We start from the raw sequence: 288,358 nt of genomic DNA on the forward strand, positions 1-288,358 counted from the left end.
TTCTAATAGTAATATGGATATAAATTGAGCTGCTTTTCAGGTCACATTTTAACCATAATTTCATAGTCCTATTTTTTGCAGTGCTCCGTCTTTCATTACAATACTAGAAGTTGCAGATCATTTACACTTTCAGCTATTTGGGTAATGTTACCACGCATTTTCCTTCCACTCTGCTTTCCTCGTTATGTATTCCACATATTTCTATAGGTTCCATCAATCAAAAATTCCATCAATTTCTGTAGTTTTTTTTTTAACTTGGTAAAGATCAGAGTGATGATCTCACTTCCTTTTCCAGTAAAAAGATTTTTATAAACAGAGAATATCTTGGAAGACCTTTCTTGTTTTCTGTCTATTTCTCCCTCAGTGTCTTTACAAATGTTATTATACTGCTTCTTGTTTTTTTTTAACAGCTCTCTAACATTCTTTGTTAGGTTCTTTCCTGAGATCTTTGTCTTTCTTGCCTTCTCTTTTCAGCAATCAGCACACAACATTCGCCGAGATGAGGACAGCCATCAACTTCTAATATCTTTCTATATTGCTGCCATTCAATATAAATGCCAGCTTGCTTTAGCTGGGCAGCTGGGCTGAACATGAAGGTTGGCATGATAAGCATATACCCTTGAGTACACTCCTGGCATTCTTCATTCATCCCTCCCAGAAACACATAGATAACAGTACTTGGGGAGCATTCAGAGAGACTGTATATAAAAACAGTATCTGTATTTTAACAGTTAGACAAGTAACTGTTATAGCAGTAGTATAGTATAACAGTCTAGTATACATTTATTAGCTTGAATTAACAGGTTATAAATTCAAGAACGTTCAAGGTTTTCATTTCGTTCTTTATTTTGTCCAGGACTACTAAGATCAATCAATTAGAATATTGCTGAAAGGGACCTTGGAGGTCCTCTAGTCCAACCCCCTGCTCAAGCAGGAAACCCTATGCCCATGATGGTGAACTTATGGCATGCGTGCCAGAGGTGCCATGCAGAGCCCTCTCTGTGGGCATGTGCACCATTGCCAGCTGCGCTTCTGGTTTCCACCATGCACATGTGCGCCGTCCAGCTGATCTTCATGGGTGCCGGAATGCCGAAAAATGGTCTGAAAATGGCTCAAAAAATGTCCTGAAAACAGCCCGAAAAACAGCCAAAACTAGCCAAAAAACAGCCAGCTGGTCTTTGGGTTTCTGGTACTTTGGAGCATGCAAATGCGTTCCTGTTTGGGCACTCGGTGCTGAAAGGTTCACCATCGCTGCCTTATACCATTTCAGACAAGTCTGGGAATCATACTTAAGATGCTCCAACCTATACCAAAGCCCGCTTCAGATAAAACTGTCACCTTTTGTATTTTCAAAGGGAAAGCAGGCATCGCTTCTTTGTCCCAGCAGGCCTTCCTTACAGCCTCAGATCTTTTGCTGTCAGCTCAATTAGACTTAATTAGTGTAACTAGAAAAGCAGGAGGTCTTCAGGCTGAGTCAGTGTTCTGCCACTGTTCTTTATTTGCCCCAGCTTTTATTCATAAAGATCGGCAGATTTTTAGACTGCAGTTGGGCATTAAATCTGATGCTGAAAGAGTATTTATAAATTCCCTGTACCTATATAACGTAATCCACAAGTTTTGTAGCAAGTGTAGTTTTCAAAGAATTATGATTTAAGCAAATCGAAAAGTCAGTGAAATAGTTCTGCATGACAAGAGTAGAATATGATGCTTCTAAAACTAGTGTTATGATTACCATGTGGTACAAAAATCATGCATTGGTTGGTTCATAAAAAGGTAAAGGTTGCCCTCATACATCTGTGCTAGTCGTTCCCGACTCTAGGGGGCGGTGCTCATCTCCATTTCAAAGCCAAAGAGCCAGTGCTGTCCAAAGATGTCTCCGTGGTCATGTGGCCAGCATGACTAAATGCCGAAGGCGAACGGAACACTGTTTCCTTCCCACCAAAGTGGCCCCTATTTCTTCTACTTGCATTTTTACATGCTTTTGAACTGCTAGGTTGGCAGAAGCTGGGACAAGTAACAGAAACTCTTTCTATTACGTAGCACTAGGGATTTGAACCGCTGAACTGCCAATCTTTCTGATCAACAAGCTCAGCGTTTTAGCCACTGAGCCACCGTGTCCCTGGTTGGTTCATATATTGTTGTAAATAATAAAGCAGGAATGGTTGTAGTTGCGAAACACACTAATTTTATAGCTGATGTGAGATATGAATCTTTGATTGGCCCACAGCTTAAATGCCACAGTTATTGCTAATTTGTTATAGTTATATTCCACTCTGTTGCCTACCTGCTAAGTGAAGTAGATTGGGCTAAGAGATATTGACAAATTCTCTCTGTGAGTTTTATAAATATGCATCGGGGTGGGTTTCTACCAGCGTTGGTACTGGTTAACTTCACATTGCACACATGCACAGTTCACTGTAAATTGTTCTGCACAAGCATGAAGAACATGAAAAACTACTAAAAAACAGGCCAACAATGGCAGCAGAGACCAGGGAACCAGTTCGGGGGCGTGGCCAGCTTGGGTCAATGCCAGTTCTGCAATCCAGGCCAAATCACCACTACTGGTTCGCCTGAACCGGTGCGAGCTGGTAGAAACCCACTTCTGATATGCATGGACGTGAACCATCCCAGTTTTATTTTAGCACTAACCAGTACACTACAGTATGGTGGAATTTTACAGTCTTGCTTTTTTCCTTCACTTTCATGTTATGTCATCCTCTACCTTCCATCTATAAAAGTACTTTTTTCTTTGTTCCCTGGAATTATTTCCACAGGGTCATCTTGATAGGCAAAACATAACCTGCATGACACAATCATTTTATTTATTTATTTATTTATTTATTAAATTTGTATGCCACTGATCTCATTCTGAAAAACAACTCTAGGCAGCATATATCTTAGTTCTGTGACACAGCTGATGTTCTTAACATTTCCTTTTTTGTTGTTTGTGATAGCACACTGGACAACAAACTCTCAGTTTGATTCTTTGCTTACAATGGACCCTAAACTGCTGACAATGGGAATAGAAAATATTTGCTAAAACAAGTCAGCAGTTATAATTTAGGAAGCAGAATTGCTGAATAGAAATACGTAGACATTTCTCTTCACTGCCCAAGGTCACCCAAACCAGCTGCAACTCTAGGAGGGGAGCCTAAAGAACAGTGCTTGAAATAAACTTCTAAGGAAAATAGAGATAGAACAAATATCTTTGTTTAGAAGAGAAGAAAACAACAGAGTTGGAAGGGACCTTGGAGGTATTCTAGCCCAACCCCTTGCTCAAGCAGGAGCCCTATATCATTTCAGTCTCTTCTTGAATTAAGGTTGTCAATTCCAGTAATATTTAGTTTTTTCTTCCATCTGTCTTAAATATTGGACTGGATAATTAGATTAATGTAGTATTTGTATATTAGTATGTTAGCTTTTAAACTCTTCTTGATCTAAAAGCAAGATTTCACCAATGCATTCTTCCTTACCCTTTCTATAAAATTTATATCCAGCACTGACAGCATTCCATTGATTGTCTCCATTCTACCAGGTTTCTATTATATCCTTCTATTATATCAATTTTTCATCAATTCCATTTATTAATTGTATTTCTAAGTCTACCCACTTGACAAGTGACTCTGGACAACTTAAGCATTCTCTCTCTCACACACACACAAAACATTTAGCAGATTTATGTATCTTCCTGACTCAGTACCTATAGAAAGAGTCAAGTTTTTAAGTCTGCCTAAAAGGCAATAGTGCTGGTGGTGCTGTATGTACTAACACATTTGTCTGCGACTCAGTACACTAATTCTTCCAATTGCTAGCATTGTTTGAAAAACTACTATGCTCCACATCATTCTCCAAATGTTGCTGGCATTAATTTTTTTTTTTTGTTTCCCACTATCTTGTCCAGTAAGTGATCCACTTCAAAAAATACAGTATATCTTCTCATAGACAATTCAAAAATACAGACCATAACACCAAGGACAAGGACTATGTTTATTGCAGTAATCATTGGGTGCCTGGTTTACAAGAAACAATGAACAAGGGAAAGCAAAGAATTTTTATAGACGTTGGGGATTACAAGATAGGAAAACCTAGGCAGGTCCTTGTTAGTGTACCTTGAGTATTTCTATTGTTGGCAAAGCAGCCCTTTCAGGAGAGAGCTGGGGAAGCCTTGTTAAAAGAGATGGAATGTTGAGGTCCTCAGCTGATGGAAGACAGAACCTGGGGTTTTTTCTCGATTACAGTTCCTTTGTAAGAGCTGCCCTTGGGCTGTACCCTAACAAAACTGCTTTGAAATGATCTTCGGACTCAGTTGCTTATTGGGAAGGTAAACCGAGGCAAAAGCTAGAGACAGATTTGGCTATCAGAGGGCATGGGGATTTTGTCTGGGGCAGACTGTGTCAGTTTAGGTGAAGAGAGGAACTGAAATTAACCTGACTACGTTTAAAAGACAGGCAGAAAAAGGATGCAGTCTCTATTTTAATTGCTACATGTATTTCCTCCACAACATATCTTACACCCGCGATGGCAAACTTATGGCACCTGTGCCAGAGGTAACATGCAGAGCCCTCTCTGTGGGCACGCGTGCTGTCACCGGCTGCTCTTCTGATTTCTGGTGTGCACATGCTAAGAGCAGCTGGCCTGCGCATATGCACGTGCCGGCCTGTTTCTGGATTTCCAGCGCTCTGGCATACGCAAAGACCAGCTGGCTGGCGCGTGCACACACACACCCATTTCGGTTTGGTTACTCGGTGCTGAAAAGGTTCTCCATCACTGTCTTACACTATCCTCTGAAATATATGCACTCTTTGATTTGCAAAGGTGTTCTGCCATGTATAAAGCCTAATAGGATTTCAGTCAAAATGAAAACTCTCTTTCACAAACAGATTCAGATTTCCGCAAAACATTTTCCAAAGTCTAATAAATCTAAACTCTTCCATCAATTCCCTAATGCCTCTCTAACTGACCTACATTTGGAACAGGAATACAGTAGCCAGTTCTATATTGGCACTCTGTGCAATCAATAGGAAAACACCATCTTCTCTGTTGGTTCCCCCCCCCCTTTTTTTTTTTTTGCTTTAGAAACTGTTTGATCTAAAAGATCGTTTCTATGTAATGCTTCTATAGAGTTTGATGTCCTGACTCCCTCACAGTTGCTAAACATACCTTGACACTTAGTCTTTTCTGGGTAGGATGTCAGTGATAGTCAGAAGTCTCTCCTGATCTTCACTGTAGTCAGAGGTTCCAGATTACTTCTCTTTTCAAAGAATGTTGGCTGGGATCAAGCTGTTGACTAAGAAATGCCACATTATCCACAGCTAATCTCACCTGATCAATCAGTCAGCTGCTGCCATAAGCCTCTCCCTCTCAGGCCATGAGCTCACAAAGTAAGCAAAGACATCCTTCACTCAGCCACATGAAAACCACATAGCCTCACCCAGTTAGCCAACAAGATTTCTAAAATGCAGTGTGTCAGTCCTACAAACATTCCAGCTCCCTTCCAAAACTTCCCTGTTCCAATTTGCTCACTCTTAATCTTAAAAGTTTAAGGCACTAATTTTGCACAATAGTCCACATTAAAACATTTGGACCCTCTCAGGGTATTCTGGAAACTGCATATGGCCAATTAATTTCCCATTCCTAGTTAAGATGTTATGTGAGCTGAATGAATTATGGTTAATTCTGTAAAGCATGCAAAATAACACAATTATATACTGTATTTCCAATCTTCCACCATTCAGCATTACTGAAAGACTCCAGGTTTCTGTGGTGAAGCATCTCACCTGACATAGAGGAGGGTTCAAGCCCAGTTAGCCTGGAGTCACTGTGCAACTGCAAAAGGTTTAGGAATGACCCCCCAGTGCGTTCCCTGAGCCGTATCTATTTGTGGCGAGGGAAGGTTGCCAGTTTTGGAAGATTCCTGTATTATTGGCAGGAACACAATAATAAAGTAGCTTGAACTCTGCATGTGTGGGTGTGGTTGTTCATGCCTGTCAATTTCATAGATTAAACAAGTCTATCTGTCTGGAACCCAAAAATACATCTTCTCCAAAGCAGCACCTGCTCTCCTGGAATTAGACTAAAATATGAACAGTTTCTATCCTATTGGTATTTTGAAGCACCCTAAGATCCTGGCTCTTTGCTCAAGTCTTTGGCAAAGATGACAGATACCCCCTTTCTTCCTTTTTGCTCCACTCCAAGTGTTGTTGTTGTTTTTTGCGTTGTTTTTTGCATTGTCTTTTATTTTGTGTTGGTTTTAGTTTGTTTGTTGTTGTTTTGCATTTTGTTTAATCTCTAATGTTTTTATTACTGTAAACAAATCAGAGTCACTAGAAGTCTAACAACATATACATTTAATGATAAAGACACTATATCCTCCCCACCATCCATAATTTTATCCATTATCAATGATGTGCCTACTTATTTTTTCCCTAACCTAAGAAAAAGTACTGCAGACCTCTGAATAATTCTTGCCGTTGCTGATTTGATAACCCATAATTCCTCACCTTTATTTTCTTTCTCCCTTTCTGTCACCCATTGGGAAGGCAATAATAGTTGATGTATTACTCACTTATTTGTTCTCTATAAACAAATGTGATTCAATACTGCTTCTATTTTTCAAATTAACCTATTCACTGGCCTGGCCCATATGTAGGAAAAGCATTTTGTCTGTGAAGCTCACGCCTTTTATTTCCAGCAAGGCTGCTACATCACGTTCCATTCCTCTCTCTTCCCAGACTGGTCTCACAATACACTTGGCATTTCCTTTCCATCTCCAAAAGAGATTTTCAGTGCGAGCTACAGAATAATTACAATAATGAAAAAAAAAAATACTATTTTATAACGCCAACAGAATCCTAAGGTTTGAGAGGGAATCACCAAGTGTAAACAGAAAAGAGAAACCCCTGGGGTGTCAATTGCTTGTTCCCCATCTCTAATCATTTTATGCCCTAGGAAAGGGAGGCAGGAGAGAATCTGGGATCCGGGAGAGAGCGAGTAGCAATGAAAGCGGGAAAGAAAGAAAAAAGAAAAAACAGCCGAACGAACAAGCCACATAACCGCCAAATAATTTCTGAAACCAGGCGCAAAAACAGACAACTTATTTGCGCGCCGACTACAATGGAAGGACCCTGCCTGCCTCTCTCAGCCATTCAGCGTCAAGCGCCGGCCGGGAAAAAAAGCCCTCAGCCTTCTTGTTTTTTCTATCCCACCTTTTCTGGTTCTTTTGTTTGCTCATCCTTCTCCCTCTCAGCGAGGGAGTCGCTGCAATGCCGCTTTACGAGGGTCTCGGCAGCGGCGGGGAAAAAACCGCCGTGGTGATCGATCTGGGCGCGGCCTTCACCAAGTAAGATAGTTCCCTTCCCCCCCTTTCTTTCCGCCAAATCGCTTTAAACCTGCTTTTTGTGACTGTGCACCTGTTTTCCCTCTCTCGCCCTCGTGTTTTATCTATCAGTTGGTTTTATACGGTATTGCTACGCACTCTTTGTGCTCCCACTGCGCGTTGCAATTGTATTCCACCGCCACCATAGTCTCACTTTTTCCCAAGAGGTTGAATGAAAGGATAGGTTTACTCCTTACTGATCTGGATCTACTCATGACTGATCTAGATTTACTTATGACTGATCTAGATTTACTCTACTGATCTAGATTTACTCTATTCTGGATTTACTCGTTACTGATCTAGATTTACTCATTACTGATCTGGGTCCTTAATCGTGCTTGAATAAATAAGAGCTGATTGCATTCCCAGAATCGTTGACTCCTTTCTATCCATAATAGCTGTTTTGCATATGTTAGCCCAAAATCTGATGAACCGCATTATTATGCTGCAATGCAAGAATTTACCAATAGCTTGAGAGTTCATGGCTAAGACTAGCTGGGGTTGCCTTTGTACAATTTGTTTACAGTTAATTGAACCACAATATATTGAATTAATTTAATTGTTGAATTTCCAAAACCACAGCTGACAATCATAACGCAGTAGTTGGGTGCTTTTAATTACATTATCCTAGCTAGCCACCATATTTAATCTGGGGACAAACCCAGTCCCAGAGTTCTAGTGATGAAACTTGTACTTATTAATTGACCAGGGACTGATTGACCATCTTCCCTGATTTTGCTTAGAAATATTCCAGATTGAGACACATTGCTTATGCAGTGTGGTGCACAATGTAGTATGGTGCTCTCTGAACTTGGTTGTTTTCTTTCAGGTGTTTTATTACTAATCTAGGTAACATCATCAATGCACTTATATATTAGTACACTATAAAATGCACACTATTATAAAAGAGAAGGGAGGGAGAAAAGAGAAATGAGTTCCTGTTATCTGAGTAAGTCGTATATAAAGAATCTGGGTTTAAAATTCTATTTGTCATGTGCCATGTAAAGCAGATTTATTGTGACTAAATTGTATAAGCTATAGTTTGTGGGAAAATGTAATACTGCAGATTCATACAATTTGAAGCTATAGCATGGCTTGAAATGACTGAAGTTATACATCACATTAACTAATGTGAGTGTTGGGTTTTGATTTAATATGAAATGTAAACCCAGCCACTTATCATGTTAACAAACATGGAGCCCTAGCTTTATAGTGATTACCATAGTAATCATTGTTTCTGATTATCACTTGTTAAGAACTTGAAATTACAGCTAATAGTTCTTTTAAAATTACAGCTAGTCATTGCTGGCTGCAAAAGATAGGTTCTTAGGTTTAGCCTTAGAAGAGCCATCAATCAAGAGCGAGATTGAGAATGACATCACACATAATCCATTAATCTATTAGAGTACCTTAATTAATTGTATTAAATTGTGTTGAATTAGCCCCATCAATTCTTTAACTATTTTTTTCTATTTTTAAAGTCAGACATTTTTAAAATCTCTAGCTGAGATATTTTTTTCTAAACCATGCCTATGAAGATACTTTAAATTTAAAATATCATTCTCTTCCCTTATGTGTGGTAGAATATATGCTATATTGCAAAATGACAGTGGGAAATGTTCCAATGCACTTGGATATATAGACATTCTTTTGTTATTTTTAATATTACTTTGGATTTAGAAAATTTTAGTTTTAGTTTCCTTCTGGCATGAAGTATTTAAATTGGTTCTTACTGGATTACCACATTGGTGCTACCATTCTGTTGTTTTGAATCTCTATGTATTGTAGTATTTTTAATTTTCTAGATGTGGCTTTGCAGGAGAAACGGGACCCAGATGTGTCTTACCTAGTGAAATAAAGAAACCTGGTGTTTCAAAGGTAATGTTTTCAGAAAATATAATTATGTGAGCATTAGAACAAATGGTGGAAATTGCCAATGGCAAATCAGTAAATATTCTAATTTAACTATGCTAGCAAATCTGGAGAATGTGGCTAACAGATTAGAAGAACCCAAGAATACACTAAGGCAGATGCTTGTCTACTCCAAGGATAAAATACCCAGACACAAACTGAGCAACATGGTATATGCAGTACAATGCAATGAGCCGTGTACAGATCTGTACGTTTGGGAAACAAAACAACCACTTCATAAATGCATGGCACAACATAGGAGAACAAACCTATCAGGACTAGGTTTAGCAGTCCATCTGCATTTGAAAGACAAAGGCCACTATTTTGAAAACAGCAAAGTTTGGGCAGAGAAGACCACTGGTTTGAAAGCAGGGTCAAAGAGGCCATCTATGTCAAAATTAAACAGCCCTCCCTCAACAGAGGGGGAGGGATACAACATCTATCTCCAATCTACAACACAGTCCTTTCAACAGTTCCAAGAAGGCTCCATGCCCGTTTGCACTATTCATGTGACCCTGGTGACAGAAAAAACCTCCAGGTGATCTTAATGACTCACTAAAAGAATACAAATGACCAGCTGTCTGCAAGGAATTTAAATCCTTTCATTCCCATCTGATCAGAGCTTAAGAAGCTTCTTGGATGAGAAGCGAAATGTCTTCAAAGAAAAACCAGAAAGTCCAGTTGCCTCTTGAAAAAAACATATTTGGGATAATCGTGACCTGGATGATTGAGAATCTCCATAGACAAGCAGACTAGAAGAGTTCTGTCTACCTACCAATACAACTGTAAGAAGACTTAAGTAACACAGTATGCAGATTATCATACACTATAATTAATTTCTATTGCTAGCAAAATAATGCTTAGGATCATCCAATGCAGATTAGAACCCAACATGGAAAGGGATTTCCCAGATTTTCAGCATGGCTTTAGAAAAGGCTGAGGAATAAGAGACATAATTACACCCTAAGTAAATGATGGGGGGAAATGGCAACAAGTGAACATACCAAAAAAATTTGAAAGCACCCAAAAAATAGTGTGAGTGTAATATTTATTGATACAATAAATCATTGAAGCCTAAGCCTTGAGAGGATGATAAAGGTTTCAGGAGCTTATAGGTTACAAATATTTAAATGTTGATTTATGAGCAATAAAATTCAGAAAAAAATATATTTAATTGTGCAGCAAAAGTATGTTAGTGGGGACCTCTGTATTTTTAATGACGTTGTAAAAAATGTGATCACTTGATACTGTTAGGCACAAACAACCAGATCCACATGTATGGAGTTTAAGCTAAGTACTTTATTGTATTCTGCCTGTAATACAGGAATATTCCCAGACTGCTTACCTTGGGAACAGATAGATACGTTTTCGTGGAGTTTTGGGAGTGTCAGTTCCCCCACTCCTTGGGCATTTCCCAACAGAGACTTATTCAAAGAGAAACTCATAAAATGCATAAATCTATCATTAATTAAATGGATTTTGAGTGCATACAATAATTAACAAATGCTAAATAAATTTTAAAATACTTAAAACTGCTACATTTTTTAAATTCACAGCCTATCAGAATTGTTCAATATAACATTAATACAGAAGAATTGTATTCATACCTGAAGGAATTCATTCACATGCTTTATTTCAGGTAGGAGATACTGCAATAAATATTTCTGTGATGGGTTGTTGGGATGGGCAGTCCCAAATTTTGCAAAGAGGTTGCTTAGGTATTTGATTAATTAAGATATCATGATGGTTGTGTTATGCATTGCAAAGCTTCCATTTTCTATCCTAGGATTTGATACTATTGTATAGCTGCTATCCAAAATCTATAGTATTTGCTCTTAGAATTGTAACAGATTCTTTGATATCTAATAAACCTATGCTTTCTCACCTTCTTAAAGCCCAACCAATATAAATATTTATAATAATCATCTTGGCTTGCAATACTCTGATGTAACAATGTGAAATCCAGGCATCATTGCTAGGGTCAAGCTGTCATCTATTTTAGTTGCATATTAGCTAGCTTGATTGTGAGTCCAGTTCTTGTAACTTACTTAACAAATTGGCTAAGCCTGATTAGTGACTCCAACTGCTCACTTCACTGGTATGGTTTATAGGTCCAAGTCATAATATTTTTTTCAAGACCTTTTTTTTTTAATTACCATTTCTCAGTTGATCAATCTGGCTTAAGGAATGCCTTTCTATTTAAAATGTTTATAAAAATAAAAAGAGACAAGATGTGGTTTGTAATATAATTAAAAATGTGAATGTTATTTCACAATATAAATTCATATTTACATAAGCATAAAGCACAGATCTTCCTAGGATTTTGTAACTGCTTTCTAGCTAAGGTAAAGGTTTTTTAAGGAGCTTACGCCAAATCATTCTTTCCCCTTCAAATCTATATTTCTCGTCAACACTTAAGAAAAATGAATATAGGCAAACATAACTGAAATTAAGCATCAACCTCAAAATACTTGCTTCTCTGAAGCTCAGGCATGTGTTAATCTCCACCTTACAGAATACCTTATAGAATATTTGTCTAAAGCCAAACAAAATGGGAAGACAGTGAATTTCTGACCTATGAGTCAATATTCCAATACCTGACATTTCTCAAAGTTAAACCTCATTGTACTTGGATAAATTTATTCCATTGTAATTTATTTTATTCATTCAGTGATTTATAGACAGCTCATATCACAAGGCATTGAGGCAATTTACAATAATTATTAATTAAAAGCAATAGACAATAATTCATCCTAAACTAAGCAATTCTACCTAGGATTGCAATCTGCTTGAAAACTGCATAGATAATAAATGTGTACACAAAGGTATAGCAGAACAAGTAATTTTATTCAGCTTTCTGGTCACATTCATTCATTTTTTAGGCATTTGCTGGTAAACCCCCGAGACCGTCGAGTTGTGATCGTGGAATCTGTATTGTGCCCTTCTCATTTCAGAGAGACACTCACAAAAGTTCTATTCAAGTATTTTGAGGTACAGTAATACATTCCAATTTGCGTGCTGTAGCTGACAGTTTTAACAGTTGTCAGATTTTCTTTATTCACCTGTGATTAAAGCAGCCATGCCCCAATTTTCAATAACTTCCCAATCACTAATGGGTCATTAAATTCTGGATCTGGATCTGTTAAAGGTAGTCCTCAACATATGATCAGATGATGGTTACGACTAGTCCTTGGAGTTCCAGACGCCCCAGATTGCCCCCCTGATCACATGATCCCAAGCTAGGTGCTTGGCAACTGGCTTGCACAAATGACCCATTGCAGAACTGAGTCATCACATTTGTTGCCTTCCCTGCCTGCTTCCCAGGACACTCAGTGGGGAACCTGACAGGGAAGGTCGCAAGTTGCTGGAGTAAGTCTTTCCCACCATGCACCACCTCCCAGCCCCTCTGTGCTTGCGCCAACCACTCATGCACCCTCACCAATCCTCGCCTTGTGCAACCCTGCCCAGTTCTCACTGTGCCTCCCTCATGCACCTCCCCCAAGTCTTGCTGCGCCACCCTTGCCGTGTACCCTCCTTGTGCTGCGCTGCACTTCCCTCACACTTTCCTGTGCATTCTCCCTGGCCTTTACCACACCTCCGTCAAGCACTGTTCCTGAGCCTCGCTATGGCACCCTTTCATACTCCTACGCACCCTCTCCTAGTCTTTCCATACTACTTTGTGCATCACCTCAGGCTTTTCCCTACCCATCAGGCACCAGTTACTTGCCTGATAGCAGATTGCAAACCATCTGGGACTTGCACCCTCCAGAAACCTTGCCACGCCTGCTGGGATCTCTACTAACTTGTGTGTGGGAAGCCAATAGGAAGTTGCCTCATCCAACAACAATGGGATTTATTTAATGGGAACAGGATTGCAGGGTTTGCGGTTCCTAATCAATGCAGCCACTGTTTAAGACCACATTGCTTAATAATTGAAGTTCTGGTTCCAATTGCTGTTCTAGGTTGAGGACTATATATGGCAAAGTTCCCCAATCTTTCTGGGTTGGCGGCTTGGAGTGGATGGAGGGGAGAAAGGGGATGGTTTTGTGGGAGGGGCAGGCATGTCTGCACACATGAACCCTCATTACTTGCGCAAGTGGGGCCACAAGCTACTCATGTGGCCCGTGGCGAATAGGCATGGCCCACAGATTTGGAACCCCCAATCTATGGCATACTTTCCTTCAGTGGAAACATTCAGTTACAAAATACATAGCCTTGTATCTATGATGCGTTAATTTAGACTTTGTCCTGTCCCAGGACAGACAGACACACACACACCAGAAGTTAAGCTGCAAAAGGCTTATATCTGGTTTGTACAGTTACAAGCAAGAGCAGGCTAGATATATAGGTAGCCCCATGAAGTTTTGAGTAGTCCCAAATCCCTTGGAAGCTTGGCCTGGAAGGAGTTTCAAGTAATCAAAATCCAAAGTAACAGGCGGAAGCATTGTTGGAACACAGTGTTCTGACCGAGGCTTCCCAAGAGCAAGAAATAAACTCCTTGTCCTGACAAAAACCACTTTAATTAATTTACTGTGAATTCTGCTCATTCACAGCCAGTAAAAGTCTTTCAAAGGAGGATTTACAGTCCCAAATCTTATCTGGCTTGGAGAGCTGACAGGCCAATATTTGCAGAAATTGGCAAGGAGTCTCAGAGAACCACGAACTAATTAGCGAACTTATTGTCTCCTGCAAACTCCACTCCCCTTTCGCTCCTCATTTATTTGCTCTGGGAGGGGCCATTGTTCTTACTTCTAAGTCAACCCCCCTGTTCTTTAGCTGTTCCTTTTGTCTGGCAACTCTATGAATGTGCACACTGGGAACAGGCTCCAGCTGTTTGTCTGCCTCAGTGATGTCTGACTCTGAAGGCAGCCAATAACTGGCATACGGCTCTTTCCCCCTCTCTACCTCTGACACAGAGCCCGCATCAGAGCCTTCCCCAGACTCCAGGCCTGGCCCATGTTCCTCCCCAACCTCCTCACTGTCCGAATCTACTGCCAGGTCCACTGGCGGGCCACAACACACAGTGCAAAGGTCTCAGCATGGTGGATGGTCCAAATTGGACCCTTGAACTTGGTCCAAAAGCTGGTCCAAGTTCAAAGAACAGACTTTCTATAGACAGGAGTTCAGGATTTATTGAATGTGGGATTTCCTGCATACATATGACAGTGGCAGTGTGTCCAAATGATCACAGACACCCTGTAGAATATTAAAAATTGTGCTTCTGTGTTCCTTCTAGGTTCCTTCAGTGTTGTTTGCACCAAGTCATCTGATGTCTCTTCTAACCCTTGGAATTAATTCTGCAATGGTTTTGGATTGTGGTTATACGGAAAGCCTGGTGTTACCTGTATCTTTTCAACAATCTCTTTTAATCTTATCAGTCAGGATGCAAGTACCTTCAGCACAACAAAATGGACTCCCCAGAAACTAAGTTGACATCTGGGCCAAAGATTTTCCATGTCAAATATCCTACTTTATTTAAGCCAATTAAGCCAATTCACACTTTAAACCGGGACTGTAAAACTGGCGGCCTGCGGGCCACGCCCATCCCGGTTCCACAAAGCCAAAAAACATCGCAATACGTCACGATACAGCCCAGGATGCAATCGGGTTTGACACCCCTGCTTTAAACTGAAATTATTTCCAGGGCATTCTGCAGTATAAAAGGAAAATAAAATGTAGAGGTAGTCCTCAATTTACAACCACAATTGACACCTCCCCCCCAAAAAAGAAAATTCCATTGCTAAGCAAGGCAATTGTTAAGTGAGTTGTGTCCCATTTTACAACATTGTTTTGTCTTTATTGCTAAGCCAACATTACAGTTGAGGCAGTCACACAGTCATCAAGCAAACCTGGCTTCCCGGGACACAGCAACCATTATAAATACATACATCATATATACAAACCCATAAGTTTGATCACGTAATTGTAGGGATGCTGCAACTATCACAAGAGTGAGGATTGGTCGTGTCATTTTTCTCAGCACCCCTGCAACTTTAAACTGTCATCAAATGAACGGTTGTCAGTCAAATGGTAATAAAATAACAGTAAAGGCCACAAAATACAGATAGTCCTCAACTTACAACAGTTTGTTTAGTGACTGTTCAAAGTTACCACAGCACTGAAAAAAGTGGCCTATGACCGTTTTATCAAACACACAACCATTGCAGCCTCCCCGTGATTATGTGATCAAAACTCAAGATACTTGGCAATTGACTCATATTTGTGACAGTTGCTTTGTTCTGTGGTTTACTACCTTTTGACAAAGTCGATGGGGAAGCCAGGTTCACTTAACAATTGCGTTACTAATTTAACAGCTGCAGTGATTCACTTTACAGCTCTGGCAAGGGTCATAAAATGGGGTAAAACTCACTTAGCAACTGTCTTGCTTAACAACAGTAATGTTGGGCTCAATTGTGGTTGTAAGTTGAAGATTACTTGTAAATGAAGCAGAAGTACGGGGGGGGGGGGGCGGAAATTGAATTTACCGGTTCTCCAAACTACTCAAAATTTCTGCTACCGGTTCTCCATAACTGATCAGAACCTGCTGAATATCACCTCTGCTGTCTTGAAGAATGTTCCACAAGCTGCCTGTTTTGAGATGTTCAGAGCAGAGAAAGCCAAAGAAGCTTTTATTGCCACTTTCAGAGATCCCATCATTCTTCCATCATCATCTGTTCAAGCAGATGATGATGGAAGCTTTTTTAAGCTTCCACAAATTGGTTGCTTGATGTATCTTCAAGGCATGCCTCAGGTTTTATTCATGAAGCATGAGATAAAAATCAGCTTTATTTCAGTTCAGTGAAAATTGCGAAGGCTTGGGGGATTTGATGCATTTGAAGCTAATGCTACCTACCGTATTTTTGAGAGTATAACATGCACTTTTTTCCCTCAAAAAAGAGGGTGAAAATCTGGGTGTATCTTATACACTGAATACAGTATTTTTGGCCTCCCAAAACCCCGCCTCCTTTGCAAAAATGGCCATGCATAGCCTTTATGGGCCATTTTTTGCTCGTTTTGGGCCCCCACCCCAGCCCCCAGGAGCACTCTACAAGCCTCCTAAAGGCTATGCATGCCCTTTTTTTGACAAAAAAACAGGCCGTTTTTGGGAGGTCTGCAGAGTGCAAAAACTTTTTTTTAATTTGCCTCTTCAAAATCTTGGTGCGCCTTGTACTCCATTGCATCTTATACTGTATTCGGTATTTATAATAACGGTATTTATAAATAAAATACTTGCACGCAAAATTCATTCAGGTAAGTATTAAAGTAATTCTTGTTGCAGAAAAAAACACATCTTCATTTAAAATTATGAAATCAACCGTTGCCAGCTGGCCCAGGGTTGCTACTATAAGATGGTTGGCCACATAAATTAATTGTAAAAAGACCGAAAGAAAAATGAAATTTCTCTTGGTAATATTGCTATCTGCAATTGCGCATTTGTGTCTGGTACTTGCATCTCACCTTTTGAATAGACCGCCTGAGAGACCGCCTGCTGCCAATTACCTCCCACAGACCCATTAGATCTCACAGGGTTGGCCTCCTCCGGGTGCCTTCTACCAGCCAATGCCACCTGGCTATTACCCGGGGAGGGCCTTCTCTGTGGCAGCTCCGGCCCTCTGAAATGAACTCCCTGCAGGGATTCGGACCCTCACCTCCCTCCAGGCCTTCTGAAAAGCCGTCAAAACCTGGCTTTGCCGGCAGGCCTGGGGGTGATGAGTTCCCTCCCCTCTCGACATGTATGGTTGTGCAACTGTTGTCTACTTTTATTATTTGTATTTTGTCTTTTATGTTCCCCCCTTTTTTCCCCCTTGAATTGTTCGCCGCCCTGAGTCCTCCCGGAGAAGGGCGGCATACAAATAATAAAATACAATACAATACAATAAGAAAAACTGTCAAATGAAACATCCTTAACTGTTTGAAGATTTATGAAGGGATTCCTGTCCTCAGTTGCTGGGGTGCTCTTCCTTTGGGAGGAAAAGCCATTCACAAGTAAGCTGATAGCAAATATCAAGGCATTTATTAAGGAAAGATCAAATACTTTGGAAGCGTTTCTCAACCTCAACAAATTTAAGATCTGCGGATTTCAATTCCCAAAATTCTGGGACTTCAGAATTAAGAACCTATCTTAAAACTGCTGAAGTTGAGAAACACTGGTTTAGAGTAATATGATTTTGCTAGGTGGGTGCCAGGATAGACTGCGCTTTTGTCAGTCCTACAAGTGTTTGGAAGAGAAGCAGACAGCATCGAATCAGTGCTGGTTACATGGGTAGAGGGAAGGGAATTATGATTCCACGATCTTGGGTGGATAATTAGTAGCCTACTTTTATTTTACATCAATACAAGTTAGATATTATATAAGGAAAATATTTTGTCCATAATACTAGAATCTAGGCCTTATGATTTTTCATACAGCAGATAATTGAGATTAACTTTTAGAAGATGTAATAAATATAGACGGCATGCAGAAGATGACCAAGCTAATACAAGGAGGAGGCCATTAGTGACTACTGATTACCATAGTTCTTTATTATTTTTCAGTATAAATGGGCAGGCGTAGCATTTTTACTACGACTGCCAGTGTTAAGAGGGCTGAAAATGTTGCATCCCAATTGACACTTCTCCAAAATGTTTCCTATAATATTTGTTAACCATTACATATTTGATGAAGCCACAAGGCTGAAAATCATCTGTTGTACAAATGCATAATGTGGGATGGATGAATGCCAGAGAATCAATGCCAGAGGTTTCCTAAATATCTCCTATTCTCCTTAATATTCTCTAGAGAACTAGAGTACCAGTTGCTGGAGCAAAGTACAGTAGATACAGGAGCCACCAAAGGACAAAGCCTTACCTCAGTGATGGGTAAGATCTCTGCTGGGAGTGGGAGACGTTTTTTCATCTTAGTGGTTCTGGGGGAGGATGGATGGATGGACGGACGGACAAATCTTGTCTTAAGAAGCAGTAATTTCAATGCTGAATCCCCTTATTTCTAATAATGTGTTAATTCAGGAAAGTATTGTTACGTTTGATCTCAGTGTATTCCACTCTAAACCCTTAAATATCTTGGTTGCAATTCTTAACCTTATCACTGAACTATTAGACTTAATGTGTTTATGTGTTTAATTTGTATTGAAATAGAATTTTCTAGCTAACATGCAGTTAAATTGTCAGAATGGTCTGTATTTGAATTTTGTATCCTCGGTAGGTGTTAATTCCAGATGTGTTGCATTTTTGCTATTTTAGGTTCTGTTCCGGAAGACATTGTAGAAGACATAAAGGGTAAAATACGTTTCTTTGTACAAACTTTAGTTTAGTTTTTGTCCAGAAATCTTTAAATGCATGGAAGTAGACTTTCACAAAATAGTGGGATAACTTTAAGTCCACTTCTTCCATAAATATGTCTAAATAGCAGCAGCTAATGTTGGAGCCTCAGACATTTTGAGGTGTAATTTCCCTTACCATCTTGCAAACCAGCTGCTTCATGTTACATTCTCGTTCACGGTGCATGATGAACAATCTGCCAACTATACCCATTTCTCCAAAGTTTTGCTCCAAATCTTGCTAGCATGATATGCATCTCACTAGCAGTTTTATTATCAGTTTTTCTGAAGGGGAATAATTCAAAAAGATAGATCATATCAGTACAAAAGTGTTTCTTTTGGTGAAATCTCACAAGAGGCTTACAAATATTGAAGGAGGATAATCTGAAGGCTATTTTTATATCTCTCTGAAGTTCGCACTTGTTTTGTGAGTGACCTCCAGCGGGGACTGAAAATTCAGGCAGCAAAGTTTGATATGGATGATGGTGCTGAGGTATGTTGGAAATAAACAAACCTTTCAATTCAGTGAGGCAAATTTAGTTATTTAAATTTAATATTTCACTTACTGAGTATATCCTTTGTAGCGTCCAACTCCACCACCAGATGTAGACTATCCACTGGATGGAGAGAAGATTTTGCATATCAATGGATCAATAAGGTTAGCAATGCAGTCACTTTTTTGCATTAACTTTTGCAATCACAATTACATTTTTTTAGTCCCTCTCAACAGGATTTTGTTTGCTAGGCAAGAGCAGAATGTATAGATGTCCAATCTACTCTTATTCAAAATGTGTTAAAGTGTTGCACAAGGGGGAAAGTTTGATAAAAGAATTAAATATCTAGCTCTATACTATTGTCAAGATGTATTTCATCAAGCCGTACTAACCTTTGAATGGGATTTGGGAACCACACTGCAAACGAGTGGGACCACATCAAAAAGTTTAAAAAGTAGTGCTAGTATACAAATTAAGTAAATGTTATTTACCCAAAGAGTGTTGCTGTTTGGGATGGAATGCAAGTAGAGAGATCAAGAGCCTTGAGTGGGAAGGAAGATTCACAAATAAGGCAACAGGGAGACGAGGGACAGCACTGAGTCAGAGGGAGCAGGGAAGTGAGAAAAGATGGGTCAGGTAGATTTACCAAATCTGGTAGCGGAATGGGAAGAGGGGGACTTGATGTAGGCTGTGCCTGGATGCATGGCGGGCTGCATATAGCCTGACCCAGGATAGTGTACTTTTCTCTAAAATCAGTGTAATCCTTTTCAAATCAGTTGGGAAGCTAGACAGAATGGGTAATATCCTCTGGCTTCCTGAACAGATGCATGCTTTACTCTCTGCATATTAATATTGTAAGTCATCTAGTGTCACCTCGGGGGGGGGGGGAGGGTATGGGTGGTGAACAGGTTTAATAAATAAATATAATAAATAAATTACTCAAGGCTTCTCTTTTTCTCACAGAGATTCTGTTGTCGAAGTACTCTTTGTGCAGGACAATGAAGAGAAATCCGTGGCTACTTTAATATTGGACTCTCTTATGGAGGTAGAACAATTTGGATAAGTCTCTCCCTCTCTCCCTCCCTCTCTCCCTCCCTCTCTCTATGCAAGCAGTTGGCAGTTGGGCTGTTGGTCTGAGCTTGGCAATCTGGTTGCAAATGTTTCATCACTATTCAAAGAGACATCGTCAGTGCATACAGAGACACTAATGATGCCCTCTCCAATGGTAACGAAACGTTTGCAGCCAAATTGCCAAGCTCAGAGCTCAAACCAACAGCCCGGCTTTTATGCCACTTTATGCTACTGAATCATCGGGTGTACTTAGTTTTTCACACATGGCTTTTCTATTGTGGCTTTCTTTTTGTAAAATACATGGTGTAATATCTCATGTGTTGTTGTTCATCTGAGGTTGTGTTTACCTACTTTTAAGCTGCTAAGGACCAGATTATTTTTACTATCTCCTGATATGTCTTGATATGTAAACCCACAGAACTCAAAGAGGGTATACTTTATTTTTCCATCTTACTATATGTACAAAGCTGAACCAATGGGAATGCTTTCTCCTTCTGCCCCACAATAGCCCTGCCTAGCAGCCAGATCAATATATTAGTCATCACAGTACCCCCTGGCATTTCAAGGCTAGAATCACCTTCCTCTCCCCTTTTTGTCTTTCATGCTAACTCACACCTGCACAACAGCAGCTATACACCAGTCTGATTTAATACAGAAAGCCTCAGAAGCCTTGGTAGACAAAGGCCATCCCACAAGATATTAGGCAGTTAAAGTAGGAATCCAAGTATAGATTTTTTTTTCCCCACATCATCTACCTTCCCGGTTTGCTGTATATTTGATCATGCTTAATTTTCCTGAGAGTTAGAACAATTGGTCAGTGAAACGACTTGCCTCCAGAAGTTGTGAATGAGGTTTGAGGTTTTTAAGAAGCGATTGGACAACCATTTGTCTGAAATGGTATAGGGTTTCCTGCTTAAGAAGGGGGTTGGACTAGAAGACCTCCAAGCTCCCTTCCAACTCTGTTATTCTGTTACACTGTTATTTTGTTAATTAGTAGCCTAATTGAAATGTTTTCTCTTTTTCTTCTCCTCTGTCAGTGCCCAATAGATACTAGGAAGCAACTGGCTGAGAACTTGATAGTAATTGGGGGTACAGCTATGTTACCAGGATTCCTGCACAGATTAATGGCTGAAATACGGTACCTGGTGGAGAAGCCAAAGTACAAGGAGATCCTGGCCTCAAAGACCTTCCGAGTGCACGTCCCACCAGCCAAGCCAAACTGTGTGGCATGGTTAGGAGGTTAGTCTGAAAAAGCTGGGAACTGGAGTGGAAATTATGTGGGCCTGCACACAGCATACAATATTTGCAATGCCACTCCTAGGAGGGACTGGAAAGCTTGGCTACAGGGGCTCTGATGCACAATAGATGTTGTAAAATTTAGTATCTTTTCCTCAGTCTTTCCCCAAACGGATTGAGGGGATATAGAACTAGGGCCAGCAACCATTCTATGACTGGGGGAAGGAGCGGATTCTTGAGACTATCAAGTTATTTAGTCTTGATATATAACTCTGTTTAATTTCTGATTGGTATTCAGCTTCTCAGAATCTGTTGTAGGAATTGATTGTTACTGTATATTTTGGAGTATAAGACGCACCAAGGTTTTGAAGAGGCTTTTTTTAAAAAAAAAAGTTTATGCACTCTGCAGACATCCCCAAAACGGCCCATTTTTCACGAAAACGGGCCCGTTTTTTTAAAAGGGCATGAATAGCCTTTAGGAGGCTTGTAGAGTGCTGGGGAGTGAGGGGGGGCAAAAATGAGCAAAAAACAACCCATTTTTTCACTAATGTCTGCCCTCCCCAGCGCCCAGGAGCACTCTGCAAGGCTCCTAAAGGCAATGCATGGCCATTTTGGTGAAGGGGGCAGGGTTTTTGGAGGCAGAAAATGCTATATTCAGTGTATAAGATGCACCCAGATTTTCAGCCTCTTTTTTGAGGGGAAAAGGTGTGCCTTATACTCTGAAAAGTACGGTGTATTATTATCTCAATTATTATATAGATGTAAAATTCTCAGTCAAGATTGATGAGAGAAAAACAGTAAGATCTTACTTGGGCTAATAGAAACACACAAAATAAAACCTCGATTGCACTTTTCCTTCTTGACACCATTTTATTTGCTTCTCCATGTTTTAAACTCTTGTGTCTTATTCTGTTTTACAGGAGCCATTTTTGGAGCCCTTCAGGACATTCTTGGCAGTCGTTCAGTATCAAAGGAATATTACAACCAGACAGGACGTATCCCTGATTGGTGCTGCCTCAATAACCCTCCTTTGGAAATGATGTTTGATGTAGGAAAAACGCCTCCACCGTTGATGAAAAGGGCTTTTTCCACAGAGAAATAACAATTTTGTTCACACTGTGGCGCTGCCTTTTTTCCTCATCTACCTGAGGTTGGACTGTTATGGAGCTCAGTGTAATACGTTGGATAAATCTGCAAGTTAAATTCTGGGGCACTGGCCACAATTTTGGCTGATTATGTTCCTTTCTGTCAGTTACATTGGCTTACGATGATGCTCCAGTGATGTTTGTTTATATACACAAGTAATGTCAACATAAGTGCTCATGCCTTTACTGTTATTTAAAGTATATACTGTAGATACTTTTTTTCAAGCTCACTTGCTTGACATCTGATGCTGCACATACAGGTTGTTCCACCAACTGTAATGCTGTGTTTAATTTGAAATCTGTTGCCTGTTAAAATATGTTTAAAATATCCATAACAGTTTGAGGGGTTTCTTGGAAATTTAGTGAACAGTCCTGGCCCTTGCTTTTATTAAGGTAAGGAATGGCCTTCTTGATGATTATCAACAACAAGAATAAATTACCGTATTTTTCGGAGTATAAGATGCACCTTCCTCGCCCCCCCCAAAAAAAGACGGTGAAAATCAGGGTGCGTCTTATACACTAAATACAGCATTTTTGACCTCCCGAAACCCCACCCCCTTTACAAAAATGGACGTGTAGAGGGTTTGGGAAGCCTGCAAAGTGCTCTTTGGGCTGGGGAGGGCAAAAACGAGTGAAAAAGCGTCAGGTTTCGCTTGTTTTTGTCCCCATCCCCAGGAGCACTCTACAAGTCTCCTAAAGACTATGTATGACTTTTTTTTTTTTTGGCAAAAAATGGGCCTGTTTTCATAAAAAATGGGCTATTTTTTGCTCACCCACCCCCCCGCCTCCAGGAGCACCTTGCAGGCCTCTCAAATTCTGTATGCTCCATTTTTCACAAAAAATGAGGCGTGCAGGGGGTTTGGGAGGTCTGCAGAGTGCAAAAACTTTTTTTTAATTTACCTCTTCAAAATCGTGGTGCGTCTTATACTCTGGTGTGTCTTATACTCCAAAAAATATGGTAGAACATGTAATTCACAATCTTAGGAGAACCACTAGCATCCCTCGGTATTGACTGGGGCTTCTGGAAATAAATGTTCACTGACTTCTGGATTGGCTTCTTCCCTGTTCCTGAAAAAAGAGTGAGGAAGCTATCCCTTATGAAAAGTCAATCATGATCTTTTAGTTACAATGGAGCCAGAGTGCTTAGTTGATTCTCAAATTAAAAACATTCATTTAACCAATCAATACTAATTGTCTACTCTGTTGCTTTTATTTTAATTTCAACTGCTTTGATTTATTTTACTTAAAACATTCTTTCCCCCTCTTCAATCTAGCAATTTTTACACCATCTTGCAAACATAAACATTTAGGAAAATTCCTCATTTTCAGAAATCTCCACCTCCTTTTTTATCTTACTTGGAACTAGAACCATCGGTGGCTTTGGTTATGTTGCTTTTCCTGTGAAAGAGCAAGTCACCTAACACATTTTATTATGATATTCTCATGTAGAAATGATACGGCCTGTCAAATATATATATATATACATTAAAAGAATCCCAAATCAACGTGTCTGCAAAATATGGTTATATCTCTGCTTTCACTGTAGAGTTCTAGGCCTACAGAATCATTTTTATTAGTTTACTCTGGTTCTTCTATCTTTTTTGGGAGGGGGTGGGATCAAGCTGAATAAATTTTGTTTCAAGCAACATTTTCTAGAATTTATTATGATTTTCTTAATCAACTTTAGATGTACGAGATGCTAACACTTGTTTTGGGCGGGAAACGTGAAAGATGGCGTATAATACTATAATTTTTTCTTGAGATGGAAATACTGAAGTATAGGTAGGCCTCGACTTACGACTGAAATTGAGCCCATCATTTCTGTTGATAAGTGAGACATTTCTTATGTGAAATTGCCTCATTTTATGACCTTTCTTCCCCTATGTGTTAAGTGAATCATTGCAGTTAAGTTATTTTTCGGAATATAAGACGCACCAAGATTTTGAAGAGGTAAATTTTAAAAAAAGTTTTTGCACTCTGCAGATCTCCCAAAAACGGGCCCATTTTTTGTCAAAAAAAAGGGCATGCGTAGTCTTTAGGCTTGTAGAGTGCTCCTGGAGGCTGGGGGGAGGGGGGGCGACAATGAGCAAAAAATGACAATGTTTTGCTCATTTTTGCCCTCCCCAGCCCCCAGGAGCACTCTGGAAGCCTCCTAAAGGCTATGCACGGCCATTTTTGTACAGGGGGCGGGGTTTGGGGGGCCCCCCCCAAAATACTGTATTCAGTGTATAAGACGCACCCAGATTTTCACCCTCCTTTTTGAGGGAAAAATGTGTGTCTTATACTCCGAAAAATACGGTAGTTAAGTGAATCTGGTTTCCCCATTGTCTTTGCTTGTCAGGTCACAAGGGTATCATATGACCCCAGGACACCGCAACTGTCATAAATATGAGTCAGTTGCTAAACATCTGGTTTTTGATTATGTGACCATGGTGATGCTACAATGGCTGTAAATGTGAAAAACGGTCATAAGTCATTTTTTCCAGTGCCGTTGTAACTTCAAATGGTCACTAAATGAACTGTTGTAGGTTGAGAGGACTACCTGTATTCAATTAAACAAAATACTCATATTGAATCACCTTCACAAATAAAGACATTTTTAGAGAATTCTAAAATTTAACTCACTAAGAGTTCAATCTTTAAAACAGTTGTGCAAAGGGGCTGTGTAATTCAGGCGTACTCTTCTGGAAAAGCTCTTGAGAAAAGTGGGGAACAAGAGCATCTTATAGGATGGCAATTCTGAGCCGTTCTGATTTTAAGAGGGATTGGAGTTTAAAGGATAGAGAAATGGCTGTTGACTTGGGTAAGTGTCCTCAAGATACTGGCGCTCCTCAGCATTAGGAAATCTATAAAGTCCACTACTGGCACTCATTACAGATTCACTTTACCAAATGTTAAGTTTTCCCTATTGATACACAGCAGCCAAACACTGTTTTCTGTAATTGGAGTGGACAACCTTTGGAGCTGCCATGTGTGGAACTACCATAAGTTGGAAACCAAAGATTCGTATAGATACTTATTTGTGGTAACCTGCAGACATAAGGCACAGCCAGCCATGCACATTGACTGCAGCTCCCTCTCCCAGTCATCCCAATGCAGATGGAGGTGCAACACTATTCCTGCCTTGATTTATCAACATTTATTGCCCTTTCTCTAGAAGGTCATGTTTTGGCAAGACCCAGTAACCACAGAATTTCAAAAGCCATTCAGTGTCACAGAGTGACTGGCGGCAGAGTAGTCCAATAGTGTTAGGCCAAGATTTGTTAAATAAACGACAATTGGTTGGGGTTCATAAGGCTAAACTGCATAATCCCGGCAAAAGGTACATTTGGTTTAAGGCTCCTAAACTTTTTTGCAATCACGCCTCCTTTTAGCGTCATCTTAATGTACAGAACTTCTCTAAATATCCAAATACGCATGTATGTATGTATGTATCATATAGCACAGTGTTTCTCAAACTTGGCAACTTTAAGACTTGTGGACTTCAACTCCCAGAGATTACAGATACAATTTTTTGTTTCTTTTGTCACAGCCAGGAAATCAGCAAAGTCATCATTATAGACTCTATTTTGGCACTCTGTCACTATATGTTGGATTGTTCTTCCGCCCCACACACAATTTGGTGATGATACTTTGCCCCACTTATACAAGGCATCTGCACATCTGCCATGGCCAGTACGAATCCGATTCAGTACTGTAGATATCCAAACACCAAATGAACACCAATTAACAATGAAAATATAGTGAAACTTTGGGAAAGGTAGATTTGTTATAACAATGTAGCTATAAAGGTTCTTCACACCTCTCTCTAGAGTCTGTCTGGACCTCCCCAAGGGTATGTTCCTGGAAACTGGTTTAAGGTTTTCCTGACATTCTACATGATCCAAATCACACTTTGAGCATGGATCAGTACTCGGGGCTTGTGTTTTCACAGGTATTGACCCACAAATTGCCAACTAAAATGCCAACACCTTCAATGTGTTATGTAGTGAGCCAAGGTAACACAGTGGTTAGAGTGCAGTACTGCAGGCTGCTTCAGTTGACTGCTAGCTCCAATTCAAATCTCACCGGCTCAATGTTGACTCAGCCTTCCATCCTTCCCAAAGTGGATAAAATGAGAACCTAGATTATTGGGGGCAATATGTAAACCGCTTAGAAATGGCTGTAAAGCACTATGAAGCGGTATATAAGTCTAACTGCTATTGCTATTAGCAGAAGCAATATTGTATCATACATACCCAAAATCTTGATTCAGTTAATTATAGTCAATCTGTTGGACAAATATATTTTTCTGGGAAAATCCTACAGAATTAATGTCTTCGCTCACTCACAGCAGGACCTGAGCCCCTACGGCTGCAAGCAGGCCTAAATAACTCCTTTCTTGTAGCCCACCAACTACTCTTGACCAGAATTGCCAGAAACTGGAGTTAAGATTTTTGAGGTAGAAAAAAGACAAAAAGTGCTATCTATCCTAGAGTATCATCTTAATTATCAATAAATCAAAGAAACAGCCACTAAACTCTTACTATCTATTGTATAACTTAAGACATTTACAACATTACATGCAACTCTTGGCCAGTAAAACTTTGCTTACTTGCTTAAGGGTTCCACAAGACTTACTGAAGTAGCACACAGGTGATTCTAATGCCCCAATTTTAATGAAAGAACACTCTTCTCAGATAAAGATGTCCATGCTTCATTCAGCTGCTTGGAGTTATTCCGGCTTAAAGGCTTTTTAAGGTAGAAAGATAATGGCTGCAGTTGACTTGCTTTTAGAATAGCAATTTTTAACTCCTCTCTACTCTAAAAAGGTGCTAAACTCGGTGACTGAACAAGAAACAGAGCAGGATTAAATTTCTTGTTAATTTACCCAGTTCTATTAGAAGCCATCCATGGATGGGGAATTCTCATTGGAAAGCTACCTAGATGAGTGTTTAAGCCAGGTAAAGTCAAGGTTGTTAGTTTAGGTTAGTATAAGAGTGACTCTGGTGTATCTTTTTGTGCTTGTGAATGGAGAAACTGGTTGATTACAGTTTAATGTATTTTATTGTCGTAATCTTAAAATGTATATTATTAGGTTAGTATGTTTTATGAAGCCATAAAAATCAATTATAAGTGTGCTGTATAAACTTAAACCTTTCTCTAATGTAGTCATTATTTGGAGAGAATTGCATATTTTTCTATAGCTAGGAAATTCCAGAGTTATACATTAACTGTACATATATATAGCTCCTTGCAGTTTATCTTGCCAATAATACCAAAATGGTATATAACACCAATAAAAATGGTATATAAAAGAGTTCAGTTTGCCTAAAAGAAATCATTAACTTTGATTGGTAATACTTGTTTGTTTCTTGTTCCCTGAAGGTCCAAATATCCTGTTTGAATAAATATAGCATCTTATCTATGTGACATTCTCAGCCTATTATACAGGTAATCCTCGACTTAGTTCATTTAGTGACCCTTCAAAGTTACAGCGGCACTGAATAATGTGGCTTATGTCCATTTTTCAAAGTTACATTCCCAGCATCCCCTTGATCATGTGATCAAAATTCAAATGCTTGGAAACGGGTTCATATTTATGACTTTTGCTGGGTCCCAGGGTCATGGGATCACTTTTTGAGACCTTCTGACAAACAAAGTCAATGGGAAAACCAGATTAACTTAAAAACCAGGTTATTAACTATCAACCGCAGTGATTCACTTAACTGTAGCAAGAAAAGTCATTAAATGGGGCACAACTCACTTAACAATAGACATTATGGACTCAATTGTGGTTGTAAGCCGAGGACTACCTGTATTAGCAAGCAGCCTGTAAAAAGGACAATGTGCCTGTTTTATCTTATTTATTCTACTAGATTCAGCTAGTGTGTGTGTGTGTGTGTTTGTGTGTGTGTTCTAATGATAAGCTTGATAAGATAATTCTGGATAAGTGTTATCAAATGGCAAACTCTGCATTGAGGGGGTGATGGATTATTTATTAAATTAACATCAAGACAGAAGATTTAAATTGGGGGCTTTGCTGAGTCATTATCACTTCCCACTGTTTCACTTGGCACCATAGTTTCTGGGACAGTTCATGAGTTATAAACCAAAAAAAGTGGTGACCTCAAACCACTAAGGGAACTTCCTAGTTGACCCCTTTCATGAATAATAGATTTTGAGGAAATTATGTTCCTCAAAAGTAAACAAGCTCTATTTAATTAGAGCCAGTTGTCAAAAATGTCCACAGTACACTAGGCCATAAATTGTTTTGTCCAGGACTAGGCCATAAATTGCTTTGCCCTGTTTAAAAGCTCAGAATTGATTTAGAGCACATAATTTGTTAAACCATAGATCATGGTTTTCATATCACTGTAGATGGGACATTGTGTTGGTCTATGGTGGTGAGAAATGAGAAGGAGTTTGGTAGTGACTTTTCTAACATTTTTAATTAAAAGATATGTGATTTTGTGAGCTGCTGTCCGCTTAATCAGATGTAGAGAATGGCTACTTCTATCTTTATTTCAACAGATGCATAACCAGTCCTTAAAGGTAAAGGTTCCCCTCACACATATGTGCTAGTTGTTCCCGACTCTAGGGGGAAGTGCTTATCTCCGTTTCAAAGCCGAAGAGCCAGAACTGTCCGAAGACGTCTCCGTAGTCATGTGGCCAGCATGACTAAATGCTGAAAGCGCATGGAACGCTGTTACCTTCTTGCGAAAGGTGGTTCCTTTTTTTCTACTTGCATTTTTACATGCTTTCAAACTGCTAGGTTGGCAGAAGATGGGACAAGTAACCAGAGCTTACTCTGTTATGTGGCGCTGGGGATTCGAACCGCCAAACTGACAACCTTTCTGATTGACAAATTCAGCATCTTCGCCACTGAACCACCACATCCCTAACCAGTCCCTACAACTCATGAAATAAGCAGCAACTCACAAAATCTTATGCCTTTTAAGTATTAGAAAAAGTACTACCAGTATTCTGATTTTTTTTAATCGCAACCTAAGGTTGTCAATCATACCTAATAAGAATAAATAAGAAATTTCCCAACATTGATAAATAACTTAGTTTGCTCAGCCCATTTGCCTAGATGTAAAAATTTAGGAGATTAATGGAATTTGCCTCCTAATAAATAGAATTATAATATTGTAGAGAGATTATTCAAGGGAGATAAACAGTATCTCCTAAAATTCAGGATCTAGGAGCATCCTGGTTCATTTTAAAAACAATGCCTTTTCCATCCTGAGTAAAGACATAAAGCTGTTTATTAGTCCTATAATTAAAATATGAAAATAAGTTGCTGTTGCACGTATTGATAAAATTTCTCCACATATCCAAAACCCGAGGTTGTTCACTCAGCTTTGGCTTGTGGTTTGCAAGCCTGACTCTTGAGTTTTGCTACTGCGCATGTTTGTTTTTTAAAAAACCTTTCAATTACTCTTGTTTTTGACGATCAAAGCCAAGTGATTGTCCAGGCCATCAATGTAAGTCTCATAAGGAAATTATGGTGTTTTTAAGGAAGTGGTACTCTGTAGGATTTTGCATATTCATGAAGCCAAAGTGCCTGAAATGTTTTCTGCTCCTCTATTTTTGAAGGATGATCTTCCATCAAATAGCCCTCAAATGTATTCTCCCATGAGTCCCTTTGAATCAGATTTGCCTATTTCTGTCATTCCAAGCACATTGTTTACTCCTCAGCCTGACCAAGGCAAAGACTTCTCTTCAGTAGATCTTAGCTTCCTGCCAGATGATTTTGGACTAGATGACAAACATGAGAGCAGCAACAACAACATGCTGGAAGACTATCAAGGCCCGCAGCTGGGAATACAAGACAGTGGAATCTTCTCAGAGGACAATGGGAGGTCGCAACAGAGGGATGAAAATGCAATTCAGCCATCGTCTGATTTTTCTGGGACATGTTCCTCCATGGCCCCCATAACCCCCATGACTCCTGTGACCCCTACTCCAGAAGCTTCTGGCATTGTCCCACAGTTACAGTAAGTTTTACTCAAAAGCTAGTTGATTTGGCACATTGGCATTTGCCACATTTTAGTCAAGCATGTAAATGAAAACCCAATTAGTGGGAGTAGGTTAATGGCTCGGTGGAATATTCAGTCCTAGAATATCAAATAATTGAGTAAGCTATGATTAAGTCAAGCATATGGCATGAAGAAAAAGGCAAAGATGCATTTGTTAAGTTTCCCAGGCAACCGTACCAAAGTGACTTGCCATTAACTTTTTACAGGATGACTATGCTTCCCAGTGTAGCTTACAACTCTGATATTCCCTGGTAATATGTCCAATTATAAATATAGCCTCTATATTTAAGTGCAATGCATTTTCTATCATATTATTGGAAATATATATATATATATATATATATATATATATATATATATATATATATATATATATATATGTGTGTGTGTGTGTGTGTGTGTGTGTGTGTGTGTGTGTGTGTGTGTGTATGTGTATATGTGTATATGTGTATATATATGTATATATGTAGGTCTCTAGTTGTTCGGGTTTTTTCCCGCGTAGAATTGGAGATGTCTTGGCGACGTTTCGACGAAGTCTCATTCGTCATCTTCAGGCGGCTTCAGACTACTTCAGGTTTGGTGTTTCCAGGAGTAGTTGTATATGTATATATATGTATATATATGTATATGTGTGTGTGTGTGTGTGTGTGTATATATATATATATATATGTATATGTATATATATATGTATATGTATATATATTTCATTATATATAGCATGATGGCAGTCGCAGCAGCGGAGGTGCCCTGGCTCTGCAGGGAGAGCTGGGCCAGGGCATTGTGAGGCTGGGAGGCACGTGAGCGAGAGAGGAACAGCCGCTCGCGCAATCCCCCTCTCCAGCCATGCAGAGTACCATTCACTGGCATTTGGAAGGCGCTAAGCCGTGGCAGCTGGGCGGCGGCGAACAGGCACTCACGCGGCTTGACGATACCCCTACGTCAGTGAATGGCACTGTGTCTGGCTGGAAAGGGGGTTTGCCTGGCTGCTCGTGAGCATGGTCGCTTCATGGCTGCTGTGTTGCACTGCTGTGACAGTGCAACACAGCCGTTCACCCATGAGGCTGTGCCCGGCTCTTTGGGAGCCTGCTCACAAGAGAGCAGCCACCCAGCAACCCCAAAACAATAAACCCTCCCCTCATAATAAGGCCCCAGCCATACTTAGTGGGTAAAAAGAAAATAAGAACCTGTCTTATTTTCAGGGAAACACGGTAGTAGAATATGGCCTGCTATTTATTAGCTCAGTGGCAGCATCTGTGCGAACTTTGTGCTGTAAACTAGATTGGGAAATGGGGAAAAAATAATTCTGGAACAGGACACAGTCTCAAAAAGCCAGGTTTGACTAAAAGGAAGGAAATAGTAGCATCAGAATCCGTAAGACCTCTTCAAAAGTAGCAAGTTGTTGGGTGTATCCCTGCCATAGTTGTGCCACTACCATGAGGGCTCAGTTGGGCATTTTACTGGCCGGGTGAGGATATTTTGGTGGCCTGCCAGCTTCAGTTAAGCATTTGATGGATCGTTTTACTATGTTCTGAAGGTTAAATAAATTGTAAAATGTTTTAACAATCAAAGAAGCAAACGTTGAGCCATTTCATAGCAAACAGAAAGCATAGCCTCTCCCTCTTACTAAGATAGTAAAATGGGCCAGAAGCAGAGGTCGTATTCAGCCAGTTCTGACAGGCTCTGGAGAACCAGTAGTGGAAATATTGAGTAGTATGGAGAATGGGCAAATAGGCTGGCTCTGCCCCTGCTGCCTCCCAGCTGATCTTCTTTTGTTGCCATAAACAGGAGACCAGAGCTGGAAAGCAGGTTAGTGGGGTGGGGCGGGAATGGGGATTTTGCAGTATCCTTCCCCTGCCATGCCCACCAAGCCACATCCACCAAGCCACGCCACGCCCTCAGAACTGGCAGTAAAAAAATTTGAATCCCACCACTGGCCAGAAGCTATGACAAATAAATTTGCAAAGAAGAAGAGATGAACTTCAGTAGAGAGAACAAAAGGAGTTGATGCTATTGAGTTCTTGGTGCTATTTGAGCTTGATTTTTTTGCTTGCAGGGTTTCATTACCCAACTAAGTAATGTTGATTGCTAAAGGTGATGTGTTCTAGTCTTTTTGTTTCTTAAGGGACAACATTTTCTCCATCAGCCAGCACTCAGATAAACAGGCATTAATTTAGATAGGCAAAAAACAAGATAGCCCACCAAAACTAGCAAGGCAAGCTATAATATATAAAGAGGCAGCAAACCCTACACTGACTCACACTTGGGTAGGAGTGGGCTGGGGATTACCAAATTGGAAAACTTCTAAAAAGCATTATTAGTGGGACACATCCACAAAGCAAATATCACAATCTTCATCTATTTACAGAAGCAACTGAGCAAAACAGAGCACTTGGAATTGAGAAAAAATTGTTCTCATTTCTTGCTTTGAAAAAGAAAAAAACCATTTTGAAAAATGAGAACAAGTTTCAGATTTCTGTAATGGACATATTGGGTAAAAGGTTATTTTTTTTCTATTTGATTACTCTCACAGGCTGAGGGCATCAAATTATCTATTGCTGCTAAACTCTCTGAATCTGATGGAAACCAAAAGACAATGGGATTTTTTTATCAGTTATGGAAATTTATTAAGTAGTTTTGTATGCAAAAATTGCCAACAACCATAAAACCATACAATATTTGTGAGACATTTATAATAATACAGCATCAACTTTTGATTAAAAAAAGTTTTCCAGAATTGAAAGGCCAGTTCTTATAAGACAAGGTGACAGACCTACACAAAACAAAAGTGTCTTTTATAGTAAACTATCTTTTGAGTTTTTCAAACTACCCATGTTTCTAGGGTCTAGTTTTTTAATCCAAACAATACTGGTCTGTTCCACCACTGTCTATTTCTTACCCTCCTCTTCAAGTGGACATCAAGTGTCTATCAAATATTTTGACCTCTTGGTTTTTTTCACAGCATTGTTTACCTGCACATCATCCATAGTTTTAGTTGTTTTGAAATACCCTTGGTAATTGCAGGGTGGAGAGAAGGGAAATTTTGCTCACCAACTGGCCCAAATAATGACCTAATGAAGGTGTCCACACTCCTTCCCTTCTGATAAAGATGACTCAGTCAGTATCATGAAACAAGCAGCTCCCTGTCAAGCCTTCCAGAATCCTGAATAATTAGAAAGTAAGAGGCAAAAAAGATGAAGGGGAAGATTAAAATGGGAACTACTCAATAAAATTAGTCATAATTCTTTTCATTTTTCCTTATTTATCCTTTGATTCTTTTTCCTTGTAATTAAACATTATAATTAAAAAAAATTTAAAGAGAGCAATCAGAAGGCAAAAAGACACAAATCAGTAGTCTAATTTTGGGTTATAGTTATCAACAATTCTGTTGAGGACCAGACCCTGTTAATCATATCTTCAGCAGAGTTCTTGAAAAGATTATGCAGTATTTGGATTTTTTTTACCTTGATAACATCTTTGCAAAACTACTAAGAAAAGCCTAACATGGCAAAATATATGATATAGATACTAGAACATCCTCAAGTCTAGCCCCATTGCTATCTACCAGTCTTTGTCTTGGCAGAAAAACATATTAGCAAGAAATTTGCTTCCCCTGTTGCTGGTTCCATTTTTGTTATTAGAACAAAGGGTTTTTCCAGGACAGAAATGTTTGTGCCTCACTTAGACACAAGTAGGAAAATGCTGTAAAAATTAGCCCTAAATTATCAGAGAGTTGATAATCTCTAGATCAGGGGTTCCCCAACCCCAGTTTCATGGACTGGTACTAGTCTGTGGCATTCCGGAAACCTGTCTGCGCAAAAAGCCCATCCACCGAATGCAGGCAGCACATGAAACCATGCCCCCTGTGGTCCACGGAAACACCTCTCTCCGTGGAACAAGTCTCTGATGCCCAAAAGGTTGGGTGCTCTAGATAACACAGTATAAATACCACTGTACCTAACTAATGCAATGTACTACTTTTGTTTTTTAATGAAACAATAAAATAATATTTTTAGAAAAAGAATTCCAGCTCCTGTAGTGACCCCTGGAAGAAAAAGAAAAATGAAAAAGAAGCTGTTTTTACTTATGCTACTGCACTCCTTTTATGTAAAGTTCCTAAAGGCTTTTTTTGTTCCTGTTGTTCTGCTAGGAATATAGTAGCCACTGTAAATTTGGCTTGCAAATTGGACCTAAAGAATATAGCCCTTCAGGCCAGAAATGCAGAATATAATCCGAAGGTAAGCACTAGTTTTCTCTCTCTCATTTAAGGTTTTTTATTTCCACCTCTGAGGCTGCTTCTCTTCATAATCTATGAAGATGTTCCAAGTAATTGGTTGGCCCAAAAACACTCTCTTTAAGTTTGCCTTTTCGAAGGTGGCTTTATAATAGTATCCTGCCCAGTGAATGTCTACTTAGAATTGCCATGCTTTGCTTGCTCATTTCTTATCTATATGCACTCTGCTATTCTTCTGTTATAGAAGGCTGCCTATGGAATGCAGGACATACACCTGACAATCCCATAACGTCATCTCTTGTCTAGGATACCTCACTGAGCTCAAAAGATACACTTGCCCAAAGCAGTATTTTTGAGAGCATGGAAAGTCAACTCTAATTCCAGTTATATTTTATAACCAAAGAGCAACTGTTATGCTTGTCCAGGAGACTTGACCAGCTCGACGTCACTCGTATCGGGGTGCCTGTGCTTGCCTGAGCGCTCTGCCAATGGAAATGGGCTCCCAGGGGTCTATTTTCAGCTGCGACAGCCTCCTGCAACCCTCTGCCAGCGAAAACAAAGCTCGTGAGGGGTGCCTGCAGCCCTTGTGAGCTCTGTTTTGGGCTGCAATGGCCTCCTGCAACCCTTTGCCCTTCTGAGCTCCGTTTTCAATGGGTGAAGAACCGCAGGCTGATCCTTTGTTGTTTCCAGGGCAGCCTCATGGGTCAGATCTAAACCAGATCCAGCCCACGGGCTTCGGGTTTGACACCCCTGCGCTAGTCTATGTTATCCCACTCCCTCTGCTATCTGACATATTCTTCCCGGCTTCTACTGAAAAATTAATTTCTGCCCTGCATGTCTATGGAGATTCTCAATCATTCAGATCACGGTTGTTCCAAAGTGTTTTTTCCAAAAGGTAACTGGACTTTCTTATTTTTTTTTCTTTGAAAATGTTTCGCTTCTCACCCAAGAAGCTTCTTCAGTTCTGGGAACTGAGAACTCAGAGAACTGAAGAAGCTTCTTGAATGAGAAGTGAAACATTTTCAAAGAAAAAACAAGAAAGTTCAGTTGTCTTTTGGAAAAACCACTATGGAACATCCTGTCCTGTGTGTTCCAAGCCAGCCGTATGTAGCTCATACAATTTCTACATTGTTAATCAATGACTGAGCAGTGGGTCTCAAAATAGCAAATAGCAAGATATACATAGATATTAATACAATGACTAATACAGTTTTAAAAGGATTTTAAATTTGGATTTTTCTGAATTTTAGAGATTTGCTGCTGTAATTATGAGAATTAGAGAACCAAGAACAACTGCCCTTATATTTAGTTCTGGTAAAATGGTGTGCACAGGAGCCAAAAGGTAGGACTACTAAGCTTTACAAGATGCCTTATCTAAGGATAGGATTGTTGTGATATAAGGCTAATGTGATTGGTTCAGACCATTATCTAGTTCAGGCTGGGCATCAGACAATACTGTAATCATCCTAAGAAGCAGTCAATGTTTTTGAAATGTTTTTTAAGGCAGTATATACATGTACATTTATTGCATTGGGAATTGTTTCAGTAATTTAGTGCCACAAGACCAACTAATGTATTGTCAAATATAAGTCCCTTGAAAATCCCTTTAAAAAAAATAGAAATGTTTTGCAATATTCCACCATATTGTGGGATACTGCCAAAGTTAATTAATCTTCCCAAAGCTGATACTTTACCAGGTGTATTGATCTACAGTTCCCATAGACCACCAGCTAGCATGGACAGTGACATGGTTGGCTGAATATGAAAGGATCTATTCTGGTGGTACACATTTAGCAACTGCAATTGGTTTCAAGAAAATAGCTTGGAGTCATTGTGCAATGGGAAGCGGCATAAGCTTGATATCTCCCAAAGTCCACAAGGCCTTATCTGGTCATTCTCAGCAGAAGACAAGCAGTCTGGTGAGATTTTAGTAACATAGGCGATAAACAATAAAGTCACTGACTGAGGCTATTTGAGTAGTTCTGATTGCTGGTGCCTGATAGCACTCCATTTTTTTTGTTCAGTAACAGAAAACTCTAATAATAGATATTACTAGCAATTGTGGTAGGGAGAAACCTTCAGAAGCCAAAATAATAGGTTGGGAGAATACAGGTGACTAAGAGAATTTAAATTACTCACTCTTGTCTTAAAGCTTTGCTGGCTGACTTTGGTTTTTAACGCTTGTTGTAAATTTGCAGTGAAGATCAGTCACGACTGGCAGCCAGAAAATATGCTCGCGTGGTACAGAAGCTCGGTTTTCCTGCAAAATTCCTGGATTTCAAAATACAGAACATGGTGGGCAGCTGTGATGTGAGATTTCCCATCCGCTTAGAAGGATTAGTTCTAACTCATCAACAGTTCAGCAGGTATGTCTCCCCCACAGGTGGTATTCAGCCACTTTTGACAGTTTCTGGAAAACCGATAGCGGAAATTTTGAGTGTGGGGAAGGAATGGGGATTTTGCAGTATCCTTCCTTTGCCATACCCACACAGCCATGCCCACAGAACCAATAGTAAAAAAAAATTGAATCCCACCACTGGTCTCCCCCATGTGTGTGCAAGAGGAAAAGGCACCCGGAAGACTTTCGCTTCCATCATAACTGACCATTCACTGGCAGGTTGAGATGGTGGGAACTGTAGCCCAACAGTGCTTAGGACTTAAAGTTGGGGAAGACCGATGAATATCAAAATAGTATTTCTACTGATTGTTCCAGATAGGTTGGCTAAATAATCTTGGGAAGCTGTTGAACTCTGAAACATGTGCCCTTTCCCTTCAGATCTAAATACTGGCATTTGAGGTTTTTGCTGTTTTGTGGTGCTCATGGCAACAACTAGCTGTCTTCTAAGAGAAAGCAGTTATATTTATCCATGCAAAACTGTTGCCCAATTGCCCCATTAATGATCAGTTTGGAAACTCATGATTCAATTTTATTTTCAGGATCTGAAAGATCTCTCAGGTTCGTGCTGTTTGCTAATTCTTAAAAAATAAGAACTTGGTGCCAAACCCCATCCCCTGGGTTTTTTACCAATCTAAGTGCAAATGCTTTTTTTTTTTTACTTTTATTATGCTGACTGACTGATGTGTTTTTCTGAAATATTAAATCATCTTGTTATATTTTGTTTTTCTCTGCATCCCATTTAGGTTTGTTGCAAGAGAACCTTGTAAAACCAGATAGGTTTTCACCAAGTAGTGATCCTTACTTGGGACACTTGTTTTGATTTATATCCCACTTTTCTATTCCGTTTGTTCTCAGGATAACACATTGGTGTTCTTATTTTGGCAGGAGGCATATGTGGTAATTGGGGTGTGGGCTATGAACATTCTAGAAAAGGTCAGCCATTCCTAATTTGTAACCTCAAAACAGCTACTTCCAGAAGGCAACTAAGGGTGGATATTCCTGACCATCCCTCTACCTTTTCAAGACATTTTATCAACCTTTACCTTTCTCTTTTTATGGGAAGGTGAACATATTGTAATGTATGTTTTTAATATTGTAGTTTTAATATTCATAGGTGAACATATTGTAATATATGTTTTTAACTTTTTAATGGGACTGTGAACATAACAATGTAAGTGCAGCTCCTGTTTGTGGCTCATTAAAGTAATTGCATCTGTTTCCAGGACTGCAGATACCACCTTAGAAAAAAGACATGGCTGCTTTAATCAGTTACAGGAGCTGCATGTGCACTTCTTAAAGTTTTGAAACACCTTTTCCAATACAATCTGAAGCATTACACAACCCTACCAATAGTAACAATGTATTATTCTTATTATATTATTAGGGTTGTATAATACTTCAGATAGTGTAATGCTTCAGATTGTAGTGGGGAAAGGTGTTTCAAAACATTAAGAAGTACACATGCAGCCTCTGTAACTGATTAAAACAGCCATGTCTTTTTTCTAAGGTGGTATCTTCAGTCCTGGGAACAGATGCAATTGCTTTAATAATTTACAAACAAGAGCTGTTATTTACATTATTCATACATTACATCTCACCTTCCATTTTATTTTCTTAGATTAGAAGTTTGCATGGGGCTCAGATATATTACTTGAAATATAAATTATATCTGAGGTTGATACTGTGCACAGTTACGAGTTTTCAAAGCATATTAAAAACTGATAGGGCAGAAAATATGGATGGCACTAAGAAACGAGAGCCGGCAGAACTAAAGTAAGCCATGTACAAAACATGAACCCAAGGCTATCCCAATATGTAAGGAATTTTCCATATAGAAAGTCTGTATTTAGGGGGAAATACAGCGGTATCTTGGTGCTCAACATTTTTGAAACTGGTATTCAACGCATTTTCACACAAATTTTTTTGTCCTGGTGGTCATCATTTGTTTGGTACTCAACGCACAAATTAGAACTTGTCAGTCTCAGCTGCTTTATGACTCACTACATTATTCTTTATGGGAACATTTTCTCTGGTACTCATTGGTGTTGATACTCCTCATGCCTCCCAATTAATGATGAGTACTGAGGTACTACTTAGCACCTTTGGTGTTCGAACAAAGTCAAGGTATTCTTCCATATTTTAAAAATGTATTCACAATAATTTATATGCCACATACTAGAATGACACTCGGCCATTTTCTAGAATGTAAACGAAGTGACTGTAAGCTGACTTTTCTTAATCATGTGTTTTTGATTGGAGATATCCAGTTAATTGAATTAAAAATGCAACTCTCCTATTGTAATTATGCAAACTGATACTTGATTGTAACTATAAAAATTGAGGTACAAAACATTTTACGTGTAATTTTTGCTTGTTAGAGAGCAAACTAAGGTATTAGAATGTCATTGATAAAGGGCAGAATAAAGGTTAACAAAAAGGAGCTAGTAGCAGGGAAGAACAGACTGTATTTTTTAGGCACTGGAAATTCCAAAGCTACTTTTAAAAAATCCCTGAAAGATATCTTGTTGATTCATAAATAGTAAATTTTGTCTATTTTAATTTTTTTATGGTGTAGTTATGAACCAGAGCTGTTTCCTGGGCTTATCTACAGAATGGTCAAACCAAGAATTGTACTGCTTATTTTTGTGTCTGGAAAAGTTGTTTTAACTGGTAAGTAATTAAGTTGTTTAAAAGCAGTTTATTTCTGCATCATTGACACATACACAAACATTGCAGGGCATATCTTTCTTACATTACTGTTATTATCAAAATTTATGTGCTGCCAAACTTGCGATCCAACTCTGTTGGAGCTGGACAAAGCTATTATTTTAGACTGCTGTTCCTCAACTTGGACAACTTTAAGCTATGTGCACTTTCACTTTGTTGGGTACTGTAGTTGAACTGGCTAGGCCAATCCAATGGGAGAAAGCAATCCTACAGAGAACAATGCACCAAGTCATGCAGGATTTTATAAGTTAATTACAGCACTTTAAATAATGCCATTAAGATTGGTTGGCAACAAGTACAGGCTGTTGGTGCAATGTGCTCCCATTGAGGAGCCATGGTGGTACAGTGGTTAGAATGCAGTATTGCAGGCTAACTGTATAATGCCAGGAGTTTGATCCAGACTGGCTCAAAGTTAACTCAGTCTTCCATCCTTCCAAGGACCCAGACTGTTGGGGGCAACAGGCTGACTCTGTAAACCGCTCAGAGTGTGTTATAAAGTACTATGAGGTGGTATGCAAGTCTAATTGCTCTTGCTATTGGCAAACATGCACACAAAAAGCTGGACTCTGAATCAACTGCAGCTCACAAGTGACTTTCAAAGGTAGGCCATGTTGAGCACATTGCAGTAGTCTAAGGAGGTGGTGATGGAAGCACAACTCAGTGAAAAAGGATCCTCCTACTCCACTATGTTGGCAACTGGTTCCCCAATCAAAGCTGAAAAAGTCCATCCTGGCCACAGCCTCCTTCAGCTCTTCTAGTAGGAACTGTGAGTCCAGAATCCCAAGTCACACTATCTCCTTTAGGGGTAGTGGCATTTCATGAAGAGACATCTCTGGAGCAATAAATCCTGATGAACAATAGTAACTCCATCTTACTAAGCTTCAGTCTGTTCTCTCCCATGCAGACCTTACCAATCTAACATAGAATAACAATGTAAAGTTGGCCATTACCACTATCTTGATATAAACTTCCAAACTTTGGATTTGCTTCCAATGGCTTCCTATGAATGTTAAATATATAGAGAACTGATCCTTGGGACACACATACCCCATACACAGAGGAATAGCACTGGGCTGATCTCTCCTATTACCCCCAATTGGGGCTGTCCACCAAGAAACATTGCAACACAGTGCCTCTAATCCCCAGCCATAGAGGGGGGGGGGGGCTTGAAAGGATACCATAGTTGGTTTCAAAGGCCAGTGAGAATTCTAAAAAACTATGATAATTGTATTTCCTACTTTATAACAAATTCACAATGAAACATTGTGACATTATAGAGGTGAACATAAAGTTCCTCGCATAGGAAAAAGAACACAATGGTAGATAGCAAGGTTAATTAGAGCATATGTAAAATTGTGGTTGATCACAAGCTGAATGAGTCAGTGGTACTGTATGATGTGTCTGCTGACTTTAAAATGTGTAATTCTGTTGCATCAGTAAAAATATTTCTAAATCAAGGGATGTAATATGTCTACTCCATTCACCATTAATCGATATACTGTACACTGAGTGCCTCAACAGTACTGAACATTGCACCAAGACAGGTGCACAGAATAATGGGGGTGATTCTTGCCTTACAAGGGGAGATTGAGGAAATGCCATGTTTACTTTGAAAGAAGGCATCTGGAGAGACAGTTTCCATCATCTGAACATGTCAAAGAACAATTCAAAGTTTTAAGCATCTGAGGATCTACTTATCTCCAATAAAGTCTGCCTTCCAGTAAGATTGAGTTGAGTGGGTGCACTCCAGGTCCTTTCAGTTCAAAAATAATGTCATCTATTGGGATGTACAGTAGGTAATGGGATTTCTAAATTGTGCCTGCTCTCTGTAATTGCATCTCTCTGAAGATGGTGTACAGTTCTTGTCCCAACATTTTGAAAGTTGCTTAAAATTTGGCTTTGTTCCCAGGCCTAGCAGGGTAGGATGGCTACTGAACCCCTCTCATAGGGTTTTTTATTAAAGGTATTTTTGAGAACATTTTATTTGTCTATGTGGAATATCAGGATTTTTCATTATTTTCTTTGTCTTTTAATTTATCATGCTCCCCCCCCCCCAATGATCTGGAACCAGGCAGCCTCTAAATTTAATAAAATAAAGCAAAATGATGATAAACAAGTCATCGTCATCATCATCTTCCTGTAGTCCCAGAATGCAGGATACAGAACAATAATCTTACATTCAGGAAAGCACCTTCCTATTATTAGGAACACCTTTAATTTTTTAATTAAAGGCATTTGCATGTAACTGATCATACATATCTATATATTTTTATACAGAAGTCCAAATGAATTTCATTATTCCCCAAGTTAGTGGCACAGAACTGCAGGCTAAGAACATGTTTTTGTAGTAAGATGAAATTAAATGTAGTTAAAACTAATTCTATTATTTTTAGGTGCCAAAGACCGTTCTGAAATATATGAAGCATTTGAAAATATATATCCAATTTTAAAAGGTTTCAAGAAAGTCACTTAGGTTATTTTTTGAAAAATTATAAAAGTTTGTATATATTCTACATGTTCTAATATTTCAAACCTATATATAGTAATTGAATGACATAGTTTCTTTCCTTAGTTTTGTCTCATTTAATGTTTATCAGATATTTGTAAATATAGTCCAGAAAACATTTGAATATTACTATTCAAATACATAAAATTAATAAGAAAACAAAGTTATGTAAGTTTTAGATTTCAGTAGCATACTGAATTTATTTAAATTGAATTCAGTGTTGCGTGACTTCCATGTAATTAACTTGCATAAAATAAATGAAAATATATAATGATTTATTTAATGCTAAATAAATATGTAATTACCTAAGCAATTGATTGTTAAGCTGCCTAAAGTGGTTTATTTGGTTTTGTTGGAAGAAATTTCCTTCTGGGTTCGGCTCCAAGTGGGGAAAAAGACACTGGAGACATGGAGGCTGCTTGGAAAGATGGTTTTAATGGTGGACAGGACCACATGGCTTGAGTCCTGAACAGAAAAGATGATCACATGCTTCAATGTTGGTGGAGAAGAGAAGGAACAAGGGAGGAAGAGAAGTTGAGTCCCTGGTTTTATGCCCTCTCTGGCCTTTGATCTTGTATTCTGATTGGTTGTCAGACTCCCATGGAGCCATGTAGGGGCAACTGTCTAGGCTGCGTTTTGAATCCAGGTTTGGTTGAGTTCTCAGATGCCATGTGGCAAGTTGGGTAAAGGGCCAATGTTATCATGCCTTAATCCCATCACTCTGGAGCTGAAGGGAAGAACTCTTTATTATGTAAAGTAGACTAGCTCAGGCTTTAATGGCTCATTGACAAAGGGGGATGGGCAGGAAGCTGCAGGCAGCTATTCTGTCTTTTAAAACATGTTTCTTCCTTTTCACATCCAGAGAAATATTCTGCCTTTTCAATATTTCCTAGGATATTTCATTTTCTCTGAGGGCTGGGTGATAACTTCCTACAGTTTGATTTCAACAAATCCTAATGAAATCCTAATCACTTGTTGTTAGTTGCAAAGTCATGTCCGACCCCATGGACAACATTCCTCCAGGCCTTCCTGCCCTCTACCGTCCTCTGGAATCCATTTAAACTCAAGCCGACTTCTTCGGTGACTCCATCCAGCCTCATTCTGTCATCCCTTTCTTCTTTTGCCCTCAATCTTGCACAGTATTAGGCTCTTCTCCAGTGAGCCCTTCCTTCTCATTAGGTGGCCAAAGTATTTGAATTGCATCTTCAGGATCTGGCCTTCTAAAGAGCAGTCAGGGTTGATCTCCTCTACGACTGACCCATTTAATTGCCTTGCAGTCCAAGGGACTCGCAGGAGTCTCCTCCAGCACCACAGTTCAAGGGCCTCAATTCTTTGGTGCTCAGTCTTTCTTATGAATAATCATTTACCATGTGTACATCAGGTCATTTAATTATAGTTAATACTGGCCATGTCATCTTGGTTGAAATTTCGTTGAGTTCTGCTCATTTTTGATTTAATGAATTTGAGCTAATAGATCTGATGGTGGGGAAAAACCCGGATAACCATACAACTGATCAGACAGCTAGATAGTGATAACCTTTTGCCACCTTCTAAGAGCTGCCCGGAATGTTTTTGCAAAGCAGATATTCTAGCCGTATTGTAGAAAGTGGACCTTGGAGGCAAGGAATACCGGTAGCAAAGCAAGGGGCACCATAAGCCCTATATATAAAAACTAAATGATTCCCTCACGCCTGTATACAAAAGTTTTTTTTAAATCTGCATGTTGCTTGGACCATTTTTTTAAAAAAAAGTTCATTCGTGATTTGAGAAATAATTTTGAGGATGTCCACCGTGCATTTAATTCGACACCCACCACACGAGCTCGCAGAACACCATGAAACTAAAATTAACTTGATCGGTCGGTGGTTTTATACGTTAATTGAACGCATTCCCTCCCCCCCCCCTTTTTTTTTTTAAAAAAAATCCCGCTTTCCGCCCAATGCCTCGCGGGGCGCTCATTCTTCCACTCGGGACAACTTGAAGGGTCCAACTGAGGAAAACCGCCCTTCCCACTCCGCCTCCCTCTCTTTCACCCACCCCACCCCCGCCCACCCGACGCGCGAGCGCAGTCTCTGTGGTTTTCCTTAGCTCCGCCCCCAGCCTTCAGCACGTGCTGCTCTTCCCCCGCCTCCTTTTTCCCCCCATCATGCCTCTGTTTGAAAACAAAGTCCCACGTGACCGCCGGCCTGCCGCTAGCCCGTCAGCAATATGGCGTCTTCCAGGGGCGACGGTTGGGCCGGCCCGAGCTGGCGGCGACCCGGCATTGTGGCTGCCGCCGCCGCCGCCGAAAGGGCTTACCCTTCGGAAACGGAAGCCGGGGCCGAGGGCCTCTATGTGGCCGTGGAGCGCTGCCCCCTTTGCAACAGCACCCGCCGCCGCCTGACCTGCGCCAAGTGCGTCCGCAGCGGCGACTTCGTTTTCTTCGATGGCCGCGATTCTGAGCGGTGGGTGCCCGACAAGACGGGGCTGGGCTGGGCTGGGCCGGGCCCTGGATTGTTGGCCTTATTTGTTCTCCGGTGTCTCCCGCGGGCGGGGTTAAACGTCTGTAAGGCAAAGGTTCCAGAATCCGGTACTAGGCATTTTAAAGGGATTGGATAAAGGTTGCTGGCGCTTTTCTGGCCGATAGGTGCTGGCTAGATAGAGAATCTATGATGGCTGGATGTTCAGCTCCAATCTTCAGTAGCCAACACAATCAGTGGTCAAATATGATGGAAACAGGTGTCCTGCTTCTTCATCTCTGAGGGGAACTTAATGCTCTTAAAGATGATTGCCTGGGTTGCCAGTTTAGTCACTCCAAAATTAAAATATAAAATAAAATTCCACTGAACTCTGCTGAACAGGTTACCTGGCCTGGTAATGAAACGTTGGGAAATCAACCCACAAGCTCGGAGAACAAACCTTCACCCTCATTAAAATATGTTTACATTTGGGTTCAAGGCATAAGTATTTTGCTCTTTTTTATTGTATTTTATTTATTTTGAGGAGAGGGGATACTTACACCAATATGTGAGAGTCCCTATATAACTCCAGGCGCGTACATTCACACAATATGCTAGATCAGGGATGTCAAACTTGCGGCTTGCAAGCCGCATGTGTCAATTACTAGCCATAGCCACAGCCACTGCCAGTTTAGCAAAGGGCAAAAAAGTCATGATATGTTACAGGATGACGTGACACTGCATGTTTGACACCCCTGTTCTAGATTGAATGGGTACTTGGTCTCAGTAAATATATTACAGGTAAGTTGTATAAAGAGATTGAGGTTAATTGAATAAACTATGGTCAGTGGGTTCAGTAAAAACTGCTGAGATCTTCAGTGTTTTGACAGTCTGCTCTTCGCAGTCAGGTTATGTGCTTCCTTGCCTTTCTTAAATTGTGGAATTAGCTGCCATGGTATATCCAGGGAGTGAAGCAGGCCACCATTAGAGAATGGAAATCTTAGACCTTTTTGTGGCCCCTGAACCTCATCTTGGGAGCCAGATAACGGATCTACAGATTACATCGAGTTGCGATTGATGTTGTTAAAGGCCAGATCTGCCTGCACTAGATGTATTATCTTCCATGATTTTAATAAGGATGAGGGGGAAAGCTTGCCATGTGTTGCTGAGAACTCAATAGGTATGGGGTGGGTGGTATTTCTCTCGGAGATCTACCCATCTCACTTTCAGATTTTGCATCAGCCTTGATCCCAAGGCAGAGGAGAGAGTGAAGATTATCATCTGGAGATTTTCCAGGTCATCAGAGACACTGTTCCATAGATATCTGGATGTAAAACACTATTTGTGAGGTTGCTTTGAGGACAAGGTAGGGGTCCTATTGTAGTTCCAACTTCCTTGCTGCACAGTTCAATCTCATGATGTGATTGATGTTGGATTTCCATTGATATTTTGTTATGGAGGACTTTAACATACCATGGTGGGAGGAGAAGCAACTTGTGAATTCTTAGACACTGTTACAATCATAAGCTTGTGCCAGATGATCATAGACCCAGCCTAGATAAGCAAATAGCCATTAGAGCTGTTTTGTATCTACAGCTGACATTTGATACGAGGAAGGGAAACATTTCCATCATTCCCTTGTCATGCTTCACTCATGACACCAGAATAGATTCTGTTGATTTCCAAACAACACATGGGGAGTTTCGCAAGCCTTGGAGGGCAATTGAGTCAAGGGTTGACCTCTAGAATAAGAGGGCAGAGGAAACCACATAACAGGATTGTTCCTGAGTGACCTCTTTGTAGTAACTGATCCATGAGGAAGTTCCATGTGTATTGAAGGGTTCCAGGATATAATGCAACACAAAACATACTTAAAACAACTGTGACATCAGACAAAGAATATCACTAAATATAGGTAAGAGTTTCCACCTGAGGTTATACCATGATGATAAAAGGGGTTAAGCAAGTTTGTTTTTCTGTTGTTATATTCTTGGATAACTGCCCAATAACATTTAAGGTGACTTGGTCACTGTTAGGGAAATCCATCTTGGAAGCTGGTCTGCTGGAGTGTTGCTAAGCATCTGCAGAATAAAATCTCTCGTATTCACTTGGACACTGGTTAGGCAATTACTGCAGAGATAATAGAAACTTTGTCTTGAATTTTCTGGGATTGATTTGAGCCTGAGTTCCTGTGGAAGTGGACAGTATCCTCTGTGTTGTTAGCATTACTTTATATAAATGAGACCTCTACCCTACATTATTGGTGAAAGCATCTGGAGAGGTGGTAAGTGCATCCTTTAGTGAAGATGTACGGTACTATCTCCTGTCTTGAAAGTGGTGATGGTGTGTCCATTATTCAAGAAACCATTGCTCAATTTACAGAAAACAGAATACCAGAGTTGGAAGGGACCTTGGAGTCTTCTAGTGCAACCCCCTGCCCTATAGAATAGAGCCCCCTGTTACTATTCTGTACCCCACCCTATACCATTCTGCATAAATCTTCTTGTTCATAGCATGGTTGAATTGCATCAGTCCAAGGCACCATTGTAGCATTCACATTTCCAGAATTTTTAAAACCAAGTTGTTAAACATGCTAATGCTGTTTTACACATTTATATCAGTGACTTGAGCCATATACTGTTGCTTTATAGCTTAGTACAGTAGGTCAATCAAATTGTGGCAGGCTTTTTATAACAGGGTATTTTTGTCACACAAAAGCTGACAAAACTATGTGCCTGCTAAATGTCTAATTTTACATTGAGAAGCCCATAAGAGGATTTTCTGATCCAGACTGGTCTATTGGTGAATTTCATTCTCAAATACTGCTTTTTCTATTATTCTTTCTTACCTCAGAACAATCATGGAAAAGCATCCTCAAAAGAGCCTACTGCTAAGTATGGGTCACTCATTTAATGACTGTTTTATGTAGCAACCATTCTCAGTTATGCTGGTAATGAACAAGTAACTTTGTGACAATCCTGGCATGTAAAACTTTTATAGTTTGTAAAGCAAAGCAAAGCTAAAATAAGATCATAAGCAGTTGCAATTCTACTTGGTGATTGCTTGCTTAATGACCAAGTTGCCAGGCTCAGTTGTGGTAACTAAATGAGGACTAAGTACTTCTACCTCTATATAGCAATACACTGCAGATTTATCTACAAGTAAGTTTCCTTCAGTTCAATAAGTTCAGGAGTGTTCCCATAGTTTCCCCACCCCAAGTTCCTTAAGTGTGGAAAGACTGCTTTCAAGCATTTCAAAAACTTTTTTTTTAATTGCGTACCACCCAGAGTTGTTTAGGAGTTGGGTGATCCTTAAAATAAATACATAAACAGACTTTTCTGAGAGATGAATTGGCATATGCTTTCTCTTATTGATTGAGAATTTTTAATGGAAGTCAAATATTTTTGCCCTCTTATATACCAGCTAGATCGATAGGATGCATGTTGGATTTTAATTACTTATTACAAATACTGTCGCTTTATCTTTTTGTCTATAAAAATCCCAGCATCAGTCAATCACAATAATGAAATGCAAATATTAAATGACAAGAGAAACAGCCAGCGTCAAAAACAAATCAGCAAAAAGTCATTACACATTTTTCTTCACCTTGATTTTTGAAAGAGTATTGCCTTCACTGCTGAAAAATATTGTCAGCTGTGGGACAATATTGCTTAACTGAGAGAGAATTCCACAGAGATAGCATGGTTATAGAAAGGTTGGTGTTTTTATATTTTGTATCTTTATTTACTATAACTGGAACTTACAGGACCTGCTGGAAATTAGACATGATGAATAATATCTTCTTATATGTGTTTATGTAGAAATCTCCCTTCCCTGCTGAATGATTAGGTTGCATTATGTTATTACCTGTGGTTAATTTATCTGCATTTCATTCAACTTATCCAATTTCCTAGGGTCACAGGGATTATAAACCAATCACATGGACTGTTTTTGTGGAACAAACTGTGCTAGGATGTAATTGCCTAATGCAGGGGTGTCAAACTCGATTTTAGTTAGGACTGCCTCAGGGTTGTGTTTGATTCTGTTCTAGTAAACCTGTATAATGGTTTTAAATATTTTGTATAGTTTCTATGATTGTCAAGTTGGACATTTGTTATCAGAGGTCTAGCAGAAGGTGTAATACTTGTTCCCTTACATTTTTAAATTGTATCAGTCTATGTGTATTTCAGTTATGGAAAAGAATTGCATTGTCTTAACTATACAAAGAAAATCATTACCATATTTTTCAGAGTATAAGACACACCAGAGTATAAGACGCACCAAGGTTTTGAAGAGGCAAATTTTTTAAAAAGTAGGTAGGTAGATAGAGGGAGAGAGAGAGAAATACAGTAGGTAGGTAGGGAGAGAGAGAGAGTTGGTAGGTAGGTAGATGTTTCCAGGTGTATTTATCCATGTGCTGGAGAAGGAAATCGCTGACAACCTGCAGCACCTAAGACTTGTTTCTGCTGGCACAGCAGTTGATCAATGTAATTCTCATCAATCACTCTAACTAAAGAGCTTTTCAAAAGGAAAAAAGAAAAAGTTTTTGCTCTCTGCAAACCTCTGCAAAACTGGTTTTTTTTCCAAATAAAAGGTATGCATAGCCTTAGGGGGGGCTTGCAGAGTGCTCGTGGGGGGGAGCAAAAGGCCCTTTTTTCATCAAAAAAATTGCATGCATAGCCTTATGGAGGCTTATAGATTGCTGCTGGATGGTCCAATTGGACCTAAACAGTCCCGAAGAGACGGTGAACAGGAAGAATACGTCTTGTTGACCTCAGGGACATCGCAAAGTCCCTGATCGCTGCAAGAGAAGTTCTTCAAGCCAGCGACAAAAAATCCAGCCAAGGCTGATGATGTCGGGGCAGCTCCAAAACGGAAGGATACGGAAAGAGAAAGTGTTTCCAGCTGGTGAAGAACTTTTACTGTTTTAAAAAGAGACTGCCTATAAAAAACTTAACATTAATTTAAATTGGAGAACAGAAGAATCAAGCAGCGGAATTAAATTTGGAATGGTTTTGGACAGTGGTTATCTTACTTTTTAAATGTTATCTTCATGGATGGAATTTATGTAAGCCTTTTAAAACAAATGGATTAAGTTTTCTTCTATTTTTTTCTTTTATTATTCTCTGTAACCTATGGACTAAAATTTTCCTCTTTCATTACTGTGGGTGTTCTAACCCATTTAAAAATTGGACTCTTTTTTCTAACTTGAAATACAAAAAAGATACAAAAAGAAATAAGGAAATTTGCAACAATAACACTGCTACTCAGAGGCAACGCCTTTGTAATATAGAGGTTATTCATATTTTATTTATTGAGAAACACATTTAAATGTTATTCTTTTCTAGGTTTTCTGAAAAAAAAGAGAGATTAAAGCACCTTAGAAAGAAACAGCATGAATTCCAGTCTCAGTAAGTCCTAATTCATTCTATTTTACTTTATTTATTTAAGTTGATGTTAATATACAATCAACGTAATTCACCTTAATCAATATAGAAGTATATTTCTGGTTGCCAGTTAATGTTCTATTTCTTTTTCCACTCCTTCACTTTTTTATAGGTTGTTAACCGCTATAGAGGGGAAGCAGATAGCAGATCAACTGGTGAGTGTTTGCAGAATTCTTTCACTTCATATTTCATTTCAACTAGTTTTCCATAGTGCTGTTATTCATGGTGGTCTGTCTTATACGATATGTAGGCAATGGTGCCCATATTGATGTAAATAACCGAATTTCAGACCAAATGACCAAATGCTTACTGTATCTCTAAAGGTTGGGTGCTTAAGATAGGTTATAGTCAAATAAATCTCTTTGGCAATATCAGAATACTGTTCTGACTTTACCAAATGCTGATGCTACTCCAGACATTCAAAAGGTGTTCATAGCTCAAATTTGCCCTCCTTCAAGCCTGCACTCGAAACAAGGTGGTTTCAAGTGCTAAACACCTCTAGGAGGGTTATAGTATTGCTGGAATATTTCCAGTAAGATTGGAGCAATTTATTTCAAACTCAAATCATTTTGTACACCATTATTAAATAGTGTGATAGTTGGATATTTTTAAAAGGATATCAGTTGCTCTTAAGTTTGATATAAGATTTGTGCCTATTGAAAGTGGCACTTGACTCCCTTCATATAGATCTTTTTGTCTCTATTTGATATAGAACTTTTTGTAAGGATTTGACTGTCATTGTTATTCAAGGCGACGGCTCAGTGGTTAAGATGTTGGGCTTGTCAGCTGGAAAACTGGCAGCCCAGGTTCAACACCTGAGCACCATGCACAGGGTGAGCTCCTGTCCTCACCCCAGCTCTAGCCAACCTAGCAATTTGAAAGCATACACATGCAAGTAGATAAATAGGTACACTTTGGTGGGAAAGTAGCCGAGAGCCAAGGTAGCGCAGTGGTTAAATGCAGCACTGCAGGCTACTTCAGCTGACTGCAGTTCTGCAGTTCGGCTGTTCAAATCCACCGGCTCAAGGTTGACTCAGTCTTCCATCCTTCCGAGGTGGGTAAAATGAGGACCCGGATTGTTGGGGCAATATGCTGACTCTGTAAACTGCTTAGAGAGGGCTGAAAGCCCTATGAAACGGTATATAAGTCTAACTACTATTGCTATTGCTAAAGTAAGCACTCTGTGACATCGTGCTGGCCACATGACACAGAAATGTCTTTAGATCTTGAATGGCCTTGAAATGGAGTTGAGCACCGTCCCGTATAGTTGGCAGCGACTAGCAAAATAATATCTGCAGGGATTCCTTTACCTTTTTTTTTACCTTGTTGTTTGAGGATCACTGCAGCTTGGCCTAGGTAAACTTTCTACTTCTGAGAAAGTGCCTAAAGAACTAGCAAATAATCAAAATCTATAATTTGCATTAGACAGTTTGTTTGAAGTATCAGTGATTCTGTTGTGTAACCCTCTTCTGAAATGAAGGTAAAACTAAAATACAGGCAAAACAAAAGCATAGATGGTTAATTGTAATGCCAAATTTAAAGGTTATACAATACAATATAGTACAATAGCAGAGTTGGAAGGGACCTTGGAGGTCTTCTAGTCCAACCCCCTGCCTACGCAGGAAACCCTATACCATTTCAGACAAATGGCTATCCAACATCTTCTTAAAGACTTCCAGTGTTGGGGCATTCATAACTTCTGGAGGCAAGCTGTCCCACTGATCAGGAAATTTCTCCTCAGTTCTAAGTTGCTTCTCTCCTTGATTAGTTAGTGGCCTCAGCAGCTTCTGGATTTCTGATTAAACTGAATGGATTTTGGAATTGGAGTTAGCCATCTGTTTATTTTGACCAAAATGATTTTTTTAAAGAACGCAAAAAATGTTTATAGAGGTCCTAATAGATGTTCTTTTATAGATGTATTTGCAGTGCAAAAAGCCTAATAGATGTTCTTTTGCTTTCAGAGATGGAAAATAATGTCTTGCAAGATGAGAATTGAGCAGCTGAAGCAAACAATATGCAAAGAAAATGAAGAAATAGCAAAAAGTAAATGATGGTTGTAGAAGTCTTTGCAGATTCCTGTTATGACATTCCTTTTCTGTGTCCATATCTTCTCCGATAATAGTACAAAGTTAATTTAACCAGTTTCATTAGCTTATCAAAACTATTTTGATAAAAGGAGTAATAACGTAAAAGGTTATTGTCTTCATATTTGAAATTTGCACTCCTGTGCTGTTTATTTATTTTATTTATTTATTTAGAACATTTATATGGCCACCATTCACTCTCAGTGACTCTGGGCAGCTTACAAACAATAAAAAAACTCAATATAAAAGATTAAAAAACAGTGACTGCCCTCCCCCAATATTTAAACATTGGGTGTATGTTTAAATATATGTAAAGTTGATTAGCCAGATAGGCCTACCTGGTATTCAGGGTGCCATCAAATGAGCTTCCAGAAGGTTCTTTGGGTAACATGCAGCATTTTAAAGTGCAATCTTAAAACTACAGAATTCCATGGAAAATGCATTCTAAGCCTAGCATTTCCCTGCTTGTGTTGAAGAATACTATTAGGTGGTGGGATATATAATATCTCTTATTCTTTTAATTGTAATTTGTTCATTTATTAAATTTGTTCCTTGCTTTTCTATTGATTTAAGTCTTGAGAGCAGCACACATTTAAAACAAAAATACCAGATTAAACCGTAGCATTAAAATCAATAAAATTAAGAATCAGTTAATGAATAGAAATGCCTCCTTACTGTGTTTTTAAAATACTGATGCTTTACGGCTCAATGCATCTCCCTAGAGAGGACATTCCATAGCTTGTGAGAAACCCAGCACCCTCTCCTACTGTGTTTCCTTGAAAATAAGACAGGGTCTTATTTGCTTTCGTCTTGGGCGCTCAAAAGCCCAATTGGGCTTATTATCTGGGGAGGTCTTATTTTCAGGAAAATAGGGTAGGTACTATGTAGATTAACCTTTGAAAGTGAGACACCTTCAAAACTTCCTCTACTATGATTTGTGGAATGTGGCAGTAGTCCCTCAAACAATTAAACTCTGTGATGCTTAAGGCTTTAAATGTCAGGATCTTGAGATGTAGATAACCATTATCTGCCCAACCTACTCAAGAAGGGTTATAGCTGTTGTTATGGCGGAAATTGTGTAAAGATGATCCTTACCATATAGTCATTTCTTGGGAATGCAGTGACTGCTAAGGATCAAAAGCACCTCTGGATTTCCATTTCAACAAGAATCCAAAACAGGCTGAACATCAATCTCCCTCCGGTTCTCTCCAGATCAGCAGCTAAAATGTTGGGATAATTCCAGCAGAGGAGTGTTTCAATAACCTAGATTTATGAATGCTGTCTACCTTGAAATCTTAATAATTTCCTATTACTTCTGCCAATTTTTTTTTCTATTAGGGGGAGGAATGTGTGTAGCCATGCAGACCAAATTCTGGGCTGCAGCTGCCTTTGTTTTTCTTTTCCAGGAGGCTCTATTGGGCCTAGAAGTTTTACTCAAGATCAAGATAATGCTGGAAGCTTCTGTTTAGCCTTACAGCATGTCAATCTCTGTTTTTCTTTTAAAAGGTTTTCTAATGTGATAAGTTAGGTGGGACAAGGTAACATTGGCATCCTAAAATGCTACCCAGTTTTCCCGAAAATAAGACCTTCCTGGTTAATAAGCCCAATCGGGCTTTTGAGTGCATGTGCTAAAATAAGCCCTCCCCTGAAAATAAGCCCTTCTTGAAACTATTGCAACACAACAGCAGCCATGAGATGCCCATGCTCGCCGCCTCCTTCAGCTCAACAATAATAAGACCTTCCAAAAATAAGGCCAAGTGCTAATTTTGGGGGTCAAAAGAAAATAAGACCCTGTCTTATTTTCGGGGAAATATGGTATGCTGTGGATTTCAGACTTAATCTTGCTTGGAGATCCCAGACACCGCTTGGAGATCCCAGTCATTACATATTTCTACACATGATAACAATGTATAATTTTGCGTATCCAAGTAATATAATTTATTCATGCATTATCTATTGAGTAATCAGCTGCGCCATTTTGAGGGTCTTCCAAAGAGTTACTTTTGCCTTTGTTGCTCTAGATTCCGAGTGGCTTCTTAGAATTAAAGATGAGAACCAGAAACTTTACCGAAGGGCTCAGCGCCATCAGGACAAAAAGGAGAAAATCCAGAGGCACAATCGCCGGCTTGGAGAGCTAGTAGAGAAGAAGAACTGTGACTTAAGAAGCCATCATGAGCATCTGGCAGACCTCCGGCGGTCACATGTCCTGGAATTAACTTCTGTTATATTCCCTATTGAGGAAGTGAAAATCGGTATGAGGTGAGGAGGAGGAGGAGGAGCATGGCTGATGTGGTTCACCATATATTCAAGAAGGACATAAGGGAGTTTCAGAAGTATTAGTTTGGAAAGGCCAACACTGGCCTGTCATATAGGTAGATAGCACTCTATTTATCCCTTTTTCAATAGAAAGCAATTCCTCTAAACACCTTCCTTAAATGGGTTGCTTGGGCTAGAGCTCCTCAACCTGTTGTTGAAAGTTCTTGGATAGTTATGGTTCTGTGATGACGAATCTATAGCACGTGTGCCACAGGTGGCATGCGGAGCAATTTCTGAGGGCACGCAAGGTGTTCCCGTGTCAGCTCCAGTGCATCTTTGGCCTTGATTTTCAGCCGTTTTCACCCTCCGCCTCCCCTGAAGACTCCAGAGAGCGAAAACCCACCCAATGCTCAAACCGGAAGTTTGGGAACGGACTTCTGGTTTGCGTGTTGGGCTGTTTTTCACCCTCTGGAAGCTTCAGAGAAGCCTCCTGAAACTTCCGGAGGGAGAAAAACGGCCCAACAAGCAACCTGGAAGTCCGTTCCCGAACTTCCAGTTTACATGTTGGAACATTTTTCGCCCTCCCCAGGCTTCAGGAGGCTTTCCTGAAGCCTGCGGAGGGAAAAAACAGTCGAACGCGCCTCCCAGAAGTCCAGAGGCTTCAGTGAGGCCTGTGTGCATGCATGTGCTGTGTGCATGCATTGGGGGGAGGGCATTGTATTATTGGTGTGGGTGTGCGCACAACACCCCCACCCCCCATGCTCCCTCTCGCTTTTGGCACACCTTGACAAAAAGGTTAGCCATCACTGTTATAGTCTCTTCTCTAACTAAGCTTTGCTGCCTGGTCTTCTCCAGGAGTAGCAAATACTTTAAAACACTAGGCTCTCTTTTCAGACCTTGTCCCGGTTCTTCTAGATTCTTCTCTTGCAGTCTCTGGCATTTTTACTTTTATTTCTGCAAAGCTGAACCCGTTGTTTAATGTCATCTAGTTTGGTAATGAAGTTAATACAATACAATAGCAGAGTTGGAAGGGACCTTGGAGGTCTTCCAGTCCAACCCTCTGCCTAGGCAGGAAACCCTATACCGTTTCAGAGTTAGTCTCCTAAGTCCAGAGAAGACAAGGATTCCACAACCCATAATCTTTTCTCACAATCTTTGATGATTTTGCTAACTTACTTTTATTCTTATTTGATGTGTCCTCTATACTTTTTCCTTTTCTATTAAAATGGGAATCATAATTATTGTTCTCCATCCTGGACTTGCAATTTCTCAAAATGCATTATTTGTGGAGCTGTCTATAACTTCTTACCAGATCAGGCTCAAAAGTAGAGCATGCTTTGCTCCTGAATACAATAGCTGAGAGTAAGGACTCTTAGCATTCAGTGAGTATAAGAAAATACAGTATAGCAATTTATTCACATTTGGCTCTTCACACTCTCAAAGAGAAGGCCTTAAAATACATACACTTTCCCCTGAACCTTCCATTTGTCATTAGATTATAGTGTCCATTATGAGAAATAAGCTGTCTTGATAGAAGAGTTTATGTGCTTCGGGCTTTCTTTCCCTAATTTGGAATCTTCGATTCAGCAGAAGTAGTTTAGACAGTCCTTTTCCTTTGCAAGAATCATCTGCTTTGCTTCCCATCTGACATTCCTGCTGGAGGAAACTGATTACCTCAATTCTTCATCAAGGACATGAATTATTTAATGCCGAAGACTGTTTAAAGAGTTTGGGGTGTGAAAGGGGGTGGGGTTATGGGCATGAATAGAGAAGGTTAACAGCTGTTTCTTCCATCTTTGGCTTGCTCTGCATCATCACCAGCTTGCTGCTTTCTCCTTAGTTATTCTGTTTCCTCCCTTCTCAGAAGCCCTCTTCATCTCTAAGGTCACCAGGCACTGCGTCTGAAAGTATTCATTCCATAATAATGAGGCTTACTCCCAAGAAAATTGGTGTTTTTCCTTCCCACATAGATGGCAGAAAGCTGCAAACATAGTTCATTTCTCTAACTTTTTTAAACAATCACACCTCCTCCTATAATGCACACTCTGAAACCTCTTTTGGGAATAAAATCTGAACAACTGTGTAATCCTTTTAGTAACCATTCCTTGCCTTTCCTCTAGGGACTCCACAGATGTATCTTCAGAGAGCGACAATGCCATGACCTCCAGCACAGTAAGCAAGCTTGCAGAAGCCAGGAGGACCACCTACCTTTCTGGGCGATGGGTGTGTGATGATCATAATGGAGACACCAGCATTGGCATCACAGGGCCTTGGATAACCCTCCCCAACAATGGGGATTATTCCGCTTACTACAATTGGGTAGAAGAGAAGAAAACCACACAAGGACCAGGTAATGGTCATTTAGGTGTTATTTAAACTTTTTTTAAAATATCAGGGAGCCGGGTTCTTCATCATTTTTTTAAAGTAATATTGAAATGCAAATTTGGTGATCTTGCCCTGATATTTGGCTTATTGAAATGTAAGAAAAGCACAGGAATACCATAAACTACTTTTTGACCGAGCCATGATTTTCAAGGGGAGCCTAAGAATTGCAGAATATGATATTGGCTAGCGAGTTTCCCCAAAGCATATTTTTAGGTCTCATAATTGAGAAGATGATAGCTCATTAACTGGTATTACACCTCAGAAATCTCAGAAGCAAACAAATTTTCTGATCTCAATGCTTTGGCAGCCCTGGGTGCAAAAAAACAAAACAAAAATCCCTCTTAGAGATCTCACACAAGAACTTTAGTGACACTTGGTGATCTTGTGAGACTTTACAAATGTTATTTTTAAAAAGTGCTTTTTATTTAAATTTGAGATTCCACAAACAGCATTCATAGTTGTTGTGGGTACTCCACGAATAGCATATTATGAATTCTTAGAGACTGCCTTTTCTGGCTTGGCCATCAAAACTGATTTTTTCCCCTTCTGTTCTAGACATGGAGCATAACAATCCTGCTTATACCATCAGTGCTGCTTTGTGCTATGCAACTCAGCTGACTAACATTTTGTCACTTATACTTGATGTAAACCTTCCCAAAAAGCTATATAACAGGTAAGGATTCTAGAAGGAGCTAGAACACATGCCAAAATGGTTATTGAGAACATTATGTTGAATGACAGGCTCTAGGAATTGTAACCATTATAATAGAGCACTTTATACACACCAAATTTTGAGTTCTTAGATTTCACAGAAATACTATGGTAACAATTGTAGGTTGACAGACAGCTAAGTATGTGACTGGATTCAGAGATGGTGATAAAACTGCAGACAGCAAACCCTTTTGTGACTTCATTTTTTTAAAAATACTGACCACCCAGAGCTGCAACATTCTTGGCATTTATATCATTAGAGTAGGTGGGCATTAAATTTCATTTCACACACACAAATCCTAAATGGGAAGTTTCCCAAGCCTCTGCAAAAGTTAAACTACAGAGATGAATCCTTAATATAGACATAGGGGTTGTTCTGTGAAATGGTGTTATTGGTATTAATTATGCTCAATTTTGCCAAGCAGTATGATTGGATGTTAAAGAGGAAGGGAGGAATTATGTACCCAATTCTGTAATAGTGGCTCCTTTCTGAAATGGAAAATAGAACTGGATGAGCCTTGCTCTTTTTTTGTTAGCTATTCCACCAAATCTATTTTACCAAATCAGAGTGATCCAAAACATGTTTATTTGCCTTGAGTCCTTGTTTAAGATCTTATCCCTTAATATTTGCGCCTTACTATATTTTGCAGTGAGTTCTGCGGAGAAAATCTTAGCAGGAGGAAATTCACCTGGGCAGTGAAAAAGCTAAATGCCAATATCCTTTACCTTTGCTTTTCTCAGGTAGTTTTCATTTGGTTTCTTTTTCCTTCTTGGAAGGCTTTACATTGTTTCCTCCTCATCTTTCAAGTCCTGCCTGATGAGTATTCTGCTTTCCTTCATATGCTTTTCCAGCATGTCAACTTAGATCTTCTGCACCCTCTACATACACTCAGAAACCTGATGTACTTGGTCAGCCCTGAGACAGAACATTTGGGAAGGTAAGAAATGGTTCAATACTAAATGCCCCACTTTCTGCCCTGTCATCACTAGCTTTCTAGAAGAGTCTCGTAGCAGCCCTTCTCTGTGTCATATATCACTGTAAACAATAGTGAAGTTTGAGACGCTATTGTATATTCAATACATAACACAAATAACATCCAATCTGACCCATCACCAACTCTCCCAAGTCGGAGAGAAAAGAGAATTTGGTCCAGAAATATGTGATGGGCCTTTTCAATTACAGATATATTTTGTTCAGGAATTATGAATTTCTTGGTAAAATAGTAGGAGTAACTTTCTGACTTCGGTTAACAGCTTGCCTATTTTTCAGTTTTTCTCATTGTGACAAGGGATTGAAGCTTGCCTCAGTTCTGCATGAATTGCCATACCCCATAGAAAAACAACACTTCTTATAACTTGATGATTTATGGGATCTCCAAAGTGTTTATTCCCTTATTCTGTGATCTTTTTAAAAATTCTTGCTCCATCATGCAAGCTTGCTCTGATGAGATTGTGAGTCAGTTGCTCAGCCCCAGGTGTCACATCCTCAGCTTTGACTCTTTTACTTCAGCTCGTACACCTTTAAACATGAATGTGTGCTTATTTTTTTCCATTTTTGCTACCAAGTGTGTGATCAAAGCATTTCTCCCCCTCCCCTCTCCCCCTTCCCTTCCCCAAATAGGTCTGGACCATTTGAGATCAGTGCTGATTTGGAAGATTCCATGGAGTTTGTGGACCCCAGCGGTGCTGGTGAAACAGATGAGAGTGGAGATGAGCACATAAGTGATGAAGAAACTGACCTTGGAACAGACTGGGAGAACCTGCCCAGCCCACGGTTCTGTGATATCCCCTCCCAGCCGTTAGAGATGCTGCAGAGCCAGAGCACGCAGGCTTCTCAACCAATAGCCAGCAGCAGTGCTGGTGGCATGATCTCCTCAGCAGCAGCCTCAGTTACCTCTTGGTTTAAGGCATACACTGGACACCGCTAATAGTTGGGCCTCTATGACCCACTGTCACTGTAGAAGACTTTGAGTCTGTTCAGTAGTGCCTGGAACGGGTGGGGGGGTGATGGTCTGACATTCATTTGCAGAAGCTCCAGCAGCTCTTCATTTGCTCAAGGTGTAAGTTCCTCCCATTTTCTGACACGTGCAATGGAATTCAGCAGTTCTGAGTCAGTCTTTGTGTGTGTGTGCGTGCGTGCGTGCGTGCTGAAGAGGAAAGAATTACCTGCACATTTTGTTTCTAATCTGCATTTTTTAAAGAAGCTAAGAAAGGCAATCATTTGAAGCATGGAAAGAGGAAGAGAATCATGGAAGAAAGCAATCTGAGACTCATGCAAATGCTTAAACTCATCCTGGTCAATCGGTTCGAGCAATGCCCTTGGACTTCTTGGTTTTATGGAGTATGCATCATTTACAAACTTATCACACAAATGTACGTTTCAGGAACCTTCTGGCAAATGATGCTTTTTTAATGAGTTTCTAAACTCTGTTGCCATAATTTTAATACAGAAAACCATCCTTTTTAAAAAAACAAACTACTGGCGATAATTATATCTTTTGTATGTGTTGCATTCATCCATTAGAAGATCTTTCTGAATGTCTGTCACAGTGAGCCACCCAGAGTTCCCAGGCTCCTTGTTCTAGCACCAGACACCAAAGAAAGGCTGGCCCATAATAATTTGCAAATAGAGAGCCACTCTGCTGTGGTCAGAAAGTTTGTGTCCATACATTCTTTCATAGGATGGAAGCACACTTCTCTTGCAGTTTGGTTTTGTGTACTACTTGTTCTCTGTCTTTTGGAAAGCTGGCACTCCTGAGATGAGAATATGAGGACTTCTCCTTTTTGTGTCCTGTTAGTGGATGCAGCATGTTGTACATAGAATTTAAATCTGTTGTGATTTTGTTTTGAATTTTGGAGAGATTTTAGAAGTAAAAAAGCTTTCCATTTTCGTTGTATTATTCTTGTCCATCTTTCTTTAACATGGGTTTATATATTAGATCTATTTCAGATCTGCTTCCTGGGCCGTCGGTCAGTTTGCATGTCTGTTTGTTTTTGTCCGCACATTGTTGGCTGTCCATGCCGAGATCAGAACTTGGGGGTTAGGCAGTTTTACATTACTCTTCCCATTAAAACGGACGAGGGGCAGTCTTGCAAGTCAGGCTAATTTGAGGATTCATCACGTCTTTCATACCAACATATCTTTACTTGATCATAAAAATTATTGACTCTCATTGAGCGCATCTTCCAAACCATTATGTGTGGAACTGCAGTGAAAAAAAATGTAACCAATAGGTCTGGTTAGGAGTTGCTTATATTGTAATGGAGTAAGAAAATGGCATGTGGTCATTTGCTCCTTCATAAAGCAGTTTCTGCCTTCATATTGCCTAGTGATCCAAAATAAATTGGCTAGGCAACTATAGCTTCTGTTACATCATTTATATGCTGCCCCATTTGTTTTTAGTTAATAGTCCTAGCAAAGTGAGTTTAATGTTTTTATGCCTTGGAAGCCAGTTCAGCCTTTCAGCAGAGCAGGTACACTGATGGTGTGGCAAATTCTCCCTTGAAGAATAGACATACAATGCTTGTCCAACATGAATGCTTTGGAGATTCTGTGTTGGGGGCACTTTTTTCTTGTATTATAAAGATTTGCAATTATGCAAGAACTTCTGAATTGGCAAGTAAGTTTTATTCAGTGTTTCTGCAATGGTCTAGTTAAGCCTGGAATGCATATAAGGAAGTGCATAGGGTTTTAAATAACACTGCTATGCAGATCCCCCCCTTCCTCTCCCTGCCAGATAGGGATTTATCTGGATGATAGGGAAACTACTCCTTCATATTTCTGTTGGTAAACCAAAGATTGCTTTAGTTAGGTGTTTTGATTTAAAACCAGATGGTGTGATTCTTCCATTCATAAGACTTAGTATAGAAAGATAGCAATACAATGATTACTGGCTTCTGTAGAAGCCATGTTGATTTACAAAGTGGCAGGAATTGGATGGAATTGTGAGTGACTTTAGGCTTTGTCTCAAAGATCTTTGGTGACATGGGATTGTCCTTTTACCTATTTCTGTTAATGAAACAAGTGAAAATTTGTAAGAAGAAAGGCACTTTATTAGTTGCAGGTGATATGGGCTGCTTAACATTGTGACTGCAAGGTGGGGGAGATGGCAAGCGAGCTCTCAACATTGTAAATACCTTTACTTTTCCTCTTCTGTTGTGTGTTTCTTTATTTCTCCTGCTTATTTTTGAATGCAAACACTTGGAAATCATTTCTAGTGAACTTGGGGGAAATAAGTTAAAAAGCCAGTAAGCCATGAATCCTTTTTGCTTGTCAATTTCAACTTCTTAAAATGATGCCTCTCTCCTTCAACACTAGAACTTGGCTTTGGAGGCCACCAAAAGGCATCCAAATAGTAATAAGGTAGTGTGCTGCTCCCTTTCAAGGAAAAAAAATGTATTTTTTAAAAAAAAACATTTTTACACTTCTTAGAGCTGTCTGGAGAAGCTACAAATACGTTTCTAAAATTACCATGCAATAGAGAAACATTCTGCTTCATTGACACGGCTACCATTGATGGGTATCCTGGGTTTACATCACTAATTGTGCATTTTTTGCAAGATGTTATGGTATCAACAAAGGTAGAGCTGTATGTTTAGGCCCAAGAGTTTCAACATGCTTAATGGGTTACTAGAAATACAGTAAGCTGTTTGCTGCTTGGAAATTGGCTCTCCAAACAAGGATTGCTAATGGAATATCCCTAAATCCATAGCCTTTTTTTTTTTTAGCTCATGACCTTGTGGTGCCATTTTCAAAACTAGTAGTTCTAACTTAATGCAAATGTGTTTTTAAAATTGTACTACTGCAATAAATCTTTGGGTTTTTTTAAAGATTGCTTGGCTTGATTTATACTGTTCTGATATTATGGTTATCATTTGAACTATTACTTACTGTCCAAGTTCATGGGTTTCAGTTGCAGAACACTGTGAAAGAGAAAATACACATTTCATGCTAAAAATATCTAGTATTTACATTATCAAGGACTTACCTAAAGAAGAGATTAATCATGAATCCTTGCCCTGGTTATAACCTGACTGAGTCCTTTTTTTCCTAATTTGTGATGCATTTTAGCCATCCAGATGTAGCTAATTTTACAACTAAGATGAAAATTGAAAGGAAGCCTATAAATGACATGTTATCTGTAAATATTGGAACTAATAATTGACAGAAGCCCGTTATATTTGAATGTTGGGATCAAATTTAGGTTTGAATCAAACTTTTTTTTAGCAATTTCCTAGCAGTTCAAACGCTACTACAACCTTGTTGTAGTGATGATAAGAACCTGGCTTCTGTCAAGAGCTGTATTATATAGCTAGTATGTTCTGAATACATAGAAGGGAAATTACACATTTAGCTGTAACATCACCAGAGGTTGGGGGATGAATTCACAGGATGGGAAGAGGCTGGTAAGGGTGCCTTGGCATGCTTACTGAATAGCGGTGACAAGGGAAGGTGTGCAGCTGGTGAAGTAGCTAAAGCTCCAAATGACAGCTCTACTAGCCACTTGCAGACAGCAGAAGAGGCTCACTGGCTTGTCTTTCTTTCATGGAGAATTGGCTTTCTTATAGTGTTGCTGTGCTCTCTTAAAAAAAAAAACTCCATTGAGAAATCTCCAAATAATTCAGATAGGGTGGGAAAACAAATACTTGGTGATCTATATCTTTGGATGCTTTACAGCAAGTAAGTGCTTCTGATTCAGAAGTCATCTTTGGAGTGAACTCAGTTTCTGATGATCACATTGATGTATGTTCTTACCAATAAAAGATTTATCACTGCCATTTTTAAGGATGTTTTTCAACTTCCTCGTTACAGCCCCAAGATTTCCTAATGGTTGCCTACGTAAATATTAAATGGGCCTAACCCTACTTAGTGTCAAGTCAAGCAAGTTGTGCAGGTGCTGTATCATTCACTCAGAAGTTTCTGCCAAAACAGTTTGAAATCAAATGCAGTGTTGTCTGGCACTGAAAACAAATTCCAGAATGAACAAATACTGTGACCCATTAGTTTTGCACCTGGCTCAAGTACCTTGTGTCTTTTGAACATAATGGGAACGGATAAAGACAGTCTATTCCTGCATGTTTGGCAGTGCCTAAGTGGAAGTACTGTCTCATGTTTCACAGTGTATACAATATCCCATTGTGTGTAGATTGCTTTGAAAAATCCCATTTCAATTAAATCTGAAAAGTTGTTTAGGTTTGATCCAACCACAGGGGTGGGTCTTGTTAAATTATTTTATTAATAGCCCTTAATAGTTATGCAATGCTTTGATTTTTCAATTATCTCTGACTAAATCCTATAAGTTTCTACATATGAGCCGTATTGTGCTGGAAGCAGCACTCCAGCCATCTTCAGAGTGTATCAGAATAAGAGTTGGAAGGGACCTTAAAGGTCTTCTAGTCCAACCCCTTGTTCAAGCAAGAGACTATGCTATATTGGAGAAATGGCTGTCCAATCTTTTTGAAAACCCCTAATGATGGAGCACCCCAACTTCTGAAGGTAGGCTGTTCCATTGATTTATTCTATATTAATGCAACCTAGGACTACATTAGCTTTTTTGGCAGCTGCATCAAATTGCTGGCTCACATTTCAGTGGTTGTATACTAGGACTCCAAGATCTCTCTCACAATTACTATTATTGAGCCAGGTGCCACATATACTGTACCTGTGCATTTGGTTTTTCTTGCCTAAATGTAGAGCCTTTTTTAACCATTGAATTTCATTTTGATAGGGCTCAGGGTTCAAGTCTGTGAACATCCTCCTATATCTTAACCCTATCTTCTGGAATGTTTGCGATTCTTATCTATCAATCTTATCTAGAATAGGCTAGTCTTCATGACAAATTGAAAAGCAAGTAGGTTTTTCTTCAAATAACTTTACTAGCTAAATATTACAAATGAGCCAATGGTCTTAGGCTGCATTAATAGAGCGACAGAATCAAGATCACATGAAATGTTAATACCACTTTATAATAAGACCACACTTGGAATACCACATCCAGTTTTGATCGCCACAACGTTGAGACTCTAGAAAGAGCAATGCAGGAATTGTGTATGTCTAATGAAAAGGACTAAGGGTGACATGATAGTAGTGTTGCAATATCTAAGGGGCTGTCACAAAGAGGGAATCAACCTATTCTCCAAAGCACCTGAAGGCAGGACAAGAAGCAATGGATTGAAACTAATCAAGGAGAGAAGCAGAACTACCAGACAATGAAAATAATAAATCAATGGAACGGCTTACCTTCCAAACAGGTAGCGAAGATAAGAGAATTTCATGCCTGATAGGTATGGTAATATACATGGGAAATACCCATGAGAGTAGTTACCTCAAGAACTATCCAATTTAGGACAAAAAAATGCTGAAGAAACTGCTTGTAGCTGGTCACCCATCTATCAAAAGCCTTCTTGGGATTATTCTTTATTTTATGCAGATCTGGTAAAAGCAACTGACCAAGAAAAACGAAGATATTTACAGAGAGGAAAATAACACAGAATCATAAGATGGCCACCATATTGCTGGTAAAGTTGCTTTCAGTCTGAAGAATTCTGGTTGAGCTCCATTATATCAAATTCATATGGCTGTCATCTCACAAGAGGTGACTGGGTGGCACATAACAATGATGCTGTTTGGTGGCTACTTGTCCACTAGTCCATTGTCAAGAAATATTTTTCCCAATATGAATGCTGTTCCATTTTTTTACAGAATGCTGTTCTATTTTTTTAGAATGCTGTTCTAATTATTTTTATAGGAAGTCTCCATCTACATCCCCCAAAACTGACAAAGACAGTGTAACCTTTATGAATGATAAAAGTTTGTAAAATGTTAATCCTTCAACACTTGAAATACATTTTCATCTGAAACAGAGATCTGCAAGGGCACCAATGTCAAAATGAGGTTTCGTTATTAAATGCGAGGTGTGTTGCCCTGGTACAATATATTTCCCAGCTGTTGCAATCTCTGATTCGGCTCTTGGCTGCCAGATTGAACCCAACCCTTTAAAATAAAGTCTAGAGGCCTTCTCTACAAAGCATGATACCAACCAATGTTTTCTTGACGAAATCTAAGAGCAGGGGTGTCCAACCTTGCTAAGACTTATGGACTGCAACTCGTGGCTGGGGAATTCTGGGAGTGGAAGTCCACAAATCTTAAACGTTGACAAATCCCCTGCCTTGCAGGGGACAATGGCAAAATTAGAAGTTCCTGTTACCATTTCAGATGAGAAATTATTGCCAAGATCCCTTAATTAAGAACATAGGAATTTCACCTCTATTTTCCTCTCTTAATTGAAAATCTTCTCCCCTTGCTTCCCAATATTTAAGCCAGCTGAGCTGTTGTCTCTCCTTAAGGGATTTCCACAGTTGGTTTATTTTCATAGCTGAAATTCTCAAATCATTTTGAACTCCATTTTTCTGTGTGGCTTTCTTTATATGAAGCACAGCACTGACAAATAAAACATACCTTCCTATTTCTGAGTACATTTTTCTTAATAATACAAAAGATTTGCCTCAAACCTATTAACTGTAAAACCATTTCAATCTTTCGTTATATAGTTGTTGTTTTTTTAATTTTAGTGTGCAGTATCTTGAAAGTAATTTGCAGAGCATGTAACAATTCATGAAATTAACCAATCTTTCCGAAAAACATTATCGGGTTTCTCATCTTGTGTTTTTTTTTTACTTCTTAAAGGTGCCAAGTTCAAAAAACACTGCTCTAAAATGTTTGTAGTATCTCCATTTTAGGCTAACTGGATAATTACCCAATTCAATTAAGCAATTAAACCACTGCTCAGGACATAGGACTACATAGTGAGCGATTCAGAATCCAGAGAGAAAGGAGGAAATTCTTCAAGCTAAGGATAAATCCATTCCTTGCTATCCTTTATTTGCTTTCATTCTTAGGATTTTTTAAAATTAGCTATTTTGTTCATGAATTTTCCATAAGATTAACAATTTATTAAGGAAGAACTAACCAAGGAGATTCCAATGACAATTACAAGATCTTGATTATAAAGGGAATCAAGCACATAAATCTTGCTTTTCAGTAGTCAAAATATGATTCATGGGGAAAGTTGCTTCCTGATACAAACAGCTGCTTTTAGTGTAAAATTGAGTCCTCTGCCATTGTTACTGATTAAATCACGGACTCTCCTATTAACCAGTCATATCTGGCAAAAGAGTCTAGGTTTATTTTGAAGCTGGCACCATACAAATTATGTAATATGCAGGTAAACTCACATAAGAATAGATAATGATATGTTATTTGATTAAGGTAATGTTTATGCAAGCTGGCAATGTCAAGAAAACTGAATGTTTGAAAAACGATACTGTAGATTTAATTTGTGACTGCTGATAAAATTTTCTGGGATTTGCAAAATTCGTCAGAAATGGTTAACATCTGTAATATTCATTTTCATATTTTTGATATTATAACCTGCTGCATCTAAAAAAGAAAAAATAATAATGTGCCACAAAATACACATTTATTTCCCAAATAATTTCTTTTAAGTACTAGGTTTTTAAGTACTGGGAAGAAAAAAATGATAAAGGACAGGTTTAGAATGCACATTTTATTAAGTAAAAAAAAAAACCCAAGGTAAAGTGGATGCAATAGACCAAAGCTCTCCAGTTCTGTGACAACAAAAGTCTTCTTTTTCCTGCTACCACCCTCAAATATAACCTACTGCATATGTGTTCTAGTCTAGTTTTAAGGTTGTCCAGTTAAACCATCCTTTTCAGAGATTGATTCTTTTTTACATATTTAGAGTTTCTTTTCAGAAACAATGTTAATATATATTTATATATACTTATATATATAAATGTATATTTTATACACGATATACAGATTTGAAAATGAGACACTTTTAAAACACAAGACAGTAGCCGCAAACACTTGAGGTGCTGCATTGCAGCACTTTGATGTTGGTCAACTGGCTGTCAGACACCCAAGATGAAGCTATTCTAGAGCACCTATGTACACGGGTGGGCTAAACACAATCTTTTCTCTAAAAGGTAAAAAGGCCTTTGTGATTGAAAGTATGTGCAGTTTTGTAGCCCTGTGGAAGAGGGGAAAAAAAACCACCCACAAAATATACACAGTGTAAACATCACAAGGCATGGAATTCTCCTCCTACCCATGATTGAGGCTCCCAAACGATGTGCAGAATGTGCTAACAGTCCTCATCTATTTCCCTGGATTTCTTGTGAATCGCACGATTAAGGTTATGGCAGGCGGGGACCCAATGATTGTCATGAAGGCCTAACTTGCATCCGGGGACATTCTTTTGGGACCTGTGACAACACATCCAGTACCCGGGCCCATAAGGTAAAGCTTGGCAATAGGGCTTGGGGTGCCACCGACATAACGAGACGTCACCCTTGGTGTACTTCTTTTTGCACTGTTTGCAAGGGTCTTCTCTGTAGCGTGGATCACGAACCCAACGTGAATCTGCTGGCCTGACATTGTAGTACTCAATGATAAATTTGAAATATCCACAAGTGCATTTGAGGGCCACCAGACTCTTGGTGGGCAATAAGCCAAATATCTTCACCATGATGTGGTGGGGCAGGAAGACCAGATATTGCTGCGGCTCCAAAAGTTGCTGGATCTTAAACCTGGTTTCCAAAAAGTCATGAGACCTTTGCCTCTTTAGATGAGATGAGTCAAGGATCTGCAGTGCATTATCTGAGGAAACATCAGGGCAGTCACCTGAAACATGGCTTCTCATACAAACTTGGTCAGCAGAGGAAGCTTCCTTTCCTTGGGTCCCTGCTGGACATTCCTCCGTGGGGGTCTCCACTGACTGCAGGCACTCTTGGGAGATTTCACATTTGGATAAAAGCAAGAAAAGTCTTCCTGGAAGAGAATCTTCACCAAAGCTCAAATCAGAAGATTGGGGTTTTTTGCAATTCTGATCTATCTTGCTGACAGATATGCTAATATTCAGGGATTCACTCACTCTGACACTTGCATTCAAATTAGGAACATCTAGTGATTCTTTTGGTGCGTGTTCGGTTGATGAAGATGTTTTATATAAGAAATGTGATGTCTGAACAGCTTCTGAATACTTAGAGGGATGTGACTCAGTGATGTTTTGAGAATCATACCAGTTGACGGATATGGTTCCTTGCCCATGCTTAAGATCATGGTTGCCTTCAAGAGAATCATCAAAGGAAGACTGGCCAGAAGAGGGACCTTCCCATAAACTATCTTCCACTGAACCATTGTGCTTCGATCCCCACCCCACCTTCTCACCATTACATTCTTCTTGGTGGAGGACCAGAGATGATACCTTGTCAGACTCGTTCTCTGGTAGTATTCCACTTGCCAGGAGCACTCGCCCTACATTCCGCCGGAAGCTACTATTTCTAGACAAGCTCCCTGCTTCACGTTCGCTTTGGCGCCTCAGGCACTCTGATTCAAGCTTTGCAACCATCTCCAAGACACGCACTGGCTCAGCCTGCTGCTCTACACTGTGACTGCCACAGGGTGGCTTTTCAGACGGAACCTCGCAAGCCCTGAAGTCAGAAAAGAATCCAGGAGCAGAAGGGGAAGGTTTAGGTTGCCCAGCAAATCTGGGCACAGCAGAGGCACTGGGACAGTTTCTGGTGCAACTGGCCAGCAAAACACTTGCTCTTTGCTCCAGGAAAGCAACCATCTCGACAACTGATAACGGTCGACCAGGGAACCCTCCCTCCCCACCATCATTCACATTATGTACAGAGCAGTGCTCAATGCCACAGGCAAAGGGCTCGGGCTGGTAGCACCTCGCATTGGCCTCTCTCATCCTTTCCAAGTGGACCTTGGCCTTTTTGATATCTAGTGACTTTTTCCGGCGTTTGGTTGCTCGCCCATCTATGTCCCAGGTGCTTTTGTTCTTCATGGAAAATACTCGGGTGTCACTACATAGCTGGGCGGCAAAAAAGGCTATTTTCTCTTTTGTGTTCCCAGGCTTTACAACCGCCCAGATATCCAGCAATCCTTCTTCCTCTTCCCCCTGATGGATAGAGGCAGGCGGGGTAGCTCTCTTCTCTTTGACCCTGGGTGCTTCCACATGGCTTTGGTTGCTGTTCCTACTATAGAGTGTATTGGTTGAGAGGTTCCCCAGTGGTTTCCAAAGAGGTGGGTTGGGTGAAAGGTTTGGCTTCGGATTCCTAGGTTTTTCATCTTTTGCCAATCTCTGTTCACTCATGGGTGGGCTTCGTGGAGAGTCCAGGCTTATTTCAAAAGATCTCTCTTTCTTCTGTAACTTGAGATAGGGCTTTAAGTGCATTCCAGATATTCTGGAGAAGAAAGGGGAAAGGGAGTGAGAAAGAAAAGAGAGACTTTAAAAAATTGCTGATTTAAGGGTAAAAATGAATTTAAGGATTAAAACTGCTCTATGAAATTTGGAATCGTTACATTGTGGGTTGGACTACAAGCGCAAATCACTGTTTCAGGGATAGATAAACCCTATGGAAAAGGTCCTTATGTACCCCAAATTCTTTCTCTTTTTTTCCCCCTACTCTTAGGACATCTGCATGATAGAAAGCTGCAAGCATGAATATTGGTAGCATAATTACCTCAAATTACAAACATAATAGTTCAGTTAAAACTTCAGTAGGTTTAAGATATCTTATTATACTTGTTTAAAAGAAATAGACAATGAGAAGAAGCAGCAATTTTGTTTTTCGAAGGGCTGGAGGTTTGGTTTTATTTAGAGTAATCAATATTCAGTATGTCTATTTAATATCTTTTTTTTTTTTTAAAGGAAATAACGATGCTGCCTCGGGGGGTGCATCTATGGGAGCCACAGAGGCTACGAACAGATAGCCATGCAGATTAACTGAGATCCAGAGCAAGCAAGCTGCTTACCAGGAACCATGTTACTTTGCAATCATGTATGTAAGTAGTATTCATCCCACCCTCCAGGATGCGGAGATCCCAGGCTGAAGAGGAAAGTCGGATGCTAGCACTGCTTATACAGTACCAGGACTCCAGAGGGAAGGTCCCAAGGAATGAAAGCAGCTTTCCTGAAGTCTCAACTTATTTTGTGGCAAAATCTACAATCGACAACTGATGGTGCTGATTCAAGTGGGTCGGCAATTCTGGGAGTTGGTCCATACAGCTTAAAGTTGCTAACCTCACCTTCTCCCAGAATTTTTCTGTAGTTTACATCAGTGTTCCTTCCTTAACAACTTTAAGATGAGTGAACCAACTCCCAGAATTCCCCAGCCAGCACATTTTAGAGAGATGTTGATTTATATGACAGTTCATTTGCTGCTGAATCCCTTTTTGGATATCCAATATTTAAACAATTCAAATAATTTGATGTATTCCTATGTCTCATTCAAAAACAGCCTATTCTTTCTTTTTCTTATCGCTGAAATAAGCAGTGTATTCTAAATCATACCCCACCCTTTTGCTAGGGACACAATCTATAAATCTAAGCATTCCCGGGGACATCCCTATGCCAGTTCTTTCAGTCAGTGAGTGCAGCAAATAGGAAAGTGATTCCCAAAGCAGAAGCCGGAAGGCTCTGGAGCATTTTGCTTGGCCACAGAAAGCACAAGGCGTTCATACCGTTTGACTGGGTAGAAGGTGGAGGATGTAGAATTCAGCAGTTCCCGGTGGAGGCCAGCTCGGCAGGAACTTTTCATCATCACTCTTCCCACTCCCTCCCCCCCCTCCACCAGTCACAGGTTGTCACAGCCAATCCATCTCAGTCCACTGCCAGGTCTCTTGCATCAGTTTGTTTCACCCCTTGCAATGGCCAACTGGATCTTTGACACCTAAAAACCGCAGGAAAGAAATGAAATTATGTGATCAGGCTTCAATTAGTAAAGCGTGTACAATCCACCAGTACATCAGCCAATATTCAGGGTTAAAAAACCCTCAAGGGAGGCACAGATTTAGTTGCAAAGAAGGTCATACAAATGCTAAGCAATCAGAGGGTTTCTGTGTGTGTTACAGTTTGTAAACCAAAGTGTGAATCCAGCAAACTATGGGAGTGTATATCATAACCAAGGCGATGTGTGAGTATAATCACCTATTATTCATCTGCATTAGGATTGTCCTTATGCAGCTTTCAGAAAGCAATTTTTCTCTCTAGAGATGACAGGCAACAAACTCGGTACCTTCTGCATCCAAGGGACATACCTATATCACTGATACACGGGTCAAATTTCCCTTCCCCTACTTCTTGTGCCAGGTAATCCAAAGTTACCTTAAGTTTCTTAAGTAATATGCACATGCACAAATGCAGCCATATGCTATAAAAACCTATACTGTGATTAATATGCATAAAAACCAAATAAAAAATTGATCTCACAATATAATGCCTCTTTAAAATAACTATACTTTCATAGTTATTGCGGTAGAAGTAAAAAAGGGGAAAGCATCAAAATTGCAAATATTCTGGACTTCCGGCTGACTTCGCAGTGAAATCAGATGTGAGGAGTGGGTCTGTGCTCCCACGCTGAGTTCTCCTCATTGGAGGGCTCCAAAAGGAACTAAAGCCACCCTATAGGGGTGGTGAAGAAAAAAGGGGCGTCCTGCAAGTTACGGAGAGCCACAAGATTCCTGCTTGACCCAGGGCTTTCTGACCCACAATGAGGAGGAGAGGCAGCCATCACGGCTGCCCTGAAGCTGGGACAATGGTAACAAAGAAAGTGCAGGGACGGTGTAGATGGACAGTGACTGGAGCTGGGTGAGAAGATTTCTTTTTTATTTAGACCCCAACTTTAAAAGGAAAAAAGAAAGAAAATCCAGGAAAAGAGACTCTTAGAACTGTTTGTTAAAACGGTGAACAATTATACAGAGAACATTTTTAGACCTGAAAGAGAGGAACTAAAGGGAGAAGAGCTAAAGACTTTTTAAAAACATAGAAAATTAAACCTTTGAACTGGGTCGGCATTGTGGAAAGGCATTTAAAAATGCTGCAACTATCTACTTGAATAATTGACTTTGCTTCTACAAATTGAATTAAAATTGGATTAAATAACTTTACATTTGAAACAAACCTGAAACCTAAGCTGAAGGTGCCACCTACTGATGAATGGAAATATACCATATCCCTAGAGCCTGGGAAAGTTTCTGATAAGAGAAATAAACAATATTCATCTGGAGGACTGTGGTGATACCTACTGTTCTATAATTATCTACTTTATGATTACTGGAGACTCAACTGTGGGAATAAAGCAACTTAGAACTGAGGAGAAATTTCCTGACAGTTAGAACAATTAATCAGTGGAACAGCTTGCCTCCAGAAGTTGTGAATGTCCCAACACTGCAAGTCTTTAAGAAGATGTTGGATAGCCATTTGTCTGAAATGGCATAAGGTTTCCTGCCTAGGCTAGACTAGAAGACCTCCAAGGTCCCTTCCAATTCTGCTATTGTATTGTATTGTATTGTATTGTATTGTATTGTATTGTATTGTATTGTATTGTATTGTATTGTATTATTGTATTGTAATAAGAAAGACTCTTAAGCAAAGTTAAGTGATTTTTGGAAAGCTTCCTGGACTATCTAAATGGAACTGATTATATAACCCTGGAATATAAAGAACTACAAGCATTGTACTTTCTGAGGAGCAACATTAGACTTGAATATATTATTTTTAGACTATTGAGTAAGAGCAGGATTTACTAAAATAAGCCACAATGCTCCATCAGAGGGAAATAAGTGAAATTTCAAAAGAAATGGCATCGATGTTCCAAAGCATTAAGGACACTATAACAATGAATTACATATAGGCAAAGAACCTATTGCAGGGCATAAATGAGAAAATAGAAAACACTGCAACTGATAATGAATGAAGACCAAATATTCCAGGAAAGAGAGGAGGCAACAGAAAAAATGGAGGAAAAGACAGAACAGACACATTAGCAAATAAAGCAAGAAGATGAGAAGGAGAAGATAATAAAAGATAAAAATCACTGATGAAATAAACCAAGGGGGAAGTACTTTTAAGAGATTTAAAAATAGAATCGGATAAGTAGGAAGATAGTTTTGAAAGGGAGATAGAGGCCTGGGTAGATACTTTCGAGGCCTGGCAGCATAAGAGGATAGAGATGGGAGAAATGTTTAGATGGAACAGTGAAGATACAGGTGTAGATAGAGGCAAGGATCCAAGGGAGGAGTATGGAGGCAAGCTAAAAAATGAATAAGACTTGAAGTATTAAAACGAGTAAGAGATGATGGAGAGAAAGGAAATATTTTTTCTTTTTCTTTTTTTTAATATAGTGCTGGCCTGATTAAAAACTAGAATAGAGGTAGAAATAAGAATACACACACTCAAATAAAGTAATAGCTAGATAAAAAGATTAGAGGTTGAAAGATGGTATTATTAAGTATGTTTAAATAATATGGTTTTGCACTAGAATGGCACATTGAAACATTAAATAATAAATGTCTATATCTTAATATAAACAAGTGTATTAACACTAGGATTAGTAATGGTGGCCTGACTAGAAGCCAGAATAGAGGCAGATATAAGAAATAGGGGGAATATTAGCGCATATATTTTTCATACAATAGAATAAAAGCAATAATTAGAGGAAAGATTAGAGGTTGAAAGAGGGCAGTACTATGTAAATTCAAATAATATTGTGATTGGCATTAAAATGGAATATTGAAATATTGAATAACTACTTTAAAACAAATATGTATATTAATACTAGGATTTTCATGTTTGATTAATGTAACAAATACCATTAATATTATTATTGACATTTGTCCCAAAACGAATGATACCCAGACGCCATACTGTTCATGTATTGATGTTGATGTATATTCTAAAAATAAAAATCCAAAAAACTTTTGTAAAAAATTGCAAATATTCTCAGAATGCAATGCTGGCTTTTAACATTTTACCCAGAATATTAGATTTTGGAGAGAAACAAACAAACAGAAAATCTTCAAGGTAGCTTATTAGAGACATTTCAGTACCAGACTACAAAGCATCATTATGAGGAATGGAGATTTCTGGTTGCTTACATGGGGTAGCTCATTCTACTAGCCTTGATTGGGATATATTTTCCTTGATTGCGTTTTGGGTGGGGTATTGTAAACACAGACTTAAGCTAACTTGTATTGATGCCTCTGCACTTACACCTGGAAAGAAGCCTAGAAATTTATCTGAAGCAAACACAGAACTTGTGGCCAGAACACAGGGTGGAAACCAAACCCGGTGTTTGTTAAAAATACAGACTAATATCAACCTTAGCAATCCAGCTCTTTACGAATACAGAGACATCAAAATAATTGTATTATAGATCCCCATAAAACAGCATTAGTCTGTCACTTTATATGCTTTGCAGAAATGTCAATTCTGTCCCTCTATCTCAGGAATCCAGACCAGAAGGACACTGGAACTCCTCAAGAAACAGGTGTCATCTCTAGGACAGAAGATCAAAAGATATCATGAAGCTGCAAGACAACAACAGCAAAGGGTGAGGTCTTAGTTATATATTTCCATTCCTGGTCAATAGATGCTGTGGACTCTCGGTGCCTGCATGGCACTGGACCAGGATATTTGAGGGACTACTGTACTTTATTTCCATCATTTCTATCCATTTCACTAGGTTGCACAGGAGGGGCATGCTGTAGGTCCCATCTATTAGGGATTGTCATCCCTAAAAGATCCAGGACCCAGGAAGGAGGCCTTTTCTCTAGCTGAGCCTGCTCTCTGAAATACCATACCACCATAGTCCAGTTGGCCCTGACTCTCTCCACCCTTCAGAAAACCTTGCAGACCTGGATATTTTCCCAGGCACGGGGGCCAGAGGAATACAGGTAGTCCTTGACTAATGCAATTTGAGCCCAAAATTTCCATTGTTAAATGAGACAGTTGTTAAGTGAATTTTGCTGCATTTCACCATCTTTATTAGTACAGTTGTTAAGTCAATTGTTGCAATTGTTAAGTAAGTCATACAGTTAAGTAAAGCTGGCCTCCCCATTAATTTGTTGTCAGACAATCATAAAAGGGAACCACATGACCTCAGGACACTGCAACCGTTATTAATATAGCACAGTTGCCAAGCGTCTGAATTTTGATCATGTGACCCAAAGGATGCTTGCAAAGGCTGTAAGTGTGAAAAATAGTCATGTCACTTTTTTCAATGCTGTTGTAACTTTGGTCACTAGACGAATGGTTATAGGTTTAGGACTACCTGTCATTCATGCTACTGTGAGTGATGTGCCACTCTGTGTTAGTTGGTTGGTTGTTGTTTTCTTTTGGCTTAGTGTGTGCCTTAGTGTGATGTGCATATCAGATTAGGGAGTTAAGATTATTCTTTAGCCACTAGGGAAAAATTGGTAGTCAAATGTCAGCATTTGACAATAGATCAATCTGCTAAACCTCAGTGGCAGAGTGGCTGAACTTTTCAGCTAAACAACAACAGGAAAATAAGGGTGGGAATGGCTTTCCAACCAAAATTCATTAGCCACTGTGATCTGGTCCAATGTTTATTATACCTGCTGCAATCACAAGACTCTCAAAATGGTCTATGCAACCAGCTTTCCTGACTTAGTCTTGGTACCCAATTCAGTACGTTGGGAAAATAACCCGTATCTTTTTGAACTGATGTAATAACCAACTTTTTGGAAGTCAAATTTTACGCTAGCTGAAAATGGGTTGCTAAGATTTCAGCCAAGAATACTCTCCCCATCCAAGCTAGAAATGATCGGAAATGAATTTTCAGCACACAAATCACTACATCTCTAACTGGCAATCATCTCCAGTTATAAACCAACTTTGAATAATTGACATAACAAAAAAATGTATATGAAATCCCTACAAATTGACCAAAGCCCAAAAATGTTCACTTTTTGCTTATCTGCATGTCCATAATCATTTATGATCAGGTGATTCTTGGCTAAATGTGCCAAAGTTCCTATCCATTTTCTTATGTGTCCATTCAACCTCATCTCAAAGTCCTCCTAACTAAAGGCAAATCCCGCTGATTTGAACAGAAGTTACTTCCAAGCACAGATGCTGAGGCTTGCAGGACTTTTTGCTGCATTTATCAAAATTCTCTGTTGTTTTGTTAACATGGGATAACAAAAAATTAGACTTAGTAATCAAGCAGTAAGCTGTTCCATTTCAAATAGCTCATCTGGCTGCCAGGGGGAGGGGGGTGTCTTAGAAGATCACAGTGAAACAGTATGTAAATATGCAAATGCCATTCAACTCTGCCAAAACCTCAAGTTTCTTCCAATTAAATCCACCCTGAGAACTTCAACTAGTAGACAAAATGTTTGCATTAAAAATAATAATAATAAAATGAGTGATATCATTAATTCCACTGCTGAATATAGATGATTTATAGCCCTGACAAAAGCTGTTGATACTGCTATGAGCCTGGAAGGCAAATCTTTATTGGAAATCCTGAACCAGTCTTCCCCCAATGTACGGGTCTCCTGACGTGCTGAATTGTAATTCTATCTGGCTGGAGACGACAGAGGAGTGTAACTTAATGCATGTTGAAAAACAGACATGATCTATTGCCCCTGAAAGGAAAAACAAAGGTAACATGGATGGGACGTGAGCTATTAAAGACAAAGATGGGGAGGCCTCCTGCTGGCAAACCACTCCTATTCCCGTGTGTAAAACTGTCCAAAATCCTGAAAAATGGATGGAAATTGCTTGTTAACATACAGCTATTTTTACCCCTGAACTCTGGCAACACAATCTGAGAGCTGGTGGTGTGCAAATGGGGTGCTGGGCTGAATCAAAGGCTTCGCACAAAAAACGGATTTTTGAAAGAAGAGAAAGAGGCTGAGAATCCAGCAGGTGTTCCAAGAAGAAACTCCTGATAGAGGACAGCAATGTCACAATGGAGGATGATGATGATGATGATTCTCTTGCTTTGCAATGTACACCAAGCTTCTGCGCTAGAGACAAATTCCTTGTGTGCCTAATCACACTTGGCCAATAAATTATTCAATTCAGCATCTAAAAAGGTTGCTCATTGAGTTAGAGACTCTGTCCTTCCAATAGCAGCAGCATCCTCACCAGTACAGTCCCTGGGCTTCACCATTATACCCGAAGCTAACTGATAGTGGAGCAGTACCCAATATGTACCACAAGAAGCATGTTGTGCAGAGACATAGAAAGCCTGAGCCCAAAAGGAAACTGGACTTTGTTTTCCCTTGAAGATGGTTCAGAATATTAACAACAATAGAATAACAGAGTTGGGAGGGACCTTGTAAGTCATCTAATCCAACCTCCTCGCCAAGCAGAAGACCCTACACCATTTCTGACAGATGGCAGTCCAGTCTCTTCTTAAAAGCTTTCAATGAGGAAGCCCCCACAACTTCTGAAGGCAACTTCTGTTCCATTGGTTGATTGTTCTGTCAGAAAATATATCCTTATTTCTAGGTTGAATCTCTCTTTGTTCAGTTTCCATCCAGCCGAGGTGGCGCAGTGGTTAAATGCAGCACTGCAGGCTACTTCAGCTGACTGCAGTTCTGTAGTTCGGCTGTTCAAATCTCACCGGCTCAGGATTGACTCAGCCTTCCATCCTTCCGAGGTGGGTAAAATGAGGACCCGGATTGTTGTTGGGGGCAATATGCTGACTCTGTAAACCACTTAGAGAGGGCTGAAAGCCCTATGAAGCGGTATATAAGTCTAACTGCTATTGCTATTGCTATTATTCCTTGTCTGGCCTTCAAGTGCTTTGGAAAATAGTTTGACCCCCTCCTCTCTGTGGCAGCCCCTCATATATTGAAACACTGCTATCATGTCTCCCCTGGTCCTTCTCTTCACTAGACTAGCCATGCCCAGTTCCTGTAACCATTCTTCATAAGTTTTAGTTTCCAGTCCCCTAATTATCTCTGTTACTCTTCTCTGCACTCTTTCTAGAGTCTCCACATCTTTTTATAGTGCAGTGACCAAAACTGGATGCAGTATTCTAGATGTGTTACTAAGGCTTTATAGAGGTGTATTAGTACTTCATGTGATCTTGATTTCTTCAGTTCTGAGAACTGAAGAAACTTCTTGGATGAGAAGCGAAACATCTTCAAGGAAAAACAAAGAAAGTCCAGTTGCCTTTTAAAAAAGCACTTTGGGACAACCATGATGTCTGAGAATCTCCACAGACAGACATCGAAAGCATCCACTCTGTGCACTTCATAATAGATTCCTCAAAAGAAGCTGACTATATCCTACAGGTCAGCAAATTCATCCAGGCAGTGATAGCAGCAAAAGGTATTGGAGTATTTCAAATGAGACCCAGAGTCCAGTTGTAGCTGCCCACATAACAGTGGCATATCTGCATAAATTCAGACAGGCATCCCATTGAGGGTGGAAGGTTACAAGGTGGCTATTTGTTTTTGTTTTCTGTAAAAAGTTTTTTATTTTCCCTTTCAAATTCATTCTTAAATATACGTTGTTATAATTGCTATTTAACATTTGTCAATTCATATCATTTTCTGCCTGTATATTTTACATTTTCATATTTTCTAATTTCCCCTCTCCCTAATTTAATCATGTGTCATCTGAGATATTTATTTCATGTTTTGTTCCTTTTTCTTTCTATTTATATCTTTTTTTAAGCCACTCATAAAATCACCCCCATGTAGTACACTGATTATTCTTTGTCCTTTATTCTCAATGTCAACTTGTTCATTTCTGCAGAGTCTAATATCTTCTGTATTTCCTCCCCTTCCGATGGGATTTTGTCTGCTTTCCAATTTTGTGCAATTACAATTCTAGCTTCTGTTATTATTTGTACAATCAAATATGAATCTTCTTTACTCTATTTCTCTGGTAGAATACCCAATAAGAATACCTCTGTCTTAAACTCTACCGACTGATGTATCATTTTCTCTAACCGTGTTCGTATTTTAACTCAATAGCTTTTTGTATCCCTACATATCTACCAGATATGATAATATGTTCCTGGCAATTGATGACATTTTCAACATTTAGCTGACTTATCCTTAGACATTTTTACTAATCTTTCAGGTGTCATGTGCCATCTATAAAACATTTTATATACATTCTCTTTGTATGCTGTCACCATTGTCAATTTATAGTTCCTTTCACATACTTGTTGCCATTTTTCTAGTTCTACCGTGTTTCCCCCCAAATAAGACAGGGTCTTATTTTCTTTTGCCCCACGAAATATGGCCTTGGGCTTATTATAGGGGGAGGGCTTATTCTTTTTTGGGTTGCTGGGCAGCTGCTCCCTTGCGAGCGGGCTCCCGAAGAGCCGAGCACAGCCACAGGGGCGAAGCAGCCGGCCCACACTCAGAGCGCACTCCTAGAGCGGCCGCTGCTGGAAGACTCGGCAGCCGAGTTTTGGAGTTTGGAAGCCAGAGAAGAAGTTATGCTCAGAGTGCGGCGGTGCCCTGGCCCTGCAGGGAGAGCTGGGCCAGGGCATGGTGAGGCTGGGAAGCATGCTTGCTGGGGGGCGGAACAGGCACTCGCACAACCCGCCTCTCCAGCCGGGCAGAGCTCCATGCACTGACCTAGGGGGTATCCCGAATGTGCCAAGCTGCGGGAGCTGGGAGGTGGCCAGAGCGCCATGTGGCTTGGCGCCTTAGGGATACCCCCTAGATCAGTGAATGACGCTCTGCCTGGCTGGAGAGGGGGTTTGCCGGGCGGCTGCTCCTGAGCGTGGTCACCTCATGGCTGCTTCGCCCCTGAGGCTGTGCCCCTCTTTGGGAGCCCGCTCTTAACGGAGCAGCCACCCAGCAACTCCCCCCTCCAGCCAGGCAGAACGCCACTCCCCAACCTAGCGGTATCTCAAAGGCGCCAAGCAATATGAGCGCCTTCCCCCCCGACTCCTGCGGCTTGGCACCTTCGGGATACTGCTAGGTTGGTGAGCGGTGCTCTGCCTGGCCGGAGGGGGGGGGTTGTCTAGGGGGCTTATTTTTGGGGGTGGGCTTATATTTTTGCCTACGCGAAAAATGTGGCAAGGCATTAGTTTCAGGACAGGTTGTATTTTCAGGGAAACATGGTATTGTATATCCAAAGTTTTTTGCCCATTTTATCATTGTTTCTTTAACCTCTTCTTTTTCTAAATTTATTCTAAGTAAATAACTATACAATTTTTAAATCATTTTTTCATCTGTTCCCATGAGTATCCTATTTAATTCTGAATTTTCTATATTAAAACCATACTCTTTAACATCTTTCTCATATCTTGTTTGTATTTGCATTTGTTTAAACCATCCTATATCAATCCCTTGTTCTTCTAATTCTTTCTTCTGTTTTAGTTCTCCCTGTGCTGTTAGTATCTCTTTGTACCTAATAACCTTTTTCGTACTATTAGTATTCAGATGTGTCAAAGCTTCCACCACTGAAAGCCATATTGGTACTTCCATATAGTGCTTTTCTTTTACTTTTTCCCATACTGCGTATAAACCATTTCTTACATAGTGTCTCTGAAAATAACCATGTATTCTATTTTTCCCATAAGGTGGCTATGTGTTTTTAAAAGACCTATTTTGAGTACTTTCAACTGTGTATCTATGGGTGACCTCAATTCTTTCTTCTGTTGTTTCACTGTGGTGCTTACTGTCACAATCACTAAGGCTTACACACATTTTCCAGTATCTCCTCCCTAAAAATGTTCAAATGCAAGTAGATAAGTGATTTTCAAAGAGTAAAAAAAAAAAAAACTTGGCGAAATGTTAAGCACCTGAACACAACTGTCTAAAACTGGACACACAGAGAGATAGAAGAAAAACATTTCAGAGAGAGAAGAGTACAAAGAAGAAGATAGCAGTTATTAAAACAAAGCAAAATTGGTCTGATCTGCATAAGCAGGGTGCTAAGTTCCTATCATGAAAAGCTGCATATTTTATCCCATCTGTTTCACAGAGATAGCACATACGAGTCTTCCTGCTTAATTTCCTCTCTGAAGGAGAGAGGTGTTTTCCACACAACATACAGTAACACAAAGTCTAGTGCCAGAGGTATTCTACAAACACCATTTTTCCAGCTGATAGGGCCAGTCTGTATTTCTGTACCTAAGACACATTTTCACTAATGAGGTCATATGACTTTATGAAGGCTTCTGAATCCTTCTACATTTAGAATGCCAGAGAAAATGTTTATCCTATGATGTTATTTGTCTTTTCCGGGATGTTTCAAAAAGGCTTAATTATAAATAGGTTTGACACTTTTGAGGACAAAGGGGAGGAAAATGAAAATAGAGCATCCTAACATTGAAAATATTTTTACTCCAAATGCTAATGGAGTGATCAAAGGATCACAAAATGGAGATGTGTGGAAGGTGGGGGCATATCAAACACAGATGACTATAGTACATCTATGCTGCACCAATTTGTGAGTCAGACTTGCTAGTTCTCCCTGCGAAAAACAAAAATCAGGGGGGGGGGAAGCTGCATCAATCTAATTAATAAGCACATCAAAGCAGGCTTCCACAAGTTTGAACAATAAAAGCAGCCAATGACTGCTGAAGGGAGCAGTCGTACTTCTTATTAGATGTTGGTATTTCTGCAATGCTATACAGTAACAGCCTGAAGAAGTCAGTTTGACATCAGCAAGTTCAAAAATCACAATGCCAGGTATTGGAAGCCGTGCAAGAACCCGCTGAAGCAAATGCTCAGCAGTTCTTTAGGGTAGCAGGACTACATTTGATCCATCCATGCAACAGTAACAACCTGGGTGTAGAATGAATTTTAAAAGCTTTTTAAAGGGGGAGAGGGGGCTTTCTGTACGATTAGCACTGCTTTTAGGAAAATCCAAGCACGCTAAGAAAACTACGCAAGCTAAAATTGGTCACTCTACAAATAATAAATAAACCAAACAACATGATTTTTAAAAAGTAGTGATATAAAAGCTATAAGCAAAATCCATCATGATTCTGAAGAAACGATCCATAAAATTAAATTGGCACAAAAAAATTAAACGTGAGTCTAAATAAACTCTTCTGTAGAATCCTGCAATTATGAAAGATGAGCTGAGTTGGGGGGGGGGGGAGGGGGACACTCTGAGCAGCTGGATGATCAGAACCTGAATTGTCATGTATAAAAATGGAGAATTTCTGTTGAGAGTAGACATGAGCGCCATCATTGCATCAAAATGCAAGATGGATGAGAAGGATACAGTTTGGTTGAACATACAGCAAAGTGTCCAATCTTCATGCAACCTTTTTTTTAAATGCGTCTGTCCCCAGGGGCAAAGTACTGTTGCCACTGAAAGAAACGAACGCTACACGTTAAAAAAAAACATCTGTTCTGCCCAATGTTGTTAACTCCTGCTGAACTATTCTGTGGAAAAAGTAACTTCGTATATAAGAAATGGTTCATTTGAAAAGCCATCTCATATCCTTTGTCTAACCTCAGAAGAATGACCCATTTTTAGTCCCAAAGATATAGTGCATTTTTGGTTGATGCAGGTGATTAAGCTGCATCGGGGAGTAACAGCGGATTGATGTGGTAAATCAAAGATGCCCAACTAGGAAACTCAGAAGTCTATCTGTGGTGGTAATCAAAGCTGCTTAACCTGAAAGTCCACTCAAACAGACCTCAAATTCTTTGTGATTCAATTTTAACTAAGTTCAAAGCTTATAAAATGCTAGGAAACTATGATAGTAAAACTACAATTTGCACAACTCCCAAAAAGATCACAGGCTTTGACTGAAACAGAAACAGCAAACTGACACCAAAGTTTTTAATTTTCTTTAAAGAAGGAAACAACTCTACAGCTTAAAGAATCTAAAAACCATTTAGCCTTTTTTTCTCTGCTTCTTTTCTGGTGTTATCCCTGATACTGGCAGTACAGTACAGACTTTTGCTGCCCAAGAAAGAGTAGAAAAAGCCAGATCCAACCACTCCATGCAGTCCAGTTCTATTAATGACCAACCAGATTAGCCTTGGGCCTTCCAGTTGTAGGACTATTAACTCCCAATTTACAATTTTTATTGCCAAATTAAAGCAGCATTGACAATTTGGGGAACTGGAGGGTACCGGGTTGGTGAAGCCTGGGCCAGAATGTTTCTAAAAAGATAAGGTCTGGCTACAAAACCCCATAGAGATATTAATGTGGAAAGATCTATACTCAGATCTCCTGGATGGCTCTATTTCCACATATAACTCTGAACTGAATTGGGACCACAGGTTGGCAGAGGGAGAATTCATCTTCACACACATATAGTGGAAGTTTGCACAAAAGACTCAAGCCAATTACTAAGTTAACTCATTGCATCATATAATGAATCATCAACCATGGCCTATAAAGAAAGTCTTGGGAGGGGATCTAAAATAAATAAGAATCCCCACCCTGGGCTGTTTTTAGATGCCTTTGTTCTTGGGGGCCTTAAGTTTCTCTCTCAATAATTTTTGTTATTATTAGTGATTAGTGTTGTTATTTTATTATATTGTATCTAATCTTATGCTGTAAAAAGAGAATTATCAAATGTTGTGGCACATAAATCCCAGTAACTAAGCAAGTTAGTGAACGAATGGACAAATGTGTTTATTACACAAGCTGTTAAATAAGAGGATGGGAAAATTCAGCCTTCGCCAAAGTCTTATCTCCAGGACTGGAACTCCTATATTGAACTACATCTCCCACCATGCTTTATTACTGCCAATGGAGGCTACATGTACGAAGTCAAACACTTTCACTGCCTCGTTAAGATTCTGCAAGATGTCAAGCAAATGATCCTCTGTCTTTCCTCCAAGAGGTGGAGAGAAAACAAAGCCTAAGAAACTTGTGTTTTTTTCCATTTTGGCATTCACAGTGCTGATACTGGAGATTTGACTAACTTCCAGCTGGGGACCGCAGTTTTTATTATTGCTACTCAAAACAGATCCTCCCAGTTCATACTGTCAGGAATCTGGAAAGTCACTGGACTCACATCACACCCTGAAGAACTCAGAGAAATTCAACAGATAAAGCAATGCACCAGACTACCATCAATTATACAATATACAAGGTTTCTTCTTGAAAGCAACACAGAGCCCTCACATACACACATGAATTCCTCTTTACAAATTTATGGACGTAGTATGGCAATGGACAGGATGCCTCTAAAGTTTGTAAAGTTGTGTTGTGGGCAGGAGCAACCTGCAGCCTGGGAGCCACATGTGGCCCACAGCTCTTTTTCTTTTGGTGACCCCAATGACTGAATACGTTGCCAATTAAAATGTGGCATTATTTTTTTCTTGAAGGTGAAAAAAAAAAATACATGAAGGCTAAACATTTCTCTAAAATTCTTTAAACTAGCCCAACATTTTGATTGTTAAGTGAAAGATTTGTTAAGTGAGTTTTGACCCATTTTATGACTCTTCTTGCCACGGTTGTTAAGGGAATCATTGAGGTTGTTAAGTTAGTAACACGGTTGTTAAGTGAATCTGGCTTCCCCACTGACTTTGCTTGTTGGAAGGTCACAGGTGGTGATCAGGTGATCCAAGGACATTGCAATCCTCATAAATATGAATCTGTTCCCAAGCAGCTGAATTTTGATCACGTGACCATGGGGATGCAACAATGGTCATAAGTGTGAAAAATATTCATGTCACTTTTTTCAATCCTGTTGTAACTTCGAATGGTTACTAAATGAACTGTTGTAAGTGGAGGACTACCTGTAAAGAAAACCAGAGATAGGCAACCCTGTAATTACCATTCAGATTTTCTAAAATAGAATTCCCATAGTTACTGGCCATGAGGCATGCTGCTCAAAGCTGACAGTATTTTAAACCCAAAGCATCAGGTTGTCTTTCTCTATATTAAACACACATAACCATTAAATGCTTTGTAATATCTAAGAACCTATAATATTTGGAACAACTAACTTAAGTCTGATTTTTTTTAAAAAAAAACAGCATTAACTATGTACCTATAAGTATGGTTATTTAAAAAGTGGATATTCTGCTCTAGAATCTGATCTAATCACTATTTTGTATAGCTCCACTGCAGTCAATTGGATATAAGAGAATTATAATTACTCATTTCAATGGAGCTGTTCCACATGTAACTAAATCTGGATGTATTTTTGTACTTTCAGTGAAAGTTCCTAAAATTTAGAAACTGTTACTGTATACAAGATATTTCATGGGAATACATAATCAAATGCAGGACATGTGTGTGTGTGTGTGTGTGTGTGTGTGTGTGTGTGTGTGTGTATGTATACACATACATACATACATACATACATACGTGTGTGTGTGTATGTATGTATGTATATATATATATATATATATATATATATATATATATATATATATATATACACACACACACACACATACACACACACACACACACACACACACACACACACACACATATATATACATACATTTAAAGTCACAACCCCTGGTATGCCCCAATTATGGGAGGAAGCTAACTGCTTCCATTCTCTGTCCATCGGCTCGTCACAAGAGACCATCCAGACAGAAAGCCCAATATTTTACTGTTGTCTTTGTTACATTTGTGTAGTATTTGTGCTGTCCTTTATTTATTTATCGGCACAAATACTACATACATACATACATACATACAGACAGACAGACAGACAGACAGACAGACAGACAGACAGACAGACAGAAAATGGAGAGACTTCTGGTTAGCAAAATATCTATAATACATTTTTCAAGTGCTTCATAACATTTTTTTTGCCCATATCTGTTATTAACCCAAACTTAAGACAGAATGAGGTGAGCACAGCAGACAACTAGATGTATAGGACCTCAGCTAAACTTTTATTCATGGTCAGGAAGCTCTTCTATATAGGTAGTCCTTCCTAGGTCACATGAATCTGTCTCGGAAGCAGGCACCATTTTTGGAGCAGCCACAATGAATTATAGCCATTTTGAAAATGGCATCCATTCCAAAGTGATGTGACCAGCAAAGTTGCCAAGGAACAAAGCCGCCTGTTCTGACTTAGGCTTCCTGAGAGCATGAAGCAAAGTCCTTGTCCCAACAAAAACCCCTTTTATTAATTTACTGTGAATTCCGCTCATTCACATCCAGCAAAGTCTTTCAAAGGAGGATTTACAATCATAGTCCTTATCTGGCTTGGAGAACTGACAAACCAATATCTGCAAAACTTGGAAGGAGTCTCGGAGAGTCATGAGCCAATTAAATGAACTAATTATCTCCTGCAAACTCCACTTCCCTTTTGCTCCTTTTATTTCCTCTGGGAGGGGCCACTCATCGTCCACCTGTGGCCTTACTCCCAAGTCGACCCCTGTTCTTTAGCTGTTCCCTTCATCTGGCAACTCTGCGCATGTGCACACTGGGAACAGGCTCCAGCTGTTCATCTGCCTCACTGATGTCTGACTCTGAAGGCAGCTGATAACTGGCATATGTCTCTGGCCCCCTTGCTGCCTCCGACACAGAGCCCTCATCAGAGCCTTCCCCAGACTCCAGGACTGTCCCATGTTCCTACCCGACCTTTTCCCTGTCTGAATCTGCTGCCAGTTCCGCTGGCCGCTGGTGGACCACAACACAGCCTTCCCTCTTTCCCCAGTGCAAGTTCCGGAACTCCACAGATCTCCACAGACATGATAGCAGTGTCCAAATGTCTCAGGGGTTGCCACAAAGAAGAGAGAGTCAAACTATTCTCCAAAGCACCAGAGGGCAGGACAAGAAGCAATGGGTGGAAACTAATCAAGGAGAGAAGCAACCTAGAACTAAGGAGAAATTTCCTGACAGAACAATTAATCAGTGGAACAGCTTGTCTCCAGAAGTTGTGAATGCCCCAACACTGGAAGTCTTTAAGAAGATGTTGGATAGCCATTTGTCTGAAACGGTATAGGGTTTCTTACCTAGGCAGGGGGTTGGACTAGAAGACCTCCAAGGTCCCTTCCAACTCTTCTATTGTATTTTAAAGGTAAGTGTGCAAATGATGATGGGTGGGTGGGTGGGTAGGAGGTGTGGGACCTGGTGGGGTGGGAAACAGGCCCAATACCTGCGGGGACCTGAGTGTGTGTGAAAGGAGGTCCAAGACTTGGGGGGACCACAAGGGGTGGGAAGCTGACCATGGACAGCTTCAAGGCGTGGGGGAGACCTTGGAAGGCCTGGCACAGCACACGCCCCCCCCCCCCAAGGAACCCTGTACTCTACTTAACTGCATCATGAACAGCAAAGGTGGGAGTCATTAAGTGAGGCAACTTTGTGACCGTAATAGGCAGGCTGTTTTGAGGACTGACATACATTAAATTGAAAAAAAAATACCAGTGTTTTGTCTTTTGGCCATTTTTAAAAGTAGAATTTATTATTTCTGCCGCTGAAAATAGGACTGGAATGGTTAAGCATTTTCTTAATTTTGGCAATTGCTTGTGTTTCTTAAACTAAAAAAGTCAAGATTGTGCTGCTGGGGAGTGGGGAGAGGGGGACTTGGGATTGCCAGTGAATATCCTATTATAAAAGATCTAATGACAATATACCTGGATCAAGATTATTCCTCTCTTTTCTTTGATAATTTTCTCCCATAATCTCTTGCTCTTTTTTCCTCAAATCATTCAATACTTTGAAGCATTATAAACCTAGAGGCCCTTCTTCAGAAAACCCATCTATGCATTTAGCTTGGATTGTAGAAAGTTGCCAAAACACAACACATTAGCCTACAGAATTACTAATTCATTGACTGATCAGTGAAACTGCCAAATACTCCCAACCAGGGCTCAATGCTACCTTTTCTTTAGTTTTCTAGAATGGGGACCCAACCTTGTCAACTTTAAGACTGTGGACTTCAACTCCAAGAATGCCCCCAGCCAGCATGCGCTCGCTGGGGGAATTCTGGAAGTTGAAGTCCACAAGTCTTAAAGTTGACAAGGTTGGACACCACCTGTATCTAGAATAAAAAAAACCTTATCCAACTAAGAACCAGGCTTGTTTGTTCAAACAAAAGAACACATAACAGCAATTTCTATGGGCACCGCAAGAGCACAACACTTCCTTATATCAGTTTTGATAAAACTGCCAGGTATGCAAGCGACACTTAGAGAAAGCATGGAGATACATGGCATCAAGGGACGAGGTGGCTCAGTGGCTAAGATGCTGAGCTTGTCGATCAGAAAGGTCAGCAGTTTGGCGGTTCGAATCCCTAGCGCCACATAACAGAGTGAACTCCCGTTACTTGTCCCAGCTTCTGCGAAACCTAACAGTTTGAAAGCATGTAAAAATGCAAGTAGAAAAATAGAGACCATCTTTGGTGGGAAGGTAACAGTGTACTTTGTGCCTTTGATGTTTAGTCATTCTGGCCACATCACCACAAAGACATCTTTGGAGAGCACTGGCTCTTCGGCTTAGAAACGGAGATGAACATTGCCCCCTAGAGTTGGGAACGACTAGCACATATGTGTAAGGGGAACCTTTAACTTTACATGGCAGCAAAATTCTCAGAGATGTTCTGGGCTGAACTCCAATAATAATAATTTTAAAAAAAGATTCTACCACCGCTAAGCTATTTTAATCTTATAATGTGTTTGTTTGCAACAAGAAGCCATCAGTGCAAACAACAATGAAACAATAAGATTTGAGTACTCTTTAAAAGCATGCAAATAAAAGCACGGGAAACACCCATGAACTCTCCCGGACGCAAAAGCAAAGAAATGAAGGACGGAGCAAAATAGCAAAATCCTCACAGGGAAGGAAACACGTGTTTCAAATACTGGAGCAGTGAGACTAAAGCCCTAATGTTTCTCGGTTAAAAATAAATCCCTCAAATGGGATTGCTTATGGGAAATTGTATTTCAGAATTTGTTTGTTTTTTGGGGGGGGAGGGAGGGAGGGGAGGGAGGGAGGAGGAAATAGTACCTCACTATTATTTCAACGGCCCTGGGGCTGCACACCCTTTTTATGTGTAGCCACTTCTGCAAGCCAGCAATGGGCAGCGTGATTATAGGTTCCCCGCTTCATGGCATGCCAAAGCATATATGCCGTGAGATTTCAAACAATCAGCACAGCCTTCATGGGAGCAAAAGGTTGAAGCCAAATTAAATGGGTGGAGACGCTGTTCCACAACCTTGGAATCTGCTCATAGGATATAGGAAAATATGACCAGTTCCCTTTTTTCCAATGAATAAAAGGGGAGGGGGGGAGGGAAAGGAGGAGGGGAGCTGGGAAGAGCTCAGTAAACACGAAATGATTCAAAGGGGATAACAAATGAGGCCACGACACTGGAAAACAATAGCAAAGCAAGTGGGAAATATGTACCGTGCTAAAACAGCCTTCTTCCATCTCTTGGCTTGGGATGATGGGAGCGTTGACCCAACTACCTGGAGAGCACCAAGCTGGGGAGAGCTAAAGGAAAGGCTTGACCGCCCCCCTGCCTTTCCTTTACCCTGCTATGCCAGAATAAAACACTTATCCAAACAAGAAATACCTGCAGCAGGTCATTCCCTCTTCAAGGTCGGTCAGCAGGCAAGCAAAAGAAGCAGCTGATTCATGCCTCCACACTTCTCTTTTGTTTATGCAAGAAGGCTGACACCGGTGAGGTGAATTGCCCCATTCCACTCCCATCCCATCCCTGGAGTTTCAGTCGTGTCAAAAGTCCACCTGCTCTTCACCTGAAACAAAACCCAGGCATCATCCAGGCACTGAAATCACGTCCTTCTGGCTGTGACATCAGTCCGTTACCATGGGAATGAGGACGACGTTCAGAACCCAGCGTTACAGAACTGCTGCAGGATCAATCAGCAGAGCCTGCTTTTCCACGGCACAAAACCGGCCCAGAGAAGACCGTCTATTAGGCAAAAATATGTCCTTGAAGAAAAGCCACATTCAGATAGTGGGGGTGGGGGAGAGACAGCAATTTAAATGTACAAATGAGGACCTAAGCAAAACACTTAATATACTGGGCACACAGAAGTTCCCAGGCTCAACCAGCAGCATTGACTAACCAGCACTGCACTCTCTCCCCTGACATCTTAACAGAACCGTTGTGGGTGGGAATAATAGGCTTGAGATTGCTAGTCAAGGTATCTGAGTCAGTTCACAACAGATGCTTCAAGTGCTTGTTCAGCTGGATTGAGAAGCACCATCATTCCCAAGGTGGGGAGTTAAATAAAGGCTATAAACTATAATTAGAAAAAAGAAAATTAAGCTGTAGAAAGCCTTGATGCACCAAGCTCTGGAAATGTTACTCAGCTCCTCCTTGACAAGTAACACAAATATTAACAGCCCTGAAGGTTATAAACTTGGTGGTGGTTCGTTGTTTTTTTCTCCAAATGAAAAGCTAATATTTTCAGTATAAGTATGATCTTTATTGTCATTGTACTTAAATACAACGAAATTGGTTTTCAGGATGCCATATTGAACAGAATGACCGTTGGCTTACCTGAACGGCCGTTCTCTGGGCGCTGCGGGAGAGTCCACAATCCCTGTTTTTCATCAAACGAAATACACTGGAGGAGGAACATTTGTGAATTGCTGCTGTCAAATAGCACTCATCATCTGGGGATTAATACCAGTGGGGGAAGAGAAGTTAGGGTAGGGAGGCTGAGCACTGCGGTTTAAGAAATTGTGGTTTTAAATAACTATTTTTAAGATTTGCTTTGCATTGCCCAGAGATTCAATTTAACTCAGGCTTTGTGTATACATTTGCAAAACATCAAATACATTTAGGTGCCATGAGCTTGCTTGTGATAAAATGTTGACAGGGAAGATTTTTCTGGATGAGAATAGAAAATAAAGGAAGGAAGGACAGCGGAATAACATTATATATCCTTCATAAATCCATTCTAGAATGAATCCCAGTTTAAAATGTAGCTGGTCTTTTGAATTTGTTGCCCGGACTTGAAGGCAAATATTCATAAATGCACCATTCTTTCCACTAAAGGATTTCATTCATAGCCTGAAGATTCAGATTAATTTCAAATTAATATCTTGTTAAACCATGGGGTGGAAACAGGGATAGGAGGAAAAATAGATACAAATAAAAACAAATAATTTTCTAAATCTACTCAATTGGGTACTCAAGGTAATTAAAAATAAAATATCAAAATAAAATAAAAGGACGTTGGTCTTACCTGAACGTCTATTTTCTGATGGGAGGAGGGAATGGTCACACGTGGGTTTTATCACAGCCTGATTGGTCCAAGGCTGAGAGGAAATCTATAAATACCGGTGCCTGTCCATTGCTAGCCCAGATTCTCGAACATGAACGGTACAACTGAAAAACAAGAAACAACACAACAAACCCCGGGAAACACCCCCCGGGCCCTCCCCTTGGCCCCAACAGACAGAACTCAGGGCGGGTTGTGACCATTCCCTCCTCCCATCAGAAAATAGACGTTCAGGTAAGACCAACGTCCTTTTTCCAGAATGGGAGGAGGGAATGGTCACACGTGGGACATACCCAAGCTAAAGTCCCAGGGAGGGAGAACAGGAACTCTAGGAACCAAGGGGAGCCTCAGCTGCCACCCCCTGTAGGACCCTACGACCGAAAGACGCGTCCGCTGACGCGAAAGCATCCAGACGATAATGCCGGATGAACGAGGTTGGAGAGGCCCAGGTAGCCGCCCGGCAGATGTCTTCAAACGGGGCCCTCGTGGCCCACGCTGCCGAGGTTGCCGCGCTCCTTGTAGAGTGCGCCGTGACGCCTGACGGAACCGGCCGCCCTGAGGCCACGTAGGCCTCCGAGATGGCCTGACGCAGCCAACGGCTGATGGTAGCCGAGGACACCCTCGAACCCAGAGCTCCAGGTAGGAAGGAGACAAACAAGGCCTCCGACTTGCGGAAATCCTTGGTCCGCCGGAGGTAGATCCGCAAGGCACGGCGGACATCCAGACGATGCCAAAGACGCTCCCTGTCAGTGGACGGACTCGGGCAGAAGTCAGGCAGGACGATCTCCTGAGCCCTGTGAAAGGGGGTATTTACCTTGGGGACGAACGCCGGGTCAAGGCGAAGGACCACTCTGTCCTGGTGAAAATGACAGAGGTCGTCCTTACAAGACAGGGCGCCCAGCTCGGATATACGCCGGGCGGAAGTGATGGCCACCAGGAAGACCACCTTCAGTGATAAGAAGCGCAAGTGCACCGAGCGGAGAGGTTCAAACGGGGCTCCTGTTAATGCCTTGAGGACAAGCGGAAGATCCCACGTGGGGAATCTATGAACGGGGGGAGGCCTGAGATTTGCCGCCCCCTTGAGGAACAGCTTGACCAGAGGAGACTGGGAAAGAGAAGAAGATCCCGCCCCCCCCAAGACCGAGGACAGAGCCGCCACTTGGCGACGCAAGGTGTTTTGCGAGAGCCCGTCCTCCAGGCCCTTCTGAAGGAAATCCAAGACGTTGGGGATGGTGGCTCTGACGGGAGAGATGCCCTTGGGGGAGCACCAGCGGATGAACGCTGCCCAGGTGGAGTTATAAATGCGGGTCGTTGAGGGACGACGGGCCGCCTCGATGGTGCGAATGACCCCGGAAGACAGATGAGCCCCCCTTAGAAGCCGCCGTTCAAGAGCCAAACGATCAGCTGAAGCCACTGAGGCTCTGGGTGAATCAGGGCCCCCTGCCGTAAGACCACCTCCCCCTGCGGAATCCTCCACGGGGAAGTCACTGACAGCTGAACCAGGTCCGCAAACCAGGGTCTCCTGGGCCAAAACGGGGCCACCAGAATGACCAGGGCCCTTTCCGTCACCACCTTCCTGACGGTCCCCGGGATGAGTGGAATGGGGGGAAAGGCATAGAGGAGGCCCGGGGGCCACCGGCTCCTGAGGGCATCCGTGCCCTCTGCCGAGCTGGATTGGAAACGGGTGAAGAAACGCGGGAGTTGTGTGTTCTCGGGAGACGCAAACAGGTCCACCCGGGGGGACCCGAACCGACAACAGATCTCCCGGAACAGCGACGGGTGGAGTTGCCACTCGCCGTTGTCCAGAGTTGCTCGACTGAGCCAGTCCGCCTGGACGTTGGAGAGTCCCGAGATGTGCTCCGCCACCAGGGACTGTAAGTGTTTCTCCGCCCACGACCCCAATCGCAGAGCCTCCAGCCAGAGGGCTCTCGAGTGGGTCCCGCCCTGACAATTGATGTGCGCCTTGGTGGCCACATTGTCCGTCAGGAGGAGAACGTGGCTCCCTTCCACCGAGGAGCGAAAGTGACTCAGAGCCAGACGCGCGGCCTTCAGTTCCAGCCAATTGATGTTGTGACGGAGGTCCGAGGCCGTCCATCTGCCCTGAGCCAACCGAGAGCCCACCAGGGCCCCCCACCCGAACAGACTCGCGTCCGTGGTGACGGTCAACCTGTTCGGCTCCCAGAACAGACACCCCCGCTGGATGGCCGGGGAGAGCCACCACACCAGGGATGCACAGACTCCCGTCGAGATGCGGAGAGTCCGAAGGGAATTGCTCATTCGTCCCCTCTGATAGGGGATAAGCTCCCATTGAAGGGGCCGAAGATGGAGTCTGGCCCACGGGACAATCCCTATGCAAGAGACCATCTTGCCCAATAACTGCGACAGAGAGAGGATGGAAACGGAGCGCTTTGTGCGAACCAGCCGACGAAGGCTGACCTGCCTCTCCTGAGACAGACGCACCTCCCCCAACTTGGAATCTATGACTGTCCCCAGATGCAGAATGCGAGTGGAGGGAGTGAGATGGCTCTTTTCGAAGTTTACCGAGAACCCCAGGGCCTGGAGGCTTCGAATGGTAATCTGAAGATCTGAAACGGCCTGAGACAGGGAGCCCGCCTGAAGCAAGACATCGTCTAAATAACATTGGAGGCGGACCGGGACCGATCTCAGATGGGCCGCCAGAGCCGCCAGGACCTTTGTGAAGGTCCTCGGGGCCGAGGCCAGGCCGAAGGGAAGAGCCCTGTACTGGTAATGGTAGGGCCCGTGGGAGAACCTCAAGAACCGGCGATGAGCGGGCAGGATGGGGATATGAAGATAGGCCTCCGTGAGATCCACGGAGGCCAGGAAATCGCCTTTCCTGATGCCCTGAAGGATGGACTTGAGCGATGACATTTTGAACCGCCTGTAGACCAGAAACCTGTTCAGGCGCTTGAGGTCTAGAATTGCTCTCCAACCCCCCGTGCTCTTCGGGACCACGAAGAGATTTGAGTAATGGCCCCGGCCCCGTTCCCCTGCGGGAACCGCCTCCACCGCATGGATTTCGAGGAGGTGGGCGATCGCCTGACTCATCAGGCGGCGGCGCTCTCGACTCCGGGATGGAGGGAACGACCGAAAGAGATTTGGAGGAGTGGAGAGAAATTCTAACCTGAGCCCGTAACGAACCGTGGCTCGAACCCAGGCGTCCGACGTGATGTCGTCCCACCGGTCCGCATAAAGAGCGAGGCGGCCGCCGATGGGATGACTCGGGTTCGAGTCACTTCCCCCTGCGGAAGGGACGGCCGCCTCCCCCCCGAAAGGGCCGCCGAGCCTGGCCCTGGAAACGGCTCCTGTCCTGGAAGGGCTGCCCCAAGAAATGCCTGTCAGAAGAGAAAGAAGAGAAGCGCTGGTTATAGCCGAAGTTAGGGGCCCTATACCGTTGCCTACGGAAGGGACGTGACTTGTTCTCGGCCTTCTTAGCCGTGGAGGGTAGGACCTTCTTCTTGTCCTTATCCTCCACGAGGATGCGAGTAAGAGCCTCCCCGAAGAGATCGGGCCCCTTGAAGGGGGCAGCCGCCAAATCCCATTTCGCTTTGTTGTCCATTTGCCAATGGCGCAACCACAGGAGCCTACGGGAGGTGACCGAGGTGGCCAGGGCGCTAGAAGCAAACCTGACCGTGTCCAAGGTCGCGTCAGCTGAAAACTGACACGCCGCCAGAATCTTGACCAGATCCTGATGGATCCGGTCCTCCTGTATGGGAATGCGTGCCTGCAGCTTCTTGAGCCACATGACCGTGGCACGATTAAAGTAGGAAGCCGAGGCCGCCGCCTTAATGGCCCACGCTGTGGCATTGAAGTTCTTCCGCAACGTAAGCTCTGCGCGCTTATCCTCCGGCTTCATCTTATCTGCCGCATCGCCCGACACCACCGGGGAGGAGGACACCAATGCGGCCACAGGGGTGTCAACCGTCGGGAGCTGAATGGCCTGAGCAAAGGTTTGCTCCATGTTATAATGCCGACGGTCGGTACTACCTGGAGAAGAGAAAGTGGAAGGTTTAGCCCACTGGTCGGTCAGAACCTCTAGGAACAAGGGAGGGGCAGGGATCTCTTCCTTGTTGGTGGCCGTGGCAGAGAACATGACCATGTCGGGATCCCTTGGGGGGGGCACAGAGGGATCCCCAGTTCCAACCTTGGTGGTGTGCCTCGCCTTATCCAAGAGAACTTTAAACAAGGCGGGCATAAATAGGACCTTAGAAGAAGGCTCCTCCGAAACAGTGGTATTCTCATCATCTGAGAATCCCATCTCCTGGGGTAACTCCCCCCCACCCAGGAAGGAAGCCTCACTGATCATGGAAGGGGAGGAAGCCCGAAACTGAGCCCTGTTCAGCCCCCCATGCCTAGAGTAAAGGGAGCCTTTGTCCCGCTGGGCAATGCCCCGAGTGATGGCTGCCGAAATAAGCCTCTTAATCCCTTCAGGGAGATTATCCAGATCCTCCACATCCCCATAAGTAGAAGCAGGGCCCTGAGGAGCCAACCTTTGGGGGGAACAGGGGCCTCTGGACGTGCCCTCCAGAGGATCATCTATGGGGGATGGAGAATGCCCCCTCCTGGAGAAGGCCTGTGACCTACCAGGGGAGCTGCATGAAGAAGCCGGGCTAAAACCTCTAAGTAGAGACCTTTCTGAAATGGGCCTAACAGGGGACCTGGATCTGTCCCTAGATAAAGGCTTGGAGGACTGGGCCTGCCTTTCTGCCCTGGCAAAGGTCCTTTCCAGCGCCCTATGGCGAGCTGCCTCATCCCTAGAGACAGAACTGGAGGGGCGCCTTGAAGAAAGGGATCTCTGAGGGGGAGCCCCCCTCCCCACCTCCCGATCCAAGGCCTCCTCACTCCCAGTAGGGCCTGCCCCTTGCCCCTGGGGAATCTCCGCTCCCTCGTCCATGCCCCACTCACGTGTCTGACGAAAGGAGCAGGAATCGGCCTCCAAAGTCCCACCTGAGACCAGGGCCTGAAGCCTGTGGGGAGACCTAGGCTCAAGGCCTCTCACTAGGCCGCACTAGGCCCGTCAATAAGGCAAGGCCTCACGCACGTGGCAGCCTCCAAAATGGCCACCGGAACTCCGTGCGCGGGAGAAAAGGGCTGGAAATAATCACCAGCAGCCCAGCCAGGCTTCTAGCCGGCTTCACTGTAAATTGAGCAGGGAGAGCCGCTCTCCCCCCCTGCTCTGTCTCCCCGGCAACACAAACAAAGGAAGCCTGCAGCGAGGGGCCCCCTCCGGAGCGATCTGCACGCTGGAGCCTCGAGGCTTAAAGTTTCACTTTCACTTTCCTGCTGCAAAACACAGCCTCTTCAAGTAGTTTGAACGAAGCAGTTTGAATGCTGCAAAAAAACAGCCCCTTCAAGTAGTTTGAACGAAGCAGTTTGAATGGAACCGCACCCCCGCACCCGGGGACGGGCAAAGGTTCCTGGCCTGCGGGGGGGAGACTGGTGCCCCACTGGGCTCTCCCCCAGCCGCCCGAGGCAGAGATCTGTCCCTTGGGGCCGCAGCAGATCAATTTAGAATTTGAATTTAAAGTGCCCAATTAGCCAAATAGGAATCAGATTGAATAGAACTCACCCAAAAGGAGAAAACAAACAGAACCTATCCAACTACTCTACAGCTTGGACCAGGCTGAGAGAGAATCTGGGCTAGCAATGGACAGGCACCGGTATTTATAGATTTCCTCTCAGCCTTGGACCAATCAGGCTGTGATAAAACCCACGTGTGACCATTCCCTCCTCCCATTCTGGAAAAAGGCAAAACATACAAAACAAATACCGACATAACCATTTAAAATTTGACAAAAGAGATTCATCTTAATTGCTCTTCTGGAGTGAGAGAAAATATGAATCCAATGTCCAAATCACTTACCATTTCTAGAACTGTTTGGTTTGGGTTAAGACACCAAGCTAGAAACCAGGAGACTATGAGTTCAAGTTCTGCCTTAGCCATGAAAGCCAGCTGAGTGACTTTAGGCCAGTCATTTTCTCAGTTCAATCCACCTCATAGGGTTATTGTGGGAAAAATAGAAGGAAGAAGGTGTGTTGGATATGTTTGCTGCCTTGAGTTATTTGTAAAAATAATAAAGGCAGGAAATAAGTAAATAAATGAGGCCTTGCTCTGACACAAAGATGACAATAAATGAAACTTTATGGTTATGAAATATACAACCTCTAGACCATAGGTCAATCTGCCACATGAGCTCTAGGGCACTTAATTTTACCACACTTCCTAAATATTTATTTTCCTTTGCTTTCAGTTGGCTCACCCAATCCAATATGTCTGATGGTCAGAAAGTGTTCCCCAATCCACTATTTGTCTGAGGTGTTGGACCTACCAGATTAATCACTAAAATGTCTGCCTGCCACCTCAGTGTATTGCAAGTGAAAAGCAGGCATATTACAGGAAGTTGCCTGCAGAGCAATCAAAAGTTTTGGGGGCATTTTAAAGAGCAACATATTTATTATTACACAATATTTTGTGAATCATAAGTTCACCAGATACAGATTCAGATTCAATGTGGCAATGAGTATCAAAATCCAAGTGCCGGTATATCACAGGAAATTATTTATGGAGCCCTGAAACAAAATGATTCAGATTCCATATAACATGTTGGTCTTTGACCCTGGAGAGGGAAATCCTGAATACTACTGAATTGTAGGCAGACTGACATCTGTAATTTTGAGAAACTTCTTGAATCTGGAAAATAGCTTGTGGACTTTGTCTTTATGAATGAAAATGTTTGATAAGACAGAATCCATGATTAAGACTGAAACCCAGGAGACCAGATCTTCTGGTCAAAGTTCAGCATTACCACGCTACAAGAATGACGTATGTGAAATGAAAGCATTTTCACTGAAAGCCAACCAAATGGTCTCACCAAAGCAAAGCCTTCTGGAAAATATTGGAAAAAGTTCACGCTGAGGTACTTCATCTGCAGAAGACAACAGATCTGGAGCTTGATGTGTTCTGATCTAATTCAGAGGGTATTTGCGATGCTTGGGACACCTCTTTAAGCATATTCACAGTTTTGAAGATTTTTTATCAATAGGGTTGTACTTTCCCTGGAAGTACAACAAGAAAGACAAATCTCCAAGTACAGTGGAACCTCCAGTCACGACCATAATCAGTTCCAGGACTTCGGTAGCAACCCAATTTGGTCGTGACCAGAAGCAAGACTGACTGCGCATGCACGTAAAAAAAAAAAAAGTGGCAGGGAAGGTAAAATAGCCGCGGCTGTGTTTGATCGCCACCCGAGGATGTATTCACAACCAGAGTGAAACATTTAGCAGATTTTTTGATTGGCACCCGATTTGGTCGTGGTCAGAAGCGTTCATGACCCAAGGTTCTACTGTAGCTGGTTCACCTTCATGTTTTTGTCCCAAGCAAGCAGCCTGGCATTACAAGGATATTCTAATCATAAGGCAGATTGAATGGAAATACATTTTCTTTGATGCAGCGAAAAATCTTTTCGATTTTTATCACCCCTTTATTAATTTATAAGTAACTCAAGATGACATACATATAATAGCCCTTCCTCCTCCTATTTGCCCTGCAACAACCTTGTGAGGTGGACTGAGAGACAGTGACTAGCTCGATATCACTCAATAGACTTCCATGCCTAAGGCAGGACTAGAACTCAATCTCCTGGTTTCTGGGTCAGCATCTTAATCACTATACCAAACTGGCTCTCTGACCAATACTTGTGAGGAGGGGGGGGGATGCAGACCATTTACAGCTGCTATCCACTATCAAAATAGCAGCTGCAATTCAATTTTCAGTAGAGGTTGGCTGATGGTTTTCCATAATACAGAATTAGTCATCCTTTAAATACCACTGTAAGAAATAGTGAACATAGTCTATGTTTTCTCTACAGGGAGTCCCCAGGTTAAGGACATCCAACTTATGGACAATCTGTAGTACAAAAAGGCTGCCCATTACTAAGAATGGCAAATGGCGTTCTTCCTCGTGCTGACAAAGCGCTGAAGCCACGCAATCTTTTCAGGAACTGCTGAAGCCACATGTTTTTAATATACAGCCTGTTTTCAGCAATTCTTGGAAGCATTGTGCTGCTTCAGTGCTTCGTCGGCTCAAGGACAATGCTAAACTCCCATTTTTGGTAATAGGCTGTCCATTTGCAAGTATGAATTCTGACTTACATACAAATTTGAGTTAAAAGATTGAGTTAGGAATGGAATTCGTTCTTAACCTGGGAACTAGCTCTGTTTCTATTATGCACAGCACATGACATCACTGCGGAAAGGACCAAAACCCATTCCTGCCAACCCCAATGCCTTTGTCGAATACTTAGAGCAGTGATAGCTAACCTTTTTATCTTCGCGTGCTGAAACCAATGCCCACACCCAATGGAATGTGTGCGACACCCCCCCCTCTGCACCATACCGCCCTGCGAATGTGCACGCAACCACCACCACCCGTGCTCCCAGCCCCCACCCAGTTATTTTGAAAAAAAAAGTTTTCTACCCATTTGTTTATCCCTAATCAATCAATCCTTTGGATAGATACACTGGAGGGACTCTTAAATGTCTGAAAGGAAAGCCTGGACCTGTTTGACATAAACAAGAAAATGTTTCAGAACAATTTATGCAGCTTGGAAAACTGAGCAAAATAAAAAGACCCTAAGTGAATCTGAGGCAGCCATGTAGCAAAGAAATAGAGACTGGCTTTATTCCCTTACAATCAACCTCCATTTCCAGCACACAACCATGTGGCTTTTTAGTGAGGGGAATGAATGAAAAAGCATCACTTCTGATGCAGAAGAATCATCATTTCTCTGGATGGGATTGCTGTGGCACCTTAGCTTCAGGTTTGCCTCCTTCACCAATAAAGAGAAAAGCTCAAATAATTCATAGCCAACAGGGAACTCTTTGGAGGCAGACACTTGCGTTGTTATAACAGGTGGAAAATCTATGGCCTTACAGATACTTTTAAACAACAGCTCTTAGCAGCCCCAATCAGTATGGATAACTGTGAGGGATGGTAGCATTTGTAGTGTAACAGTATCTGGATAGCTACAGATCCACCACCCCTTTTTAATACATTCCTTATTTTATCTTTCTTGAGTAAGGAAATACATGATACACGACTTCAGGACAGACGTGCCCAACTACTTTCTCTTTTGTTCACACTCAGAATAACTTTGCCAATTTACTTTCTCAGCTGCCTACACATAATCTGTGGGGCGCATCAGTGGTCCAAAAATAAACTACAACAACGTGGTAACACACTAAGACACAAAAATATTAAAACTTCCTTCTGGTTTACAGATGCTCTCCTTGGTATGCCAGATGAGATTCTAAATTCATGAAAGCCAGTAATCAAACAATTAATATCAACTTGTACGGACAATCAATGCCACTGCTTACTAATAGCTGCCAGGTGTGTTCAAGACTTACAGCATCAACACCTCTTAATTCCAACAAGTTACACAGCAACTTTCTTGCACAAAATATGGAACAGTTCAAACAGCTCCTTCTGATCACCTGGCAACATCATCTCAGGACAAGCAATGGTAGAGAAAGGGAGCCTTTGTTTAAGCAGTAAATGAATCTCTTTGAGGTCAGTTTCTCCTAAGTTCCAATAATGCCATAATTATAGAGAAACTAAGCATTGAGAAGCACCTTTGCACTAAGAGCATCTGGAGGAGCAGAGATTCACTCATTCATTCACAGTTAGCAGACTGATTAGAAGGTGAGAAAGTCAGTGCAAGAAAATCCTGCAGACGTGTGATGAATACCTGCTGTGTATGTGGACACCTGTGGTCTCTCGGGAGACATTAGTTGTTTCATTTATTTCTCACAGCAGTATCCCTGTTCTGAGCTCTAGCAAAATGCTTAGAATACCTCTGAGCCACCACTTCCCAATATTTGCTGGTTTTCTTTCGTTATTATTATTTTTTAAGCAAATGCAAATGTAACCACAAAGAAGTTTTCATTTTAATACCAAAAATTGATAACAGTGGGGAAAATGCAATGCTTACTCAGTTCTCTTCATGCACCATCCTAATTCAAGATATTAATACATTTCTGAGATGGCTCTCATCAAGAAAACCATATCAACACACATACACATGGAAAAGAACTGCTGTAATTTGGTAGCTGATTTTGACAGCTAGAGATGTATTTAGACTATATATCTTAAAACTTGCTGCAGCTTTGCTAGAAGTGTAGTGTTGCCTGCCAAATATATATGGCCTTCCTAGCAGTTCCTACTTCTCTTGCAATTATAAGATGTGCTCCCTCAGTTTATATTCTTAACAGCATCCTCTCACACATAAAAGTGATTCCAGTGTAACTTTTGCTCTAAAAGTCTTACAGATAATAAGCATTTGCTTAACCATGCCGCGATTTCTCTCCTTTCTAAACTATACTTGCCTTGTAGCCCTGTACAATGCTTTAAAGCTTGGACACAACACAAAAACAATCTCTGAAACCTCACACACAAACCCTGCATTCCTACTTACACATTATACTTAAAACAAAAGTGCAATCAGTAAACTAGCAGCAAATGGTGGGGTTTACTGCCCTAAAACAAACCATGGCTTATTCATTAGATCGTTTTACATCATAAGAAATGGATCATGTTATGATGTAGCATATTTCCGGTTTTGGAGGAATCACTGCACAGGCTAGGACAGATTCTATTCTCCAACCCCAAGGAGACAATAAGAAATTAATTTGAACTGCTCACAGACACATTTGGGGGGGGGGGGGGCAAATTTAAGGACTACCTTCAGAAAGCAGCCCCTCTGCGCAGTTTCAGACATCACAGCACTCGCAGTGTTTTATATAATCCTTTGAAGGGCATTTCTGAAAGGCAAATAGGGAAGGGATGAAGTTATAGGCAATTAGCAGACATCTTAATAAAAAAAACATAGCATTCAAGTTACAGGGAATGAGAACAAATGCAGTAAGGGAGGTGGCAGAAGGAACGTTGTGACTAAATTCTCTGGAGGACACAGAGACTGACAATGTAAATCAAGGTGGCTTCTCCAACCTGGTGCCTTTTGGACATATCAAGCAATCTGGCCTTTCATTTACAACATATCTGCAAAGTACCACATTGATCATAGCTAAGATTAAAGACACATTGATAAAGAGAGATATGCTTAATGTCTGACATCTCCTGCACAGCCTCAATTCAAAACTACCAATGAGAGGAATCCCTGAGCACAGCAATCCAACTGCCTATCAAAATATCTAGCATTTGGACAAAATATAAACAAAAGAGGTAAATGTTAAAAAAAATGTTACTGCAATACAGGGATTTTTCTTGTACAAAGTAAGACGATTTATCCATGAAACTCAAGTGCTACTACGGTAGCACTAACAGATAACATCCCTTCATGGTTGATTGGGAGCCACCCAGAATTGGTTAGCAGATAGGAAGCTCTATAAATGTTAACAGAGTTGGAAGGGACCTTGGAGATCTTCTAGTCCAACCCCCTGCTCAAGCAGAAGACCCTGTATCATTTCAGATAAATGATTGTCCAATCTCTTCTTAAAAGTCTCTAGAGATGGAGCACCCACAGCTTCTGGAGGCAAGTCATTCCACTGATTGATTGTTCTAGTTGTCAGGAAATTTCTCCTTAATTCTAGGTTGTTTCTTTCCTTGATTATTTTCATTGCTTCTTGTTCTGCCTTCAGATGCTTTGGAGAATAGATTACTCCTTTTTTCTTTGTAGCAACCCATTGGAACATTGCTATCAAGTCACCCCAATCCTTCTTTTCACTAAACTAGACACACCCAATTCCTGCAACATTCATGTTTTAGTCTCTAGTCCCTTAATCATCTTTGTTGCTCTTTGCACTCTTTCTAGAGTTTCCACATCTTTCTTATATCATAGCAACCAAAACTGGATGCAACATTCCAAGTATGGCCTTACCAAAGGCATTATAAAGTGGTATTAATACTTCACATGATTTTTAAAAATTAGTGTTTTAAATAAATAAAAAGAAAATAATGGCGTTGGATAACAGGTACCTTAATTCCCAGTCAGAAGGGGCGTTGGTCCTACCTGAGACGCCCATTCTCATAGGTAGGGAGGAGCAGCCAGGATTGGATATTGCTGTTGCCTTCTGCCTAGAGACTGAGCCAGTCATCTTTTTTTGGTGATGCCCCTCTACTGGGGCCTTCCCCCAGTTTTCAGTGAAGGTGTGGAGATGACGAGGCCTGTGACCTGCGAAATGGCAGTTGGTCTTACCTGAGACCTGAAATAAGGCACAAAGGAGAACTCCTTCCACCACAGCTAGACTAACTAACCTAGGGCGGGAACTGGACCAACTGCCATTTTCCAGAGCAAGGAACAAGAGGCTCCAGTAGAGGAACCTACCAAAGATAAGTCCCATGGGGGTGGGAAAACTACTGATCTGCAATGACCTGCTGTAGCACCCTACACCCTAACGCTGCATCAGCCGATGCGAACGCATCCAACCTATAATGCCGAATAAACGGCGATGGTGAGGCCCATGTTGCCGCTCTGCAAATGTCGCCTATCGGAGCCTGCAAGGCCCAAGCTGCCGAAGTGGCAGCGCTCCTTGTCAAATATGCCGTAATACCCGCCAGCACAGGCAACCTCTAGGCCTCATATGCCAAGCGGATTCACTGACTAATGGACGTAACCCTCTTACCCAGCGATGAAGGTTGGAAGGATAGAAATAGTGCCTCCGACCTCTGGAAGGAGGCCGTCCACTTCAAATATATATGCAGGGCCCGACGAACATCCAACCGGTGCCACTGCTGTTCCGGTTCCCTAACCGGATCCGGACAGAAGTCTGGGAACGATGGAACATAGAATTCACCTTTGGCAAAAAAACTGGATCTAACCTCAACACAACCCTGTTGCTGTGGAACACACACAAATTCGCCCTGGAGGAAAGTGCTCCCAATTCTGACACTCGTCTAGCAGACGTGATAGCCACTAAAAACATCACCTTAAGAGTTAGGAGCTTCAGGCTAACTGTCCTCAATGGCTCAAAGGCTTCAGCCATGAGGGCCCGCAACACAGTAGGGAGGCTCCATGTGGGAAACCTATGAACCACTGGAGGGCGTAAGTTGGAGACCACCCCCCCCCAAATAAACCTCTTAGCAATGGGTAATTGGGTGAGGGAAACAGAACCTTCCCCTGGAAGAACAGTAGCCAGGGCAGCCAGATGCCTACACACGGTGCCCAGGGAAAGCCCCCTATCCAATCCATCTTGGACAAAGTCCAGTACCTGTGGAACAGAGGCCCTTGTGGGCACCACCTGGGCAGCCTGGCACCAGGTCATGAAGGAAACCCATGTGGAGTCATAGATCCTTGTGGTGGATTATCTGCGTGAGGCCTCTATGGTCCTAATCACGCGTGCCGAGAAGTGAACCCCTCAGGTGTTCCCACTCAATCTTCACACGCTAGTTGCAGCCAGTGTGGCTCCGGGTGAACTAACCTCCCTTGGTGTAACTGTATCTCCCTCTCCGTAATCCACCAAGGAGGCCAGACCGACAGGGTCATGAGATCTGCAAACCAGGCCCTCCGCGGCCAATACGGTGTCACCAGGATCAGCTCTGTCTGTTCCCTGACTAGCTTCTGAATGACCCTGGGAATGGGGGGGGGGAGGAAAAGCGTACAACAGCCCGTCTGGCCACCTCGGTTCCCCGAGTTGGGAACTGAGAAAAGAACCGGGGAAGCTGTGCGTTACCCGGAGTGGCGAAGAGGTCCACCACCAGTTGCCTGAACCTCTGGCAGATGCTCTGAAACAGCTCCGGGGAGAGCCTTCGTTGCCCACCATCTCTCGACTCAACCAGTCGGCCTGATGGTTGTCAAACCCCGTAATGTGCTCTGCCAAGATCGACCGCAGGTGTCTTTCCATCCAGTTGCCCAGTGATATCGCCTCGGCGTGCAGTGCCTTGGAATGTGTGCCACCTTGCCGATTGATGTGGGCCTTGGCAGCCACATTGTCGGTGAGAACAAGTATGTGATGATCCTCGACAGAGACCCAAAGGTGTTGGAGTGCCAGATGGATTGCCCAGAGCTCCAACCAGTTGATATTGTGTTGGAGCTCCAGCCATGACCACCGACCCTGTGCCAACTGAGACCCTAGGGTCGCCCCCACATCCGTGGTTAGGACGAGGCGCTCCTGGTCCCTGAAGTCGCATTCCTGGAGCAAGACTGGGGACAGCCACCACTTGAGAGAGATCAGTACCTGAGGGGTGGCCTCGACCTTGGCTGTCAAGCTGCTGGTGTTGGCCCTCTGGAACGGCAGGAGTCACCACTGCAAAGTAGTGGCACTACCTCAATGCAGGATATGAGCTTCCCCAACAAGCTGGAGAGGCTATGGGAACATAATGGTCCCTGCGGACCTGCTTAACCATTTTAACCAAACTGGACCTGCAGTCCGGGGAGAGAAAAACCTTCCCTGAGCAGGAATCTATAACCGCCCCCAGATGGAGGATCCTAGTGGACGGGGAGAGAGAACTCTTATCAAAGTTAACAGAAAAACCTAACCATTGTAGGGTGACTATGACCTGCTTAAGGTCCACCCTCGTCTGACTCGGGAATGTTCCCTGAGTGTCATCCAGGTAGCAATGTAGTCCAATAGGAAATGCCCTTAGGTATGCCGCCACTACTGCCAGCACCTTGGTGAAAACCCTGGGTGCGGACGACAATCCAAATGGCAGGGCCCTATATTGGTAATGGCGCTCCAGGTAGGAGAACTGGAGGAAGAGTCTATGATCCGAGAATATGGGGTTATGGAGGTAAGCCTCTGTAAGATCTATAGACGCCATGCAATCCCCCTCCCGAACCTCTGCCAAAATGGACTTAAGGGAGGCCATCTTGAATTTGCGATAAACCAAGTATTGGTTCAACAGCTTCAAGTCGAGGATAGCTCTCCAGCCCCCCGAAGACTTGGGCACAAAGAACAGGTTCGAATAGAACTCCCGCCCCACCTGGTCTGACGGGACCGGTTCCACTGCAGCGATGTCAAGCAGATATTTAATAGCCTGGCGCATCAACCTGCGTTTCTGTATGAGTTGAGCCAGGGGAAAAGAACGAAAGAAATTTGGGGGAAGGGACATGAACTCTAAACGAAGACCATGAGTGACTGTGCTGATCACCCAGGCATCCGAGGAGATCTCCACCCAGGGCTCAGAGAAGAGAGCCTGGAGATCACCAATAGGTGGGGTCGTGCCCGAACTATTTGCCCTGGCGGTAAGGGCGACCACCTCCCCCTCAAAAGGGGACTCTGATGTTGGAAGCGAGACCTGTCCCTATTGTAAGGGCGGAAACTGCAGCGAAAAGCTAACAGGACGACTATCCATACTCAGTTAGCCATCACTTAAAGAAAAATTCAATCCAAAAATTAAAAAAAAATACCTGTGGAAGAAATCTAGGTCACAGAGAAAGAATTTATATGTCTCGACAGCCAGTCGACTGAGCCGAAAACATGGAAAAGGTCCCAGTAGAAAAAAAAGATGACTGGCTCAGTCTCCAGGCAGAAGACAACAGCAATACCCAATCCTGGCTGCTCCTCTCTATCACTATGGAGCATTACAGGGATAGGTTCCACAATTTTTGGAGGACATTAAATTTGTGAAGACTATAGCGCTTAACAATAGCGCTTAGGATTATATACCACTTCATAGTGATTTTACAGCCCTCTCTAAGCGGTTTACAGAGTCATCCTATTATCCCCAACAATCTAGGTCCTCATTTCACCCATCTCCCAAGGATGGAAGGCTGAGTCAACCTTGAGCCTTGTGAGATTTGTACTGCCAAATTGCAGGCAGCCAGCAGGCAGCATAAGTAGCCTGCAGTACTACACTCTAACCACTGTTCCACCTCAGCTCAGGTGGTGCAGTATAATGAACTCTTAATAAAACTTTAATAGGAATAATAATTAAACAGGCATTTTGGGATCAAGTCCAGCTTTTGAAGTTTTATTTATTTGCTTCCTTTCATTCAGGGCCTCAAAGCAGGATACATGGAACTTCCTCCTTCCATGTGAAGTAAAGTTAGGCTGAAAGAGGGTAATTGGCCCAAAGGAAAAAAATCATGCCAAAGTTCACCCGTCAGGTTTCTGGACATTAACTTGTTCAGCCTCCTTCAGTAAATATGGAGCCTTCCAAGTATAACGTACATCTCATAATTCTCCCATCAACATACTCTTTATAAAGAGGTAGCCTTGTATAGCAGTTAAAGTGCTGGAGTACAGACATGGAAATCAAGAAATCAATACTGAGAGCACAAGAACTTATTAAGTAACTTTGGGTCAACCTTTATCTCTTAATCCAACCTACTTCAAAGGGCAACTGGGCATCATGTTGGAGGGGAAGCAATGTTCAAGTTATTGTAGATAAATATCCACTGTCTTGCACTCAATCAGGAGAATGCTGAACCTAACAAAAACATATAATATTAAGTTAGTTTACTCCTACCTCGCCTTTAAATTGCCCTGGAATTCTATGTGCACTTGGCACCCTAAAGGATTACAACAGGCAGGGCCTGGCATTCAAAGTCAGAAATTAGATCTGGACAAATTTTTGTTTATTTTTATTACAGCAGTCCCAGCCCATCCTTTTTGCAGTCAGGCCAGTTAACAATGGAGTACTGTGCTTATTCCAGATCTGAAGGCAAAACTGGAATCCTAAATTCTGTCTGGACATGTTGAATATCAACTGGGCAATGTTCCTAAAACACAATACGAAGACTGGGAGCGGGGGACGACGACAGGGAACCTGTTTTAGTATTTCAGAAACTGTAGACAACAAAAAACATGGAATGTTTTCGCATCGTTATTGTGAAATTGTGTGTGGGATCTTGTTTATATGCCCTTTAAGGCAAAAGGGCAGGAAGACCCGGAAGTGCACAACCCCTTTGTGAGTTAGACATGCAGTCGAAGCAAAAGGGAGCTTGAAAGGTAGGCAAGAAGGGCCAATAAAAGTATTTCCTTTGCCCAATCTCATGGCCTGTTCCAGAAGACCTGCACTTTCTGGAGTTAGCATTCACAAAAATTATCTCCTAGTATGTAGAGAAGTACCGGGGGTCCTCATTTAGCAACTACCTCAGACGGTGACTGTTCAAGTTACAATAGTGACAACAAAGTAACTTTGCAAACCAATCCTTGCATTTATGATCTGTGTAGTCCGCAAAGCAAAAAAAGCTGAAGTAAGATCAAAAGCACAACTGCGATTTCATTTAGTGACTACCGTACTTTGCTTAGCGAACAAGTTGCTGGTAATAAATAGAATATTGGGATTAGATAAAAAGTCAAAGATGGGGGGGGGGTCATAAAGAAAGCTAGAGAATCCTGGACCCATCGTGGCTAAGGGGGGGGCCTTTGAACAGGTTCAGTTGGCGTGCCAATTGTGTCCTTTCCTGGCCTAGGAGATTTTGCTCACCATCACTCACCCTTTAGTCACCTTCCAGTTGAATTACTGCAATGCAAGATAGGCCAGCATGCACTTGAAAACAACCCGGGAGTTATGACTGGATCCAGCATGCAGTGTCATGTGCAGTTTTGGGCACCTCACACTTTGTCCATGTCACCCCACTGTTCTATCACCTTTAAAGATTTAAATGGCATAGGGCAGTGATGGCTAACCTCTTTCTCCTCGCGTGACGAAATCGTGGGCACGCACGCATGCAACAGCACGCATGTGCATACCCACACTCATAATGCAATGCGCTCCGCCCCCCCGCCCATGCACACATGAACCCCCAGTGTGACCCCCGCCCCCTGCGCTCCCTCCACACATGTGCTCTACCCCCTCCTCGTGCCCTGTTTGGGGCCTAGCAGGCCTCCCTGAAGCCTCCTGGGACCAAAAACAGGATGCGGGGGGGGGGAGACACACACCTGCTCCGCCCGCACATGCATTCATGTCTCCCGCATGCATAGTAGAGATCCGAAAATCAGCTGGCCGGCTGGAGGCACGCATGCATGCATAGTAGAGCTAAGCTTATGCGATGGCTCACGTGCCCACAGAGGGCTCCCCGTGCCACAGGTTCACCATCACCGGCATAGAGTACCTACCTGTCTGCCCTGCCAGTTTATAGACAGGGTAGGCATGCTCCAAATCCCTTTCCTTAGCTATTACTATCTGGTATGACCTCAATGAGTTGCCTTTTCTATGGCTGCAATCCAATTCTAACCATTGCACATCTCTTGTTATTGTTGTTGTTAGTTGAGAAGTCGTGTCCAACCCATTGTGACCCCATGGACACTTCCTCTACCATTCTCTGGAATCCATTTAAGCTCACGCCTACTGCTTCAGTGACTCCATCCAGCCCCCTCATTCTCTGTCATCCCTTTCTTCTTTTGCCCTCAATCTTTCCCAGCATTAGGCTCTTCTCTAGTGAGTTCTTCCTTCTCATTAGGTGGCCAAAGTATTTGAATTTCATCTTCGGGATCTGGCCTTCTAAAGAGCAGTCAGGGTTGATCTCCTCTAGGACTGACTGGTTTGATTGCCTTGCAATCCAAGGAACTCGCAGGAGTCTTCTCCAGCACCATAGTTCAAAGGCCTCAATTATTTGGCACTCAGCCTTTTTATGGTCCAACTTTCACAGCCATACATTGTAACTGGGAAAACCACAGCCGTGACTATACGCATTTTGTTGGCAGGGTGAGGTCTCTGCTTTTCAGTATGCTGTCTAGATTTGCCATAGCTTTCCTCCCCAGGAGCAAGCGTCTTTTAATTTCTTGGTTGCAGAGAGCTCTGACAAAATGTGATCCACTAGGGAAGGAAATGGAAACCCACCACTCCAGTATCTTTCCCATGAAAACCCCTTGCACATTTTACAATTATGTATTTCTTTATTTAATAATTTATTTATTATTCTTTTTTATTAATTGTGTTTTGTGTGTGAGAGAGACAGAGACACCAGCAGAGTCAAATTAGGCATTTTCTGAATTGACATGCTGAGCCCAAATGGTTTGCCATGGCTGTACTAGAGCCATATTTTTCTTGCTCATGACTAGAAGTACCACAGTACAAAGGAAGAAAATGATGGAGCTGTTGAAACCACAAGGATGACTAAAATTTGCTGTGCCCAGGATACAAGGCTCATCACTATTTCATTGTAAAAAGGAGGGGGAAAATTCAAAAAAACTTTTATCTCCATGATCAAAGGGCTTGCAAAGTAAAATTCTTATGGCACAGAATGCTCAAAGCTTTGACATACAGAACACAAAAGCAGCACTTTGAATGTGTCATCACAATCACTGCAACTAATTGAGAGCGATCATGCTAAGCACAGCCATGGACACACAAAAAAGGCACAGCGAAAAAAGCATGTTCTCAACAGCTGTTCCACATTTTTGCCACTCCATTTTTCTCACCACCTGCTTATCTTATAGATCGATGTTCCCTCTAGCTGGATGCTCTCCAGCTGGCTGGGAATACTGGAATGTGTAGCCTGAATGCAAATGGAGGTCAGCAAAATGTAGAAGACTGTCCTAGAAACAAGACAAGCTCACACCTGTTTTTCTGACTTCTAGATGCCAAAGATAAGGTGAAACTGATGAGGGAAGGAAGATTAGAGAACTACGTGCGGGGGGGGGGGGGGTTTGATGAGATTTGATATTAGTTAGATATTTTTAATTTGATCTGACAACAATCTGCTTCTTGCTTTGGAACTTTCAGTGAAAGAACAGGAAACGCAGTTCTGCTTTAGAAAAGAAGGGAACTGTTTGCAGCATCTAAGCCTTTGGCATCATTTAAAACCCAAAGCTGCCTGTGGGCTTACTTCCCACTCCTTTCTGCCACCAGAACATACTTTCTATTTCCACTTGTACAGTATTAATCCAGTTGATTTGATGTCATACTTTTACTATGTACTTGTTTTTCTCTACTCCTTACTTTATGCTAGAAATAAATATCTTAAGTCGAAATGGACGAATATGCCTGCTCTTTCTATATCCAGAATGTCAAACTGGATTTCCTTGAGGGCCAGATCAGCATTGTAGTTCTCCTCCATGGGCTGGCTGGGAGGGGGGAAGAGGAGACAGCTTTGCTATTTTCAGGCTGGCTCCCCAGGCCAGATTTAAGCATCCAGCGGGCCGCTTCCGGCCCAGGGACCTTGAGCAGCCCCTGTTCTATAGTGTGTCCATTTTTTTTCAAATTCATTCTATTTTGTTTCCATCTCATTAGCCAACATTCTCCTAAACAGTCTACACATGAGAACTTACATACGCACCCTACTTCATATCTATTTCTTCTAACATATATTGTACATGTTAGTAAACTAAGTTCTTTAGTGCAAGTAATTTGTATGCATTCTTTGTCTGAAATTTTTTATTAAGAAATCTGGAAAGGGAGAAAATTGCCAGTTCTCCGAACTACTCAAAATTTCTGCTATCGGTTTTCCAGAACCTCTCAGAACCTACTGAATTTTACCTCTGGTTCAGATGTACTTTATAGCATTTATACAATCATGAACCAAATAAGTATCTTCCCTATCTCCTCTGTACTAAAAAGACAAATATATTTTTCTCATGTTTCTGTTTTTAAAGTCCTTTCTACATTGCATGCCCAGATCCTCCTTAGAGCTAATGATTAATTTTGCAGAGACCATAAATTCATATTTCAAGCCCAAATTCACAAGGTGTCGGCTTGTGAAATAACGCCCCCAGCTGAAGTTTTGGAAGGAAGTCCAAAAGGAACTTGCAAGATGAATGTAATGTTTGCTAACTAGAACCAGCATGCTGGTTTGCTATTTTTCACTGTATAATCACAGCTGGCTCTATTCAGAGACTGAAAAATATGATGGTAAAAAATGAAACACACACCAAAAATGTCCAGGTTTTGAAAGCAATGCACACACAGCAGATAAGGCCTTGTTAATTATCAGCTTTCTGGAGTTAGTCATCTTTAAACCACAGTTAAAACAGCTGTGATATACTGAGCTCATTTAACCTGTCTTTGAAGTATGTTATCTTTTTTATGGAATTGGTCATTTTCTACAAAGACAAACCCTGAGTATATAGTTGTATAAACCCTACCTAAAATTATTGCAAACACTTCAGTATATACATGTCAGTGAAGCCAAATAAAACAATTTAAAATTTACCAAAATCTTGTTTGGTCAGGAATTGCATATCTTTATGAGCAATTAAACATTCAGATCTTACCATGCCTGTCACACAGTTTTGCCAGATCTCCTGTAAATCATTTATTACCAAAAACTTTATAAGCAGAAATGTTTAAAATCTTCTCCCAAGCCATTTCTCGGAGGATCTGAGGACCCCCTCTGTCCTAAAAAAACATTGATGATAGAGGATAACCAGAAGATAGAGGTTACTGAAGATGCAAATACCTTCAGTAACAGCTAGCAAATATCTGTGCTGGTGACAAGGGTATAGACTTTTTCTCATGAGTGTTCCAGCCTAATTATGAATTTCTTCTTGAATATTTGGCTAATATGGGATCTAAGATGACATGTTGCTTGGTTCTAGTTGATTTGGTTGAATGTTCCCAGAAGATGAGGCTGGACAATAAGTACTTTACATCGTTTTTCACCTTTCAGAGGTCAGATTGTAGCTTGGGCATGTTGCTGGATACAATAGAAATCCTGGATGGCCCGATGGTTGTCCTACTCGGCATCAGTTGGTATACTGTCTCCATCTCTCCTTGGAGTTGATGGATGTAACTGTCATGGTCCATGCTTTAACCATTCCTACTTAGATCACTGCATGTGTATACATTTACTAAATAAATAAAAATGCTGTAGTCACTCATTGAAGAATGTTTGGAAAATACAATTAGTTCATCTACCACAAAACTAGATATTTTGATACACTTTTTACCAACTCCCTTTCCTGTATCTCCCAACAATTGCTTTGGTTTCCAATTTGCTTCCAAGCCCAATTCAAGGTGCTATTTTCAACCTATAACATCCTATCAAATGACTGGATTCTTTTCCATAGTTACCTAATAGTTTACTATCTCTCTCAAAAGTCCTATATAGTGCTCCATTAAAAAGACAGGTTAGGGAAGTTGCTTTTGCTAGTAATCTGGTCTCTGAATTTGTTTTAATTTCTTTCTCATGTACCTCCTTGAGGGCTTAGTTTGCACCACAAGGGAAATTAGAAATACTTTAACACAAGTAAGTTCATATTGTTGCTTAATTTATTTTTTTCCAAAATTGGGAACCAGTGGAAAAATTAGCTTTGAAACGAGTAGAGCAGAGGACATAATCTTCAAGAAAGCAATAAAGTAAGGAAAATGGGGAGAATCATGAATTAAAGAATAGAAAACAAGGATACAGAAAAATTAAACTTAGACTGAATGAATGCTATCTCTCTTCCTTGTCCATCTTAAACTTTCTCTATGGGACAAGAACATGCTGCATTTAAGAATAATCTCTGTATTTTGAACATAGCCAATATGATAGGGCAGGTATGAAACAAATTAAAATCAAATAGCAGAAAGAAAAACAATTACCATATTTTTTAGAATATAAGATGCACCTTTTTCCCTCAAAAAAGAGGCTGAAAATCTGGGTGCATCTTACATACTGAACGCAGAATTTTTTGCCTCTTGAAACCCCACCCCTTCACCAAAATGGCTGTGCATAGCTTGTAGGAAGCTTTCAGAGAGCTCCTGGGGGCTGAGGAGGGCATAAATGAGCAAAAAAATGGCCCATTTTTTGCTCAGTTCCCCCCCCCCAGCTCCCAGGAGCACTCTATAAGCTTCCTAATGCCCTATTTTTGACAGAAATGGGCCATTTTGTGCTTGTTTTTGGGTGGCCCACTCCCCAGGAACGCTCTACAAGCCTCCTAAGGGCTATTCATGCCCTTTTTTGAAAGAAAAACAAGCCTGTTTTTGCGAAAAACAATCTGTTTTGGGGAGGAGAATGCAAAAACTTTTTTTTTAATTTGCCTTATACTCCGGTGCGTCTTATACTCCGAAAAATATGGTAAAATGTTCTACCCATCGAATAGCAAGAGATGGCAAAAGTCAGTACTGAAGAATGCAAGGATCATAATGTAGCCTCCAAAACCACATATAAACCTTAGGCAGCTCATCACATGTTAATGTTCCCAGGATGCAGCCATTCATGTTGCCCCACCCCAAAGCTCAGTTGGCGATTTTAGGTCTGATTAGCTTTCTCTCCAATAACATTAACATTTTTATTTGCAAACATTTTCCTCTCTGGGACACCATCTGATCATTCTCCTACATACAGTCTGAAAGTCTTATTTAAACTGGATTGCCATGATAATAACTGCTTGTTCAAGAAGGATCACAGTTAAACAGGAAGCAGGTAAAGAGCTAAATGTTTAACAGGCCCTTGATAGACTGTCAAGTCATTTTAACAATTCATTACAATATGCTGTCCAGGAAGAAAAATTCTTTGTTAATTTGCTGAAGGAAAGTTCATGGAGAAAAAGAAAAAATCACCCCATTCTTAATGACCTGCAATCCCACCCAGAATGAAAAAGACCAGGAATTTAGCATACGTTCTTTCTCAGGCTCACTTTACTGTACAAACAATGATTAAATGGCCAATCCTGCACAAGAGATAAGTCCACCTCAGAAAAATGCAATGGAATGTAATAATATCCATGTTGTATCTAGATACTTTGTCTGTTTCCTCCCTCCATCCCATTCAATTTCTCTTAAAGGAATGGCCAGTGTAATAGATTGCACACTGCAAAACAAATCACCCATAACCAGGAAGTTAATTAGTGTGGAATCCCTCCAAATCATTTATAATCTCTCCACTATAATTTAAGCATCCCTCAGTTCCCCCTCAGATATTATTTAGTTGCTCACTTAACACAGTGAAAAGAAACGGCAAATAAAATAGGAAAGTTACCGCCCACATAAAATCAGCAAGCATTTCCCCATGACATTAAAGAAAAGGACACCAACCTTAGTACCATACTTCCTGAAGAAAATGGATTATAGATGGCTAATGTGTAAGCAGCACGGGAGGCCTGTTTATTTAAACCCTTAGGAGAAACAACAAACCTAGCAAGGTTAATAGTCCAACTTTAGTGTAAATTGTGTGCAGGTTATTGCAGTACTGGAGGGTGTGGTGGAAGGATAAGTCAAGAAAAAAAAATAACTTAGCTTTGAAGTGCTCTTAAGAATGAGAATGCAATTAAATACTGCTCTGTGCCAGGTACAAGCTGTCAGATTATCCTATGGCATCTATTATAAAATTGGACTCCTCACTTAGCTCTGAACATGGCCACCTGCCTGCCAGTATACATTACAGTTTCTCATATAGGTTTTGTAAAAGGAAATGCAGGGGAGGAAGCTTCCCTTCCATCTCAGATTTCCAGATGCTAGTTTTTGTATTATTTATGCCATGCTAATAAATATGTCAACTAAAAAGAACAACTTGGGAGTTTAGGAAAGCCCTTGTTGATATTTTAAGCATTTCTCCATCTGAAAACTATTCTGATATTAGAAAACGTTTGGCTCAAAAGTGTTACATGGATCAGAGATATGTCAATGGCAAGGTCTATAAAACAAAGAGCAACAGATGTAGAATTGTCTAGGTCCTCGATTTCACCCCACAAGACAATTACGTGTCAAAAAAGATCCTAGAATCTGGACATTTTTTTGTAATTATACGATGTATTGTTTTTTCCTCTGGTCATCTTCAATGGTCAAAGGCTGCAAGAGGTATGGCAGTGATTTCATTAATTTCATAAAAAGTAGGGGGAGATGGGTTCTGAAATTCCAGGGTTTTTTCCCATTGTGAGATGTTTGAGGATGTCAGTTTAAGTTAGGTATATAATATTTATTGCAGCTAATTGTCTTTAGTTTTCCACAGATAACCACTGGACAATTGTGCCTATTTTATTCTGTGTTTGCCATCAATGGAATTTAAAAACCCGCAAAACAGGAGGTAGGAGCTCTACATGGAACAAGAGTTGTCCACCCTTTCCCTACACAGATATCTGTCCTGTGGTTCTGCGTAATATTCTATCTTAAGCTTCAGCAATCATAATCCAAAACTTATTACTTGGGATTTGTATACAGTCCTATCTTGCAGACCAATCCAAGAATTCAATTCTAGGTTAGCAGGTGAGGGCCATCTGACATTTAAAAGAGAAGCTATTCAAAAGTTTAGGTCAGCGATAAAGAAGGAACATCTTCAGGATTCCACTTAATGCCATAGTTTCATAGAATGGAGCTGGATCATGCCCATCCCACTGGATCTGATGGGATAGGCAGAAACAACTAGAGACAGAAGTCCTAGAAATAATCCGGCCCTGTGCTGTGCAAGGTTTTATAGGTGACAAGTAGTACTTTAAACCCAGAATCTAGTGGGAGCCAATGCAGCTTGTAAATGCAGTTTGCAATGGTGTTATGGTGCATCTTAAAACTGCTTGCACCACTGTATTCTAGACCAACTGCATCTTCTGAATACTCAAGGGCAGCCCCATGTAGAATACATTACTGTGTAATAGTCCAGCCAGGAAGTGACTAAGCAGGAGTGACCATGAGCAGAACTTCCCAATCCAGAACTGGGTATAATTAGCATATAAGGTAGATTTCTACATAGCCTCCTGGCCACAGCTGCCACCTGCTCCTTGAAAAAAACAGTAATATTACCAGGTTTGTTTGGGAGAATACAATTATCCCAGTCAGAAAATTAGGAGGAGGCCTAAAACTCAAAACCATTCAGTTTTGCAAGGATTAAGTTACTCATCCAGATTTCCAAAGCCCCCAGGCACTGGAAAAGAACTCTGAAGATACTGGAATTGCTGAGGGCACTGGTGTATAACTGAGTATCATTACCATTCTGGTGATACCTAACCCAAAGTTTCCCTACCTTTCTGGCTTTGTGGAATGGCGTGGGGCATGGGGTTGGTTCCTCATGTGTGGTGGCAAGCGCATGCGCAGTTCCATTTGCACAGTTCTACAAGCAGCAGTCCCGCATGCACCCCACTCATGCAAATGGAACACACATGCTTGCCCTAGTGGGGATGCACGTGCGCACATTCGCCGGCGACCTCCACAGACTCGTTCCAAATGGCTCAAGGTCCAGTAGTAGGCCACATTCCAGTGGTTGGGGACCCCCTGATCTAACCCATTCTCAATGAATAACCTAACACAATTATTAATTTGTAAGATATGAACACTGTCATAATTATGCCATTCAAGCTGTACTTCGCAATACTTTCATTGAGAACAAAAGCTTTATCTGAATATAAGTTCAGAAAATTTCTGCACGTAGATCAGGTCAACATAACATGGTTTACTCCACTAACCCGAACTGAAAATTTCAGCAATGTAATTTCGGCAATGGCTATCTCCCTGCCTATTGTGAATTTACTGAGGTTTATTGACCCTGGAAGTTGCCTGACACAGCCAATTTTGTGATTGTGATCATCACAAATGGTATGAACTAAGAGTGTTGTGATACAAGACAACAGGATGAACTTATTGTATTATCAATTCATGTATTTGGCTTCATTAGTTAAGATCTTGTTTTATCACATACCATTATGTTCTGAACTGTTCTCCATTTCTATCCCTACCCATGCATTAAGACCTAGATGGAAATGGTTTGGTTTCTGGTGTGAAATAAATGAAATCTTTTCTACAACAAATGAATTTTCCAAGGTGCTTTAAAATCCTTGTGAAAGTTCACTACCAAACAAAACAATGAAATTTCTAATTCAAATCTGAATTAGTTACCTTTTCGGTGTATAATATACACAAACTCTGAGAAATTTTAAATCCGATCAACTGTAATAAATAATAGCTATCAGGAACACCATGTGCTAAATGGCAAGCCAAGCTAAAATAGTTCAGGATTGATGGGACAATTGCTAGGACAGAGAGAAACTATACAAACGTCAGCAAGAGTGATTGAATATATTGAAGAACACAGAACAGAAGAAGGAACAAATTCCCTCCTCAGAGAAAAATTACAATAATAATGAAAGCAGTTTGAGTTTGACAATCTCTGCAATGAGAATCCGGTATATTCTAGTCCATTTATAAAAAGGCAGCAATCTATTCTACTCTAAGCTGTTTCAGAGAGGCATAACACTTGGGGCATGAAGGAGGTCTTTAAATAAATTATCAATTAGGCAAGAAAAATAAAATACTGTAAAAGGGCATGCGTGTGTGTGTGTGTGTGTGTGTGTGTGTGTGTGTTTAGTGTGCTGCCCATCTCGCCAAGGGGCAACTCCTGATGACTTACAACCAAATAAAATAACAAGATAAAACATTAAAATGATACAATAATAAAAATATGTTAACATTGACTAAAAATCATCAAAGATGGGAAGGGAGCATGATGTACACAGGGTGGAGGCGGAGTGTTATCTCAGCATTTCCAGGATGGCATGCCCACATTGGGGCCCCAGGTTTCCAAGCTCTTTCAAAAGGCCAAAAGGGTGGGTACGAAGCTCAAATTGACGGGGGGGGAGACATGATGTTCCACAGAGCAGAAGCCTTGGCCAAAAAAAAAAAAAGAGTCTGATCTAGTCTGATTCAAATTTAGTTGGAGATAACCACCACCACCCCGAACTTGAGATTAAACAGTTACAGAAAATGAAATGGAGCATCACTAGATCACATTGCTGCTACAACCTGCATTTACCAACCCAAAATGCTACTCAAAGGCAAGACATGAAAGTAATTCTTCAATAGAAGCATAAGTCTTCCTTCCTTAGGTAGCAACAGAAGCTTCTCCAACATCTAGCCTTTTATGTATGTTGGACTGCTATTTTCATCATGCTTCCTGCTAATATGGCCTATAGCTTAATTGGGGGGGGGGGGGCAATAGCAGTTGTGATCCATCACATTTGGAAATATTTGCTTGGGAAAACTGGTGACTGCTAAATCAATATGGATATGCAGATAGACTTCATTCACATTCATCCACAGCTCTTGGATGATTATCACTGCTTCTTTTCACATCTCCCGTACCAGTTCATGCTGGTATGATAAACAAAAAATAAGAGCATCACTTTGACATGATGAGAATATCCTACCTTTAGTCTTCAAACGGAGTTGAAACTAGATACATTACTGACTGCCTACTTCAAACCGCTCAGGGAAAAGTAGAATCTAACAAGAATTAATGGCATTGCTAATCCAAGGGCAAGTTGAAGCTGAAGTCTACAAGAACATCTGGCAACAGAATAGCTACCCTGATTGAAACTTCGAAGTTGGAGAAGAACTATTGTTCCACTGACACCCAGAAAAAAAAAAACTTTAATCCCTTAATGTTCAAAGAGAGCTGTTTCAGAATTTGTCATTCTTAACTCACAAGTAGGCCTTCACTCATGAAGGAATACCGCTTTTGCTGCTTTAGATGGAAGTCACTGTGTTTGGCAACTGATAGAACTTACGGTTTGGTGCAGTATTCTCTAAAACTAGGCCAGGATTCAGTTTATATCTTGGGATTGAGGAAGGAGTGGCTCTTTGTATCCCAGAGGCTTAATGGTGTGGCCCTTGAATGACTACAATCCCTCCTGGTCAAGGTTACAAACTGTATTTACAGCAAAGACTATATCTTCACTTTCAGATGCTTTCAGGAAGCCAAATCCTGAATGTTATCTGTGTTTCTAAGAACAGGGGAGTATTCTTCCTGTGCGTGAACACTGCTTCAAAAGTTTGAGAGGAAAAATTCAGAAAGTTCAAGGGATGATGTAAGTAATCTTTTATGACCAGACTCCAGGGAATCCTGCCTGCTTTCACTATTATCTATCTCCAAAGCTACTATTAGAGGAATTATAAGAGTGAAGAGTATCTGATTAAAGTCCTTTAATCATTCCTTGAGAATTGCAAAAACATTTAGCAAGGCTGTTAGCCAAACCTGTGAACCACTTCATTAAGGCAGCAACAACCAGAAATAGCCCTGCCACCAACATCATGCAATTTTTGGAAGCCTTGAAGCAGGAATCCTTGATTCTGCAGTATATTTTACTTCTGATTGGAGTTTTATTGCTTTAGAAGGTTGTACTGGTATGTGTTGCTTTTTGTATACTGCAAGTAAATAAACCTTGTGCATGCCCTTTTATTGCAATACATACTGTATATACTTCAGTCTGCAATTTGTTTGGAGATAGAAGACACAACTAGAGTTTTTAAAATCTTTAAAATGTCATGAAGCAAACTGAAAAAACTGCTCCATCCTATTGGGTATCAAACAGAGGTGGGTTGCTCCCGGTTTGACCCGGATCGGGTGAACCGGTTGTAGCGGTGGCGGGAGGCTCCAGCCACCTGCCCAGACACTTCTGTGCATGCGGGCCCGAACAGGTAGTAAAAAAATTGGCAACTCACCAGTGGTATCAAATGCTTCATAAAGCACACAAATGGGAGAAATTTGCATGAAAACAACCCTTCAATGAGGAGCAAATATTCTTTTTGCAAGAATGCCTACAATAGTATGCCTTGCTCACCAGTGTCAAATACAAACCCCCAATAAGCTATACAACTTGATGGAAAATAACACAACAAAGCGGCCAAAAATGATACAGCTAATGTTTTAGGATGCTCATCTCAGACTAAGCAAATACCAGCACATCATAGATAACTTCAGGGAACTCGAACAAACCTATTCCAGAACACACAAAAATTCTGACCATCATAAAGACTACCTCTAACATGAACTGAAAAAAGGAAAATAAAAACCAAATCAAACTGCCTAAGCTAAACCCCAGAAGCAAAGAGGTTCTTGAACCCAAATGGATAGTTAACATGTCCAACCATCCACTATCCAGATAGTGCTTCAACTGTAGCATAGACAGTAGTAATCAATTAGAATTCTTTGCATCCTTAGAGACATCATTCATAAGCACAGGACTTGTCATAGCAATAGCAATACTACTTAGACTTTTATGCCGCTTCAGTGCTTTAAGCTCTCTCTAAGCAGTTTACAGAGAAAATCATACCACAGACCCTAAGAATACAGAATCAACTCAAAGAAGAGAACAGAACAGCCCTCGAAAACCTAAACCAGGACAAAACCATCACACCATCCTCCCAGGAGACAAAGGCCAAACTATAATTACCATGGACAGTATATAATACATGTAAAAAGTCAAAGAACTGCTGGAGGGAAAACTGTTTACCCGAAAACACTAACCCAATACAAAACTTAAAATAACCCGATCAAGAGACCTTTCCATGACCTAACCAAGAACCGTCAAATTTCAAAAGAAGAACAGCAGCAGATGAAAAGCAGTGGACTCATCTTCCCATGCTTCCATTGATGCCCGAAAATACACAAAGTCTTCATTCAATTGTATCAGTATTAGGGATCCCAGTACACAACATAGCCAAAGAATTTAAACAAGCAAGCCAAAAAAAAACAAAAAAACACAAAAAACCCTTAAGACATCTCTCACAGGGAACTCCCCACTACAGTGCCCCCAGAAAATCAACAACTTAAAAACACATGAAATTATGGTTTCATTTGATGTCACAGCATGATGTCCATAGATCCAGAAATAGTGAAAGAATCCATGGCAGCAGTAGTCCATAACAGACCTCACCTAGTCAAATATAGGAAGATGAAAAGGCTCAGAATCATGGACCTCAACAACCTCTGCCTCACTACCAACTTTCAGTTTGATGGACAAATATATCAATAAATCAGAAGAATACCCATGGGATCTCTACTCTCAGGACTCAAAGCATAGGTTGTAATGCAATGCCTAAAAACTATAGCACTCTCACACATACAACCAAATGTATGATTTGTAGATGATACCTTTGTCATAATAAAAAAAAATAGAGAAGACATGTGGAAACAATCAACATCTTTAAAGGAATAAAATTCACAAGGAGAGAAGAAAACAACCCACCAACCTTTCTGGATATCCTCATCAGCAGAGGGAAAGACTGCAAATTAGAACCACAAGTCTATCAAAACAAAACCCACATTAACTAAGTACTCCATTACCAAAGTATCTATCCTCCCATAAGAGGATCTGCAGAAGAACATTTCAGACAAGTACAAACACACTGCAGCAACCCAGAACACCGGTAAAAGGAAACAGAACAGCTTATACAGCATCTTTCCAAAAAAAACAGATACTCACTCAACTTTATCAAAAAGCAATTGATTACTCACCCCATTATAACACAACCAACACAATCTATGACATAATAACACTGCCATACATCAAAAGCATATCAGAAACAACCAACAAACTATTACAACCACAGGGAATAATCTTACAACACATGGACAGACTCAACCATAATTTCAAAACACGCTAGGGAATTCCTGGAAGCTTGACATTCAGACAATTCAGTCATCAACAGATACATAAACAACATCTAGATACCATTCAAAAGAAATAATCAAATAACTAAAGGAGAAACAAAAAGACCAAAACATATCCCCCACACGCAACCAACACACAGATAAGTAGAGATTAATACCAAGATTGACACTAGACCAACAACCAAGCTATAAACAACTCCCCAATCAAGGAAATATGAACTCATGAAAACAATCAAGCAATAAACAACCTAATTAAGGAACCACCAAGAACATTCCCACCAACACTGACAGGGCAAGTATAGAAACAGAGAGCAAATCCCACTCCCTTCTAGCACTGATTGTTACCTAGTTGTGTAATAAAAAGTCTGCAAGAAAACAACTATGGTATGCTTAGAAACACCAAGAACCCCAATGGTCAATTCAGAACTATAAATATTCTCTTCAATTGATACTGTTCCATTTATTCTCTGGATACATACTTTTAGATTTCTTTTAAATATTATTTTTTATACATGAGATAACAACATACATTTAGTGACTGTTAGACATTACAATGGCACTCAAAAAAGGGACATCACCATTTTCACACTTACACCCATTGCAGCATCCCCATGGTCACACCTGGCATGTATATATGTTGGTTGTAGTGTCCCGGGGACATGTGATCACCTTTTGCGACCTTCTGACAAGCAAAGTCAATGGAGAAGCCAAATACACCTAACAGCTGTGTTAGTAACTTAACTGCAGTGATTCACTTAACAACCGTGGCAAGCAAGGTTGTAAAATGGGGGCAAAACTCACTTAGTTATTCTCTGCCTTAGCAAGGGAAATTTTAGGCTCAATTGCAGATGTGTCTGTATTTCTTCATGGCCAGGAACAGCATCCAGAGAAGGATGGCTGGTTCTCTTCTGGTGGCAAGTTTCTGGTGGCATTTATGATCCCAATTAGATTCAACAAAGAGGGAAATGTCATTTTTTAATACAGCTTGATAACTTGCAGTTCTTATTCTGATTTCATCACTCTGGAAGTCATCAGTTCAGCCCTCCAGCAAAAACTATCTGGCAGCTTGCTGTTTTAAGAAGAGCGGAGAGAATGGTTGAAAGGCGGAAATGTGAGCATCAGAGAGAGAGAGAGGGAGGGAGGGAGGGAGAGGGAGGGAGAGAGAGGGAGGGAGAGAGGGGGAGAGAGAGAGAGAGGGAGGGAGGGAGAGAGAGAGAAGATTCACCCTGAGCCCTCTTCTACCAATTGGCAACTGGCTTTTAGCAAATTTTCTCTAAGGGACATCAAAACAGTCAACTGTCCCACTCTTTGACCTTACAGGCAAGAAGCATATACACGCAATTCAGCAATAAACTGTTGACTGTGTTTCCAGAACATACAAGTTTATCATTATGGCAGTTTAAATGATCATCCAGCAGGTTCCCTTCAGGAGGAAAAGCAGTGAGTAGAAAAATTTGGATATTTGCACATGAATGACACAGAAACAAGACACTGCCAGTCTAAGCTGAATTCAACATCCTTAATGTCCTTTCTGGCGTACACCCAGGTTTCCATCCAAGCGCTATCAAGCAGCACATAGCCTGGTAACTTCCTGGCACGGATCCAGTAAACCCTCATATTCTCAGCACTTTCCCCCACAAGTTAGTTAAACCTTTACTGTAAATAGAGGACAGCAATAAAAAAGAAAAACCAACAAAACAAAATGAGCCCCCTTACATTAGCTAAATGAGGAGACACACATACCCACACAAAAAGGGAGAGGGGACAAATAAAAACTTAAATCAAAGCACCTAGCAGCCTTTGTCTGGGCTTGGAAGCTAAACAAGCCTGGCCCTTGTTAATGCTTGGATGGGAATCCACCTGGGAACACCAAAGCTACAGACTCCACTGGGAACCAGAAAGACCATCCCAGGAAGAGGCACAGGCACCCTAAAATCTTGCCAAGAAAACTGAAGGGACTAGTCCAGGCAGTAACCAGGACCAAGCACTGACTTAAAAGAAAAAGAAAGGGTTACAATGATAGCTTTCAAACAAGAAATGTAGAAAAGACTGAAATTGCTTATGAGCTTATTAAGAATTTATAAGATCAGAGAAAGTAGGTCGACTGGAACATGTTCCAAGAAATACAGTAAATAAAGACCAAACATTCAGGGGGGGGGGGCGTGCTAGCTTAAAATAGTTTAATTGATAGGAATACCAAAGGTTTTTACAGCCATTTGGTTTTAAATTAGTACTGTATCCTCAATATCTGAATCCAGATGCAAAAGACAAACAATCAAAAAATTCAGAGCCAAGAAATTAATTTTAGGAGCTCAACAAAATAATTGCAGGGATGGAAGGTGTACTAGTTACAAAAATAGACGCCCGACACACTCAAGAATGTTGCAAAAATACTATTTCCAGTATCCTTCACTACACACCAAGTAAGGCTACTGGGAGATTAATTCTACATCACAGAATTTCTGTGTGAATTTTGGTCAATTACGGTCACTGAGGCATTTGCAACCAGCTCAAATTATCCTACTTTGGACACATTATTGTATGCAAAGTCCTAGGTCTCTGAAGGAGGCTCAGAGCAATCATTTAAACCAGTAGTAGTCAACCTGGTCCCTACTGCCCACTAGTGGGCGTTCCAGCTTTCATGGTGGGCGGTAGGGGTTTGCTGCAACTCTGCTTTATAAATTTTATAAAGTAAAGTTACTTCCCTACTTTATAAATCACCATTATTGTGGAACCGGTGGGCGGTCAGAAAATTTTACTACTAACAGAGATAACAAAAGTGAGCAGTAGGTATAAAAAAGGTTGACTACCCCTGATTTAAACAAAGCTCTACATCTCCCATTTTTTGCAATGAACTCCCAACACAAAATGTTTTAGCACCCAAGCCACATAGGACAATCAAAATAAATTAACCCCCAAATAATCTAGTTTTCTATGTTTCTAAACATGCAAGGAAAAAAATCACCTGAATAAATGCACACAGTGTTAAGAGAGAGATGCCACAAGTATGTAGTCCATAGATGGAGTAAAAACTCCAAAATGTTCTTCCCACCCTCAAAATGGCAATACAAAGTAAGAGGTATAATTTACCAAACATAAGCAATGAAAAAGAGGCTTGTACAAGAGGTTCAAGGTTCAGATTTATTATATCCACTGAAACATCCTTAATGGCAGCTATTTCTGGTTTCCTTATTTGCTTCTAAGTTATGCATAAAGACTTTTGGCACACTAGAAGTCAGTAGGCAGAGTATGATAAAAAAAAAGAGATTAAACAAAGACACAATCTACTCAGAATTGGGAAAATGAAGAAAGTTTATGCTGGCAACCATATTTCCTCACAACAAAATTGTTTGGCAGAAAAGAAAAATATATTCAATAAATTCAGGCCTGCTCGTATCCCATTCATTGCTCAGCTCCCAGATTCTTCCAGAAAGTCATGTCAATGCAAAAGCAAGCATATTTAAGTTATTGTAACCTTTGAACTCACAAAACAACAGTGTTCTCTGGAAAACACACATCAACAAGCATTAGTGAAAAACAGAGCTTTTTTAACAGCAGCTCCAGTGCCTGGAGATTTCACATCTATGTTTTAGATTTGCACTGCAAAGAACTGGCTTCAAAGCTTCACATGTTGGCTTCAAATGATTCAAAATATTTGCTGGAAAAACCACTTAACTTCCAAAGTTGTAAACAGGATGGCTTTGTCTGCAATGAATTGCCACTGCTGTAGGGCATTTTGAAAAAGAAACTCAGTGTTAACAACGGTAAACTTTTCCAAACCAAAAATATTTTGTGCATTTTCCTATGCTACTATTCTTGAATGAGAGACTTGGAGACATACATGCTTTCTATTTCACACCATTCTTTTCTCTACCATAATTTTTTTTTTCATTTAGTTTAGAGCATTGGGCCTATCTTTGAAGAAGGTTCGAAAACTGATACTAGAATGTGGGCAACAAGTTTAATTTCTAGCAAACACTTTATTTTTAAAAAGCTATAAAATGTTAAGTATTTGGTATGAGATTGATACATAGGATCAGCTTCAATCCAAATACGTTCACTGTCTTCTACCAATGTGTTCTCAGGCCTTATTCAATGTGCTGTTTTTTTTAATCCAATAAAGTTCTAAACAGTTTGGAATCTGGATAAATGAAAAGTCCAATAAAGTTCTAAACAGTTTGGAATCTGAATAAATGAAAAATCACCTTCAGTCCCCCTCTATACACCAAAGTGTATACACCATCATTTTCGTCAGCAATCATGTTCTCCCACCAAGAATGATTACCACAGGACTTTTTCTAAGGAATTCCCTCAGAAACTGATTAGATAAGTCCTATCTTTGCCACATTTTGGGCAGCCAATAAAAATTATTCCATTGAGGATGCTTTTTGCTGGGCTTTTTGAGTATTATAGGGATGTTTTGTTTTGGCCTTCTTTTGGACTCTTTGATGCAACAATGCTTTTAACACTTTAACACCAACATTGCACTGTGGAGTCCTTTGAAGCATAGCAAAAACTCATCAATATTTCATAACAGACTTCAAAAGCAACAAAAACACCTAACGTTTTGATGGAAACATACCATAAAATTATATGCTGTTTCCAGCATCAAGTAAAGGAACAAGCAGTAGTAGTGAAACTTTTCATATATTCTAGTAAAAATAACGAGATGTTGTAGTTGTGCAACTATGCACTTTTAAGCTGTCTAAAACTAAACAGAAAACTACTTCAAAATCTCAGGCTTTTGCATAAATTTTGCAAATAAAACCCCCCATTTCTAGCTCTACTGATGAATGTAGAATTCAAATTAAAAATAAAGCCACTTTCACTTATATAAAACCAATAAAAACAAAATATCCAGATAAAACAATTTCCAGCTAGATCCTCAGTAAAATTCAGGAATAAATCTCCAGAATAGGAGAATGATTCCCTCTCCACAACTTTCCATGTCTTTTCAAAATCTCATCCAGAGGGTCACTCAACTATCTGCAACAAATTTAGGTGGTTCACGGAAAAAAGAACAAGAGAGCATTGCAATAGGCAAGCAAATATTCAATTTGCAGGATATTTAATTCTATCCACTGCTGATTAAAACTTTGAAAAATAGTTTTACCTTTTTATTCTGGGGAAAAATAATTTAATTTTAAACTGGGATCAAAAAATTAACAGGGATGAAAATGCCTATATTTTGAGGGGCACTATCAATAATTGTTCCATCAATGACTACCCCCAGAGAAGACCCTTCAATAAAGATATGAATGTGTGACAATTGGGACAAGCAGGCTGTTCATATAGCCTTCTCTCAAGGCATGAATGGCTTTGAAACTTAAGTTTTTAGAGCTATTTTAATGGCACCAAAAATAGAAAATTCCCATTACACCTTCTCACTTCAAAACAGACATATTCCCACAAAGATGTGCCCTCTGCTGATATATGCACCAGGTGGGTGACAGGTGAAATTATTTACTCTTCTTCCACAAACACACTTAAATCTAAACCAGGGGTGTCCAAACTTGGGAACTTTAAGACTTGTGGACTTCAACTCCCAGAATTCCCCAGCCAGCATTCTGGGAGTTGAAGTCCACAAGTCTTAAAGTTCCCAAGTTTGGACACCCCTGATCTAAATCAAAATGCACAGGCACATGGACCGGCTTTTGACATTTCATCTTTGGCCAGTGTTCCTCAACCTCAGTGACTTTGATCTATGAACTTCAACTCCCAGAATTTCTCAGCTAGCATGTTGCTGAAGTTGAGAAGCATTGCCTTTCACTAGGCTGACTAGAATACAGTATGACAATAGACAATTACCTAGTAGGCTCTCTATTGAAAATGTCTAATCTAAATGCAAAGACATACTTCCATATTAATGCTACAGATGCAAATGCATTGATGGATGCTTATTTGAATTAGCTATGTGAAGATCTGAATAGCTGAAGAATTTCACGTGATCATGCTTCTATAAAAAACATTTTCTGAAGATGGGAAAAATAATTCAATGCCATTGTAGATTATTACAGAAGAACCCCTAGGGTGACGAAAAGAATATCATTTTATATTGTTGTAGTAATTGAAGGTTTAGCCTAAAAAGTGGGTGACTGTGAGTTCTAGTCCTACCTTAGGCGTGATGACTTTAGAGACCAGTCACTCACTCTCTCAGCCCTAGAAAGAAGGCGAAGCAAACCACTGCCAAGAAAACTACATCTTTTTCAGATACTCTCAGACATCAATCCTAATAATGTACAGGTAGAATATACAATATTTCATTATTATTATTTGCAATGTAATTTGCTTCACAAATTACACTTAAACATACTGTGATTAGGACAATATATTTTTGAGCAGTTTTACTAGATTATTAGACATGATGTATTTATTATTTTTGATAAATTTGGTTCCATACAGTAAAGAGTAGCAACAATCTTATGTTAAAATGTGTAGAAAAAAAACTTTAGTATATTCACAATATATCAGCCAGCCCAGGAATGGCAACCCCATGATTCTCTAAATGTTACCGCTCTACTCAGTGACCCAGCATGCAATATGGACTAAAGCTGGGAGGTGTCGGTTCAGGCCATAGGCTCCCCATCTCTGATCCAGCCAGCAAAGCAATGTGGGATATAATATTTATATAAAATGACTTATTTTATCACTTTAAAAAATACAGAAAAAGTATATTCTGTAGACGCATGTATTATTGTGGTTCAAGAAACGGAGCCCTTTTGCTATACAAGGTCAAGTGATTTCAGTACCAAATTTAAGAGAAAATCACAACATAAAACTCGATAGAAGTATGCGCAATACAGCCCTGTTTTTAAATATTTTCTAAAAGGAAACAAGTCATACAAGACCAGGAAATGGGTACAGACTATGTGCAAGGGAGTGGTGCTGACTGTTTAATGATTACTTAATACAACAAGGTTTTATTTTTGCTGCCGTGTATTTACTGAAATCCAAGTAAAAACAATTGATAAAACAGGGTGATGTAAATACACACACACACACACACACACACACAGGTCTTGTATTCGGGTCTTTTCCCGTGAATACAAGACCAGCATACCTACACTCGTGAAAATCTAGGAAAACAAATATATATATTTGTGAGTGAGTGTGTGTGTGTGTATGTGTGTGTGTATATACACATATATATATTTGTGTGTGTATATATGTGTGTGTGTATGTATGTATGTGTATGTGTGTATGTATGTATGTATGTGTATGTATGTATGTATGTATGTATGTATATATATTTAGTGTCACAACCCCTGGTAAGCCCCAATTATGGGAGGAAGCTAACAGCTTCCATTATCTGTCAATCGGCTCGTCACAAGAGTCCATCACGACAGAAACCCAATATTTTTACTGTTGCCTTTGTTACACATTTTGTGTTATATTTGTGCTGATAAATAAATAAAGGGAGACTAGTATAGATCTATTTCAAGCTATTTAGCTCTCATCAGCTAGCCATACCCTTACTGGGATTCGAACCTGTGCTATATTACATCTTAGGCAAACGTCTTAGCCATTAAGCCACAAGTTCTCCTCCTTATCAGCTGAAGCCAGGGAAAATATTCAGCTTCAGCTGATAAGGAGGAGAACTTGTGGCTTAATGGCTAAGACGTTTGCCTAAGATGTAATATAGCACAGGTTCGAATCCCAGTAAGGGTATGCCTAGCTGATGAGAGCTAAATAGCTTGAAATAGGTCTATACTAGTCTCCCTTTATTTATTTATCAGCACAAATGCACAAATGCAACACACACACACACACACATATATATATGTATATTTGTGCACTCAGTATATATATATACTGAGTGCAAAAGAAGCACAACTACTAGAACTACTCTGAACATTTCATTCTGTCACTGCCACTCCCTTGCTTTGCAGCTCTCAGTATCCCAAGCACACCCAGTCCCTGAAGCTAAAGATTAGGCCTTCTATTATTGAGGAAATGCATGCAAGTATTTTCCACTTATGATTTTAAGGACCACACTTGACGCTGGTAAAAGTCCAGAGGTAAATGAAGTTTACAGTAGAAACAGCAAGTGTAATTTATGGGTTTGCTGGGAAGTGGAGAGACAGGGAAATATGTCAAATGCCACAACTCTACTTCGACAAGTTAAATAACATCTGGGAAATACTGTAAGTTATTGTTCCATTTTCAAATATGCCCCTTTCGGACTAACACTGAGGATTAGTATCTAAAGAGAGGTTTATAGTCCACATAGAGTTTGTAAACTATCATGAGGTACTTTTAAAGCTGCCACAATAGTATCCATCTCTATCCATGACCTTAGGCAGAAACAGCAACAGAGAATATTTTGCTTTTTTATTCTACAGAATTTGACAGAAGAAACCATGCTGAAGTCAGGCTGCAAAACTGGGAGTTCCCTCAAAGAAAAAGAGAACATGTGGGAGATGATATCTCTGAGCAACACTTCATGTATATTTTTTTTAGCACCAAATTGTCTCTTAAGAGTGCTGGAGCAGAGACAAAGGGAGAAATGGTCAGGGTTAATTGCTTTCCCATGACTGTTTTATATGCCAAATCATGTTACAGTTTGGCTTACGGTGGCAGCCAAAACTAGAAGATGAGTTTGTCAATGTTAACTTGCCATAAGCATGGTTTGACATATCTAAATCCTGGCTACAACACTAGTTTTTGTTAGGGAAGCTCTACAGAAAGGGCATGAGGTATGTGGGACTACTGTATTATGGTGTTATTCATTTGACATATATAGAGGAATGTGGCATACCTTGGAGAAACATAAAAGATAATGAAAAAGATTAGCCTTTTCCCATAACCTGCACAATGGCTCTCAGTTCGTATACATATATTTTAAAAATACAGAAGTGCTTCTTGGTGAAATGCTTTTTATGATATTTGGTCTTAACAGCAGAGAGAGAAAGTGTATTAGGGTACTTCTCTGAGGGATCTTTAGTGCTCTCTGAGCTTGGTTATTTTCTTGCAGACATTTCATTACCCAAACTAGGTAACACTAGCACTGATCCCAAAAGTGCTTTTTCAAAAGGCAACTGGACTTCCTTTGTTTTTCCTTGAAGATGTTTTGCTTCTCGTCCAAGAAGCTGCTTCTTGGATGAGAAGCAAAATGTCTTCAAGGAAAAGTCCAGTTGCCTTTTGAAAAAGCGCTTTTGGAACAAAAGTGACCTGGATGACTGAGAAGCTCCATAGACATAACACTGATGATGTTACTTATAGTTTGGGTAATGAAATGACTGCAAGACAAACCAGCTCAGAGAGCATCAAAGAATCTCATTTCAACCCTGAATTACAAATATTCTACTTTAAGGGTACTACTCTTGATTAAGTGTATATCAGTTCCCTGACCAGTTTCTTGAATATGATCATTATTTGCCAATGGGATCACTGACCAGATTTCTCCATTTCTTTTCAGATAAGCATCAGAATTCTTGACACTAAGTATTTTTTTATTTATTTAACCTCAACACAACCCCATATGGATCTTGGCAGTTCACATGATATGCTATAAACATGACTATTCTTGAAGTGATGACTGCAACAAGCAGCCAAGATAGCAATAGCAGTTAGACTTATATACCGCTTCATAGGGCTTTCAGCCGTCTCTAAGCGGTTTACAGTGTCAGCATATTGCCCCCAACAACAATCCGGGTCCTCATTTTACCCACCTTGGAAGGATGGAAGGCTGAGTCAACCCTGAGCCAGTGAGATTTGAACAGCCGAACTGCAGTCAGCTGAAGTAGTCTGCAGTGCTGCATTTAACCACTGTGCCACCTCAGCTCTTAGATAAAAGATAAAAGCATATTCCCACATATAGTCAGCCATGTCATTTTTTAAAAATAAAATAGTCAACAAACTCATTCTTATAAGCCTCACAACTCTTTAAAAAACAGAAGATGGGTTATTTGATATTAAACAATATGCAGTACTCCAAACCACTCATTTTTCTCAAACCAGCAACACTTCAGCTCCTTAAGGTTAAATGGAAGAGGTTGTGTGCCTATCTTTAGAAGCCATCAGAGTACCTCTGTCTTCAAAATAAGAATATATGTATTTGATTGTGATTTCACACATAGCAAATTAATAAGGCTGATTTAAGTTTAAAGCCTCTAAATTCATGAAATTCTCAGCCTTCCAAATTACTAGCAAACAACACCTTCTGGCACACAAACAAGAGGGAAAACATAAGGAGATCTTAACACTTTCAACCAATCAATATTTTAGCTACACAACGGAACAGCAAGTAATGAAGAAATCAAATTCTTTCTTCCTTCCCAGTCTGAATGGAATCCATGTATTCTGGCCAGGCTTGAAAGATGGAATTCTATAGTTCCTTATCAAGGGAATCAAATTGCATTTGATAAAGGCTTGTAATCTATGCTCAGTAGGTATGGATCAAGGCACGCTGCAGACAAGAATGTGATGGGATAAAAAAGAAAGCAATCTTATATATGTTGTCTTTTAGAAGATCCAACACAGATTAAATCTAACCATAATTATACTTTCTGATTATTCTGCCCATAGGAACACATTGGTTTGATGAAAAATAAGACCAAGTAAGAAAAAGTAAAGTTTGATTGTTTGTGTCTATATTTTAATCTAATAACCCAGAGTAATGTTCTTTCCATTTGTTAATAAAAAGGCTCAGGCTGGTAATCTAATAGTGTTGCTGAAAAGGGAATCTGTAAACATTTGGTAAATTCAAATCTGGAAAGCATCACCAAAGTTACGATCATTACTGATTTTGCTTTAAAAAGAGAAAAATATGAACATATTTAACCAGGCCATTGAACACATCACTATTGGTTTCAGAGACACTATCTTGCTCAATATTTTAAATGTGATGCTATCTCATTCATTATTCACTCTTTTAAGCTCATTAATATGCAATATTAGTATATTGAGAAGTGCTGCTCTGCATGTTACAACAGTTTGTTCAATCCAATTTCACAATACCCTCTTTATGTAACTGTCATTGTACAACAGCGAGACAGAGGAAAGGAAGACAACAAAACACTCACAAAAGCAGGGAAAACCCATGAACCATTTTAATATCCATTGCATTAATATATTGCATTTAAAGAAAACATTGCTTATCTATAAACTATGGTTCCCACGTCATAGAGGCACCATACCATCACCAATCGCTACACATCATCATTCCAAAGTTAGGTGGAACTAAATAGTTTATAGATGTCTAAACATGCAAGACAAAGTTTAGACATTCAGCAAAATGAAATAATGAAGTTTAATCTGGATGATGGCACTGCACATATTGCATGTTACACTGTTGTTGTTTACATGAAGAAAAACCAGAAAGATTCCATTTAGGGTTTTTTAAGGTGTTTTATTAAGAGCTTTTGAATTTTTGAGTTGTTTTGGTGTCACCTTGGGATATATTTTAACGATGGTACATAATAGTAACCACTTCATTACCAGGGTTAACTCTGAACCTTATGGCAGAATTGGCAACATTTTAATATCAAGGGTCCTCTCTTAAAAATTGGGAGGGGAAGCTGAAGGCACAGTGGATGAGATAATTTCCTACAAATGAACTGGGGCATGAGAAAAAAGATCTCTAATTTATTTTTAACAGTGTTAAATCTTCATTGTGTTACATATTTTCTGTCCTTCCTATCTCAAAATGGAAATAAACTGGATGTTACCAGAGTGGCTTATATAGAATGTGATGGTTGCAGATTGTTTACTCCTTACTACTATAGGATTCCCAAAGACTATTTTAATATGAAATACCTCACTCCCATTGTCTATCATCATACTGAATTGCACTTACAGAAGCTGCAGTCCAATATATCTGAAGGGCACTAATGAAGGCTACAATACAGATTCAGAACAGCTGAAACTGTCACTGACCATAATATCTAATTGATACTATTTCTCAATTTCACCAGATTTTTGTCATTGCTTCCCAATAAAAAACAGTGATAGAAATGCTTGTGTGACAGAAAAGGAAGAGACAAGAAAAATGTCCTAGCTATCACTGCTAGGAGAAAAAACTGTAATTAAAAGTAAGCAACAGCAGTAATAACTGGTCATTTTAATGGATGAATGGCTGAAGTTTCCTCAACAGAAGCAGAAATGTGAAAATAAATTTTCCATTGCACATTAAGCTTTCCTGAAGGTTTGCATTTATATAGCTTTAAAGCAGGAGTAAGCTACTTTTTTCTGTCAAGGGCTGCATTACACAAAAACTCTACAGGGAATGATGTTATGGGCAATATTGAAACAAGCAAAATAGAAGCCACAATCCAAAATAGAAACACCCCTCTTTTCTTTTTTTCTCTCATATTCTTTTTTCTTTAATATCCTTTCTCTCTCAAACTACAGGTTGCAGTGAAGGGACTAACAGTTCTTATCAGAAGTCTGACCAATTCTATTTCAGAAGACTTTTGGAATTAAACCAAGACTTGAATGCTACCCTAGAGCCACATGTGATCCATTCCCTGTGTAAACAAATGGATAAGTAAAACCTAAAAGCAATCTTATAAATCTTGCAACCACACAGGAAATGAGAAAGTCATTCATTCAGAAGAATCAAGAAACTGGTTCTAGCATCACAACATTATTTATGCGTATAAACCCAATCAAAAATAACAGCTGCCACTATTATTCACAAGAGCACATATTAGCGTACCCAAAATACCACCACCAGACTTTTAGACTGATTTATAATTCCCATTTTTCCTCCACCACCACATCCAACTGCAATTCTGGTTTAAAGCTGATTTTTTGACAGTTAAAATAAACTCAGCTAAAAGATTGGGGGGGGCAGGGAGAAAAGAAGAATAAAGTAGGAAAGTTGAACTGAGATTTTAAAAAATCAATTATTAAGCCTTCCATTTGGAATGAAATTGATGACACATCGTGTATTTGATTTTACCTGTAGGCTTAAGAGAGTGCCTAGATAAGTGCATCTCTCCTACACACTGAAGCTGTTCCCTAAGGTGCAAAGATGCACCAGTTTCTTCCACATTCTGGAAACACAGACACAGAAAAATAATAATACTGTAAGTTCAAAAATCACAAAAAGAAGTCTTTATAGTACAGCTAGCCAATCATCTTGCTAGATTTTACACATTCATTTGGCTGTGATTCCATCCCTGCATGAGGTAAATGGTATGTCTTGTAATTACTGCAGTGGAGCAGATAACAGTTTGCTCTAGCTAAATTTTGATTCTAAGGTTTGGGGAAATCTTAATTATGGTTGAAATGAATTGTTATTCCAAAGCCCAGACACAGATCCCTCACATCAGTATTTCCCAATATCAAATGATACTTCCAAATCTTGCAAGCAAGAGCAGCGTCTCCATTTCCTCCTGCATGATAAAATGTTAGAGAAAGACCCCTTTGGGTTTAAAAAAAGAAAAACACAGAAGGTTGAGCCGCCTTTTCCAACGGTGAAAGCAATTGCAGCCAACATGTTAAAGCAAAATCTAAACATGGAGGACCTTCATCTCTCATCCAGAGAGAAGGTCTCTTTCAGAAGCAGGAACTCAAAAACCGATCTCGATTTTATCTATAGCCAGAACATTATTTTCCTTCCTTTCCCTTCCACTTCTCCCCTTCCACAATCTTCGGGGGGAAATTCAAATCCTTAACTCTCCACGATAGACAAGGAAAGGCGTCCCCACCCCAAATCTCCCCACACCGGAGAGGGTCCTGCTCCCGAACTCATCATTTCCCCCTCCAGCCGCTTAGATATTGGGAAAACCGCACGGCCATTCTCCCAAATAGACCCGGGGAGAGAGGAGGGGAGGGAGCAGGTCCCCGAGGCTGCTTCTTCCGAAATGTGTCCTTGAATGATGGCCGGGAAGCCCCTCGCGGGCATCAAGCGTGGGGAAAAGGGACCCCGGGCCCATCGGAATGGGAAAGGGGGGAGCAGCTGGGTCCAGGCGACTACGGCGCCGGCCGTTTCTATAAGGGCCTGCGGGTGCCTTACCCTAACGAGGAGGCGAACCGAGCGGGCGAGCTCCAGGGGCCTCCGCCGTCTCCCGCCGCGGTTCCTTTTGCCGACGTCTCCTCTTTGCCCCTTCCCTCGCTCGGCCCCAACTCGGCGGGGAGGAGCCTCCGCCGAGGCCTCTCGCCAATCCAGGCCCGAGGCGGAGCCGCGATGCCGAGCCCGGAACCGCCCGAGAGCCCTCGATTGGCGCCGGGCCAGGCGAGGAGCCCCTTTTTGACCCCGGCGGCTTCCTCCGCCCGCTCGCCTTCCTCCGCCGTGCCAGGAACCGGCGGACCAGCCGCCCACTTCTGAGTGAATTTCAGGCCGTGCGCCAAGTCGAAGCCGTCGTATATACACCGCTCCCCCACCGCCACCTCCAGTGGCAGCAGCACAAAGCCATGTTCTTTTACGACACGAATACACATAGCAAAATGCCAGCGGTAGAGTAAGCTGGTAGCACCTTCGCCTAAAAGCCAGGTGTCGACCTTTGTTGCTACCAGTGTGGCTTCGTTTAACATTACATGCAGAATTAGATCCAGGTTTACACCTTTTTAAAGTCAGGTACCTGCTATGTTTGTTTTTCATTCAATATGTTAATTTTGGGGCAACCTAATACTGTACTATTATTATTATTATTATTTTAAATCAGGGGCTCCTCTATTTATTTATTTTGCAATCGTCTCCCTTGAATGTATTCTTAATGTATAAAAGGTTCCCTTCGCACATATGTGCTAGTCGTTCTCGACTCTAGGGGGCGGTGCTCATCACTGTTTCGAAGCCGAAGAGCCAGCGCTGTCCGAAGACGTCTCCCTGCTCATGTGGCCGGCATGACTAAATGCCGAAGGCGCACAGAATGCTGTTACCTTCCCACCAAAGGTGGTTCCTATTTTTCTACTTGCATTTTTGCATGCTTTCAAACTGCTAGGTTGGCAGAAGTTGGGACAAGTAACAGGAGTTCACTCCTTTACGCGATACTAGGGATTCAAATTGCCGACCTTTTCTGGTTGACAAACTCAGCATCTTAGCCCCTGAGCCACTGTGTTCCTTCTTAATGTATACGCCTCCCCTAAAAAAATCCAAACACCAAAATAAACAAAACAATACAATTAAACTTAGGGAAAGGTGGATTTATTTTTAAAATGTACAACTGAAGGATTCTTCAAGCCTTCCCTGGAGTCTACGTTGGTGTAGCCTATTAAAGCTGGGTTGCTTGTTTTTTTAGAAGTGTAATACTGACTTTAATAGCAGAGTGATAACATCTTTTTTTTAAACATAAGCTTAAATCCAGCATGTTACCAGCCTCCTTCGCATTGCCAGGGATTCACATGCCATTATTAAAAATTAAAAATAGCATGTTGTATATTTTTCTCCAATCAGTAGGCCTATCTCTCTTTTATTATCTTTCCAGAGATAAATGAAAACATCACTGTTGTTTCTGTGTGGCCAGGAGATATAATCACGGCACTGCTCAAGGTTTTTAACTGCTGAACAATACCCCTTTATCACTATGGTGTTTGTTTTAATGAGAAAAATGATTGGCTGCAGATGCTGCCCCAATTTTTCAAGGTGGCAGATTTGCCAATCGAGGGATATGAAGAAAGCTGAGAAAAGCCTCTCACTGAACAATTTAGAAAACTAAAGGAATAGCATTGGAGAAGACAGAAGATATAGTGGCTAGATTGACATATCATGGTTAATACATAGTTTGTAAAGCTTTTTAATTGGATTTCCTGCTTTCAGACTTTATATGAACCCAGAAACCAGATTATAGTTTAACGTGGAATTTCATGTTCCTAATCAAACCTTCTTTCAATTACTGTATGCACATTCCTTCTAATCAGTTCACTCTACATCAGGCATGAAATCCTCTTGCCTTCACTGCTGTTTCAGAACCAGGAGCACACGTGGCACTTATGCACATGCGCAGAGCGTCCGTGAAGGTGGATGGGCGGAGCCTCCTGCTGCCGCCACTACCAGTTCACCCAAACCAGGGCAAACCAGTAGAATACCACTTCTGATCTACATGTATCCTTTAAAAAAAAGGTGAAACATTTGATATTTACATTCTGTAGTTGTGAAGTCAGTCTGCTTTTACAGTACTTCAACTGGAAGCTACCTCTCAGTCATTTGAATCAGACTTTTCTGAAGAAATGTAAAGGTTTTGGCCTGTATGCAGCTAATTGATCTTCTACCTACCTACCTACCAGGGACGTGCAGTCACTAGAGGCAGGGGAGGCGTGGCCTCACCAGTCATGAGGAAAAGGAAAGAATTTTAAAGAATTTGTTAAAAAATAATTAAAGCCAAGGTAGTTGCTGCCAGATTCCAAGTCACAGTGACTTGGGAGTCTGCTTAGTGTTAACTATAGGAAGAGGCGAGAGAACTAGGGGCCTCCTGTGCATAAGGAATTTTTCACCTTTTAAGAGTTAAGCAAGGAGACCGGGGGGCGGAGCCTGTTGCCGAGGAGAGCTCAACCGAGCTCCTCTCAGAGATCTGGTCTGTATATCTAATTAAGATCATAGATATCACCCCTTTTTGGCTAAGAAAGGGGCAGGAAGTAGCTCTGTGTGCTAGGGTCTATTCGTAATTCACAGCCTTTCTCCTTTTTTTTGGCTGTGGACAGAGATTAGATCCAGCGGGAGCGGAGCTTTTATCTCCAGCCAGTTCTTCTCAGCTGCCTTTTTTGCAGCCCCAGACAGGCGAGCCCCCCCCCCCAGGACAAAGCAAAGTTGTTTGAAGCTAGGATTAATACGGGCGGGTCCCACTCCTGTGAGATTTATGCTTTTATTACTATCTTAAATACCAGCACCATTCGTCTTAGAGGCTTCTTTGTTTAAACGGACTTCAAAATGGCGATTTCTCTCCGTTGGTGACTGATAGGGATGTACGTAGCCGGTTTTACCTTCCTGCAGACTGCTCCTTAACAAAATAATTTTTTTTTTGTTTTTTTTGGAAACAGAGGGGAGCGAAAGCACTGTTTATTTGTTGATTTATAATGGCACCCAGGTCAAAATCGAAGCGTCTCTCTACAAATGTGCCTAAAGAATCTGTGAAGGAATTTAAAGAATTTATACCGGAATCGCAGCCCTTGTCTCCTACGCCCTCTACTGGAGAATTCTTAACACAGGAATTTTTTTTTCAAATCTTTAATGATTTTAAACAAGAAATTAAGGAATTTGTATTGGAGCTATATGGTGATTTAAAGTCTAAAATTGACCAAATGAAGGCGAATACGTTTGCAGCCGTGTCTGCCCTGTCAGATTATACCGCTGAAATAGAGAATAAATTGGAAAGTTTGGAGGAGGCTAATTCTAATTTGACTACTAATATTCAAATTTTACAACAAAAAATTAGAGACACTCAGGAACAGCTCGTTATGATAAACTTTAATAAGAAGGCATTCGCAATAAGAGTCAGAGGATTCCGCGAAAAGGAGCAAGAGAATTTGAAACAGACCTTTGTTGAAGCCCTCAGCCATGCGGTGGGAAGCCCGGGACTTAACCTTGATTGGCAGATTCGGAAAATCTATCGCCAGAATTCGTTGGTAGCGGAACAGCGACAGCTCCCGAGGGACATAATTATATATTTCTCCACAAAAGAATCCAGAAACGCGATCGTGCAAAAATTTTACAATAATAGTTTGAGAATTGATGGCCAGAACTTGATTGTCTTCAAAGAAATACCTTTCCAGATGTTAAAGGCAAGAAGGGACTATACCTTCTTAACTAAAGAGCTTAGAAATCAACAGATTCAATATAGATGGGAGGCCCCAGCCGGTATTACGGTCACATTTGAGAATCAAAAACTTCGTCTTAATTCTGTTTCGGAGGCTCGAGATTTCTATTACAAGACTTTGAAGGCGGGACTTCCTGATTCACTTGGAAAAGAGGAGAAGCAGAAAAGCGGAGTTTGAGGATTTAGACATTCTAAAATATTCACCAAAGTTGTGGATTGAATGGGGGTTTGCGACCTCTCTCCGGCAGGAAAAGGGGAACTTATTGGTGGGGTGATACTGAATGTATATATGTAAAATGCATGCAGAATGATTTATGCTGTTTAAATCTTGTTAGAAGGGAAAGTTTGAAGAGATTATTTTAAAATAGAAGGTAAACTGATTTTTGTTGAAACTAATTATTTTGAGCTAGATTTTAAACTAATGCTTGCATAAATTTGATAGTGGCAAATATTAGAGAAGCAAGGGATGAGGGTAAAATGCATGCGGAATGATTTACGTATATTGGTGGGGTGATACTGAAGGTATATATGTAAAATGAATGCAGAATGATTTATGTTGTTTAAATTCTGTTAGAAGGGAAAGCTGGATGAGATAATGTTAAAACGGAAGGTACCGTATATACTCGAGTATAGGCCGACCCGAATATAAGCCGAGGCACCTAATTTTACCACAAAAAACTGGAAAAGTTATTGACTCGAGTATAAGCCTAGGGTGGGAAATGCAGCAGCTACCGGTAAATTTCAAAAATAAAAATAGATACCAATAATGTTTTTGAATATTTATTTCAAAGAAAAACAGTAAACTAGCGGTGTATTCAATGAAATACTTCACTCACCTCATGATGCTGATGTCCCGCTGTGATGATGATGTCCCGTGCAGCCGCGGGAGCGATGTCCCGCCTCCTATGACACACGGCACAGTGATTCCTATCATTGGATCACTGTACCAGAGGAGGTGGGACATCGCTATGTGGCTGCTTGCCATAACAAGGAGGAGGTGGGACATCGTTGCAGAGCGGCAGGAGGGGGAGGAAGGGGAATCGTAAGACAGCCCTGCATTACATTAGAACGTGAGGAGGGGGGATGGTGCGGTGCGCGCTGCGCGGCAAACTGACACAGAGGGAGGGGAAACTCACAGGGGCACTGGGCCATTCACGAGTGTCACCCAGCAGCATGGCCCCGCCCCTTTTTCTCCTCCATTTCGGGCAAATTTTTCACTGACTCGAGTATAAGCCGAGGCGGCTTTTTTCAGCCCAAAAAGTGGGCTGAAAAACTAGGCTTATACTCGAGTATATACAATAAACTGATTTTTGTTGAAAGTATTATTTGAATATGTGGAATGATCTATGCTATCTAATTTTTATTAGAAGGGAAAGCTTGGTGAAATTATTTTACAAATTTGGATAAATGTTTATCTGAATACAAGGTTAAGGAAGAGGAACGGGAGAGTCTACAGGAGGTCGGGGTAAATAACAAAGAAGCAAGAGACGAGAATAAAATATAGATAGAATGATTTACACTATTTAAGCATAGATAAAGATGGGGGGCTGAGCTTAACACAAAGAGTTTCTTTTTTTTTCTTTTTTTCTTTGTTCTTTTCTTTCTTTTTTTTTGGTTTTTTTTTTCCTTTAATATATTATTTTTATTTTTAATCCATATGAATATAAGATACTTTAGATAGAAGGCAGTGCCAGGTGTGGGCCCTGGGAAGTCGGGAGGAGTAGGGATGGGGATTTTTTTGGGGGTGGGGTGGGGGGGTGTTAACATAGTCTCAATAAGAACAAGAATGCACTTATATACGGTTGTTCTTTTTTTTTCTCCCTTTTTTTTTTACTCTTTTCTTTCTTTAAAAATTTTTTTTTCCTTGGTTTATTTTACTTTTTATCAGATTATAATAAACAACACTTGAATAAAGGAATACACCAAGGAGGGAGGTAGAGGGAAAGAGGAGGGAGGAGTAAGGAAGGAGTAAGGGGAATGCAAGGAGGGTGTGTTGGGAGTAAGGGGAGAAGGAAGGTTTGAGGGGAAAGGGAAGTAGGAGGGGAGCGTTAGAGGGAGGAAAGGAAAGTTGGAGGGGGTAGATGGGGTGTATGGAGGATGGAAGTGTCAGGTGGGGTTGTGAATGATGAGTTGTGTTTTCTTTTTATTTTATTTATTTTATTTTATTTATTATTATTTTTCTTATAGCAAATACTCTGTATATAAGTGGTTGTAAAATGGAATGTGAAAATGAATAAAATATTTTTTAAAATAAAAAAATAAGAGTTAAGCAAGAGTTAAAAAGCGAAAAATTTCATATGCAAAGGAGGCACGTGTTCTCTCGCCTCCTGTAAAGTGCATTTTAGAGGCTTTTTAGAGTTCTCTGGGAGCAACTAGCTCAGTCTGACTCAGAGCTCTGGCCTTTCATGAGGGCAGGCAAAAGCAGAGTTGAAATCCTCTCTGAAACAGCTGGGAAAGGTGCATGTGTGGGGAGGGGGGAGGAATTCAAAAAGTTTGATTGCATGCAGAACCACGTTACCTTTTCAAACACACACACACAGCTGGATAAAAGTATATAAGCCCAGCTTCACTGATTACGTTTGAAAAGGCAATGTGATTCACCTGCAATCAAAGGCTCCGTTCGGAAGGTAGCAGGGGAAGGTGGGGGTATGGCAGAGGAGCTGCTTTCAAGCCGTTGGAAAATATATCCAATCCAACTTCTGTGTTTGTGTTTGTTTGAGAGTGAGAGAGGGATCCAACTTCTCTGTGTGCGTGTGTCTGTTTGAGAGAGGGGGGAGGGAGGGAGAGAGGGAGGAAGGAGGGGGAGGGAGAAGAAAAAGAATGGGAAAACTTATTTTGCAAGGGGGAAAAATGCTGTCTCTTTAAATCGGAGGTGAGCATGCCTGGCTGTGGAATTCTGGGAGTTGAAGTCCACAAGTCTAAAAAACTGCTGCCTCACCAGCCATAAAGCTCACCGCACGTCACTGCTACCTACCTACCTACCTACCTACATACATACATACATACATACATACATACATACATACATACACTACCTCTATATCTATCTAAACATTTATATAGACAAAATGGGGCCAAGGAATTTGAGGAATCACCCATCTTCCATGGTGTCTGCCCATCCAATAAAAGCTGGCAAAGTTGGCATTCTTTGGTTCCCCTCAATTCAACAGTACCATCTATTGGGGCCCAGGAAGAATGCCTTCTTTGCCACAATGCCTAACCTCTAGAAATCCATATTGAAAGTGTTTTGCAGAAAGTTGAGATAGATGTTTTAAACAACAACTTCTTCCATTGTACCATTTAATTCTTCAAAGGTTCTTGCTAAATGCATTTTTCCGGAACATAATAAATTTGAATAAGATAATTTCAGTTAGGGTTCCTCTCAGAAGTGGGTTGCTCCTGGTTGAGCCCGGATCGGCCGAACCGGTAGTAGCAGTGGCGGGAGACTCCATCCACCCACCCAGACGCTTCTGCACATGTGCAGAAGCATAGAGCGCACGTGGGAGTGTGCCCGAACCAGTAGTAAAAAAATTGGTAACCACCACTGGTTCCTCTGTCATGTGAAGGTCAAGCAACCACAGTTATTGGACTTGAGTTACCTCACAGGCCTTGTACCCATAGTTTTGGGGCTTATCTGTTCAGTGAATAAGGAGCAGTAGTCTTCACTAGTTCTCTGGTTGAAGTTGAAAAATGACAACACATTAAATGACAACGCTCATGAACTATTATAGGACAAGCTTGTCTCACCTAAGCTGTTCCTACAGAGAAAACAACTTTATGTAAGCACCAATAACAAATACATAGTTCTAGCTCCAGATAATTTTTAAATAAATTTGCTACAATTCATAGCCTTATAGAATTGGAAACTATCTCAAAAGTCATTTAATCTATTTCTATCAGAGAAAACAACTTCAATTAAGCACCAAAAATAAATATACAGTTTTATGTATATTTTTTTAAATAAATTTCTTAAAATGTATATAATTATAGAGTTGGAATGAATCAAAATAAAAAAAGTCATTTAATCCATGGTTCCCCTACCCCTGGGCCATGGACCGGGACTGGTCTATGGCTTGCTAGGAACTGGGCCACACAACTGGAGGCGAGCGGTGGGGGAAAGTGAGTGAAACTGAACCATTACCCCCTCCCATCCATTGAAAAATTATCTTCCACAAAACCAATTCCTGGTGACAAAAAGGTTGGGGGACACTGATAAATCTATCTCCCTGCTTAATACAAGGTCTATTACCACATTGCTGAAAAACATGATTTTTCTTTGAAGATATCTATCCTATTTCTATCCTTGCTTCCATCATGTTAGGCAAGAAAAAGAAAATGCATAGGTACAGTATATGTGGTACCTTGCTTAATAGTGGTGACTGTGAGAGGGATCGTGGATTCCTAATGGACAATCACTTAAATATGAGCCAGCAGTGTGCTGCAGCTGCCAAAAAAGCCAACACACCTCTAGGCTACATAAACAGAGGGATAGAATCAAGATCAAGTATGAAGTGTTAATACCACTTTATAATGCCTTGGTAAGACCACACTTGGAATACTGCATCCAATTTTGGCCACCACGATGTAGAAAAGATGTTGAGACTCTAGAAAGAGTGCAGAGAAGAGCAACAAAGATGATTAGGGGACTGGAGGCTAAAACATATGATGAATGGTTGCAGGAACTGGGTATGTCTAGTTTAATGAAAAGAAGGATAAGGGGAGACATGATAGCAGTGTTCCAATATCTCAGGGGGTTGCCACAAAGAAGAGGGAGTCGAGCTATTCTCTAAAGCACCTGAGGATAGAACAAGAAGCAATGGGTGGAAACTAATCAAGGAGAGAAGCAACCTAGAACTAAGGAGAAATTTTCTGACAGTTAGAACAATTAATCAGTGGAACAACTTGCCTCCAGAAGTTATGGATGTTCCAACACTGGAAGTTTTTAAGAAGATATTAGATAACCATTTGAAGTGGTGTAGGGTTTCCTGCCTAAGCAGGGGGTTGGACTAGAAGACCCCTAAGGTCCCTTCCAACTCTGTTATTCAATGTTCATATAAAGCTTCACAGCTCAATTTTTGTTCTCTAAGCTTTTCACCGTTTTTTTTAACTCTTAACTCCATCCAACCAGAACTTTCTCAATCTGTCTTCCTTTTAATCTATGTACTGTTCTTTTGTATATTAGTTTTGCAGTTTGATTGTCTTTCACTTTATATGTATAACCAAATTTTTACTTGCAACCAGTGTTATCTCTGAGCATAGTTTTGATAGAAAACCATAAAATATTACACAATACTACTTTAAACTCCTCCCCCCCCTTTATTAAGCAAACAGGTAACATTCCTCTGCAAAGTTAATTATAGCTATATCATCCAAGCCTAGACTCTCTTAACTTCTTTAACCCCTTTTACTTGTAAGAACCAGCAAATGGAATGAGGCTTTGGCCTGAGATCTAAAAAGGCATCGTCACTGGAGTGTTGCCTGAATACAGTAGTGTAATCCAAAGATTCTCTAACCATGCCTATATTTGCATTAGCTTAGTAAATATGTACCTATCATTGCCAGTTGGGCAGTATATAAATAATACTACACATTTATTAAATGTATATATAATTTATTATTAATAATAATAAAAGTAAGCAGTGGAATGGTTTGTTTCTGAAAGTTGTGAATGCTTCACCACTGGAGGTTTTAAAAAGAAATTGAATAGCTATTTGTCAGGAATGATATAGGGTCTCCTGCTTGAGTAGGGTTGGACTAGAAGGCCTCCTAGCTCCCTTCCAACTCTGTTATTCTGTTAATGTGGTAATAAAATAAATATACCCCTCTGTGTTTGTAAATACTAGTACAGTACTAATGCCACCACTATCCAGAATTAAGAAGGAGCCAATTTTCCCTCTGTTAGTCAAGTTGCCAGTTGGCTTTCTTCTGGTTGGTAAAGCCTCCCCTTCTATCACTAATCTCTGTGAAATTGCCTACAAAGGGTAGACAAGATGCTGCTATACCTTCTTGTTTGTCATCCACAACATTTCCCAAATGATGTCCTTCTCCGCTTTAGAGGAGTTTTACTGTCCCAGGAACAAAACAAAGCTTAAGCAGTATAATACTGCCATGTCCATTTTAGATTAACCAGTTCTACCAGTTACTGAAACCAGCAATTCATCTTTAACAGCCAGAGCTGCCATGAGTCTCTCAGGTGTCAGCCAATATATCTCCCTTATGTTCTCTTCCCCTTCTTTTTCCCAAAGTTCCTGTGATTTAAGATTTTACCAGCCTAATACCGTTTTTGTTTTTGCATGTCCACAGAGATATACAAAAAAGACAACATGACAACTGCAGGACTGTCACAGCATTTACCTTCAGCTTATATTCATTCATTACTTGCTGCTACTTGTTTTACCCTACACATTCTTAAGGAACACATTGCCATTGTATTCAACTTTGTTTCTTTTGACATATCTAACTTTTAAACCAATGTAACAAAATACTTGTACTCATATAAATAACCTTTCTAGCTTCTTTTGACATTCATTTCACTCAACAAATGCATAGATTCAGTACTTTTTACCCATAGCTGAGTGTTTTAAAATTAAGGTGGCTTTAAATTGGCCACTTTCACCAGGATATATAACATATTTAGTAGGGCACTAACTATATATTTCACTTTGTATATTTTTCAGTGGAAATTACCTGACTTTGTGTTTTTTTTCAATTTGTTACCGTAGTAACTTCAAGAATCTCATCTATTGGTATCAATATTTGCCACAATTCCCCAGTATCTCAGTCTCCCTTTTTAAAAAATAAAGCATGCATTCATTCATTGAAAGACACCTCAGTCATTCAAACAAATCTAAGCAACCAATTCAGGCCCAACAACTATAGTAAAAAATAGCTGTCAAGATTTCACTAGTTTATTTGCAGTCTTAACATTTCTTCATACAATAATCCAAATAAATTACTTGCTAACTTTCTATTGACTTACTGTTATTTATGATTATCTTTAGTAGACTTTACCTTCTTCTTTATCTTCTTAAATAACACTTTCCAAAAAGGCCTTAAAAACATTATTTCCCCAAACATTGGGGTCAAGATGAGTAGTTCCCATCAGGAGAGAATATGAATTTGAGCCAGGTCACATAGTGTTACTATTGATTCTTGATGACTATTTTAATTTGGTTATTTCTTGTGAGCTGTCCAAAGTCTCATTGTTCAAGTTGGGCAGATACACACAGATAACTTAGATTAATGGGGTCTAGGAAAATAACTTCCTTTGCTGTTACTTCCACCTTATGAAATGTCATCCCCCTGGAGATGAGATTGGCCCAGTTTTCTTGGTCTTCCTTGTGTGTGGGCATCCAGCCTTGAGCATGGTTGATGCCTTGAGTGCTTCCTCCACCTTTTAACTTATCTTTTAACTTTTGTTTTTTTATTGTTCTTTATCCTGTTTTATGTGTATTTTAATTGTACCTTTTTATATTTTATTATATTTACCTAGAATTTGTCCAGAGCCACCTAGGCAGCAAGGCTGGGCGGTACCTAAATTTGATAAATAAATGTGATCAATACTGACCCACAGAGTTATTAAAGTAGCATTTAGTATTTTCATAATTTTAGTATCATTTTAATATATTTTTCATATTATTTTCATGTTTGAGGGTTGATGAACAAGCTCAAAGTTCATAAAGGTGTTGATGAGCTGAAGAGTTTGGGGACCCCTCCTCTAAGCAATGAATCTTAAGTTTGAATCCAAAGAGTTCTAATTTTTCAATAAACAATGGCTTAAGATATTGTGTAAAACACCCTTAATATACTCTTCAATTCAATTCAATTACCTTTAAGGAAAAAATGCCTTTGTCAATGCATTCTGCAAATGATTTGTTTTCCTCTAGGAATAGATTACATATTGTATTCTTTAGGATATGGGTTGCCAACCCGCTGGCCAGGCTGCGGCCCATTAGGAACCGGGCCCCATGAATGGAGGGTGAGTGCGTGCGCATGCGTTCAGCTCCATTTGTGAGAGTTGCAGGCACTTGCGCTCATGCACAAAACTCCACTTGTCTGAGTGGCGGCCACTCACACAGAACCATACTCTCCCCCACTCCATGGCCCATTCGGAACTGGCCATGGCTTGTTTGGAATTGGATCACACAAGCAGTGTGCTAGTACACATTCATCTCCCCTTGTCCAAGTGGCAGACACTTGCATATGAAGTTCCACTTGTGCAACACTGGACACTTGTATGCTAAGCTCCATTTGTGCAAGTGCAAAGAATTGCACGTGCTTGCTTCTCTCTCTCTCTTCCCCCGCCTTCCTCCATCATCGAGCCACCAAGCCAGAAAGGTTGGGGTCAGCTGCTCTAGGACAAAAGTTCTCATTGTCAACTGCATCTCAGTAACTACAGGTAATGTGTAGTTAGGAAATATCTTAAAACTTCCTTGGGTTTTTTAGAGCAGATAGGAGAACTGCATATAACAATGAAAAGAAACAGGATTGCAATATATATGTGAACAAATACAGCCAGGCCATCTATAAGCAAAAAGTGACTTATTTTGAGCATCTGCCTCGAAGGCTCAAGTTTGAGTTTTATACGTTGAGGAAAGTGTTGATGTTATATGGGGGGTTTTGTTGTGTAAAAATGCAATTTAAAATATTCCGTCTGTCAAGATCAGATGATGATAATTGGAGGCAAAGCTACTTGAAAAAGTTTGCAAATTACACTTTTCTAACTAGTTTTGCAATCAATTCAATCAATATCATAAATATGTATGGATTCAGGTTGTATTTAACAAATATGTAAATATGTTGCTTTTATACATGAACTAAAGTCACAGGGTGCTTGATGTATTTGTACATTGTACCAAAGGAGAACTCACAAAGTACCGTGTCCCACATCTCATGAAAACATACCAGAATTATGGGATCACTGTGCATCACCATCCTATTCCTAATGGAGGTACACCAGATATTGCCAGATGTTGTGTTATTCTAATGAACTGAGGAACTGCCTTGATAGTAAACAAAAAGCCACAATACAGTTGAGTTCTGGTATTCTAGTCATTTATCCTCTTTAAGTAAATTAAAGTGATTCAATCACTAAATGTTCATCTGCCACCTCTGTGCCAAAATTTGACTTCTATTTGCTGCAATCAGCTTTTGCTGTATCATTCCAAAATACAAGTTAGAGATGCATAATTTTTTCTGCTTTCTACTACTACTTTACTACTATATGCCAGAATTCAACTTTTTAATCAATCATTTAACAACCAAAGGATCAATCTGTGTAAATTTTATCAATTAGCTTTGATAGCAATAATAGATTCATGTAAATCCTGAGCCTTAAAGCATCATAGTCCATTGGTTTCAATCTGCAATTTATTAATAGGATTTGGGGAAACACGTTTGTTTTAAACTGCAAAAAACTGGGAGTACATTTTAGAGATTTTATAGAGAAACACAAAGATTTTAAATAGCTTTATGCTCCAAAACTGAACTCAAAATTGATGTTTTGAGGTATTACACAATATTATAACCATAATCAGAGTAAACTTCTTTCCATTATTGTAGATGCTGTGAATAAAATAAAGACATACAGTCAATAACCAGTTCAAAGCCTTACGTTCTAGCCAACAATTTAACATTGACATAACAGCTTGTACACTAATAGAGAACATGTTACTATAGAAACAAAGAGAATATAAAGTTGAGATGCCAAGAAAAAAATAAATCTCAAAATAATGACTGCATAGATTTGTTGTAGGCAGCCATCCAAATCTTGATCAAAAGGGAATAATAAAGTCTGTTTTAATTAAAGCATTCTTGATGGAACAAGACTTGATACCATCTTCTGGGAAGATGTCAGATGCAATCCAATTATTAATCTTCACTGTGATCCAAAATGAAATCAATAAAAAGGAACACACAGGATGTTTTACAAGATGCCCTTATGAAATTGTTGTCCTCCACTTTTTTCTGATAGAAACCCTAAACATGCAGTTATAGAAATTGCACCTGATCACAAAAGGGTGCAGTTTGGTTTATAGTCTATACTATATACTGTTTGCAGAATTAAACAAGCAAAACAAATAAAAGACAGAAATGTACTAGTAGGACAAGTCCTGAAGCTAACTGAGTTAAATATTTAAGGTGTAATCATGCAAACGGTTAACCAAAGAAAAGTAGTTCTTAACAAATGAAGTCAAAATCATCCCGTTCCTGATTATAGTTGAGTACATGTTGTCGGATGCGAGAGGAGTCAGTCCAGGTAATAAAGTCCTCCATGGCCCTGGTTACCAAGAATGCAGGGTCTGTTACAACTTCTGGTCCCACGCGGATATGTCCCTGCTCCACGAAGGTCACAGCAGATTTCAGGTTTTGCGCCATATGGAGCTTTATGAGCAGACAAGGCAAACGGCGACGGCAAAAGGAAGAGGCTGAGACTCGATCACACTGTTCAAGAGAGCTCTTAGAGGGTACCACACCCATGGCATAAAGTTTGTCCAGAAGAGCAGCAGTACTCCTAGCCCGGAAACCTGCTGATTCTGGTACATCACCCAGGTCTCTGATCCGGCGTGCTAGTTCCCGAACAGCCCGACTAAGCTGATTGTAGCGAGTGTAATCTTCCCTCCGTTGAATACGGAAACGACGAAGCACACGGAGCTCAGCTAGATTGCCTGATGCAGCTTCCCAGTTCACCAGGTCTAGCTTCTTGAGAAGCTTCTCCTCATGAAATTTCAGTTTGCGCACCATGTTCTTCTCTTCGACTGCCTCAAGGGGAGAAACACATTTAGCTTATTTTTTACACACTATGACATGCCTCTAAAAGACCAAACTTAGACCAAACTTTTCTAAGTTCAGGAATACAAACACATTTTAAAAAATAAACAGAAAATAGCTGCTGCTTATAATTACAGTAATAAATTACTGTAATAAACCTGATACGAGAAGATATCAGGTTTCTACCAATGCAGCTGACAAGTTTGTAATGATGCACCAGAACCTTGTGAAAAAGCTCCATTTTTTACCTACAGTTCACAATTTAAGAGATTTTTATATTGGTAAAGTTAAGTTAAAGCGGAGGAAGGAAATACATGCACCAAGTCTTACTTGAGATTTTGAAGCACAGTTTTAGACATTAGAATTAGAATTCTTTATTGGCCAAGTGTGGTTAGACACCGGAAATTGTTTCTGGTGCATAAGCTCTCAATGTACATATAACAATAGTGATAAGCAGTGGTGGGTTGCAGGCGGTATGCCCCGGTACAGGCGTACGGGAGCCTGCCCAGAGCACCGGATACTGTTCCGGTATGGTGCTCCAGAGGGCCCACTCGCCCACCCAAGCTCCTTACCGTTTTTTTAAGTCTTCGGCGCTTATGTGCATGGCACATACAGCGCCTGTGCGACGCTCCGCTGAGCAGCTGGGGCGTTGCGGAGGCTCGTAGAAGCCGTAAGACACATGTGCGCACTGCGCGCATCTATGTGGACACCTGGCCCGTTCCAACTGTACCGGTTGGAATGGGATCCGTAACCCACCACTGGTGATAAGCAACAAAGTTATAGTCATAAGAAGATGAGGGGCTAGGTAATAAGGAAGATGAGAGTAATGATGGTAATACTGCCTTTTTAGAGAGTTTGATAGTGTTGTGGGAATTACTTGTTTAGCAGAATGATAAACCAAACTCATTGTACATATGTTGTGCACTGACAAATAAAGATGATGATGATAGCATGGGGGGGGGAACTGTCCTTGCAATACTTAACACACTTTTAACACGCAATACTTAATACACTTCTTTGGGAATGGGCTCCTTTAACTTCAGAGTTAATACAAACAGAGTGAATTGCACCCCCCTCCTTCCCCTCCCCAGCTTTGGATATCCAAAAAGTGGTATCTGCTCATCAAAGTCTACTTACCCACTCGCTACGCCTTCAATAAGAAAAAACAAAATAAAATAAAAAACCTTGCCGCGTAAAAATCCCGAACTCGCAGTAAGCGCGGAGCCAGAAAGTTAACACGAGTTTCCCACGCGGGAGAAGGAAGCAGCAACGGCTTCCTGTTCCGGTCCCGGCACGCCAGAGGGGGTTTCCGAGCATAAATTTATGAAACAGGAAGAGGGGATTCACACCGATCACTTCCGGGTTGGCTTTCGAGTTCCTTAGCATGCAACAGCAGCCAAGTGGAAAGCGGGGCAAGAAAGCTTTAAAGAATTTTTGCTGCAGTCTATTGAAATCATTATTAAAATCTGTTTTGAGGAAGCAATTCGGAGGTAGGGTAATTATTTCGTGAAGTTTACGAAATGCCATCACTCTGCTAAACAATCCCCACAACACTGTCAAACTATTTACCAGGACTGTATTACTATTATTATTCTCATCCTTCCTAATACCTATATCTTTCTACTTATGACTATATCCATGTTGCTTGTATCTTTAAAATTTATATTGCTTCATTTGTTTCCTAGTATAACTTGATTGCTTATTAATAACCTATGACTCACTAAGTGTTGTATCTTATGATTCTTGATGAATGTATTCTATTCTATTTTTCTTTATGTACACTGGGAATATTTGCACCAAAGACAAATTCCTTGTGTGTCCAATCTCACTTGGCCAATAAAGAATTCTATTCTATTCTATTCAGTAGCTTCGAGGGGCAAGCAGTAAATAAGCACGATCAAAACAGCAAGAAAAAAAACCTGTCATTCCTATGACGACCCAAAGGTGCTTTTTTTCAAGAGGCAACTGGACTTTCTAGTTTTTCAAAAAAAACAAAAACCTGAAAGTCCAGTTGCCCTCTTGAAAAAAGCACCTTTGGGACAACCATGACCTGGATGACTGAGAATCTCCATAGACATTCTTATGACAAAGAATCCTAAAGCCCCTTATCCGATTACCTAATAGTAATTGAGCAGAATTGGAACCAAGGGGCTGAACAGTGTTTTTCCAGCAATCAGAACGATCCCAAATGCTAATTCTCAAGAACAGAGTTCTTTCCTGCTTAAGAGAAATGGAAAAAAAAAATCCTCAACCCTTCCAGAGGGCTGAAATAGTATTCCGCAGTTAAGGAAGGGGAAAATTGATGGGCTGCAACTTTTCCACAATGCTTATCACTCCCTCCTCTCTGCCTTGTGTGGTTTAGGAATGTTACTGTCCCATCTGAACACAAGTATCGTAACGTTTCCCGCCTTCACTTCCTTTACGCCCAACTGCTCCCAAGGAAAAACAGAAATAACATAACCGGAGAAGCAGCAACCGTCGAGATATGAAATCTTCGAACCAATCCGGGCTTTGAGGGGGCTGGACTTTTTAAATTAGGGCACCAATAAAAGCCTCGCATCCTCTTCCAATCACATTTCTCCGGGGGGGGGGGAGTGAGGCGGAATGACGTCAGAGAATAAGAATGTAGCCAATGAAAACGCAGTAGTGTTGTGTCTCAACGGCCAATCGGAAACGGTAACAAAAATTTGAACCGGAGTACGGCCCCTCTTGTTCGGTCGATCAGCCATTCGAGCTCGCGCGTGGATCTACCGGAGGGCGGAGGTTGCGTGTGGCCGGAGGTATAACGATGTCCCTCAGGGACGATTCAGAAATGGATGTGGGTTGGAGTTAGGTGGTTGCGGGGCACTGGTAGGACGTGGGGATGGGCTTTGGAGTCGGGACGGAGGAAGACCAAGTCTTCTGGATCTACCTGTATGTATTTAGCAGTGTCCCAATATCTCAGGGGCTGCTACAAAGAAGAGAGAGTCAAGCTATTCTCCAAAGCACCCGAGGGTAGGACAAGAAGCAATGGGTGGAAACTAATCAAGGAGAGAAGCAACCTAGAACTAAGGAGAAATTTCCTGACAAAACAAATAATCAGTGGAACAACTTGCCTTCAGAAGTTGTGAATGCTCCAACACTGGAAGTTTTTAAGAAGGTGTTGGATAACCATTTGTTTGAAGTGATGTAGGGTGTAGGAGGTTGAACTAGAAGACCTCCAAGGTCCCTTCCAACTCTGTTATTCTATATTATTTCGAAGCAGACGTTTGGTCTGGTAGTCTAAAGGCGATAGGGAAACTCCAGGATTGAGGACAGTTTGTCACTGAACATAAATTGCTGTAGATCACTTTTGGTGGGGTCTATTATTGTTCTGCTCTGAGAGGCAAGATGCTCGGCTAGATAAGCTGTAGTTCCAGTGCAGCAATTGCACTCTTCTGATGTTTGGGTCATGCCTTTTTCATTTTACTTTGCAAAAGGACAAAATATTAAAAATCAGAATACTTAAATTCAGTTCTATTACTGTAAATTGCTAGATCTTGAGTGTTTATTTTTTTAAAATGTAACAATAGGCACAATATTTGAAAATACTAAGTCTTTTTTAATGCAGAAAGACTTGAATAAAATGCTCACCTCAGTTCCAGGGAGGCTCTGGAAGATGCTTTAGGGCAGCCATCTAGTCAGACTTAATAGTGATAGAAGAGAATATTTTTAATTCAGGGTTGAACTTTGGGGTTCTCTGAGTTTGGTGCTCTTGCAGATGTTTTATGATCAAACTTAGGTAACATCATCAGTGCATTGATAATGATACAATTGGTCAGAGATGTATATTTAGTTTATGTGTTTTGGGGCCATCCATAAAAACATGGGGGATGGGTCCACTGCTTTTCATCTCCCACTGTACTTTAGTGATTTGACCTTTCTTGGTAATATCACTAAAAGTTTGTTCAATCCAATTGTCTAGTTTCTGTATTAGATTGATGTTCACTGGGATGTAAGTTTGTCTTTCCATAATTCTTTGGCTTTTTGTATGTATTGTGTTCTAACCATGGTTTGGCTGCTGGTAGCATGATAATCAAATGGTTCTTTAGGTTTTTGAGGGCTGCTCCTCCCACTGCTTTGAATAGGGTCTGTTTCCCTTTCCTTCTGATCTGTGATATGATAGCTTGTCTGATGCTGACTTGAGTCTCTGTGAGAAGTCCTGGGTTTTAAAAGCTTCTAGGGCCTTAAACACTTCAAGTTGATTAGCATCATCTGTATGGAAATTGAGTCCTTTCTGTAGAATATTGTATTCTGCAGTAGATAGTGGACAGCTGAACACGTTGACCACTCATTCAGACTCCTGTGCCTCTTTAATTCTGAGATTTACTTTGGGTAGTTTGATTTGCAGTTTAAATTTCCCATTTCTGGCATGGCTTTCAAAGTAGTCTTGATTGTGGTTGTCAGTCTTTCAATGTGCTCTGGGGTGATAATCTCTTCTAAATGTTCCTTGAAGTTTTCCATGGTGTGCTGATATTTATTAAGACTGAGGTGCACTTCTATGATCATAAACAGTTATCATTCGTTGTCCATTTTTTGGACTATTTTCCATCCTGCTGCGCAATTTATTGGAAGTTTGTATCTGAGACTGGTGGGTTAGGCTTGCTGTCATAGGCATTCATGCAGAAAAAATAGTTTTCTGGTGGAAGTGTGCCTACATACAAATTTCTCCCATTTGCTTGCTTTCTGAAGTGTTTGATGCCCTATGTGGAACTGATAGAAGAGAATATTTGTAGCTCGTGGTTGAACTATGGGATCCATGGTGCTCTCTGAGATTGGTGGTTTTCCCAATAATATTACATAGTTTGGTAATAAAACATCTGCAGTAAAATTATGAAGCTCAGAGAGCACCAAAGACTCCAAAGACATATATAAAGACTACCTGTATAAAGCATTCATGTATGATATAAATGCATTTAGAGTAATGTGTACTTTTCTGGTTGCCCTATTCCAGAAAGATTGTTAGAGGTACATAGAAAATAGCAACTAAAATTATCAAAGATGTAATAACTATTCTGTGAAAAAAACAGCGTGGATAAAAATTGATGATTTTTTAAAAACTTTTTTTTAAAAAAAATAGTTATGTTTTAATTTAAATTGGATTTCTCTGATTTTTATCAAATTCATTTTAATAAAGTGCTTTTGAGTAAAAATCTATCTAAAGATAGTTTTCTATTTAAGATCCATAAATAATTTAGTTTATTCAGCATGAAATGGAGCTTAGTTATGTATGTATTATGGGGCTGTATATTTTGCAATATTTACATTATTTGTAAACTTGTTCAATTAATCCAAGCTGTGCAAGGTGAGATAATATGCACTGCACTGATGCATTCACACAATTTCACAGTAACCATGAGATAAATCATAGGGATCAGGGATATTTATTTATCCCATTGTTTTGCAAATTTATGTACACTACAAACTGTATGATTGTTTGAAGAGAAATGCAACTGTACCCCCAGGTTCTAAGTGTGAGGAGGAAGGGCAAGTAAAAATAAAAGTGAAAACTTCTAAGCAGCTTATAAATAAGATATTAAAGGGCACCTGTCATTTCATATCCATCATGGCAGTGCCTGTTAGTGGACATCCACTCACCTGCTGCTTGCCACGTCCCTCACCTTGTTGCATCACTGCCACATCACCAGCTGTCCCATTAAAGCGAATGGGACGGTCGGTGGGTCAACAGCGGGTCAGAGGAGGAGGCACTACGGGACAGAGATGACAGTTGCTCTTTAAAAATTATGATTTAAATCGAGTTGATTTAAATCAAGCCTTTTAAATCAAATCCACCCTGGAAAAAAAGTTACATTGCTTGGGGTATAACAGTGGTACATTCTGCTTTTTTTTAACCTGCATAGATTTACCAACATATATAGAAACAAGTTGCTTGTTAGTAAAATTTTCAGATAGCTCAGCAAAGATCTGTAATGTAAAATGCTTCTTGCCTTTATTTTATATCTAGATAAAGATGACTACTAATTTTTCCACTCGGTACAAAAAAGATCTGAGCGTCGATGCACTCAAGACAAAACTTGTTCACCGAAAGTCTATAATTCAAAAAGAGAATAGACACAAGGAATTCAATAAGGGCAGGCAATTTGGACTACTTGATGTGAATGTACAGCCATCAAAAAACAAAGCTACTACTCAGCTGAGTAGAAAAAGCAACGGGTGTGTGCCAAAGCCAAGTAAGTAAAAAGCTTTTTAAATATTAACCAAGACTTGTTTTCAATCTCTATTTTTGTTGTCTTTCCTAAACTTACTAGTTATTCAACTAGTCTCCAGGTTAAGAACAAGTTTCCTTTCTAAGTCTATCCTCGGGCTGAATTTGTAGAGCCAAGGTGGCGCAGTGGTTAAATGCAGCACTGCAAGCTACTGCTAGATCAGCAGTTCAGCGGTTCAAATCTCACCGGCTCAGCCTTCCATCCTTCCGAGGTGGGTAAAATGAGGACCCAGATTGTTGGGGGCAATATGCTGACTCTCTGTAAACCGCTTAGAGAGGGCTGAAAGCCCTATGAAGCGGTATATAAGTCTACTGCTATTGCTACTGCTATTGTACCTCAACTGTTACTTTGTGAAATGTTTGTCTTATTATGAACTGCTGAAAACAGGTGAGAGAGTGCACAGACCCCGAGTGGGGTGGGGATTGTAGGTGTCTGCAAATGGGGAGACATGCAAGAAGGGTCTATGACAACTTGCTGTGAGGAACTCGCAATGGTCTACTTGCCATTGACAACTTGCTATGGCCAATTCACCACGGGGCAAGAGTTACACTAATATCCAGGAAATCATGGAATACAATCATTAAAGAATGGATGCCAAATGAGGGACAAAATGAAATGTGAATGACAAAAATTAAAATTATTTTTTTAATAATTTTAAATAATTAAATTGAATTGGTAAATTGTCCCGCAGTGAGTTGCCCTGTGGCAAATTGGCCATGGCAAGCTCTCCTGTGGCAAATTGGTTGTGACAAGTTATCCCATTCTCCTTCAAAATACTTCATTGGAGAAATATGTAGTGTTGTTCAGCCAGAGTCTCCCTACCTGCAGCATCGAGACTCTCCTTGCCGGTCGTGCACAATAACGAGAGATGCTGCCAGAGTCTCCTTGCCTGCAGTACCTACAACTGTGTGCTGGAAAGAGATGCCATATGAGTGTGTAAGAAAGAGACACTGCCTGGCTTTCCCACCTGTAGTACTGGGACTGTCCTTGCCAGCATGCACCCTTTCTATTTTTGAGTCAAATCTCACAGCCAGTCAACTGTTCACTATTTTAAGTACTGCAGGCTGCCCATTCATATTTGAGGGTATTCGTAAGCCAGAGGTTCATAGCCTGGGAACTTTCTGTACTTCTAGAACCTCTTTTGGTTTCAGCCTACATCTGAGCTTCATCACTGGAGGCTTTCAAGAAGAGACTGGACTGCCATTTGTCAGAAATGGTATAGGGCAGCGATGGTGAACCTTTTTTGGCTTGCGTGCCATAAGGAGGGGGAGCGTAGGGGGAAAAAAACAACCCTACGACCAAACTGGAGTCACTTCCAGTTTGTTTGTAGGGTCGTTTTTAGCCCTCCAGAGCCTGGGAACCTTCAGGAGGCTTCCTGAAGGCTCCGGAGGGCTTAAACCGGCCCTATGAGCAAACCGGAAGTCTGTTCCCAAACTTCCAGTTTGCCCATAGGGCCGTTTTTTTGCGCTCCGGAGAATTCAGGGAAGCTCCTGAAGCCTCCGGGAATGCCAGGGGAGGCTATTTTTGTCTTCCCCAGACTCCTATAAAGCCTCTGGAGCCTGGGGAGGGCGAAAAATGGCTTTTAAAAAGGCTGAACTCAGCTTGCCAGGGTGCACATGTGCGCTGGCGAGCTGACAGGGCAAGCCTCGCTTGCCCTGACAAATGGCTCCCCGTGTCACCTGTGGCATGCGTGCCACAGGCTTGCCATCCCGGGTGTAGGGTCTCTTGCTTGGGTGATGGGTTGGACTAGATGACCTACAAGGTCCCTTTCAACTCTGGTAATCTGTAATCTATTAGTTTCTGTGATGTTTGAAAATCAACAGTTAACTGTTGAAAATTTGGAAAGGATTTATGTGTCATTCAGTGCAAAATTTACAAAGTTGTAGCATCTTTTAACATTTTGTTGTTTAAATATTAATCACAAACTAAGCCATCTGCTCTTGAAACAATTCTTACATTATGTGTCTAATGATTTTTTACTATTATTTTCCCCCGGACAATTGTGATCTGCTATGTTTAATTTTAATTTTTTATTCTTCTATGCTATTTATCCAAGCTCTTTAATTGTTTCTCACCAAACTCACTTTGTTTGAATTCTTCTGGAGAAACTTCTTCATGTAGGTGTCATTGTTAAAACATGATGCCCAGAACATGATTTGGAATTTGACCTGAGCAACATAGACAGGGATTATTATTCCGGATATCATGCTATTATTAAAGTAGCCTGAAATTTTCTTGTCTTTTAGATACTGTTTGCTATTCAATTTGCAATCACCTACATTGGCTAGATATTTTTCACATATATCGTTGCTGATATAGATTTTTCTGTGAACTTTGTTTTCGTGTATCTAATTATGGGACATTGTTTTTATCTCTTTTTTATTTGCGTCTACTGTTCTAGGTACTCAAGATATGTTTTAATCTTGATATCACACTTTATGTGGGATTTCAACTCGCATATGTTAAATTTTAGATGCTGCAGCCAAGACTCGTGAACAAGAGCGCATCGACATGCTTCACCGCTACAAGGCGGAAAAAGAACTTCGCAGGTTGAAGGAGCAGAGGGAGAAACCTGTTTTTAAATGTGGACAATTCAAGCCAGACCAGCCTCCTTTTCTCTCAAAAACATCACAGATTCCAGTATTGAAAACATCAAAAGAGAAAGTGAGAATAACTTAATATTTAAGCTTAGCTCCAATGTATCTTGCATTCCTTTACCCAGCCCAAGTTGCCTGAAACAGCTAATTCATATGTTGGTTTAATAAAGCATGAGTTGAACTTCATAAGTTCTCTGAACGTCTTAAATACTTCAGGCTTTTCCATTTCTTGTTTGTTTATCCATATTTAGAACTGGAAACTAGATTAGAAGTATATTTCTGGTTTTAAAGGTAGTCCTTGCTTAATGACTACTTTGTTCAGTGAATGTTCAAAATTATGACAGCACTGTGCAAAGGGACTTACGACCTATGCCTGAATATATGGTTGTTGCAGGGCTTGCATGCCCATATAATGGCAATCTGGAAACTTGGCCATTTGCATTTACAATAGGTTGACAAGCACATCGCAATAGCAGTTAGGCTTATATACCGCTTCATAGGGCTTTCAGCCCTCTCTAAGCGGTTTACAGAGTCAGCATATCGCCCCCAACAACAATCCGGGTCCTCATTTTACCCACCTCAGAAGGATGGAAGGCTGAGTCAACCTTGAGCCGGTGAGATTTGAACAGCCGAACTGCAGAACTGCAGTCAGCTGAAGTAGCCTGCAGTGCTGCATTTAACCACTGCGCCACCTCGGCCCTATAATTAGGTGATCACCATTCACAATCTTCCCTGCTGGCTTCTCCAGAAAGTCAATTGGAAAGCCAACAGAGAAAGTCGCAAGATTCTGCTACCTGCCAGGAAGTCTTCCTCTGGTTTCTAGGGGCTGGGTAAAAAGGATCTGTCCTGAAATCATAGCAGGAGGTTAGCATTGAGTATATGCAGCACAGAATGTTTACAGCTAGTCCCCGGGAACCAGAGTGAGTCTTCTTATGTCTGGGGGCTGGATGTAAACTCCCCATGCTGCAAATACTCCATTGATTTAGGATGGGCTTTTTTCAGTCTGTTTGGAATCATGCACTGGGTTGGAAGAATCAAAGAGGTCTTTGTGACCCCCATTTCATTTCTCCAGCCCAGCACATGAGTTCCCCTCAATGCATGGTGGTGGCCTGCCTGTCCTCCTTCAGCAGAGAGCTCTTTTACCCCACTTAACCACCCACAGGGTCACTTAAAGCCTGCAACGTGGAGAACTGGGATTGCAGTCTTTGAGTAAGCAATCACATGGGCATCTTGCTTAATGACTGCTTCGCTCAACAGCTGAGATTCCAGTCTCAATTGTAATACGTCCAGGGCTACCTGTAGTTTAATGGATAATAATATCTTCTATGGATCAGAAAGGGAAAGAGATTTGTGTATAAAGTAGGAAGGAAAGGTTACATGGATATAAGATCTATTTACAATAGCCAAATCATGATCTTGTTATGTGGGATACCCTAATGCTCATCAGAATATTCCCAGGAAAGCAAATGCATTCCTTATCAGATTGCCTTATTTAAAATCAAGAGGAACTATGAATATCCAATTTTCAAGTGAAGAAATGATAAGATAAACAGATAGTTAGCTCATAAAGAAGCCCCCCCCCCCCCAAATCACTTCCGAATAGGTAGAATGTGTTTCATCGAAGCAAATAGAGACTTGATATTCTGCTCTGGTTACATGATTGGGCTAGGAAAAAGCAGTTTCCCTATGATTAACCAATTTGGTCTTTATAGTTGAAGGGAACCTAAAAGGGAAAAGTCTACAAGTTCTGTGTTAAATGCCTTATCTGGTTTAAATAATCCAAGTTTCATTGAGTTGATGCACAAATCCTTTATTCTGTACAGTATTTCACAGCTGTTGATATAATTTGGTAAAATGATTCTTACAGCTCATCCTATTTAATTTTAAATTGCATGGTATTTTGTAGCATTAGATTATACTTTATGTTCTGTACTTTAGATTTAAACCATTGGGGAGGACGAATATAATTGACCATGAATTTGATTCCATGATATTGAGCGAGTACTGCATACATATGCAAATTGTAGGAATTTTTATAAGAAAAATGCCAAGATGCATATGTTGGCTACTCAAAATATTTGGAAGAAAGGATAAAATAAAACTAATCACCAATACATGAAAGAGGGCATTATTTATTACATAAAAGTGTGGAAAATTCTGTTGGAATGAGGTAATTGAGCAGTTTATGTGGACATAAAAGTTTTTTCTATTTCCTTTATATTTAAATATTTTATTTGAACATTTTTATAAATTGTTTTTGGAGAACTTCCAAAAGGCATATATTAAAATATCAATAGGCAGTCAAGTAACGGTAATTAAGAAAATAACCAGGAGCAAAATAAGACATTAAAAAAGTCACCTGAGAATTCCTAAATGCTTCTAGGTTATTCCAAAAATATTTCTTACTAAAAAATACACATATAATATGAAGATTGGAATTCGCTCATTCTTATTTCTGGATTGTTCCTAGGAAGCTCCAGTTGTCATGCGAGTTACAAGGTCGAAAGCAAAACAATTGCCAGAACCAAAGAAGCCACAGTTATCATCGGTTTGTATTACATGTTTGTTTTTTATTGTATACTATTTGCATGCTACAGGTGATCTTTCAGTTATGACAGTTCATTTATTGACCACTCAATGTTACGACATAACACTCCCCCTTAAGTATTTATGACACAGTAGCAATAGCAATAGCAGTTAGACTTATATACCGCTTCATAGGGCTTTCCGGTGAGATTTGAACAGCCGAACTGCAGAACTGCAGTCAGCTGAAGTAGCCTGCAGTGCTGCATTTAACCACTGTGCCACCTCGGCTCTAAAGCCCGAAGTTACAAATGGTGCACAATCACCGCAGTCATTCACCCTTACAAACGACTGCAGAAGCATTGCAATATTTGCCCTGCTTATTTCTCCCCCCACCCTGGACTGGGTCTCTACAGGCACCGGGCCTGTGGAGACTCAACTTGCAAAGATCTAGCGAGCTGTCTCCTCTCCAGCTTCTCTGCCCCGGTTTCTTTGCCTGCTCTCAACGCTCCAAAAGCAGAGCAGGGAGAGTGGGATGAACATGCCCTGCCAGCTTGCGATTTCCCTTTAGGCTCCAGTCATCTTTGCAAAAAGCCCCTGCTGCCAAAAACGGAGCCCAAGAGGGACACATTTTGAAATGCTCGCTCTTGTTACCGAAGCATTTTTTTTAATGCTTGCTGTTTGACCATAGAGGTTTAAGGCATGCACCAGGTGACTAAACAGAGAGGTTTAAAAGACTGGATCAAAAATAGGTCACTGATGAAGTAAATGGGTAGTTAACATCTGCTTATTGGTTGGAATTAAATGAATAACACAGTGTGATTCCTATCATTTAAAAAAGAGATGTGTTTTTAGATTTACATTTCTTTTTTTTTAGGTTTCATCTAGCTCCATCGGTAAGGGCCGCAATCGGCAGATAGCTCCGCATGAACAGAGGCAGATCTACATAGACAAACCTTCTAAAAAAGAGAATAAAGGTATGAGTTATTTGTCCTTATTTAAAAAGGGCTCCGGTGGCTCTTGTGAACTTTGGTGACGAAATAGCCAGAGGTTGGTAAGGCAGTTTCACACCACTGTGGAGCAGGAAATACATGATAACTATTGTGTAAGTTCTGCAGTAGTTTTAGTACCAAAACAACTAGAAAGTCCCAGCCTTGACCAATTGCATAATATGGTCCAATCAACTTTGTTTGATTTTTGTCCTATAAAATAAATAAATAAATATATATATTTATTTATTTTATAGGACAAAAATCAAACAAAGTTGATTGGACCATATTATGCAATTGGTCAAGGCTGGGACTGCAGTATATATACTGTATATACTCGAGTATAAGCCTAGTTTTTCAGCCCACTTTTTGGGCTGAAAAAAGCCGCCTCGGCTTATACTCGAGTCAGTGAAAAATTTGCCCGAAATGGAGGAGAAAAAGGGGCGGGGCCATGCCGCTGGGTGACACTCGTGAATGGCCCAGTGCCCCTGTGAGTTTCCCCTCCCTCTGTGTCAGTTTGCTGCGCAGCGCGCACCGCACCATCCCCCCTCCTCACGTTCTAATGTAATGCAGGGCTGTCTTACGATTCCCCTTCCTCCCCCTCCTGCCGCTCTGCAACGATGTCCCACCTCCTCCTTGTTATGGCAAGCAGCCACATAGCGATGTCCCACCTCCTCTGGTACAGTGATCCAATGATAGGAATCACTGTGCCGTGTGTCATAGGAGGTGGGACATCGCTCCCGCGGCTGCACGGGACATCATCATCACAGCGGGACATCAGCATCATGAGGTGAGTGAAGTATTTCATTGAATACACCGCTAGTTTACTGTTTTTCTTTGAAATAAATATTCAAAAACATTATTGGTATCTATTTTTATTTTTGAAATTTACCGGTAGCTGCTGCATTTCCCACCCTAGGCTTATACTCGAGTCAATAACTTTTCCAGTTTTTTGTGGTAAAATTAGGTGCCTCGGCTTATATTCGGGTCGGCCTATACTCGAGTATATACGATATATATATATATATATATATATATATATATATATATATATATATATATATACACACACACACACACACACACACACACACACACACACACACACACACCTATCCTTACCTTATACACAGAACATCTAAGATTTTAGAGATTGAACAGCTTTCTCAATTTTCAGATAAGCAGTCTGCCATGTCAAGAATCACACATGGAAGAATGACAAGAGCAACAGTGGCAGCAAAGTCAAGAATACCACAACCAACCCAACCAACTATAATTTCTGGTGGGTGAAATTGTACTAAAGTAATTTACATGGACAATTAAAGGTAAACATTTCCTTGATGCAAGTTCCAATTCTAGTGACATGAGCACAGCCATGCAATTCCCTTGATTTTGTCATTGCCTTCTTCTGGGATGTTATTTCAATTTCCAAGGATGGCTTTCAGTTTGTATTTTTGATGGTCCTCTATCCAATTTATAATTGGGCATGACCTCACTGATCTACTAAGTGCAAATAAGATCAGGTAGGTGATTCCACCTGCTTGATAATGTTGCTGTAGACTTTCTTGAGTTGAATTCTGATTTTTATTACACTTCCAATCTATTTTTGTCTGTACTTCTATAAAATAATTGTCTTCTATTGCTTTCTGTTGTTCTTTTGAGTTCCTTGTGGTAAATAATTTATGGAATAATGTTCAGTCTATTCTGTTTTAGGTAATGTGCCACAGAAAAAAGCTACAATTAAAGGAAAGCAACAGCAAGAGATAATAAAGGAAAGGACAAAAGTAAGTTTGTTTTTTCACAGTATAATTGTATTTTTTTTCCCATTTATGTTGTAGTACCATAAGTATAGGGACATGATGGCTCAGTGGCTAAGATGCTGAGCTTGTTGATTAGAAAGGTTGGCAGTTTGGCGGTTCAAATCCCTAGCGCCACGTAGCAAAGTGAGCTCCCGTTACTTGTACCAGCTTCTGCCAACCTAACAGTTCGAAAGCATGTAAAAAAATGCAACTAGAAAAAATAGGGACCACTTTGGTAGGAAGGTAACAGCGTTCCATGCGCCTTCGGCGTTTAGTCATGCCGGCCACATGATCAGGGAGACGTCTTCAGACAGTGCTGGCTCTGGAACGGAGATGTTGAGAACGATTAGCACATATGTGCAAGGGGAACCTTTACCTTTTACCATAAGTAAGCTTCTATTATCCCTAACAGCAGCTCAGAAATCAAAACTAACTTGCCTAAACTGAAATAATGAAGTTTTGCTGATTCATCTGAATTCAAGTTTATATTCAGGCAAATCATGATGATGGAACTATTCCTCAATTGCTTTTGATTTTTAAGTTAGTAGTTTTAAAATGCATCGGATTCTCAAATATGAGCTAGAGGCAAATGAAATTGGAATGTTACCTACTAATATTTTCCAGGGGGGAAAAACTGTACATGTGTTTGTTTAAATGATAAAGAAACCACTGTGTGTTTTAACAGGTAGGGCACAAGAGAAATCAAGATATTCTAATTGAAGAAGAGAAAGAAGAGTTGAAGCTCCAACTTGCTGAAAGCAGTGAACAGAAGGACCTTCTTGACAAAGAAAACATGACAGCACCCTCAAAAAGAAATCGCTCATTTGCCCCTCAGAATTTTGTCTTTAAACCTCCCAAAGGCTTGTCTATCTATAAAGTGAATCCAATGACCCCTTCCAGGGCAAATGTCTTCTTATCACCCAATCTTTCCTGGAGCCCCTCAGGAACAACCAAGTAAGGATATCCTCCTTCAGACTTTCTTATAAAGTATTTTACGAATCTGTTCAAACTGTGTTGATGCCCCACCCACCCCTTTCTTAATGCTGCTTCAGGTTCAAGCTCATAGAGGAAACACTAAGGAAGATAATTATTCTGATTTCCTCACCCTTTAATTTCCAGGCCTCCTTATTCCTGTTGCAATTAGTTTCCTCTTAAAATGTCTCAACTTTACAAGGCTGGTATGCATTGGTTGCTTCTGACTATCTATAGTGGTTTTCTATTTAGAGATCTCTGAAATATGAGGCCTAGGATGTCTTTCAAATGGGGATACCAAATCAAAACAGTATTGGTCTCTCTGATAGTGCAGTTATTTAACATAATTTTGGTAGTATACCTGTAGTAAAGCTATGCAGAGACTCTGCTACAAGGAGCAAACTTTGAATTCAGGTAGGGATGCAAAAATAGGATCACAACATTGATTTCATTATGTGTCATTAAATTGTTTTCAACACCAACCACCACACAAATAGGCTTTTTTCTCTAACCTGTTCTTTCAATTTTCCCTAGTCACCCCATCCATCTTCTGGGTTTTCTCTTCCCTTTCTTTCTACCTTTCCCAATGTTAGAGCATTTCATGTGCATATCATGTTAAATGATATAGTGTGTAGGTAATCCACAAATTCACGGTGTAAGACTGATGCAAATCTAATAATTCAAGTCCTAACACAGACCCAAGAATTATTAAGTCAGCGTCTAAGACTATAGGCAGTTCCAAGCAGGTTAGTTTTTGGAAGTTTTTTTGGGGTGGTGGTATAAATTAGGGTGTTCCAAGTCTGACAAATATTTAAATATTTCCAGACATTGAGGAAGTTCTTTAGGTATTGCTCTGAGGGCTGCAGTCAGGCTTGATATAACAACTGATCTCTTTTTTTCATACATGTTCAGTTTTGATCTGCAACTTCCAGTGTTTCATAATTTTTTTATTATTATTATTAGTGACGTCTACAAAGAAGAAATACAAGATCATAATCCGCAGTTGTCCTCTAACCCAGAAGTCACAAAGAAAACCACTGAAGGACATCAATATGCCCTGGATTTATTGGAAGAAATTAAAAGAGGTATATCTAAGAAAATGTCTATACCGCTGGTGCTAAGAGACAAAAATTTTAAAGGGGACTGAGAAGTCCCAATACAAATGCGCATTTGCCTTTAGGCAAGATGCCTTTTCTACCTCAGTCTTTGATTTGTAGTGCTGACATACAGTAGCTATCGGGCAGTGATGTTCTAGACTTCAATGAAGTGAAGGATGTTCTTTGAAATGGTGCAGCTGAACAGTGATCTGTTGGCACCTCTTTAATGAAGTTACCTTGTTTCCTGGACTCTTCCAGGAAAAAGTTCTTGATTTGAGTACTAATAAGCATACATATCCTCAGTCTAAAGCACCTTGTTGTCACATCTTTAACTCAGACTCCGCAGCAATGCATCAGGGATGGGGATTTTGCTTGTACTCAAGTCCATTGATCTTTTGAGGAAACTCTGGGGATGGGATGAAGATGATGCAGTATGACTGAGGGTGCATCAGCCATATGGGCATTATTTAAAATACCATTGGTGGAGGGCAGCCTTTCTGTGTTAAGCCTATTTAGACTTAACCATTACTCTGTATTTATTTTAAACTTTCAGAATATTAAAACTTGGCAATTAGATAGTCAGGTTTCAGGACCAGCAAACAAAACAAAAGACCATAAGCAGACTTGCAGTAACAGGCTACTCTTCATCCCTTCCCCTTGCATTGCTGTAAAAAATGCAGTTTGGGGGCAACTGTATGCCATTGCAACTTTAAATATACAAAATACTAATGCTTTGGCTAATAGGATGGTTTAAATTTAATTGATAAGCACTTAAAGAGCACCTATGGCTTATTTAGCTGCAGGTTATATTCTTCCTCTATTTAATGCAGATTCTACCATTTTCTGTATAAAATCATTCTTTTTCTAGAACGGGTGCCTAGTGAGATGAGGTATAATACTGCATTTGAAGGTGAGAGCAGTGTGCAACAACCAGATCTACTAGCAACTGAAATATCAGAGCCAACAACAAAACTCCTGCATGATGTGCCCTATTTCAGGTTTGTAGACAAGATCAAAGGGATCTACAGTAATAAACTGCCTGGGTAACAAGGATGCTTGTTAAAATATCTTCTTCAAAGAGATTCACCTTCGTATTAAAGTAAACAACAGATTAGCTATTCATGGATACTGTGGGATAGAAATGGTAACCAATCCATTTTACCTGCCTTAGGGATACATTTACCTGCTGCTGTAATTGCTTTGAGTTTAAAATGAGATTGTAGCTACTTGTGCTATTGTGCGCCAAAGACTATATACCTTTCCAAGCAAGCCTATTTCTTAAAATTATACACTAGTCCCGCAATAGCATCTAAGCGGACGGTCTAAATAGAGTGTGAACAGAGTGGTAGGAATGGCGTTTTTCTTACTATCTATCCTCTTCCCTTGAATGAAAAGCAATTAAGTAAAATGGCTAGCAAAACAGGGTCTATTGAGTCTTATCTAGCCTAGAAACCATTCTTGTTATTGGAACCATATTTCACAGGCACTGATGTTTCTGAATTGCAACCTTAACCCTAACTAACTATTTTTTTAAAATATTACATGTATGAAAGTGAATCAACACATTCTGCCAATTCTTGTTTACAACAGAATGTGAGTAGGAAAAGAAGCAGAAGTGGAGTACGATTCTCAGATTAAAGAATTGTCACATGTCCATCCTTAGCCAATATTTAGCTTCATAGCGAGAAGTATTCTAGGTAGTATAATGTGTTGGTTTTTTTATTTAAATTAATATTTTTAATTGCTGCTGTTGGTTTTGAAGCAGTATAATCCTATACATTAGTCCCTTTGAGTATCTTTATGGGTAAAAAATTGGGTTGTTAATTGAAATAATGAGATTGTCTGAATGTGCTTTTGTTTTAAAAGAAACATTCTTCAATCTGAGAAAGAGAAACTGACGTCACTTTGTCTTGAATGGGATAAAACTGTTGAAATGGATATTCCAGAGGAAGGTAAGAGAGAAAACACAGAAAATATTTGTGAAATTATTGTCAGAAATAAACAACAGCCTGAGTTTAACTGTGACTCTGGTAAGCATATGTATCTTTATCTATAGGTAGGTCTTGATTAGTGTGGTTAATGAATTCTTACAAAATAGTTGCATTATTCAAATTCACACTCTTGAAAGTGATATTTCAATAGAAAATATAGTAATTGGTTCCAGCATGATAGGGGGTGGGGAGGAACTAAACATAACTTTTGTAAGTATATTAATCACATAAGGGATAAACATCATGTACTTATTTAAATTTATGATTAACAAAATCACGAAAAGCAAAATAAAAAAAAAATCTAAGTATCATTCCTAAAGGCTAACTTACACTGACCAAAACATATTTATCAGGGTAGACTGAACTGCTTTCTCCTTAAATCTTCATAAATATGCTGGTAGAGCGAGTTTTCATGCTTTAATCAATTAGGGTCTACAGTCATAATTTTTGCTTCACAACTTCTATAGCTTGAAAGATATCTTCAGATTTGTTGAGAATTAACTTCTTGACTTGCATGCTGTTTTCCTCTGTTAGAGTTTTCCTGTTCTGCATTTTGCACAAAGATTAGCAGCATCTAAAACTGCAGCTGTGTATGCACTAGCCTCAATTACAAGCCACAGTAACTATGACTTAGAATCCATTTACAATATGTATTAACTTGAATATCACATTCAAACCTACATGAATTGAAGCCTATTTCTATATACCAATGGTTTTAATTTATATACTGTTTATGCGACAAAATACTACTGTTTTTCCAGCCAAAGATCTTGTCCGCACAACCATTGGGCAAACCCGACTGTTGATGGCAGAGAGATTCAAACAGTTTGAAGGGCTGATAGATAATTGCGAATTTAGACGTGGAGAGAAAGAAACAACTTGCACAGATCTGGATGGATTCTGGGATATGATAAACTTTCAGGTAAGATTTCTTTTTAACTGTTAAACCTCTGTTTGTATTCATCTGACTCTTTGTCTTTTTACCTTTACTTAATGGCCAGACCTTTGTTTAATCAACAGTAAATCAATCCCAGCCTAATAATTCAGATTGATTAAAAATGATAATTTAGAAGAAATATCACAAATTGCGAAAAATGAAACTTATAGAAAATACGCTACAAGGAAATATCACATTTCAGCTTGAACATACATGTCCCTGGGCTGCTGAGACTGTACTAATTTCCACACGCAAAACTCAAGCTTATTTTGACCATCATGTCAACTTGAAACTCGCATCTTACAATAAAATTTAGGGTTCTCCAGTGTGCCCCAAATTCAGTGATCCATATTAAATTCTCATTCACCCAAAGCAGGAGGATACAAGGCAATGTTGCAAGACATTCCTAAGAAATAGCTAACAATGTGTTCTCTTTGATTTCTTGGTGAAACTATTTCTTAAGGAAGCTTACTATGCTTTTTAACACCTTTTAATGTAAGAGGTGGGAGGGTTGGTAACCTGGTCTGCTTTAGTTTTGTTCTGCAACCTTTCTCTTCCTCAAATAGGTAGAAGACATACATAAAAAATTTGAGAACTTGAAGAAACTTGAGGTGAATGGGTGGCAAATGGTGGATGATGCTCAGCCCCATAGACCTGCCAAGGTATGATACTCTTTGCTGGTTCTGCTTTTAGGGGGTGATTTTTGCATGGCACGTAATTACTGAGACTGCTTCTGAAAGGCGACTTTGTTGAGTGATATAGGCAACTGCACAAAAAGGAACAATTAAGTTTCTTATGAAGTAGAATTTTACTAAATTTAAGCTACCTGATCATCTGGGAACTCCTGTAACCAAGTCTGAGAGCCAGGGATGCACAGCAATTCAGATTAAAAAATGGAAAATGTGATTTGTGAGGGCATGGGTATGTTCGCTGCATCTGTCAGGCTTGGTTTTTTTAATGGCTCTGCCTTTTCCTGAATTGGCATGGTATCTTTGGAGCCCCAGACATTAAATTAGTGTTGCCTCCTTAATGTAGATCCATACTGTCCTGGGACTCTGCCAGCACTGTTTGAACTCAAAAACGCACAGCTTCTTTAAGGAGGTGACATCAGGTGCAATAAACATATCTATGCCTAGCCTTACTAAGCATATGTGAGTGAAACAATCAAATATTGCTTTCCTGCCTCCTTTGCCTCTTGTGTTTCTTCAGTCTGGCATGTCTTTTATATTTCCAGTGAATTTAAACTGTTTTGAAGCTAATATGGACCCACAGCTGATCCTCTGGTTGCTTGCCTTGACATTCCTGACTTTCACCAGCTGCTAAGAATAGCTTGACACTATGTGAAATCTGTTAAGGAACTGAATAATTCAATATTCAGTGCTGAATCTATCAGTATTATAGTCAGTTTGAGACGGATGACTTGTAAATGTTTCCTAGAAGTGAAGCCACCTCATATCATAGTTTATCATTAGAGGGCTTAGTATTAGACATCTTTGTGAGTCAGAAAGTAGGGTTTGGTAACTATACCATGACAAACAGTTCCAACTTTGAAATTGTAATACATGTTTATTTTGAAAAAAAACCCTGCTTTTTTCTGTACTATTTGCTTTTATTCCTATTAATAAACCATTCTACAAAGGGTTTGGCAGAAGAATATGTCCCGTTGGAGGTATATTTTAACTTTCATATATTGCAGTTCTGAATCAGAACCTCAGCCTCTGACAACCCAAATAATCTTTTTATTTCCTACCTAAAATACTGTCTCTTCTGGTGAGATATCCCCTGGGAGAGAAAAGCCTTTTGGACTGGTAGGCACATTTGAAATTTTGAAAATATATTTTGGGCATCCAATCATGGTTTGGGACAAAGTAATACATTAATTCAGTGACTGCAATGCCTATTCACAGAAATTGATTTTCCCAGAAATCAAACTGGTAAAGCTGTTCTCTACTACTTTATCGTCCGTCTAGACAGGTGGCCATACTCCCTAAGCAAAACTCTTGGCAAAGATTTTCTGTTCTAAATTGTGAGTGGATTTTATATGTTTGCATATTGGTTTTTAAGTTGCTTTTATTGAATTTTTTTTTATCTGTTGTGAGTTGCCCGAAGTTGGTTAAATGAGTTGGGTCTTTATACAATTGTAATAATAATAACATCAGGAGCATAGGTTTTTCTTTTGATTTTCTTTGGATCATATGCTCTATGTGTTTCGGTATGTTGGCAACTTGAAGATTTTGGTTAAGGTAAGGAATTCTGGGAGTTGAAGTCCACACATATTCAAGGCCGCAGTTGGGGAAACTGTGCCCTATACTCTGTAGACTACTCAAGATTGTACTCCGATGTCTAAGATGTCATTGGAGTTGGGTCTATCGCTCCATCTCTGACGGAGTGAAGGAGCCGTGTCTGCATGATATAGATAGGATCTCTAGAAAGGTCTGGTTGCATTCCCTGTGCCCTGAGTTTTTGAAGTCTGGTGATTTATCAGCTATGCCAAGGTATCTTTTGATTTTCAGAAAAAGCCCATCCTTCGAAGGACAGCCAAAGCAGCAGGAGGGTCTGTCGAAAGCAAAGCAGCCAAAAAACGGCTTGCAGCTGTAAAAGCAGCCCTGAAGAACAAGACAAAAGAAGGGTTGGCAACAGAGGCTTCAGGCCAAGCAGAACGGATATTTGATGGAGGGTTTTTCCAAATTGAATCTCCTGCCAAATCCTTTGCAGGTCAGTCCAAACAACTGCCTTTGTGCAAAAATATATGTATTATGGTGATAGTTATTGCAGTAGCTACACCTTTCTGACTCCGCATGAGTTCCTGATAGTTTAAAATATATCCACAACTCCACAAAACTTCAAAACATTTTGCTTCCCTGTTCACGTTCTGCAGCATTAAAAATTAAAAGCTCTGTTTCACCTTTTTCATCATGAATATTAAGGAAGATGCCATCCAGTTTCGGAGAGCAAATTATTCCATAAGAAATATCACTTCCTAGTGTGTCTTTCCTGAAACTCACATGGAATGGAGGAATCTTTAGCACTCTCCCCCACCCCCCCTTAGTACATACAGTACATGTTGGATAAATTGGTTTTAGTTGAAGGGAGCAGCTAGGTGACCAAACAGGTGGGACTTCACAGATAACAACATTCTGATTGTATTCAAAATCCTATTGACAACAAGTGCAATGCCACAATAATATAATCATTGTTATAACATTCTGACTCAACTATGTAGCCTGCTACATTTTATATAATTTGTAGCTTCCAAGTAATCTTCAAAGACAACCTCCCTAATACATATATTTATATTATTTTTTAATATTTCGTTTTATATTATTTTGGTTGCCCACTTCAAGATCCTGGATATGGATGAAGTATTCTAACCCCTAGGTCCGGGATGGTGAACCTATGGCACACGTGCCACAGGTGGCATGCAGAGCCATTTGTCAGGGCATGCGAGGTGTTGCCCTATCAGCTGGTCAGCTGAGTTCAGCCTTTTTTAAAGCCATTTTTTGCCCTCACCAGGCTCCAGATGCTTTATAAGAGCCTGGAGAGGGCAAAAATACCCCCCCCCCCTCCAGAAGCTTCAGGAGCTTCCCTGAAGCCTCCGGATTACAAAAAACCGGCCCTATGGGCAAACCAGAAATTCAGGAACGGACTTCCAGTTTGCTTGTAGGGCCGTTTTTTAGTCCTTCAGAGGCTTCAGGGAAGCCTCCTGAAGGTCCCTGGAGCCTCCTACGAACCCTACGAACAAACCGGAAGTGTCTTCCGGTTTGCTTATAGGGTCATTTTTACTCCTTCGGAGGCTTCAGGGAAGCCTCCTGAAAGTCCCTGAAGCCTCCAGAGGGCCTCCAGGGGGTAGGGGAGGCTGTTTTCGCCCTTCCCGGCTCCTATAAAGCCTCTGGAACCTGGGGAGGATGAAAAAAGCATGTAAAAAATGGGGGGGGGTCACGCCTCTCATGTGTGCATGCACACTGGGAGGGTCGCGCATTGCATTATGGGTGCGGCACGCCCACACACGACCCCCCCCCCCTGCACTCCCTTATGGCATGCGAGGCAAAAAAGGTTCGCCATCACTGCCCTAGGTGATGGGAAACTATGGGTCTTCAGACACCCACATCCAGAAAGTAGTGTGCCTTAGAGTGGTTGGAAGCTAATTACAGTAGTCCTCAACTTACAATCATTCATTTAGTGACTGAAGTTAGAATGGGACTGGAGAGAAAAGTGATTTATGGCCATTTTCCATACTTACAACTGTTTTAGCACCCCCATGGTCATGTGATCAAAATTCAGATGCTTGGCAACTGGCATGTATTATGATGGTTGCAGTGTCTTGGGATCATGTGATAACCTTTTGTGACCTTCTGACAAGCAAAGTCAATGGGGAAGTTAATAACTATGTTACCAGCTTAACCACTGCAGTGTTTCACTTAACAACCGTGGCAAGAAAGGTTGGTAAAATGGGGCAAAACTCACCAAACAACTTTCTTGCTTAGTAATGGAAATTTTGGGCATAGTTTTGGACATGTTGAGGAGTACCTTATCAAAGTTGAAATGAGGAATTTAAAATAGGTACATGCATGCTTTATTTCAAAACAGTCTCTCCAGTAGCTGCCCACTCCTCCCTTTGATTTTTCATTGTATGTTCTTGGTTTTTAAGGAACGTCATCCAAGCCCACGTATATTGTAAATACTTTTCTAACTTTAGACAGAGCATTTGAGAAACAGCTCTAAACTGTGGAGCAAGCTGAGCTTCCCAGGGAAGGGATGCCTACCAATGGAAGCTTTTCACCAAGAAGCTTCCACTCCATGAATATTGGCAGTCTCTCCTGCAGTGAAGGCAGGAAAAGCCTCCAGCACACAAGTCAAAATCCCAATGTGGTATTTTGGGCCTTACGTTCAGGCTATGTCTGACTACACCCAGATACACCCAGGTTTAAATCGTCATTCAGCCATGAAGCTTATTTGGGGAAGTCAGTTTAATCTATCTCAAAGTTGTGGAGGAAGCTGAGTGAGACAGCTGGAGAATGCCTTACTATTGGTCAAATCTTCTGTTAAAACTTTTCAGGTTGACTTGATAGAACATATAATGTGAGAAAAACTGAGGATGACTTAATTGTGTTTGTGTGTACACACACACACATTTATATTTCAAGTATTCAGCATCCTTTCCCCCATATCTTCTGCAGATGTGGGCCTCAAAATCCAAAAATTATCACAAATAACATATTAATGTAATAGAATATTCAATTGCTTATTTATCCATTGCCTACAGGCCAGACTCCTAAATCAACTAAAAGGATTTCCCAGTGGACGACGCCAAGGTCTGCCAATAAGGTTTTGCTTCAGAATTGTGCAGAGATCTGTGTTTTAAAGCAAGGCACATCAAGTACGTCCAAAGCCGTTCCTCCTTTTCCAGAACCTAAAGTATTTCCAGATTCTGCTGAAACTGACCACCTTGGCTCCACATCTGAACAAAGGTATGCAGCTAAACCAGCCCTTTGCTTTGAGTGGTGCAGGAATAACTATCCTTTTGGGGAGATGCAGGGGAGTCCCACGGCACCATAATAGTTTATGGGTTGCGTGAAAGATCATTGAGTTTTTCACAGCAAAATATTTCTTAAGCATTCAGCATACAGAGCATAATTCTTGCAATAGGGATTTTGCCTTTAGATGAACCCCATTTCAATTTCATACTATCAGCATGCTGGGGCTTTTGAGCAAATAGTTGTTTTCTTCTTTCAAGCGAGAAACATCTTTCTGCATCTTAGCAATTCCAACTAAATTCTTAATTCCTCTATCGTCCATTTAAAAATATAGCGTAGATTTAAACTGTCCTGAAACGGTGACTGAAATTTTTCTGCTGATGATATATAACGGATAAAGTTTTTAAATCTTCCTGTTTAAGATTTCTAATCCTTCCAGCAATTATGTTAAACCTAATTTTTATTAATCATATGGCTGATATTTCCATTTTTTCCTATGTTGAATAAAATAGAATCAGGTAGTGGAGAATGCATTCATTCTTACAAATATGCTGGGAGAAATTAATATTTATTTTATAGAAGATAGCATTTGTGCTATCCTATTTGATTTGTTGTCTGTTGTATTTCACTTTCCTCTTTACAAAACAGTCCTCTCTTTGTAAAGGATTTTAGAAGAGCCTTACATCTTACTTTAAACTCATTTGCCTTTTTAAGATTGCTTCCATATTTATTCTTGGGTATATTTACTGTAGATATTTATCTTCCTGCAGTTTTTACAAAGAGTATCTTTTCTGTTATATGCTTCTACCTGCTGACAGCCTTGATTAAAATAACTTGGCCTTGTCTGTTCTTGTGTGATATTTGAAATTTGTGTTCAGACAGTCCATCCTCCTTGTTGTCCAAGGCTTTCATTTTTCTTCTTTCTCTGGCTTTCAGGCTAGCTTGGTTCCAATAGCCACTTAATTTCGGGGATATATTTTTTCCATTTCAGTTTTTCCATAGCTCCTCAAGTTCTCTTCCCAATAAGTTAAGTACATTGAATCTGTTCCTTACATTAATCTTCTCCAAGTCATATCTTTTAGGAACTGGGCAGTAATATAGTTTCAAATCTGCACCTCTTTCTTTTTGTTTATTTTCTCCAGTGGCACTCAAGCAACAGAGGAACTATGTGCTAGAACAGACAAAGCAGAAATAACTGTAAGTATTATCTTTTTTTTTTTAGCATGTCTTTCTTTCATATCAGGATGTCACAAAATTGTTTTTTGTTGGTTCAGAAATTGGGACTGCAGAATTTGCTAGCAGTGGAAACATGTCAGTCCCATTAAGCAGACCAGACCAGATAATAAACTTCACCTGAAGGCCAAAATGATTGGTTATAAGAATCTTGCAAGTCAATGATTCTGTGCTGCTGCTGCTTTTTATATTCCAGTGGATCAGGGAGGTGTCCTTCTGAGCAAATTCTAAAAATTAATTTGTTTCTCAGGACTTAATAAATCTTTTAGCCCTTTTTGCTTTCTTAACAGTTCTTGCACATTTCTGTCAAAGTCACCCTGCTTATTGTGTACAGAAGTAACGCCCTAAAAAGTGGTGGCTATCTTGTTTTTTCAAGTAAAGGGGGAGTGTGATTAAATGCTATGAAAGTGAAACTGTGAGCTACATTTTTTTTAAAAAAACCTTGGTTAAATCATTCATTCAGTTTCATTCATTTAATGAAGATGAAAAGGGTCAGTTTATGCCCTTGCATTAGTGCCAGTCAGTGATTTTAAAAAATCTTGTCTTCATTTTTCTGTAATTCTAAAGCAGGAGTCCCCAACCCCCAGGCTACAGCCCACTACCAGGCCTTGGGCAGTTTGGAACTGGGCCGCAGAAGTAGCGGGCAAGTGTGCTCATTTGTACAAGCAGTGGGCATGCATGTCCGCCACTTGTGCAAATGGAGTTGTGTGTGCGCTTGCCTGCTGCTCACATAGAACCATACCCTCTGCCGATCCGCAAAGCCAGAAAGGTTGGGGGACTCTGTTCTAAAGAATGATCCATCTTCATTCAAGGTCCTTGAACTTTATCTTTGCTTCTGGATCCAGGATGCAGAAGCAGCCAGCTGTGACAGGAGCTCATCCTCGAGTGACATGGATGTTTATCAATTTAAAGAAGAGGCTTCAGAAATTGGAGATGAGATGAAGCAGACCACAATAGATGAGGTCAAACAGGGTTTTCTTAGTCCGGCAGAGAATTCTCAGGCTGCAGAAACTTGTGATCAAGATGAAGTACAATATACTCCAGAACGTAAGTAAAATTGGTGTGGATTTTCTTGTGATAATTAGTACAACGTCATTTCAAAATGAGATGGGCAGCAAATAAATTAAGAAAGAAAGAAATTCTTTGGCTGATCTTATAATCTGAGATCATGTAATAATTATTTGGGAATCAAATTTTCAGAGCTGTCTGCAAATTTTGTCACAGATGTCTAAGTTATTTTGCTTCAGGCTGCCGATAAAAGCTGCTGGCTGCAATTTGGGCATGCCTTTATATAAGTATGCCCTCACTGCAATCAGTATAGAAACCTTTTATAATAATAATAATAATGCAGCAAAATTTCACAGACTGACTACCTACAACGCCATGACCGTGTTGCTAAGATCATTCACTGGAAATTGTGCCAAGTTTGGATTTGAGTACAGCAAAAACCACTGGGAACATCAGGTTCAGAAGGTTTTAGAGAATGAGAAAGTCAAGATCTTGTGGGACTTCAGAATTCAGACTGACAGGCAGTTGGCCTATAACACACCTGACATAACAATAGTTGAAAAGAAAAAAGTATGGTTCATTGACATTGCAATACCTGGAGATGCACGAATTGAAGATAAACAGCAAGAAAAAAATCACAAAATATCGGGACTTGCAAATTGAAGTTGAGCGACTGTGGAAAAATAAATCGTGTGTTGTCCTGATTGTAATTGGAGCCCTTGGAGCAATACCTAAAGGGCTACCTTACTATTTGGAAATTTTAAATTTATCAGACTTGAACATTCTGACTACAAAAAACCACCCTACTTGGAACAGCTTATATCCTTCAACGTTACCTTAACAGTTCCTAGGTCCTAGGTTAAGACTCGAGCTGTTGAGCTACCAACCAGCCCCAAAGGCTGTGAATCTCACCAAAGATTAACATCATCATCATCATCATCATCATCATCATCATCATCATCATAAAAATAATGTGTTAGAGGTATATAAGGTGAAAGCAGTACTAAATAATCTGCTCAGAATGTTGTCTGCATAATTATCATTTGTTTCAATTGGAAGCTTCCAGATAATATAATTAATATCTATGTATAACTTAATATGCATTTTAAAATACATGTCTGAAAATGAGATTTTATTTTCCAGGCTTGTCCTGTAATGATGGAATATTTGATCTCCAGGTAAGTTTGCTAGAAGTCATGTGAAGCACCATTAGATGTTACTTAAACTGTACAGAATTACATTTTGGAGATTAATGTATCATTAAATGAACATGTTGTTATTTAAGGATACATTATCTCCATGGTAATTTTGTGATGCAAACCTCTGTAGGTATCTCATAGATACAGTATATATGAAGAGGTATCCATGCAAGTAGAAACCTTGCATTTATATTTTGCACTTCTATATTGCATCATATAAAAGCCTCTTTGTGCAACACAGTTTCAACATATACAGATTCATATAATGCGTACAACTTTTGCGAGGTAGGCTGTGTCACATGCATGACACCAAAGGCAAAATTTCAAGGTAGCCCTTATTCTAGTTACCTATTGACTTTTCAAAATAAAAAGTGCCTAAAATTAGTTTTGGTTAAATATATTTGCTTTTATTGTAACAATTACTATGCATAACCAGAATTTACCAGCTCCAAAACCAATGGCTTACTAAAGATGATTTATGGTGCACCTAAACAGAGCACGTAAAACTTTTTAATAGGAAACGGTCTAGCTAGTCTTTTTAGCTTTATCGTTTTTTACAGTAGCATCAATTTATTGCCTGTGCATATGAAATATGACAGTTTCATCCCCAAAAAGGGCTGTAGCCCTTCCCCCAAAAAGCTTACATTCTGAATCTCAACACCGCAGGGAAAAGGGACCGCAAAACTTTAGTTGGAACCAAATTGAGCAACAATTCTTATACAATTTCCCCTCGTTTTGTATCCTTCATCTATCTTGCATTACGACTCTCAGTATATTCAAATAACATAGCTATGAGCACACGACACCTTCACTTGGGACAAAATTGTGTTAGAGTCATGATATGGATTCCACCATGGAGTATTGGTTAGGAAGCAGTATATGAGTCAAAGAATCCTCCCTGCTAGGTCAGCTTAAGGTTGGAGATGAGTGCATAGAGTCACATATCTGTCCAATGGAACTCAGATGGGATAATTTTTTTTACCTCTGTCAGTCTATTTACTGCACAGATTGTTAGGCTGGTTTGGGGGGCTTTTAAGTGATGTTCCATGAGTACTATAAGGAAACATTTATACAATTCTTATTAAAATTGAAATAGAGGGGTGGGGTTAAATTGCCTTAAAAACAGCAGCAAATATTTCTATCTGAAAGCTCAGCCTCAAGCAAACAGCTTGAAGGGATTCGGGAAGACTTAAATTTTAACTGTATATTAAATGCTTTTCTTCTGCCCCACAGCCAAATCTGGATGTCAGCCTTTTCTTCACTCCTCAGACAAACAAGGCTGAAAAACGTGTTTCAGCTGATTCATGCGGCAACCTTATTGTATTCTCTCCTTTTCCAGACAAGGAGAAATAAATTACATTTAAAAGCCTAATCTCTGTATTTAATTAATAAGTGCAAAAGCAGCGTACGTTTTCTTGTCCTTCATAAATTTTAGTTCTGTTATTAAACTGAACTGCCTTTTCAAAAGTACAGTTCTTTTAATGAAAAAGACACCTGTGGAGAATATGAATGCTAGAGTGTTCTGTGGTCTGTATCTCTTGAATTTTTAATGCAACAGGACTTGAGAAAAACTGTTGTGGAGAGGAAGGAGAAAAAAAAGTATGTTACAGTATTTGGCTACTGCATTTTAAATGTCTATTTTTTCTTAAACTTAATAAAACATGCATTTCAGTGTATAAACACAATTATTAAACTTCTGTAAACTAAATTAATCTCTGGCGATCTGTATCTGCCTTTTATTTGGATTTTACAGTATTTCTTCAGTCATTTCCACAGATGTACCATATTTTTCGTTCCATAAGACACACTTTTCCCCCCAAAAGTGGGTGGAAATTTCTGTATGTTGGTGCCAGTCCTTTGGTGAATATCAGCTGGGCCACAGCAGCAGGGTCCTTTTACAGTGCTGAGCCCCACCTCTTCTCTTTTCCACAGTGCAGGAGTCAATAGGCAGAGCTGGCATATAACAGGACACCTATCTGGTCCTCTCAGGCTCTGCCTGATATTTTTTTTCTTGTTTTCCACCTCTAAACCTAGGTGCGTCTTATGGTCAGGTTCGTCTAAATAGTGCAGAAAATACGGTATTTATTTTTAAATCAAAGTAATTAAGTAAAATATTAATTTAAATAATTGCTTTCAATCAAGCTCTCCACTAATATTATTTTTAAAATGGTTATGTAGATCTGATGACTGAATCATAATTGAGTAGTAGGCCAATTCACACCTTAAATTAAGTCATGATTACAGGGAGTCCTTGATTTACATTCACAATTGAGATTGGAATTTCCATTGCTAAGTGGCAGCAGTCGCTACAATCCCAGTTGCTATTGTTAACTCACTCCCATAGTCTTTAGGTGAGGTGACTTCCTACTGGCTTCCCACAACCAAAGTTGGTGGAGAAGCTGACGAGAATTTCCAGGTAGGTAAGTGGCTGAAATAGTTATCTATTTCAGCTGTAAACCTTGATTGACAAACCACTAACTGGCTAATTTCACACAACATTCTAAGCCTGAAGCGATCTATAATTTAGTGCAATTGTGAATCAAGCCAATGTATTTTTCCAAGATGAAAAGCAGCAATTCAAGAGACTGAGGCATGTGCCTTTTGATAACTTTCCTGGGAGACTGGTGAATGTCCTTGATACTCTTAGCATTGGAACAGGTGTGCCCTATACGCTGAGTCATGTTTCTCAATCTCAGCAACTTTAAGACATGGGGTAAAATTGATTCGCTTAACAACCATTGCAAAGAAGGTTGGAAAAAAAATCAGGTCCAGCCACATGATGCCTAAATTTATGACTGTAATGGCTTACAACTATCATTCTGAGCAAAACTACCTGTACACAAGACTTGTTAGCCTTTAAAAGTTTTATTTATTAGTTACTACCCAATATAGTACAGTATATTTAATATATCTTTTTTTTAGAAAACAACGATCAGTTTTACAGGGATATTGATCACTAGGCTGCAATGAGCCAAAGGCTTGGCTTAGATCATGAAAGGCATGACACTGGTGAGGGTGACATCACCAGCAACAGACAGCTTGGTGATCTGCTGCAGCTCTTTAATACGGTGCTTGTACTGCATGAGATGAGCGTCATCAACAGCAACCTTCAGTTGATCTGCTTCACAGAGAATCTGAATCTGTAAAGGGACAGATGTAAACATTCCTAAAAAGTCATAAATAAGAATTACAGAAATACCATGAATTCATGCAACCTGAATCTTGCTTTTTTTGCACTGGGCACTATGGACTTGCAGAGCTACCATTTTGTGCTTGACATGCTTACATTTTAAAAAGCACCACAGATATTGTATGAAACTAGAAAATGTGGTGGGAAAAGTGCCCCATCCCAGCCTTAAGAGCTTCAAAAGAGAGCCATGCTAAATTCAGCACCGCAGATTTTTGGCCGAGTGATTTGTTTCTTAAAAAATATATACACTTCTTTGGATAGCATACATATTTTTAAGCACACCTTTCACAAAAACTTATGGAACTCAATTCAACTGAACTGACACAATGTTCTGTTGCATTCTACTCCCATTTTAAGTCTAGTCTTTTATCACTTTCTGGTAATCTTCAAAGAACCTTTATGATTGCCTCTATGTTGGAGTACACTGAGAATGACAATGCTCTGCTTCCTATGCAGAAAAATGAGAGTGTCAGAGGGCATCCTCTGGGGACCAGGAGACACTTCCTACTCATCGCTTGAGGTCATCTGAATTGCAGCCGACATATCAAAACCAGTTCTCCATCCTGCTTTAGGTGCTATGCAGAAACAAGGCAGCAGGATTGGATGCATTCACAGGGCTCACTTAAAATAGTGATTGAGCCATTTTCTGTATAATAAATTGAACCATATACTAATCAAATACTTTAGACTTGTACAATATCCTACTGCATAGATAAACACCAAAACCAACAGTAAAGCTCAGCATATTGTTCAAATGCAACCACTACGGTAGGTATTTTCCCCACTTGTGTTGAATGAACATAATACAAGCAACCTGTCTTCCTCAACCTAAAGCCCCACCAGAGGTACTACAACTCCCGACTCCTAAAATTCCCACTCAGTTTGGGTATTGCTGGGGATTCTGACACAGGTGATCTCAAACATGAACCCAAGAAACAGAATTATAGAAATGGAATCAGGTAAATTAAACTGTCCTTGCAATATTCAAATAAATAACTTGCAGGCAATCAAGTTAATTCTTAGCTATCCAAAGAACACCTGATGCAAAACCTTTTACCTTAAAAGGTTTGCCAGCCTCAAAAGGAAACCTGGGTGCCGTCCGGTCTTCCGTCCCCCAGACATTGTGAATCTTGCTGTTGCATACAATCACCTTCCTGTTGCTCTCATTGAAGCGAGGGTTAAAGTGGAAAGCAACGTCATCACCTTTCTTGAAATCTAGTTGAAATCTGCGAGAAATGAGGACCCAAACTTTTATCCCAATGTTCTATGCAATGCAAATGACCGGCTGTCCGCAAGGCGTATAAATCCTTCCATTCCCCACCATTCAGTCAAAGCTGAAGCTTCTTGGATGAGAAGCAAAACAGCTTCAAAGAAAAACCAGAAAGTCTAGTTGCCTCTTGAAAGAAAGGGTGGAAAACTATCTCTGGGACAACCATGACCTGGATGACTGAGAATGTTCTACAGGAAACTTATAAAACAAAGCTTTTCTATTTATTCATCAAATTAATTATTAACTTGAAAACTTGGATCTGCAGTGTGGTGCCCCCGGTTGCCAATGTGCCTATGGGCATCATCAGGTTATTTTATTTTACTATTAAAACTTTAAATGAGAACTTTGTGAGCTGTAAAGCAAAGCCTTCCTCTAACATATAAATTTTATTTCTAATCATACTTTTATATCCATTTTGGTTCACACGCATTCTTAGATAGTTAAAATCACAGAGGTTTAATAAAACGAGAAGCTAAAGAAGGGAGTGGGATGGGTGGAGGTAAAAGAAATAATAGTCAACTATAATGTCTCCTCTTTATCTTCTGAGTGTTTGAAGCAAGTCAGAGTTTTCTGGACAGGTGGACCCAATCTTGGACTAGAGGACAGCCACTGCCTTGCACCCTACCAGCATGGCGTTTCAAATAACAGCAACAATAATAAAGAAGGTGAGATGGGATGGGGTACCAGGAAGGCCCAAGGGAAACATCTTCAGACATTATATAAGCTTCACCAGCTCTAGAAAATACCTCTAATATCTTTTGGACCACTGACCTAACTTGGCCTTGGAGTGACATGCCAGGAGTTCTGCTTCGAGTTAAGATAAAGAAGTGGGTGTTGCAAGACAAGGACTAACTTTCATTTAATTTCAATTTTAATTAAATTATCCATTTAATCCAGAGCTGCAAACTGGATTTGGGAGCGGGGGGGAATACCTCCGGCATTCTTTCTGCAGCTTCCAGAACCGTCCAAATTGATCGAGTCAAAATGTTCCCCTCTCCGATTGTTAGATTTATATCCTGCTTTTTATCTTGGATCTCAAGATCATCTCCCTTTTTGTCCCACAATAGCAAGCCTGTGAAGGATTGTTCCTAATCCTTTGCCCAACACCTTACCCATTATGTCCCACTGGCTACTCTTTTGGAGAATGGGCTCAGTACATGTAATAAACGGTAGGGTTTTGATTATGACCATCATCTTATAACTCACACACAAATCCTAATGCATCCTTGATTTAGTTTGTTCCTCCTAATCCCCCACCCCCCAAGTAATGTATGCCAAAGGGCAGTCCATCCTGCAATCAATCCAACTGTCCTGCAAGAAACTGGATCACTATCACCCACCACTCCATCACCCCTGCCTTACCTGTTCGGCCTTGGATTCACTGTCCCAGTCACAGTTATTAACAAGCGAGGCACAAGTCCTGAAGAAAGGGGTAGGTCAAAAGGGACTTTCTGAAGACAAAAACAGATCAAATCAAATCAAACCAATTAACAAAATTGAAGAGCATACGGTCCAACAAGATCTGTAGCCTGCCTTGACTTTTGGTTTTCTATTTATTACAAATATAATCGCATCAATAACCCCTTTTTTGTAAAGTTATTTCTGAACTCTTTTTTTTCCTTCTGCCCCCCTCTTGGTCTCAGATAAAGGTTTTCTCCAAGTTATTCTGCCTCTAGTTTATATCTCTGTTCTGTGGTCTTGATTCCCAGGAGGGAGGGAGGGCATTCCAGAAGAGCAAGAGACAGCAAAGTTTAGTTTATGTAGGAGATGACCAGATGGAGCACGACGGCAGGATCAAATGTATCATCAGTCTGGAGTCCCTAATGCCTTCAAAAGAGACCTAAGTCCAGTCCCCCCCATTGAAGTCTGTTGACTCTTATCTGGTGCCAGTTCACCTTGACCATTAGTTTATAGATCCAATTTTTATACATAGGTTGCATGGAATAAACTCACTGTGACCTTGAACACTATCTTGCCTCCTGGTTTCTTGCCCCTGACAGTTTATCAGGGAAGAAAAAATTAAGGCATCTTCTCCCTAGGCGTCCTCAGGGTGTATGTTTAATGGTGCAAGTTGCTTTGCTGAGCAAAATTTCTGTCTATGGGTGAGGAACAACAAAGGAAACTGCTCAGAAGACCCTCAGCATGTCTTTCTCGGTTTTTGGAGCCTGACAATCCTATCATATTCCCTTCTATGTGTTGGGGTTGAGTGTCATTAAATGCGTTTAAAATAAATCATCACTGATGTTCCATCTGCACCTAATTGACTAGACTTTGGGATAGCAGTGAAATCCTCTGAAGTCTACTACCAGTTCGGTGAGTCTGCTACTGAGCGTGCGCTTTGTGCGTGCCACATGCGTGCCTGAGGTGCGCCTGCACAGCACTAAAAAAGGAACATTTTGAAGCCTCCCGAGTCTGCAAAGGTAAGAACAGCGAGGGGGTGGGAATCTACTGTGCCACGCGATTTAGATTAGCTAGAAAGCAGGAAATCCGACGATTCTAATAATATAAATTGCGTATCACACTGATCGTCGGAAATACTGGTTCGCCTAAGCCAGTAGCATTTCACCCCTGCTTTGGGACCTTCAGTTTGGAGCCAAAAGGTCTTGTTCTCGAAGTGAAATATTTGAACAGCCACCAAACATTTAGTGTTTAATTTTGGTCTTACCAATAAGAGGTGCTGTTCCTTTGTTTAAAAGAGAGAAAATGTTTAATCAAGAACTGAAAAACAAACGCAGATACCCCCTTGCCATGCACAAATCAGAAACACAAACATATTTTTCTCACCAGTGGACCAGAAAATCCTCCAGGTCCACCCTGTGGTGCAGTTGGTTGTGCTCCTCTGTCACTTGGGGGCTGCCCAGGAGCAGGATACATTCCTGAGGACCCTGGTATGTTTGAAAATGCGCCGGGCCCTGATGGGCCTCCAAAGTATGCTCCAGGTGCTGCTATTCCTCCTGGGCATGTGCCTGGTGCTCCGGGATATGTGCCTGGGGCGCCGGGAAGTGCTCCTGGTGTGCCGGGAAGTGCTCCTGGGGCGCCGGGAAATGCGCCTGGTGCTCCGGGAAATGCGCCTGGTGCTCCGGGATATGCGCCTGGTGCTCCGGGATATGCGCCTGGGGCGCCGGGATATGCGCCTGGGGCACCAGGAAATGCGCCTGGTGCTCCAGGAAATGCACCTGGTGCTCCAGGAAATGCTCCTGGTGCTCCGGGATAACCTGAGAAGCCACCAGGCTGATTGCCCCAAGGATTCGTTTGCATATTTGGATTAGGATTGTTGGATCCTGACAGGGCATCTGATAGCTGTGAGGAAAATAAGGAATTTGTTACGCTTTTTCCCAGCCAGTAGAAATATCTTTGCTGAATTTCTGACATTCTTGGCTTTCCCAGAAATGCCATGATCCATGACAATTTATTAATACCCCTTCTTTAAATGACAATGGAGTGAGGGTCTAGAAGACAAACTGAAAAGTGGGGCATAAATTTAATAGTAATTAAAAACAAAAGGAAAAGTAAATGTGGAATTAAAAAGCACCATTTTCTTCAGACTTACCGAAAATCCTTCAGACATCTTCCTGAAACAAGAAAGACAACAGGACAATTAGCAGAGCTCAGGATTTTTTAAAGAGACTCCGGGATCCAACCCAGATTTTGGTAGAACTTCTGTGTAAAACAGAGAAAAATGTGAAACTGAGAATATATCTGAGTGCCTTTTGTGGAATGGAAAAACTAAGGCAATACAATCTATGTAACCAATGACTATCTTGCTAGAAAAGAATGTGTGGTTTTGTGTTGTACCTAGACACATATTTCTTACTCTGTTTTGGCCATTTAAGCGCAGGCTGATGATGAGATGAAAAACTCAAATCTTGTACATGGTCTCAGTAAAGATATTGCCTGACTATTGATATTTGGATTATTTTTCATGGATCACAGAATATAGTTATGAAATTATTATTATTATTTCCATCTTATTATATAGAGGGAAGAAAAGGGATAAGTAACAACAAGCCTGTGATGTCAGTAGAGGGTGCTCCAGGACTTCAAACAAATAAAATCAAAACTCTGAAAACCATTCAAAAACCTGTTTAATGTTCACAAGGATGTATAGAATTGTAAAAGGATTTTAACTATCTGAAAAGGTTCATATGTCCTGCAGTAAGATTTTAATTTTGATTGATTTATATCCCGCTTTACATTTTTAAAAATAATTCTAGGTGGCAAACATAACCCCTTCCTCCTCCAATTTTTCCTCCGAGGTGGATTTTGCTGTAATAGATTGACTGGCCCAAAGTCACCCAGCCACGTTTTCATGCCTAAAGTCGGACTAGAACTCACAGTCTCCTGGTTTCTAGCCTAGTGCCTTAACCACTAGACCAAAGTGGCTCTTATGTGGCCCACCAGAGTTCCCATCAATTAGATGAGCCTAATGTACAAAATACATTAGGACGCATATTTAAAAAACACAATTTGGCAGAGGGTTGTTTTTTTTTTTACATTCTTCCTTTTTGTGTCTGTGTGGTGGGTGTGGGAGGTAACTATAATAAGCCTTGAGGAGCAAAAACTATAGTAAGTTCCCCTTTTACAGATAGACTAGGCTGGACCTCTGATCGAATTTTAATGCAGAAAAAGGAAGATTTTCAAGTGTCTTTTGCTTGCTCTGAATTTCTTCAGAGTGAAACAGAGAATCCTCCGCCCCAAATGAATGGCCTCAGACTGAGGAAAGCCAAAGGATAAATGAAGGAAAAGTAGAACGGGGGAGGTTTTGAGGTGGCCTTTAAAAAAATAATAAAATAGAAGAAGTCTGATTCCAAAAGCAGCCCAATGTCAAAACTTTGCATTGAGCAATCCAAATGAATTGCCAATACTGTTTGCTTTTTACAAGCATGGTGTTGACTCATCTTGCAATGAACAATGAAATCTGTCCTAAAATACTTTGCTTTCTATAACAGAAACAGAATTGTTTGTGGGAGAGATCAAACCATCGGCTGATGGCTGACACCCGTCTGTATACAAACCTCAGATACCGCAGAAAGCTTCAAAAGCACACGTGCACATAAGCAAACTTTGTGTTTTCAGGGAATTTGCTATAGAAGCCTCTTTAGAAAATACTCTGACATTGTTTGTGTTGTGTCAAGTAAATGCAAATATGAGTCATGAGTTCCCACCCCAAGCGTTTCGATTCAAAAATTCTTCTCTCTCTCTCTCTATTACAAGGAAGCAGTTTTATCAATCACATAATATAAATTGTATCACTATTATAAATCTTGTCCTGAATTAATTCAAGAAGGCATACAAACAGGTTGAAGCTCACAGTCACCCTGGGAAAGATAAAAACAAAGAAGCTAACAGTGCCTTAACAACAAACATTCTTACTGGAATGTTCTATGACTTCTCTGGATTCAGTTATGCCTGTAAACACCTCCTCTAATACACATCAGATTCCGGTTACTGCTTTATTTTGGGAGGGAGGGAGGGAGGGAGGGAGGGAGGGAGGGAGGGAGGGAGGAAGGAAGGAAGGAAGGAAGGAAGGAAGGAAGGAAGGAAGGAAGGAAGGAAGGAAGGAAGGAAGGATCGATCTCTGTAAAACAATGCATCAATACCAAGCACAGGTAATCCTCGATTCATGACCTCAATTCAGCTCAAAATTTCTGTTGCTGAGACATTTGTTAAGTGAATTTTATCCCATTTTACAACCTTCCTTGCCACAGTTGTTAAGTGAATCACTGCACTTGCTAAGTTAATAACACTGTTGTTAAGTGAAACAGGTTTCCCCATTGACTTTGCTTGTCAGAAGATCAGAAAAGGTGATCACATGACCCTGCGTCATGCAATCGTCATAAATATGAGTCAGTTGCCAAGCATCTGAATTTTGATCCTGTGACCATGGGGATGCTGCAATGATTGTTATCCTTCTGCCATAGGAAATTATTTCGTAACGAACAACCTCACACTTAACAATAACCTATAGCTTGTGCTGACTAGTTTCAAAAATGCCTTGTTGTGTGGCATGATCTCTATTGCTGCCTTGGCACAGTTCTTACAAACAACTCCAGAAGAGGTACCAGTCCAAATGATCCTCATTAGAACAAGAATGGAAAATGTGTTTCACGATGTCCTTTATTGCCAGCCAAAAAATGGTCCTTGTCATTTATTTATTTTTAAAAAAAATGTTTTGCAGCTTGAAAGCAATGCTTCTCACCATAAAGACCCAAGCAATTTACTGTTTGCATGTTTGCTTCCAGCAAAAGCCACTGCACACTTTTAAACATGTTCCCAGTTGCACAGAGCCAAAAGGCAAACACCCCACAACTCTGCTTGTTGTCCTTCTACCCATTTGACGCTGCTTTTTCAAATGCTAGTTTGCCTGAATATTAACACTTAGAGAATGAGGTCATGGCCAGACAGTAAAGGGATGAGAACTTATATTTGCTGACAAAAATATCTGAAATGTAAAAATAATGATTGTGCGAAAGTACTATAAATTGAAACGGAGGACATTACAAGAAGTTCCAGGCCAAAATGTGAAGGTATAGGAAATTTTTGAACATAATATAGTTGTATCCCATGCTATCAAGGTCATAACAAAGGGCAGCTTGATATCTATCCAGACTCCTCCATGACAAACCGCTAAAAATTGATGAAGGATTATAAGGAGATACTAATTCAGCACTACCTATAAAAAGAGAGTTGGAGGGGATAAAAGTCTGAAGTCCTGTTTTATATTCCACGAGACATCTCATAGACCAGGGCTGTCAAACTCCCAGCCTGCAGGCTGGATGCGTCATGAGCTGGCCAGGCCCACACCTGGTTTAATGAAGGGGGGGAAATTCCGAATACCCAATTCCCATGACGCTGCCATGACAACTTGAGTTTGACACCCCTGTCATTGACTAATCCAATGCCCCATTGTCATTTGGCCAATGAAAAAGAGGATTTAATTGGTATGGAAGGACTGAATGAGTGAGTGGATTTTAAAATCTACCAGTAATCTACTAGTAATCTCCCAATATTGCTGGTTGCTGCTCACAGACTTTGTTCTGGTGCTTAATAACAATATGTATTAGACTGTGTTTGTTAAAAATCCATACCATGTACGGGTTCTGGGAAGTCGGGGGGGGGAGGAGGGGGGTAGGGGGGTGGAGGGAGGGAGGGGCATACAAAAAAATTGTACTTCAATGTTTTAATGATTGACGAATGATGAAATATTTGTGTTTTAAAAGAAATAAAACCTTTGAGACAAGAAAAAAACAGTACGTACGTACGTACGTACGTATGTATGTATGTATGTAGTGGAGGATAACTCGCTTGCAACACACCCTCACAGGAAATCTTTCTCTGAGTCCATCCCTACCATGACCTATTCCTTAACAGAAGCAAACCTCTTTATTCCCTTTGGCATTCTAGCATTTAGTGAAACCAAGATTTATTGTGGTATCTGGATTTTTATTGTTATTGTAAATCTGCTGAGGTTTTTTGCACATTCCTTTAAGCTGGATGCCAAGAGGAAGGGAAAGAAGCAAAAATCTTTCAGATATGTGCTGATTAGTTTATGTCCTTTCAAAAACTGCTAGTGTTTATTTTGGTCCCACCGGACATCTATGCTGAGACTGAAGTCCAGTCTATGTACCACAAGGTTTGCAAAACAATTTTTGTTCCAATGTGTTTTTTTATTTTATTTCATTGCTGCAAATTTTGATTCTCAATCGGTCTCCAACTAGGATCATACATCACACATTCACTTAACTTTCTGTATGGAAACACCGGGCTGATTCATACACCTCCTTAAACAAAAACCAAAGGAATCATAATATGGTTTAATGCAATGTGTGAAACCAGCCTCTCTATTTGTTCCTCTCCTCATTTAGAAAAACTTCCCAGCTGGCACATTCCATTCAAGTTAGGCTCACAAATCCCCATCAAATGGTCAAAAATTCTAGGAGTTGTAATCCCAACTAATCTGAAGGATGACAACTGTTTAGGAAGGTTGCTCGGGATGGGATAAAAGCAAAATATTAAATGCCAATATCATTTAGCATTCGGTACATGTTTCCTTTCCTTTTTCTATTCCCTTTCTCAACTATTTGCTATTCTTTATTATATTTATTTTCTCTTATGCTTTTCATTGTGTTAAAAATCATTTAATAAAATTTAGCACATATATACCCTGGTTGTAGCATTCTTGTGGGCTGGGTTGGTTTAAAAATTAGCTAACAAGAAAAGGGCTAGAGCAGTGATGGCTAACCTTTTTGCTGCCAAGTGCCCAGCAAAACCCCAAAATGCAATACAAGCACACCCCGTCCATGCGTCCTGCCCCCTGCATGTGCCCCGCCCTGTGCATGCACGTGCATCCCTTGTGCATGCGCCCTGCCCCCCTGGCAACCCGTTTTGGCTTCCAGGTTGATGCAAGAGGACTTCCAGGCCCAAAGCGGGGCACGTGGGGGAACATGCACACACACGAACCCCCAAAATGCAATGTGAGCACCCCCAGCACCTACCCCCTGCACATGCGCAGCAGAGACCCAAAGCCCAGATGGAGGCTCACACACGTGTGCAGTGGAGCTGGGGCAACAGCTGGCCTGCCCACAGAGAGGGCTCTGCATGCTACCTGTGGCACACGTGCCATAAGTTTGCCATCACGGGACTAGAGCCTTCAACAAACAGCCTAAATCACAAGCAAACAGTAATCACTGTATCTCTCTCAGACAACTGATTGATGATTCACTAACCTTAGAAGTAAGCACATCAATATAATTCTAGAAAAAACTATGAAAGGATATCCATTTCTTTGTCTGTCTCAAAATGTGGCACTGAAGTGCTTCATATAGCCTCAATGAATCCCCCTTCTGATATGAGAATTGAGAGAATCCTACTGTTTCTGAGCAAATGTCAGTGACAGAAGATATAAAAAATGTTTAAATTGTGAGGCGGCATTCCAAGCAACTGAGCCAAATCAATTATGATAGAAGTTCCTGGTCCTCAAACATGTTCTAAACCAGTTTAACAGGCTTGGATGCCTCTATCCGAGGGTGCCAGTGTAGAATCAAACAGGTTGGAAGATCTTGAAAAAATAAACATTGTGGGATTCGGTTCCATTGAAATGTATTCTCAGCATGCCTCAATCGAGAGGATTTAATTTGTCTCACAAATTGCTCTTTAAGGACAAGATTGCACAAAGCCGCCTTCAGGGTCATCAGCAGGGAGGACCGAGGTGGCAGCTATTACTGCATTAAATGAAGCCCTTTTTATGCTCATTGTGACATAAATTAAAAAGGGCGGAGTTTCGATTGTTTTGGCCCCCCCATTCTTTTCTCAGCCTTTGATAGAGCAATGATGGTCTCAAGAAACCGAAGGCTGGGAAAACAATGGGGGTTTCGCCTCAAAATAGCAAAAATAAGCCCCCTCCTTTCCAAAAAAAAGGATGCGATATCTTTACTGTTATTTTATTATCCAAACATTCATTTATAGTAACTTTTAAATACTTCATTAAGGCTTGACCCGTATCCCACCTAAACTGCTTCTGAATCCCCTTTGTGCAACTCATGCCATCAACTGAAAAATGGTAACTTAAAGCAGGGGTCTCCAACCTTGTCAACTTTAAGCCTGGGGGACTTCAACTCCCAGAATTCCCCAGCCAGCAGCCTGGGGAATTCTGGGAATTGAAGTCCTCCAGGCTTAAAATTGCCAAGGTTGGAGACCCCTGCCTTAAAGCACCTGTAATTCATCAAGTGGTTATATCAATGCTGATCTTTAGCAGATGGGGATTTTTGAAATCTACCATGTTGTTACCTATTCAGTGGCAACACATTTAATCTGGTTAAACCAAGTCACAAAACGGTTGTCCGATCCGACATCATCCTTAGACCAGTCAGCCATTATCTCAATCAAATTCCCTTCCTAGTGGTTCTAGCGGCACATAATCACACTAACTAGCATTTTAGAATGACCATGTCCTCACCCATTTGCTCCGATATCTGGCACACTTCCTTGCATCACTAGCTCCTTCTTCTTTGGACAACCAATGAAGCGGTAGTTTACAATGTGGACACTGTATACAATGTCCGCAGGCATGTTCTCCACTGCTAGATCTCCGCATTGAGTTATATGATGGAAAATCTTACTTTCTCTTATCTCCTCAGCTGCTTATACAACACAACTGACTGTAACATTAGTTACCGTATTTTTTGGACTACAAGACGCACTAGTGTATAAGATGCACCAAGATGCCGAAGAGATAAGTAAGAAAAAAAGTTTTTGTCTTCACTCAGCCCCCCAGGAACTCTCTGTGGGCTTCAGCAGGGCTGGGGGAAGGCAAAAGCGCCTCCATTTTTGTGAAAAACAGGCAAAAAATGGCCCATTTTCTGCAAAAACGGGGGCATTTTTGCCTTCCCCCAGCCCTGCTGAAGTCTGCAGATTGCTGCTGTGGGCTGGGGGAAGGCAAAAATGCCTCCATTTTTGTGAAAAATGGCCCATTTTTGCAAAAATGGGGTTTGAGGGAAGGGCTTGAGGAGGCCAAAAATGGCTGTATTCGGTGTATAAGACGTACCAATATTTCGGTGTATAAGACGTACCAAAATTTCCACGCTCTTTTAGTGGGGGGGAAAGGTACGTCGTAGACTCCGAAAAATACAGTAATCCTATGCGTGGCTGAATTTATTCTGAGCTAAATCTAATTCCGATTCAGTTGGCTGACTCTTTCGTGGTGTTGCTGTATCACCTTCACCCTCCTCCTACTGACCAGGGTAAGTGTGTCATAGGAGAACAGCGATCAAGTAGCACATGGCGGTATTTGCCATGGGACATAATACCTGACTGTGAGCAAAAGTCCTTTCTTTTCCAATGAAGCCCAGCCCGGCCATGGAAACAGAAGCAATAAAGGAGAATATCTGTAGCTCAGGGTTGAAATGAGGGGTTCCTTGATGCTTTCTGAGCTTGGTTGTTTACTTGCAGACATTTCATTACTCAACATCATTAGTACTGGTGAAGTTATCTAGTTTAGGTAAAGAAACTAGGTATTAAGTTAACACCACTTTATAATGCCTTGGTAAGGCCACACTTGGAATACTACATTCAGTTTTTGGTTGCCACGATATGAAAAAGATGTGGAGACTCTAGAAAGAGTGCAGAGAAGAGCAACAAAGATGATTAGGGGACTGGAGGCTAAAACATATGAGGAACAGTTGCAGGAACTGGGCATGTCCAGTTTAATGAAAAGAAGGACTAGGGTTGACATTATAGCAGTGATCCAAAATCTCAAGGGTTACCACAAAGAAGAGGGAGTCAAACTATTTTCCAAAGCACCTGAGGGTAGAACAAGAAGCAATGGGTGGAAACTAATCAAGGAGAGAAGCAACTTAGACCTGAGGAGAAATTTCCTGGCAGTTAGAACAATTAATCAGTGGAACAACTTGCCTCCAGAAGTGGTGAATGCTCCAACACTGGAAGTTTTTAAGAATTTGTATTGTATTTGTATTTATTATACTTGTATGCCGCCCTATTCCCGGGGGGACTCAGAGCGGCGAACAAACACATGGGGAAGGGGGAAATACAAGAAGCTGTTGGATAACCATTTGTCTGAAATGATATAGGGTTTCGTGTCTAAGCAGGGGGTTGGACTAGAAGACCTCCAAGGTCCCTTCCAACTCTGTTATTCTATTCCATTCTATTCCATTCTATTCCATTCTATTCCATTCTATTCCATTCTATTCCATTCTATTCCATTCTATTCCATTCTATTCTATTCTATACATCTGGAAGAAAATTACAAAGCTCAGGAAAACAGATCCATTTGCTAGAATCTTGACCTGCCTTCCTCAAAATTAGAGTCGGTGGTAAGGTTCCCCTCACAACTTCAGTTTTCTTTCCTATACTGAAACTCGGGGATAGGGAACCTGAAGTACTGTTTTGGTCTTGGGCTACCCCCCAACTTATTGAAACAGCTTGGGGAAAAGGCTCCCTTTGTCATTTGATTTCTGCCCAGTAGGTAGAGATTGAAACTATTCCCTGTTGTTTCTGTCTGATGGTGGCAACTTGCAAATTCTGCATCTAAGCCTTTCCTGGCCTGACCTTATACACAGGTGGCTGCTTTCAGGAAATTGCTAAGTGCAGGAATTTTGCAAGTTACCGGATGCTATTTACATAAATACTGTAACACTGAAATGGAACATGATGTCAAGATGTTATTTATTTTATTTAGTTGGTCAAACATGTGCAAGATAACAGGTATAAGTATAAACATGGACATGAACAAAGGAAATGAGTACAAATAAATGGGGACAGTAGGACAGGTGCGCTTATGCACGCTCCCTTTTTGGACCTCTTAGGAATGGGGTGAGGTCCACGGTAGACAGTTTAAGGTTGAAGCTGTGGGGGTTAGAGGATGTAACAACGGAGTCAGGTACAGCATTCCAGGCTTTGGAACAGATTAGAAATCAGGAAGAAATCCTTGACAGAAATTCTACCTATTTGAGTAGCATAGGTTACGATATGGCAGATTTCCCCCCCTTTTCACCGGAGTTTTTCAAACATCCTGGCTAGTCATCTATCAGGGATAGGAAAGTAAACCCTGCATTGTGAAGGGGGTTGGATTGGATGGCCTCTGAGGTCCTTTCCAATTGTAGGATTCTGTGACTATTCAATCACCCTCGCTATCAAGACTGAAAAAAAGGAACACCTCGAATGGCTAAGGACTAGGATGTTTAAAGGTCTGACTTAGAATAGAATAGAATAACAGAGTTGGAAGGGACCTTGAAGGTCTTCTAGTCCAACCCCCTGCTCAGGCAGGAAACCCTACACCACTTCTCCCATATGAAGCCTGCCTAATGTGTGAAGGTCCTGTGAAGATACCTGCATTTGGCTGGGGTGAGGGATGGGGTCTCTTTAATGGTAGGCTGTGCTGGGTTAGCTACAAACAGTTTGCCTCCCTCAAGTAAAGTTTGCCACAACCTTAGTCAGTCAGCTATGTACTGTCGGTGGTGCCAAGAATTCTGAATTATTACCATGATTACTATTGATCATTAACACATACAGGTAGTCCTCGACTTATGGCCACAAGTGAGCCGAACGTTTCTGTTGCTAAGCGAAATACTTGTTAAGTGAGTTTTGCCTCATTTTACGACCTTGCCACCCTTATGAAGAGAATCCCGGCAGCTGTTAAGTCAGTAACATGGTTGTTAAACGAAATCTGGCTTCCCTATTGGTTTTACTTGTCAGAAGGTCACAAAAGGGGGATCACATGATCCTGGGGACGGATCATGAGTCAACTGCCAAGAGTCTGGATTTGGATCATGGTGACCAATGGGGATGCTGCAGCGGTAGTAAGGGTGAAAAACAGCCATCAGATGCTTTTTTTCCAGGACCGTTGTAACAACGGTCACTAAACGAACTGTTGTAGATCGAGGACTACCTGTATTCATGCGTCTGTGTTATCTCAAGGGAGAAGCTCCCGAGTCACCCGCTCGACCCTTCCAGGGGCTTCTCCTTTCCGACCCGCCCTGGCTGGCGGCTCTATGGAGGCTCCATCTGGGAAATCCACCCCCTCACCCAAATTGCTGCTTTGGGCGGAGCGGGAAAGAAGAGAAGTCCGGCCAACTTTTCCACTCGGCTTCCCGGAAAGTGGGGCGACCGCCTCCCATCCGGATATAGGCAGCTCTTCCCTCCTAGCGGTTTTCTCCACAAGTGCGGGCTCCGCTTTTTTTTTTTTTTCCGCCGAAAGAAAATGTTGCAGGGCGAAGCGCAACTCCTTCCTTCCTTCCTTCCAATTGCGCAATTGTGAAGGAAGAAGGTTCTCCCACCTACCCACCCCGCCTGCCCAAAGTTGCCCCGTCTTGGGCTTCCCGCCGCGACTTACCGGCCTGATCCTGCTGGAGACTCCTGGGCTGACTTCGTCGGAGCAGCAAAGAACGACTCAAGCTGGGCGGGACGTCGGAGCAGCTCAAATACGCGTGGGCCCGTCCCCGGACCGCCCCGTCCTTTCCGCTCCAGCGGCAGCCTGACTTGCCACGGCCGGCTCCCCCGCTTTCTTGCCAGCGACACTTCCCGAGCGGTTGTGCCTTAGCCTCATTCAAGGTCTTGGAAATAACATACATTCACATCACACCCATTTCACGGAGGTGCTTGATGCTCTCTGAGCTTGGTGGGTTTCTTGCAGACGTTTCATTACCACTGTAGGTAACATCATCAGTGCCTCGAGTAACAGAAGCCGCCACCTGGGACAGTTCAACCCTAAGCTACAAATATTCTATCAGTGCCACTTGGCAGAGTTGTGAAGATAAATTGGGCTTGGGAGTTGTGTTTGTGTGGAAGAGCCACACAACCATATCTGCTGGATCTCCCAGAAAAGAGATACTTGGGTAGTGTCTTGAGATATGGACCCCATTCCTAATCAATGCAGGTTTTTCCTCTATCCCTAAAGTTACGAAATTTGGAGATTGACTAAGACGTAGAGGGGAAGGTAAAGGCTCAGACCTCCTTTCTGAGCAGTCCTAATGACCTTATGAAGCAGCACTGACCATTTGCAGTCCTGCAAACAGAGGGAGCATCTTCCATGATGGCATCGGTGATAGCCTGTCTCCCCAAGACATTAGCAGGGGATTTTTATTGGCCTGCAAATGGACTTTCTGGAAAAGCTTCCCTCTTTAAGAGTCAGGTGAGAGAATATTAGGCTGCTTACGTCAAAAAGAATAAAAAAAACTTTCTTAAACAGTTGTTAAGAAAGCAGGAATCTAACAAGTGTGGTTTCACCCAGATATTCCTATTCAATAGGGCCGAAGTGGCCCAGTTGATTAAGTCCTTATCATTAATAGATGAGCTGTGTTTACACAAGACACTACCCATTTTTTAAAAAATCACAGCTTATAAAAGTGGACCAGAGTTTGAGATTGCACAACACACTGATATTTTTAGACACAGAGTAATCAGATTAGGCAATCACAGCCTTATTGTCATGAAAGCCAGGGTGGAGAATAGTTGCAAAGAAGATGTCAGCCACAAAGCACTTTCAAAAGTTTTTTTGATCTCTCCCTCTTCCTCCCTCCCTCTCTTCCTCCCTCTCTCTCTCTCTCTGTTACATACTGTCAGCCAGTTTTTCATGAAGCATGTGGGAAGTGGAAACCCAGAAAACAACATTTTCTTTAGCTGTAGAATGGTTTTATTCATTGATTCCTACACCAAGATTTGAAAGAGTTTTACCCCATGTCTTTCAACCTTGGCCACTTCTTTTTTTTTAATAAAGTTTTTTATTTTTTCCTTTCAAATACATTCACAAATATACATTCTCATAAGTACGATTAACTTTTATCTATTAACTACTAACATTTATCACTATCTTCTTACAAATATAGAAAACACAGATGGGTACCTCCATCTTATTTTGCAACAATCCTGCTCCTTTCATCTTCTCAACCTCCCTTCTCTGCTTTCTTCTTTCCTCTGTTCCTTCCTCTTTTCTTCTTCCCCTCTCTTTCCCCCACTCCTTCTTCTCCTTCTTTCCCTCCCTCCTACTCTTACTTCTCCTCCCTTGCTTTCTCTGCTTTGCCCTTTCTTTCTTTCCCTCCTCATCTTCCCTCCTTTCTGTTGGATTCTCGGGGTGGCATTTCAGTGATGCCAACTTTATATTTACATACAAATAATTTTCTCTGTAACATTTTACTTCCCAATAATAAATCCACTTGTACCATTTTTTTTACTTGTATACTTGTATTTTAATACTTTTCTATAACCTTGGCAACTTCTAGTGTGGCCCTCAGCTCATAGAATTCTCTTCAACAGCCATGCTGGTTGTGGAATTCTGGGGACTGAAGTCTACGCACTTGGAAATTGCCACTGTTGGAAAATAATGGTTGCTGGAATTGGGTGTGTCTAGTTTAATGAAAAGAAGGGGAGACATGATAGTAGTTTTCCAATATCTCAGGGGCTGCCCCAAAGAAGAGAGAGTCAAGCTATTTTCCAAAGCACCTGAGGGTAGAACAAGAAGCAATGGGTGGAAACTAATCAAGGAGAGAAGCAACCTAGAACTGCGGAGAAATTTTCTGACAGTTAGAACAATTAATCAGTGGAACAACTTGCCTCCAGAAGTTGGGAATGCTCCAACACTGGAAGTCTTTAAGAAGATGTTGGATAGCCATTTGTCTGAAACGGGGTAAGGCAGGGCTATCAAACTCCCAGCTTGTGGGCCAGATGTTTCACACACTGGCCATGCCTGGTTTAGGGAGAAAATGTCCCAATACATCACGTGATGCCCACCATGGTGATTTGAGTGTGACACTCCTAATGTGGGGTTTCCTGCCTTAGCAGGGGGTTAGACTTGAAGGCCCCTTCCAACTCTATTATTTTGTTATTCTGTTAATACATCTCTCTTATATGAAATTAAGCTCCTACATTGCATAAGACATGACTTAATGAACCATGGTATATTAAATATAAACTACAATTGGCTGTTGACACAACAAAAGGAACTATGTTCCATTTATTGCGTTAGTGAACCAGCCCACAGCTGCAAAAATGTCTCCCCAGACTTCCTTCCCATGTAGCAATATGAACCAAAAGCAAGTATAACTCTTATCAATCACATCCAATGTGTGGCAGCCACAGGGAGGCATGCTCTCCCAGTTATAAATCCAAGGTTGTGGCTATTGCGATTAGATTAAACGTTCGTCTTGTGAAAAACAAGTGGAAGGGTGGGTCTATTGCTATGGAGACCTGCATAAGAATTATTCATCACTTGTTTTCTATTTCTATGATGTTGCCACAGCAGCAAGAAAGGGAGATGGGGAAGTCCATTTATTAACATAGCTGGTACTCTGGTAATATTTTGATGGAGACAGGAGACAAAAGACACTGTGGCCCAAACCAAACTGAACACGCTGCTTCGTGGCTTAATGTGATAAGTTTACAAGCCAATGTGTCTATGGAGATTCTCAGTCATCCAGGGCATGGTTGTCCCAAAGATGCTTTTTCAAGAGGCAACTGGATTTTCTGGTTTTTCTTTGAAAATGTTTCACTTCTCTGAGCTGAAGAAGCTTCTTGGTTGAGAAGCGAAATGTCTTTAAAGAAAAAACAGTCTAGTTGCCACTTGAAAAAAGCACCTTTGGGACATGCCAATGTGGTTTGTAAACCATAGCTTAAAGATTACAGTTTGTCTAAATCTGGACGTTGTCATTGGGGCACCAATGAGGGAGTTATGAAAAAAACCAATAGTGACCACGACAATTTAATCTTATGTTGTGGGACTTTGATCACACAACTGCAGCCACTATCTTGACTTCCTTGATCCTTTCTCCATCCTTTTTTTGTCATTCCTCTTGGTGGAATATTAACTTGTTGGCAGATTCAGCCTTAACGGAACATTTGTGAGTCTATTGATTTCAGGGGCTAAAACTGATATCAATAAAGATGACCTCATTTGCAATTCTATGTCATCTCATAGAGAACAGACTCCAGAAGAAACAGATGTATGATCATGTCAGCCAATCATATATTGGGAGGTGCTCCCTTTGCCTTTTTGTGCATGTTTATGGGTCTTATTAGGTTGGCAACATCTTGCATGAAAAGGAAGCATTAAGCAGAAGTCAGTGTTGGTACAGTATGTCTTACAAGACACACTATGCTGAAGGTGCAGAAATACAATTTCTTAGGGAGAAAGGTTAGCATCTCTCTACTTCCTGATTTATCATTGTCTTCAATCAATAGTATTACGTATATAAAATACTATTGAGAAGGATTATGCTCTTAAAGGGAATACTATGCTATTCAGAGAAATATGGTATATTTCTTAAATTTATATAACCATACACCTTACAACAAGTGACTCTGTGCAGAGTAGAACAAAGCTAAAATAGTTAATGCTAAACAATTATTATTAAAACATTAAAAAGCTATCAAAATTAAACTAAAAATATATTAGATGAAGAGATATTAATAATAGTGGAGTCACCTCAATAATTCACCAAACCTATAGGCTCCGCAGACATGATGGCAAAACCAGGTTTTGATGGATCTTCAGAAAGTCAAAAGTGATGAAGCCAGCCTCGCTTCAAAGGGGAGCATGCTCCATAAAGAGGACACCAAAACAGATTCTTCACCTAGAGCTCACCAAGTATCATTCCCTAGGCAATAGGATCCACAGATGTCCTCTCTGCTGGATCTGTTACGTTGTGTAGATGTAATCAGAGAGATAGGTCCTTCAAATAACCTAGTCCCATGCCATGCCAGGTTGGTTGGTCATTCATTCATTCATTTGATTTCTATAGCCACCCATCTCAGCAAACAACTCTGGGCAGCTACAGACATTAAAAGTCAAAACAACACTTTAAAGTGGACCCAGAAACAAACTGGTAACCAATGCAATTCCACTAGAAACACATACTGGAACCGTCTGTGTTACTGCATTATGCACCAGTTGAAGCTTTCAAATGCTCTTCAAGGATAACCCCATGTAGATTACCGTACATTGCAGTAGTCCATCCGGGAAGTGAATAGGAATGTGAATGACTCTTGAGTAGATCCACTTGATCTAGGAATGGATGCATACAACACAAAATTGTGCAAAGGCCCTCCTTGCCATGACTGCCATGTGCTCTTCAAATCCAACTGATTTGGGATGAACTTTATTTGGGGGAATCACATAGCTGTCATTTTTTTCATGTGTGCGTACTGATTGAATTTTTGGGTTTTTGAGCAAATGAACTGGGACCCAGTAAATCCATTTCTGCTTTAAGATGCATAATTTCTTCATTCAAAACCATTCTTCCATTCAGGGCTGCTCTTAGTTATTTAAAATGTGTGCTTGTCAGGGGTGGGTTTCAACCGGTTCGCGGCGGTCCCCGCGAACCAGTTGGTCGGCAAACCCGGAAGTAAGTAACTTCGGGAACGGTGAAGGGTGCACCTGCCCGCCCGCGTTCCTTACCAGGTTTTGACGAGTTCCACGCTTCCACGCATGCGCAGGACGCACACAGCGCCTGCGCGATCCTCCAGGAGCAGCTGGAGCATCGCACAGACGCTAGTATGCATGCGTGCGCTGCGCGCGTGCACGAGGATGCCGCCAGCCCTGTTCCAACAGAACCGGTTGGAACGGGGCGAGAAACCCACCCCTGGTGCTTGTTCATTAATATGTCCGGGAACAAAAATTCAAGATTACTTACTTTTCAGCAGTCATATACTGGGCAAGACTTGGGTACATGCTTCTTCTTCTCATTCCACCTATTGAGCTTCAGTTCTCATCTTGTCATGAGTTTTTAGTCCTGGCTTAAGTCAGGCAGCTCTTTCTGACACAAGAGCTGCTCAGTGGCATTCAATGGGGTGGAAGGTAGCAAACTTGTGATGTAACCCCCTCCCCCTTTCTACAAGCATCAGAATCACATGGATGCTCCAAAGGACAGCAACTAGCCAGAAAAGCTTATTGTTAGTGCAATCTGCTCATGTGAGTACCCTATCTGTTGGAATCACGTGGTTCTGTCATAGACCACAACTCCAGAATGAATTGATGACACATCTTATTTTGCAAAAACAGCTATGAGTCACACTTTCAAGCAATCGAAATTCCTTTCCCAGTCTTAAAACAAATAATATGTATTCCTCCAGGAATCTATCCAGCAGCTCGGTAAAGAGAGATTGGCATTATTACAGCATCTCCTTTTTGCAGACAAGACCAACCCTTCGAATCTTGTGTCCAGTTTTGCTACAGTATAAAAAAAAATACTGAAACTGTGTTGAAAGAGTAAAGAGAAGAGTAACAAAGAAGAGTAGGGGGCTGAAGGCTGAAACACATGAAGAACAATTGCAGGAACTGGGTATATCTAGTCTAACAAAGAGAAGGACCAGGGGTGACATGATAGCAGTGTTCCGATATCTAAGGGCTGCCACAAAAAAGAGGGAGTCAACCTATTCTCCAAAGCTCCTGAAGGCAGAACAAGAGGCAATGGATGGAAACTAATCAAAGAGAGAACCAACATAGAAATGAGGAATTTTCTGACAGTCAGATCAATTAATAATGATACAGCTTGGCTTCAGAAGTTGTGGGTGGTCTATCACAGGAGGTTTTCAAGAAGAGATTGGACCACCATTTGCCTGAAATGGTATAGACTAAGTCTCCTGCTTGAGTAGAGGGTTGGACTAGAAGATCTCCAAGGTTCCCTTCCAACTCTGTTAAAAAGATTGCAGCTGGGAAAATAATGATTCGCTTCAGTTTGACTGAGTTGCCTTAAGGACTTATTTAACATTGTTACTCCATCCTTTCCCGCATTGTGCTCTCCAACTGTGTTGGGACTGTTTCTCCTGTTTTCCAGCTATTGGCCTTACTGGCTGGGAATTCATGCAGTTACATCACTGGAAGGAACCATTTCTAGGCTATTCAATCAAAGTCCTCGCCCATTGCTGGAATCCAAATTAAAGCCAGATGGCTGCCCAGCTTGTACTGAATATTCTCAATGAAAAGTAACCCATTACCCCACAGGGAAACTAGTTGCACTTTCAGACTCCTTGTGCTATTAGGAATCCGATTTATATTTCCATGTGCTGGACATAGAATGAAGAACTATATTAATACTCTTCTGCAGGACGTCCTTTCAGATAATTCCAAGTCTGCAGAACGAGTGATGTGGGAAATGTGTTGAAAAACAGTGCTCTCTTCTGGCTGAACCATGAAACCGCACGTTACACTGAAAAGTTACTTACAAAGTCATAGACTATTGCAACACCCACATGATCATGTGATTAAATTCAGCTGCTTGGCAGCTGGCAACAGTGGCAGCATTCCAGGGTCATATGATTACCATTTGCAACCTTCTCAGCCAGCTTCAAACAAGCAGTCAATGGGGGTGTCAGGGTTCCAAACAGCTTCCAAAAGTAAATCAGAGTCCAAGGCAAAGTACTGCTCAAAGTTCTAATTTATTAAGAGAATCAGGTTGGTACATCTGGGAAAACCCGAATCTGAAGGCTTCCCAGCCAGTTGAAAGTTCAAGATCTTGCCCCCACACCCACAAGTCCGTCACATGGTCCAATCTTCCGCTGCCATGCTGTCAGCTTCCACCAATCCAGTTCTGATCAGGTGCAGAGGTGCAAAGACAAAGGATGACCTTGGCTTTCTAGAAAGAATTTTGTTATGGCTACATATCGCTAACTCCGTACAATTCCCCCTCCCATTTTCCCACAATAGAAAATGCATAATAGAATAATAGAAAGTGTGACAGGCCTGAGATCCATCAGAAAATATGGCTGCAGGGGGGAGTTGAATTCATTTAATGACTGCATTTAATTCATTTAATGACCGCATTGGTTCATTTTATAATTACTGTGATTCTTAATAAACATGGCAAAAAAGGGTTACAAAATCAGGCATGACTCACTCACCTTGCCTAGCAATGTTAATTCTGGTCCCAACTGTGATCTTAAGCCAAGATCTACCTGTGGATTTATATTAATCAGTTGAGGTTTGTAGAGAGTACTATAAATTCATGGATGTAACGCTACTAGATTATTCCTGGATTGTTGCAATGCATTTCCCATGGGGCTGCCTTTAAAGACCACCCAGAATCACACCATATTATTCTATACTTGCTGGCGGGAGCAGATATCCCATACTTACTATGGGGATACCTACCCCTGGATTGCCTCCCTCTGGACTCCTGGAGGATTTTAAAAGCCGTCTTTAACTTATAAAACCTTTTGCTGCTTGGCCCAGGTTACCTTCATGACCATTTGCCCACTGGAACTGGCCCTGATCAATTTGGTCTTGTGGGAGAAAGTATCTGGTGGCTCCTCGGTTTCAGGAAGGGCAGAGAATTTGCTTTTGGGAAATTTGGAAGTACTGCTTTTCTACAGCAGCACCAATCCTCTGGAATAGCGTCTTCGTACATTTTACATCAACTCCAGATTTAACTGCCCCCTAGAAACAGTTAAAAACATCCTTCCAAAGATGCCCATTTCTTTGCATTTTATTAAGGATTGTTAAATGGACTGTGGATATTTAAATGGTTCATATATTCCTGTAAAATCATCAAGAGTCCTGTTGGATTGTGGAATGATATAAACGTGAGCAATAAATAACAGTAAAACATTGTTAGACATATGATAGAACTGGAATCTATAGAACATTATTTAGCCTATTTTAGCACATCTGATGTATTTTAAATTGTTGGCTTGATTTTAGTAATTCAAGTGTAAGGAGCGCTGCTTTCTAGAACTGATGTGCACAGGACTCCTAATTACTTTTGTTCTATATGCTACTGATGTTGAGATGCTACTTGAGTCCACCATTAAACATAGAAACTCATTGGGGGATGTTAGGCCAATCACGCTTAGTCCAACTATCCTTAAGTTTGCTTTTGTGCGGGAGAAATAAGTCTTGTACTACACATAGAATAAATAATGTACCAATTAAAACCAGGATGCTATTATAAATCCTGGCAGGTGGGGTTCACAGCATAGGTCTGTCTCCACAGCATTTTTTCATCCTGCAGGTTCAGGCTTCCCAGAGATGCTTGTCTGTTATTGACAGAAATGTCAAATTATCAGGCCTGTCCCTCGTCATAAATCCACATTTATGACCTACTTTGCATATGTTAGACATACCAAGCAGGCAGTGGTCTGAGACTGCTCAAAGGTCATTTCAGAAAGTCAGTGAAATATTTCCAATATTCAAAAAGTGCCTCTGCCTGTTGTTTCCTAAACAGCCTCAGCTTCAAACTCCAGGCAAGCACAGCCGTTTCTCATATGCCCTGGCCTTCTTCGAGATTAACTCTACTGACTCTAGTTGGCTGAAGGCCATCAACATTGTGCTTTTGGTTGCTGCCACTTTAATGCTGATGCTTTGGTGGAGCTGGGTGGAGGAGAGCCTCAGTTAAGGTCAGGGTATCTTGCCTTGGGAGAGGCATGGGCTTTACCTTTCCTGAATGCTGGTTCTGACTCATCCTGATCCCTCTTTTCTATGAGAACTTGTGGGATCAGATTATGACTAATTCAAGAGATTTCTTTTTCACTCAGCTTATATTCCATATTCTGATTTAAGAGTTACTCTACAGTATGCAAATTCACTGATCCAGATCATGTCATCCCAGAGAGGGTCAGCAATTTCCAGAACTGTTCAGGGCATAGCCCACTTCTTAATCTTTAATAGAAACTTTAATTGTTAGGGGTCAGAGAAAGTGTTTCAATTTTTTTTTGTATTGGTGCATCATAAATTTACTATAGGATTGAGAGATAATCTGGAACTGAATTTATTCCCATTATTTCTTCCCTAAAAAGATGTAGTATAGAGAGACTATTTCTAGAAACAGTAGAAACACCCATGAAATTTTGCTAAATAATTTTCTCTAAAGGATCTATTATTTGTCCTTGAGCTGTCAAAAACTAAAACAGCTTCAAATGTTTTGGTGTTCCCCCATTTTATAGTCCAAAGTTACATCTTTTACTGAATTGGGAAAACTGCATTTGTCAATTTGAATTGGATGCTCTTATTATCCATCTCTGTCTCCTCTACCCTCTGAAACATAATGAATTAAAGTAAGAGGGGTAGTAAAGATCTTACAATTCTCTTAGCATCTAATCAAAATAAATTACCGAGAATCTTTTGTGATGTGTCAACAAAGTATATTAAAATTGCTTTGTAAGTAAAAGCCCTTGTTATAGAGGCAAGTAGTTGAAATAAAAGTTTTATGAAGTATACTGTGTGTACAATGTCATCTTGAAATATGCTAAATGTGTAAGTGTATACAAAAAGTAACACCGTTTTCAAAAAATATCAAATCCTGTATTTAAAGCCTCTTCGCTACCATCATACAGCAAATATTTGTCATCTATAAAGAAAAAAATACAGCAGCAGGTGATATGGTCTATACTTCAAAAGTGTGATTGCTTAATAATTCCATGTCATAAACAAAAGCAGTTAAATAAACATCCCAGAAACACAAGCCAAACAACCCACCCCAAACTTCTCAGCAGTTTTAGCTCACAAGGAACACAATAGAGAAACAATACAAATTTCATTGCATAACAAGCATCATGCCCCAAATCACTCACACATGAGACAGAAGGGTTAAAAAGGTTTTACTACACAGCGTCAAACTACAATTGCTTTCTGAAAGGGAGTCTTCTTCCATTGTTGGAGGAATAGTATCTCCATATGGCAAGGAAAAAATTTCTTAACACGAAGGAATAAGATAAGCAGAGATGCTGAACCCCCATCAAGACTTGCAAGCTTTGTTTTAGTTGGGTTTTGAATCAGAGCTTGCACGTTTTTAAAATCTGATTGTATCTTCTCCTTTCTTCCTACGTAGATATATTCTCTTGGACAATACACTAAAGGATTTCCAGCAAGGTTATAGGGGCGTGGAAAGGCAAATAACGTGCACAGGATGCTGTCATCACACTCATATGCAACTTACAGGCTAGCCTCAAATGTCGATACAAGGACAGAACTGTGTCAGCTGCATGTCATTGTTTTGCTGCCTCTGCAGTTTCTTACAGTCCCTCTTTGCCTCCAGCATCTAAGTGATGCTTCAAAGGGAAATTAAAGGCTGACAGAGTCTTTTGTAGGCAGAAAAGGCGTTTGTGGAGTATTTTTGTGGAAAGGGGGCCAAGGCAATGAATGTGGAATTATGCACAAGAAAAATCAAGCAAGCAGCTGCTCGCAAAACTTCCAGCAATGAAGGATAGCACAAATGCTGCTGCAGGCCTATCAATGGGGTCTTTCCTGCCTTCCTAACCCTTACGCAGCAGAATCTGAATAATATGCACAGGTAACATTTAGAGTTTTATAACTATATAAAATGCTGAGTTAGTTTTCTTATGCCACAATCCCTTATTTGGAGCAATGGCTGACCACCTTTCTCAGGTGCACGGCCCAGAATCTCAGCCAATCCCACCAGCCGATATAACATGGAGGAAGTCCTGCCGAAATGCTTTTACTTCTAGTTTAAGCAGGGCCCCAGTCTGACATAGCTGCAACCCTAGAACCGCTTACATAAAAGTCACTGAAGGTAATAGGACTTCCTTCTGAGTAGGTTTGTATTGGGGTTGCACTGATAGCTAGTAACACAAAATCGTGTCTTTATCATTTGGATTTAGGATGGGGAGAAATCAACATGTATTAGGGCAAATCTATTCAATGAGCTTGATTTTAAGATTTAGCAAAAAAAAAAAAATTCTGTCATCGGAGAAAAACTTTGCAAAGCATCTTTCAGCATTCTTCAGGGGTTTGTAAAATTTAATATTTCTATAGAGTAGGCAGAACACAGAAGAATTAATACTAACCTATTCTATATTTTGATCCACATTTCTTATTTCATATAATTGCATTCACCTCAAGAGTGTTCTGCCAAGTATCACAAACTTATATACTTTTATTGTCAGTCATATTTAGTCTCCCTCACTGTAAGCCAACATAGGAAATATCTAAATTTTTCAAATCTGAACTGGAATTCTGACAAAGCTTCTTAGTATCTTTCCACGATCGAAACGTCTCAATATTTCGCTTTAATATTCCTACATTATAGAGGATTCCTTTTTAAAGCCAACCATGCAGTGCAAGCTGGAACATATAGAGGAAGATGATGTCATCAGAGACAGACACGTTTATCAACCGTGTACTCAAAATGAGAAAATGGGATGCCCCTACAATGAAGAAAAACACACCTATCCTCAAATAACTGCTTTAGATAATACAAAGTTAAATGGGATGTCACTTCAAAGTTCATTAGCACTGGAGCTCTTAATCAATGCTACCTGAAAATAACTAATAATTTAGCTTACTTGTGAAACTTGCCAAGCTGCAGTTCCCACCATTAAGTTAAATTATCTGATATTGCCAAAGATCACTGGAATGCTAAACCCATCACCCATACAAATTTCTGTGGTTTAAAGCTAATGGGAAGATGCAATATTCTTCAAGAGAAACTGACCATTGAGGAGAGACAGGAAGATAACATGAACCAATGTGGGTGGGGGGTGGGAAATGCTTACTAAACTAGGACAAGAAGGGATGGGGAAGACAATGAGCCTTTTCAAATTCATTTGATTTGAGGAAATAAATATTTCCACAAACACTATAGGACACATGCCTAAGTTGTATCCATTCTTACTAAATTAAGATAGTCCATTATTTCTTAGAAAGAATATGGATTCCCTAAAAATCTCTCCTGCAATGTTTTTTTCTAAAGAAAGCTTGGAAATAAGCCAATTCATGATAAATGCTAGACACCTGTGTTAAGCAAACTTCTGGAAACCACAGAAGGAAGTTGTCAACTGTTAGAATATGGACTTATCAGTAAGACAGTGATGAAATGTTGCATTCTTTGTGAACTGTGATAAATTAGTCCAACGTATTTCCTCCATGGGAAATTCCACAAGGGATTGGCTTTTTGGTGTTCATCCCAAAACTGAAGTGAGAAAACTGTACATCTAAATTGTTGCATCTACTGTCAATATTCATCAAGTACATTTTAACTAATTACATTGCAATAATCTAATCATGAGCATTAAGAGACATCCTCAGAAACTTTCCTGTTTGGTTTGTTATCCCGAGACCAGATGTTCACATGAAAGTAAAGTTTCCAAATTAATTTTCAAAGATTCTGGAGCTGCCAGAGATTATACAGATTACATTCCCACCACTTCTTGCAAGAACTTTTTAAAATAAATTTTGCTTTGCAGAAGTGAAGCACACAAAACTTTTTGAATGGTTTTGAGGCTCGCTCAAACTCAAGCCAAAATGTTTTAGCTTCAGACTCAAAAGCAGATTATTTTTAGATGGCTCACAACAAATATGGCGGCTAAAAGAGCTGGAAAACTTCATGTCAGAAATATCTATTTGAACTACCTGAACATCTAAGCCAAACTGATGCTCCCCAAGGTTGTCTGTTGTATGAACTAAGCATCAATCAAATGTTCATCTCTTCAAAGGTTTCTCAAATAGAACAAATCAAGTCCGATACTGAGAACTGCTTTAAATTAATGTTCTTTGCTTCTCTTCAATTTGATGAAAGGTGTCTAGCTCATTTCTTCAGAAGCTTCTCCAGATAACTGAAATTATTTAAATTAAGATGTGGTCGGTCAATCAGGTCAATCCTCTAAATCCGCAATTAAGAAACAGTTGTAGTATTGATCCAGGGTTAGTCCTTACTCATTAGGCTAATGTCACTTGATAAAATCTTGACTAGAGTAAGGATTAGAGAGCTGGGGCAGTCAACTTGTTTATCCTAATCCATCTCACACAAAATAAGCGTTGGAGGAGTGCTCCCTCACACCACAAATGGGCTGGCAGAACACAGGTAGGCTCTTCAAAACTCCAAAAGATTACTAAAAACTTTTCTGTGTAAATAGGTAGGGAGGCAGTACCTCATCAGCCTGCCACAAGTTCAACGGTAGGGCTGAAAAAAGAGATAAACATGAAAACAATCAGTTTCTATTGTTCCAAGAGCAAATATTTTTAGTTAAAAATAATGAAACAGAAAAGTTAGAATTTGTCAGATATGTATTGCCATTTTACATGAACCACCTGGTAGTTGTTGCTGACTATAGATGGTGGTGCTCATCTCTGTTTCAAGGTCATTGAGCCAGTGTTATCCAGAGACATTTCCGCTGCATGATGTCATGGGGCACTGTTACCTTCCCACCAAAGTGATACCTATTTATCTACTCACTTTTGCATGCTTTCGAACTGCTAGATTGGCAGGAGTTGAGGAGATGGCGGGAGCTTACCCCTGTCATGTGGTACTTGGGTCTCGAACCTGGGCTGCCAGCTTTCCAGCTGACAAGCCCAGCATCTTAACTGCTGAGCCACCACACCTCCCTTGTGACAGAATGGCTTGTGGAAAATTGGCACAGGTACTCATCGACTTACAATCATTCGTTTAGTAAACAACTGTGTTGTTCAGCAATGGAAATGTTGGGCTCAATTGTGGCTGTAGATCAAGGACTACCTATACTAAGCCAATAAAATGGCATGCTTTCAAATGGCATCTATTGGCTAGAGAATGCCACTGTCTCATAGAGTGGCATTCTCTGTGGAATACACTCTCTCCTTGCCAGATAACACACCATGTGAAGAGACTAGAATCAGTATGGAAATCCCAACCTTCTCATCAACAAGAGTTGTGCTGGATCTTTTTCCACTTTTTCCCTAAACCAACAGATATTTTACATACAAACGCTAAGGGTTACAGTCAACTGCACAAAGAATTTGTGCTTGCAATTTTACCTAGACAGTGGGCAGAACTATCAATACCAAGAGTATTTACATGACATTTTATTAACAAAAGGTATTATTGCGAACTAACTGAGCTTTACTACACTTACCGTATATACTCGAGTATAGGCCGAGTTTTTCAGCCCACTTTTTGGGCTGAAAAAAGCTGCCTCGGCTTATACTCGAGTCAGTGAAAAATTTGCCCAAATGGAGGAGAAAAAGGGGCGCCCCTTTTTCTCCTCCATTTCGGGACCCAGTGGAAGTTCTCTGCGCGAGGTGAAATGGCCGGCAGCAGCCTCACTCTCCTGCCGTGGCTTCCGTTTCAGTCGCGCAGAGAACTTCCACTCGCTTCCCGGGCTTGTGTTCTGATGAGGGGGAAAGAGAGGACTTTTCTTACGCCCACATCAGAGCTGGACGTAAGGACTTTACCCCATTGATGAGGCGGGCGGCGCGGATTGTAGCAAGGACGGCCGCCGATCGCAGCCTGGCTGCGCTGGCGGGGACGGGCGGGGCGGGGTGGGATGAGACTCCCCACTCGCCAAGATGGTAGGACTCCAAGTCCCATCCCCTCCACCCGTCCCCACCAGCGCAGCCCCTGCCGCATCAGCCGGAATCTAATTTCCCCCTCATCAGAGCTCGGCGCGGATTGTAGCAAGGACGGCCGCCAATCGCAGCCCGATTGCGCCAGGGGGTTCCGCTGGTTGAAAGAAAGTCCTTCTTTGCACCAAGCGCTTTTCCCTCCCAACTAATTATAACTAATTATATTAATTAGATAGATCAGTGTTTCTCCACCTTGAAGACTTGAAAATATGTGGACTTCAACTCCCAGAATTCTGGGAGTTGAAGTCCACACACTTTCAAGTCTCCAAGGTGGAGAAACACTGAGATAGATGATCCACGGTGTTTATTTTTGGAAAAAAGCGCCTCCTGCTCTGGACTGCCGGGAACGCGATCGCGTCTCTCTCTCTCTCTCTTCCCCCCACCCCCGGCTGTTCCCACCCGGGAATGTTCTGGCGGGCTAGGCGGAGGGTGCGTGTGCGTGCATGTGTGTCAAGGGTGGGGAGGCTAAGAGGGCGAGGTGAGATCCTGGCGGGGACCGCATTTCACCCGCCGAGCTTCCTTTTCCCCCGTCTTTTCCTCCGCTCGCCGACTTCCTTTCTCCCGTGGCTGACAGGTGGGTGGGTTTCCCTCCTCCTCCTCCCTGCTGGACATGGATCTGCGGCGTGGGTGGCCGTCCTTGTTGCCCGCCGGCAGCAGGTCGCGGCAAAGAGAGGGAGAGGGAGAGAGAGAGAAATGCCGCCGCTCCCCGGCTCGCCTCTTTTTCCCGGGATCGCCGTGATGCTTTGAGTTTTCCTTCTGCGGAGGTGGGGTGGAAAGAAGAAGAAGTGGGGCCCTTCCCTGCTTCTTCTCGGACTACCTAAGCGTTGGGTGCGCTGTCCCCATCTGGGAAAGTAGTGCTGACTCATCAGGTGTCTGGGAACGGGTGGGGCTGAGGAGCGGCTGGGGGTGGGGGGTGTTTCACAGAGCGGCTGGGGGTGGGGGGTGTTTTACAAAGGGATGAGGTGGACTGAATTACCCCCTTGTATCTGCTGCCTTGTTTAGTGATTGTTTTGTTTGCAGCTATAATGATGGTGAAAAAGACCTGTAAAGCAAAGGAAAACTGAATAGGATCCTCAGCCCAGTCACAGTTTCATTTAACAACCATTTAATGACCAAGATACTAGTCCCAGTTATGTTCACTAAATAAGGATTATCTGTAAACTGTTCTTTTGGTATCCACGTATGCAAAAGACTGATAGCTGTAGGAGATGACCAAGCTGAGCCCAAGGGAAGGGTCAAACACATCAATGGCCAACGTAATTGTTTCAGGGTTCATTTTATTTACACCAAATATAATTCATTTAAGAAATTGGACAGCACATCCTTTATTAGTTTCAAATTCTTTCTTTAAAGATATCCATGGTGGAATGTAACATGCTGAAAGCAACAGTGGCAATGGGATGCTTTTGTGGCCCTTTGGGATAACCAAGAAATAAGTGTGTGTGTGTGTGTGTGTGTGTGTGTGTGTGTGTGTGTGTGTGTGTGTCAGAGAAGAATTTTTAACACAGGTATGTTGTACATGCATACATTTGGACAAACTTTGCAGAAATCTCCTCTTTTTTAAGTTTTATTTGGCATCATTCAATAGAGCAAAGTCTGAAAATGAAGCTGCATGCTACTGTAGGAGTCCAACAGTTTAGCAAATAAAAAGAGAACTTAGTGTTCCAGGGAGATGAATTTAAACTGCATGGAGATGAGGTGAGTGAAGTATTTCATTGAATACACCGGTATTGTGTGATAATAATTTGTTATCCAGAGCAAATTTTTACAATGGCTACTGTATATTTAATGGGCACAGGCAGGCTGTATATGTTATTCAATGGGCAATGGCAGGCTGTAATTAATGGACACAGGACAGGCTGTATATTCAATGGGCACAGGCAGGACACTGGTAGAATGTATATTATGAGCCTATGAGTTTTGAAGGATTTTAACTCGTGTTTTAGCTTGGTTGCTGAATGAGCTAAGGTTTTTGTACTTTTAAAGTTATTGTTGATACCATATTGTTTTTATTGACCCTCTTTTCCACTTACAGAGCTAGTTTACTGTTTTTCTTTGAATTAAATATTCAAAAACATTATTGGTATCTATTTTTATTTTTGAAATTTACCGGTAGCTGCTGCATTTCCCACCCTAGGCTTATACTCGAGTCAATAACTTTTCCAGTTTTTTGTGGTAAAATTAGGTGCCTCGGCTTATATTCGGATCGACCTATACTCGAGTATATACGGTATATAGTAGGAAAGGCTTGAGTAAGTTATTGTTGGTACAGATGCAATGAGATTAATACTTTATTTTAAATAATTTATTTTAAACATTATGTTTATACAGTGCCCTATAATTATTCTTTTCCCAAGGGGATGAATGTAATATCCTCATGATTTAAGATTTGCTAAATCTGATGGTAGGACCAATTATCTTAAGTTTAGCTACACCATAACTGAGAAAAGCCTTACTTACATGAGGGCCACCAGGTATGGATGGTGCTCCAGCAGGCGCAGGTGGCACTTGGTAAGGATTAGGTGGCGTTGGGTACAACCCTGGAGCTGGATAGGATCCTGTTGGTGGAGGAAATGGGGAAGGAGGCGAAGGTCCCCACGGTCCTGGGGGGACAGCTCCCCATGGCACTGTAGGAGCAGCCCCTGGTGTCTGAGTGGGAGTGGAATATGGCCCTGGAGGTGGATATGGCACGCTAGGTGCAGGATACTGTCCCCCAACTGAGGCTCCCCACCCTCCAGTGGGCATGGATCCCCATGCTCCAACAGCAGCAGGGGGAGCCCCTGGTTCGGTGGGACCCCCATATGGCCGTGGCATCTCTGGAAAGGGCATGCTTGGTGGTGGATATTGCCCTGGTGGGGCAGGACCAGGGGGTGGATATGGAGCACCTGGAGGACAAGTAGAACCAGGAGGAGGAAAAGGAACTGGTGCCCCAGGTGGGAGGGAAGGATACATTCCTGTTGGTGGCGGTCCAAAAGGCACGTTGGAAGTCGATGAGTTAGGAGGCAAACCAGCTGGAGCTGCAGGAGGAGCACTTGGTGCGTTATTCCAGGGACTGGAGGTTGGCCAGGCTTGTGGAGGCTGGCTGGGCTGTTGAGGTGGCTTCGTATTGCCCACTGAGGAATTCTTGGCAGGAGAACTCTCTGGTAGAGCATCGGCCAGCTGGGAAAACAAAATACCAGTGGGATCCTGTGACCAATGCCTGACCAATGATAACGTCTTACTTATCTACTATTTAAATTGGAGACAATGAAAGAGGAACAATATGTGTATGTGGAGGTGTGTATATGAACAGGCCTGTGGAATATGCCAGGCTGGGAGCCTGAAACCATCTCAGTAAGGAACAGCTACATAGGCTAGTTCAGTGGCAGCAGTGGCTGAAGGCAGGGATGGAAGGCAATGAGAAGTTCAGAGGTGAGCCAGAAAGGCAAGTTGGTGGGATACTGTATACTGTGCTGGAACATCAGTAGCATCTACTGAGGGAGATGGGCGGTTCAGAAATAGGAAATATAAATAAATAAATCTATGTGGAGGGGACAGGGAAGGAGACAGAAGGATAGATGTTGGAAAGGGTGTGTGTGTGTGTGGTGTGTTGAGGAATCAATCTATTACTCTTTTGATTACCTGAATAAGTAGCCATTAACCAAGGACTACTTGTATTCCAAATTTTCTTTGCACTAAGCTGACCTACAGCTTCAGCAGAATTTCCAAAATGTGATGATTTGTTTCTGATTCAAAACAAAGCATATTTTCCATCTTGGGTACATCCTTGCTTATTTAGTGCTTATAAAAACTCACTTTATGAAAACTCATAAAAACTTACTTTTCACCTATTTAACATACTAGTGAGACTTTTCCATAAAAAACATCTCAATTCTTTTCATTTCTTATTACAAACTGTTTACACTCTATGAGGCTGACAGAACGAACCACTCACCGAAAATTCATCAGCAGCTAACATTTTTCCTGAAAAAGAAAAACAATAATTAAATAAATTACTGGCTGCAGTATACAAAAATAAAATAAAATTTCTTGGTCTGATTGCAGGCTCTATTTGGAACTCCTGAGATACATATCTTTAAGTCTGCCTTTAAAGAAACATGCATAGACTACAATTTAGGAACAAAGACCATAGCCACAATAAAACACAGAGAGATATCACTTTAGAGCTTAGGTGAAGGATTCTGACTGAAGTTGGAGGTCATGACAAAACTTGATAAAAGAGGAAAAGAAAGAGCTTGTCAAAGAACGAACCTTCGTCTGCCAAACACAAGAATTTTGCCTGTTCAATGGAGATTCCATTTTCTTAAGTGAGCAATAAAGTGGGACATGAAACATTAGCATAACCCGCCGGATGTCTCCAAAACCTGTTTTGGAGAACCATCAAACATTCTGTTTTGATCTCCCTGAATGGCTCTCCAACTCAAAGATCTGCCTGCCTGTATCAAGCCTCTGAGCTAACATAAATTGATGGCATAATGAAACACACATAAAGAAGGGCCCTCACCGAAAAATGTTGTCCTCAGATATCTTTATTGCAGCTGGCATTATTCACATTTTCCCAACTTTAGTTATTAAATCTCAAATGTATTACAGGTAGGTCTCGACTTACAACCATTAATTTAATCTGTTCAATGTTAAAATGGTGCTGGAAAAGTGACTTATGACTGGTCCTTATGATGGTTGCCAAGACCCAGGGTCATGTGATCACCATTTGTGATCTTCTCAAAGAGCTTTGGCAAAGTCAATGGGAAAGCTGGATTCACTTAATGACTCTTGCAAAAAATGTCATAAAATCAGGCATGCTCATTTAATGGCTGCATGACTTAGCAGTGAAGATTCCGGTTCCAATTGTGGTAGGAGTTTGAAGACTACCTGCAATTCAGCCACACAAACCATATGTCAAATATCAAGGTTAGTCAGTAATGACAGAAGCAGTAACTGCTTCTGTCATTTTCGGCATGAGAGAAACTCCTCCCTCCCCAATTTCAATATGCACTTGGGAATTCTACCAAATCTGGCTTTGGCTTCCTCTGCTGAAAGAAGAAACCAATGGCCTCAATTGTATCATTCTAAAAGAACACATGCTGGCAAAAAAAAAAAAAAAAACCTTTGCTACACAGTTATAGAAAAGCTAAAAATAGAAATTTTTCAGCGGCAATAGCTGCTACTCTACTAATCATCATTGTTGGCACCACACCTAAACTAGGAATGGGGAAAGATAAATATAACCAGATAGTTCTTGCTTGCTGCTTATTAAACCTAGGTTAGATTTAGCTGTGACCAAAAGTGGCACAAAAGTTCTTGCTCATCTCACCCTCAGGAGGAAGCCTAGAAACTATACCCTCTGAGAAGACAGCAACACTGAAACTCAAGTAACGGATCAAGAGGTATATGGAGAGCCATCATACTATACTGCCTGCATAATTTCTCTGAATATACTATTTTATGGCAGAATGTAACAGGAATCTGAAGGAACAGCTTGCATTAGGCAAGGTTATACAAACATGTGAAGACAGTATAATGACCATAAACTGAATTCTCTCAATTGATGGAACCAATTATCTCTTTAAAATATCTGTTTCAATATCGATACTATTTTATTTTATATATTTATTTATTTATTTTAAAAAATGTACATTGCCTCCTATTCACACATGGCGACTCAAGGTGGCTTATATCAATACAAAACATTTTACTTATTTATTTCATGCATTTGTAAGGCCACCCAACTCAAACTGAGATTCTACATTGTAGTTAGTGTAAACTAAAGTATACAGTAACAACATTAAATGCAACATTTTAAAAAAGAGCAATTTACTACATTGTAGCATATAAAATGGCAGCCAAACCTGACAATGAAATAACCAAAAGAGATTCCACTAAAAACCATCCTATTGGCACTTGAATGGTGTTTAGTGGAATCTCTTGATTATTTCATTATGAAAAAGAGGCTTTTAAAACGGCTTTCCTAAAGGCAAATAGAGTTCATATATTAGAGGTAGATTGTTCCAGCATACAAGGGCAGCCATTGGAAACATGTTTCCTAATTTCGATAAGATGATTAATGTTTAAATGTGGGAACCTGGAACATGCCTGACCTATGGGAGTCTGTGGGATAGGCAGGTGTTCTTGGGAGAAGACAATCCCACAAGTAGCTCAGTTCTATTAAACGTATTAAACACTTAAACACAATCTTTAACACACTATACAATTAATGTTCTTTAAACACCTTATTTTAATACATTATATTAAAATTGGCGGATATAGAGATAACAAATACAAACTAAGCAAAATATAAAAGAAAAAGTACAGAGAGGAAAAATTTAAAAATAAAAATAAAATTCCCATAGGAAGATTTCTTACCTTTTAGATTCAAAATCTTCGTAAATATTTAATGGGATTTTAAATAGCCCACAGGAAGGAGTCTTATAATTAATTTAAATAACTTATTTCCTATCCATATGGCCCTCAGTTTGTTTATAATTTTCCAAACATTACTGTTTAATCACCCTTTTGCTCTTTGTTTCAAAGTAAAAAGAAAGTTAAGTCCTTAAATGCATATGGAATTTCTTTAGCTGAGGAATGAAGGAGAATCACCCATTGTAATGAAACCTGTTGTTCTGAAGTTCTCAATATTAAAAAAAAAAAAAGCTAACAAGCAATTTCCAGAAAAGTGGGTAAACACAAAGTCCATTTGAAGGTTCCAAAGCAGAGCTTAGGCAAAGCTAATTTTCCCTTAGTTTTGAGAGCAATAAATTTGCCAGAGGCTGCTGTTTTAGGGTCTCTTCACAGGGTGCTTCTGTGTGGAGTACTTGTGGGAAATGCCAGGACCTCATCTTTATCCAGAGAGGAATTTCAAAATGTCAATCTGGTTGCTGGCACCTTGTTCTGCTGCGATTATTGGCTCCACTAAAAACAAAGCTGTCTTCAGTCCTCCATTTTTCCCCTTGAAAGTCCAATGTCCTATAGATCCCTTAAAGCAGGGGTCTCCAAACTTGGCAACTTTAAGACTTGTGGACTTCAACTCCCAGAATTCTCCAGCCAGCATAAATAATGATTTTGCTCAGATCAAAGTGGCACCATATCTAACAACCACAAAAACCTCTGATGTAATCAGAACTCCTAGAACAGAGGTCCCCAACCACTGGGCCGTGGCCCATATCGGGCCATGGCTTGTTCAAAACCAGGCCGCGCGAGCAATGAACAAGCGCACATAGGGAAGTTAGGCTCACACGAGTGGAACTTTGTGTGTGAGCTTAAGTACCCTCCGCCTCCATTCACACAAGTGGAGGACATGTACACCCCCTACTCTCCCTCACACATACACCAGGGCGCCAAGATGAAAAGGTTGGGGATCGCTGTTCTAGAACATATTTTTATTTTTCCAATGATTGACAAAAGACAACTAAGAAAACTATTCCTAAATCTTATACCATTCTTCTCATTAGCTAACTGATTAGCTGACAAAATCCCATGTAATTCAAAGAGCACACAGTTAAGCAGGATCAACTGCCCTCTGGCTTATATTCTTAAAAAGTAGGCAGCATCCTTTTGCTTAAGGAGATGGGTACTAAAATATAGAAAAATATTAGCAGGAAAGCTGAAAGGTGCAAGGAATGCATAAGAAATCAGCAGAAACAAGATTGTTATAATAAAATAAAATTCAAATAAAATAAAACAATTACACTGTTACCATGAATTTTAAGAGAGACAAGTCCAGGGTTGTTTGGTTTAAAAATCAAATGCATGGATGTGAAATGGGGAAATGTCTTACTAACAATACTAGCAAAAGAAAATTCAGAAGGACAAAAAGAAACTGGAACAGGTGCCAGGTACAAAAGGCATGATCATATACCCAGAAACTGTGTTTAATGAAGAAAGGATCATTTCCTGGTATCTGCCCTTTTAGTTTTCCTTTATCAGAAGACACTGAAAGAATTGGGTACATACTTAGAATTTAAAAGAAACGGCTTAGGGAGATATGATAGCACTTTTCAAACACTGTATCACATAAAAACAATATTTTTGCAAAAGTCACAGAATAAAGGTTTTGAATTATACAAAAACAGTTTCTGGTGTGATCAACAATAGCAATAGCACTGACTTATATACCACTTCATAGTGCTTTTACAGCTCTCTCTAAGCAGTTTACAGAGTCAGCATATTGCCCCCAACAATCTGGGTCCTCCCAATAAGAACAGTTCAATAATTGTAGAAGAGTATGAAGATAACCCTGAAGAAGAAACGGTGAACAGCACTCGGCCATGAAAAGGAGTAGGGGATGAGAACAAAATTCTATGAAACTTTCAAGATTCCATTGCACACAGCCCTCACCTAATAACAGTAATTGCAATCAATTTGTTTCTAAGCAATGCAGATGTAAATCACATTGTGTGACTGCACCACTTGACAATGGCAATTCCTTGCTACTGTTAAGCAAATCACTGAAAGTTCTTTAAAAAGGAGCTCATATGACCATGACTTACTGTATATACTCGAGTATAAGCCTAGTTTTTCAGCCCACTTTTTGGGCTGAAAAAAGCCGCCTCGGCTTATACTCGAGTCAGTGAAAAATTTGCCCGAAATGGAGGAGAAAAAGGGGCGGGGCCATGCCGCTGGGTGACACTCGTGAATGGCCCAGTGCCCCTGTGAGTTTCCCCTCCCTCTGTGTCAGTTTGCCGCGCAGCGCGCACCGCACCATCCCCCCTCCTCACGTTCTAATGTAATGCAGGGCTGTCTTACGATTCCCCTTCCTCCCCCTCCTGCCGCTCTGCAACGATGTCCCACCTCCTCCTTGTTATGGCAAGCAGCCACATAGCGATGTCCCACCTCCTCTGGTACAGTGATCCAATGATAGGAATCACTGTGCCGTGTGTCATAGGAGGCGGGACATCGCTCCCGCGGCTGCACGGGACATCATCATCACAGCGGGACATCAGCATCATGAGGTGAGTGAAGTATTTCATTGAATACACCGCTAGTTTACTGTTTTTCTTTGAAATAAATATTCAAAAACATTATTGGTATCTATTTTTATTTTTGAAATTTACCGGTAGCTGCTGCATTTCCCACCCTAGGCTTATACTCGAGTCAATAACTTTTCCAGTTTTTTGTGGTAAAATTAGGTGCCTCGGCTTATATTCGGGTCGGCCTATACTCAAGTATATACGGTATGTAGGAGGGAGACTGGCCGAGCCAAGTGGGGGGGAAGGAGTCAAATGAGGATTTAGTCTAGAATCCTTATGGTCACAAGAGGGTGAAATCCATGCCGTTAAATCTTATGCAGTCTGACCCAGGTGCAAACCGTTAGTCTGAGAAGATTCCTGTGTATAGCTTGAGCAATAAAAGTTAATTCAATTCTTAAAGTGTGGGCCTGGTTGTTCCTGCTTGACACTTATGACTTCCTGCTGGCTTCCCCATTGACTGGTTATGGGCAGGGAAGGTTGCAAATCACAATTAAATGACTGTAAGATATTGCAACAGTTGGAAATGTGAGCTGGTTGCCAAGCACCCCAACTGCAATTTCGTGACTGTGGGGGCACTGCAATGGCTGGAACTTCAAGGACCAGTTGTAAGTACCACTTGTTTATCTCCATTGACAGTTTGAACAATTGTGAATGAGTGGTCAGTAACTGAGGATCATGTGTAATATATCCTGCAATAAAGTTCCAGCAGTTCTTGGCAAGCAGTTTTAGGCTGTTTCAACTTAAGTATAATTGCTGTATATGAAAGGAATAAAAGATGCTGAAGATAATTTCAAAATCACTGGAGGCTAATGATCTAGTTTATTTGACTTTAGTCAAGCCTATCTTAAGTGTGTGCAATTTTGGGAATGATGCTTTAAAAAGGTTTCAAAGAAATTGAAACAGGTTCAGGCAGAGAATAATGATTATTAGAGGAGTAGAACTAAACCCTGTAAAAAGAGGTTGAAGAAGCTGGCATACTGTCTTTATTTTTGCAAAAAGACAATTGAGGAGGATGGCATTCTTACATTCGTGGCAGGATTTCAATGAGAAAGTCAAGATTTGTTCACTTTCATTCCAAACTAAAGAATAGATAAAAGTGGATTTAAGTCACAGAACACTGATTCCAATTGAATGTCAGACAAAAAAAAAACCCTTTCTAATAGTAAGAGTAGCTCAATAATGGAATAAAATTGCCCAGAAGAGTGAGGTTCTCTCAAGTCGAAGCTGGACAATTCAGGATGCTGTGATTCAAATGGTTGCACTGGGCAGATCTGATTGTCTCTTCCAACTCTGATTCTAAAATACACTCCCTTCTCTAAATAAGCTGAAATATATAATGTAGAGATACCAGATGGTTAAGTCTCTTGAAAATATATATATGTTCCCGGTTTTCTCAGTCTACTCAGAACTAGGTTTACTCTTACAAAAGAAAACTGTTATTTTAAAAACACTACAGAAGAATGTGAAAAAGAATTTCTCTGAACTTCACCAGAACTGTTAAAGCATGGTTTAAAATATCCAGACAAATTACAAAATATACGAGATATATAGAACAATCTCTGCTGCTATTTAGCAGCTATCTGGAATTTTGTGGTCCAGATATGACAGCCCTGTATTTCAGAGCCAAAATCCAGCTTTCTTGCTAAAATACCTAATTTGAACAAACTTCGTTTAGTAAATCACTTTCAACTATAGCCAGAATGTTAAAATATACTTTTCACAACAGGAAGACCATATTTGCACAATATTCTACCCCAATTAAAAGAACCATAATTTACTGAATTTGCCTAATACCATGGATTTGTACAATACACTGCATAACAATACTGTACATGGTGTGAACCCAAATAATCCTTATTTTATGGAGTATTAAATTACACTTGGCAACATTTTCTCTTCTGGATCGATGCTAAAAATGTTCCATTTCCCATCCAAAATATTTTTTTTCAATTTGTACATTCAGAATGGCAAGGTCAAGCAATGTACACCTTTGTCTAATACTCGAACTTCAGGAATGTGGTTTTGTGTTCTGCAAGTGGTGGTGTTCCATGATTTCGTCATCTTTGACACAATATCAGGAAATTCCCAGATATAATTTATTTCCTTTACTGAGGACATCATAAATACCCTCTTTTTTGGATGAGCATCTTTTAGGGCTTCTTAAGAATCTAAATGAGATTACTGGGCCTCTGAATAGCCCAAAGATTTACATTTTCAAACCCCAGAATCAAAAGGAAGTCACGTTGCACAGAACCAGCAATCTCAAAGTGCTTAAAGGCAGCACAAAGGAAGTGTTTGGGAGCCAACTCCATTTCCCTAAGGGGGTGAGCATAAGCACACCAGGGTGCCTACTGTCCCCATTGATATGTACTCATTTTATGTATTCATGGCCATGTTATACTTATTTATATCCATCTATTTGTACCAATCTCATGTGATAATGTCCATGTCTATACTAATACATGTTAGCTGTATGTTGACAAATAAATAACATAAAAATAAATAAATATAAACTGAGCCACCATACCTTACAAAGTGCAATATCCCAGTTACTTATACACCTAAAAGTGTAGGATGGTGCTTTGAACCAAGTCACTGCTGCAAAAGTCTAACCATACAAGCTTTAGAAAGGCCTATACGAGCCTCACGACTAGCCAGCAAAACAATCGCCCTCCTCACTCAGCTTCCTCCCCACGTTACTGGCGAATTAATACACAGAAGAAGCAGCTTCTCTGAGGGAACGCAGTGTGTTTGTTAGCCAGGTGTGGACATGAAGCTTTCTGACCCTTCAACTTAACGCCTTTCGAGGCCCCTTTCGGTAGCCGCTCTAACGCTGCAACTTACCTGAAGCGAAGCCCTCGGGGAGCCCACGGGCGCTCCTGCGTTAACCGGAGGGAAGGGAAAATGGCCAAACGGTCCGTTCAGAGGAGGCCCCGCCGCACCAAAGGCCAGGGGAGTTAAAAGAAGAGCAAGGCCTCCTTCTCCTCCCTCAACCCGAGACAGGAAGGAAAGGAAAGGCCAGCCCAGGCCGCATCGACTTACCTGGCTACGCTGAGGGAGCTAGACGACAAGAGGGACACCACCACGGCGACTACAGCCGCCGATCCTTCCTTCCGTGCTCGCTCGCTTGTTCCTCGTTCCTCCCACCTCTCTCTCTCTCTCTCTCCCCTCAACCAAGCGGAAGTGAGCGTTGTTGTCACTTTACCACTACATCCGCCTTCCAGGAGAGGGAGGGGGGACAGAATCGGAGGGGTGGGACTCTGATCACGTGACAAGGTCTTCCTCCAATACGTGACTCTATTGGCTGGCTCGAGAGGACACGTGATCGCAATCTTCCATTCCTGAGCCTCAGTTCTTCCCGCGGCCCAAATAGGCTTGCGGTTGTGCACGCGACGATCCCTTATCATTTCGTCAGGTGCGTGGCCCTTCTTCTTCCTCCTTAAAAGGCGGTGTCGTTCCCTTCCCCCCACAGCATCTCCTAGTGGTGGGAGGAGAAAACTACATGTTTGGGTTCCCAAAGGTGCTTTTTTTTCAAGAGGCAACTGGACTTTCTGGGTTTTTCTTTGAAGTCGTTTCACTTCTCACCCAAGAAGCTTCTTCAACTCTCACTGGATGGTGGGGAATGGAATGATTTATACTCCTGGCTGACAGCTGGTCATTTGCATTCTTTTAGCAAGTGGTGTAAGGCCACCTATACTTTACTCATGGTTTACAGAATCTGTTTGCAGAACATACATGATCTGAATTCAGGCAATACAATAAAGGTAGATATGATTGACCTGATGACATTGATGTACAAACGCAGCAAGATTTTTTTTAAAAAAATGGATGCATAAAAGTAACACACAAATCATATTGAACAGGTTGTCAATGTGTGTATAATGAGCACTTATAAAATGTGATGAATAAATAAATAAATCTTTCCTCTAAATCATTTATATTGTAGGCTCCATTGTCCTAAAATGTATCAATCTGAGAACAAGATCAATATTGAACTGTGGAAAGTTATCACCCAGCCCTCTCCCAGAAAAAACAGGAAATGTTCCTAGAAAATATTGAAATGGCAGAATCTTATATTTCCTTGCATGTGAAAAGGAAGAAACATATTTTAAAGACAGAATAGCTTCCTGCCCCCACCCACTTTGTTAATGGTCCATTAAGAAGGCCAAGCCAGTCGTGCATTGCATTATGGGCATGGCATGCCTGCGTACAACACCCCTGCGCTCCCCCCACTTATGGCACGCAAGCCAAAAAAGGTTCGCTATCGCTGGACTATTGAATGATAAAATTGAATAGTTCTTGCAGAGATGTTTCATTACCCAAATTAGGTAACATCACTGATGATGTTATCTAGTTTGAGTATTGAAATATCTTCAAGAAAACAACCAAGCTCAGAGAGCACCAAGGACTCCAAAACTAAAAATGATTTGTGGGAATAATAAAACAAAACACAAACTTTTAAAAATGCAAACATTTAAAATAGGAATATTTGTCTTGAAGTATATTTGTACTTCAAGGGACCTGAGCTCATTTTTCTGCATTTTGTGTGGTTAATTTAAGACTATTTGTTGATTTATTTATTTAGTGTGTTAGATCTAAAGTGAACAATTAGAACTAGCAGAACATAGTGTGGAAAGTTATCACCCGGCCCTCTCCCAGAGGATTGAAATATCCTAGGAAATATTGAAATGGCAGAATATTATATTTCTCTGGATGTGAAAAGGAAGAAACATGTTTTCAAAAGACAGAGTAGTTCCCTGCAGCTTTCTGGCCATCCCCCTTTGTCAATGGGCCATTAAGATGCCCAAGCCAGTCCCTTTACATAATAAAGAGTTCTCCCCTTCTGCTCAGCTCCCCTTCAGGCATGACTAGCCTTCACCCACTCACCACATGGCATCTGAGAACTCAACCAAACCTGTATTCAAAGCACAGCCTAGAGCAGCGATGGCGAACCTTTTTTGGCTCGCATGCCACAAGTGGGGGGAGCGCAGAGGGGGTTGTGAGCAGGCATGCTGCACCCATAATGCAATGCATGAGCCCCCCCAGTGTGCATGCGCACACTACAGATGCGACCCTTCATTTTTTGCATGCTTTTTTTGCCCTCCCCAGGCTCCAGAGGCTTTATAGGAGCCTGGGGAGGGCGAAAACAGCCTCCCCCACCCCCCTGGAAGCCCTCCAGAGGCTTCAGGGACCTTCAGGAGGCTTCCCTGAAACCTCTGGAGCAGTCAAAATGACACTCCGAGCAAAGCAGAAGTCACTTCCAGTTTGCTCGGAGGGTCTTTTTTAGCGCTCCGGAGGCTTCAGGGAACTTCAGGAAGCTTTCCTGAAGCCTCCGGAGCAGTCAAAACGACCCTCCGAGCAAAGCAGAAGTCCGTTCCTGAATGTCCGGTTTGCCTGTTTTTTGCACTCCAGAGGCTTCAGGGAAGCTCATGAAGCCTCTAAACGGCCTCCGGGTGGGGGCTCTTTTCGCCCTCCCCAGGTTCCTATAAAGCCTCTGTAGGCTGGGGAAGGCGAAAAATGGCTTTAAAAAAGAGTGAACTCAGCTGGCCAGCGTGCACATGAGTGCTGTCCAGCTTTCAGGGCAGCGCCTCACGTGCCCTGACAAATGGCTCCGCGTGCCACCTGTGGCACGCGTGCCATACGTTTGCAATCACTGGCCTAGAGAGTTGCCCCTGCATGGCCCCATAGGAGTCTGACAACCAATCAGAATACAAGCTCAAGATCAAAGGCCAGAGAGGGCATAAAACCAGGGGCTCAGCTTCCCTTCTCTTCTCCACCAACACTGAAGCATGTGTTCACCTTTTCTGTTTAGGACTCTAGCCATGTGGTCCTGTCCACCATTAAAACCATCTTTCCAAGCAGCCTCCATGTCTCCAGTGTCGTTTCCCCACTTGGAGCCGAACCCAGAAGGACATATCTTTCAACAATAGCTAACAAAGAAATGTGTCCCACCCATGCTCTTTGCTTTGACTATTACTCATTTAGCGACCATTTGAAATTACAACAGAACTGGAAAAAAATAACTTATGGCCAGTCCTCAGATTTATGACTTTCGCAGCATCCTCACAGTCACATGATCAAAATTCAGGTGCTTGGCAAGAAGGGTGTATTTTTGACGATTGCGGTGTCCTGGGTCACATGATTGCCATTTACAACCTTTCCATCTGTCTTCCAACAAGCAAAGGGAAGCTGGATTCGCTTAATGAACATATGATTCACTTAATGATTGGAATGATTCACTTAATAACCATGCCGAAGAGGGTGGTGAAACAGGATACAACTCACTTAACATTTGACTTGCTTAGCAATTCTGGTCCCAAGTTATGCACCAGAGACAAATTCCTTGTGTGTCCAATCATACTTGGCTAACAAATAATTCTATTCTATTCTGTTACAAGTCAAGGACTCCCTGTAATGGTCTCCCGGGACCTGTTGAAAAGGTTCAGTCTTCAAGGTTTTCTGAAGGACAATAGCTACCCACAGTCACAATGACCCTAACTCTAAGAAGCCTAACCTTCGGCAAAAATCCCTGTGTTGCGCAATGTTGGGCCTTCACAAAACACCAGCAAAGAGTTAGGTTTTTCTTTTGGCTGCCCTAGATCGGCTCTTAGGATGTTTGCCATCAACGTCTGGTAGCTCTAAGGTGGATCCTCACTTTGGGAAGAACACATAAGATTAAATATCTGATTACATGTAGTCCTTGATTTACAACAGTTTGTTTAATGACCCTGCAAAGCCACAACAGCACTGAAAAAAAGTGACTTATGACCATTTTTCACACATGATCTTTGCAGCATCTCCATGGTCACATGATCAAAAATTTGACCGCTTGGCACCTGACGCATATTTATGAAGGCTGCAACGTCCCAGGGACATGTGACCGCCTTTTGCGATTTTCTGACAAGCAAAGTCAATGGGAAAGCCAGATTCACCTAACATCCGCGTTGTTCATTTAACAAATGCAGTGATTTACTTAACAACTGTGGTAAGATAAGTTGTAAAATAAGGCAAAACTCACTTAACAGCTGCCTCACTTAGCAACAGAAATTTTGGGCTCAATTACTGTCATAAATCAAGGACTACCTGTAGTTGGGTATAAAGCTATGTCATGATGGGGAAAGGATTTGCTATACTTTAGGTTAGGAGTGTCAAACGTACAGCCTGCGGACCACATGCATCTTGCATTAGCCACGCCCACCCACCCCCGTTTTAGCAAAGGGGGAAAAGTCGCGATACATCACGTGACGAAGTGACGACACGAGTTTGACACCCCTGCTTTAGGTGACCATCCAAATCTTGCAGGATCTGGTCACTCAGAGACATCTAATTTAGCCTTACTGTGCCACTCAGTTGCCAGCCAACATGGTCAGCAAGAGACCAATTAGCATCTTTCATTATTTCTGTATAGCATGAGGGATTTGAAGCATGCTGCTTTGGGAATTTCTCTAGTACGCTTTTAAAACTATTTAAATGTATTTATTTTGAATGATCATCCATTTCACCAAGTGACTGCGGATGGTGAATAAAACATGAAAAAAATTAAAAAGACCATGAAAACAACACCAATATTAAAATATATAGTAGGCGAGAATAAAGCACAGAGATAAATTGGTGGTTATCACTCCATCGGAGGGCAGCAAAGATTTGTCTGACTCTGGGAATTTGTGATTATGTTGCTGGTCAGGAGTTTATTGTCAGAAGCTTAGTGACTTTGGGTGTTTTGATGCTCTTAGTAGAGCTCGCCAAGTTTCCCTCCTGAGGGTGTTGTCTGGGCAAAGAACAAGTTGTTTATTATTGAGAAGACAGATACTCCACACCTTGATTGTGGCATTGTGGAAACTATCAGTCATGTGTTATGATCAATTATTCACTAAAGGGGAGGGGCTTTTCTCCCTGACTCATTCTATTGGTTTCATCACTAGCGAGACTGAGGATCATCCTTACTGGTCATTAGCTACTAATTGCAAAAATATCCTTCTGTCATCCTGCCTTCATGAAAAATTGAAGTGTTAATTGATAATTTTCTAGAAGGTGGTACTAGTGGGAGGTTTTGGTCCATTCAGGCACTTTTTGATGCCTTATGAGAGTGATTTCCCACTGCTTATTTCTGAAATACTTTCTTGACGTCCTATGCTAGTCAACAATTCTAGAATTTCTAAGTTATCTCAACCAAGTACTATTGTGTGTGGGGGGAGGTGGATTCTTTTACAGTAATTTCCATGATATTCAAGGTCAGCTAAATGCTGCTACCTTTGCAAGCAGTGTCCCTAATTATATTGTGCTTATATTTCATAATCTCTCTAGCATAATCTTCATAATCTATCTCATACCCAGTTGCAGGAACTGGGTATGTTCCTGTTTAAAGAAAAGAGGGACTAGGGGAAACATGATAACAGTGTTCCAATATCATGGGGGCTGCCACAAAGAAGAAGGAGTCAAACTATTCTCCAAAGCACCTCAAGATAGAACAAGAAGCAATGGGTGGAAACTAATCAAGGAGAGAAGCAACTTAGAACTAAGGAGAAATTTGCTGACAGTTAGAACAATTAATCAGTGGAATAACTTGGCTCCAGTTGTAAATGCTCCAACATTGGAAGTTTTAAAGAAGATGTTGGATAACCATTTGTCGGAAGTGATGTAGGGTTTCCTGCCTAGGCAGTGGGGTGGACTAGAAGACCTCCAAGGTCCTTTCCAACTCTGTTATTCTATTCTATTTTTATTCCTAATAAAATGTTTTGGCAGGGGAATTCTGGGAGTTTATGTCCACACATTTTAAAGTGGCAGGGGTTGAGAAACATTGCTTTAATAACAAGCACTGCTAATGAAGATTGTTAATCTCCCCCCCCTCCAAAAAAAACTGTTTTTCATTCTTATCACCTTTGGTAGCACAATATAAATAGCTGAAATCTCCACCCCCACCATTTTCCCGCCTTCCCTTCAGGCTGCTTCTGATAAGGGTAACAGATTCATTAGTCTTCTAATTCTTCCAATTCTCAGGGCTATTAATGTAATGCCTACCAGTTCCTCTTCCCATCTGTGAAGAGAAGTTGAAAAAGAGTCTTTGCAAAATAGCAGCCAGTGTCCCTTGGGGAGTTTGATGGACATTTCAGTGATAAATTGAAAGAAGGAGCTTACCGGCTTCCTGCACATGAGCCCCCCTGTTACAAGTATCTGCAAGAGGTTGGAGTGTTTTAAGAGTAGGCAGTTGGTCCAAATTAGCTCACTCAAGTGCCTGCTAGCTAGCTAAAGGGGAAGCGGGGAGGGATAGAACTGGCCCCCTGCCCTGCTTTAGAATCAGGCAGTGCCCGGAAAAGTAGCTTTCCCACTCTGTGAAATAAAAGAAGAAAACTGGAAATGCTCCTGTGGCTTTAGGCAACATCTGAGGAAATCAAATGTATAGTTGAAGCCATCAATCTTTTCCTCAGGGCTCTAAAGGAGACAGATGTACTGTTAAATTCATCCCCATTATCCTTCTCTGTTCACTGCACTCTTTTTATGATGAATGCAGGCCCCATTCTTCTGCTGAACACCGACTTAAGGCTAAGGTTCAGCCACTCAATGCTATAAAAACCACAGCAAGGCCATTTTTTTTATTAGGCCAACTCAAGATGACAAACCAGCATGGAAGTTTTCCAGTCTCAGGCATTCTCCATCAGATATAATAGAAAGCAAAGGAGAAAGGAAAAAGATATGAGAGAAACGTTGATGCCTGATGTTCTGCTCATATGTGCATTTTGTAACATAAAAGAAGATTAAAAAATGAGAAAGAATATCAGGCCCTACCATAAACCCTGGGACAATAAAATAACTGGAATTCTCTAGATAGCAATCATGCGTAGGAAGTTAGCACCCACCCCTCTCCTAGAAAAATAAAATATCCTGGGAAATATTGAAAAGGCAGAATATTATATTTCCCTGGATCAGAAATGGAGAAACATGTTTTTAGGCAGGAAACAGACTCACTCTTAGTAGCCCCCCCACTTTTGTCAATGGGCCATTAGGGGCCCTGAGCTAGCCTACTCTACATAACAAAGATAGGATTAGCCTTCTACAGAAACTCACCACAGGGCACCTGGGAAGAAGCAACACTCAACCAAACTTGGACTCAAAGCACATCCTAAAGAGTTGCCCCTGCATGGCCCCATGAGAGTCTGACAACCAATCAGAATACAAGATCAAGATCAAAGGCCAGAGAGGGCATAAAGCCAGGAACTTTCAGGATCTCAGTCTCTTTTCTTCTTCACCCAACATCTTGAAGCACGTGATCCCTTTTTTCTGTTCAGGACCTCAAGCCATGTGGTCCTGTTCACCATTAAAACCATTTTTCCAAGCAGCCTCCACATTTCCAGTGTCTTTTTCCCCACTTGGAACTCAACCCAGGAGGACATTTCTTCCAAAACATGCATATTGAAATCACATATCGTATGTTGTTATTTATTATATTTTATCCACTTTCCCCCAACTTTTACAGTGATATATATCTAGCTGTCAGTTAAAATGGAAGTTAAGCTGTACAAAGGTAGGTATTTTATGGACTTTTGAATAAATTAATGAAGACGTCCGTCTCCGATCTCTGCTGGGAATACATTCCAGACAGTTGAAGTGGCAGCAGAGAAAGTTTGATCTCATGGCAATGTGTGCAATCTTCTCAGATGATCTTTATTTATCTATTTATTTATATCTTGCCTTTATCATTGTAATGAATAACTCAAGGCAGCGAACACATACAATGTTCATGTCTATGGAGATTCTCAAACATCCAGGTATTGGTTGTCCTCAAAGGAGCTCTTTCAAGAGCTAACTGGATTTTCCTTGTTTTTCCTTGAAAACATTTCTTCAAGAAGCTTCTTGGAGGAGAAGCGAAAAGTCTTCAAGGGAAAAAAAGAGAAAGTCCAGTTGCCTCTTGAAAAAGCACCTTTGGGATATGCAATACTCCTTCTCTTATTTTCCTCACAACGACAACCCTATGAGATGACTTAGGCTGAGAGAGAGTCTGCTCCAAAATTACCCATGTGCCTTTCATGCTAAAGGCAGGACTAGAACTCACAATCTTCTAGTGAAGGGCCCCAAATGACCCAACCGGCTTTCATGTCTAAGGACTAGAACTCACCATCTCCTGCTTCCTAACCTGGTACCCCTAGACCCGTGATGGCGAACCTGTGCCACAGGTAGCACACGGAGCCATCTCTGCCAGCAGGTGAGCCATCGGCCAGTCAGTTCCACTGCACATGCGCGTGTGCCTCCTGCTGACCAGTTGATTTTCGGGTCTCTGCTGGGAGAAGCATGGACATGCGGTGTGCCCCCTCAACCACCGTTTTTGGTCCCAGGAGGCTTCAGGGAGGCCTGCTAGCACCAAAATGGGGGTGGCGCATGCATGTGCGGGGGGTGGGGGAGAGTGCAGGGGGATCACACGTGCATGTGTGGGGGGTGGGGCCTGCGGGGGGCATTGGATTATAGGTGTCGGCACGTGCTTTTGGCACCCGAGGGAAAAAAGTTTCGCCATCACTGCCCTAGACTAAACTGGCTCTGCAGTTTGTGTGCAGTTTCATAAACAAAGAGGCTTTATCTTAAATAACACAAAATCATTCACTGAGTTTCATGTCTGAGTAGAGATTTAAACTTCACTGTCCCCAGTTCAATCCAATAGTCGAACTTGACGGGAGATCCAGGGCGCTCCTTACGGTGCTGCATTCCTAAAACCCATAATCTCAGTTGGTTTCTCCTGTCCATTGTCAGCAGATGGAAGCTGTAATCCAACAAGAATAAAAAACAACAACACAGGTTGAAGAGAGCTGGATTAGCAGTATAGCTTGGGACAGACTTTCTGCCAGTCGGGTCTAAACGAAGGGTGGGGACTGTATTTTACAAGGTGACATGAATGCTGTCCTTTGAGGGAGGGAAGAATAAGTGTATAATAAATAAATAGACACTATAGAAAGACCGAAGGTTAACGCTGTACTCCATTCATCACAGTGAAACTGCATTCATCACAGAAACAAATATCCCAAATAAGTTACTTATCCAGAAAAGGGGGAAGTCATCTTTGAGAGAATGTGTGCGTAGACAAAGGGAAAGAAGGAAAGAAGGCCCAGGAAAAATATGACTAAATCCCTCCTCTCTCCAACCCACTACAAATTTTCATGGATTTTTCCAGTATATCTGAGAAACGATACTATACAGAAAGTCCTTGACTTACAACCACAATTGAACCAGTTGTGGGATTCACTTACCTTCCTTACTGGTTCGCAAATGTGAATTCACGTGCTGCTTCTGCACATGTGCACCGCCTTCTGCACATGTGCAGTGCTCGCACATTACATTGTGGCGGGTGGGTGGAACTTCCTGAAGCCGCGCTACGAGCTCATGTACGAACTAGAGAGAACCGGCTGAATACCTCTTCTGAATTGAACCCACAATTTCTGTTGTTAAACGAGACAGTTGTCGATGAATTCTGCCCCATTTTATGACCTTTCTTGCCACCGTTGTTAAATAAATCACTGCAACTAAGTTAGTGACGCGATTGTTAAATGAAGCTGGCTTTCCCCATTGACTTTGCTTGGCAGAAGGTTGCAAAAGGGAATCCCATGACCCTGGGATGCTGTAACCATCATAAATATGAGTCAGATAGTTGATTGGTGGAATTATACATAATTGAAAACAGTGATATACAAATATAAATGATTGGTAAATCTCTTTCATATTGGGATCTGTGATTATATAAAGGCATATTGTTATTAAACAGACAATCAAGAATGTAAGGGAATTAGGTTTATTGAAAAAAAATTAATTGTAATTGAATATACATTGTACAATGAAAGTGAGGTATTTAGTTATATTAGATGAAAAATCTGTGATTGTAAATGTAATTGAGAATATGGATGCAAAACACTTGTAACCAAACGACATGCTGTATGTAACGGATGAGATCATTTTTTTAATATTGTTTTTTTTTCATTTTTATGTTTTAAAAATAAAAAAAAACATTGCAAAAAAATAAAAAATAAATATGAGTCAGTAGCCTGGCATCTGAATTTTGATCATATTACCACGGGGATGTTGCAACAGTTGTTAGTGCTAAAACGGTCATTAAAAAGTCACCTACGTTATGATGATACTTTTTCAATGTCATTGTAACTTTGAACAATCACTACATGAAGTTGTTGTAAGTTGTATTAAAAAGTTTTAGTGCTGCTGGAAATAGCCTAATCCACTTTTGTTTCTAAATAAGAAGTGGCAATTGGCTTAACTGGTAGGTTAATAGCAATAGCACTTAGACTTATATACCGCTTCATAATGCTTTTACAGCCCTCTCTAAGCGGTTTACAGACTCAGCATATCGCCCTCAACAACCTGGGTTCTCATTTACCCACCTCAGAAGGATGGAAGGCTGAGTCAACCTTGAGCCAGTGAGATTTGAACTGCTGAAGTGCAGTTAGCAGTCACCTGCAGTACTGCACTCTAACCACTGCGCCACCTCGGCTCGTATGATAATAATAATAATTGATATGCCATATTTTGGTGTGCTGTTAACAAATCCCCTGCAAAGAGAAAATGGCATAAAAGACATTTCTGGAATCCAAGCTGTCAGTCGATCACAGTATCACATTTAGCAGAAGATCAAACAAGGGTACAACCGTCAGTGAGTCCGCGGGTGCCCCCTCATTGTGCTAGATAATTTGAAATGGTCTCTTGGGCATTAAATAGTTCATTATTATTTTTTTGAAGGAGAGGCAGGGAGTAGGACGGAAAGCATGTTGTGAGGGGGAAAGATTGTTCCCCCCCCCCAATGATATTGAAACCCTGACAAGTTGATCCAACAAGCTGCAGGCGAGTGAAAAAAAATCAATGGGGCTCCATAGATAACAGCAGTAACAGCAGCATGGAACTAACCCAAGAGGATTGTGTTCCTAAATATCAATATATTCATTAATTTCTGAGACTTGTAGGCTGCCTGTCTCTGACAAGGCACATTATGGCTGCTTTATCAACATTTTTTCCCTTGCTAGCCGGTTCGGGTGAGGAGGGGGAATTGTACATCACTGGAAATTCATTTGTTAGTAAATGGTTTCCAAATGAAAGCTAATAAACTCATGGAATGCTCTCAGTTCTGAAAGCAGAAGGCACCTTTGATTGGTCGGTGATTTATCTAGGTTTAGTTTCTTTTGAAAGATGGCTGCAGAACACGGTCATTTTTAGTAATTATGCCTATGTATTAAAAATATAGGCTGGAGCATTGATAGCAGCCCAAATTTATACAATCGTGCCTTCTATATAGGTAGCCCTCTGTTTTGACCTAGGCTTCCTGAGACAGTAAAAACCACACGATTAGTCCCAAAAACCCTCTTTTTATTTAAACGGCTGTGAATAAACATAATTTATTCACAGCCTGTAATGATTCACAAAAAGTCTGTGAAGAGTCCGACAGAAGTCCGCCACAGTCTTTCAGGGTAAGGCTGATAATAGGCACCCACCTTTATCTCCCTTGAGACATTGCCAAAGACTTCATTGCCAATTAGTTTTGCAAGGTCAAACGGAGCACAGAGTCAAACTGAGTTTCTTAGAGTTTGAACTGACCAGAATGAACAAAATTGCTTCCTGCAAAGGCTCACATCTGTTTGCTCCTCTTTTATGTCTTATGGGAGGGGCCAGTCATCTCCAAGCCTTACTCCTGAGTCGCCCCTTTTTTCTTAACTGTTCTTGCCTTCTGGAAGCTCTGCGCATGCGCACAGTGGGAACAGGCTCACACTGTTCTTCTGTCTCGCTGATGTCAGACTCTGGAGGCTCCGGAGGTAGCACATAACTACCAGATGGCCACAGCCTCCTCTCAGCCTCAGACTCAAACCCCCCGTCTGAGCCCTACCCAAACTCCAGGACTGGCCCATATTCCTCCCCAACCTCTTCACTGTCCGACTCTGCTACCAGCTCCGCAGGCTACTAGCAGACCACAACATCCTTGACTTAAGACCACAATCAAGCCCAGAATTTATGTTGCTAGGTGAGACATTTGTTAAATGAGTTTTGCCCATCTGTGTAATTTCAAATGGTTGCTAAGTGACCGTCCGTAAGTGGAGGACTACCTGTGGTGTTAGCGTTTCAAACTTTTTAGGTATTATGAAAGGGGTATGGAGAGAAATCTGTCCATGTATTTCATTTTCATGGGAACATATTGCCAACAAAACAAAACAAAAATGATTTTCCTGCCAGTCTAGTAATATCTTAAAAGTTTCTGAGCTTGAGAAACATTGATTTAGAGCATAGTTGAAGGTCTTGTTGTTTAAACTGTAGAGAAGAATGGTAGAATAAATTATGTTTTTCACATCAGGAGAATGGGAAACAATATACTGTACAACTGCCAACAATATCTTTCTACATAATTTGGCTCTCTAAAGGTGGGATGGGTCATTCGTATCCCCTTGAGGCAGACGTCTAGTTCCTGGATCTGCCAAAATGTCATGATATGCTTCAGAATACGTGACAGCTTCATCTCTTCCCTGGGCAGCTTGTTTACCTCTCAGAAGAGGGAGAGGCCAGACCCTGCTACTGTTTCAAAACAAGCTCAGAGCCTCAAGCAATGTTGTTTTCTTCAAAAGCAAACCTCAAAAGTTGTTATTGTCAAGTCAGGTGACGGCCCATTGGATTGTCAGGTCTGTTGATCTAGATATCTCATATGTACAAAACAAGAGAGTTGATCTCGCTGCCCCATCACAAATTTTTCCTGGCCTTTGTGCAGTAAATTCTTCAGTTTAGGTTGTTCCTCTTGGTACAAAAACAATTGTGAGGGTTTTTTTCGGGGGGAGGGTGTAAATTGTGCAGCTAGATGGCCTGGTTTTGGTGGCTAATTCTTCTGTCAAAGAATCATGGGTGACACTGTATAAGGAACCTCAAAGACTATTCTAGTCGGTTCCACCACAAAACCGCGTTCGACTAAAGCGCGCTCGACGAAACCGCGCAGCTGACGTCATCACAGCGCGACGAAAAAAGCACGCTGTAAACGCTAAAGCTAAAATTAACCCCTAAACCTAAACCTAACCCCCCTAAACCTAATCCTAAACCTAACCCTAAACCTAACCCTAAACCTAACCCTTAACCTAATGCTAAACCTAATCCTAACCCTTAACCTAACCCTAAACCTAACCCTAACCCTTAACCTAACCCTAACCCTAACCCTAACCCTAACCCTTAACCTAACCCTAAACCTAACCCTAAACCTAACCCTAAACCTAACCCTTACCTTAACTTGAATCGGCTTGCTTTCAAAGTGCTATTTAAAGCGCCCTTTTTTTCCCGTGGTCGCTGTTGTCGCCCTGCTGATGACGTCAGCAACGCGGTTTAATCGGGCACGCTTTAGTGGAGCGTGGTTTTGTTGTGCCACGTTCTAGTCAGGGGTGGGTTCCGGCTGCTGCTACTGCCGGTTCACTCAGGGACGCGCTGTGAGTGCATGTGCATGCGCAGTACTAAAAAATGCTTCTGTGCATGCGCAGAAGCAAAAAACAAGATGGCGCCGCCTACTGCACCGCCGAGAGAACCAGTTTGGGGATGTGGCAGGCTGAGTTACTACCTACTCAGCTGAACCAGTCAAAACCAGTAGGAACCCACCTCTGATCCTAGTCCTGCATACTCTTCACCCAGTGTGCAAATCAGCCCACATGGAAAGCCCAGAAAGGAAGGGAAAGAAGCCTTTTGCTCCTCTTCTACACCATCTGGCAAATTATATTGCTTCTGTAATGTAGACGCAGGTAGAGGGTTACCAGATTTATGTTGCAAAACTTTGGATGGCCACATGACAATCACAAGGAATCAGATTTTTCTGTATTTCATTGCTGCAATCTGGTCTATTCAATTGAATTCAAATTCAAACCTTCATTGTCAATGCACAACATGCGTACAATTAGATTGGATGAGCCTCCCTTAGTGCAGTGCCCCCCCCCCGGCAAACACAAAATAACATCTCAATATCTCGTAAGTGAAAGAAAGAAAAAAAACTCTAACCCAATAGATCATACTAACAGACACACAACCCTATATACATATATGTGCATGACGTAACATTATATTATATTGCATCAGTGTAGACATGTTGTATGTTTTGCTGGCCCGGCAAGTCTATCATGCTAAATAGTTATGGTGCTATGCCGCATTCAGAAGTCTGACAGCCCACAGATAGAAGCTATTTTTCAGCCTGTTCATTTGACTGGCTTATGCTTCTGTATCTCCTGCCCGATGGTAGGAGAGTAAAGAAGTGCTGACAAGGGTGTGAATCATCCCTAAGGATTTTCCTCACCCTGTTAAGACATCCAGTCCTAGCAATTTCATCTAGTGAGGTCAGGGGACAGCCCATGATATTTTGTGCTGTATTCATCACCCTTTGTAATGTCTTTCTATCTGTGGCTGTCAAGCCAGCATACCCTACTGCAATGGAATATGTGAGGACGCTTTCTATCATAGACCGGTAGAAGGAGTTCATCAGTCATTGTTCCACCTTGTTTTTCTGCGGAAAATGGAGTCTCCGTTGAGCCTTCTTGATCACCTGGATCGTAATACTTTTCCAGGTGAGATCTTCACTAAGATGGACTCCCAGGAATTTGAAAGAGGAGGCCCTCTTCACACAGCCCACACTGATGTAAAGTGGGACTGGTTCTTCTTGGTTCTACTACCTTCTTCTACTACCTTCTTCTGGAAGTATAGCACCATCTCCTTGGTCTTGTTGATATTTAAGTGCAAGTTTTTTTTCTGAGCACCATATGGATAACTTCTGGACCTCCTCCCTGTATGCTAATTTGTCACCTCCTGTAATAAAACCCAGTATCATCTGCAAAACTGATAATCACATTGGATGGGTCAGAAGATACACAATTGTATGCCTAGTGATATTAGTGATCTTGACATCTGCAGCTTTCCTCTGGTAGCCCAAGGAATTTAGTTATCGATGTACTTCTTTTTCTTTAATCCCATTTTAAGACCATCTGAGCTGGTAGCTGTCTTCACATTTTATGATACCTAATTCTGTAGTTAAGCTGTGCACTTTTATCTGTCCCCAAATGCTCACAATTCAGCAGACTGCTTGGAAGCTCTCTTTCTTACACACATTCAGAATGACCCAGGTTTATGGCTCTGAGGTCTTTAACAAAGAAAGATACAAAGATTAAAAATAAAAGTGGAGCCAAAGGTATATTAATCTTTCAGCTCAACATTTATCATTTTAAAAATACTCAGTTCATAAATGTCCTGGAGCAAAATGCTCCCAAGGAAGCATATAGGTTAAATAACAAATACAATAAGAGTTGGGAAAATAATAAATATAACAGAGAAGCAATATAAAACAACATCAAATGGAACTTGGAAGCCAACTGTGCAAAGATGATAAAACATGAGCAAATTACAAAAACATCACTAGGTCTGCCAGAAATTCAGTATATCAAAGTTGGATCTAGAGCAGGGGTCCCCAACCCCCAGGCTGCAGCCCACTATTGGGCAGTGGGCTGTTTCAAACAAGTGCATGCAAGTGAGAACCTCCACTCACAGGAGTGGTGGAAAAGCTCATGTAAGTGGAGGACACTTGAATGGAGGACGCTCATGTTCTCGTGCAAAACTCCATTCCCATGAATGGAGGTTCATGTTCCAGCACTTACATGTGGAGTTTCATGCGCACGCGCAAATGCTCCCCACTCATGCAAGCAGAGCTTCATGTGCAAGTGCAAGCACCCTCCACTCATGCACAAAGCTTCATTCCCGTGAGTGGAGGGCGCATGGACTTGTTGCTCACACCAATGGACCTGTGCACCACCCGTCTCCCTGCTCCGGGCTGGGCCTCCAAGTTGGAAAGATTGGGAGCCTCTGATCTAGAGAACTTAGCTGGGGAGGCCATTTCATATGAAATGTACCATGTTCCACAAAGCCTGGTCTTGGGATGAGCAAGAGAAAATCCCCAGATGATAAATCCCCAGAGCTTTGGAAAGATCGTATCACTCCAGAAAAAATGTTCCTTTAATGAACCAAATCTCAAATTATTTATTACTTCAAGAAATTACCTTTCAAATTATGCCTGGAAAGAAATTTGTGTGCACTACAAGCAGCTGTTTAAGTGTTGCTGAAATGTTTTGTAAAGAGAACAGCAAGACAAACTGCAAATCTCACTGCAACCCTGCTTCTGTACCATGCTTTAATTTTATGTTGCTTTTCACATAGAATCACAGAAGTTAAATATCTTCACTGCCGGGCACATATTTCTGCACTGATTAAATGTTAGTTTATTAGTATTATTTATTTATTCAGTAAATTTCTATGCTGGCCATCTCACTGATACAGCTGGACTCTGGGCACCTTAAAATTAAAGGTGAAGGTAAAGTTTCCCATTGCACATATGTGCTAGTTGTTCCCAACCATAGGGGGTGGTGCTCATCTCCATTTCAAAGCCAAAGAACCAGCACTGTCAAAAGACGTTTCTGTGGTCATGTGGCTGGCATGACTAAATGCCAAAGGCGCATGGAACACTGTTACCTTCCCACCAAAGGTGGTTCCTATTTTTCTCCTTGCATTTTTTACGTGCTTTCGAACTGCTAGGTTGGCAGAAGCTGGGACAAGTAATGGGAGCTCACTCAATTACGTGGCACTAGGGATTCGAACCACTGAACTGCCGACCTTTCTGATGACAACCTCAGAATATTAGCCACTAAGCCATCACGTCCCTTTGGGCAGCTTAAAATATAATAAAAACATGAAAAGACTAGAAAACAATTAAAATTAGAAAAGCTGAATAGAAAAGCTAAAAACCTAAAAACCAACCAGGCATAATTTGAAGGTTATTATCTTGAAATAATGAATACTTAAGAGATAGGAATAGGGCTCTTCTCTCCTGGTCAGTCATCCCCAATGTAGTAGGCCCCCATCAGGGCACCAAGCCAAGTGGCAAACTCAAGCTTTTTTGCTTTCCTGGAAAGCCAGCGTGGTGCTGGACCTCCTACAGGAAAATATTCCATAGGGCAGGTATTGTGTAGTGGGCTTCAGTAGGCAAGAACCAGACCAGCATAGCTACAACAGCTTTTTATTGACTCAAAATGGAACTGGAGAACTGCAGGCAAATGCCTGTGATTTATACTCTAGGCCCACCAATCATAGATCTAGAAAAAGCCCACCCACATTCTACGTTTCCCTTCAAAACAGTTGGCGGTCATCTAAAGGTTAGTTTCACTTTAGCACAGTTAACATTTAGGGTCATCTAAAGGTTAGTTTCACTTTAGCACAGTTAACACAACTATATACATTCAATACGGTACATAATAGCAGGAGCCCAGCAGAAAAGGCTCTTCTCCCAGACCCTACTGGCCAAAATTGTTCGGCTAATGGGATATGGAGTAGACCTTGTCTGCTGGAATGAGTGGGGTGGGCTAGTCTCATCGGAGTGAGACAGTTCCTCAAATACCTAAAGGGCTTTAAAAATAATGACCAACATCTTGAATTGGACCTGGAAGCAAACTGGCAACCAGTGAAGTTCACGTAACAATAGTGTCACATATGGCACCCTAGGGGCCTTTAAAACTGCCTGTACCGCTGCGGCGTTCTGTACTAGTTGTAGCTTCCAAATACTTGTCAAGGGTATCCCCATCTAGAGCACATTGCCATAATCCAATTATATAACCTAAAGATCATGAAGCCCATTAATATCAAAGGTAATTTTTCTTCAGTTAATCAGTGTTCAGGTTCCTTATTGGGTTTTTATTACAGCTGGAACTGACACAGAAATAACAAAAGGAGACATAAAAATGGGAAGGAAATGTGGATTCCTAATAAATAGATGATCAAAGGTCTTCTGTTCCAAAGGAAGGAAACTGTCTTTGTATTATGCCAGCTATAAAAAATGATTAAAACTGAAGTGAGACAGGAAGCTGATAATTTGATTTATCATCTTAATGGCTGCACCATGAATAAATAATAGAGGCTGGTTAATGTTGTCTCTAGTAAAATGTTTAAAAGGCAGGGGACATCTCAGCCATTTCTCTAATATATGGTGACAAGAATTATATTCTGAGCCTTCCTCACATTTAGTTTGCTTAAAAGGGTTAAGGGAAAAACTTATTTCTCTTTATTTAATAGATAATGCTTGGCTTTGTTTCTAAGACACTAGAAAGCTTAACTAAAAGCCATTCACTTCCCATTAGCATTATATCCTGGAAAGAGCAGAGTCCTGATGACCAGACCATCAATATACTTGGCCAAAGGACAGACTAAAAGCTTCCTTAACCTCCTTCGTTTTCTTCGTTCTTCTCCCTTCATTCCAGGATGTATTTTTCTAGACTTCCTCTTCCAGTTTTCAATTATTTAATAGCATGTCAGCTGTACAGTGAAATCTGCTATGAGTGCATCCTGCAAGAATGATTTTTTTTCCTCAATGGAAAGTAGGGAAATGTTTTTAAAGAGGTATGCCACTTTAAAGCAACTGCACCATGTAAAATTATACTTATTATGTTCACAAATAGCGCTAAGCCAGAATGTAATATATTTGGCTTTTGTTTAGAGCATTGTTATGAACCCAGCCACTGCAATTTTGGGAAATATGATATACAATTTAATGTGTGGAAAAAATCCAGCCATTCGAGATGTATTCAGTAAGGCACAAGAAAGCAAAATATGGATGAGTACAATGTCTGAACCAGGGGTGGGTTGCTGCTTTTGATCTTATACTCATCCTGATGAACCAAGCGATGCTGCTGTCTAATCATTGCATTCCAGCTGCATTATACTTAAATCTATCTAATATCTTCTTAAAGCTATCCAAGCTGGTGTCCATTATTATATTCCACAGAAGTGAATTCCATACCTTGCTTATACATTCATTGTTTTTAATTTGCTGCTATTTACACTGAAATTACAAATGATTCCTGATCCCTCTCCCCAACATCATCTTTATAATTGGTAGCTGCAGCCCAGGACCTAGACATATTAATGTATTTATTTTTAGATATCATATTTAGAAACCATCCATCTTCCTCATAGAGCCACTCTGGGCGGCGCATACGAGTCTGAACCTGTTGGGCTTTAGGAAGCAGAGCCCTTATGACTATAAGCTCAACCACCTGCTTACTAGATTCATGTCCTTCCTGGCTGCCAAAGGCCTCTTAGGTGATATGTGGCTGGATTATAGCAGTGATGAACTGTTCCTTATGGATCATTTTTCTGTTTCGTCTAGAGGTGTTGATTCACACACACACCTTCCTCAAGAGCACTGTTAGACCCAACCATACTGGATAATTTTCATTTAAAAAGTGGTATGCAACAGCTTCAGCAGGTCCTGGATGAAGCAGATTATCAGAACCCCCTTTCTATTATGTTTCAGTCCTGGATACATGATGGAAACTGCATTGGTTGCCTGTTATATGATATATAGCAAGAACACAATTGGGGTAGTACATCCATCCTTGCTCCACTTGATTTATCAGTTGCTTTTGATACCATCAACCATAATATCCTTATGGACAACCTCTACGGGTCGAGATGGCCTGAATTGTATTTATTGTGCTGGTTTTCCTCCTTCCAGTCATGTTCACCAGAAGTCCCACCTTTGGCTCCTGATTGAAAGTCTAGTAATTTTTCCTAAGGATACGTCTTATTACCTGTCCACATCAATGTCTTCCATGCAAACCTTTTGACCTTCAGATTATGTCTTCACCATGAATATGTTGCATGCATTTCATAGTCTATGCAGCTATACATATTGCCTCAATTGATACATCATTCAAGGCAAAAAAAAAACCAGATCTGAGTAGCAGATCTCAGTAAATATATATTTCAAAAATGTTTACATTATATTTTTATTTTTCTGTAGCTGCTTTATGACACATGATAAATCCTGGTAGTTTTTTTTATATAAAATCCCTTTTATTTTGTTAATAACTCATATGTACCTAAACAGAAAAGTGATATTAATGACATTTTCAAGGATTGGTGCCATTTATAGGGCTTTGCAAATTCTTCCAAAGAAATGCTTTGCAACAGTGTCTGAAGAATCACTGTTCAAATAAATAAGGAAGCATAAGATCTAATAGCAATATGGGGACCAAACAAAAAAGAAATAGAATCTGATTAAGAAATCAAGAATAATTTCAGTTTCTAAATGAAATGAAATATTATTGCTAAAATAGAATCAGATATTTGTAACCTTGAGTTTTAAAATTATGGAAAAACCCAGTTACTTTTAATCCTAGGGTGACACAGTGCTATCCTTGAGGATGCAGATAAATTGTATATCTAGTTCAATTTGTGCCTTCCCCCCCCCCAAGAGATTGATGTCTGAAAGGGGAGGGTAACATTGTTCTAACATTTATCTTAAGGACACTCTTCTCTCTATTCTTGGTGATTGTGATCATCTGCAATAACAACACTTGCCTGCATGACAGGAGTAACCAAAGTATGTGCTTGGTAAACACTGGAGTGGCATGGTAAGAAAGGAATGGCAAAAATTTGAAAAGTAGATAGGTTGTGTGCCTGAGTGTGCATAAGGGAACTGCTTTATTTAGGGATAAGGTAAGGAAACAAGCAGAGTGCCGAAAGGCATTAAAAACATGGTGGCCCAGACACATGGAAACAAATCTGTATTCAGTAGGTAGCAATTTACATATGGGTATGCCAAGTTTAACAAACGAACAAAGGGAATTATTTCGCCTGCAGTCAATGTTCATTCTTGAACACTATATTGAAAGGGGTTTGGGGAACTGTGACGTACTTTGGACCCCAAACCACAACTGCAAAAAAGGAAGGTGGATGAACTCAGTTACAGTGGCAACAGATGCTCTGTCGGAAGACCTGAAAGACCAGGCTTGGGAGAGATTGTTGTAGAGAAAATATATGTGGTTGCTAGGTGTGAACAATATTTTTATGGCACTCCATCCATTGATCCAGGCTAAGCTTCCTGGATTATTGTATATATTCCAAACATCATTTAAAACAACAACAACAACAAAAAGCTTATGAATGCATGAACTGGTTTTGAAGATGCCCAGATTCCAAGGGCAGGTTTTTATCCATCTCATCTTTAGCAGGATATCCCTGGATCTTTTCTCCCTTCCCTTTTTTCAAGCCTACCAAGAGTTAACTCTTGACTTAGGAGTTCTAGGCATGAATGTATGATTTTATGGACATGAGACAGATTTAGAAGAATAATTTTGCCATTTCTTGTTTCAGAAATTTGGGAAGCAGTTTCAGAAGCAATAACAATGTAAGCACACTCATGAGATTCACTCCAAATAACATCCATATGCCATGGAAGCGTTGTTCTTTTTAAAAAGAGTTTCATTTATCTTCCCGTCCCAAAGTACATTACCTTGGGGAAATCTTTCTAGTCTCACAGTATCTCGCTTGATAATGAACTACAAATCTTTTTCCTTTTCCTACCATTGTTGTAATTATAACTGCCATTATACTGCACCATTCTCTCCTCCACATCTCCATCTGCATCTATATGTCTGTGGAGATTCTCAGTATATGTATGTATTCTTATATATAATTACACTGAGTATGTAAGTACAGAAGGCGGTTTTTAAGAAAAGACTGGAGAGCCATTATTTGAAATGGAATAAGGCAGTGATGGCGAACCTTTTCGGCACAGAGTGCCAAACTGTAACACGTGTGCATGCACACCGGAGCACCTGAAACTCGAAGACCAGCTGGCCGGCATGCGCATGCCTATTTTGTGGCTGTTTTTAGGCTGTTTTCAGACCATTTTCAGGCCACGAATGTCCTGCAAAAGCCTCAAAAACAGCACGAAAAAAGGTCATTGCCATTTTTGGGGGCAGTTTTCTAGAGTTCTGGTGCCCGAGAAGACCAGCTGCCAAAAATCAGAAGAGTAGCTGGCGATGGCGCATGTACCCACATAGAAGGCTCTGCGTGCCACCTCTGGCATGCGTGCCATAGGTTCGCCATCATGGGTATAGGGTGTCCTGCTTGAGCAGAGGGTTGGACGAGAAGACTTCCAAGGTCCCTTCCAGCTCTATTCTCATTGATTCTATTGATTCTCTATACTTCTACTGGCCTCTGTGAAATCTTTTTTCTTCACTTTAAATGTCACGTAGAGAATTGGATATTCCAAGAGAATACGTTTTAAGTGAAGAGGAACATGGATAGTTAATAGTTAATTAGGAGCCGAGGTGGCGCAGTGGTTAAATGCAGCACTGCAGGCTACTTCAGCTGACTGCAGTTCAGCAGTTCGGCTGTTCAAATCCCACTAGGCTCAAGGTTGACTCAGCCTTCCATCCTTCCGAGGTGGGTAAAATGAGGACCCGGATTGTTGTTGGGGGCAATATGCTGACTCTGTAAACAGCTTAGAGAGGGCTGAAAGCCCTATGAAGCGGTATATAAGTCTAACTATTGCTACTATTGCTTTCCTAGCCATAGTTGCCCTTAGAAATTGCCTATGTAATAGTTAAATCGCAAAACAAATAAACAAATAGCACCAAAGGACAGTCAGCAGACTGAGAAAAAGATCCAAAGCCCCCTGACATAAGAGTGAAGGACAGGGGAGTATGATCTGACGTAGTTAGATAAACACCCATCAGACTATTTTCATGCATTTCATTTAACATTTATGACTATTAGTTTGTGGTACCAGCATCTACTTGTGCTTCAACACATAGTTCTTTTTAAAACATGTACTAACTTCATATCAAAATCTTTTAAGAAACTTCACAATAGTTTTAGGGTTCTTAGTAAGATGCCCAGAAAATTAGACATATATAGTCAACATTTATTAAAAATGATAAAAACTCCAAATCATGTTCTGACAAACAGCATATGGTTGTGACATTTAATCTCAAAATTTAAGCAACCTATATGAAATTTAAAACCACCAGTACCCAGAATGGTAGGAGCATCACAATCTTATTAATTTTATTTTTTATAGCAAGGACAGGATAATTTAAAAAAAAACATACAAATTGGCAATTCTGGAAGAGCTACTATATTCAGTTTTTCAAGCATGCCTGTAGTGCATATAAATTAGTTTATAAAAGATAAGTCAAATTTAATCTTGACTTAGCTTCGTATCTAAAAAGTTAAGCTTGAATGAAAACTTAAAAATAGCTTCCTTGAAATTTCACAAAACTTTATAGAATATTAGTACCAATTTTGTGTTTTTTTACAGAAACCTGTTCATTGGGGCAAGAAGTAAAAATCTATTTGGACATAAGGCTCAGGCAAAGTTAAGTATGATCTGTAGATATTTTTGCATGAAAATTTTATTAATAAGAAAGAGAAATAAAAACAAAATCTCCCAGAATAATTATAAATAATTTCCAGAATGTCTTTCTAGGCATGTTGATCTGGTACATCAATCCTGAGGACTCTTACTTTTGATTTATAATGATATTCTTTCAAATACAGCTTTACAGATGGAGGAACAGGAAGTGCATTTATGCCATCGTACGTTGTAGAATTACAAATAACTGTCCTGCATAGATGTTGAAGGGAAAAAGGGAAAGTTCTGTGTAAGGGAGTCGAGAGAAGTGGCTCAAAGAACATACAAGAGCTTGGATCTTTATAATGTTCTAAAAGCCCAGTAATGTCACGAGAATGGAAGACGCATGGATCATGAGCGTCAAAGCTGAAGTTGTGATTCCACTGTTCGATCCTGGCATGAAGAGAACGACTATAACGCCTGAAACTAACGGAAAATAAGTAATCCTCCTGGGCAGAATCACGTAATAAAAAAGTCCCTTCTGGCTTTCCATCTAAAAGTGCTTCTGCAGCGTATTTATCCATCACTCCCCAGTAACATGGGTTATTATTGATCTGAAGGAGGTCAGGAACCAGACAATGAACATAATCAATCTGGGTGTGATATCTGAGTGGCATCTGCAGCTGCAGAAGGTCATCCTCTATTTCCCACCGTGGTTTGTTTCTCTTCCTGGAGCTGGTGCAGAGTGTCACTACTTCATCATCAGAGTCCATGTCACTTTCCTCTCTGCTGCTCTTTAGCTGCTTGCCACCCATGGCAGATTCCTCTTGAGGATCACACGGATAGGAGTCAATAACGTTACTTTCCTGCAATACATCGGAGTCTGGCTCATCTGTCCCGTCAATCTCTCTCAGGTCTTCATCTTTCCTTTCACCTTTGGATGAACCCACACTTAGCCAGCTTTCAGATTTTTGTCTTACAGGGGCAGTGTGCTGCTTGATTAAGTGCCATCGGAATGCTAGCTCAGATCGTGGTGGGAAAGGGCATTTGTCCAGCATAAGCTCACTGATATGTATTTTCCTCTTTGGTGACAGCCCTGAAGAACGCCGAGTGTTGCAACTCTTTATGGGAAAACATTGTCCCATCGCATCCTGCAATTTCTGTTTAAAAGAACGGCTTAGGAACCTGTGACCACATACATGTTCCAACTCCATCTCAGCTGAAGAACAGCTCTGTTTTCTCTCCTGGTTCCTTAGGCTTAATGTAGGTATTCCTGAGGCGTTTGCCATTTCGGCATTAGAACTGTTCTCACTCTTTTTTGTCCAGGAAAGCTTCTTTCCACTCCATACGTATCCGTCCTTTCTGTCTGCACTTCTACTCCGGCTGGTTTTGGGTCTCACATCTGCATTTTTAGGTTTCCTTTCTTTATTTTCTGCCATGCTTTAAAGTTAAATGCTTCATAAAGATTCCAGAACTAACGTTGCCCAAATTCTTCACAGAAAGCACTCCTCATGTGTTCTGAGGCTATACCTATGAAAATGGAAAAGAAAGTATTCAACATATTTATTTCTCACATTTCTACATAATTAGAATTTGAACACTGTTTATAAGAATAAAAAGGACATAACAAAGATTTAAAAAACAGTGCGAACTTTTAACCACTCAGAATAATCTGACCCCATTCTGGAATGAAGTCAGGATTGTCACTGATGTCATGTTTTGGGAGAACAGGCTATTTCATTGGGGAAGGGCATCATCAAACAACCTTATCCTTAGGCCACTGGTGAATTTATTTCATGTGGAGTGGGGGACCCACAATATTGTGACATGGAATGAGTATACGTCATGGGTCAATTTTACCAAGAAGAAGATGGTCTTGGCAGTACCTCTAAATGTGAGCCAACACATTTAGAATTTTAAGGGTTAACCCAACATTCTGAATATTGAACCCAACACTCTATTGTCAGTAACTCAGAGGCTTACTGGCAACTAGAACAAAGCCTGAAATATTGGTGTAACTTAGCAGTAACAGCTCTCGCTATCAGAATGCAAAATACAGTGCAGAGATTACAGCTAAGTATAGTATATTGCAATTCTCTCTCTCCCTCTCCCTCCCTCCTCTATATATGTATGTATGTATGTATGTATGTATGTATGTATGTATATGTATGTATACACACACACAAGTACTTGTGTCTGTCTGTCTATCTGTCTGACTAAAAGCCATCTTGCATACCTTCACCATCTGTCCATCAAACAGTTGTCACAAAACTATGAGAAAGCTGTGAGAAAAACCAAGTGATAGACCTCCCCTTGTAGGGCAAGTGGTACCCTACCTAGAGTAATCAACAAAGTAGATTAAAAAAACAGATGATCTCTGAACAAAGAGTAAGCCCTTCTTATTGAATAAAGCCTCAACTTTTTTCATCCCATTTAGCCTCCAGCCACTAACAAAGACCTCAACAGCATCTCTGGCTCAGTGATATAATTGGGTATCATAAGCATAGAGATAGTACCTCAACACAGACTGATGTAAAATTTATCCAGCAGCCTCACAGAGATGCTAAGCAACAGGAGTGAGAGAATCAAAAATCCACAGAACCAACTTTTCTCCTCCACTACCACTGATTGTAATTACTCACTTAGAAGGAGGAAAATCATTGTGAAATAGTGGCACCAACCCTCAAACTACTCAGCCTTGTCAATGACACCAAAGGTCACTGAAAGGATCAAATGCATTCCTGTCACCCAGGTTGTGACAAATCTTTTCTACTAGAGTGATTACTGTTATTTCAGTCCAATACCTAGCCTGGCATATACTTAATTAAAATGGATACCAACAAGCTTCTTCTCCTCAAGGATTCTACAATTGGAGACATAACTTCTTTTTCAACCACCTTAATTGGAATAGCAATATTGGGGACTAGACAATAATCGCCCAGATTTTGGGGTCCAGGGGAGCCCCCTTCAGAAGGGGGACATTAATGTCTTATTACAGGCAACTGGGATAACTTCATCCACCGAAGAAGTGTTATGAATCTCCTGTTCACAACTATTCTCTTCTGCTCTGGCTATCTGAAAAAGCCAGGAAGGGCATGGATCTATAGATAGCCGGGCTCATGCCCCAAGTCTTTTATTTGTTTCATCAAGTCTATAAGCTAGAATGAATTCCAAGTAATATGTTGAGCAGTCACCATTTCAAACCTCACTGATGTGGAATCAAGACTCTGGTGAATCTAAGCAACTTTATTGGGAAAGAATTGTACAACATCCTTAAACAGGCAGACAGTAAATGCTCCTTATTCCCTCTGCAACAGGATATTAGCAACTGGACAACAGTCTGATGATGGAATAAGGGTGAGAATGCTTCACCACCCTTTATCATCATGGTACAGGATTGAACATGAGCTCTTACCTATGCTTAGTTAAATTCATCATTAATCACTTATCAAAATGTTTACGAGACCGAGCAGACGATCCTGTTTCCTGTACACTGATAGGACATTACAAGTATACACATTGCAGCCAGATTATAGCTCTATTCCAAGGAATATTCTAGCCCAACATAAGGAAAATCTGGTAGCCTATCCTACCCTAAGCTTCAATTTACTTCAAAGAAAAGAAAATTTGGGGAGAGATTTTGAAGGACAGCTTCAAAGTGAACAACTACAGCAGCTGCAATGTTGTGTGTGAATCTAGCAGTGTGTGAGGGATTCTGTAGACAAGGAAAAACTACATAGAGTAAAAGTTTAATACAGGCAGTCCTTGATTTATGATCACAGTTGAGCCCAAATTTTCCATTGCTGAACTGTCATAAGTCACTTTTTTCAGTGTTGTAACTTTGAACTGTCATTCAACGAATGATTGTAAGTTGAGAACTACCAGTAGGACAACTAAGATTGAACTTGGTCAATTAAATTCAAATGTGTACCAGAGATAATTTTCCTTAACCATTATTTGCTTATTCTCCAATTTCATTCATCTCTTACAGTCATAACAGTACTGAAGACAATATGTGTGCCAGAGAAAGCAGGCAGCAGTTCAACACTACACAATTTAGACCACCATTTTAATATTGTTTTCCCCAAAGTTATGCCTTTGATTTCAGGGTTCCCCCCCCTCCAAATTATATTAGCGTTCAGACTAATATAAAAAATTTAATTTCCCTCAATAATCTATGAATTGAGACTTGCAGTACAGTACATTTCACATTCAGTAATGATTACTCTAGGAAATACTTATACAGTATATGCACAAAGTCTTTGAATATCAGACTTTTCTGAACACTCAGCTGTAATACCAGTGTTCATCTTTGTTTTGAAGGATTTAAGAACTAGAAACAGGAAGCTCCATTTTTAATTTGATGGGGGAATATACATGCAGAGAAGCTGCCCAAATGGAAACAAAATTTTGCTCATATGGACAGCATACTAATTGGTAGATCCCATCTCTATGGAATGGTAAAAATTAGAGTTTAAGATTTCTTGTTTGAAGCAAGAAATAGTGGCATAGCCACTATTTTAATTTCTTAATAAAACATCAGTAGATCCTTGGAGTCACTACTCATCTTTTAGGGCTTTCAGATAAATGGATCTGTGAGTGATGATGTTCTGAATCACATCTAATGGAATTCAAATCTAATTAGCATTCCAGAGCTTCCTCCATTATCAAGTTAAGACAAACAAACTATAGATTAATTTAACTTCCATTCTTGGGAAAAGACCATTTCCCCACATTCTTTGCTTGCCTTTGGACAAATGCCACATTCAAGCTCGAAAAACCATTCAACAGCAAAAAGAAAAACCCAAACAAAAACCCAAATGAGAGATAAAGTAGGTCAACAAATAAAAGATAGTCAAAAATTCATCTAACACTTCTTACAATACAAGTTCACACAAGCATGATGTTAAGAGATGCTATTCTGCGCTGCTGACACTTTCAGGTCATTTTAAAAACAGAAACTAATTAAAATATGTCACAGAGCGGGTATTTTAGTCATTTGATTTTCAAAATGAGTTTTTAGAAGAGTATCCCCTAAGGCATCTGAAGCACCTAGGCTTTATGTCCTGAAAAGGATTATAAAAATAACTTGTTTCACTAAAAGCAATTTTATAAAATCCTGACATATGGAAATGCTTTTAAGGAACCGCAGAGGAAAGAAATGACATTACCTAAAGTAAGACTCCCTCAAGGTATAATTCATGCACAGTTCATGCCTTTCTTTGCCTTATTCTTTTGTGTATTATGTTTTCAAAAGAAAATTTAGGGACACAATATTTTTTGAAGTGCATCATAATAGAATCTGGATCAGCTAGGCCACTTTACGAAGATTGCAGTTTTAAAAAGCATCTTTAAATGCAAGTTTATTATGACATTACTAAATCCACAGGAAGAAAACCACAATGAGAGAAGCTACACTCTTGCCTGAAAAATCAGAATATTCCTCACAGTTTGCAAGATATGGAAACTCTAGATCAGGGGTTTCCAACCGGCAGTGTGAGACGATATTCTAGGGAGTGCAGAAACTTGGGTTTGGAAGTTTCAAAATTATAGTGTATATGCATAATTATATGCACACAATGATTTACTTTTGTAAGGGGTGCGAAAATATGTCAAAAGTGCTCTAGGAGTGCGGGGGTATAGAAAAGGTTGGGAACCCCTGCTATAGATGGAATATGTGTAAAGAAAAAGTGTATAAAAAGCCAAAGTCAAGAAGACAAGACATGTACACTTGTCCCGAGTTCTTTTCAAATCCATTTGAGGCTCATCCCAACCCCTTGAAGCACATTTGAAGCTGCAGGGGCACCAAGTAGAATAGATATGAACCAAGGAATTTGAATGGATTCGGCATGTTGATCAGTAGTGTAATTTAGCATAGGAGCAGTTTCATTTGTACCTGATGTCTTCTTACAAATCTCCTGGTTAACCGTATTGTGCCCTATTCAATATTTTAAATATCCTTTGAAAGCCTCTTATCGTAGCTATCATCAGATTCTTCAAGATTAAGATGGAGTACATGGTGCGGCTTTCCTAATTTCTATCCTCAAAACAGCAGTTCTGTGGGATAGGTTGGTCTAGATAGTAACTTCCTAAGATTCAGCTCAACCAAGAATTGGTTCCCTCAGTTCCCTGGAATGTAATTAACTTAGTCCTAGAGATTTAACTTCTCATGTTAAAGAACTATTATTTGACCATGGTTCTATCACTTTCAAACTTCAATCATGTCCCTTTATCTTGCTCTTCATAACTTGCTGGTAGTACATATATTTTTAAAAAAACCACATATCAGAACAGAAGTTCAGTATTGCTACATCTTCTTTGCTATTTCTCATCATCTATTACCTTCATTCATTAGCTGGCGTACTGTTTCTTTCCCAGTTATTTTGAACAAGTACCAAGATGCTCTTTTTGTATTTCTTAACATCCTTTGCTAAATCAGCTTAGTTGAGGCTTTCATTTTCTACAATTATAGTATTAGATTACCTGTCAATACTCTCCCTATATGACTGGACCTCTTTCCACTTCTGATATGTACCCCCTTTCCCCCTTTTAAATTTAAAACAATCTAGTTCCAAAATACTAAGCTATTCAGCGTTAGAACAGAGAGAATCACCCCCCCCCCAGTTATTGTGTTTCACAATCACACTTAACTTTATAATATCTTTTTCTTGGTAGGAGGGATGCTTTGAATAAAGCTTTGGACTGCATTACCTATACTACTGCAGACTTATTGAAACCAAACACCTCAATTTTTTGGGGGTAAGAGAAACCTTAAAGCAAAAGAAATACAAGCATCCTGTCTCAACTATTAATGCTCTTATATAAGTTCAATGATTCACAAAAGGTAAGCTGTGATCTCTCAGGGAGTTGTCACTATTTTAGAAGATACTCACAACTAAAAAAAATGACAATGGTATGGTAATTAAGTTTAGGCGTTTGAATATTACCAAGCTTATGAATTGGCTTTCACCTTCCTTTTCTTGTGAATACAGTATTCTTAAAAGTATTATTCATGTAAAGGAACATTACTTTGGAATAAAGTTTTTTTTTCATATTTTCGTATCTGTTTATTCTACAAAATGTTTAATCAATTAAAATCCTTGTTAAATCAAACTTGTCAATATTTTTTGTACTTTCCTTTGGTGAAAATAAAATGCAATAGTGATGATAATAATAACATAGATGTAGTGGTTAAGGCACCAGGATAAAATCTGGGAGACCATGAGTTCTATTTCCACCTTAGGCATGAAGCCATGAAGGTGGCTTTAGGCCAGTCACTCTCCTTTCTCAGCTCTAAGAAGGCAATGGCAAACCATTTCCAAAATCTCGCCAAGAAAATTGCAAGAATTAATCTAAGCATTAATTTGGGTTTGGCTTCTCCTAGAAATATTTATATGTTTCAGGCATTTCTGCTCATATGGTATATAGTAGTAAAGCTATAGAGCTTGGAGTGTCTGTAAAATGTATGTTAATGACATACAAAGTTTGATATATTTTATAAAGCTGGAAGATTATGTCATGGTTTTATTTAATATATTAACATTTAATTATTAAGAGTAATTGGTATATTTATTTCTTATCTAGCCCTAACTGCAATGAAATCATTAGCTTTATTTGGGAGGAAATCACACAAATTCATTCATTATTTAAAAGGTAATGCAGTATTACAGAGTTCAAGAACACCTCTTTTGGTTTTTAGAGGAATTTTAAAAATTATTTTCATAATTAAAATCACAGGGTTTTTTTTCCCAGAGTAAGGACTAAGCTTGTCGAAGTTTTAAGAAAAAGAATGTCTTTTGAACTCACTGTTTTTCTAAAATATTGACAAGCTTGTTTTCTTACTCTGGGAAAAAAGAAATCTGTGATTCCAATTGTATAGATAATTTTCCTTTCTACATTCCACACTCTCTCAGCCCTAATAATCTTCTTTTAATAAACTAACCGAGATGATAAAAGAACAAAGCTGTCACTCCTACCCTCTGTTTAATTAATTTATTATCATTTTATGTCTTTACCAATCATAATATTGTCACCCAGAGATTCCCTATTTATCCCTTTAGGGTTTATATATGATCACTCAGTCAGTGATTGAGCAAGACAAAAAGAATTTTGATTAAATGTTACATTAACAAGCACCAGGCTGAACTTAATGATAGATTTAAAGCAATACCTAAATCTACAATTGAGAGTTAAACAATCTTATGCATATGACTACAAAATACTATTAGCACAAATTGGGTCTATAACTTTATCAACATAAAGGCCAATTACATTTTGATAATCTGATGACAAAAAAAACACAAATCCAATTAAAAAGAAGCCTTCACATAAATTTTATTCATATAGATTTACTAAAGTCTGTATTTCATTCTTCTTCTCCTTATCATCAGTGTCACCCTCTCCGCTTTATAACATATAGACATGTATTTAAACTAAATACACATAACTTCATATCAGCTAATGTCAACAAAACAAATTAAAGTAAATGGCAGTCTAGTTATTAAATATATTTTCACCTGGAGGGCAGCATTAATGGAATGAGCCATTTGGTAAGTCAAGATATGGCATCTGCTTTATTTTAACAGAAAATTAGCAGAGGTGATACAGGTCATCTCAGTAAAAAGGAGGTTTGTGTCTTCCATTTGTAACTGCACTTGAAAAACATTTAAATGTGAAGCTAGCTCTCACAGAAACAATAGAGCAAAGAATTCTTTTGAGTCATATGATTTTTGGCTACAAGAAGAGTCATCATAGCATGAAAATCACTGAAGAGCTTTAGCCATTGTTCCTCGACACATGATTGCCTCTGACTATAATGTCATATCTAATCTGAAAGAGTATGGAAATTGATGCATTCACTTTAACTTCACTTAAAGCTTGATATAGATTTTATCCTGAAGGGAGAACACACAAGATATTTGACTGATCTTTTCCTACATTAAATCAGGAAGACAGAATATTGCTAGAAGCCATGTCCTAATTCTTTTCAAGTGCACATAATCTCTTTTTTGATACCAAATTTTGACTAGAACAGAAGTTGTGTAATGGCTTTTCGCATAATGGCTTTTCGCATATTATCTGGACCACATAAAGCATTTCTGCATCATTTTACAAATATATTGACTGAAAATGAAAGGATATTATTATTCACTTGAAAAATACTACAGTTAGCCATTCTGCAGGGTACTTTACATAAGAAAAAGAGGATATTATATCACTTCATAGTTTACTCCCTCTCATAAGTTGTTAACACTTATTACCAAATGTTTTTTTCTTCAAAATAAAAGCTGCCCAAATGATTTTATCTTGAACATTCACGTATGTTAAGTATAAGGAATAATATATTGGATTGGACTTGCCAAATACATTTTGCATTCAGAGAAGAAAAATCCAAAACAGCTTGTTGATAAGGAACACAATTACCGGTAATTATGAATGTCTCATATTTCAACCTTTCCTAAATGAATGAGAGTGGGGTAAGATCATGTATATAGCAGAAGTTTTTACGAGAAGAACTTCCCAATAAGGTTGGGATCAGTTTAGCTCCAGTGGGAGCTAAAATCAGTAAATTATCTTGATGTTTGGTCCTGAAAATCCATGAGGCAACTGAGATGAGAGAAGAGACAGTTTTGTCAAGCTAAAGGACTTGCAAAATCAAACAGCAGAACAGTTTCCAAACGCGCCCCACTCCCGAAAAACCCCCAATAAGAGTGGAATGCATAAAGAGAACAGGCTGACAGGAAATTGTCTACTTTAACTGCTCTCAGGCCTCCTAGAATGGTTCCACTTAGAGAAATATTCTCAGCTTAATTCAAAAAGGATTAAGATTCTCAAAAGTCATTTCTCACAATTCTCCTAAAGCCCCAGATATTCTAAATATGTATTAAATGGCAGAGAAAATGCAAAGAGCATTCAGAACATTTTCTAAAACAAACCAAGAGTTAATTATGTTCAGATATTTTGGTATAATGTCATGATTTAATGCAAGAACATGACATTGTACCAAAATATTTGATTAGATATTTGGTGATTAAATGATTAGAACATATTCTAATTAAAACCAGTTAAAATAATACCTGTTTTTCTAGGAAGAAAATAGGCACTGACCTTTTAAAAAAATAATTTTCTCTATGTATCCACAAAACGATCTGCCTGATTAACAAAGCACAGCATGAGACCAAAAATATTTTCCTATGTAGTGTAAACATGGCCAAATAAGCTATCCAAAACTATTTATATATTTTGTCAGCTAACAGTCAGTAAGAGCCAAACTAACTTTACAATATAAGTGGGCAGAAACAAGAATTCACACGCCATATGATTGCTCCAACTTTTAGTTTTTATTCTAAAAGCAGCAGGCTCAGGATAAAAACATGAACAAATCGCTTTTGGAATATTGTCAATTTCAATTAGTCTAACTGACATTTCCATGTAACTTTAAAAACATATTGAGAAAGAACTGTCAGATGATGAAGAGAAATAAATTTCTAACTTTTTAGAACTACAAGTAGGCAAGTCAAAGCTCTTTAAAACAAAACAGGTGCTTGTTCTAAAGATGACATCTTCTAACCTTAAGACCTACCATTCCTTGGTTAAACTTAGAAGGTGGATGCAATCACCATGATGCAAATGCCGAACTAAACACAGTAAATATTTTCCATGAAATCTTGCACTTCAAACAATCAGCAACCTAGCTGTTGCCACAGGTTATGAACATTTTATAATGTGCCTCTCCAGAATTTTAAAAGAAACTTTTAAAACAACAACTTTATTTTAGCATAAAATTTTATTTTTTAAAGGGAAAAAAGTTTCCTTTAACTGTTTTTTTAAAATTATGCTGCTGAAATGATGGCTGTGGCTATGAAATTAACACTGAAACTAATTTTCTGTTTGCTCCTTTTCCACCAGCCACCAACAATGGATATCTATCTCAAATTCAGTTTTTCTCCCCAGGATTCTTAAAGAAACATTTCACCAACATCATGGTCCCTAATAAAAGTTGAGTTTACTGGAGAGGGATAACTTTGTCAGAATGAACAGATGCCAGTTCTTTCCATCTCCCACCCTGCCTTCTTTCCCCATGGATGTACATGCTCACCTGCTGCTCACCCAAGAAACATTTTGAAGGGATGCCAAAAAGCAGGGAAGAAAGAGAAACCTCGTCCAAATATCGTGGCACTGACAGGCACCACTACTCGCCATCAGACACAAAGGATGACGGAGCAACAGCACAGCTGGAGGAGGAAGGATTGGGGCTAAGGGGGTCCAAGGATGAGAAAGGAGGAGAGAAGGGAAGATGTCTGAACTGAAGGGGAGGATCTTCAAACCTTCTGTTGGTGTGTGGGTGTGGGTGTGTGAGAGGGGGGAGAGGGAGGGCGGCAGGGAGGGAAAGAAAGCAAATTGGAGGAGGAAGGTTGAGAAAATAAAGAAATAGAGGAAACTGAAAAGCAAAGTATGCTAGGAAAAAGTGGCTGAAGGTGGAGGGAAGTTAGGAAAGAGAAGCAATAGCTGCCATTGGAAATCCATTCTTTTGGGAGGGAATGAATCCCTTTAGGATACATGGAAAGTTATTTCTAGTTAGTTTACATATGGTTGCAATTAAACTGCAAAGGAAAGAAGGCTGGGGGTGGGACGGGGAAGAAGGTCTGGAAAAGCTGCAGAAGTCTCGATATATGGAGACGGGGGGACGGACAGTAAAAGGGAAAAGAGGACCATGGCCAAGAAAGCTGCTGTTCTTGCAAAACAGGAGCGTGTTTTCTCTCTCTCTCTCTCTCCCACCCACCCCCTAAAATCTGTGTCCCAAAAGAAGCGTTAAAACAACGGGACAGGACAGGGAAGGAGAAGGAGGGTGGCAGAGGGAACGGAGCAGCAACCCCTACGATTTCCAGGACGAAGGGGGCTAAAGAAGGACGCCGGCGACTTGACCGCCCTCTTTCTAACCCCACCCTTGCCGCCGTCAGTCCGTCCTTCAGCCGCGCTGCCCACAGGCGCAGCTTCTCCTCTCCGCCTCCCAGGCGGTTATGAAGGCGCAGACGCAGCCCAGCCACCCCCCATCCCCACGCGGCCTCCCTGACAGGATCCAGCCGGCTTCCCGGGGTGGGGAGGTGGGGCTGGAGGCGGGACCGAGCGTGGGACGGAAAGCGCAACAGCCCAATGAGAAGGCCAAGAAAAAGCACGGGCCTGGCTCTGGCGCTGATGACGTCACTCGGAAGCGAAGCGCGGGAAAGCTCGAAGGACGGCGGGTGAGTGAGGGCGGCGGGGTGGCATAGCTTTGCCGGTGAGGGGCTGCTGTGAGCCGCTCTTTGGGGCTGTGCTTGGGGAACGAGCGTCCTCCCTCCGCACCCGGTACCTATTCCCACGCACGTCCTTAGGACCCGGTGAGGGACGGTCTTCCCGCCGTTTCTCGGGTGACCTCAACGGGGAAGGGAATAAAGCATGTTCTATTAGCTGTGGGCAGCCTTTCTCTCTCTTGGTACATTGGACGACATGTCCCATCATCCTAATCCAGCATGGCTTGAGAGAGGTCATGAAGTGCACTTGGAAGGGCATCTGGTTGAAAAAGTTTGAAATAAAATATAACCTTTAGGATTGCTGATCCTGAAATTGCAACCCTAATGATCGTATAATTGATACAATTCTGGATTGCACGACCCCCATCAGTAAAAGAAGCTTATAGTGGACTGTAGAAGGAATAGATCAGACATCCAGCCCTTGCTCATCAGTGGAGACCAAGCTGAGCAAGTGGCTAGTTTTAAGTTTCTGGGTGTTATCATAAAAGAGGACCTGACCTGTGGCACTCACATTGCAGCACTGGTCAAAAGGGCCGGAGCAGAGATTATACCACCTGAGACTTCTCAGGAAACAACTGAATGAAAAACTCCTGGTGATCTTCTACTGCTGCACCATAGGAAGTATTTTAACTTACTGCATCTGTGTAGGGTTTGCCAATTGCACAGTGGCAGATAGGACAGCACTCCAGAGGGTCAACGTCATTGCCCAGAGGATCATTGGTTGCCCTCTCATCTCTTTGGAAGAGCTTTATAGCTCCTGCTGCCTTAAGAAAGTTCAAAACATTCTTAAAGATCCATCTCATCCTGGGCACCTTTTTTTTGAACTATTACCATCCGGCAAATAGTACAGGACAATAAAAACAAGGACAAATAGGCTGAAAAACAGCTGCTATCCCAGGGCAGAACCCATTTTAAATTCTATGGTATAGTGCAATATTGGGTTTTCAATTTCAATTATATAGAAAGTAAAGAATCTGTGTTTTTTTTTATTTTTATAGTAATGTACACTGAAGACGGCATTTAATTTCATTGTCCCATGTGCAATGACAATAAAGTAAACTAAACTAATCTAAAAAAGGATCCTATAGATCATTCTTCGCTAGGAGAGGCCTGCATTGTATTTTGTAGTTATTTTATTTCATTTATTTTTATTTATTTATTTGTGTTCTATTGCTGCTAGATTCAGAGTTTTTATTGAAGGAGAAAATGTCCTCACAAAAACCAATGAGATATGGACATACGGAAGGCCAGACAGATGTCTGTTTCAATGACACTGGAAGGTGAGTGATTGAAACTTATCTATGCTTATGTAGTGATTTAATTCAGAAATATACAAATATTTTTGAAATGTGTTTCTGACCGAATAATAAGCAGCAAAGGAATTAAGAGAAACTAGTGTTGGAATCATGACAACACATTATAAAGTTTATTAGTCTCTTCAAAGTGATTAATTTTAACACCCCTCCCACCCCACCATGTAAGCCATGCCAAAGTTATTAGTCAGTATACTAATTAAAATAAATAACCAAAATAATTCAATATATATATAGGTTGTTAGCAATGGCATGTGGGACCCTAATTGCTATCACTAAGCAATATGGTCGTAAAGTGTGGCATTGTGTGATCACACTGCTTAGGGATGTGATTCCAGTACTCCCAGTTGTCATCCTTAAATGAATCATTGTGGGTTTGCATATATATAATTACTGTAGCTAGGTTTGCACATTGTGGTAAGTCATAAACTGGTTTAGAAATCAGATTGATCAGATTCCCTTGACAGGAAGACAAAAGCAAGGAAAACAGTAGGAGTTTAATATGTATATGTATACCTGAGATTAATTAATCTGGGGAATTACTTAGGAAATATCAATCCTATAAATGCCATTGCTTGAGACCAGCATCTTTGCTTGTATCATTATTTATTCTTTAAAGATTATATAAAGAAAAAAATACCTTTGGATAATGTATCTTTTGTTACAATAGATTTTAATGAGATCTGAATGTGTGTGTATGAAATAGTTATGCATATTATTACTGTATCCCTGTATTTTTATTTTGTTTCTTTAGTTGTATTGTAACTTGCGGCAGTGATGGAGATGTAAGATTTTGGGAAAGCCTGGATGATGATGATCCAAAGTCCATTAATGTAGGCGAAAAAGCCTACTCATTTGCTCTCAAGGTACTCCTGAAACAAAACAAAATCCAAACAAAACACATGTTTATATGAAGTGTGAACCAAGCCATTGAAGAGACTTGTATATAATGGTGAACTAATCCTATTTTTCATGTAAAAAGTTGCTTTCTTTATTTTAGAGGGGTTTTGAATTCTGAATATAGCATTTTTAATTCAGAAGGGTTATTTTGAAACTGAAATACTTCCAAAATGATCAAAACAATAAATATCACCTGGCTCAGATTCAAAACCATTGCATCCAAAACTTGGTAGGTAAATATTTAGTGTTAATTTTCAATTTCTCATAGGTATATGATTCTGGTCTTGAGTTCATAAAAACAGGTTATTAAATTGAAAACAAGTCAAGCTGTTCATCTAAGAACAGAATTATCACATTCACAGATTTTTGTAAACTCTTATAAAATGAAATAAATTATCATTTTTCCATCCCTTTCTATTTTTCTGATCCCATGTACCTCAAATGCTTAATTGTGGGGATTCCATAGAATGAATGAATCAATGAATATATATATATATATATATATATATATATATATATATATATATATATATATATATATATATATATATATATTCATTGAATGGAATTTAAATACTTTTTTATGTTACCACCTACATTTTATTGTGAAATGATAATAGAAATGTCTACATTTTTAAAAAACAATTAAGCTTCTTGCTCAAATGCAAAAAGTCAAATGTATACAAATTACAGTTTTTCCCTGAATTACTATGTATCTCTAAGCTTTAAGTTTGGCTTTCTGTTGGTGTCTAGATCAAAATTCCTAAGAGAATTTCTGTACATTATTCAGTATTGGATGAAGTCTGCCCCCTGGTGAATATGGCATGACAAAGCAAATCTAATGCTTTCTATAAGACATCCAAGTTTTATATCACAAGTGGAAACTGCATTTTCTTTTTTGTCCTGTTGAAATGGGTTGAATGTTTTGAAGTTATTATCTGTTACAGGTGAAACTTGAAAAATTAGAATATTATGCAAAGTTCATTTGTTTCAGTAATGCAGCTTAAAAGGTGAAACTAATATATGAGATAGACTCATTACATGCAAGATAGTTCAAGCCGTGATTTGTCATAATTGTGATGATTATGACTTACAGCTCATGAAAACCCCAAATCCACAATCTCAGAAAATTAGAATATTGTGAAAAGGTGCAATATTCTAGGCTTAAAGTGTCCCACTCTAATCAGCTAATTAAACCATAACACCTGCAAAGGGTTCCTGAGCCTTTAAATGGTCTCTCAGTCTGGTTCAGTAGGAATCATAATCATGGGAAAGACTGCTGATCTGACAGTTGTGCAGAAAACCATCATTGACACCCTCCATAAGGAGGGAAAGCCTCAAAAGGTAATTGCAAAAGAAGTTGGATGTTCCCAAAGTGCTGTATCAAAGCACATTAATAGAAAGTTATGTGGAAGGGAAAAGTGTGGAAGAAAAAGGTGCACAAGCAGCAGGGATGACCGCAGCCTGGAGAGGATTGTCAGGAAAAGGTCATTCAAAAGTGTTTGGGACTTTCACAAGGAGTGGACTGAGGCTGGAGTCAGTGCATCAAGAGCCACCACACACATACGGATCCTGGACATGGGCTTCAAATGTCGTATTCCTCTTGTCAAGCCGCTCCTGAGCAACAAACAACGTCAGAAGTGTCTTACCTGGACTAAAGAAAAACAGACCTGGTCTGTAGCTCAGTGGTCCAAAGTCCTCTTTTTTGATGAGAGCAACTTTTGCATCTCATTTGGAAACCAAGGACCCAGAGTATGGAGGAAGAATGGAGAGGCACACAATGCAAGATGCTTGAAGTCGAGTGTGAAGTTTCCACAGTCTGTGTTGATTTGGGAGCCATGTCATCTGCTGGTATTGGTCCACTGTGCTTCATTAAGTCCAGGGTCAACGCAGCCATCTATCAGGAGATTTTGGAGCACTTCATGCTTCCTTCTGCAGACGAGCTTTATGGGGATGCTGACTTCATTTTCCAGCAGGACTTGGCACCTGCCCACACTGCCAAAAGCACCAAAACCTGGTTCAGTGACCGTGGGATTACTGTGCTTGATTGGCCAGCAAACTCGTCTGACCTGAACCCCATTGAGAATCTATGGGGCATTGCAAGAGAAAGATGAGAGACATGAGACCGAACAATGCAGAAGAGCTGAAGGCCGCTATTGAAGCATCCTGGTCTTCCATAACACCTCAGCAGTGCCACAGGCTGATAATTTCCATGCCACGCCGCATTGAGGTAGTAATTGCTGCAAAAGGGGCCCAAACCAAGTACTGAGTACATATGCATGCTTATACTTTTCAGAGGTCCGATATTGTTCTATGTACAATCCTTGTTTTATTGATTGCGTGTAATATTCTAATTTTCTGAGATTGTGGATTTGGGGTTTTCATGAGCTGTAAGCCATAATCATCACAATTATGACAAATCACAGCTTGAACTATCTTGCTTTGCATGTAATGAGTCTATCTTATATATTAGTTTCACCTTTTAAGTTGCATTACTGAAATAAACGAACTTTTGCATGATATTCTAATTTTTCGAGTTTCACCTGTAGACATAGGAAAATTTAACAGATGTTGCATCAGCTTTAAGCCTCTGCAAAACCTAGAGCTTCCATTTCCACCCTTAAAATAAACCCCCAAACTAAAATGTATTGACCCCACATCCTTTGGAAGACTCAGTTCCAAAGACAGTCAAATTTAAAGTCTGGTTATTTTTGTATGTTTATGTATGATTAATATGCTACGTATTTATCTAAATGCTTTTAATATTATGAATGCAATCAGTCTTCTATTTTTTTCCTTCACCACAGTTTTGCAGTTTTCTCCCAAGACTTTGTTCACTATTGATCTTTCTCAGTAGTTAGTTCCTAGTCTTTGAAATATAAGTATGGAGTCGGTTCTTTCTTGCCATTCATCCACATATTTTCAGAATATCCTATTTTCATGTTTGTTCCTTAACTTTATATTTGCATACACATACATGAATCATTATAATTTGTAAAGCAAACCATCAATCTTGGTCATCCTGGTTTTTTTAAAAATCCATTAAAAGGGGTGTTTAAAAAGAAAAAAATAAATTAAACCACCAAAATTTCTAAAATATTTTAAAGTAGGCAAAATATCTGACTTTTGAAACTTTTTTGATTTTGTGAAGAACATGTGATATTGGGCGAAATCATATATGCCTGCACTGCAAAGTGGTAGCTGATTCTTGTTTTAAAACATAATCTTAAGTAAATATGTCAGCCTTAATAATATCTACTGATTCTGCACCTCAAATATTGTCCTATAGTTTTCAGCTTTGGAGCTGGGTATAGAAAATAATTGGCTAAACTTGAGAATAGCATTTTTAGGTAAAAATAATAGACTAAGGCAGTAGTTAAATACAAGGTTTAGCTTGGCAGAGATCTCTCCAATCTGCATGAATATTCTGAGACAGAAATGAGGTTGGATTTCTTATTTTTATCTCAATGCATGTACGTACATATAAGTCCACCTACAGTTGCTTGGTGTAATCAATGTCTTTAATATTTGAAAAAGCAGTTGGAGAGAAATCACTGGAGTTCCCCCCCCCCCGAACTTTCCTTTTGTACGTGTCAAATTACATGAAATATTATTCTGTCCAAGGCAATGAAGGATAGACTAGTCTATAATCCTAATACCGCTTTATTTGTAGAATGGGAGATTGATTACTGCAGTATCTAACAACACTGTCCAAATCCATACGTTCCCAGAAGGTCTTCCAGATGGTATCTTGACCCGTTTTACCACAAATGCAAACCATGTTGTTTTCAATGCTGATGGGAGCAAAGTAGCTGTTGGATCTAGGTAAATATATTTGGGAGTTGAAAAGAAAGTACCCAAACAGTTTCAGCTACAGATTACTTTTCCTTGGGAAAGAAGTATTCTTTTAACTAAGACATATGCATTCTGTGCAAACAACTTTGTATGTTCTGCTCATTGATCTTCTGGGGCAGAATTTAACTCATACTTCCTATAGCTGCTGTCCTCCAGATGGGTGATTTTACATTTTCCACTTCATAAGTCAAGAACCCAGCAGCAGACCACAATAATGGAATTTGCAGCCCAACAACATCTGGAAGCTTTAGGATAGAGAGGTTGCCTCAGATTTTTAACATTTTAAGAGACATATCAGCAGTTTACACTAGTCATCTATTTTGTGGGATGTGAAAAGCTGTCTTGCTCGTAAGAAATTATTTTTGCACTTTTACTGTGATTTGTAGTTACCTGAATATGTAAAAGGGAATTTTGATGTTGAGTATTTCACAAAAGCAAGACAATAGTATGGGAGATTAATAAGTTTCAGAAAGTTGGTTTTAAACTGCCACAGCCATTCTCTTTAGTTCTTGCTGTTATAAATGAGTTGTATGGTTTTATTTATGGAAATTGTTTCAGGGTTAGTTCAGGTTTTTTGATTTCTTATGAATAAAGTGTGTTTGTGGTAGAATTTTCTTTAAGTAATTGTTTATTTTAATCAATGATTAACATGGTTTAATTTTAAAATTAAACCTGTTTGATGTAATGGTTAAGGAATCAGACTAGAAATCGGGAGAATGAATTTTGTTTCCACTTTCGGCATGAAGCCACTTTGGTGACCCTTAGGCCCATCACTTTCTCTCAGCCCTGGGAAACAGACAGTGGCAAACCACACCTGAAAAACCTTGCCAAGAAAACTGCAGGATCTAGTCAGCCAGTTGCCAGAAGTTAAAAATGATTCAAAGACAGACACACCAAAACATTTAGAATAAATAATGTGCGAGATTTTACTTCTACAGAGTGCTTTGCTAAAACATATATGTATGTGTGTGTCCCTAGGTGTGCCCAAGAATGACTCTAAAAAGGTAGTTAAAATACTGTTTAGAATGGTGGTACAGTGCCTGTTTATTCAATTTAAAAATACTCTTGTTTTTTTTTTTTTTATTATTATAATGATCTCTAGTGATTTTCTGGTGAAAATAGTGGATGTAACTGACAACAGCCAACAAAAGACATTCCGAGGACATGATGCACCTGTTCTGAGTGTGTCATTAGATCCAACTGATACCTATCTGGTATGTCCTATAGACTTTCTTTTAATTGCTTTTTAATAACATATTCTATAATTCTATGATTTTGCATTGTCGTATTTCTCCAACGCAACATTCCATTTACAGATTCTGTTGCAAGAATTTGCGCATACCAATTTATTAACTTATGCCTTATGAGTTAATCTCATATTTACTTAATGAAAGGAACTTATTTATTTATTTGTCTTTGTTAAGGCTATGCCCAAAAAAGATTAAATAATAAATCAAAGTAGTATCAGGTCAAAATCAAATTTGTGGATGATATGTGAACCTATATGGATGAATACATTTCTGTAGAATTATACTATTAAAGTGATGTAACAATTATCTTTTACCTAAGAAATATTAATATAGACTTGAAGGGGTTGTGGTTCATACTTAGATGGAGATATTATTGTACCAAGATACCATTTGTATCTTGTATAAATAAAAATACTGTCAGACACAAAACAAAAATGACACATCTTCCAAGCTGATTTCTTTATTGTTTTCACACTTATAGACAAAACCTTGGCAGACTTAGGAATGCTATTTGCATTCTACAGCAGAATTCCCCAACCTTTCTAGCTTGGCAGACAGATGGGGTAGGGGGGTGAACCGTGAGAGGGGTTGGTTCCGTGCGAGCGGCAGGCAAACGCACACACACAGCTCCATTTGCAGGAGCAACAGACACTTGCTCCTGCCACTCGCACAATGGGTGTGTGCGTGGGCACCCTCGCCCACCACTTCCATGGCCCATTTCCGAATGACTCAAGGCCCGGTAGTGGGCCACAACCTGAGGGTTGGGGACCCCTGATCTATAGTATACTCTGTGAACCATTAGGGACAGCTGTCTTAGGGCTGAGTTGCCACTTGTTTCTCTGGAATGCACCCTTCACGCTCTTGGGGATTCACTTTTTTAAAATATATTTCATCACAAATACATAGATAGCAGAAATAGGTGAAAAGGTATATTTGTTGGACTACGTGATTGTTTAAAAGTACCCAGTTTTTAGAGTTTTTACTACCAGCATTTACAATATGTTGTATTTACTTACTGTATTCCTTTTCTAGAATAGAATAATAAAGGTTCTTGAATACCTGTTTCAGATTTCACCCAGCTGCTTTCTATAGATAAGGAAATCCCAGTCAGGTGAATTAATTAATAAATAGTAATTTATGTATTAAAATTACATCCTGCCTTTCCTTTCGGCTTAAAGCATTCTCCAGAGTGGGATGTTTCAGGAAAAGTATGTCAGCAAAGATGTGGTTTCTTATAGTGACATAATACTGAACTCTGCCATTTTAAATGTAAATACTAAGCCATAAGTAATGCCAGGTGCTATTATCTTTAAAAATATTCCTTTTTCAGGCATCGGCTAGCTGTGATGGATCTGTAAGAGTGTGGAAAATTTCAGAACAGGTAAATAATATTTTCTGTTTCCCATTTTAAATCTTGATCCTAATGCAAGATTGGAATATCCATGTGGAACTAAACTTGCAGACTATAATTCTTTTAGCAATTTGGAATAAACCTTTTTTGATTCAATGAGGCTTGGAACACAAATCTTAACATATATAGTGAGTTAAATACTACATTTAAGAATGTTTTGTCTTAAAAATAGATTGTGATAGTCCAGCTCTTTTTACGGAAAATGCATGTTGTTACTTGGCTTGTCAGTGGAGAACGCTTAATAATTTAAGAAACCCCAGGATATAGAAAGAAAATCATAATGTGAGAAGCAGTAATTAATTTTGTTGTTTACATTGGAAGAGGAACTCCTTTTAAAGCAAGTGACTGAAAATCAGGGCTGTCACACCTGAATTAGATTGATAAACTTATTAAAACTATCTAAGGACTTTTGTGTCTGGATGGTCCTAAATCTCTAATGTTCCAGGAATGGCAGAGTAAGTATTCTATGCTAAAAAAAATAAAAAATAAATATGGCTGCTGATAAGGATGACCCTACACCTACTTCTTACAACTTGCAAAGTATTTTATATTTCAGAAAGGTTTATATCAAACTAATTAATGACTGTTATCTTATTTTACTTCCAGAATTGTGAAATAAGCTGGCCGCTGCTGCAAAAATGTAATGATGTGATAAATGCAAAATCCCTATGTAGACTGGCCTGGCAACCGAAAATAGGAAAGGTAATAAGTCACCTATCTATTGTTGTTTAGTGTATGTGCATGCCTGGGTACACACAGGCATGCACAAAGGTCTGCAAGAAACGGTACTGATGAAACATGTCATAATTTGGGTGACACTTCTGTTTTATATGGAAGCTTCTGTGGGCTTCTGTGCAAACATGCTGATTTACATAGGTGGGTAGATGGCAACACCAAATTATTGGTTTCCTTGCTTGTGAAAGCTATCTGCAGAGTAGCAAAAAAAAGTGAAAAGACACTGGAAGTCCAGGTTACTCATTGCCTCAATTCCTCTTTGCTGCTTTTCAAGAATCAAGGAAAATAATAATGGGAGAAACTATGAGGAGGAAAGATGCCCTTCCTGTTCTTTATGCCAAGAAATCTCAAGATCCTGAAAGTTGCAGGCTTTCTTGCCCATTTTCTGAGAACTTTGTTCACTTGCAGGAAGCGTTGTGAGAAGAGAGAAAAACTAGCAGTAGTGGAGGGAGGAGTTAGAAGGAAAATTCAATTCATTTTTGAAAAAGTCATAAAGAACTGGAGAACAAGAAATATTCACCTGGATAAAGCAAGCAGAAACAAAAAATATATCAGAGGAGATGAGAGTTGTATCTAATAATGAATACCTCAGGAATGACACTATGAAGCTAATAGCAGCATTTCCCTGCAAAGCCCATTGTATTTAGGCTGCATTTAGAAAAGTGTTTCAGCAGTCCGTTCTGGAAAAGAAGTGAGCATGCAGAGGAGCCCAAGGCAAACGTGTCTGCATATCATGGTTGCCCTGGATTGTGAGGATTGAGGGAAAGCGAAGTCTTAATAATTTTGGTGAAAATCCCAAAATTTCTTATCTAGGCTAACTGTAGTCATATCGGTGGTTGAACTAGAATGGGCTAGATGATTCTCATTAAAGTAGGCTTGATAAATTAAGTTGCTGATGCTTGGTATGTTATATCATGCAGTTGTTTGGTTGAAATAGGACGTTTATTAGAACTTTTAAAATCCTGCTCTATTCTAACTCAGCATGACATCTGTGATTGCTTGAGATTTGGTATGTCTAATGAAGAACTAGGGAGGATATGATAGCATTGTTCCAATATTTGAGGGGCTCCTGCAAAAACAGACCATCAAACTGTTTTCCAAAGCACCAGTAGGCAAGACAAGAAACAATGGTTGGAAACTAACTAAGGAGAGAAGCAAACTAGAACCAAGGAGAAATTTCCTAACGGTGAGAGCAATCCATCAATGGAACAGCTTGCCTTCAGAAGTTGTGGGTGCTTCTTCACTGAAGCCTTTCAAAATGGACAACCATTTGTCTGAAATGATGTAGGGTCTCTTGCTCGAGCAGGGGGTTGGACTAGAAGACCTCCAAAGTCCCTTCCAACTCTATTTTATATTTCTAGGTGGTTCAAATGTGTTCCATAGTTCCTTGAGTTGAAACCAAGATATTTAACTATTTATTTATTTATAAAATGTATTGGCCATGCCCGATATCTATGTTCACAAATCACACTAACCTAAAAACCAGTCCCATTATAGCTTACCCAGATGTGTGCAGAGCACGTCTTTAGTTTGAATGAGTTTGTTTTGTAAACAAAACCAGGATAGAACTTATTTAAAATAGCATTTAAAAACCAGGTCCATTTTAATAACATTTTTTTCTCCCTAAATAGCTACTAGCCATTCCAGTAGAAAAAACAATCAAACTATATAGAAGAGAAACATGGGCTCATGAGCTGGACCTATCAGATAATTTTATCACACAGGTTGGTATCCTTTTAGGTAGCTGCTTTTTAATCTGCTCTTGTCCTAAGTAATGTTTGCTTGGTATCAGGGAAAAGAAAACCATATTTTCTCAAGCTGATCGATTGATTGTTAGTGAATCAGTCTGTTTGCGAAAGAGTTTGGTGCCAAATGGGAAATCTGTTTGATATTTGGCTTATGTATGTATGTATGTCAGAATAAAAGCAGAGACCTATGATCAATAGCAGTAATCAGAGGTTAAACATCCTTTGTTTTATGAACTGTGTAAAATATTGCAATAGCAACAGTTGTTCTGCCTGTTATAGAAGCGTGCTTTCCTCCTAACATTGACTGTGTATATTTATAAATAGGTGATTATTAGGGAGCTACCAGATCTAAGATCCAAAGCCCAATTGGGCAGATCACTAAGAAGCTGGTATGCCTGCCCTCCTTGGCCAGCCAAATCTCAGTTATACATGCCAGGTCTGCATGTTCATTAGCTGTTTGTGAATGAGCACAATCTTATTATACATGATTTGAAGGTTTACCAACAATAAACCCAAGGTCACCAACAGTCTAATGACCAGAATCCAGGATTAGGTCAATAAGATGGAAGTGGAGATTGACTCCATATTATTGATTTCCTTTAATCTAGAACAGTCCACATGGCACCCATTAGCATATCTGTCCTGGCCTATTATAACCAGCATTGTGCTTGCTTTCATCTCCTGCTAGTACCCACATCCTGCTGCTTACAATCTCACCCATAGTTCACAATCATACCACCATCTATACTAAAACTCAATAATAGTGTTAAGACTTTGAGTTCTTCCTCTAGCACTTGCTAACTTCCTTTATTAGAATATCCCACCCCCTCACTAACTTCAGACTATCACTTGCACATCTTTACAGCTGCCAACTCTGTTTTTGGCAAAGACTATCCAGAGGCTGGCAAACTACTTCAACACACCTATCCTTACCAAAGAGCAATGCCAAGAACAGGTTATCTTTTATTCAGTCTTGGCTGTCCAAGACTGAATGAAAATTTAAATAAATTTACTAGGCTCCTGGCTGAGTGGAAAAAAGAAGTCCCTGCTTGCCTACTCATCCAATTCTAATTTCAAAGTTTCATATGGATACTGACAGTAAAAAAAAAATCCAAACCAATTATCTCCCTCTATTATCCACATATCCAAATAGAACTTACCTTTTGACATGGCTGAAATCAGACAATTCAGCCCATGTTTTACTATTGTTAAATGGTAGGCTTCCAAGCTGGCCTCCACTGGCTCAGTCTGCTGAGGCTCCTATCTCACCGCCATAAGTAGTTTCAGGAGTGGGCTGTCCAGGCTATAGGATGGACTCTGTGGCTTCCAGTTTAGATCCTGCACATGTTTCTTGGCTTTCAGACTCCTCTAGTGTCCAGCATCCCTAAACTAATTTTCCTAAGACTCCAGGCTGCCACAGCTGGTTGCTTCTTGCTTCTGCACACTCCTGTGACTAACTTGTGTTGAGCAATCCAAGCTCTCATCATAGCTCAACCCACTATGATGCACTGCTACAATGAATTTCTGGGATGTGGGCACCAACACAACTCTGCCATTGCTAGAGGTTTTCTGTCCAGATATAAGTTTGTTGCCTTGACTTTTTCAGTCCCTTCCCTTCATCTCTCTGTCTTCCTCCAAAACATGATACTAACAAGTTAATAACAACAAAAGACCCCTAAAACATATTTCACACACTGCTCAAAGGATGGATACATCAAACACAATCTTAGTCAAAGCCACAGAATTTATAATAAAAGACTTATTTTCTTTCTTTTTTTCATGTTAGCCATTAAATGTTGTGGCCTGGTCTCCATGTGGACAATATTTGGCAGCTGGAAGTATCGGTGGCTATATGGTCATTTGGAAAGTGGAAACCCAAGAATGCCTTGAAAGGTACCAGATGGTTTCAGTATCTCTTACAAAGATGGGCTTTTGCAAAGAGAAAGAAAACTGATGGGAGCTACTAATGTATGACATAAAAAGGTTTGGATAACCTACACCATAAAATCAAAACTGGCAAATTTTCAGACTTTCTGCATTCACATGGCTTGATCAAGTAGGATAAAGTTAATTGTTTGGTTTTGGTTTAGCATGATGTATGTATAAGATCATAAGGCTGAGCAGCTGCTTAGCAAACGTTTTCCTGTCAGAATGATTTCAGATGCATCTTTTATTATTACCTTTTTTAGGGTGAAACATGAAAAAGGTTACACTGTCTGTGGTCTGGCATGGCATCCCAAAGGTGGCCAGCTTGCTTATACAGATACAGAAGGCAATCTTGGACTACTTGAAAATGTCTGTGATGTAGAAAGGAAGAAATCAATCCACAAGGTAATGTAAACAGGAAGTTTCCTTGGGTTTATTTTAAAATTAACCTCGTGATTATGAACCTAATCATATGAATCTGACATTTATTGACTGGAAGGTAATTTCCTTTTTAGAAATGTTTGCTCATTTGGTATACATATATTTATTAACTGTTACATCCTGACTTCAGGCACCTAATTCTTCTATCAAAAGCTACGATGATCTTTTTGATGAGGATGACAAAGAGGACTTTCTGAATAGGGATTTCAGTGAGGATGACTGGGGCACTAAGGCAGCAACAAATGATGAAGATGAAGATGACTTGAAGATGGCATCGGGACGTCCCAGAAACCGAGGCGCAATAATAGAAGATGATGAGAACTCTCTAGGTTAGAATTTCCCAAAGTAGGAGTTTTGGAGCAGAGGGTGGGGCTGAATGTTGGAGCAACTATAAATCTATAATCATCAAAAAAAGAAAACACATTATATTCATATTATCTCCTCTAGTTGAATGCTATTGCTACATTAGTTGCCACCTCTTGCGAACCATGAATATAAATCTATGATAATGTAATGTTGTCAGTTTGGCTGCCAGCATTATGAAGATGCTATAAAATGTCTTGATATGATCTATCTGCCTTTTGTAGATACTGGATTGCTGAAAGCTAATTCTGCCCTTGATAAGGAGGAAGAAGAGGATGATTTGGACAATTTCCCAGTTCAACCATTGCTATCTGACCAGAGGCCGGTCTACAGTGGGCCACTGCCAACTCCTCGGCAAAAGCCATTCCAGTCTGGTTCTACCCCAGCACATCTCACTCACCGCTTCATGGTTAATTTCAGGTTTTAAATTGCTTCATTAGCCAATCTTTTAAACAATAAGATTATTAATATTTTTAATAATTTGTAAGAACAGCCCAGAACTGATAGGAATAAGGCAGCATATGCATTTAAATAAAGTAATAAAAACAGCAGTTGTAATAATGATGATGATGAAGACGAAGAAGAAGAAGCTTCTAAATAGTCTACATAAGCAGTTTTACGTAGTACAAAACTGAATGGCTATTAACATGTGGGTGGTGTTGGGATCACCTTCAAACTGTTAAGCTTTATCAGCCTAAATTGATAAAGGGCTGCAATTGTCACAAAAAACTTCAAAAGCAAGTTCATTTCATAATACCTATAACTATGTACTGGTAGTAACTAACTATTATAACGATAGCTATTGACTATAAGCTCCTATAAAAACAGGATAAGTATCATCAATTGGTCCCCATAACATTTCTGACTGTACTTTTTGTGCAGTCTAGTTTTAAAGCTTTGAATAAAGTAAAGTGAAAACCCCCTTTCAAAAATAGAGGTAGGTGTCTTTGAATTTCTAACTATCACTAAAATAATATAAATTTCTTCATAAGTAGGAAGAAAAGAGAAATGTATTTTAAGTATATTTAGATAAGGTTAGGGTTAGAATCTATTGCTGCTGCTTCCAGAGAGAATGGCAATTTGTTTCAGAAGTTAGGAATTTAGTTTATCTCTCAGATGTTGATGCTGTGTTTTGCTACTTGCCTATTCTGAGTTTACTTCAATGACAAATTCGTGTTGCAATTAATATAATGCATCCATCTTGGTTTATAGTCCTCCACTGATGGTGCTGTCATCCCTCATTCCCTCCATCTCAAACTTCACTTGCTGATTGAACATATCCAGAGATTATGAATGAGCTGTGTGTTATCATATGGCATGTGTATATGACACACATACACATACATACGTACATACATACATACAGTATGTATGTATATACATATGGCAGATCTAAAGTCAACCTTGCAGAAATATTTCTATCTTCTTAACAAGCCTTAATGTCCCCCTTATAGATGTGGAACTCTCTGGGTATTATTCGCTGCTATAATGATGAACAAGACAATGCTATTGATGTCGAATTCCATGATACCGCCATACATCATGCAATGCATTTGCCAAATAATTTGAATCACACAATGGCAGACCTTTCCAGTGAAGCTATTTTATTGGCCTGTGAGAGCACAGAGGAACTAGCAAGGTAAAAAAACCAAAACTTAATTGTGAATTGTAGCCAATAAAACTAACATTTGTATTCCACTCCTCACAAAGGAGTGAGAGTAATGAGGATGGGATCAGTGCACTTTAGAGCACTGTTCTGTTCTATTTGCTTCATGATTTCCTTTTTTTAAAAATCACACGGAGAATGAAGAAAAAGTGAAACTGATAACTGCAGATCTCCAAATTGGAGCTACTTAATATTAATTCAAAAGCATCAGTGTAATCAACAAGCATTTTGTTTTATAATGCTCAAAAATGCAAAGCCAGAGGTGTGTATCTGGACATCCCCATATTCATATTTTACTTACATTCATTTCCCTCTTTCATCTTTAGCAAGCTACATTGCATCCATTTCAACTCCTGGGATGCTAATAAGGAATGGACTGTTGATATGCTGCAGGATGAAGACATTGAAGCTGTTTGTTTGGGGCAGGGCTGGGCTGCATGCGCCACCAGTTCTCTTCTGCTTCGTGTGTTCACCATTGGCGGGCTTCAGAAAGAGATTTTCAGTTTCCCTGGACCTGTGGTGTCGATGGCAGGACATGGAGAGCAGCTGCTGGTGGTCTTTCATAAAGGTGCTTACTGTATTATTCATTTTGTTGTTTAGTTGTTTAAAATGTTGATTATTCAAATATCTTTCAGATGTCCTTGTACAATTGGGGAAGGAATGTGGCTGGTGGATGCACAGTGTTTTGCAAGACCAGGAATTTCCAAAAATGTTGACCTTAGAAAAAGTTTGATGTTCAAATGAGCACTTCAAACATTTGGTCATTCTACATAATTCCCTCTTTAATTTTTTTAAAGACCATGCCATTATAGCTTTGAATTTATTAAGTCACCCCATTTCCGCATAGAATTGAAATTTTAAACCCATGGCGAAGCTGTCTTGAGTATCTAAGAACTGCATCCGTCACTTTCTGCTACTTTTATCCAAAACTAGAATTGCCACCTAGTTCTAGTGCTTGCATTTAGGAAATCTTGGGCTAAAAAAAAAAATTAAGTAAAATCAGTTGTTAATTAGTTCAGTCTTCCTATAGCAGTAATGTAAAACCAGGAGACTTTATGCTGTGTTGCTGCTTTCCTTCCCTCTGGGTGGAGATATTGAGCATGTAACCATGTACATTGTATTTACTCCCATACTTATCGGCTTTTCACCCAGGTAAACCGGGCAGTGACCCGAACAATTTGAGAACAAATATGTTATTATCCACTTTTAACGTCAATACTTTTAAATTATATTTTAATGTCAGTACTTTTTAACTTATTGTAAAAAGTAACATGTATTGCTGGTCTTTGACCGTAATAAAGATTTATACTATTCTATACTGTCATTCAGCCATGATTCACTCTAGTTTTCTATTGTTTTGTTTTTATTTTTTTTTAAAGATGCAATATTGGTAAAGGTAGAACTTAAGGATTCAAAACATAGCAAACATTATTCTATATCTCTCAGTGATTTCTGTAAAAGTAGAATGAATTATTATTATTATTATTTCATTTGGGCAAATATTTTAGACCTCACTTCATGAATATAATTTTATGTTCCTAAAATAATCCCAATAGTCCCAAATTACAGTCATATTGACAATGTTTAAAATTACTCAGTGAATAGAAATCCATCACAATCATTCAGTAGCAGAAAGAGGAATTTGCATCTGCACAGCTAAGTCCCTTTCTTTATACTTCTCCACAACTTTTCAGTGTGACTTCTTTTAGTTAGAATTAACACTGTGCTCTCCCACCCCACCCTTACTTGTAGGCACTGGATTTGAAGGGGATCAGTGTCTTGGAATTCAGCTTCTAGAACTTGGGAAAAAGAAAAGACAAATTTTACATGGTGAATCTCTTCCTCTTTCCAGGAAATCCTATTTAGCATGGGTAGGATTTTCAGCAGAAGGTAAGATGGTTCATTTAAGACATAGTTAAATCCTAATTTATTATTTCATTAGTGGAATAATAGTGAAGGAAGATGAATGTGATCAAATCCTTTGTACATTTGTAGTCCTCAACCCAGACATCAGGAATGGAAGACATCACATGCTTAGTTGACTAAAAATTATGCAACCATTATCAATGTTAAAACAATGCTATTAATATCTAAGAGGAAAGAGGGAAAAGGAAATGGGCGGACTGCACTGAATGACCATGGATTTTTACTTTGGGTTACCAGAAGAGGGAGCTATTGCCAAAGATAGCTACAGATGTTTTGTTCTTTTTAATATAAATGATGATGATATATAGCATTTAACGTCATATTCATTCATGAATCTATGCAGCTGTTTCAAAGAGAACTGATTGTCAAAATAAAACAATGTGCTTTTCTAATGAATGACTAGGTACTCCTTGTTATGTGGATTCTGAGGGTATTGTGCGAATGCTGAACCGAAAGCATGGTAATATTTGGACCCCAGTCTGTAATACAAGGGAGCACTGTAAAGGGAAGTCAGACCATTACTGGATTGTTGGCATTCATGAAAACCCTCAGCAGCTCAGGTACAAAAATAATAAAATAATCCCTGTTGTTCTTTAGAACAGTGCTCAACACAGAAATATTCAAACATCTGTTGAAAGGTCATTTTCTCAATCATCCTCTTTTGTCAGCTTCCCACTGCCTTATTTCATTTAAACTACGGCCTGCCTTCCAGGTTGTTGGGTTTTTTTTACTAGAAAGAGGCGAACTAGCATGCCATATGCACAAAATATTGTGTTTTTCCAATTCCCCTTTCAAGTAACTCTTTTCTAGGAAATTCATTAAAGCCTCAGAACATGTCAGCCTGGGAAGATGAATATGAATGAAAGTCATTGTGGCTTTTTCCCCCCTCTCACTCATCCAAGATAAATGAAGACAGAAAACATAATTTAAACACAGTTAAAAAACGATGTCTACAAAAGTGTTAGCTTGATTGAAGGCTTGGTTTTAAAAGAATGGCTGATGAGGTTAGATGTTTAGATTGTGAAAACACTTTTCGGCTAATATTTTTAATCAAATAATTGAATCAGAATGATGCATTTACTTTATAATATTTATTTGGCTTCATTCCTCTAATCCCTAATGTAATATATTTCAAAACATTAGACAATGAAATATAATTAGTAGAATGGCAGTAGTAGAGTTGTGGATATAAGAAATAGAATTTTAAACACTGTAACCGCATTTATCCTCACAAGCTTCTAGTCTCATTTGATGCACTTCAGAGAATTTGGCATCTTGATAAAGCAAAGTTTTATTTTGGCTCAGCCTTGTAAAGAAGTTGATTTAAGTTACTCACTGGTTTGCCTAAAATGGCAGCATATAGGCCAGTGCATGGTTAAGATGACTGTGACATTATTATGCCCTCTGTATGAGGAATCTTTTCGTGTCTTACACTTTACTAAAAGCTCTACTAAGTAATTATAAAACAACATGGCTTCTTATATTAAATGAATTAAAGTGACAAAGGAATAATTCTGCTATTTTTAGAGAAATCTCCTTTAAATGCCAAATGAAGTATTTAGATATTCAAAGCTTAGAGAAAACTTTAGGGTTTTTTCTCTAAAACGTGTTAATTTTTAGCCTGATATTTTAAAAAATTGAGAAAAATGCAAACTTCCTTTTCTTGAAATGTATACTGCTGAATGTGTAAACAACTTGCTTATGCTATGGTGAGTCTGTGAAGGAGAACAGGATTGCACTTTTGATTCTGTGTTTTTCTTGAATAGATGCATTCTTTGTAAAGGAGCACGTTTTCCAGCTACGCTTCCCCGTCCTGCGATATCAGTGCTTCCATTTAAGCTCCCTTTTTGTCAAACTGCAACAGAGAAGGGTCAAATGGAGGTGAGTAATCAGAATTTATAATATAGTTTTATATCTATTCTGAAAAACTTAATAAGGGGTTGCAAGTTCCACCCTGCATATAAGATATCTAGTAAATTTATCTTACATTCCCATTAAGTATGTACTAAATATTATGCATGTAGATAATCTCCATAAAATGATTGTCACCTATTAAATTAAGATCATTTGTACAATTTTGTTGCAATTCCATATGTGTAGTCCTGGACTCACAGCAGTTTGTTTAGTGACTGTTTGAAGTAAAATTGCACTTTTAAAAAAGTGATATGACAATTCTTCGTACTTACAACCATATGGTCACATGATTTACATTCAGATGCTTGACAGCTGACTCACATGATGGTTGCTGTGTCCCAGAGTCAGGTCATCCCCTTTGCAACCTTCTGACAAGCCAGTGGGGAAACCAGACTCAGTTAACAGCTGCGTTACTAATTTAATAACTGTGGTGATTTACTTAACAAATGCTGCAAGAAAAGACGTAAAATGGAGCAAAACTCACTTAACAAATTTCTTATTTAACAACATAAATTTTGGGCTCAATTGTGATAGTAAGTTGAGGACTATCTACACACACACACATCATATAGAAACAGTAGCCCAATTCTATATGTATGTCTCTGCTTTGGGAAGATAGTATGCATTCTGTGGTATTTACACAAAACATATAGTGTTCATTATGTATTAATTTCTCAGCTGTTCCCCTTTTCCCCAATAAAGCAAACAAGAAAGTTTTTAAACGTTAAAATTGTAAAGTTACAGTTGGAAGCAAATGGATGCCACCTACTGAAATCTTGAAAGCTACACATCTCCCAACGTCCGATAAGAACTCACAGGTTAGGCCTCCTCCGGGTGCCATTGGCCGGACAATGTCGACTGGCGACCACTCGGGGGAGAGCCTTTTCTGTAGCTGCACCGGCTCTGTGGAACGAGCTACCAACAGAGATCCGGACCCTTCCCCCCCTTGCGGCCTTCCAAAAAGCTACCAAGATCTGGCTGTTCCGGCAGGCCTGGGGTTGCTGATTCAAATCAGGCTCAACCCCCAATTAAACCGGATGTATGTTGTGTTTTTAATATTGTTTGTATTGTTTGTATTCTCCCCCTGTGTGTTATTTTATTTCATTCGTATTTGGAAGCCACCCTGAGTCCCCCAGGATTGGGCGGCATATAAACCCATTAAATTGCTAAGAGGAGGTGAAAATGAATAATCTCTCAAAATAGTTAAGAACAAAGCTTTTGATGCTATGTATTTAAGTGCATGCATCATTGAAAGGATGCTTTGCTCTACATTATTTTGAATTTATAAAGTTTCCTTTACATTTTCAAATTAATTCAAATTCTAGTTAATGTGGTCTATTTTGTTTGCCTATTTCCAGTCCTTTGGAATTTTAATCATCACAATTTCAGAGTAATTTATAAACTTGTCCTTGTTTAGTACCAAATTTTATATTACAGTATGTACCTTGCAGCCATGATAAAATAGTTGTTATGAACTATGTTTTTCTTTTCTTTCTCTCTGCATGTCGTAGGAGCAATTCTGGCGCTCAGTCTTGTTCCACAACTATTCAGACTATTTATCCCAAAATGGATATGAATATGATGAAAGTGTGAAAGGCCAGGCAGTCCAAGAGCAGCAGAATCTCCTGATGAAAATGTTTGCAGTAAGTGGATAAAGTTATAAATCTGCCTTCTTCGATCTCATGCCTTCCAGTTGTACTGGATATCAGCTTCTATTAAGCCTCAGCCCACCAAGCTGATACAGGAGTTATTGTGAAACATTAGAAGGGCATCACATTGGGGACAATTATTTCAAATTTATCAGAGTAAAATTTCTTAAACGGTTGATAATTATATTGCTTAAATAAAAGATCCTATTTTTTTCTTTGTACTTTAATTGTCTGTTCCACACAACCATTTGTTTCATGTGATTAGTTGTTGTCTTTTATTAACTCTGAAGTGGATGAAGAATGTTTAAAGCACAAAACTAGGCAATATGTAACTTGTTAATGTAGATACAGTAGAACCTCTGGTCACAAACGTTTCTGACCACGACCAAATCTGGTTCTGACCAAAAAAATCTACCACAAAAAAATTGTTTTTGCAGCCGATTTTCCCTTCTGTGCCATTTTTTTTTGTAAGCGCCAAATTTCCAAAATTAGGTTCAAGTCATGACCAAATCGGGTTGCGACCAAAGTTATGGAACAAATTATGGTCGTGACCAGAGGTTCTACTGTACTGTAATGTTCAGTGTAAGTTAGATAGTCGTCGTCCCAAAGGTACTTTTCAAGAGGAAACTGGACTTTCTTGTCCAGTTGCCTCTTGAAAAAGCCCTTTAGGGACACCATGACCTGGATGACTGAGAATCTCCCTAGACATTTAGATTGTCATCCTGGACAATAAGTAGACATTTGCCAGTCGACAGAAAAAAATATTGCAAGTGCAAATTGAAATGACACCTAAAAGATGAAATGTGCATCTTTGTGAGTTTTGTGTCATGATACTGCTGCATTGCTTGCTTTCCTCCCTTGGCCCTAGATAATTTGAGTTGCTGCTGCAAGAGAGGAACCAAAGCACTGGCATAAAGCTGGCAGCAAGGCGCAGATAAGGAGAGGCTCTAAGGCAGGAGAAACTTGAACTAGAGGAGATGAATGGGCCTAAGCATTTGTGTCAGAAATAGCAAGAGCTTTGGGAAGCAAAAGGCCAGATCCAGAGATAAAGGAAAACCAGGCTCAGGAAATGAGTTGCCTTGACCAGCAATTTATGTTCAAAGCCCAGGCTCTTAGTGCCAACCTAGAATGAAATTAATTAATTAATTGTGTGGTTATCCTACCATGTTTTATAAATAGTCCCAGGAAGCCTGAGTATTCTTGTAACTATGGGGTGAAGGCTGAGAATTTAACACTTATCTGTACTTTCCAGGATCCTAATAAAAATGGCCTATCCTGGCCAAACCCATTTGTTTTTCAAGATAAGCCTGTTTCAACTTCCTTGAAATGTAAAGGAGAGACCATTTTTGGAGAGGAACCTGTGAAAGAGAAAGTCCCTTAAGAGAATTTTCCTCAGCCCATATTTCTATTTATTCAGGCTTTTATGTGCTGTGCAGGTTAATTATTAGACAGGTGAAGAGTTTAGTCCTTACCCACACTATATTATAGCTAACTGGAAACGGCTCATCATGAAATAGATGTTTGAAAAGCAGAAGAGATACATGGATCTCTTGAACTCACTATTTTTTAAATTAAAAAACTACTATACAATAATGGATGTTCTCTGTCTCTCTTAAGTATAGTTTTTCTTTAGGGGGCGTTTCATATGCAGTTTTCCTGAGATTGCTCACTTTAACTGTTGCATCATAATTGGAGTTATTTTCACAGCAACGAAATGGCTTTATAAGAAAATAGTTGAGATTCTCATTCTGTTCTATCATGGATGTATTAGGATTCCTTGAATTTCTGTCTAGTAAAGAATGAATGAGAACTGAATATTCTATTCTCTTAGAGAACAGTTTTTATCCTCTTTCTCTCCCCTCCCCCCAAACAAATATTTCTCTGATAAATGTTAAATCTTTTCCCACCCTTGCTTTAAAAATAGTTATCTTGCACACTGGAACGTGAATTTCGCTGTATGGAGCTTGCTGAACTCATGACACAAAATGCCACAAGCTTAGCTATCAAATATGCGTCTCGCTCGCGGAGGCTAATTCTTGCCCAGAAACTCAGTGAACTTGCTGCTGAGAAGGTCTCAGAGCTGGCATCTGCTGAAGAATATGCTGAGCAGGAAGAGGAAGAAGAGAAGCAGCAGCCGGATTTTAGAAACCACCTGAATGCTGGGTAAAAGTGAACTCTGAAAGGGGACACAAATACATAGCAAATGGTTATAATTTCTTTTGTGTTTGAAGTTAGGCAGGTGCTTTCTTAGGTCTCTGTGGAGGAAAATGTTTCAGTCGTCCTATTGGGTCAGATTAACTATACAAAGGCTCTCAATTGCAGATAGTGCTCGACTTACAACCATTCATTTAGTGACTTCAGTTACAATAGTGCTGAAAAAAGTGACTTACAACTAGTTGGTCCTCACCCTTAGCATCCCCATGGTCATGTGATCAAAATTTGGGAACTTGGCAAGGGGCATTATTTACAATGGTTGCGGAATCCCAGGGTCACATGGTCCCCATCTGAAACCTTCCCAGTGAGCTTCCAGGAAGCAAAATCAGTGGGGGAAGCAGCATTTGCTTAACAGCTGCCTGATTCACTTAGCAATCACAATGATTTTCTTAACAACTGTGGCAGAAAGTTCATAAAATTGGGTGCAACTCTCTTAACAACCACCATGCTTAGCAACAGAAAGCCTCATTCCAATAGTCGTAAGTTGAGAACTTCCTGTGTAATATCAAAAACCCAAGATCTGGATTCAGTAGCGTACTTTCAACCGAAGGCAATGCCCTTGTGCAACTGCACTGGAGACAGAATGGGGGAAATCAGCAATCTGGCCCTTTTAAAGGCCTGTAGGCAAATGGAAAGAGGAAACTTTGTAAGCAGAATGGAAGAAAGGGACAGATGAAATTAAGAAAGGAGAAAGGCTCTGGACAAACCCACTGTGGTTATTGCCATTGAAGGAAACAAAGTACTGCAGCTTGTAATGAAGTGACTCTTCTGGGCAGTATCACAGATTATCACATTTTCAGTTTTCCAAAAAGTAAAAAATTGATTCCATGAGGACCAGGATAGTCTGTATAATGGTGAATCTATGGCACACAGAGCTCTCTCTGCAGGCACACAAGACTTTGCCCAGCTCAGCTCCCCCGTGCATGTGCACGCACCTCCCGCCGGCCAGCTGATTTTTAGGTCTGTGCATGCAGGAGACGTGTGCGCATGCACAGGGGGAGGTGGTCGTGCATGCGTGGGGGGGCGTTGGGGGTGTGATATCCCTCCACACCCCTTTTTTTGGATCTAGGAGGCTTCAGGGAGGCCTTCAAAATGGGGCACAGGGGGTCACATGCATGCACAGAGGGCAGGGGTGGGGGGACGTGCGCACATGCGCAGGGGAGTGGGATGCATTGCATCATAGGTGTGGGCAAGCATTCTGTTGTGCACATTCATGCGATTTCGGCACGTGAGGAGAAAAAGGTTAGCCATCCCTGTTGTAGGGGATGCATGGCAGTTTGGCAGTTGCCCTTTTCTTGATAGTTTAAGCAAAGGAATAGAAGTCATTGGCTGGCTTGGTTTCTCTCTATGCAGGTACAGTAACAGCCCCACCGAATGGAGTCATGTTCGAGAAAAAAACATTCAACGCCAGCAAAATAAGGAGACCCATGACGAGGATGAGGAAAAAGTGAATGTCCTTCAGGAAGCAAAATCTAGTAAGCTCAGCAAGCATCCATGAATATTAAAGCAGAAGGCTACATGGCTATACATTCAGACTCTAAAGACTGAGTAGTCCCTTGAGAGAAGGATCACCCCATGGAACAGAGATGGGAAATTTGTGAGAAGTTGGGAGCTTCTCAGGCTCCCAAGCTAAAGGAGGGCCCCTTAGGAAGCACAGTGATGACACTGGAAGAGGAGAGTGAAAATGTTTATGAGTAGTTATGGGGAGTAGGGAAGCCCCCACATGGAAGGCTGAATCAAGATACAATAAATGCAGACATGAAAAATGCCCACTTAGATCTGGATGCTGGGTTTGATCACACAAGATGGTGCTTGTTGATCCAAAAAGCAGACCCTGCACCTGTAGTAAAAATGCTAGGAGGAGGAGTAGGTAAGAGTGGAGTGAGAAGTTCAAAAATGCTAGTGCATTTGTAGCCCTATTGTACATCCTTTCTGCTTCAATATTTACCACATATAGTCATACTCCATTAAACTGGAGAATGTTTTAAGTATTTCCACTGGAATATTAATATTTCCCCTACTTTAATTCTTCTGAAGGCTCTCCCACGCTACATGGAAATGCATCTGCTTCGAAGTCTGGTGAGTCAAACTGAATTTATTTTAAGCAAGGAAAAACCCCTTAATTGTTAAACATTTGTCCAAATATTAGATTTCAGCTATGCAACCATACTCCTACACAGTTTGTTAAATGCTTTTCTTCTCATGAACATCTTTTAAGCTGGTGAAACAAATTGGAAACGTTTATACACCATTCACATTTTTCTTCAATAGTTCCTCCATTGAAATCTTGCTGCCTAATTAATAGAGAGCTCTATTACTTCCAATGTTGCTGTTGTATAGTTTACTGTTGGACTGTGATGCATCAGTTCATTTTCACAAATCAAGGGCTGCCCTCTCCCAGGGACTTTTTATCCAGAACACTTTTTATCATGCAAAAGAATGCTAGTTTGGTGGCTTTTAGCATAATCTTATGCCCCTCATTAGAACCAAGTTTTTCCTTGTAACATTGTAATAAGGTTATGTAAATTGTTGAGAGACCATAGTATTTAGTGATACAAAAAGTAAAGTAAATTGTACAAATATTACAAATCAGCAGATTGTATAAAAAGGAAAAAGTCATAGTTCTTTTAAAAAAAAATATTTGCTCACTTTTTCCTTTTATTGTGTGTTGTGTGTATCACATATTCTCTCTCTCTCTCTCTCTCACACACACACACACACACTCACACACAAACACTCACACACACACTCACACACATACACACACACCAGGGCAACAGAGACATATTAAGTAATTTAAGTTAAGACCAAAACCTTTATAGGTAGTCCTTGCCTTACGACCATAATTGAGCCTAACATTTCCATTGCTAAGCAAGGCAGTTATTAACTGAATTGCACCTCATTTTACTACCTTTTTGCCACAGTTGTTAAGCAAATCATTACTGTTGTTAAGTGAATCGCGTGGTCGTTAAGCAACTCTGGCTTTCCCTGCTGACTTTGCTTGTCAGAAGCCAACTGGGAAGATTGCAAGCAGTGATCACATGACCCTGGGAACAGTGCAACTGTCTTGAATACCTGCCAGTTGCAAAGTACTCAGATTTTGATCATGTGACCATGGGGATGCTGCAGTAGTTGTCAATGTAAAAAAACAGTCGTAAGTGATTTTCTTCAGTGCTGTAGCTTCGAATGAATGGTTGTAAAACGAGTACTACCACTAACAAATAGCTTAATGCAAGTCACAGTGTGTTCATTTTTTTATTTTTTCCTTTCCAATATATTTAAATGAAAAAGCCAAATAATTTTAATGCTCATAACATTGATAGCTTAAATTTTAGCTTATCTTTATATATCTACTTTTTCCCTTTAATTTCCAATTTTCAAGTTATATAATTAATAGAATGTAAAAAAAATGTAATTATATTATTTGATATGAAATAATGTATCAAGATTTACAACACAATTAAAAAAGGGGGGAAATAAAATAAACAATCATAAAGCATAAATGTTAATGCCTGGGCATAACTCAAACATCTTCTGTATGCGGATATGATATCAACTCACTTGGGAACATCCATGGACTCTAACTCACAACCATTCAAAAGGAAGCACTTTCATTAGATGGGAACCGTGGGAAGGACTTGAGCACCACGATCTACTGGAGAAGCAGCAATTATGAAGGGAGACAGAAGAACCGATGCTAGATTTTATCTGGAAATATCTTTTCTTAAGCTGAAATTGTCAGAATGCTAAATTAACATCTAGAGAAAAGTTTCTGTTCATGTCTTAAAGATTAGAGGCAGGGCTATATGAACAGTCCTGCTTAATTCTTATAAAATAAAAATTGTTCAGTATAATTTCTTAATACACATGCAGCATTTTAAGTGTTTGGAAAGATTTGTACTGATATTCTTTTTCTCTTGTCTCCCCCCCCCCTTTCCTCCCCCTTTCATTAATGAAAGCTGTCACTGCATCTAGCAATTCAATACGAGTAAATCCTTTTAAGGTGAGAACTGGTGGCTTTAATTTACTTTACTTTTTAAGTAAGATATTGTTGAAGTCCTGCAGAGGAAAAATGTGTTCTTAAATCTCTTGCTGCTATAGGTATCCAGTAGCCAAAAAGATGCATTTGTTCACTCGCCTAACATTCTGGACAACCTGACAAGGCTGCCTAAGAAAAATCCCACAGTGTATGGTCAAGGAGCTCCAAACAAGAAGAGTCAAATCATCAAACCATTGATTCCCAAACCCAAGTCAAAGCAGGTGATGGATTGGACCTTTATCTTATTTTGTGGAAACACAGTTTGGCAAAGGTATTGTTATCGAGTGTAGCAGGTCTTAGGAATGTAATGAAAACAGAAGGACTATCCAAAGACTGATTGGCAGGAAAAAAGATTGGAAAAAGTGGGGCTGGTATCAAATGGAGGCCTCCGTTTTTGTTTCTCTTATCAAGTTGAAAATAGATGGTCGTAGTATTTAAGCAGTAAAAGGAAATTTCCCCTTGATGGCCACTCAGGAAATGTTTATAAGATGGCCAAGGTGTTTCCCCCCACCCCTTTCTTTTCCTGTCATACAGTGGCTGAATAAGAAAAGTTGTCAAGGGAGTGAAATAGACGATTTGTATAGTACAGCTGGAAATGGCTCAGACATGATGTTTAATAATTTTAACTTTGTTTAGAGCACATAAAAGAATACTAGTGATATACCTTATATTACATACTTGGATTACTCTAAGTATATGCAAACCAGTGGTGGGTTCTGGGAGCTGCGGCCACTATACCGGAACGGTGTTTTGGTGGGCCCACTTACCTGCTTTTAAGCCAACCGGTCCATTTTCACACTCACGCACAGTGTATGGCGCCTGTGTGATCTCCGCGGAGCAGCTGGAGCATCGCAGGGCGGTAGGTGCACCTGCATGCGCAA

General features: G+C 40.2%; 10 protein-coding genes across 15 annotated transcripts in view; 5 read left to right on the top strand and 5 right to left on the bottom strand.

Moving 5' to 3' along the window:
• The first annotated feature begins 7,157 nt into the window (after positions 1 to 7,157).
• On the top strand, positions 7,158 to 22,694 carry ACTR10 (actin related protein 10). Its single transcript, XM_032236329.1, has 13 exons — positions 7,158 to 7,339; positions 9,181 to 9,253; positions 10,843 to 10,925; positions 12,169 to 12,277; positions 14,523 to 14,630; positions 17,205 to 17,272; positions 18,066 to 18,145; positions 18,527 to 18,562; positions 19,017 to 19,096; positions 19,188 to 19,261; positions 20,061 to 20,142; positions 21,206 to 21,407; positions 22,325 to 22,694. Exons 1-13 carry the CDS (start codon positions 7,263 to 7,265, stop codon positions 22,504 to 22,506), a joined length of 1,254 nt encoding a protein of 417 aa, XP_032092220.1. The 5' UTR covers positions 7,158 to 7,262; the 3' UTR covers positions 22,507 to 22,694.
• Positions 22,695 to 29,982: 7,288 nt separating this feature from the next.
• TBPL2 (TATA-box binding protein like 2) lies at positions 29,983 to 42,402 on the top strand. The gene is made up of 6 exons (XM_032224313.1): positions 29,983 to 30,531; positions 34,721 to 34,808; positions 36,055 to 36,146; positions 37,003 to 37,170; positions 39,778 to 39,872; positions 42,323 to 42,402. The coding sequence occupies exons 1-6, from the start codon at positions 30,104 to 30,106 to the stop codon at positions 42,400 to 42,402; spliced, it is 951 nt and encodes a 316-aa protein (XP_032080204.1). The 5' UTR covers positions 29,983 to 30,103.
• A 2,202-nt stretch (positions 42,403 to 44,604) lies between these two features.
• Positions 44,605 to 63,531, top strand: ATG14 (autophagy related 14). Of its 2 annotated transcripts, XM_032236349.1 has the most exons (10): positions 44,605 to 44,879; positions 50,222 to 50,284; positions 50,433 to 50,475; positions 52,282 to 52,363; positions 54,426 to 54,663; positions 56,781 to 57,010; positions 57,601 to 57,718; positions 58,407 to 58,497; positions 58,609 to 58,694; positions 59,378 to 63,531. In XM_032236349.1, exons 1-10 carry the CDS (start codon positions 44,644 to 44,646, stop codon positions 59,682 to 59,684), a joined length of 1,494 nt encoding a protein of 497 aa, XP_032092240.1. In that variant the 5' UTR covers positions 44,605 to 44,643; the 3' UTR covers positions 59,685 to 63,531. The 2 variants fall into 2 exon arrangements, with proteins under 2 accessions (XP_032092240.1, XP_032092232.1); XM_032236341.1 differs by having other exon boundaries at positions 58,407 to 58,694.
• A 2,809-nt stretch (positions 63,532 to 66,340) lies between these two features.
• Positions 66,341 to 137,428, bottom strand: FBXO34 (F-box protein 34). 3 transcript variants are annotated; one of them, XM_032236359.1, is made up of 4 exons: positions 136,910 to 137,428; positions 102,487 to 102,565; positions 71,315 to 71,523; positions 66,341 to 70,035 (listed from the first exon to the last, which is right to left on the bottom strand). In XM_032236359.1, the coding sequence occupies exons 3-4, from the start codon at positions 71,392 to 71,394 to the stop codon at positions 67,923 to 67,925; spliced, it is 2,193 nt and encodes a 730-aa protein (XP_032092250.1). In that variant the 5' UTR covers positions 71,395 to 71,523; positions 102,487 to 102,565; positions 136,910 to 137,428; the 3' UTR covers positions 66,341 to 67,922. The 3 variants fall into 3 exon arrangements, with proteins under 3 accessions (XP_032092250.1, XP_032092257.1, XP_032092265.1); XM_032236366.1 differs by lacking the exon at positions 102,487 to 102,565; XM_032236374.1 differs by lacking the exons at positions 102,487 to 102,565; positions 136,910 to 137,428 and adding an exon at positions 90,046 to 90,135.
• A 12,468-nt stretch (positions 137,429 to 149,896) lies between these two features.
• IMP3 (IMP U3 small nucleolar ribonucleoprotein 3) lies at positions 149,897 to 152,689 on the bottom strand. Of its 2 annotated transcripts, none has more exons than XM_032238887.1 (2): positions 152,550 to 152,689; positions 149,897 to 151,403 (listed from the first exon to the last, which is right to left on the bottom strand). In XM_032238887.1, exon 2 carries the CDS (start codon positions 151,383 to 151,385, stop codon positions 150,822 to 150,824), a length of 564 nt encoding a protein of 187 aa, XP_032094778.1. In that variant the 5' UTR covers positions 151,386 to 151,403; positions 152,550 to 152,689; the 3' UTR covers positions 149,897 to 150,821. The 2 variants fall into 2 exon arrangements, with proteins under 2 accessions (XP_032094778.1, XP_032094769.1); XM_032238878.1 differs by having other exon boundaries at positions 149,899 to 151,399.
• Positions 152,690 to 154,112: 1,423 nt separating this feature from the next.
• On the top strand, positions 154,113 to 181,188 carry DLGAP5 (DLG associated protein 5). Its single transcript, XM_032236385.1, has 19 exons — positions 154,113 to 154,192; positions 157,396 to 157,621; positions 160,131 to 160,321; positions 162,725 to 162,802; positions 163,655 to 163,754; positions 164,944 to 165,048; positions 165,480 to 165,550; positions 166,251 to 166,519; positions 167,501 to 167,622; positions 168,503 to 168,632; positions 169,501 to 169,586; positions 170,387 to 170,547; positions 171,129 to 171,224; positions 173,076 to 173,277; positions 175,826 to 176,030; positions 177,179 to 177,233; positions 178,115 to 178,316; positions 179,421 to 179,455; positions 180,710 to 181,188. The coding sequence occupies exons 2-19, from the start codon at positions 157,402 to 157,404 to the stop codon at positions 180,827 to 180,829; spliced, it is 2,448 nt and encodes an 815-aa protein (XP_032092276.1). The 5' UTR covers positions 154,113 to 154,192; positions 157,396 to 157,401; the 3' UTR covers positions 180,830 to 181,188.
• Positions 181,189 to 182,322: 1,134 nt separating this feature from the next.
• LGALS3 (galectin 3) lies at positions 182,323 to 197,879 on the bottom strand. Of its 2 annotated transcripts, none has more exons than XM_032236401.1 (6): positions 197,783 to 197,879; positions 187,487 to 187,596; positions 186,721 to 187,236; positions 185,299 to 185,387; positions 183,724 to 183,892; positions 182,323 to 182,616 (listed from the first exon to the last, which is right to left on the bottom strand). In XM_032236401.1, exons 2-6 carry the CDS (start codon positions 187,502 to 187,504, stop codon positions 182,461 to 182,463), a joined length of 948 nt encoding a protein of 315 aa, XP_032092292.1. In that variant the 5' UTR covers positions 187,505 to 187,596; positions 197,783 to 197,879; the 3' UTR covers positions 182,323 to 182,460. The 2 variants fall into 2 exon arrangements, with proteins under 2 accessions (XP_032092292.1, XP_032092285.1); XM_032236394.1 differs by having other exon boundaries at positions 187,487 to 187,508; positions 197,783 to 197,869.
• A 9,384-nt stretch (positions 197,880 to 207,263) lies between these two features.
• On the bottom strand, positions 207,264 to 224,893 carry MAPK1IP1L (mitogen-activated protein kinase 1 interacting protein 1 like). Its single transcript, XM_032236411.1, has 4 exons — positions 224,719 to 224,893; positions 216,645 to 216,673; positions 215,171 to 215,869; positions 207,264 to 211,292 (listed from the first exon to the last, which is right to left on the bottom strand). The coding sequence occupies exons 2-4, from the start codon at positions 216,666 to 216,668 to the stop codon at positions 211,281 to 211,283; spliced, it is 735 nt and encodes a 244-aa protein (XP_032092302.1). The 5' UTR covers positions 216,669 to 216,673; positions 224,719 to 224,893; the 3' UTR covers positions 207,264 to 211,280.
• A 22,501-nt stretch (positions 224,894 to 247,394) lies between these two features.
• Positions 247,395 to 259,831, bottom strand: SOCS4 (suppressor of cytokine signaling 4). The gene is made up of 2 exons (XM_032209802.1): positions 258,936 to 259,831; positions 247,395 to 249,367 (listed from the first exon to the last, which is right to left on the bottom strand). The coding sequence occupies exon 2, from the start codon at positions 249,274 to 249,276 to the stop codon at positions 247,969 to 247,971; it is 1,308 nt and encodes a 435-aa protein (XP_032065693.1). The 5' UTR covers positions 249,277 to 249,367; positions 258,936 to 259,831; the 3' UTR covers positions 247,395 to 247,968.
• A 176-nt stretch (positions 259,832 to 260,007) lies between these two features.
• WDHD1 (WD repeat and HMG-box DNA binding protein 1) overlaps positions 260,008 to 288,358 on the top strand; it is a 32,850-nt gene continuing 4,499 nt past the window's right edge. The window contains exons 1-23 of the mRNA XM_032238328.1: positions 260,008 to 260,079; positions 261,308 to 261,407; positions 262,195 to 262,306; positions 266,014 to 266,165; positions 267,298 to 267,409; positions 268,776 to 268,826; positions 269,463 to 269,558; positions 271,223 to 271,315; positions 273,126 to 273,232; positions 273,529 to 273,670; positions 273,837 to 274,035; positions 274,294 to 274,478; positions 275,524 to 275,708; positions 276,062 to 276,303; positions 277,488 to 277,625; positions 278,065 to 278,221; positions 279,428 to 279,542; positions 281,087 to 281,218; positions 283,149 to 283,387; positions 284,792 to 284,913; positions 285,476 to 285,517; positions 287,398 to 287,441; positions 287,540 to 287,698. Coding sequence (XP_032094219.1) covers positions 261,334 to 261,407; positions 262,195 to 262,306; positions 266,014 to 266,165; positions 267,298 to 267,409; positions 268,776 to 268,826; positions 269,463 to 269,558; positions 271,223 to 271,315; positions 273,126 to 273,232; positions 273,529 to 273,670; positions 273,837 to 274,035; positions 274,294 to 274,478; positions 275,524 to 275,708; positions 276,062 to 276,303; positions 277,488 to 277,625; positions 278,065 to 278,221; positions 279,428 to 279,542; positions 281,087 to 281,218; positions 283,149 to 283,387; positions 284,792 to 284,913; positions 285,476 to 285,517; positions 287,398 to 287,441; positions 287,540 to 287,698 — 2,898 coding nt within the window. The 5' untranslated portion in view covers positions 260,008 to 260,079; positions 261,308 to 261,333. The remainder of the gene's footprint in view (positions 260,080 to 261,307; positions 261,408 to 262,194; positions 262,307 to 266,013; positions 266,166 to 267,297; positions 267,410 to 268,775; positions 268,827 to 269,462; positions 269,559 to 271,222; positions 271,316 to 273,125; positions 273,233 to 273,528; positions 273,671 to 273,836; positions 274,036 to 274,293; positions 274,479 to 275,523; positions 275,709 to 276,061; positions 276,304 to 277,487; positions 277,626 to 278,064; positions 278,222 to 279,427; positions 279,543 to 281,086; positions 281,219 to 283,148; positions 283,388 to 284,791; positions 284,914 to 285,475; positions 285,518 to 287,397; positions 287,442 to 287,539; positions 287,699 to 288,358) is intronic.

This window comes from Thamnophis elegans, chromosome 1 (assembly GCF_009769535.1).
Source record: "Thamnophis elegans isolate rThaEle1 chromosome 1, rThaEle1.pri, whole genome shotgun sequence".
Classification (NCBI taxonomy): Eukaryota; Metazoa; Chordata; class Lepidosauria; order Squamata; family Colubridae; genus Thamnophis; species Thamnophis elegans.

Coding starts and splice junctions, on each gene's coding strand:
- MAPK1IP1L (XM_032236411.1), bottom strand. CDS start 216,668: ATGTTAGCTGCTGATGAATTTTCG. Junction 215,870..216,644: donor TAGCTGCTGATGAATTTTCG/GTGAGTGGTTCG, acceptor TTGTTTTCCCAG/CTGGCCGATGCTCTACCAGA.
- ATG14 (XM_032236341.1), top strand. CDS start 44,644: ATGGCGTCTTCCAGGGGCGACGGTTGGGCCGGCCCGAGCTGGCGGCGA. Junction 50,476..52,281: donor AGCAGATAGCAGATCAACTG/GTGAGTGTTTGC, acceptor TTTTGCTTTCAG/AGATGGAAAATAATGTCTTG. Junction 58,695..59,377: donor GAGACAGAACATTTGGGAAG/GTAAGAAATGGT, acceptor TTCCCCAAATAG/GTCTGGACCATTTGAGATCA.
- ACTR10 (XM_032236329.1), top strand. CDS start 7,263: ATGCCGCTTTACGAGGGTCTCGGCAGCGGCGGGGAAAAAACCGCCGTG. Junction 9,254..10,842: donor AGAAACCTGGTGTTTCAAAG/GTAATGTTTTCA, acceptor TTAAATTCACAG/CCTATCAGAATTGTTCAATA. Junction 14,631..17,204: donor CGGAAAGCCTGGTGTTACCT/GTATCTTTTCAA, acceptor AACTGTTTGAAG/ATTTATGAAGGGATTCCTGT.
- IMP3 (XM_032238887.1), bottom strand. CDS start 151,385: ATGGTGCGCAAACTGAAATTTCATGAGGAGAAGCTTCTCAAGAAGCTA.
- LGALS3 (XM_032236401.1), bottom strand. Junction 183,893..185,298: donor GTGAATCCAAGGCCGAACAG/GTAAGGCAGGGG, acceptor CATTTCTCGCAG/ATTTCAACTAGATTTCAAGA. Junction 182,617..183,723: donor AGGCTGGCAAACCTTTTAAG/GTAAAAGGTTTT, acceptor GTCCCTTTACAG/ATTCAGATTCTCTGTGAAGC.
- SOCS4 (XM_032209802.1), bottom strand. CDS start 249,276: ATGGCAGAAAATAAAGAAAGGAAACCTAAAAATGCAGATGTGAGACCC.
- TBPL2 (XM_032224313.1), top strand. CDS start 30,104: ATGTTTTCTGCTCCTCTATTTTTGAAGGATGATCTTCCATCAAATAGC. Junction 34,809..36,054: donor ATGCAGAATATAATCCGAAG/GTAAGCACTAGT, acceptor TCTGAATTTTAG/AGATTTGCTGCTGTAATTAT. Junction 39,873..42,322: donor TGGAAAAGTTGTTTTAACTG/GTAAGTAATTAA, acceptor TATTATTTTTAG/GTGCCAAAGACCGTTCTGAA.
- FBXO34 (XM_032236366.1), bottom strand. CDS start 71,394: ATGATGAAAAGTTCCTGCCGAGCTGGCCTCCACCGGGAACTGCTGAAT. Junction 70,036..71,314: donor ACCTTCTACCCAGTCAAACG/GTATGAACGCCT, acceptor TTTCTTCTCCAG/AATATCTGGAATGCACTTAA.
- DLGAP5 (XM_032236385.1), top strand. CDS start 157,402: ATGACTACTAATTTTTCCACTCGGTACAAAAAAGATCTGAGCGTCGAT. Junction 160,322..162,724: donor TGAAAACATCAAAAGAGAAA/GTGAGAATAACT, acceptor GATTGTTCCTAG/GAAGCTCCAGTTGTCATGCG. Junction 167,623..168,502: donor ATTGGAAGAAATTAAAAGAG/GTATATCTAAGA, acceptor TTCTTTTTCTAG/AACGGGTGCCTAGTGAGATG.